A 288,358-nucleotide genomic window follows, 5' to 3' on the forward strand; every position below is an offset into this window, starting at 1 on the left:
GTGCTAATGCCATGTTAATGATAATATCATAAATGCAATGTTTTATATTATGCCATGTGTTTATAGGTATGCATTGTCTTTCTCCATAGCACCTCAAAAAGGGTTGAAAATGGGCTTACCACCCTCTTACAAGTATCCCAGACCGTTACTGTGTTTACACTCCTTGCTACCTGTCGAATTGTTCAGGACTGTGCTAATGCCATGTTAATGATAATATCATAAATGCAATGTTTTATATTATGCCATGTGTTTATAGGTATGCATTCAGTAAAGTGCTGCATGTGTGCTCAGAGGGATTGGTGTTCTATGCATCGATATGTTTTGTGGGAGAAAAGCCCCGGATCTAATACGCTCAGCCAAGGTGCCACTGAGTGATGTCTGTAATGTTGAATACAGAACATAAAGAGGTAACACACTAAGCTGCTATTAGAGTTATTGAGACACCGGGAGTATGGCATTAATATTAACATGTCTGACCACGTTCCTCTGGATAGCCCCGGATCTAATACGCTCAGCCAAGGTGCCACTGAGTGATGTCTGTAATGTTGAATACAGAACATAAAGAGGTAACACACTAAACTGCTATTAGAGATATTGAGACACCGGGAGTATGGCATTAATATTAACATGTCTGACCACGTTCCTCTGGATAGCCCCAGATCTAATACGCTCAGCCAAGGTGCCACTGAGTGATGTCTGTAATGTTGAATACTGAACATAAAGAGGTAACACACTAAGCTGCTATTAGAGATATTGAGACACCGGGAGTATGGCATTAATATTAACATGTCTGACCACGTTCCTCTGGATATTTATATATCTATATTGTCCTGTGTATTTTCACTGAGGCAGTATGAGGTTTGCAGATAAGCTTCAGGCTAAAGTAGTGAAGATATTTGCAAGATCAGTAAATAGCAATTGGAGGCGGTTGACACTTGTCAAATGATGTGCCACCCCAGGAAATAGTGAGTGCCAAAGAGGAGCATGTGAGAAACTCCATCCTGCAGTGCAGTACTTGTCTGCCCAAGGAGGTAGAGATTAATCCTCTTGGATGAGAGAGCAGCTTTTCCAGAGAGAAGACAAGTATGGCCACCAGAGAGGTGAGCATAGAGCATAGATTCCTGTGAGTGTAGAGTGTAACCCTTGACAAGACCATAAGGGAGATCATTAGATACAGCAGGGGAGAGTAAATACGCTTCTTCCTTATTTTTTTTACTTATGTAGCACCATCATATTCCGCAGCGCTCTATAGATATCATTGCTGTCCCCATTGGGGCTCACAATCTAAATTCCCTATCAGTAAGTTTTCAGCAGTGTTAGAGGAAATCGGAGGGAGGAAACCCACACAAACACAGGGAGAACATACAAACTCCTTGCAGATGTTGTCCTTGGTAGGATTTGAACTCAGAACCCCAGCCCTGCCAAGCATCAATGCTAACCACTGAGCCACCATGTACTAACGAAACTAAGAACCTCATGTTCAGTTATATATATTTTTGCCGAGAGGCATTAGATCAAATGTATGATTTTTCGGAGGTGCGGTCCATGCTCCTTTTTTTTTTGCATTGCACACCATGTACTAACCACTGAACCTCCGTGCTGCCCCTGACTATGAGGATTGCCATGCAAGAAGTGTCCAAGGGCTGTGACTTGGGTGTGAAGAGAATCAACATGTCAATGATCGCAAGGTGCTGTCTTTAGTGTGGTAACAGTGGTAACTGTTTTGGTGTGTGAGCAATTTTAATGCGGTAACATGGTGACTAGGCTGCACCAGTGTGCAAGTTGCCACACAGGAGGTATTGCTTGGTGCCGCTGCCAAAAGACCATGAGAATGGGCTGTGACCAGCTCAGTGAATATGTGCTACACCGTACTGTGAGGGAGGCATGGAGTCTGTGTCTATGTGAAGAAAGTGCTGCTGAGGTGTTTGCCAGCAGACCATCACAAGTACAAGCAGGGTGTTGCTAGCACTAGCACATTGCTGTAAACCAACTGTCTACCTGTTCAAGCTGGCTACCTCTTAAAGAGACTGTGCAATCAACAAGCTCATTGCTTTCTAGTTAGTAAAATCCACCTGCTTTATTGCTGGTGTCTGTTTGCCTTGATTTCACCTATATAGGGGAACCCATCTGTCCAACGAGGGCCAGTGTATCTATATTATTAAAAGGGAAACAACACAGTACCAGGAGGCTCAATGTCTCCTTGACAGCAATGTTCCACTGTCTGTAACAAATAATAAATTAGATAGAGACATAAAGAGGTGTTGTATCTTGAGCTACTTAAAGGAATCGGTCCATATTCTTAATAGGGGTCCATGTCGTCTGTAATACTGAAATGAGGTAAGAAATGTGTAAGTGTGTATCCGGAAATGAAGAATTTGCCGATATTACATGCTGCAAGAAATGACATAATGTCTAACGCTGGAGAAAATCAGAGATTGTGACCTGAAAAAGAGGAACAATTAAGTGAGGAAACCGCACTCTACCTGACCCCGACCTGAACCCACTGGATCCCTGAAGCTTCCTTCTCATCCTGCTGAGAAATTGTTCAAGTCTGCTCCCAATTATCACTTGCACCTGTATCCATTTGACTGGATGTATAAAACTTCCAAAAGGAAAGACATGGGCACAAAAGAATTTTGTTCTCTTTTCGAAGAATTTTGCATCAACTTTTTAGACTTCAAGGCAAGAGCGAGTAGAACTATTTTTGAGGTCACTAGTTTGAAGGAAAAACAAAGATCAGGCAAAGATGCCGGCTGGAGCATACGGGTCATGGTAGTCCACGAGCATGGCTTCTAATAGCAAACGGTGGGCATGGGGGAACTTTGGGTTGTGGTGGGTCTATATCGGAAACCCCTCTGAGCAGTTCAGATAAAGACAATAGATACATGTTTTATTGCATTTGCTACATTTTTATTTCACTGAAAAGTTGCAAATTGTGACACACTCCATATTTGCACTATTACATGAGACTTTGATTGACACTTTCGAAAAAAAGGGTTGTGCATAGAAGGAATGTTCACGTCTAATAAGGATCCAATACATTTATCAGTTTTAAGACCAGAAAATTAACAAATTTAATAAGATTTGTGTGTCCATTAGGAGGTGCACACTCGTTGTACGAAACGTTCCATTCGTTGTCTAGGTAGCCAATCCAATGAAGTATTTCAGAGCTCTTATTCTAAGGATCATTAGGCGTCCAAATGGTTGGTCGTCCACCTTCTAAGACGTTACACCTATACTTTGAATAGGTGATAACTTTTATTGTTTGGAGTAACCCTATAACTAAATGGTTGTATAACGGTAAGAAGAGATTTTGGAGCTCTGTATCAAATAAATAGAGCTCCGATCCATATGTAGATTATGAAGCTATGTAGATCGAGGAAAGGCAGAGTTTTTCCCTCACTGTTATGAGAAACACTCATTTTATGTTTCTCCCAAGGGAAATTTTGTGTTCCAACTTTTCTGCAGGGGAAGTCATTGCTTAAGTTCCACCCACGAGGAGCCTAATGAAACTAATAGATGCAATAACTACCCATTGATTTTCATTGACACACTCTGAAAAAAAAAGAACATGATAATCTCTGGCTTCCAATTATAAGACAAAGTAAAGTTTTTGTTGTTTAGCCTGTGAAGGTATCATTTATGGTAGAAAAAACCCATAATGTTCCTATTATACAGGAAGGGGAACACAGCAGTAAAGCGAGCTTTCATGTTGCTACATGCAGCCCATTATTTTCTCTTGCAAGTGCTGAAAACAAGACTTTGATACCTTTCCACATGTCAAAGAAACGGGAAGTGTTTAATGTCCGCAGTTGCTGTTTTGAAGAGCGTCAAGAGAAGTTGGCCGGACTCCTAATCTTGCTGAGCATGAAGCCTCCTTGACACTGCTCTGAGACTCCTGCATCATCTCCTCATCTGGAGAAGGTTCAGCATAGGTCACATTCGCTTTATCCGTGCATCGTTTATTTTAACTTTCACTGAAAAAAAAAGAAAAGACTTTATGGTTACAAAACACACATGTATCCAAGAACAAGACCTGACAATGCTAATCATCTCCCGAAGAATCTAACTTAACAGCAGACGTCCCGGCGGGAGCCAAGTAGAGAAAGTTTCACATCACGCCATTCAGCCTGACTCTCACAAGTCATTCTCCAAATATGAAGGATTATTGATTTTACATTTGTTTGACATTTGTGGTTCTCCGTCCGATCCATGATGTCATTTCCTGTTTGTTTGAGGTCCTGAAGTCGAATCCCTGTGGACCTCGTTGTCCATCGCTGATAGTTATCCCAGGATTGAGTCCAGATCAATATCACTAACAGCTGTTTGATGTATGAGCTACGATATGTCAGAGGAGCTGATTACATTGCAGTTTAACCTTGCGAAAAGACATTTCCAATTTGGATAAAGACTTTTTTTTACAAAAAAAAAACCCCAAAACGTTCCCACTTTTTTGGGTGTGAATGGAGGGTGAAGTAATGTGGTTTGTGAAGAACAGTGATGATTATGGATCTGAAAATGATACATGTATAAAATGATGATGTCATTGCTGTAAAATGTGCCAATAATATATGGAAGGAGGTGTTATCTTGCGTCACATGACTCTTAAAGGGAATGTCCAGTGTACATGGTTTTAATTTAAAGCATACCTGTTGATTTTCAGCGTAAGCAGTCATGTAGGCTAGGGTTAAAATCCTAGCTCTACAGGTTCTGATTAAATCACCTGGCTAGCCCTGTGTATAACCAGGCTAGCTGTTCACCTTTGACAATCAGCTCAGGCAAGCTGACCAGACTGGATGTGTCTTGGATCTGAAGAGAGAAACAGGACAGAATCCCTCTCTGAGAAGAGTCTGCACAGACCATGTGCAGAGAACCGCAAGTATTAGTGGTTGCTGTGGACGATAGCTGTTTTGTTTGACTGTGTGTCACGGGTGTGTCAGGTTTGACAGACAGTTATGCGGGGTCCGACAGTAGAAAATCGCTGCGTTTGGCCTTGCAAACATCTTCCTGATCCTTTCATGATCCCTCTCTCTCTAGGACCTAGTGGTGATCCTCACCTTGCTTGGGGATTATATCTTTAGAACATAGCGGTGATCCTTACCTTCTGCTGCTAATTACCACACCCTTGCTGTATCCTTAAATACACTCAGTTTCTCCAGAGAGTTGCTGGTAATAGAGTTTCCTCTTCTATTCAGGCCTGGAATTCTAGTAGTCGGCTAGAATTTCCTTGGAGTTCCTTTGTGGATCGTCATCGTATTCTCTCTGAGTGTATTCCCTTGTTTGTTTCCCTTGTGTGTACTTTAGTTTTCAGTGGGGCTGACTAGTGCTCACCCCTTCCCCTCCCTACCTAGGGCCTAGCTTTAGGGTCAGCTAGGGCCAGGTTTCCAGCTTGGCGATAGGTGCAGAACATTTATAGGGTCCATAGGGGAGTCAGAGTTTGTTGTTTCAGCTGTTTAGGGGTCTCCGCATCCCCTTTGCCTACTTGTAGGACACTTTTCCCTTTTCCTGTCTTTATACGCTAGGTTCCCCCCATACCCAGCGTGACACTGTGCTGGGGTTTGCTCAGCCATGTATGAACCCCTACACTTGCAATTATATGACTTGTATCTTCCATTTTTCACTAGTTTTCCCCTCTGTAGACTCTATCTCTAATTTTCAGTCATGGACTTAGTGGATGGAAGATAGCTAATATGATGTATGTATCCTATACACTGCACACACAGACACCTAATGTTTGTGAGGGATTCCTGCTCTCCGGTCTCTAGATTCAGGCACACCATTAGCACATGAAGGACATTATATACTAGTCCTGAGCAGTGTAGCTGTAAATCCAGCACTTTGTCTTAAATAAACACTTACTATAAAGCCGCAGCTTGTATGACATTATACTGCAGTACTCAGCAGTGCAGCTATGAATCCAGCTCCAGGGTGAGATACAACATGAACTATAACGCAACAGCAAGATCTATGTGTGTCTATGCTTCTCTTGTTCACTCTACTCATTCCTCAATATGCAGCTGTAATCTGATCCCTCAGTTTGCTGGCAGTCTGTGTTGTTTTGATCAAGACAGATTTAAGCAGTCTTTCAGAGTGAATGATGACTTCAGGAGGTGAGGAATGGGAAGACTTGACTCATAAAATTCCTCATAATGGTTCTTTAATTCACTAGTACTATTGATTTATACAAAGTTTGTTAAATCATTTATTGTTAAGTCTCTAGAAAATAGATAATGTATTTGTTCTCTTTTTCAATCTGGTGGGTATTTTTCTCTTACCTGTAGGTTACTTATAGAAGGCATACACTTGAAGAGGATATGCCACACTGTGAGGTGGACGGATTATCTCGGCAGAGGAGAAGATCTCACTAACACAGATTTAGACAAATTTGTGAATATTCGAGTAAAAAAGGCCTTTTGTGTAATAGAAAAAGTCTCAGATCTTTGCGTTCTGCTCATAAAAAATGGGAGCAAAAACAAAAGAGTTGTGTTTATATTTTTGTTCAGTATAGAGTGGGGAAAATAAGTATTTGATACACTGCTGATTTTGCAAGTTTTCCCACCTACTATTGTCATGATGGAAGACCCAGCCACAACCCATCTTCAATGCTTCTTCTGAGGGAAGGAGGTTGTTGGCCAAAATCTTGAGATACATGGACCCCATCCATCCTCCCTTCAACATGATGCAGTTGTAGCGGTGTCCGAAGAACTCTGCAAGGCAGGATTCAAGTACAGCACAGCAGACGAGGAGGCAGAAATTTATTAAGTAAAAGAGGATATATGCCGGAAGATAGGAATAACAGTTTTTATAACAATGATATTAATAACATGAATATTAGGAGTAATAGTTGAAGTGTGTCAGATAACTATGCTCGAGCTATGGCAATGACAGTTCAATACAAACAGTATAAATCAGGTTTACAAACTACTCTCAGCTAATTCACTATCTGGCTTATCCGCTAATCGGGCCACTCTGCTACTGCGACTTCCCTAAAGAAAACTGAGCTACACCCTCACACAGTACTGTACCAGTGTTTCACTCACAATTGTGCAGTTAAGGAATACATAGACAGCTGCTGTTTGGTTCTGTTGTAGCTGAGCTGGATGAGTTGCGCTTGAGTTCTTTCTCCTGCATAGTTGATCTCTCTTCTCTATTCCAGTCAGGCACACCGTATTCCCCTCCTAAAAATGAGGAATGGCTGACACGCTGTGTTATCTGTTACCTCAGGTTACCAATCTTCAGGGAAGCTGTTCCGGAGGAGCGATTCAGCTCTTTTCTTTTGGACACAGTCCTGACAACCAATCTTGCAATAGTCCAGTGTTTATTTTTTCCCCAGAGAACATTAGGTCCTCTTATTGTCTCTCCTTATCAGGACACAGGCAAATGTCCTGTATGTTACCTCAGACACACATGAGGTCTCTCTTACTTCCTGGTTCTTCTCCCTTCAACAGCACACACCAAAAACAGCAGGGGGGAGGTGACTAGTCCAAGCGGAATAAACAGAGGGGAGCATGGCCTCTTAAAGTCACAGTGTCATTCAATATCCAATAAGGGCTGACCCCCTACACAGTCGTCCTGTCCCCTTTGCAGAAAAGCACACCCAAAGTATGATGTTTCCCCCACCATGCTACATGGTTGGGACGGTGTTCTTGGGGTTGTACTTATCCTTCTTCTTCCTCCAAACACGGCGAGTGGAGTTGATACCATAAAGTTCTATTTTGGTCTCATCGGACCACATGACCTTCTCCCATGCCTCCTCTGGATCATCAACAATGTGATTTTCTGTTTTTTATTTTTAAATTCTGTCTCTCACAGGTGAAGTGACCTACAATAAAAATTACAGACCTCTCCATTCTTTGTAGGTGGTAAAACTTGCAAAATCGGAAGTGTATCAAATACTTATTTTCCCCACTGTATATACTGAGGCTTATATGTGTATATAGTGTGTCAATCCTTCCTTATCAAAGCATTCAGCAGTATAATATTATTATTTATTATTATTTATTTATATAGCGCCATTTATTCCCCGGTGCTGTATATGAGAAGGGGTTACATACCAAATACAGATATCACTTACAGTAAACAAACTAACAATGATAGACTGGTACAGAGGGAGGAGGACCCTGCCCTTGTGGGCTTACATTCTATAGGAACGGGGAAGGAGACAGTAGGTTGGGGCGGTTGCGGTTGCTCCGGTGTTGTTGAGGTGGCAGCAGGCAAGGTCATGGCAGGCTGTAAGCTTTCTTGAAGAGATGGGTTTTCAGGTTCCGCCTGAAGGATCCAAGTGTGGCGGATAATCGGACGTGTTGAGGCACAGAGTTCCAGAGGATGGGGGATATTCGAGAGAAGTCTTGGAGGCGATTGGGCGAGGAACTAATGAGTGTGGAGGAGAGAAGGAGGTCTTGGGAGGACCGGAGATTACGTGAGGGAATATATCGGGAGATTAGTTCAGGGATGTACGGAGGAGAGAGGTTATGGATGGCTTTGTAGGTCAGTGTTAGTAGTTTGAACTGGATACGCTGGGCAATTGGGAGCCAGTGAAGGGATTTGCAAAGTGGGGTAGCAGAGGAGTAACGAGGCGAGAGATGGACCACTCGCGCAGCAGAGTTAAGGATGGACTGGAGGGGTGCGAGAGTGCTAGCAGGTAGGCCACAGAAGAGGATGTTGCAGTAGTCCAGGCGGGAGATGATGAGGGCATGCACAAGCAGTTTAGTAGATTGAGGGTTGAGGAAAGGACGGATTCTGGAAATATTTTTGAGCTGGAGGCGACAGGAGGTGGTGAGAGCTTGGATGTGGGGCATGAAGGACAGGGCAGAGTCAAGGGTTACTCCGAGGTAGCGGATTGTCGGTACAGCGGAAAGAGTGATGTCATTTATTGTTATAGAAAGATCAGGTGGGAAAGATACGGGAGATGGAGGAAAGATGATGAGTTCAATTTTGTCCACATTGTGTTATGATCTGCTACAATCACTAAGGAAAGACAGGAGATCTGTCCCTACAATAGAACTAAACTGGATCCCTACGATGTAACGTGGGACCTGATCCTGCGATCAGACCCGCTAAAGTCCTCGGCTAGTCTGTACGAAGACCTATAGATGTGAGGGAGGGATCCCTACAAGAACTAGGGACTGGGATAAAGTTGGACACCTCCTAGCAGAAATTGTAGCAGTCAAAGACAAACACACAACAAAGAACATAGAGGTCCGAAGACCTAGCAAAACTAACAGAGAACGGCAACAGAGCACCAAGCTAGCTCAAGAGTAGTAAATACAATGAAGTCCAGCAAGGCCAGGAGGGCGGAGCCGGATTAAATAGGCAAAAATGGTCATGTGACCAGCAAACTAAAAAAAGCCTAACAGGAGAGTTCAAACACATTGAGCTTGAGGAAGCGAGAGGAGAAGAAGGAGGATATGGCTGCTAGACATGCTGGCATTCTGGACAGCAGAGAGGTGACGTCTGGGCCAGAGAGGTAGATCTGGGTGTCATCAGCGTACAGATGATACTGGAAGCCATGGGATTTTATGAGCTGTCCCAGGCCAAGGGTATAGATGGAGAAGAGTAGGGGTCCTAGGACAGAGCCTTGAGGGACTCCAATAGAGAGGGGGCGGGGTGAGGAGGTAGTGTGGTATTAGTATTAATAGTATTGTGACTGACCTCTCCCGGATCCAGTGCTGAGTGTTGAATTCCCTTCTTGCTGCTGCCAGGACCCTTTGCTCTTCTACGCATCAGGTTGCAATGGCATCCTGACTAGCTTCTGTGAAGTCACTGCCTTAGGCTATATAGATAGACTGAGGCAGCATATCAAAACCTCAGTTGCTGTCATTTCTGCTACTAAAGACTTATTTACAGCTGTTTCTCGATTTTTTAGCTTTGCTAACGGATTTCATTACAAACCCAGCACCGCTACATCGCTGTGTCAGCTCTGCTTTGAACTTTATTAAAAACTCAGTTGTTACTTTGCAGTACCTGCTCTATTATCACACTTCATTACAAACCCAGCTCTGCTGTATGAATGTGCCATCATTTCAAACCAAGCTCTGCTACATTGCTGTGCCAGCTCTACTATTTGACTTAATTACAAATAATTCAGCTCTGCTACACCTGTTTTTCTTTGCTGGGTTGAATTCTGCTACATCCAGGTGAGACATAACAAGAGTTTTCATTAACCTGCCAACTTTCTTTTACAATGAGATGACTCTGCTTATTCTGTCCTAGTCTGTACAGCAAAGCTGACAAGTGAAATACAGTACACACCAGCCTACTAGTGACCAATGTATATAATATATAATGCAATATTTCAAGTATTATGTTATGTGCATAGTCAGAAGAAATAAAAACACCATTATAATAAATCACGTGATGGTGACACAGGTGAACGGATCAGAGCGGAGTTTTGTAGTGATACATACACTGATCAGTTCAGATTTATATACACTGGAACTAAACAAGAGAGGTTCCTAATCAATGACGACAAGCAGAGAGTTAATGCAAAAAGTATATTGAAAGTTTTTATGCAAGGAATTGGTATATCCCTTTAAGGAAAGAATTGATGAGATAATTGCTTTTTACTGTTACTTTATTTAATGTTTCTTTAAAATGCAAGATAGACAAAGGTTTGAGTGCAGATGGTCACTATGCGAGTGCAGTAATGGATATGGTGCACCAGCGGCACCTGCTCCTGTGCAGTGCTGGGTCTTTGCATTCATTGCAACGCAGAGCGCAGTCTGTCACAGGATCTGATTCATGTTCTTCTGGTTGTCGCAGGGACTAATTATAAAAACATCATGGGGTCGGATTAAGGGGAGATCAGGTAAAGGAGAGAAAACAATCCCTTAAAACATAACCTTTAGGCTGAGTGCACACCATGCGGTTTTAATGTGTTTTTTTCCCGCCGTGGAAACGCATTAAAACCGCTTGGTAATAGGTCTGCCATGTATAGCAATGGTAATCCGCATGTGCTGTGCACATGACGCGGAAATTTCCGGATTATCATTGCGGCAAAAACTGCAGCATAACCAATACAGGCGCGATTCCGCGGAGAATTTGCGTCCATTGACTTGCACTGAACTGCAGCAAACCCGCAGGTAGAATATCTATACATGCGGATTTGCTGCGTTTCAATGAAAATCAATAGGCGCAAAATCGCGCCGGAATTGTGCTGCGGCTGGTACCCAGGTCGGGAGAGGAGTCTGCTACTCCTTTCATCCGACCGCTGCTCTGGCTGATAACAGCGACAGCAGCTTGGATGGGAGGAGCAGCAGTCTGCTCTTCCCAGCCCGCGTGCCTGCAGTAGTAAAAAAAAGAATAAAAAAGTAAAAAGAAAAGAAAAAACCTTTATACTCACCAGTCCGGCGGCCCCCTGGTGTCCTCCTGGTCCCTGGTCCCCGGCGGTGATCCTCTCTTGTCGGCGGCCAGCGGTCCACTGCAGGGCACACAGGTTCGCGCCCCACAGTGTACTACCAGGACCTGCGGTGAAGTCACTGATCACCTGATGGTCACGTGACCATCAGGTGATCAGTGACGTCAGCGGTCAGCTGATGGTCGCGTGACCATCAGCTGATCAGTGACGGCAGCAATCAGCTGATGGTCACGTGACCATCAGCTGATTGCTGACGCCGGTAATCAGCTTTACGGTCTCATGACCGATCAGCTGATGCTCACCGTGGGGACATTCACAAGAATATTCCCACAATCTCTAGCTCACCGGGGCTAGTGTCCTTCTGCAGCATGTATACTGACAGGGGGTGATTTTACACCCCTGTCAGTATATAGTACTGTATTCTACAGCAGTGACATCAGTGATGGCTGATGTCACTGCTGTAGAAGTGACCCGGGTGGGACACTCTTTGGCAGTACGTGGACTGCGTCGTTAACGGCGGACATGTGAGGAATATTGTTGTTTGTTTTTTTACGTTTTTTTCAGGAGATCGAGGGCTTTGCGGAGGAGTGTAATAAAAAACATTGTAGAACCGTGTGTGTTTTATTTAATTAAAATACTTTATTCTGGCCATGTCTTTTATTGAAGAAGCGGCGACCATTTTACCATGTGGTTAGTAATGGGGGCGTCTTATAGACGCCTCCATTACTAACCTAGGCTTCACGTCAGTCGCCAATACAAGGCTGACGTGAACCTCAACCCCATTACCCCACACGCCACCGCTACAGGGCAGTGGGAAGAGTGAGGCTAAGCACCAGATTTGGCGCATCTTATGGATGATAGGGGTGATATTATTAGATGCGGAGGGGGCTAGTATCCATCGCCCCTTCCCTGGCTATTAATATCAGCCCGCAGCTATCTAGTTTAGCCTTTGCTAGTTAGATTTTATAGGGGGACCCCATATAAATTTTTATTCTGGGGTCATCCTGTAATCTAGCCAGTAAAGGCTAAACAAACAGCTGTGGGCTGATATTAATAGACAGGGAACATTGTTGGCTAATGGCCCCTTCCGTGGCTACTAATATCAGCTTCCAGGGGTCTGCTATCCCTCTGCTGGTTATAAAAATGAAGCGGGAGCCCACGCCATTTTTTTTTTATTTTAGGCTCTGTGCCCATAATTCAGACGTAGCAGCGCTGTGGATGTAAATTTTTGCTGTGTCCAAAACGTTGCATTCTATTGAACACAGGTAAATCCACATGTGTTTACTGAACCATGCGTATTTACCGCATTCAATACATTCTAGTGGTCAAATTTCTGTTGCAAAGACTAGCGACTCTGCAAGAGAATTTGATATGCTGCGGTCCTGAAAGACGCGCTACATGTCAGTGTCCACGGGTGATCCGCAGCCTCAGATGCACTCATTGTGGACATGGGATTTCTAGAGATCCCATCCACTATGCTGTAACATCTGGACGCTGCGGGTTTGATGCTGTATAAACATGCAGCGTCAAACCTGCAGCGGCTCCTGACAGTGGCCACGTACCCAAACTCACCCGCAGCATGTCAATTTCTGTAGCAGAGATAGCAGTCTCCGCTGCAGATTTTGACCGATTGAAGTGTCATTATATGCTGTGGCTTCACATGTACCGACAACAAAAGTGCGGCATCAGAACACCGCGTTTTGGACGCAACATAAATACATTGTGTGCTGAGTGCTGATCGGGGGGGATGTAACGGCTTACAAAACAGCTGTGAAATGTTATTTAATGGCCAAGGAAAATGTTTGCTTAATGGCACCTTCCCAAGCTAAAAAAACAGCTCACAGCAGTCGCATAAATTACATCAATAGAAATGCTAATGAGGATTGGATGAATGGGACTAGCTGACACCTAGCTCTTTTGTTTGGTGATGTCAAAGTGTCAACCAGACCTTTTCGTGACCAAACAAAGTAAAGAAACACATGGACACAGAGTAAACACTTTATTTGAAATACATCAGGCCCATTCTTTAATCATTTAAATTAACCAATATACTCACCCCAGTTCTTATAGTATTCCAAGGGCTTAAGCTGTGTCCTACCAAATAACTTTATATAGCTCCAAAAATTATTCCTTGATGCTCAAAAACGCTTCAAAAACCGCTTAAGGCTGCGTGCCCACTATGAGAGTTTTTGCCGCGGAATTTCCGCACACGAAAACGCTTAAAAAATGCTTGGCAATACGTGCCCCATGGTCCCCAATGATAATCCGCACGTGCTGAAATTTCCGCTGCGGATTATCATTGCGGAAAAATACGCAGCATGTCCATTAATTTTGCGGACACGCAGCGTAATTGCCGCGATTGACTTGCATTGAATCGCATAATACCCGCATGACTAGATGTCCACATGCAGATATTAAGCGATTCAATGTGCGGATGGTACCCGGGTCTGGAGAAGAGGAGACTGTCATCCAGACTCGGGTACCATAGAACCTGTTAAAAAAAGAATTAAAAATAAAAACTAAAGAATATACTTACCTTCCGATGGCCCCTGGTGTTTTCTCCGCTGCGTCCGGTCTGTTGTACGGCTCGTGATGGTCTAAAAGAACCTTTCATGACGGTGTTTAGTCATATGATAGGTCACGCGACCGCTGACGTCGGCGGTCGCGTGACCTGTCACATGACTAAATGACGTCATGAAAGGTCCTTTCACACCACCGCGAGCCGCCCAACACACCGGACGCAGCAGAGAAAACACCGGGGGCCATCGGAAGGTAAGTATAATCTTTATTTTTTTACCATTTTTATTCTTTTTTTTAAACTATTACTTGGCCACACTATATAAATCCTTGCCGGTTGCATGGATTTATATAGCGTGACCAAGTTGTCAAGCACTTTCCAAGTGATGCTAAATCGCTTGGAAAAGCGCTTGATAACTCGCATGCAGAAATGCATGCAAAAACACTTGACAAACGAAAAAGGCATGTAAAATCCGCATGTGTTTTTCCTGCCAGGGAGATGCGGAAAAAATCTGCAGCATTTCTGCATCGTGGGCACTTAGCCTAAAAAAACGCACGGAAAAATGCGTAAAAAAACTCATGTAAATCCGCATGCGTTTTTTTTCTGCCAAGGAGAGGCAAAAATGCTCAGGAAATTTCTGCTTCTGAACGTGTGCACATACCCTAAATTATAATGCTAAAATAATCAGTGCAGCTGAACAGTCCCAATGCTATACCATGTAGTCATACGCAAGTGCCAACACTGAAGATGATAAGTCTTAGGCTATGTTCACACATTGCGTTTCTGCTGCTTTTTTATGCAAATTTTAAGCTGCGTTTTACAGTACCATTTCAGAAGTCTCATGCACACACATTGTTTTTTTTCCTGACTGATTTGGAAAACTGCTGCGTTTTTGCAAATTGCAGCACGTCACTTCTTACAGCGTTTTTTCACCCATAGAAAGCAACAAGTAAGTGCAAAAACACAGCAAAAAATGCAGGTAACAGGTTTAGCTGCGGTTTTGCTGCAAAAACCTAAGGAAGTTGCATCGTCTTTTTTGGAGTCACTAAACTTTATCTGCATGCACAAGAGACAATGAAAACGCAGCAAAAAATGAAGCAAAAATGCAGTAAAATCAGCTTTTTTGTAAGCAGCTTCTTTACTGCCAAGAGAGCAGGTTTTTGCTTGCGGAAAAAAATGCAGCAAAAAAACACAATGTGTGAATATAGCCTACGCGGCTTTTACTCCGGCCGATAATCCTTCAGATTCTATCGTTCACAATAATTATGTAATGTGAATGGCTCGATGCTCCTTCGTAAGGTATAAAATCGTTTCTGTGAGCGAATAAATTCTCGTTCCTCTTTTGAAAATCGTGTAATGTAAATGGAGATTGTTCACTCGTCGAAAACATTGGGAGAAGCGGAAATTCAAATCCTACATAGTTTGGCTCTCAGTGATTGGACGATCGGGCTCTGAGGCAATTGTTCAGCGAGTACATATCCGTTGTTACACGGCGAGGTGGATCCTATGCGCCCAAGGTCTGGGTGGGCGCACGCGCGTCGGTGCAGCAGGCAGATGGAGCACGGACACCTGGAATGCAAACTAAAAGTTTAATAAAGTCCTGGAAACCAAAGACAGGTTGTCGGACAGACATGAAGCGTCATGGAGACGCAGACAGGTAGCAGACAAAACTCCAGAGTAACAAAGTCTAATGGAAACCACACACAGCCAGGAAGACATCCTGAAAACCGCAGGCAAGTAGGCAGCGATACTGGAAACCACAGGCTGGTGGGTAACTGGAACGGGAAGCTGTAGACAGCCAGGAAGACGTCCTGGAAACCATAGTCAGGTAAGCAGCGATACTGAAAACAGCAGACAAGTAGGCAGCAATACTAAAAACTGCAGGTAGGTAGCTATACTGGAAACCGCAGGCAGGTAATTAGCTATACTGGAAACAGCAGGCAGGTAGGTAGTTATACTGGAAATCACAGGCAGGTAGGTAGCTATACTGGAAACCGCAGGCGGGTAATTAGCTATACTGGAAACAGCAGGCAGGTAGGTAGCTATACTGGAAACCGCAGCCAGGTAATTAGCTATACTGGAAACAGCAGGCAGGTAGGTAGCTATACTGGAAACCGCAGGCAGGTAGGTTGACATACTGGAAACCGCAGTCAGGTAATTAGCTATACTGGAAACAGCAGGCAGGTAGGTAGCTATACTGGAAACCGCAGGTGGGTAATTAGCTATACTGGAAACAGCAGGCAGGTAGGTAGCTATACTGGAAACCGCAGGCAGGTAGGTTGATATACTGGAAACCGCAGGCAGGTAGGTTGATATACTGGAAACAGCAGGCAGGTAGGTTGATATACTGGAAACAGCAGGCAGGTAGGTAGCTATACTGGAAACAGCAGGCAGGTAGGTTGATGTACTGGAAACCGCTGGCAAGTAGGTTGATATACTGGAAACCGCAGTCAGGTAGGTAGCTATACTGGAAACCGCAGTCAGGTAGGTAGCTATACTGGAAACAGCAGGCAGGTAGGTAGCTATACTGGAAACCGCAGGCAGGTAGGTAGCTATACTGGAAACAGCAGGCAGGTAGGTAGCTATACTGGAAACCGCAGACAAGTAACTCAACAAACTAAGAGAGTAAGGGCTCGTTCCCACTTGGGATGCAGTCGGATGAGTGCAATCTGATTGCATCAAAGAATCGTATCGCACGGACCCATATAAGTCTATAGGTGCATGTGAAATATTGCACTGCACTCGGATATCAGCTGAGTGCAGCACGATTCCCGTGGACACTGGCAATGGAGGAGATGGAGAAATGAATGTGGTTCACACGTCTGATTTTCTAGCTGAAGCCTCGCAGTGAAGAACGCATGTAGAATACAGGAAGGGGTCAGTTGGCAGCAGCACAGGTCGGTACACGGTGTGATGGGATATCATTGGTACATAGATATGTAGATAACTAATGCCCACCCTCCATGATACTATTAGCAGATCAATAGTCTAAAGAGTCAAAATAACAAATGCATTGATACTAAAATACGGACCCCAATCAATTAGAAGAGTAACCGAATCCAGGTCACAAATAATGAAAAACCAATGCCCGTGTAATCACCTTCCCGGGGTCAGAGGGACAAATCATTCTTTGCAGGATGAGTGTGTGCAGGCGGTGCGCTGACGTTCAGACCGTAGTGCTGCAGCCGATCGTAGCGCGCATGTGCACCGCAAATAACACGCATGCGCGCCTCAATGGATGCAAGTAATGCACTGATGCACAAAACCAGGTCCTAAATCCGCTGGCCCCAATCTGCACAGCCCGGAGCATCCTTTAGATGACAGATCTAACCAAACACAACGTAATGGAGAAAATCAAGATGAAGTCAATACAGTGAATAAGAGGGAACCAAAAAAGGTGAGATTCCCACAATGCAGAATTTATAAAAGTACACCCTTGTTACTCGGCTTTTACCTTTCGACCCTTTTTTTTATTCTTATCGTTTTTATTAAATAACTTCTTCCTCTGGATCCTCGGTGGGATTCCTATCAGACGAGGAGAGTTGTGAGATTATTGATGTTCTTGTGGATTACAACTCAAGGATCCTAGAAACCATTATATCCAGCGGAGAGGACGACAGAGATGAATGAACACATCTCAGCCAGACAAGATTAATCCGTCCACAAACATCACACGGAGGAAAGCAGCAAGCTGAGAAAACAAGGAGCTTTACAAGCGATTGTCCTTAACCCCTTCCCAAAATGAGCAAACTATTACATCTCAATAGCAGCCCGCGCCATCAGCATCTGGTGCCCGGTGTAATATACAGCCCGCATCCGGATAACTCTGATCCCGGCAGTGTAATACCTTATATGCTTCGGTCAATAAACGTTGCATCGTCTAGGTGATTAGTCAACGTGATTACAGAAAAATAATTAATTAAATAAGTTCAAACATTTCTATTTCTCAGAAGAATCTTCACAATGTGCATGTCACGCACGCGCGTCGCGCATATGGACCCACTCTGCCACGATCCGGACATACATAGGAGGGGTAAGCGACTACCTTGTCTTCGCTAGAGCTCCTGATGGTCAGGCTTGACTGCAGGTATCTGCCAGGTAGCACTCCTAGGCAGTCCGGGTACTGCAGATGGCGACCCCGTGGGTCAGGATTGCAGACACGGAATCTGAGTCACTGGCGGGACAGGATTCAGACATTGTTCAGACAGAGTGGGTTCTGGTCACCGGGCAGCACGGGACTCAGATACTGGAACAGGCTCTGACGGCATGGATTCTGGAATGTTAAACAGGAAATTCTGGTGCTGGTTCAAGTACCATGAGAATGGTTACAGGTTCGGATGCCGCTGGTGTGGTGTTAGGGATCAGATACCATGCATGCAGCTTCAGGCTCACGTACCGCAGAGAACGTTGTCAGGCTCAGGAACTGCAGAGAATGGTGTCAGGCTCAGGAACCGCAGGGAACAGTGCCAGGCTCAGGAACCGCAGGGAAGAGTGTCAGACTCAAGTACCGAAAAGAACAATGTCAGGCTCAGGAACCGCAGGGAACGGTGTCAGGCTCAGGAACCGCAGGGAACAATGTCAGGCTCGGGTACCGCAGGGAGCGGTGTCAGGCTCAGGTACCGCAGGGAGCGGTGTCAGGCTCAGGAATCGCTGGGAACAGTGTCAGGCTCAGGAACCGCAGGGAATGGTGTCAGGCTCAAGAACTGCAGGGGACGGTGTCAGGCTCCGGAACCGCAGGGAACGGTGTCAGGCTCAGATACCGCAGGGAACGGTGTCAGGCTCAGGAGCCGCAGGGAAGGGTGTCAGGCTCAGGAACCGCAGGAAACAGTGTCAGGCTCAGGTACCGCAGAGAACGGTGTCAGGCTCAGGAACCAAAGGGAATAGTGTCAAGCTCAGGAGCCGCAGGGAACGGTGTCAGGCTCAGGTACCGCAGGGAACAGTGTCAGGCTCAAGTACCGCAGAGAACAGTGTCAAGCTCAGGTACTGCAGAGAATGGTGTCAGGCTCAGGTACTGCAGAGAACGGTGTCAGGCTCAGGAACCGCAGGTAACGGAGTCATGCTCAGGTACTGCAGGGAACGGGGTCAGACTCAGGAACCGCAGGGAACAGTGTCAGGATCAGGAACCGCAGGGAACAGTGTCAGGCTCAGGAACCGCAGGGAACAGTGTCAGGTTCAGGAACTACAGGGAACAGTGTCAGACTCAGGTACCGCAGGGAACAGGGTCAGGCTCAGGAATGGTGTCAAGCTAAGAAACTGCAGGGAATGGTGTCAGGCTCAGGTACTGCAGGTAACGGTGTCAGGTCCAGGTACCGCAGGGAACGGTGTAAGGCTCAGGAACCACAGGAAACAGTGTCAGGTTCAGGAACCGCAGGAAACAGTGTCAGGTTCAGGAACCGCAGGGAGCAGTGTCAGGCTCAGGAACCGCAGGGAACAGTGTCAGGCTCAGGAACCGCAGGGAACAGTGTCAGGATCAGGAACCGCAAGGAACAGTGTCAGGGTCATGAACCGCAGGGAACAGTGTCAGGCTCAGGAACCGCAGGGAACAGTGTCAGGCTCAGGTACTGCAGGGAACAGGGTCAGGCTCAGGAATGGTGTCAAGCTAAGAAACAGCAGGGAATGGTGTCAGGCTCAGGTACTGCAGGTAACTGTGTCAGGCCCAGGTACCGCAGGGAACGGTGTCAGTCTCAGGTACCGCAGGGAACGGTGTCAGGCTCAGGAACCGCAGGGAACAGTGTCAGGCTCAGGAACCGCAGGAAACAGTGTCAGGCTCAGGAACCACAGGGAGCAGTGTCAGACTCAGGAACCACAGGGGACAGTTTCAGGCTCAGGAACGTTGTCAAGCTAAGAAGGTAAGAAACCGCAGGGAACGGTGTCATGCTCAGATACCCCAGGGAACGGTGTCAGGCTCAGGAACCGCAGGGAACGGTGTCAGGCTCAGGAACCACAGGGAACTGTGTCAGGCTCAGGTAACCACAGGGAATGGTGTCAGGCTCAGGGACCGCAGGGAACAGTGTCAGGCTCAGGAACCGCAGGTAACGGAGTCATGCTCAGGTACCGCAGGGAACAGAGTCAGGCTCAGGTACTGCAGAGAACGGTGTCAGGCTCAGGTACTGCAGAGAACGGTGTCAGGCTCAGGAACCGCTGGTAACGGTGTCAGGCTCAGGAACCGCAGGGAACAGTGTCAGGCTCAGGAACCGCAGGGAACAGTGTCAGGCTCAGGAATGGTGTCAAGCTAAGAAACCGCAGGGAATGGTGTCAGGCTCAGGTACTGCAGGTAACCGTGTCAGGCCCAGGTACCGCAGGGAACGGTGTCAGTCTCAGGAACCGCAGGGAACGGTGTCAGGCTGAGGAACCGCAGGGAACAGTGTCAGGCTCAGGAACCGCAGTAAACAGTGTCAGGTTCAGGAACCGCAGGGAGCAGTGTCAGGCTCAGGTACCGCAGGGAACAGTGTCAGGCTCAGGAACTGCAGTAAACAGTGTCAGGTTCAGGAACCGCAGGGAGCAGTTTCAGGCTCAGGAACGTTGTCAAGCTAAGAAGGTAAGAAACCGCAGGGAATGGTGTCAGGCTCAGATACTGCAGGGAACGGTGTCAGGCTCAGGAACCACAGGGAACGGTGTCAGGCTGAGGAACCGCAGGGAACTGTGTCAGGCTCAGGTACCGCAGGGAACAGTGTCAGGCTCAGGGACCGCAGGGAACAGTGTCAGGCTCAGGAACCGCAGGTAACGGAGTCATGCTCAGGTACCGCAGGGAACAGTGTCAGGCTCAGGTACCGCAGAGAACGGTGTCAGGCTCAGGTACTGCAGAGAACGGTGTCAGGCTCAGGAACTGCTGGTAACGGTGTCAGGCTCAGGAACCTCAGGGAACGGTGTCAGGCTCAGGAACCGCAGGGAACAATTTCAGGCTCAAGAACCGTAGGGAACAGTGTCAGGCTCAGGAACCGCCGGGAACGGTGTCAGGCTCAGGTACCACAGGGAACAGGCTCAGGAACGGTGTCAAGCTAAGAAACAACAGGGAATGGTGTCAGGCTCAGGTACCGCAAGGAACGGAGTCAGGCCCAGGTACCGTAGGGAATGGTGTCAGGCTCATGTACTGCAGGGAACGGTGTCAGGCTCATGTACTGCAGGGAACGGTGTCAGGCTCAGGAACTGCAGGGAACAGTGTCAGGCTCAGGAACCGCAGGGAACAGTGTCAGGCTCAGGAACGTTGTCAAGCTAAGAAGCTAAGAAACCGCAGGGAACGGTGTCAGGCTCAAGTACTGCAGGGAACGGTGTCAGGCTCAGGAACCGCATGGAATAGTGTCAGGCTCAGTAACCACAGGAAACAATGTCAGGTTCAGGAACCACAGGGAGCGGTGTCAGGCTCAGGTACCGCACAGAACGGTGTCAGGCTCTGGAACGTTGTCAAGCTAAGAAGCTAAGAAACTGCAGGGAACGGTGTCAGGTTTAGGAACCGCAGGGAACGGTGTCAGGCTCAGGAACCACAGGAAACTGTGTCAGACTCAGGAACAGCGGGGAATGTTGTCTTGCTCAGGTACCGCAGGTAACGTTGTCAGGCTCAGGAACCGCAGGGAATGGTGTCAGGCTCAGGAACCGCAGAGAACGGTGTCAGGCTCAGGTACTGCAGAGAATGGTGTCAGGCTCAGGAACCGCAGGTAACGGAGTCATGCTCAGGTACTGCAGGGAATGCTGTCAGGCTCAGGAATCGCAGGGAACGTTGTCAGGCTCAGGAACCGCAGGGAACAGTGTCAGGCTCAGGTACCGCACAGAACGGTGTCAGGCTCTGGAACGTTGTCAAGCTAAGAAGCTAAGAAACTGCAGGGAACGGTGTCAGGTTTAGGAACCGCAGGGAACGGTGTCAGGCTCAGGAACCACAGGAAACTGTGTCAGACTCAGGAACAGCGGGGAATGTTGTCTTGCTCAGGTACCGCAGGTAACGTTGTCAGGCTCAGGAACCGCAGGGAATGGTGTCAGGCTCAGGAACCGCAGAGAACGGTGTCAGGCTCAGGTACTGCAGAGAATGGTGTCAGGCTCAGGAACCGCAGGTAACGGAGTCATGCTCAGGTACTGCAGGGAATGCTGTCAGGCTCAGGAATCGCAGGGAACGTTGTCAGGCTCAGGAACCGCAGGGAACAGTGTCAGGCTCAGGAATCGCAGGGAACAGTGTCAGGCTCATGAATCGCAGGGAACAGTGTCAGGCTCAGGAACCGCAGGGAACAGTGTCAGGATCAGGAACCGCACGGAACAGTGTCAGGTCAGAAACCGCAGGGAACAGTGTCAGGCTCAGGAACCTCAGGGAACAGTGTCAGGCTCAGGTACCGCAGGGAATAGGATGAGGCTCAGGAACGGTGTTAAGTTAAGCAACAGCAGGGAATGGTGTCAGGCTCAGGTACTGCAGGTAACGGTGTCAGGCTCAGGTACCGCAAGGAATGGTGTCACGCCCAGGTTCCACAGGGAACGGTGTCAGGCTCAGGAACCGCAGGGAATAGTGTCAGGTTCAGTAACCACAGGAAACAATGTCAGGTTCAGGAACCGCAGGGAGCGGTGTCAGGCTCAGGTACCGCACAGAATGGTGTCAGGCTCAGGAACGTTGTCAAGCTAAGAAGCTAAGAAACCGCAGGGAACGGTGTCAGGTTTAGGAACCGCAGGGAATGGTGTCAGGCTCAGGAACCACAGGAAACTGTGTCAGACTAAAGAACAGCGGGGAATGTTGTCTTGCTCAGGTACCGCAGGTAACGTTGTCAGGCTCAGGAACCGCAGGGAATGGTGTCAGGCTCAGGAACCAAAGGGAACTGTTTCAGGCTCAGGAACCGCAGAGAACGGTGTCAGGCTCAAGTACTGCAGAGAATGGTGTCAGGCTCAGAAACCGCAGGTAACGGAGTCATGCTCAGGTACCGCAGGGAACACTGTCAGGCTCAGGAATCGCAGGGAACGTTGTCAGGCTCAGGAACCGCAGGGAACAGTGTCAGTCTCAGGAATCGCAGGGAACAGTGTCAGGCTCAGAAACCGCAGGGAACAGTGTCAGGCTCAGGAAACGCAGGGAACAGTGTCAGACTCAGGAACCGCAGGGAACAGTGTCAGGCTCAAGTACTGCAAGGAACGGTGTCAGGCTCAGGAACCGCAGGGAATGGTGTCAGGCTTAGGAACTACGGGGAACGGTGTCATGCTCAGGTACCGCAGGGAACGGTGTCAGGCTCAGGAACCGCAGGGAACAGTGTCAGGCTTAGGAACTGCAGGGAACGGTGTCAGACTCAGGAACCAGGGGGGACGGTGTCATGCTCTGGTACCGCAGGTAACGGTGTCAAGCTCAGAAACCGCAGGGAATGGTGTCAGGCTCAGGTATCGCAGGGAACGGTGTCAGCCTCAGGAACCACAGGGAATGGTGCCAGGCTCAAGTACCGCAGGGAACGGTGTCAGGCTCAGGTACCGCAGTGAATGGTGTCAGGCACAGGTACCGCAGTGAATGGTGCCAGTCTCAGGTACCGCAGGGAATGGTGCCTGGCTCAGGTACCGCAGTGAATGGTGTCAGGCTCAGGTACCGCAGGGAACGGTGTCAGGCTCAGGTACAGCAGGGAATGGTGTCAGGCTCAGGTACCGCAGTGAATGGTGCCAGGCTCAGGTACCGCAGGGAACGGTGTCAGGCTCAGGTACCGCAGTGAATGGTGCCAGGCTCAGGTACCGCAGGGAATGGTGCCAGGCTCAGGTACCGCAGTGAATGGTGTCAGGCTCAGGTACCGCAGGGAACGGTGTCAGGCTCAGGTACAGCAGGGAATGATGTCAGGCTCAGGTACCGCAGTGAATGGTGCCAGGCTCAGGTACTGCAGGGAACGGTGTCAGGCTCAGGTACCGCAGGGAACGGTGTCAGGCTCAGGTACCGCAGGGAATAGTGTCAGGCTCAGGTACCCGCAGGGAACGGTGTCAGGCTCAGGTACTGCAGGGAACGGTGCAAGGCTCAGGTACCACAAGGAACGGTGCAAGGCTCAGGTACCACAAGGAACGGTGCAAGGCTCAGGTACCACAAGGAACGGTGCAAGGCTCAGGTACCACAAGGAACGGTGCAAGGCTCAGGTACCACAAGGAACAGTGCAAGGCTCAGGTACCGCAGGGAACGGTGCAAGGCTCAGGTACCACAAGGAACGGTGCAAGGCTCAGGTACCACAAGGAACGGTGCAAGGCTCAGGTACCACAAGGAACAGTGCAAGGCTCAGGTACCGCAGGGAACAGTATCAGGCTCAGGTACTGCAAGGAACATTGTCGTGCTCAGGTACCGAAGGGAACGGTGTTGGGCTCAGGTACCACAAGGAACGGTGCAAGGCTCAGGTACCACAAGGAACGGTGCAAGGCTCAGGTACCACAAGGAACGGTGCAAGGCTCAGGTACCACAAGGAACGGTGCAAGGCTCAGGTACCACAAGGAACAGTGCAAGGCTCAGGTACCGCAGGGAACGGTGCAAGGCTCAGGTACCACAAGGAACGGTGCAAGGCTCAGGTACCACAAGGAACGGTGCAAGGCTCAGGTACCACAAGGAACAGTGCAAGGCTCAGGTACCGCAGGGAACAGTATCAGGCTCAGGTACTGCAAGGAACATTGTCGTGCTCAGGTACCGAAGGGAACGGTGTTGGGCTCAGGTACGGCAGTGAATGGTGTCAGGCTCAGGAACCGCAGGGAACTGTGTCAGGCTCAGGTACCAGAGGGAACGGTGTCAGGTTCAGGTACCACAGGGAGCGGTGACAGGATTTAGGTGCCGCGAAGTCGCGTTCAGGGCACGGGTACAGCTGAAGCGGCTTCAGGATTCAGGACTACACAAGACTGGATAAAGTGAAAGGTTCAGACTAACACAGTACTGAAAACATGGACCTGGTAACTCAGAAATCTGTGCTTGTCATCATCCACGGCTTTTCTTTTCATTAGCTGTCACTCCACAATGATGACATCATACCAGACCGGATAATTGTGATGTCACCAGGGGAGAGGAGGCGCTGGACCCGGGGAAGGATAACCACTGCAGTATCTAATTTTACTATTTAAATGCAACCTTCACACCATAGTGACTTGGTGAGTTTTTTATGGCGAATATATAATGCTGCTGAAACTCACCAAAAGTTCATTGTGGGAACGTAGTGCTGGTCAATAAAGGCCAGAAATCTATAAGTGAAAAACCCCTTTAAGAAATAAGTCAACACTGAATTTTCTATTTGAGATAAAAAATAATTTGACATTCCCTTTAAGTAAGCTTAGCAATGAAGGATTGTGTTGACGTCTACGGAATTCAATGTAATGCCTTTAGGGAGATCTAAATATGCAAACAGCCTCTTCAGAGAGGAACAGGACTGAGCTCTAGCGCCACCTATTGGAGGTAGCGATCCTAAAAGTCAATATTGACCTTTTGACGAGCAAGGTTCGTTCGGACAACCACATTGGGACCTTTGTCCTCGACATTTCTCTACAGAAAGAGAATTTATCACAGGGACAGAGGTCGTAAAATCGCTGCCACATGTATAAAAGAATTTCCTCTTCTTCACAATATCTCACTTCCTTATGGCTCCAGCAAAAGTGATCATGTCTGTTGTGTGGACGCAGAGGGCAAATAATTGGTATTTACCAAGAAAGTACCCATGCCAGCGGGTGGAGGGCAGCAGCAAATGGAAGTCAAGGGGGTGCCGAATTGCTTCCAATGCACTGAGCGTTGCTGCAGCATTGCTGACAAGTGGCGCTAGTCCTGGAGTCAGCCGCTGCTTCGCCATCCCATTTGCAGCCATCTATTCCTGTGCATTACGCTTCAGTCAAGAAAAGTTTGCCATCGGCATAAAGAGCGACTGAGATGACAAAGATTTCACTGCTGTTATCCTGATCACAGCCTATGCAGAGCGCAGTAGCCAGTGTCAAACTCTTCTCGACTGCTGCGCTCTGCATGGGCAGCAAAGGAGATCACAGAGCAAATGAATGATGTGCTCCACACTGTGCTCTCGCACAGCTCCTGACTCTTTTCTAATTTTGTGAGAAGAAATAAAGAAACTTGCAAAGAAAACTGTCCCAAATGGAAAAAAGATGTGTCCTGCAAAAAAAAAAAAAAAAAAGTTTTAAAAAGTTTTGTGTTTTTACAAACTTTTCCTAACTCTATTTTTGCAGCGTTTTTTTCAGTGCAGATTTTTCACAAAACTTGAAGGGTTTCCTGATGCCAGCAAAGTGAATGAGAAATCTGAAGTCTCATGCACACGGTGCTTATTTTTGTCATGCTGATTTACATCTGCAGCAAATCAATTCTTTCAGCGTTTTTTACCGCTGATTTCTCCCATATTAATGAGTGGGGAAAAATCTGCACCAAAACAAATAATTGGTCAGGAGTGTGGCAGAGTAATTTCCATGCGGATTATAGAACCTCTGAGATGTGAGACGGTTTGCACATGATCACTTGCTCATGGAAGAATGGGGCTCCCATTTCAAGTTTTACCCTGGGGCTCCATGTCTGCTTGTTGCACCCCTGAGCAAGGCGCCTCTTCTTCATAGCACCACATTATTGGGAAACCAAGTCTTAGAATAGAAATTATTTAATAACCCCCCCCCCCCCTCTATTATGGCATTTCGCTTTGAAGCCCAGTACATAAGGGCCCCTGGGCTTTCACGTTCTTTGGGGCAATTCCTTGCCCTCTTGTTTGCCAATAATCCCATTCCTCTGAGGTCTAAAAGCAAAGGAGGATGGCATCGTGCAGAACTGGTCCCCCGTCTTCAGGAGTTGAGTCCACATTCACTACCTATATGGTGGATATATTCTTGAAGCCAAGGAAGGGCTGGAGGGTTCCTCTGACTTATACAGGTGGGGTTTGCAGGTTGCTCTTGGGTGGTCTATGCTCTGGAGATTATAGGGATAGTACGAGCCCCATTATAACAGTGCACGCCTTATAAACAGCGATCCTGTGTACACCCAGTGCATTTCCTCTTGGCTCGGATGTTCCTGCTCTGTTTTGTATGAGGATCTCAGCTGTAGTTTGTCTATGACGCGGAATGAGGAAGAGACGGCAAAATCACGAGCAAAGGTTACCTGACGCAGGTGAGCCGGGCAGAAAGATCAGGGGCAGAGGAGGAGATGTGCTGACAACGTGAGCGACGTATGACCGAGCTCTGCTGCCGCAGCCACCGCCTGCGTGGACCGGGGCAGAGGACCAGGCATCGGACCGATCCAGGTGAGTGTGGGCCCTTTAAATGTCTTCACTATTTCAGTTTAAAGGGCCATTTATTGCAAAAATAAATTGCTATACGTACAAAGAGCATCAAAGAAATATCAAAAGCCTGCAATTATTTACAGACGGGTTCACAAAGTTTATTTTCTTGCCAAAATGTTTAGGTTTTTCTCCAGGCTGGCAACCTGCAGGTGTGATCTGAGTCTCATGGGACAGGGTCAACTTAAAAGATATTTATATAGGTTCATCACTAATTAGTGTTTAAAGGACCCAAAGAATCTATAGATCTGTTCTTCTGCCTGAGCCCTAATACTTACAGCTGCAACAATTGTATCCAGTCTAGGCAAATGTATGTGAGACCCTGCACTGATACATTGTAACAAACTGCAAAGATGTAATAGGGTAAAAGTGGCCTCTAGTCACCCTCTTGTCACTTAGGCTGTTATTTTTATGTTGGACTTATTGTCCCAATGATTTTGCTATCTTTCTTTGTAGTGTATATAAAAAGTCTACACACCCCTGTTAAAACGACAGGTTTTTGTCATGTAAAAAAAAGCATACGAAGAAGAATCATTTCAGAACTTTTTCCACCTTTAATGTCGCTCATAATCTACTGAAATCCATTGAAAAATAAACTGAAATCTTTTTGGGCGGAAATAGAAAAATAAAGAACTAAAATCTTATGGTTACATAAATCTGCACACCCTTAAACTAATACTTAGGTGAAGTCCCCTTTGAATCTATGACAGAATTGAGTCTTTTTGGGTCGGAATCTTATCAGAATTGACAATATTTGTCCGCTCTTCCTTACAGTAGATCTACTTCTGTCAGATTGCGGGGGCATCTCCTGTGTACAGCGCCCTCTTCAGGTCACTGCAGATCAATTGGATTCAGGTCTGGGTTCGAGCTTGGCCATTCCAAAACTGATCTTCTTCTGGTGAAGCCGTTCTTTTGGTGGTTTAGAGGTCGCTTAGGGTCATTGTCGTGCAGAAAGTTGAAATTCCTCTTCATCTTCAGCTTTTTAGCAGAGGCCTGAAGGTTTTGATGTAAAATTGATCAATATTTAGAACTGTTCATAATCCACTCTACTTTGACTAAAGCTTCAGTTCCAGATGCCAAAAAACAGCCCAAAAGCACCATGCTGCCTCCACCATTCCTCACTGTGGGTATGGTGTTTTTCTGGTGACGCAAAGTGATTGTTTTGCACCTTTTGGAATTATGGCCAAAAAGTTCACCCTCGTCCTCATCAGAACATAACATGTTTCCCCGCATGCTTTTTTCAGACTTGATGTAAGTTTTGACAAACCATAGCTAAGCTTAAATATTTTTCTTGGTAAGAGAGAAAAGGTTTCCATCTTGTCACCCAACTCCACAGGCCTGATGTATAAAGAATACTGGAGATTATTATTACATGCAGGACACAACCAGGACTGGCCATAAATTCCTGCAGCTCCTTTAATGTTGCTCTAGGCCTCTTCTCAGCCTCCCAAACCAATTTTCTTCTTGCCTTTTCATCAATTTTTGAGGGATGTCTGTTGTGCCAAATTTAAGCCCCTTCTTGACGTCTTCACAGTGTCCATGGTAGATCTAATGCCTTGGAAAACATGTTGTACCCTTCTCCTGACTGTTAACTTTCAACAATGAGATCCCTTTGTTGTGTTGTCAGCTGTTTACAGACCACGGCTTTAGCTGTAAAATGCAACTAAGAAAATGTCAGGAAAATCCTCCTAGAACAGCGAAACTTTCTATGGGGTTAATCAGAATCCCTGAGAATGACGGTGGCCGAACGATGACTACTATGTAACATGTAAATGACGGCGGCCGTGCACTGACTACTATGTAACATGTGGGCAAATGTGATTGGGGATGAGGTTGTGTTTAGAATCAGTCAATTATAAGAGGGTGTTCACACTTATGCAACAACATTATTTTAGTTTTGTTTCTTTTATTTTCCTCTTTAAAATGGTTTCAGCTTGTTTCTCAATGGTTTTGTACAGGTTATAGGTGACATTAAAGGTAGAAAAAGTTCTGAAATGATTCCTCTTGGTAAGCTTTTTTTTCTTTTAAATGACAAATACCTTACATTTTAACAGGGGGCGTGGAGACTTTTTTAAATCCATTGTATATGCCATGTATTTAATTGCCAGGTGACAATACTGCCGGGAAAAGAGATTTTTATATATCCTGCTCTGACATGGACTTTTCTTCGGTGCATTTTCTGGGTGTGAATAGTGCTGAGTAATGATAATGCTGCAGCAGCTTCAGAGTTAAAATCTGATGTCCTGGAGGCCTAGAAAGGATGAGCAGACTGTGTGAGTGACAGAGGTTATGTGCAGGAAAAATATCTCTTTGTTAGCAAGAAGATAGAGCAATATTATAATTTGAGAGTCCTCAGTCCTTTTAATGGCTAACTGAAAAGATGGTAACAAATAGCAACGTTTCCACACTACTCAGGTCTCTTCATCAGGAATAGGATCAGGTTATTTAGGGACATGTTTGCATTAGTTCTGTGTCAGTTACAGGGGGCCCCTGTTAGTTGCAGAGGACTTGAGAAATTGCCTTTAAGACCGTCCTGGGCTTGAGAGACTGGTCACCCGTAAAGGAGAGAAGAAAGAGACCGCCCTGATAGAGACTGTCCCCTTGAAAAGAGATAGGAGCTGAAGAATGATGATGACAGGGTTGCCAATTTGACTTTTCAATTTTTTCTGGACATCTTATCAAATATTCATGGACAGGCAATAAAAGTTTAATTGAGTAGATTTAAGAGGGTGATATTAGTCACAGTCCTGTATCTTCTGCATCAAGCCAGAGGTCTGCAGCATGAAGATAAGCAGTGCTGAACTCAAGAGGGAAGCCTGAGAAGTAAGGCCGCGGACCGGTAGGAGATGGTAATAGAGTCCCGGCCGTCCTAAGACTGAATGAAGCGGCAGACACCTGTCGAGGCTACTTTGGAGGAACCAGAAGTGTGGTGGGCCTGTGGGACGAAGAATAACAGTGACAGCTGAAGATACCGTGTGAGAGATTTGGGCCTCATTGAGACCAGTGGGTAGGCTGCAATAAATGGGAGGTTGGCAGGGTGCAGCCAGTGGCACAGGTCCGGGTGTACCGCACTTCTAAGAGTGGAAGAAATTGTGATAGTGTGCAGCAAAGTATATGTGGTGGCTCAACACAGATCATGGAGCAGAAGGAAGTTTAGGCTTTATTCTAATGGTCAATTTCTGAACTATTGCCAAGGACGGCACTGTGAAGGCGAGGGTCTGAAGTGAGGAGTAAGTACTGGAATGAAAGAAACATCGCAGGGGAACCGAGGAAGTGACCTTGAGAATCACAGAGGAGCCAGAAAAATGGCCTCAAAAATCATAGGGGAACCGAAAAAGTGGCCTGAAGAATCAGAGAGGAGCCAGGAAAATGGCCTGGAGATTCATAGAGGAACCCAGGGAGCAGCCTTGAAATTCACAAAAGAACAAGCAAAGTGGCCAAGAAAATCAAAGAGGAGCCAGGAAAGTTGCCTGGAGAATCACAGAGGAACCGAAGAAGTGGCCTGAAGAATCAGAGAGGAGCTGGGAGAAGTGGTTTGGAGAATCACAGGGGAACCAGGGAGGTGGCCTTGAGCATCACAGAGGATCCAAGGAAGAGGCTTGGAGAATCACAAAGGAACCCGGGGAAGTGGTGTGGAGAATCACAAAAGAACCGAGGAAGTAGCCTGAAGAATCAGAGAGGAGCCAGGGAAATGGCCTGGAGAATCATAGAGGAACCCGGGGAGCAGCCTGGAGATTCACAAAAGAACAAGCAAAGTGGCCAGGAAAATCAAAGAGGAGCCGGGAAAGTTGTCTGGAGAATCACAAAGGAACCGAAGAAGTGGCCTGAAGAATCAGAGAGGAGCTGGGAAAGTGGTTTGGAGAATCACAGGGGAACGAGGGAGGTGGCCTTGAGAATCACAGAGGATCCAAGGAAGAGGCTTGGAGAATCACAAAGGAACCCGGGGAAGTGGTCTGGAGAATCACAGAGGAACCAAAGAAGTGGCCTGAAGAATCAGAGAGGAGCTGGGAGAAGTGACTTGGAGAATCACAGGGGAACCAGCAAAGTCACCTGGAGAATCACAGAGGAAACAGCAAAGTGGTCTGGAGAATCACAGAGGAACCCAGAGAAATGGCCTGGAGAATCACAGAGGATCCGAGAACGTGGCTTGGAGAAACATAGAGAAACCCTGGGAAGTGACCTGGAGAATCACAGAGGAACCAGCAAAGTGGCCTGGAGAATCACAGAGGAACCTGGAGAAGTCGCCTGGAGAATCACAGGGGAACCAGAAAAGTGGCCTGGGGAATAACAGATGAACCAGTGAAGTGGCCCGAAGAATCACAGAGGATCCGGGAAAGTGGCTAGGAGAATCATAGAGGAACCTGGGGAAGTGGCCTGGAGAATCACAAAGGAACCAGGGAAGTGGCCTGGAGAATCACAAAGGAATTGGGAGAGTGGCCTACAGAATAACAGAGGAACTGGGAAAGTGGCCTGGAGAATCACAACAGAACTGGGAAAATGGCCTGGAGAATAACAGAGGAGCGGGGAAAGTGCCTGGAGAATCACAGAGAAACCAGGGAAATGGCCTAGAGATACATAGAGGAATCTGGGAAATGGCCTGTAGATTCACAGATGAAACGCGGAAGAGAATCATAGAGGAGCCGGGAATATGGCAAGGAGAATCATAGAGGAGCTGGGAAAGTGTTCTGGAGAATCACAGGGGAACCAGGGAAGTAGTCATGAGAATCATAGAGGAACCCAGGGAAGTGGCCTGGAGAATTGCAGAGGATCTGGGAAAATAGTTTGGAGAATCATTGAAGAGCCTGGGGAAATGACCTGGAAAATCACAAAGGAAGCGAGAGAGTGGCATGGAGAATCAAAGAGGAACCCAGACAAATGGCCTGGAGAATCACAGAAGAACCAGCGAAGTGACCTGGAGAATCACAGAGGAATCCAGGGAAGTGGCATGGAGAATCACAAAGGAACCGGGGAAGTGGCCTGGAGAATCACAATGGAGCGAAGAAAGTTGCTGTGAGTTTGATAGAGGAATCTGGGAAGTGACCTGTAGATTTACAGAGGAACCAGGGAAGTGGCCTGGAGTGTTAACGGCCTAGACATTGAGGCTGCCAGAGTGAATGATTGACAAGTTCAGTGTATGTAACATGGGCCTGAGAAACCGTGCCTGGTGGTCATGCAACCTGGAAGTGGAGAAACCAGAGGCTGTACGTAATTGTGGAAAAGTTCTGATGCTGAGTTGTTCCTATTGTTTGGCTTCTTGTGTGGGAGCCAATTTTTCCTCGGCACACACTACAGGGGTCACGGTGACATTCGGTCCGGCCAGCCTCCCTCTCACAATGATATAAGAGATGTGCTGCAGATGTACTTAGCTCATAGAGGATTCTTTAGACTGGATACAAATATTACTGTATAAACCCTCAGCTATGACTGTTAATGAAGATCTTGCAAAGTTAAAGAATTTAAACACATAGGGGAAAATGTATTGTTGCTGCTATTAGATGATTGTGGGTAATTAAGCTGAGACCCCTACTAATCAACCAAATATGGGACTTGTGACCCCCATTTCAATTGAGCAGTGGTTATGTATGTGTGCTGGTGTTATACTATAGGACCTCTTCTACTGACACAAGCCCTCTGCAACTGACACAAGCCCTCTATAACTGACACAAGCTCTCGGCAACTGACACAAGTTCTCTGTAACTGACACAAGCCCTCTGTAACTGGCACAAACCCCCTGTAACTGACACAAGCCCTCTGTAACTGGCACAGACCTCCTGTAACTGACACAAGCCCTCTGTAACTAGCACAAAACTCCTGTAACTGGCACAAGCCCTATGTAACTGGCACAAACCCCCTGTAACTGGCACAAGCCCTATGTAACGGGCACAAACCCACCACAACTGATATAGACCCTCTGCAACTGACACAAGCCCTCAACAACTGACACGAGCCCTCTGTAACAGGCACAAGCTCTCTGTAACTGGCACAAACCCTCTGCAACTGGCACAAGCCCTATGTAACTGACACAAGCCCTCCACTACTGACACAGACCCTCTGCAACAGACACAGACTCTCTGTAAGGCTAAGTGCACACGATGCATATTTGAAGCGTAAATTTCCGCTTCATTTCCGCATGTCATTTTTCCTGGAAAACGCATGCAGAATTTGGCATGCGTTTTTCGCGCGTAATTCGCGCGTTTTGCACATGCGGAATTGCCTTGCGTTTTCTACTGCATTGTAGATGGCAATTCCGCATGCGTAAACGCACAAAGAATTGACATGCTGCGGAATTTTCCGCACAACAAAACGCTGCGGAAAATTCCGCATCGTAGGCATTACAATTGCGGAATGCCATAGGGGACCATGGCAGAAGGCTAACATGCGTAATTCATGCGTTTACGCTGCGGAATTTTCCGCACAAAATACGCATGAAATACGCATCGTGTGCACATAGCCTTACTGACACAAGCCCTGTGCAACTGACACAAGCCATCTGTAACTGACATAGGCCCTCTGCAACTGGCACGAGCCCTCTGCAACTGGCATGAGCCCTCTGCAACTTAGACAAGCCCTCTGTAACTGACACGAGCTCTCTGCAACTGACACGAGCCCTCTGTAATTGACATGGGCCCTCTGAAACTGATAAAGTCTTTCTACAACTCTGCAAGTGACACATAATCTTAGGGATCTGACGCGCCCCCAAGACAGTGGGGTACTCAGCAGCCGGGCCCCTGGTAGCCGGGGGATATCACGGTGGCTGGCCCGGTCCGTGACCCAGGGCGGTCAGTGAAAAAGAGGGGTATTTTTAGAAAGTTCGTGACGCCACCTGTGGTGCCTGGTGAGGATCACCAGCGCTGCAACAGTCCTCTAAGGCAGATGTTAGGGCAGCTTGTGATTGGACGGCTCCCCACAGGTGAAGCAGGCCTCAGGGCAGTGAAAGATGGAGTGGTGGTTGCGCTGGGCGTTGTAGTGTAGAGAGGGAATGATGGCGCGGACGAAATAACTGGACAGAGGCGGTGCGGTGCAGTCATCCGTGTCTTTACTCACAGTTCTTTAGTTCCACAGGGTGCACTGTCAGATTACAGCCTCCCACGTCGCGCTGCGTTCACCGGGCAGGGGTTCAATTCTTCCTCAGACAGCTTGGGAATACCTGGCAGAACCCCACTTTCTCGTGTTCCTATTTTGACCGACTTCACACTGGTCTTTCTCCCTCCTGCTCTGCGCTGCCCACTCTCAATCCTGTTCGGGTACTCTGAAGTCCCTCCTGTCCGTCGGAGTTACACAGACTTGCTTGACCCTCAAGGGACTAGAATGCGGCCACGATCCCTCTGTCTTCTGGCAGATGCGGGGCGTATGGGTGCCTTCCTGCACTCGCCGTACCCCCTGGGATCCCTTCTCAAAACACAGCCTACTCCCTGCTCCCCTCTGGGGCCTCCAGACTTGGCCCTGTGGAGCAGAGCTCCTACTGAGACTCTGCTCCTGGACTGTTCTTCTGAACTGTCCCGAGCTGTTCTTCTGAACAGCTCCCTCTGACTCAACTCTCTGACTGATCTGCAACCCTAAGATGGCTTCCCTATTTATGCTCCTACCAAAGTGCTCCCTCTAACTACTTCCTCTACCCACACCCACTACTGGTTACCCCTACCTTCGGGTTCCCCCCCCACTCCAGCCAGGGTCAGGGCTCAGCAGCTGCGCTCTGCATCTTGCCCCTCCAGCCAGCCTGGAGCAGTGTAGTGTTGGATGTAGGTGTAGGGGTTCCGGGCAGCACTCCCTCCTTACCTGAGAGAAGAGAGACACCACACCTCTGGGTGAGGTGCAGTACTTCTGTGGCGACTGAACCCTCAGGGGCGCCACATTCCCCCCTGGTAAAACACAGCACGTCCGCAGGCTGGAACAAAGCAAAACAGGGAATTTGACATGCAAAATTTTTAAGAATGCATTCGCATATAAGATTAGGAAACAAAACATTTCTTCCCTTTATGGGAGGCACATTTTCTTTAAACGTTACAGGTTACATTTTTCATAGACATTATAAAACTTTTTAAATAACATTTTCCTTTTTCAATAAGTGCAACAGGTAGCAGCATGAAGGACCCGTCCGCAAACCCTCAACGTATGCCCTGGGCGTGGCTGCAGGGCATAGGTGATCCTGGTGATGGACCACGTCTTCCACCACGCCAAACGGGTTTTTCTTCTGAGGTCATGGTTGTTGATATAAAACCAATAGGGTGCACTTTAAGAAGTGCTGAACTATTTACAACTTTAACGTCCGGCTGTTCACAGTCCCCAGCCTGTATACCCTGACAGGTAACCATGTAAATGCACACTATTTTAGGCAAACATTATTTTCAACTTTCACACTCAAAACCTTATTTTCAACTGTACCCTTACGGGCAACTATATAAGCAATGTTCAGTCCCACTTGCTGGATCAATAGTGGGGACCCCGCCTGGGGTACTCTTCATTTTTCCCTGACCCAGCCGGGTCACGAGGGACTTCCTGCAGAGGTGTGTCCTCGCCGACACGATACACGTGCAGGACGTACCAGCCACGTTCACTATGGTGCCGGGTGAACGTGACACGGTCTCCGGGATACAGGTTCCGGTCGGGATGGCCTTCCTCCCGCTCTGGCTCCACATCCTGCCGGTTTACAAATATGTCCCTTTCGAAGTCGGGACTGCGGATAAAGCCGCACCCAGCCTTCAGGTTGAATTTAACTATGAGGCCTTCCTCGCGGGGGCTGGGGTGGGCTGACTCCGCCTGATGGACTTGCGCCTTGGCGGCCTTGTCTCGGGCCTCCAGGCGCTCACTGCATGCCTGCCGCGCACATCGCTCCTTCTCGAGTTGCCGGAGCTCCCGCCTGCAGAACTCTTGCCTTTGCAGTGCTTCGGCCTGGGTCTCCTGCGGGAACCCCATGAGATCCCCCCCGATTGTCCCAGCAAAACTCCACCCCGCTGGTATAGGCGACCGGGGGCGCTGGTGTCGGGAGTAGCAGGTACGGCTGCTGGTCCTCTATCCGGGCGGACTAGTCGAAGGCCGGCGCGCCACACACCCACACGGGTGCCGGAGGTGGAGGCGCCGGGAGGGCATTGAGTAGCAGGCCCGTGGCTTCAGCGCCCGGGATTGGAGGCTCCGGTAGGGCACTAGATGGGGGATCCTTTGGTTCAGCGCCCGGGGGTGGAGGTTCCGGGCTGCACAGCTGTTCCAGCCAGGGTACGGCAGCATACGGCGAGGGCTGGGGAAAGAGGCCCAGGAGCAGGTCGGCGCTGGCAACGCCCAGGACTGGGGATTCTCTCCTACCTGCTCCTGTGTTGCATGCGGCCTCCTGGTACTCGGCAAGCTCCGCCGGGTCTGGGATGCTGCTGTTGACTTCCAGTGCCGTCTTCCGCCGTGCCGCCAATTTTTCCAGCAGCTCGCTTCTCCACCTTGCGACCGCTGCTTGCTGGGCTCATTCCACCTGTTGGCCCAGCTCGAGGACCTCACTCTGGAGGAACTCCACGTCCTCCGGGGACAATTTCTCCACTTCTCCCTCTATGGTGAGGGGGGTCACTTGACGCTGCGGCAGGCCAGAGGCGGAGGCTGGACTTTTGCTTCCTTCCATTCTGGCTGCCGGTTGCGGTCTGTCTAGACTGGTTAAGACCACACCCTGTCTCCATTCCTTCTCTCCGCCTCCTCTCTTCTTTCGGGGGCGGCCCCATGGCGATCTGCTGTCGGTCACTCCCTGTGACGGCCTCCCTGCCTTAACGGACACATCTATGCAGACAGTCACTGTTGCAAGGGGCAGGGCTGGCTTTTGGCGCCATTCCGGGACCCGGCCCACGATGGGAGGTTCCATACTGTTGTCTTTTAGCACGCACATAATGGCGCCCGTTCTTCTGGGTCGGGCGCCACATTCGGTAACATAACACAGTTCTCTAGGCACACTTAACCCGCCAGTACGGGCTGGTCACGCATCCTCTTCGTGACGCCAGATCTGACGCGCCCCCAGGGCCGTGGGGTGCTCAGCAGCCGGGCCCCTGGTTGCCGGGGGATATCACGGTGGCTGGCCCGGTCCGTGACCCAGGGCGGTCAGTGAAAAAGAAGGGTATTTTTAGAAATACTACTTCCTCCACCCACACCCACTACTGGTTCCCCCTACCTTTGGGTTCCCCCTACTCCAGCCAGGGACAGGGCTCAGCAGCTGCGCACATGCATGTTGCCCCTCCAGCCGGCCTGGAGCAGTGTAGTGTTGGATGCAGGTGTTGGGGTTCTGGGCAGCACTCCCTCCTTACCTGAGAGAAGGAGACACCACACCTCTGGGTGAGATGCAGTACCTCTGTGGCGACTGAACCCTCAGGGGCGCCACAAAACCAATCCCTAACTAACCTCTGCCTGTCACTCACATTCATTGCAACGGTTCTCAGTCTCCTGCGGTAAAGACTTTGGATCCTAAACTTCTTCACAGAACACAGATGCAGCTGAACATAATGGAGGAGCAAGGAGCTGACAGGTCCATGCAGATGATAATGCCAGGTCCTTTGAGTCACTAGATCTTCTCAGGTCACAAAACTAGACAGCAGAGAAGAGCAGGACACAGGCAAGAGGTTAGGTGTGTGTTTTGAGGTAGCAGTGTTGTGTGTGTGTGTGTGTTTGGTGTAGCAGAGTGTGTGTGCGTCTCTTTTTGGTTAGCAGAATTGTTTGACTGTTTATGTAGCAGAGCTGAGGGGGCATCAGACTGAGTGGGCTCTGTGGGTGTGACCTGAGGGATGCACTAGACGGCATGGGGGGCATGTACTGTGGACCTTATACTGAGTGTGACGACATCTTAACGTTTATGGGGGACATTATAATTGTTGTGGTGGGAATGTTCTGTGGCGGCATAATACTATATAGGAGGAACATTTGGGACCATAAAAGGGGTTCAATTATACTATACGAGAACACCAATGGTCTTCAGTAGGAGCATATTTATGTTGGGTGCATATTACAGACTGGTGTAGAGAATAAACTACATTGTGTGTCCCCATTCGAAAAACTGGAGCAAGTTCAGAGAAGAGCTATCAGGATGGTGAGCGGACTGTAAACTATGTCCTACGAGGAACGGTTAAAGGATCTGCGAATGTTTAGCTTGCTAAAAAGAAGACAGAGGGGAGACTTAATAGCTGTCTACAAATATCTAAATATACCAAGCATAGGAAAAAGGAGAGTCAGCTCACCAGTGAAAAAAGTGGTCCTTTGTTGAGAATGATATCGCACAAAGACGCCCTGGTTCAGGTCGGGCAAATGTACAGGGAAAAAGAGAAAATGTCCAGCGATAAAATGAAATAAAAATATCTTCCTTTATTGATACCTTAAGGCTCAGTGCCCACGATGCAGAAATGCTGCAGATTTTTTCCGCATCTCCCTGGCAGGAAAAACGCATGCGGATTTTACATGCATTTTTCCCGCCAGGTAGAAGCGTTTGTCAAGTGTTTTTGCATGCGAGTTATCAAGTGCTTTTCCAAGCGATTTTAGCATCACTTGGAAAGTGCTTGACAACTTGGTCACGCTATATAAATCCATGCAACCGGCAACCGGCATATATAGTGTGACCAAGTAATAGTTAAAAAAAAAGAATAAAAATGGTAAAAAATAAAAAATAAACATTATACTTACCATCCAATGGCCCCCGGTCTCCTTATCGGATGCGTCCGCTCTTCCCAGTGTCTCGCGGTTGTGTAAAAGGACCTGCTGTGACGTCATTTAGTCATGTGACAGGTCACGCAACCGCCGACGTCAGCGGTTGCGTGACCTGTCACATGACTAAATGACGTCACCGCAGGTCCTTTTAGACCATCGCGAGCCGTACAAGAGACCGGACGCAGCAGAGAAAACATCGGGGACCATCGGAAGGTGAGTATAATGTTTATTTTTTATTTTAAATTCTTTTTTTAACAGGTTCTATGGTACCCGAGTCTGGATGAGAGTCTCCTGTTCTCCAGACCCGGGTACCATCCGCACAATGAATCTCTTAATATCCACATGTGCACATGTAGTCATACGGATATTAAGCGTTCAATGCAAGTCAATGGCGGCAATTACGCTGCGTGTCTGCAAAATTAATGGACATGCTGCGTATTTTTCCGCAATGATAATCCGCATTGGAAATTTCCACAGCATGTGCACAACACATGCGGATTATCATTGGGGATCATGGGGCACGGATTACCAAGCGTTTTTACAGCGTTCTCGCTGCGGAAATTCCGCTGCAAAAATGCTTGAAAAACGACTAGTGGGCACGCAGCCTTAAAATAATCCTGATCTGATCATGACTAAAACTTGGTAAAGTTGAAACGCGTAGAGCGAGCTGTAGTGTTTTGGTGTGGTTTGTCTTACTCAGGATTATTTTAAAGGAATCAATAAAAGAAGATATTTTTATTTCATTTTATCGCTGGACATTTTCCCTTTTTCCCTGTCTACAAATATCTGAAGGGCTGTCACATTGTAGAAGGATCATCTTTATTCTCATTTGCACAAGGAAAGACTAGAAGCAATGGGATGAAACTAAATGGGAGGAGACACAGATTAGATATTAGAAAAAACTTTTCGACAGTTAGGGTGATTAATGAGTGGAACAGGCTGCCACGAGAGGTGGTGAGTTCTCCTTCAATGGAAGACTTCAGAGGCTGGACAGACATCTGTCTGAGATGGTTTAGTGAATCCTGCATTGAGCAGGGGGTGGGACACGAGGACCCAGGAGGTCCCCTCCAACTCTACCATTCTAGGATTCTATTATATCATTCACAGTTGGGAGACACCGTGTTAGAGACTCGGCACCACTCTCACAAGCAGAATGCATTCAATGGTTCAATTTAAACATTTCTGTATTTGTAGAAAGTTTTAATAAAAATACAATTAAATAATAAAAAAAAAATATAGACAAGTGACCTGAATGTCAGATGTGAGAGCTGCAAACACACAAATCTCACTGGTCATCATCCTCCTTCCGAAAGAGCAATGCAAAATCATAGGAGCCACATGCCCAGCTGGTAAGAGAGGGGGCAAACAGGAGCGTAACTACAATAAGTGCAGGGGTTGCAATTGCACCAGTGCCTTGGAGCCTAAGGGGGCCCAAAAAGCCCCTTTGGCATATAAGAAAAGACCGATTCTATTAAAGATTTAAAAAATGCAAAAAGTTAGTGGAACATAATTTCTCCCCCCCCCCCCCAATGTGTAATAGAAAGTTTTAGAACTTTTCACTGTAGGGTTATGCATTCTTTACCTGCAGACACCGAAGGAATTGGGGACAGCCCCTCCATAGGAGTAAGTGTGCTGCACGTCCTCCTGCACAGATCAGTCTGTCTCTGACAAGCGGAACCGGACGGACGGCATTACAGAACATTCCGGACATGCTGCTGATTCATCGCACATGGATTTATATATATATGCAATTTAAAAGGAAACTTTCACCAAGTAAAAAGTGTCCAGTTTTTGCTCTTCTTTTATTGCTCCCTTAAGTTTTTTTTTGATCCTCCGGTTCTAGAGATATGGACCTTCAGGGAGGGCTTCATTTTATAGGCGTGGCCTACAGGGTAATTATGCAGAACAGAATAAAGACACACCCCCGAGGAATCTGTGAGCAAAAAAAAAGTTGCACTGAATTGAAAAAATCTCCTATGTGTAGAGCGGTATGGAGGATTTACAAACAGAAGAAGAAGTCAAGGTCAGGGAGGGGCGAGAATAAAAGAAGAGGCAAGCTGGACCCCCTGGATGTAGAGACAGATCCTCCTCAAGATTAATGCTGTAACTCTCTTGTACTAATATGACATTACTGGTATTTTGTGGGTCATTCCAATATCATGATCTTATCTTGCTGTCAGTGAAAGGAACCATTCTCATACTCAATATGTTTGGCTGAAGGTTGAACTTAATTCTATCTTCATCCTTAGAACTATGAAACCATGAAAGATTCTAGAATGTTGTAAAATCCTAAAAAGACAATTAACGTAAAGCAAATACAACATGACAACATACCGGTCCATCGTCGTTCAGAGCATTGTGTGGTGACTACCGGCCCGGTCACATCGCTGACATTCCTTCACCTTCAGCTCCGGGGCGACACTGACTAACCCGAAACTGAGGCCGCGTCTGCCATGTCTGTGCTCCTCATTGTGAGCGAACCTTGTAAAAGAGCAGCACAGACACACTGACACAATGTAACGCAACACTGCGACACAGAATGAAGAACAAGTGCCTGAGGGAGACAAGAGATCTGTGGATGACACGCTGTTATGGGGGATCTGTGGATGATGCACTGTTATGGGGGATCTGTGGATGACGCACTGTTATGGGGGATCTGTGGATGACGCGCTGTTATGGGGGATCTGTGGATGATGCACTGTTATGGGGGATCTGTGGGTGACGCACTGTTATGGGGGATCTGGGAATGACGCGCTGTTATGGGGGATCCGTGGATGACGCACTGTTATGGGGGATCTGTGGATGACGCACTGTTATGGGGGATCTGTGGATGACGCACTGTTATGGGGATTTGTGGATGATGCACTGTTATGGGGGATCTGTGGATGACGCGCTGTTATGGGGGATCTGGGGATGACGCACTGTTATGGGGGATCTGTGGATGATGCACTGTTATGGGGGATCTGTGGATGACGCCCTGTTATGGGGGATCTGTGGATGACGCCCTGTTATGGGGGATCTGTGGATGACACGCTGTTATGGGGGATCTGTGGATGACGCACTGTTATGGGGGATCTGCGGAAGACGCACTGTTATGGGGGATCTGTGGATGACGCGCTGTTATGGGGGATCTGTGGATGATGCACTGTTATGGGGGATCTGTGGATGACGCCCTGTTATGGGGGATCTGTGGATGACGCCCTGTTATGGGGGATCTGTGGATAACGCTCTGTTATGGGGATCTGTGGATGACGCGCTGTTATGGGGATCTGTGGATGACGCTCTGTTATGTGGGATCTGTGGATGATGCACTGTTATGGGGGATCTGTGGATGACACGCTGTTATGGGGGATCTGTGGATGATGCACTGTTATGGGGGATCTGTGGATGACACGCTGTTATGGGGGATCTGTGGATGATGCGCTGTTATGGGGGATCTGTGAATGATGCACTGTTATGGGGGATCTGTGGATGACGCCCTGTTATGGGGGATCTGTGGATGACGCCCTGTTATGGGAGATCTGTGGATGACGCGCTGTTATGGGGGATCTGTGGATGACGCTCTGTTATGTGGGATCTGTGGATGATGCACTGTTATGGGGGATCTGTGGATGACGCGCTGTTATGGGGGATCTGTGGATGATGCGCTGTTATGGGGGATCTGTGGATGACGCTCTGTTATGTGGGATCTGTGGATGATGCACTGTTATGGGGGATCTGTGGATGATGCACTGTTATGGGGGATCTGTGGATGACGCTCTGTTATGTGGGATCTGTGGATGATGCACTGTTATGGGGGATCTGTGGATGACACGCTGTTATGGGGGATCTGTGGATGATGCGCTGTTATGGGGGATCTGTGGATGACACGCTGTTATGTGGGATCTGTGGATGATGCACTGTTATGTGGGATCTGTGGATGATGCACTGTTATGGGGGATCTGTGGATGACACGCTGTTATGGGGGATCTGTGGATGATGCACTGTTATGGGGGATCTGTGGATGACACGCTGTTATGGGGGATCTGTGGATGATGCACTGTTATGGGGGATCTGTGGATGACACGCTGTTATGTGGGATCTGTGGATGATGTACTGTTATGGGGGATCTGTGGATGACACGCTGTTATGGGGGATCTGTGGATGATGCACTGTTATGGGGGATCTGTGGATGACACGCTGTTATGGGGGATCTGTGGATGATGCGCTGTTATGGGGGATCTGTGAATGATGCACTGTTATGAGGGATCTGTGGATGACGCCCTGTTATGGGGGATCTGTGGATGACGCACTGTTATGGGGGATCTGTGGATGACGCACTGTTATGGGGGATCTGTGGATGACGCTCTGTTATGTGGGATCTGTGGATGATGCACTGTTATGGGGGATCTGTGGATGACGCGCTGTTATGGGGGATCTGTGGATGATGCGCTGTTATGGGGGATCTGTGGATGACGCTCTGTTATGTGGGATCTGTGGATGATGCACTGTTATGGGGGATCTGTGGATGACACGCTGTTATGGGGGATCTGTGGATGATGCGCTGTTATGGGGGATCTGTGAATGATGCACTGTTATGGGGGATCTGTGGATGACACGCTGTTATGGGGGATCTGTGGATGATGCGCTGTTATGGGGGATCTGTGAATGATGCACTGTTATGGGGGATCTGTGGATGACGCTGTTATGGGGGATCTGTGGATGATGCACTGTTATGGGGGATCTGTGAATGACGCACTGTTATGGGGGATCTGTGGATGACGCACTGTTATGGGGATCTGTGGATGACGCACTGTTATGGGGGATCTGTGGATGACGCGCTGTTATGGGGGATCTGTGGATGACGCTCTGTTATGGGGATCTGTGGATGACGCGCTGTTATGGGGATCTGTGGATGACGCACTGTTATGGGGGATCTGTGGATGACGCACTGTTATGGGGGATCTGTGGATGACGCTCTGTTATGGGGGATCTGTGGATGACGCGCTGTTATGGGGGATCTGTGGATGACGCTCTGTTATGGGGATCTGTGGATGACGCACTGTTATGGGGGATCTGTGGATGACGCGCTGTTATGGGGATCTGTGGATGACACCCTGTTATGGGGGATCTGTGGATAACGCCCTGTTATGGGGGATCTGTGGATGACGCCCTGTTATGGGGGATCTGTGGATGATGCACTGTTATGGGGGATCTGTGGATGACGCCCTGTTATGGGGGATCTGTGGATGATGCTCTGTTATGGAGGATCTGTGGATGACGCGCTGTTATGGGGGATCTGTGGATGACGCACTGTTATGGGGATCTGTGGATGACGCGCTGTTATGGGGGATCTGTGGATGATGCTCTGTTATGGGGATCTGTGGATGACGCACTGTTATGGGGATCTGTGGATGACGCTCTGTTATGGGGGATCTGTGGCTGACGCTGTTATGGGGGATCTGTGGATGACACTCTGTTATGGGGGAGGATCTGTGGATGACGCACTGTTATGGGAGGATCTGTGGATGACGCACTGTTATGGGGGATCTGCGGATGATGCGCTGTTTTGCGGGATCTGGGGATGATGCTCTGTTATGGGGGATCTGTGGATGACGCGCTGTTATGGGGGATCTGTGGATGACGCTCTGTTATGGGGGATCTGTGGATGACGCGCTGTTATGGGGGATCTGTGGATGACGCACTGTTATGGGGGATCTGTGGATGACGCCCTGTTATGTGGATCTGCGGATGATGCGCTGTTATGGGGGATCTGTGAATGTTGCACTGTTATGGGGGATCTGTGGATGATGCACTGTTATGGGGGATCTGTGGATGATGCTCTGTTATGGGGGATCTGTGGATGACGCACTGTTATGGGGGATCTGTGAATGACGCGCTGCTATGGGGGATCTGTGGATGACGCGCTGTTATGGGGGATCTGTGGATGACGCACTGTTATGAGGGATCTGTGGATGACGCACTGTTATGAGGGATCTGTGGATGACGCACTGTTATGGGGGATCTGTGGATGACGCACTGTTATGGGAGGATCTGTGGATGACGCACTGTTATGAGGGATCTGTGGATGATGCTCTGTTATGGGGGATCTGTGGATGACGCACTGTTATGGGGGATCTGTGGATGATGCACTGTTATGGGGGATCTGTGGATGACGCACTGTTATGAGGGATCTGTGGATGATGCTCTGTTATGGGGGATCTGTGGATGACGCACTGTTATGGGGGATCTGTGGATGACGCACTGTTATGGGGGATCTGCGGATGATGCCCTGTTATGGGGGATCTGTGGATGACGCACTGTTATGGGGGATCTGCGGATGATGCCCTGTTATGGGGGATCTGTGGATGACGCACTGTTATGGGGGATCTATGGATGACGCACTGTTATGGGGGATCTGCGGATGATGCCCTGTTATGGGGGATCTGGGAATGACGCTCTGTTATGGGGGATCTGTGGATGACGCACTGTTATGGGGGATCTGTGGATGATGCTCTGTTATGGGGGATCTGTGGATGATGCACTGTTATGGGGGATCTGTGGATGACGCACTGTTATGGGGAATCTGCGGATGATGCCCTGTTATGGGGGATCTGTGGATGACGCACTGTTATGGGGGATCTGCGGATGATGCGCTGTTATGGGGGATCTGTGGATGTTGCACTGTTATGGGGGATCTGTGGATGATGCCCTGTTATGGATGGATCTGTGGATGACGCACTGTTATGGGAGATCTGTGGATGACGCGCTGTTATGGGGGATCTGTGGATGACACTGTTATGGGGGATCTGTGGATGACGCCCTGTTATGGGGGATCTGTGGATGACACTGTTATGGGGGATCTGTGGATGACGCACTGTTATGGGGGATCTGTGGATGACGCGCTGTTATGGGGTATCTGAGGATGATGCCCTGTTATGGGGGATGTGTGGAGGACGCCCTGTTATGGGGGATCTGTGGATGACGCGCTGTTATGGGGGATCTGTGGATGACGCTCTGTTATGGGGGATCTGTGGATGATGCACTGTTATGGGGGATCTGTGGGTGACGCACTGCTATGGGGGATCTGTAAATTATGCACTGATATGGGGGATCTGTGGATGACGCCCTGTTATGGGGGATCTGTGGATGATGCACTGTTATGGGGGATCTGTGGATGACGCACTGTTATGGGGGATCTGTGGATGACGCGCTGTTATGGGGGATCTGTGGATGACGCGCTGTTATGGGGGATCTGCGGAAGACACACTGTTATGGGGGATCTGTGGATGACGCCCTGTTATGGGGGATCTGTGGATGATGCACTGTTATGGGGGATCTGTGGATGATGCCCTGTTATGGGGGATCTTTGGATGACGCCCTGTTATGGGGGATCTGTGGATGACGCCCTGTTATGAGGGATCTGTGGATGATGCGCTGTTATGGGGGATCTGTGGATGACGCACTGTTATGGGGGATCTGTGGATGACGCCCTGTTATGGGGGATCTGTGGATGATGCGCTGTTACGGGGGATCTGTGGATGACGCACTGTTATGGGGGATCTGTGGATGATGCGCTGTTATGGGGGATCTGTGAATGACGCACTGTTATGGGGGATCTGTGGATGACGCACTGTTATGGGGATCTGTGGATGACGCACTGTTATGGGGCATCTGTGGATGACGCACTGTTATGGGGGATCTGTGGATGACGCTCTGTTATGGGGATCTGTGGATGACACTGTTATGGCGGATCTGTGGATGACGCCCTGTTATGGGGGATCTGTGGATGATGCACTGTTATGGGGGATCTGTGGATGACGCACTGTTATGGGGATCTGTGGATGACGCGCTGTTATGGGAGATCTGTGGATGACGCGCTGTTATGGGGATCTGTGGATGACACTGTTATGGGGGATCTGTGGATGACGCCCTGTTATGGGGGATCTGTGGATGACGCACTGTTATGGGGGATCTGTGGATGACGCGCTGTTATGGGGATCTGTGGATGACACTGTTATGGGGGATCTGTGGATGACGCCCTGTTATGGGGGATCTGTGGATGTTGCACTGTTATGGGGAATCTGTGGATGACGCGCTGTTATGGGGATCTGTGGATGACGCTCTGTTATGGGGATCTGTGGATGACGCGCTGTTATGGGGATCTGTGGATGACGCTCTGTTATGGGGATCTGTGGATGACGTGCTGTTATGGTTATGGGGGATCTGTGGATGACGCTCTGTTATGGGGGATCTGTGGATGACGCACTGTTATGGGGGATCTGTGGATGACGCCCTGTTATGGGGGATCTGTGGATGATGCACTGTTATGGGGGATCTGTGGATGACGCCCTGTTATGGGGGATCTGTGGATAACGCCCTGTTATGGGGGATCTGTGGATGACGCACTGTTATGGAGAATCTGTGGATGACGCGCTGTTATGGGGGATCTGTGGATGACGCGCTGTTATGGGGATCTGTGGATGATGCACTGTTATGGGGGATCTGTGGATGATGCACTGTTATGGAGGATCTGTGGATGACGCGCTGTTATGGGGATCTGTGGATGACGCGCTGTTATGGGGGATCTGTGGATGATGCACTGTTATGGGGGATCTGTGGATGACGCACTGTTATGAGGATCTGTGGATGACGCACTGTTATGGGAGGATCTGTGGATGACGCACTGTTATGGGGATCTGTGGATGACGCACTGTTATGGGGGATCTGTGGATGACGCGCTGTTATGGAGGATCTGTGGATGACGCCCTATTATGGGGGATCTGTGGATGACGCGCTGTTATGGGGGATCTGTGGATGACGCCCTGTTATGGGGGATCTGTGGATGACGCACTGTTATGGGGGATCTGTGGATGATGCCCTGTTATGGGGGATCTGTGGATGATGCACTGTTATGGGGGATCTGTGGATGACGCCCTGTTATGGGGGATCTGTGGATGATGCACTGTTATGGGGGATCTGTGGATGACGCCCTGTTATGGGGGATCTGTGGATAACGCCCTGTTATGGGGGATCTGTGGATGATGCTCTGTTATGGAGAATCTGTGGATGACGCGCTGTTATGGGGGATCTGTGGATGACGCGCTGTTATGGGGATCTGTGGATGATGCACTGTTATGGGGGATCTGTGGATGACGCCCTGTTATGGGGGATCTGTGGATGACACTGTTATGGGGGATCTGTGGATGACGCACTGTTATGGGGGATCTGTGGATGACGCGCTGTTATGGGGTATCTGAGGATGATGCCCTATTATGGGGGATCTGTGGAGGACGCCCTGTTATGGGGGATCTGTGGATGACGCGCTGTTATGGGGGATCTGTGGATGACGCTCTGTTATGGGGGATCTGTGGATGATGCACTGTTATGGGGGATCTGTGGGTGACGCACTGCTATGGGGGATCTGTAAATTATGCACTGATATGGGGGATCTGTGGATGACGCGCTGTTATGGGGGATCTGTGGATGATGCACTGTTATGGGGGATCTGTGGATGACGCACTGTTATGGGGGATCTCTGGATGACGTGCTGTTATGGGGGATCTGTGGATGACGCGCTGTTATGGGGGATCTGTGGACGACGCGCTGTTATGGGGGATCTGCGGAAGACACACTGTTATGGGGGATCTGTGGATGACGCCCTGTTATGGGGGATCTGTGGATGATGCACTGTTATGGGGGATCTGTGGATGATGCCCTGTTATGGGGGATCTTTGGATGACGCCCTGTTATGGGGGATCTGTGGATGACGCCCTGTTATGGGGGATCTGTGGATGATGCGCTGTTATGGGGGATCTGTGGATGACGCACTGTTATGGGGGATCTGTGGATGACGCCCTGTTATGGGGGATCTGTGGATGATGCGCTGTTACGGGGGATCTGTGGATGACGCACTGTTATGGGGGATCTGTGGATGATGCGCTGTTATGGGGGATCTGTGAATGACGCACTGTTATGGGGGATCTGTGGATGACGCACTGTTATGGGGATCTGTGGATGACGCACTGTTATGGGGCATCTGTGGATGACGCTCTGTTATGGGGATCTGTGGATGACACTGTTATGGGGGATCTGTGGATGACGCCCTGTTATGGGGGATCTGTGGATGATGCACTGTTATGGGGGATCTGTGGATGACGCACTGTTATGTGGATCTGTGGATGACGCGCTGTTATGGGAGATCTGTGGATGACGCGCTGTTATGGGGATCTGTGGATGACACTGTTATGGGGGATCTGTGGATGACGCCCTGTTATGGGGGATCTGTGGATGACACACTGTTATGGGGGATCTGTGGATGACGCGCTGTTATGGGGATCTGTGGATGACACTGTTATGGGGGATCTGTGGATGACGCCCTGTTATGGGGGATCTGTGGATGTTGCACTGTTATGGGGAATCTGTGGATGACGCGCTGTTATGGGGATCTGTGGATGACGCTCTGTTATGGGGATCTGTGGATGACGCGCTGTTATGGGGATCTGTGGATGACGCTCTGTTATGGGGATCTGTGGATGACGTGCTGTTATGGTTATGGGGGATTTGTGGATGACGCTCTGTTATGGGGGATCTGTGGATGACGCACTGTTATGGGGGATCTGTGGATGACGCCCGGTTATGGGGGATCTGTGGATGATGCACTGTTATGGGGGATCTGTGGATGACGCCCTGTTATGGGGGATCTGTGGATAACGCCCTGTTATGGGGGATCTGTGGATGATGCTCTGTTATGGAGAATCTGTGGATGACGCGCTGTTATGGGGGATCTGTGGATGACGCGCTGTTATGGGGATCTGTGGATGATGCACTGTTATGGGGGATCTGTGGATGACGCACTGTTATGGAGGATCTGTGGATGACGCGCTGTTATGGGGATCTGTGGATGACGCGCTGTTATGGGGGATCTGTGGATGATGCACTGTTATGGGGGATCTGTGGATGACGCACTGTTATGAGGATCTGTGGATGACGCACTGTTATGGGAGGATCTGTGGATGACGCACTGTTATGGGGATCTGTGGATGACGCACTGTTATGGGGGATCTGTGGATGACGCGCTGTTATGGGGGATCTGTGGATGACGCCCTGTTATGGGGGATCTGTGGATGACGCGCTGTTATGGGGATCTGTGGATGACGCGCTGTTATGGGGATCTGTGGATGACGCACTGTTATGGGGGATCTGGGGATGACGCACTGTTATGGGGATCTGTGGATGACGCACTGTTATGGGGGATCTGTGGATGACGCTCTGTTATGGAGGATCTGGGGATGACGCACTGTTATGGGGATCTGTGGATGACGCACTGTTATGGGGATCTGTGGATGACGCTGTTATGGGGGATCTGTGGATGATGCTCTGTTATGGGGGATCTGTGGATGATGCGCTGTTATGGGGGATCTGTGGATGACGCACTGTTATGGGGGATCTGTGGATGACGCACTGTTATGGGGATCTGTGGATGACGCACTGTTATGGGGGATCTGTGGATGATGCTCTGTTATGGACGATCTGTGGATGACGCGCTGTTATGGGGATCTGTGGATGACGCACTGTTATGGGGATCTGTGGATGACGCACTGTTATGGGGATCTGTGGATGACGCTGTTATGGGGGATCTGTGGATGATGCTCTGTTATGGGGGATCTGTGGATGATGCGCTGTTATGGGGGATCTGTGGATGACGCACTGTTATGGGGGATCTGTGGATGACGCACTGTTATGGGGATCTGTGGATGATGCACTGTTATGGGGGATCTGTGGATGACGCACTGTTATGGGGATCTGTGGATGACGCACTGTTATGGGGGATCTGTGGATGATGCTCTGTTATGGGGATCTGTGGATGATGCACTGTTATGGGGGATCTGTGGATGATGCACTGTTATGGGAGGATCTGTGGATGACGCACTGTTATGGGGGATCTGTGGATGATGCTCTGTTATGGGGGATCTGTGGATGACGCACTGTTATGGGGGATCTGTGGATGATGCTCTGTTATGGGGGATCTGTGGATGATGCACTGTTATGGGGGATCTGTGGATGACGCACTGTTATGGTGGATCTACGGATGATGCCCTGTTATGGGGGATCTGTGGATGACGCACTGTTATCGGGGATCTGCGGATGATGCGCTGTTATGGGGGATCTGTGGATGTTGCACTGTTATGGGGGATCTGTGGATGATGCACTGTTATGGATGGATCTGTGGATGACGCACTGTTATGGGGGATCTGTGGATGACACTGTTATGGGGGATCTGTGGATGACGCCCTGTTATGGGGGATCTGTGGATGACACTGTTATGGGGGATCTGTGTATGACGCGCTGTTATGAGGGGATCTGTGGATGACGCCCTGTTATGGGGGATCTGTGGATGATGCACTGTTATGGGGGATCTGTGGATGACGCCCTGTTATGGGGGATCTGTGGATAACGCCCTGTTATGGGGGATCTGTGGATGACACTCTGTTATGGGGATCTGTGGATGACGCACTGTTATGGGGGATCTGTGGATGACGCGCTGTTATGGGGGATCTGTGGATGACGCACTGTTATGGGGATCTGTGGATGACGCACTGTTATGGGGGATCTGTGGATGACGCGATGTTATGGGGATCTGTGGATGACGCGCTGTTATGGGGGATCTATGGATGATGCACTATTATGGGGGATCTGTGGATGACGCACTGTTATGGGGGATCTGTGGATGATGCACTGTTATGGGGGATCTGTGGATGACGCGCTGTTATGGAGGATCTGTGGATGACGCACTGTTATGGGGGATCTGTGGATGACGCACTGTTATGGGGATCTGTGGATGACGCACTGTTATGTGGGATCTGTGGATGATGCTCTGTTATGGGGGATCTGTGGATGACGCGCTGTTATGGGGGATCTGTGGATGATGCAAAGTTATGGGGGATCTGTGGATGACGCACTGTTATGGGGATCTGTGGATGACGCACTGTTATGGGAGGATCTGTGGATGACGCACTGTTATGGGGGATCTGTGGATGATGCTCTGTTATGGGGGATCTGTGGATGACGCACTGTTATGGGGGATCTGTGGATGACGCGCTGTTATGGAGGATCTGTGGATGACGCACTGTTATGGGGGATCTGTGGATGACGCACTGTTATGGGGATCTGTGGATGACGCACTGTTATGTGGGATCTGTGGATGATGCTCTGTTATGGGGGATCTGTGGATGACGCGCTGTTATGGGGGATCTGTGGATGATGCAAAGTTATGGGGGATCTGTGGATGACGCACTGTTATGGGGATCTGTGGATGACGCACTGTTATGGGAGGATCTGTGGATGACGCACTGTTATGGGGGATCTGTGGATGATGCTCTGTTATGGGGGATCTGTGGATGACGCACTGTTATGGGGGATCTGTGGATGACGCACTGTTATGGGGGATCTGCGGATGATGCCCTGTTATGGGGGATCTGTGGATGACGCACTGTTATGGGGGATCTGCGGATGATGTGCTGTTATGGGGGATCTGTGGATGACGCACTGTTATGGGGGATCTGTGGATGACGCACTGTTATGGGGGATCTGCGGATGATGTGCTGTTATGGGGGATTTTTGAATATGACACTGTTATGGGGGATCTGTGGATGACGCCCTGTTATGGGGGATCTGTGGATGACGCACTGTTATGGGGGATCTGTGGATGACGCACTGTTATGGGGGATCTGTGGATGACACTGTTATGGGGGATCTGTGGATGACGCGCTGTTATGGGGGATCTGTGGATGACACTGTTATGGGGGATCTGTGGATGACGCCCTGTTATGGGGGATCTGTGGATGACGCGCTGTTATGGGGTATCTGAGGATGATGCCCTGTTATGGGGGATCTGTGGATGACGCGCTGTTATGGGGGATCTGTGGATGATGCACTGTTATGGGGGATCTGTGGGTGATGCACTGTTATGGGGGATCTGTAAACTATGCACTGTTATGGGGGATCTGTGGATGACGCCCTGTTATGGGGGATCTGTGGATGATGCACTGTTATGGGAGATCTGTAAATGACGCACTGTTATGGGGGATCTGTGGATGATGCACTGTTATGGGGGATCTGTGGATGACGCGCTGTTATGGGGGATTTGGGGATGATGCACTGTTATGGGGGATCTGTGGATGACGCACTGTTATGGGGGATCTGTGGATGACGCACTGTTATGGGGGATTTGTGGATGACGCACTGTTATGGGGGATCTGTGGATGACGCACTGTTATGGGGGATCTGTGGATGACACACTGTTATGGGGGATCTGTGGATGACACACTGTTAGGGGGATATGGGAATGACGCTCTGTTATGGGAGATCTGTGGATGACGCTGTTATGGGGGATCTGTGGATGACGCTGTTATGGGGGATCTGCGGAAGACCCACTGTTATGGGGGTTCTGTGGATGATGCACTGTTATGGGGGATCTGTGGATGACGCACTGTTATGGGGGATCTGTGGATGACGCACTGTTATGGGGGATCTGTGGATGACGCACTGTTATGGGGGATCTGTGGATGACGCACTGTTATGTGGGATCTGTGGATGATGCACTGTTATGGGGGATCTGTGGATGATGCACTGTTATGGGGGATCTGTGGATGACGCACTGTTATGTGGGATCTGTGGATGACGCACTGTTATGGGGGATCTGTGGATGACGCTCTGTTATGTGGGATCTGTGGATGACGCACTGTTATGGGGGATCTGTGGATGATGCACTGTTATGAGGGATCTGTGGATGACGCACTGTTATGGGGGATCTGTGGATGACGCACTGTTATGGGGGATCTGTGGATGACGCTCTGTTATGTGGGATCTGTGGATGACGCACTGTTATGGGGGATCTGTGGATGATGCCCTGTTATGGGGGATCTGTGGATGATGCCCTGTTATGGGGGATCTGGGAATGACGCCCTGTTATGGGGGATCTGGGGATGATGCACTGTTATGGGGGATGTGTGGATGACGCTGTTATGGGGGATCTGTGGATGATGCACTGTTATGGATGGATCTGTGGATGACGCACTGTTATGGGGGATTTGTGGATGACACTGTTATGGGGGATCTGTGGATGACGCCCTGTTATGGGGGATCTGTGGATGACACTGTTATGGGGGATCTGTGGATGACGCACTGTTATGGGAGATCTATGGATGACGCGCTGTTATGGGGGATCTGAGGATGATGCCCTGTTATGGGGGATCTGTGGAGGACGCCCTGTTATGGGGGATCTGTGGATGACGCTCTGTTATGGGGGATCTGTGGATGATGCACTGTTATGGAGGATCTGTGGGTGATGCACTGTTATGGGGGATCTGTGGATGACGCCCTGTTATGGGGGATCTGTGGATGATGCACTGTTATTGGAGATCTGTGGATGACGCACTGTTATGGGGGATCTGTGGATGATGCACTGTTATGGGGGATCTGTGGATGATGCACTGTTATTGGAGATCTGTGGATGACGCACTGTTATGGGGGATCTGTGGGTGATGCACTGTTATGGGGGATCTGTGGATGACGCCCTGTTATGGGGGATCTGTGGATGATGCACTGTTATTGGAGATCTGTGGATGACGCACTGTTATGGGGGATCTGTGGGTGATGCACTGTTATGGAGGATCTGTGGATGACGCCCTGTTATGGGGGATCTGTGGATGATGCACTGTTATTGGAGATCTGTGGATGACGCACTGTTATGGGAGATCTGTGGATGACGCACTGTTATGTGGGATCTGTGGATGATGCACTGTTATGGGGATCTGTGGATGACGCGCTGTTATGGGGGATTTGTTGATGATGCACTCTTATGTGGGATCTGTGGATGACGCACTGTTATGGGGGATCTGTGGATGACGCACTGTTATGGGGGATTTGTGGATGACGCACTGTTATGGGGGATCTGTGGATGACGCACTGTTATGGGGGATCTGTGGATGACGCACTGTTATGGGGGATCTGTGGATGATGCACTGTTATGGGGGATCTGTGGATGATGCCCTGTTATGGGGGATCTGTGGATGATGCACTGTTATGGGATATCTGTGGATGACGCACTGTTATGGGGGATCTGTGGATGACGCACTGTTATGGGGGATCTGTGGATGATGCGCTGTTATGGGGGATTTGTGGATGATGCACTGTTATGGGGGATCTGTGGATGACGCACTGTTATGGGGGATCTGTGGATGACGCACTGTTATGGGGGATCTGTGGATGACGCACTGTTATGGGGGATCTGTGGATGACGCACTGTTATGGGGGATCTGTGGATGACGCACTGTTATGGGGGATCTGTGGATGACACACTGTTATGGGGGATCTGTGGATGACACACTGTTATGGGGGATCTAGGAATGACTCTCTGTTATGGGGGATCTGTGGATTACGCACTGTTATGGGGGATCTGTGGATGACGCACTGTTATGGGGGATCTGTGGATGACGCACTGTTATGGGGGATCTGTGGATGACACTGTTATGGGGGATCTGTGGATGACGCGCTGTTATGTGGGATCTGTGGATGACACTGTTATGGGGGATCTGTGGATGACGCCCTGTTATGGGGGATGTGTGGATGACGCGCTGTTATGGGGTATCTGAGGATGATGCTCTGTTATGGGGGATCTGTGGAGGACGCCCTGTTATGGGGGATCTGTGGATGACGCGCTGTTATGGGGGATCTGTGGATGATGCACTGTTATGGGGGATCTGTGGGTGATGTACTGTTATGGGGGATCTGTAAATTATGCACTGTTATGGGGGATCTGTAGATGACGCCCTGGTATGGGGGATCTGTGGATGATGCACTGTTATGGGAGATCTGTGGATGACGCACTGTTATGGAGGATCTGTGGATGATGCACTGTTATGGGGGATCTGTGGATGACGCGCTGTTATGGGGGATTTGGGGATGACGCACTGTTATGGGGGATCTGTGGATGACGCACTGTTATGGGGGATCTGTGGATGACGCACTGTTATGGGGGATTTGTGGATGACGCACTGTTATGGGGGATCTGTGGATGACGCACTGTTATGGGGGATCTGTGGATGACACACTGTTATGGGGGATCTGTGGATGACACACTGTTATGGGGGATATGGGAATGACGCTCTGTTATGAGAGATCTGTGGATGACGCTGTTATGGGGGATCTGTGGATGACGCTGTTATGGGGGATCTGCGGAAGACCCACTGTTATGGGGGTTCTGTGGATGATGCACTGTTATGGGGGATCTGTGGATGACGCACTGTTATGGGGGATCTGTGGATGACGCACTGTTATGGGGGTTCTGTGGATGATGCACTGTTATGGGGGATCTGTGGATGACTCACTGTTATGTGGGATCTGTGGATGACGCACTGTTATGGGGGATCTGTGGATGACGCTCTGTTATGTGGGATCTGTGGATGATGCACTGTTATGGGGGATCTGTGGATGATGCACTGTTATGGGGGATCTGTGGATGATGCACTGTTATGAGGGATCTGTGGATGACGCACTGTTATGGGGGATCTGTGGATGACGCACTGTTATGGGGGATCTGTGGATGACGCTCTGTTATGTGGGATCTGTGGATGACGCACTGTTATGGGGGATCTGTGGATGATGCCCTGTTATGGGGGATCTGTGGATGATGCCCTGTTATGGGGGATCTGGGAATGACGCCCTGTTATGGGGGATCTGGGGATGATGCACTGTTATGGGGGATGTGTGGATGACGCTGTTATGGGGGATCTGTGGATGATGCACTGTTATGGATGGATCTGTGGATGACGCACTGTTATGAGGGATTTGTGGATGACACTGTTATGGGGGATCTGTGGATGACGCCCTGTTATGGGGGATCTGTGGATGACACTGTTATTGGGGATCTGTGGATGACGCACTGTTATGGGAGATCTATGGATGACGCGCTGTTATGGGGGATCTGAGGATGATGCCCTGTTATGGGGGATCTGTGGATGACACTGTTATGGGGGATCTGTGGATGACGCACTGTTATGGGAGATCTATGGATGACGCGCTGTTATGGGGGATCTGAGGATGATGCCCTGTTATGGGGGATCTGTGGAGGACGCCCTGTTATGGGGGATCTGTGGATGACGCTCTGTTATGGGGGATCTGTGGATGATGCACTGTTATGGGGGATCTGTGGGTGCTGCACTGTTATGGGGGATCTGTGGATGACGCCCTGTTATGGGGGATCTGTGGATGATGCACTGTTATTGGAGATCTGTGGATGACGCACTGTTATGGGGGATCTGTGGATGATGCACTGTTATGGGAGATCTGTGGATGACGCACTGTTATGGGGATCTGTGGATGACGCGCTGTTATGGGGGATTTGTTGATGATGCACTCTTATGTGGGATCTGTGGATGACGCACTGTTATGGGGGATCTGTGGATGACGCACTATTATGGGGGATTTGTGGATGACGCACTGTTATGGAGGATCTGTGGATGACGCACTGTTATGGGGGATCTGTGGATGACGCACTGTTATGGGGGATCTGTGGATGATGCACTGTTATGGGGGATCTGTGGATGACGCCCTGTTATGGGGGATCTGTGGATGATGCACTGTTATGGGATATCTGTGGATGACGCACTGTTATGGGGGATCTGTGGATGACGCGCTGTTATGGGGGATCTGTGGATGACGCGCTGTTATGGGGGATTTGTGGATGATGCACTGTTATGGGGGATCTGTGGATGACGCACTGTTATGGGGGATCTGTGGATGACGCACTGTTATGGATGGATCTGTGGATGACGCACTGTTATGGGGGATTTGTGGATGACACTGTTATGGGGGATCTGTGGATGACGCCCTGTTATGGGGGATCTGTGGATGACACTGTTATGGGGGATCTGTGGATGACGCACTGTTATGGGAGATCTATGGATGACGCGCTGTTATGGGGGATCTGAGGATGATGCCCTGTTATGGGGGATCTGTGGAGGACGCCCTGTTATGGGGGATCTGTGGATGACGCTCTGTTATGGGGGATCTGTGGATGATGCACTGTTATGGAGGATCTGTGGGTGATGCACTGTTATGGGGGATCTGTGGATGACGCCCTGTTATGGGGGATCTGTGGATGATGCACTGTTATTGGAGATCTGTGGATGACGCACTGTTATGGGGGATCTGTGGATGATGCACTGTTATGGGGGATCTGTGGATGATGCACTGTTATTGGAGATCTGTGGATGACGCACTGTTATGGGGGATCTGTGGGTGATGCACTGTTATGGGGGATCTGTGGATGACGCCCTGTTATGGGGGATCTGTGGATGATGCACTGTTATTGGAGATCTGTGGATGACGCACTGTTATGGGGGAACTGTGGGTGATGCACTGTTATGGGGGATCTGTGGATGACGCCCTGTTATGGGGGATCTGTGGATGATGCACTGTTATTGGAGATCTGTGGATGACGCACTGTTATGGGAGATCTGTGGATGACGCACTGTTATGTGGGATCTGTGGATGATGCACTGTTATGGGGATCTGTGGATGACGCGCTGTTATGGGGGATTTGTTGATGATGCACTCTTATGTGGGATCTGTGGATGACGCACTGTTATGGGGGATCTGTGGATGACGCACTGTTATGGGGGATTTGTGGATGACGCACTGTTATGGGGGATCTGTGGATGACGCACTGTTATGGGGGATCTGTGGATGACGCACTGTTATGGGGGATCTGTGGATGATGCACTGTTATGGGGGATCTGTGGATGATGCCCTGTTATGGGGGATCTGTGGATGATGCACTGTTATGGGATATCTGTGGATGACGCACTGTTATGGGGGATCTGTGGATGACGCACTGTTATGGGGGATCTGTGGATGATGCGCTGTTATGGGGGATTTGTGGATGATGCACTGTTATGGGGGATCTGTGGATGACGCACTGTTATGGGGGATCTGTGGATGACGCACTGTTATGGGGGATCTGTGGATGACGCACTGTTATGGGGGATCTGTGGATGACGCACTGTTATGGGGGATCTGTGGATGACGCACTGTTATGGGGGATCTGTGGATGACACACTGTTATGGGGGATCTGTGGATGACACACTGTTATGGGGGATCTAGGAATGACTCTCTGTTATGGGGGATCTGTGGATTACGCACTGTTATGGGGGATCTGTGGATGACGCACTGTTATGGGGGATCTGTGGATGACGCACTGTTATGGGGGATCTGTGGATGACACTGTTATGGGGGATCTGTGGATGACGCGCTGTTATGTGGGATCTGTGGATGACACTGTTATGGGGGATCTGTGGATGACGCCCTGTTATGGGGGATGTGTGGATGACGCGCTGTTATGGGGTATCTGAGGATGATGCTCTGTTATGGGGGATCTGTGGAGGACGCCCTGTTATGGGGGATCTGTGGATGACGCGCTGTTATGGGGGATCTGTGGATGATGCACTGTTATGGGGGATCTGTGGGTGATGCACTGTTATGGGGGATCTGTAAATTATGCACTGTTATGGGGGATCTGTGGATGACGCCCTGGTATGGGGGATCTGTGGATGATGCACTGTTATGGGAGATCTGTGGATGACGCACTGTTATGGAGGATCTGTGGATGATGCACTGTTATGGGGGATCTGTGGATGACGCGCTGTTATGGGGGATTTGGGGATGACGCACTGTTATGGGGGATCTGTGGATGACGCACTGTTATGGGGGATCTGTGGATGACGCACTGTTATGGGGGATTTGTGGATGACGCACTGTTATGGGGGATCTGTGGATGACGCACTGTTATGGGGGATCTGTGGATGACACACTGTTATGGGGGATCTGTGGATGACACACTGTTATGGGGGATATGGGAATGACGCTCTGTTATGAGAGATCTGTGGATGACGCTGTTATGGGGGATCTGTGGATGACGCTGTTATGGGGGATCTGCGGAAGACCCACTGTTATGGGGGTTCTGTGGATGATGCACTGTTATGGGGGATCTGTGGATGACGCACTGTTATGGGGGATCTGTGGATGACGCACTGTTATGGGGGTTCTGTGGATGATGCACTGTTATGGGGGATCTGTGGATGACTCACTGTTATGTGGGATCTGTGGATGACGCACTGTTATGGGGGATCTGTGGATGACGCTCTGTTATGTGGGATCTGTGGATGATGCACTGTTATGGGGGATCTGTGGATGATGCACTGTTATGGGGGATCTGTGGATGATGCACTGTTATGAGGGATCTGTGGATGACGCACTGTTATGGGGGATCTGTGGATGACGCACTGTTATGGGGGATCTGTGGATGACGCTCTGTTATGTGGGATCTGTGGATGACGCACTGTTATGGGGGATCTGTGGATGATGCCCTGTTATGGGGGATCTGTGGATGATGCCCTGTTATGGGGGATCTGGGAATGACGCCCTGTTATGGGGGATCTGGGGATGATGCACTGTTATGGGGGATGTGTGGATGACGCTGTTATGGGGGATCTGTGGATGATGCACTGTTATGGATGGATCTGTGGATGACGCACTGTTATGAGGGATTTGTGGATGACACTGTTATGGGGGATCTGTGGATGACGCCCTGTTATGGGGGATCTGTGGATGACACTGTTATTGGGGATCTGTGGATGACGCACTGTTATGGGAGATCTATGGATGACGCGCTGTTATGGGGGATCTGAGGATGATGCCCTGTTATGGGGGATCTGTGGATGACACTGTTATGGGGGATCTGTGGATGACGCACTGTTATGGGAGATCTATGGATGACGCGCTGTTATGGGGGATCTGAGGATGATGCCCTGTTATGGGGGATCTGTGGAGGACGCCCTGTTATGGGGGATCTGTGGATGACGCTCTGTTATGGGGGATCTGTGGATGATGCACTGTTATGGGGGATCTGTGGGTGCTGCACTGTTATGGGGGATCTGTGGATGACGCCCTGTTATGGGGGATCTGTGGATGATGCACTGTTATTGGAGATCTGTGGATGACGCACTGTTATGGGGGATCTGTGGATGATGCACTGTTATGGGAGATCTGTGGATGACGCACTGTTATGGGGATCTGTGGATGACGCGCTGTTATGGGGGATTTGTTGATGATGCACTCTTATGTGGGATCTGTGGATGACGCACTGTTATGGGGGATCTGTGGATGACGCACTATTATGGGGGATTTGTGGATGACGCACTGTTATGGAGGATCTGTGGATGACGCACTGTTATGGGGGATCTGTGGATGACGCACTGTTATGGGGGATCTGTGGATGATGCACTGTTATGGGGGATCTGTGGATGACGCCCTGTTATGGGGGATCTGTGGATGATGCACTGTTATGGGATATCTGTGGATGACGCACTGTTATGGGGGATCTGTGGATGACGCGCTGTTATGGGGGATCTGTGGATGACGCGCTGTTATGGGGGATTTGTGGATGATGCACTGTTATGGGGGATCTGTGGATGACGCACTGTTATGGGGGATCTGTGGATGACGCACTGTTATGGGGGATCTGTGGATGACGCACTGTTATGGGGGATCTGTGGATGACGCACTGTTATGGGGGATCTGTGGATGACACACTGTTATGGGGGATCTGTGGATGACACACTGTTATGGGGGATCTGTGGATGACACACTGTTATGGGGGATCTGGGAATGACTCTCTGTTATGGGGGATCTGTGGATTACGCACTGTTATGGGGGATCTGTGGATGACGCACTGTTATGGGGGATCTGTGGATGACGCACTGTTATGGGGGATCTGTGGATGACGCACTGTTATGTGGGATCTGTGGATGATGCTCTGTTATGGGGGATCTGTGGATGACGCGCTGTTATGGGGGATCTGTGGATGATGCAAAGTTATGGGGGATCTGTGGATGACGCACTGTTATGGAGATCTGTGGATGACGCACTGTTATGGGAGGATCTGTGGATGACGCACTGTTATGGGGGATCTGTGGATGATGCTCTGTTATGGGGGATCTGTGGATGACGCACTGTTATGGGGGATCTGTGGATGACGCACTGTTATGGGGGATCTGCGGATGATGCCCTGTTATGGGGGATCTGTGGATGACGCACTGTTATGGGGGATCTGCGGATGATGTGCTGTTATGGGGGATTTTTGAATATGACACTGTTATGGGGGATCTGTGGATGACGCCCTGTTATGGGGGATCTGTGGATGACGCACTGTTATGGGGGATCTGTGGATGACGCACTGTTATGGGCGATCTGTGGATGACACTGTTATGGGGGATCTGTGGATGACGCGCTGTTATGGGGGATCTGTGGATGACACTGTTATGGGGGATCTGTGGATGACGCCCTGTTATGGGGGATCTGTGGATGACGCGCTGTTATGGGGTATCTGAGGATGATGCCCTGTTATGGGGGATCTGTGGAGGACGCCCTGTTATGGGGGATCTGTGGATGACGCGCTGTTATGGGGGATCTGTGGATGATGCACTGTTATGGGGGATCTGTGGGTGATGCACTGTTATGGGGGATCTGTAAATTATGCACTGTTATGGGGGATCTGTGGATGACGCCCTGTTATGGGGGATCTGTGGATGATGCACTGTTATGGGAGATCTGTGGATGACGCACTGTTATGGGGGATCTGTGGATGATGCACTGTTATGGGGGATCTGTGGATGACGCGCTGTTATGGGGGATTTGGGGATGATGCACTGTTATGGGGGATCTGTGGATGACGCACTGTTATGGGGGATCTGTGGATGACGCACTGTTATGGGGGATCTGTGGATGACGCACTGTTATGGGGGATTTGTGGATGACGCACTGTTATGGGGGATCTGTGGATGACGCACTGTTATGGGGGATCTGTGGATGACACACTGTTATGGGGGATCTGTGGATGACGCACTGTTATGGGGGATTTGTGGATGACGCACTGTTATGGGGGATCTGTGGATGACGCTCTGTTATGGGGGATATGGGAATGACGCTCTGTTATGGGAGATCTGTGGATGACGCTGTTATGGGAGATCTGTGGATGACGCTGTTATGGGGGATCTGCGGAAGACCCACTGTTATGGGGGTTCTGTGGATGATGCACTGTTATGGGGGATCTGTGGATGACGCACTGTTATGGGGGATCTGTGGATGACGCACTGTTATGGGGGATCTGTGGATGACGCACTGTTATGGGGGATCTGTGGATGACGCACTGTTATGTGGGATCTGTGGATGATGCACTGTTATGGGGGATCTGTGGATGATGCACTGTTATGGGGGATCTGTGGATGACGCACTGTTATGTGGGATCTGTGGATGACGCACTGTTATGGGGGATCTGTGGATGGCGCTCTGTTATGTGGGATCTGTGGATGACGCACTGTTATGGGGGATCTGTGGATGATGCACTGTTATGGGGGATCTGTGGATGATGCACTGTTATGAGGGATCTGTGGATGACGCACTGTTATGGGGGATCTGTGGATGACGCACTGTTATGGGGGATCTGTGGATGACGCTCTGTTATGTGGGATCTGTGGATGACGCACTGTTATGGGGGATCTGTGGATGATGCCCTGTTATGGGGGATCTGTGGATGATGCCCTGTTATGGGGGATCTGGGAATGACGCCCTGTTATGGGGGATCTGGGGATGATGCACTGTTACGGGGGATGTGTGGATGACGCTGTTATGGGGGATCTGTGGATGATGCACTGTTATGGGGGATTTGTGGATGACACTGTTATGGGGGATCTGTGGATGACGCCCTGTTATGGGGGATCTGTGGATGACACTGTTATGGGAGATCTATGGATGACGCGCTGTTATGGGGGATCTGAGGATGATGCCCTGTTATGGGGGATCTGTGGAGGACGCCCTGTTATGGGGGATCTGTGGGTGACGCTCTGTTATGGGGGATCTGTGGATGATGCACTGTTATGGGGGATCTGTGGGTGATGCACTGTTATGGGGGATCTGTGGATGACGCCCTGTTATGGGGGATCTGTGGATGATGCACTGTTATTGGAGATCTGTGGATGACGCACTGTTATGGGGGATCTGTGGATGATGCACTGTTATGGGAGATCTGTGGATGACGCACTGTTATGGGGATCTGTGGATGACGCGCTGTTATGGGGGATTTGTTGATGATGCACTCTTATGTGGGATCTGTGGATGACGCACTGTTATGGGGGATCTGTGGATGACGCACTGTTATGGGGGATTTGTGGATGACGCACTGTTATGGGGGATCTGTGGATGACGCACTGTTATGGGGGATCTGTGGATGACGCACTGTTATGGGGGATCTGTGGATGATGCACTGTTATGGGGGATCTGTGGATGACGCCCTGTTATGGGGGATCTGTGGATGATGCACTGTTATGGGATATCTGTGGATGACGCACTGTTATGGGGGATCTGTGGATGACGCACTGTTATGGGGGATCTGTGGATGACGCGCTGTTATGGGGGATTTGTGGATGATGCACTGTTATGGGGGATCTGTGGATGACGCACTGTTATGGGGGATCTGTGGATGACGCACTGTTATGGGGAATCTGTGGATGACGCACTGTTATGGGGGATCTGTGGATGACGCACTGTTATGGGGGATCTGTGGATGATACACTGTTATGGGGGATCTGTGGATGACACACTGTTATGGGGGATCTGGGAATGACTCTCTGTTATGGGGGATCTGTGGATGACGCACTGTTATGGGGGATCTGTGGATGACGCACTGTTATGGGGGATCTGCGGAAGACCCACTGTTATGGGGGTTCTGTGGATGATGCACTGTTATGGGGGATCTGTGGATGACGCACTGTTATGGGGGATCTGTGGATGACGCACTGTTATGGGGGATCTGTGGATGACACTGTTATGGGGGATCTGTGGATGACGCACTGTTATGGGGGATCTGTGGATGACGCGCTGTTATGGGGGATCTGTGGATGACGCCCTGTTATGGGGGATCTGTGGATGACGCGCTGTTATGGGGTATCTGAGGATGATGCCCTGTTATGGGGGATCTGTGGAGGACGCCCTGTTATGGGGGATCTGTGGATGACGCGCTGTTATGGGGGATCTGTGGATGATGCACTGTTATGGGGGATCTGTGGGTGATGCACTGTTATGGGGGATCTGTAAATTATGCACTGTTATGGGGGATCTGTGGATGACGCCCTGTTATGGGGGATCTGTGGATGATGCACTGTTATGGGAGATCTGTGGATGACGCACTGTTATGGGGGATCTGTGGATGATGCACTGTTATGGGGGATCTGTGGATGACGCGCTGTTATGGGGGATTTGGGGATGATGCACTGTTATGGGGGATCTGTGGATGACGCACTGTTATGGGGGATCTGTGGATGACGCACTGTTATGGGGGATTTGTGGATGACGCACTGTTATGGGGGATCTGTGGATGATGCACTGTTATGGGGGATCTGTGGATGACACACTGTTATGGGGGATCTGTGGATGACACACTGTTATGGGGGATATGGGAATGACGCTCTGTTATGGGGGATCTGTGGATGATGCACTGTTATGGGGGATCTGTGGATGATGCACTGTTATGGGGGATCTGTGGATGACACACTGTTATGGGGGATCTGTGGATGACACTCTGTTATGTGGGATCTGTGGATGACGCACTGTTATGGGGGATCTGTGGATGATGCACTGTTATGGGGGATCTGTGGATGATGCACTGTTATGAGGGATCTGTGGATGACGCACTGTTATGGGGGATCTGTGGATGACGCACTGTTATGGGGGATCTGTGGATGACGCTCTGTTATGTGGGATCTGTGGATGACGCACTGTTATGGGGGATCTGTGGATGATGCCCTGTTATGTCGGATCTGTGGATGATGCACTGTTATGGGGGATCTGTGGATGATGCCCTGTTATGGGGGATCTGTGGATGATGCCCTGTTATGGGGGATCTGGGAATGACGCCCTGTTATGGGGGATCTGGGGATGATGCACTGTTATGGGGGATGTTTGGATGACGCTGTTATGGGGGATCTGTGGTTGATGCACTGTTATGGATGGATCTGTGGATGACGCACTGTTATGGGGGATTTGTGGATGATACTGTTATGGGGGATCTGTGGATGACGCCCTGTTATGGGGGATCTGTGGATGACACTGTTATGGGGGATCTGTGGATGACGCACTGTTATGGGAGATCTCTGGATGACGCGCTGTTATGGGGGATCTGAGGATGACGCGCTGTTATGGGGGATCTGTGGATGATGCCCTGTTATGGGGGATCTGTGGATGATGCACTGTTATGGGGGATCTGTGGATGATGCCCTGTTATGGGGGATCTGTGGAGGACGCCCTGTTATGGGGGATCTGTGGATGACGCTCTGTTATGGGGGATCTGTGGATGATGCACTGTTATGGGGGATCTGTGGGTGATGCACTGTTATGGGGGATCTGTGGATGATGCCCTGTTATGGGGGATCTGTGGAGGACGCCCTGTTATGGGGGATCTGTGGATGACGCTCTGTTATGGGGGATCTGTGGATGATGCACTGTTATGGGGGATCTGTGGGTGATGCACTGTTATGGGGGATCTGTGGATGACGCCCTGTTATGGGGGATCTGTGGATGATGCACTGTTATTGGAGATCTGTGGATGACGCACTGTTATGGGGGATCTGTGGATGATGCACTGTTATGGGAGATCTGTGGATGACGCACTGTTATGGGGATCTGTGGATGACGCGCTGTTATGGGGGATCTGTGGATGACGCACTGTTATGGGGGATCTGTGGATGACGCACTGTTATGGGGGATCTGTGGATGACGCACTGTTATGGGGGATCTGTGGATGATGCACTGTTATGGGGGATCTGTGGATGACGCCCTGTTATGTGGGATCTGTGGATGACGCACTGTTATGGGGGATCTGTGGATGACGCACTGTTATGGGGGATTTGTGGATGACGCACTGTTATGGGGGATCTGTGGATGACGCACTGTTATGGGGGATCTGTGGATGACGCACTGTTATGGGGGATCTGTGGATGATGCACTGTTATGGGGGATCTGTGGATGACGCCCTGTTATGGGGGATCTGTGGATGATGCACTGTTATGGGATATATGTGGATGACGCACTGTTATGGGGGATCTGTGGATGACGCACTGTTATGGGGGATCTGTGGATGACGCGCTGTTATGGGGGATTTGTGGATGATGCACTGTTATGGGGGATCTGTGGATGACGCACTGTTATGGGGGATCTGTGGATGACGCACTGTTATGGGGATCTGTGGATGACGCACTGTTATGGGGGATCTGTGGATGATGCACTGTTATGGGGGATCTGTGGATGACACACTGTTATGGGGGATCTGTGGATTACGCACTGTTATGGGGGATCTGTGGATGACGCACTGTTATGGGGGATCTGTGGATGACGCACTGTTATGGGGGATCTGTGGATGACGCACTGTTATGGGGGATCTGTGGATGACGCACTGTTATGGGGGATCTGTGGATGACGCACTGTTATGGGGGATCTGTGGATGATGCACTGTTATGGGGGATCTGTGGATGACGCACTGTTATGGGGGATCTGTGGATGACGCACTGTTATGGGGGATCTGTGGATGACGCACTGTTATGGGGGATCTGTGGATGACGCACTGTTATGGGGGATCTGTGGATGACGCACTGTTATGGGGGATCTGTGGATGACGCACTGTTATGGGGGATCTGTGGATGACACACTGTTATGGGGGATCTGGGAATGACGCTCTGTTATGGGGGATCTGTGGATGACGCACTGTTATGGGGAATCTGTGGATGACGCACTGTTATGGGGGATCTGTGGATGACGCACTGTTATGGGGGATCTGTGGATGACGCACTGTTATGGGGGATCTGTGGATGACCCACTGTTATGGGGGATCTGTGGATGATGCACTGTTATGGGGGATCTGTGGATGACGCACTGTTATGGGGGATCTGTGGATGACGCACTGTTATGGGGGATCTGTGGATGACGCACTGTTATGGGGGATCTGTGGATGACGCACTGTTATGGGGGATCTGTGGATGACGCACTGTTATGGGGGATCTGTGGATGACGCACTGTTATGTGCGATCTGTGGATGACGCACTGTTATGGGGGATCTGTGGATGACGCGCTGTTATGGGGGATCTGTGGATGACGCACTGTTATGGGGGATCTGTGGATGACCCACTGTTATGGGGGATCTGTGGATGATGCACTGTTATGGGGGATCTGTGGATGACGCACTGTTATGGGGGATCTGTGCATGACGCACTGTTATGGGGGATCTGTGGATGACCCACTGTTATGGGGGATCTGTGGATGATGCACTGTTATGGGGGATCTGTGGATGACGCACTGTTATGGGGGATCTGTGGATGACGCACTGTTATGGGGGATCTGTGGATGACGCACTGTTATGGGGGATCTGTGGATGACGCACTGTTATGGGGGATCTGTGGATGACGCACTGTTATGGGGGATCTGTGGATGACCCACTGTTATGGGGGATCTGTGGATGATGCACTGTTATGGGGGATCTGTGGATGACGCACTGTTATGGGGGATCTGTGGATGACGCACTGTTATGGGGGATCTGTGGATGACGCACTGTTATGGGGGATCTGTGGATGACGCACTGTTATGTGGGATCTGTGGATGACGCACTGTTATGGGGGATCTGTGGATGATGCACTGTTATGGGGGATCTGTGGATGACGCACTGTTATGGGGGATCTGTGGATGACGCACTGTTATGGGGGATCTGGGAATGACGCTCTGTTATGGGGGATCTGTGGATGACGCACTGTTATGGGGAATCTGTGGATGACGCACTGTTATGGGGGATCTGTGGATGACGCACTGTTATGGGGGATCTGTAAATTATGCACTGTTATGGGGGATCTGTGGATGACGCCCTGTTATGGGGGATCTGTGGATGATGCACTGTTATGGGAGATCTGTGGATGACGCACTGTTATGGGGGATCTGTGGATGATGCACTGTTATGGGGGATCTGTGGATGACGCGCTGTTATGGGGGATTTGGGGATGATGCACTGTTATGGGGGATCTGTGGATGACGCACTGTTATGGGGGATCTGTGGATGACGCACTGTTATGGGGGATTTGTGGATGACGCACTGTTATGGGGGATCTGTGGATGATGCACTGTTATGGGGGATCTGTGGATGACACACTGTTATGGGGGATCTGTGGATGACACACTGTTATGGGGGATATGGGAATGACGCTCTGTTATGGGAGATCTGTGGATGACGCTGTTATGGGGGATCTGTGGATGACGCTGTTATGGGGGATCTGCGGAAGACCCACTGTTATGGGGGTTCTGTGGATGATGCACTGTTATGGGGGATCTGTGGATGACGCACTGTTATGGGGGATCTGTGGATGACGCACTGTTATGGGGGATCTGTGGATGACGCACTGTTATGTGGGATCTGTGGATGATGCACTGTTATGGGGGATCTGTGGATGATGCACTGTTATGGGGGATCTGTGGATGACGCACTGTTATGTGGGATCTGTGGATGACGCACTGTTATGGGGGATCTGTGGATGACACTCTGTTATGTGGGATCTGTGGATGACGCACTGTTATGGGGGATCTGTGGATGATGCACTGTTATGGGGGATCTGTGGATGATGCACTGTTATGAGGGATCTGTGGATGACGCACTGTTATGGGGGATCTGTGGATGACGCACTGTTATGGGGGATCTGTGGATGACGCTCTGTTATGTGGGATCTGTGGATGACGCACTGTTATGGGGGATCTGTGGATGATGCCCTGTTATGTCGGATCTGTGGATGATGCACTGTTATGGGGGATCTGTGGATGATGCCCTGTTATGGGGGATCTGTGGATGATGCCCTGTTATGGGGGATCTGGGAATGACGCCCTGTTATGGGGGATCTGGGGATGATGCACTGTTATGGGGGATGTTTGGATGACGCTGTTATGGGGGATCTGTGGATGATGCACTGTTATGGATGGATCTGTGGATGACGCACTGTTATGGGGGATTTGTGGATGACACTGTTATGGGGGATCTGTGGATGACGCCCTGTTATGGGGGATCTGTGGATGACACTGTTATGGGGGATCTGTGGATGACGCACTGTTATGGGAGATCTATGGATGACGCGCTGTTATGGGGGATCTGAGGATGACGCGCTGTTATGGGGGATCTGTGGATGATGCCCTGTTATGGGGGATCTGTGGATGATGCACTGTTATGGGGGATCTGTGGATGATGCCCTGTTATGGGGGATCTGTGGAGGACGCCCTGTTATGGGGGATCTGTGGATGACGCTCTGTTATGGGGGATCTGTGGATGATGCACTGTTATGGGGGATCTGTGGGTGATGCACTGTTATGGGGGATCTGTGGATGATGCCCTGTTATGGGGGATCTGTGGAGGACGCCCTGTTATGGGGGATCTGTGGATGACGCTCTGTTATGGGGGATCTGTGGATGATGCACTGTTATGGGGGATCTGTGGGTGATGCACTGTTATGGGGGATCTGTGGATGACGCCCTGTTATGGGGGATCTGTGGATGATGCACTGTTATTGGAGATCTGTGGATGACGCACTGTTATGGGGGATCTGTGGATGATGCACTGTTATGGGAGATCTGTGGATGACGCACTGTTGTGGGGATCTGTGGATGACGCGCTGTTATGGGGGATCTGTGGATGACGCACTGTTATGGGGGATCTGTGGATGACGCACTGTTATGGGGGATCTGTGGATGACGCACTGTTATGGGGGATCTGTGGATGATGCACTGTTATGGGGGATCTGTGGATGACGCCCTGTTATGTGGGATCTGTGGATGACGCACTGTTATGGGGGATCTGTGGATGACGCACTGTTATGGGGGATTTGTGGATGACGCACTGTTATGGGGGATCTGTGGATGACGCACTGTTATGGGGGATCTGTGGATGACGCACTGTTATGGGGGATCTGTGGATGATGCACTGTTATGGGGGATCTGTGGATGACGCCCTGTTATGGGGGATCTGTGGATGATGCACTGTTATGGGATATCTGTGGATGACGCACTGTTATGGGGGATCTGTGGATGACGCACTGTTATGGGGGATCTGTGGATGACGCGCTGTTATGGGGGATTTGTGGATGATGCACTGTTATGGGGGATCTGTGGATGACGCACTGTTATGGGGGATCTGTGGATGACGCACTGTTATGGGGATCTGTGGATGACGCACTGTTATGGGGGATCTGTGGATGATGCACTGTTATGGGGGATCTGTGGATGACACACTGTTATGGGGGATCTGTGGATTACGCACTGTTATGGGGGATCTGTGGATGACGCACTGTTATGGGGGATCTGTGGATGACGCACTGTTATGAGGGATCTGTGGATGACGCACTGTTATGGGGGATCTGTGGATGACGCACTGTTATGGGGGATCTGTGGATGACGCACTGTTATGGGGGATCTGTGGATGATGCACTGTTATGGGGGATCTGTGGATGACGCACTGTTATGGGGGATCTGTGGATGACGCACTGTTATGGGGGATCTGTGGATGACGCACTGTTATGGGGGATCTGTGGATGACGCACTGTTATGGGGGATCTGTGGATGACGCACTGTTATGGGGGATCTGTGGATGACGCACTGTTATGGGGGATCTGTGGATGACACACTGTTATGGGGGATCTGGGAATGACGCTCTGTTATGGGGGATCTGTGGATGACGCACTGTTATGGGGAATCTGTGGATGACGCACTGTTATGGGGGATCTGTGGATGACGCACTGTTATGGGGGATCTGTGGATGACGCACTGTTATGGGGGATCTGTGGATGACCCACTGTTATGGGGGATCTGTGGATGATGCACTGTTATGGGGGATCTGTGGATGACGCACTGTTATGGGGGATCTGTGGATGACGCACTGTTATGGGGGATCTGTGGATGACGCACTGTTATGGGGGATCTGTGGATGACGCACTGTTATGGGGGATCTGTGGATGACGCACTGTTATGGGCGATCCGTGGATGACGCACTGTTATGGGGGATCTGTGGATGACGCACTGTTATGGGGGATCTGTGGATGACGCACTGTTATGGGGGATCTGTGAATGATGCTCTGTTATGGGGGATCTGTGGATGACGCACTGTTATGGGGGATCTGTGGATGACGCACTGTTATGGGGGATCTGTGGATGACGCACTGTTATGGGCGATCCGTGGATGACGCACTGTTATGGGGGATCTGTGGATGACGCACTGTTATGGGGGATCTGTGGATGACGCGCTGTTATGGGGGATCTGTGAATGATGCTCTGTTATGGGGGATCTGTGGATGACGCACTGTTATGGGGGATCTGTGGATGACGCACTGTTATGGGGGCTCTGTGGATGACGCGCTGTTATGGGGGATCTGTGGATGACGTGCTGTTATGGGGATCTGTGGATGATGCACTGTTATGGGGGATCTGTGGATCACGCGCTGTTATGGGGGATCTGTGGATGACGCGCTGTTATGGGGGATCTGTGGAGGACGCCCTGTTATGGGGGATCTGTGGATCACGCGCTGTTATGCGGGATCTGTGGATCACGCGCTGTTATGGGGGATCTGTGGATGACACTGTTATGGGGGATCTGTGGATGACGCCCTGTTATGGGGGATCTGTGGATGACGCACTGTTATGGGGGATCTGTGGATGACGCACTGTTATGGGGGATCTGTGGATAACGCACTGGTATGGGGGATCTGTGGATGACGCCCTGTTATGGGGGATTTGTGGATGACGCACTGTTATGGGGGATCTGTGGATGACGCACTGTTATGGGGGATCTGTGGATGACGCTGTTATGGGGATCTGTGGATGATGCACTGTTATGGGGGATCTGTGGATCACGCGCTGTTATGGGGGATCTGTGGATGACGCGCTGTTATGGGGGATCTGTGGAGGACGCCCTGTTATGGGGGATCTGTGGATCACGCGCTGTTATGCGGGATCTGTGGATCACGCGCTGTTATGGGGGATCTGTGGATGACACTGTTATGGGGGATCTGTGGATGACGCCCTGTTATGGGGGATCTGTGGATGACGCACTGTTATGGGGGATCTGTGGATGACGCACTGTTATGGGGGATCTGTGGATAACGCACTGGTATGGGGGATCTGTGGATGACGCCCTGTTATGGGGGATTTGTGGATGACGCACTGTTATGGGGGATCTGTGGATGACGCACTGTTATGGGGGATCTGTGGATGACGCTGTTATGGGGGATCTGTGGATGATGCACTGTTATGGGGGATCTGTGGATGACACGCTGTTATGGGGGATCTGTGGATGACGCACTGTTATGGGGGATCTGTGGATGATGCACTGTTATGGGGGATCTGTGGATGACGCGCTGTTATGGGGGATCTGTGGATGACGCCCTGTTATGGGGGATCTGTGGATGACACTGTTATGGGGGATCTGTATGTGACGCACTGTTATGGGGGTTCTGTGGATGAAGCGCTGTTATGGGGGATCTGTGGATGACATTGTTATGGGGGATCTGTGGATGACGCACTGTTATGGGGGATCTGTGGATGACACTGTTATGGGGGATCTGTGGGTGACACTGTTATGGGGGATCTGTGGGTGACACTGTTATGGGGGATCTGTGGGTGACGCACTGTTATGGGGGATCTGTGGATGACGCACTGTTATGGGGGATCTGTGGATGACACTGTTATGGGGATCTGTGGGTGACACTGTTATGGGGGATCTGTGGGTGACGCTCTGTTTCCGTGGACTCTTGTACAGGGAAATAATTGTTACAGTTTCCCGCATTTTGTTGCAGGTTGTTTTCTTTTTCTCTGATTCCCTCCACATTTCTTACTAAATATAAAGCGTCTGATATCATCTTCAAAAATTCACAGAATGTGTAAAAATCCAGATCTGCTGCAATGATTGGATAAGAAAACAGAGAACTTCAAAGTTTTCCCATCTTGTCTGATAGAAGGAAAAGATTCTTCACCTCGCTGCAGCGGCCGAGTCATCGTGTATTTACAGTCCTGGAGCTGGAGGTCCTCATCAGTGAGGACTCGTTCACACACGGCGTTTTTGACCCTTTTTCATGCGCATTTTTGCAGAGTGAATGATATTTCTGAATTCTTCTGCACTCGCTGCTTATTTTTCCCTTGTAGATTTTAACCTTCAAAGCGCTGAGATCTGCAGCGTCGCTTATTATAAGGTGTGCACATTACCTATGGGGGGAAATCTCCGACCTATTTGAGCAGTAGTTACAGGATATTGTAGGATCATGATTCATGAACGGTGCTGGCAGCGCATGGGCTCAGATACAGAAGGAAAAAGTCACCATCAGCTCAGAAACAAGGAAGACAAACCCATAAATGCCAAGAGGAAACTCACATTATTTTATTCCCTCATTGCTGATAAGAGACAGGAGAAAACTGAGCGAAACACCCTCAAGGTCGGGTGGATGACCTTCACAGGGTCACCACCAAGCTTTCCCCAGACATGATTTCCTTGTGGGGTTGAATACATTCCTTTATCATCTGCCTGTATATTATTCCCCTATATGTCAGTCTACACTGGATTCTGTCATTCTATTCACGCATCGGGGGGGGGGGGGGTTAGAATGAAGGTCGTCTATGGATAGGAAAGTGCTAGATACTCTGCTGAAGAGCGTGGAAAAAAAGAGAGGACAGATAAAGCATGAAAACAATGTAGTGTGAACTACTGCGTACATATAACACTGCTATATAGTGTCAATATATCAGTACCGTATAGTAATATTATATCAGAACCTTATAGTGCACATATACTGGGGTCATATATAGTAAATATATCAGTTCTATATAGCGCCCATTATAGTGACATATAGTGCACAATTATCATAGTCATATCATGTACATCAGTGCTGGGGTCAGAGTTAGGGCATAGTCTGTGCATTCAGAGGGTCTCTGTTTCCTACCATCCGGGGGTTAATCGCAAAGTGCATGTGAACAGGAGAGAGCTTCACACTGCCCAAAGTAGCTGTGACATAGTAAAGTGGGTGATCAAATAGTCAATTCATGTTCTTTCATATTTATGCAGAAATATGGAAAATTTGGAAAGGGTTCACAAACTTTTAAGCACCGCTGTATAATTTGTATAATACAAACCAGGTATCCTCTGTGGCTGTTATCACTGCGAGGGGGTGATGGGAGTCTTTTCTCAATCTGTAGTGGTAGAATAGAAAGATAAACTGGATACATTGTATCATCACAATAATGTAAACAGTGATACAATGTAACTGGAGAATATTGAGGGGAGGTGTCTATTCACACTATCTCCTTCACAACATGGGGTCCACAATGGTTTTCCTTTTGATGGGTCATTAACAAGGGCATAGCTAAAGCCTCATGGGCCCTTGATTTGGTACCACCCCTCTCCCTAACTTAAAGGATTATTCCAGTCTGAAAAATAATCACTTTTCCACGTGACATATGATGTTTATTAGATTAGTATGGGTCTGACCATTGGGGACCCCACTAAATCCCAGAATAGAGGACTTGAGACATCTGATCTCCCCAGAATCTCCTCTGACGGCCAAGAGAAGTTGCATGGAGCGGCCAGTCACAAATGCATTCTCATCACTCTATTCATTGTTGACCATTACTGAAGTATGGTGTACCAATCATGTCATGTCATCTTATTCCATCTTAATTATGCACATGGATACAAACTGTTTTGCAACATTTACTGTAGGCATTGTAACTGGCCCTTTAAGAAACAGGTAAGGAATTCAGTCATGCCAGTAATACAGCCCTTATGGCAAACAGTGTGTAAAAGTTGGCTGCCTATGTAATTGATGCACTTGCTTAACGTGTCTTGTATCTTTAATGTGTTCCTGCGTGTATTGTTGTAGTATGCCTACAAGTTTGCAGCACCTATGTAGCAGTGGGCATGCAGGATGGTTGAGTCCGGGTTCATGTGTCCAGGTTCTGCTCTGATGCATCATCCTCCAAAGTGGGGTAAGGACATAATGAGGAGCTTAGAGCGCAGTGAAATGGCCATATAGTGATACAATGAGCTTGCATATTGTACAGGATGACAGCAGCTATTGCACACCAGTGCTGAGCTATAGCAGTGAGAGGATATGGGGTTCTAGTTGATCTTATTGTTGTTGAGTAGTGACCCTGATATCATGAGGGCTTGTGACAGAACGCAGCCTATGTAGTAGACCTACTGTGCTGTACCCACCATGTTTTTTTTGGCTCAATATTGTATGTAACCACCAAACTAAACGACTCAATACAAGCTATCTTCCCCAGTACTGTGTGTAACCACCAAGCTCTGTGTCTCAGTACTGTGTGTAACCATAACCACCGAGCTCTGTGTCTCAGTACTGTGTGTAACTAAGAAGCTATGTGTCTCAGTACTGTGTGTAACCATCAAGTTCTGTGTCTCACTACTGTGTATAACCACCGAGCTCTGTGTCTCAGTACTGTGTGTAACCAATAAGCTCTGTGTCTCACTACTGTGTATAACCACCGAGCTCTGTGTCTCAGTACTGTGTGTAACCAAGAAGCTCTGTGTCTCAGTACTGTGAGTAACCACCAAGCTCAGTGTCTCAGTACTGTGTGTAACCAAGAAGCTCTGTGTCTCAGTACTGTGAGTAACCAAGAAGCTCTGTGTCTCAGTACTGTGAGTAACCACCAAGCTCAGTGTCTCAGTACTGTGTGTAACCAAGAAGCTCTGTGTCTCAGTACTGTGTGTAACCATCAAGTTCTGTGTCTCACTACTGTGTATAACCACTGAGCTCTGTGTCTCAGTACTGTGTGTAACCAATAAGCTCTGTGTCTCACTACTGTGTATAACCACCGAGCTCTGTGTCTCAGTACTGTGTGTAACCAAGAAGCTCTGTGTCTCAGTACTGTGAGTAACCACCAAGCTCAGTGTCTCAGTACTGTGTGTAACCAAGAAGCTATGTGTCTCAGTATTGTGTGTAACCAAGAAGCTCTGTGTCTCAGTACTGTGTGTAACCAAGAAGCTCTGTGTCTCAGTACTGTGTGTAACCAAGAAGCTCTGTGTCTCAGTACTGTGTGTAACCAAGAAGCTCTGTGTCTCAGTACTGTGTGTAACCATCAAGCTGTGTGTCTCAGTACTGTGTGCAACCAAGAAGCTATGTGTCTCAGTATTGTGTGTAACCAAGAAGCTCTGTGTCTCAGTACTGTGTGTAACCAAGAAGCTCTGTGCCTCAGTATTGTGTGTAACCACTAAGCTCTGTGTCTCACTATTGTGTGTAACTACCAAGCTCTGTGCCTCAGTATTGTGTGTAACCACTATGCTCTGTGCCTCAGTATTGTGTATAACTACAAAGCTCTGTGCCTCATTATTGAGCAAAATTACAAAGCTCTGTGCCTCAGTATTGTGCTTAACTACAAAGCTCTGTGCCTCAGTATTGTACATAACTACAAAGCTCTGTGCCTCAGTATTGTGCATAACTACAAAGCTCTGTGCCTCAGTATTGTGCATAATTACAAAGCTCTGTGCCTCATTATTGTGCATAACTACAAAGCTCTGTACCTCAGTATTGTGCATAACCACTATGCTCTGTGCCTCAGTATTGTGTGTAACCACAAAGCTCTGTGCCTCAGTATTGTGTGTAACCACTAAGCTTTATGCCTCAGTATTGTATGTAACCACTAAGCTTTGTGCCTCAGTATTGTGTGTAACCACTAAGCTTTATGCCTCAGTATTGTATGTAACCAGTAAGCTCTGTGCCTGAGTATTGTGTGTAACCATTATGCTCTGTGCCTCAGTATTGTGTGTAACCACAAAGCTCTGTGCCTCAGTTTTGTGTAACCACTAAGCTCTGTGCCTCAGTAATGTGTGTAACCACTAAACTCTGTGCCTCAGTATTGTGTGTAACCACTAAGCTTTGTGCCTCAGTATTGTATGTAACCACTAAGCTTTATGCCTCAGTACTGTATGTAACCAATAAGTTGTGTGCCTCAGTATTGTGTGTAACCACTAAGCTTTGTGCCTCAGTATTGTGTGTAACCACTAAGCTTTGTGCCTCAGTATTGTGTGTGACCTCTAAGCTTTATGCCTCAGTATTGTATGTAACCACTAAGCTTTGTGCCTCAGTATTGTGTGTAACCACTAAGCTTTATGCCTCACTATTGTATGTAACCAGTAAGCTCTGTGCCTGAGTATTGTGTGTAACCATTATGCTCTGTGCCTCAGTATTGTGTGTAACCACAAAGCTCTGTGCCTCAGTATTGTGTGTAACCACTAAGCTTTGGGCCTCAGGATTGTGTGTAACCACTAACCACTAAGCTCTGTGCCTTAGTATTGCGTGTAACCACTAAGATTTATGCTTCATTATTGCGTGTAACCACTAAGCTTTGCTCCTCAGTATTGTGTGTAACCATTAAGCTCTGTGCCTCAGTATTGTATGTAACCACTAAGCTCTATGCCTCAGTATTGTGCGTAACCACTAAGCTCTGTGCCTCAGTATTGTGTGTAACCACTAAGCTTTGTGCCTCAGTATTGTATGTAACCACTAAGCTTTATGCCTCAGTATTGTATGTAACCACTAAGTTGTGTGCCTCACTATTGTGCACAACCACTAAGCTCCGTGCATCAGCATTGTGTGTAACCACTAAGCTTTATGCCTCAGTATTGTATGTAACCACTAAGCTTTGTGCCTCAGTATTGTGTGTAACCACTAAGCTTTATGCCTCAGTATTGTATGTAACCACTAAGCTCTGTGCCTCAGTATTCTGTGTAACCACTATGCTCTGTGCCTCAGTACTGTGTGTAACCACAAAGCTCTGTGCCTCAGTATTGTGTGTAACCACTAAGCTTTGTGCCTCAGTATTGTGTGTAACCACTAAGCTTTGTGCCTCAGTATTGTGTGTAACCACTAAGCTTTATGCCTCAGTATTGTATGTAACCACTAAGCTTTGTGCCTCAGTATTGTGTGTAACCACTAAGCTTTATGCCTCAGTATTGTATGTAAGCAGTAAGCTCTGTGCCTGAGTATTGTGTGTAACCATTATGCTCTGTGCCTCAGTATTGTGTGTAACCACAAAGCTCTGTGCCTCAGTATTGTGTGTAACCACTAAGCTTTGGGCCTCAGTATTGTGTGTAACCACTAACCACTAAGCTGTGTGCCTCAGTATTGCGTGTAACCACTAAGATTTATGCTTCAGTATTGCGTGTAACCACTAAGCTCTGTGCCTCATTATTGCGTGTAACCACAAAGATTTATGCTTCAGTATTGTGTGTAACCACTAAGCTCTGTGCCTCAGTATTGTGTGTAACCACTAAGCTCTGTGCTTCAGTATTGTGTGTAACCACTAAGTTTTCTGCCTCAGTATTGTGTGTAACCACTAAGCCCTGTGCCTCAGTATTGTGTGTAACCACTAAGCTCTCTGCCTCAGTATTGTGTGTAACCACTAAGCTCTGGGCCTCAGTATTGTGTGTAACCACTAAGCTCTGTGCCTCAGTATTGTGTATAACCACTAAGCTTTGTGCCTCAGTATTGTGTGTAACCACTAAGCTTTGTGCCTCAGTATTGTGTGTAACCACTAAGCTCTGTGCCTCAGTATTGTGTGTAACCACTAAGCTCTGTGCCTCAGTATTGTGTGTAACCACTAAGCTTTATGCCTCAGTATTGTGTGTAACCACTAAGCTCTGAGCCTCAGTATTGTGTGTAACCACTAAGCTCTGTGCCTCAGTATTGTGTGTAACCACTAAGCTTTGTGCCTCAGTATTGTATGTAACCACTAAGCTTTATGCCTCAGTATTGTATGTAACCAATAAGTTGTGAACTTCAGTATTGTGTGTAACTACTAAGCTTTGTGCCTCAGTATTGTGTGTAACCACTAAGATTTGTGCCTCAGTATTGCGTGTAACCACTAAGCTTTATGCTTCAGTATTGCGTGTATCCACTAAGATTTGTGCCTCAGTATTGTGTGTAACCACTAACCTCTGTGCCTCAGTATTGTGTGTAACCACTAAGCTTTGTTCCTCGGTATTGTGTGCAACCACTAAGCTCTGTGCCTCAGTATTGTGTGTAACCACTAAGCTCTATGCCTCAGTATTGTGCGTAACCACTAAGCTCTGTGCCTCAGTATTGTGTGTAACCACTAAGCTTTGTGCCTCAGTATTGTATGTAACCACTAAGCATTAGGCCTCAGTATTGTATGTAACCACTAAGCATTAGGCCTCAGTATTGTATGTAACCACTAAGTTGTGTGCCTCAGTATTGTGCACAACCACTAAGCTCCGTGCATCAGTATTGTGTGTAGCCACTAAGCTTAGTGCCTCAGCATTGTGTGTAACCACTAAGCTTTATGCCTCAGTATTGTATGTAACCACTAAGCTTTGTGCCTCAGTATTATGTGTACCCACTAAGCTTTATGCCTCAGTATTGTATGTAACCACTAAGCTCTTTGCCTCAGTATAGTGTGTAACCACTAAGCTTTGTGCCTCAGTATTGTGTGTAACCACTAAGCTTTATGCCTCAGTATTGTATGTAACCACTAAGCTCTGTGCCTCAGTATTCTGTGTAACCACTATGCTCTGTGCCTCAGTACTGTGTGTAACCACAAAGCTCTGTGCCTCAGTATTGTGTGTAACCACAAAGCTCTGTGCCTCAGTATTGTGTGTAACCACTAAGCTTTGTGCCTCAGTATTGTGTGTAACCACTAAGCTTTGTGCCTCAGTATTGTGTGTAACCACTAAGCTTTATGCCTCAGTATTGTATGTAACCACTAAGCTTTGTGCCTCAGTATTGTGTGTAACCACTAAGCTTTATGCCTCAGTATTGTATGTAAGCAGTAAGCTCTGTGCCTGAGTATTGTGTGTAACCATTATGCTCTGTGCCTCAGTATTGTGTGTAACCACAAAGCTCTGTGCCTCAGTATTGTGTGTAACCACTAAGCTTTGGGCCTCAGTATTGTGTGTAACCACTAACCACTAAGCTGTGTGCCTCAGTATTGCGTGTAACCACTAAGATTTATGCTTCAGTATTGCGTGTAACCACTAAGCTCTGTGCCTCATTATTGCGTGTAACCACAAAGATTTATGCTTCAGTATTGTGTGTAACCACTAAGCTCTGTGCCTCAGTATTGTGTGTAACCACTAAGCTCTGTGCTTCAGTATTGTGTGTAACCACTAAGTTTTCTGCCTCAGTATTGTGTGTAACCACTAAGCTCTGTGCCTCAGTATTGTGTGTAACCACTAAGCTCTCTGCCTCAGTATTGTGTGTAACCACTAAGCTCTGGGCCTCAGTATTGTGTGTAACCACTAAGCTCTGTGCCTCAGTATTGTGTATAACCACTAAGCTTTGTGCCTCAGTATTGTGTGTAACCACTAAGCTTTGTGCCTCAGTATTGTGTGTAACCACTAAGCTCTGTGCCTCAGTATTGTGTGTAACCACTAAGCTTTATGCCTCAGTATTGTGTGTAACCACTAAGCTCTGAGCCTCAGTATTGTGTGTAACCACTAAGCTCTGTGCCTCAGTATTGTGTGTAACCACTAAACTTTGTGCCTCAGTATTGTATGTAACCACTAAGCTTTATGCCTCAGTATTGTATGTAACCAATAAGTTGTGAACTTCAGTATTGTGTGTAACTACTAAGCTTTGTGCCTCAGTATTGTGTGTAACCACTAAGATTTGTGCCTCAGTATTGCGTGTAACCACTAAGCTTTATGCTTCAGTATTGCGTGTATCCACTAAGATTTGTGCCTCAGTATTGTGTGTAACCACTAACCTCTGTGCCTCAGTATTGTGTGTAACCACTAAGCTTTGTTCCTCGGTATTGTGTGCAACCACTAAGCTCTGTGCCTCAGTATTGTGTGTAACCACTAAGCTCTATGCCTCAGTATTGTGCGTAACCACTAAGCTCTGTGCCTCAGTATTGTGTGTAACCACTAAGCTTTGTGCCTCAGTATTGTATGTAACCACTAAGCATTAGGCCTCAGTATTGTATGTAACCACTAAGCATTAGGCCTCAGTATTGTATGTAACCACTAAGTTGTGTGCCTCAGTATTGTGCACAACCACTAAGCTCCGTGCATCAGTATTGTGTGTAGCCACTAAGCTTAGTGCCTCAGCATTGTGTGTAACCACTAAGCTTTATGCCTCAGTATTGTATGTAACCACTAAGCTTTGTGCCTCAGTATTATGTGTACCCACTAAGCTTTATGCCTCAGTATTGTATGTAACCACTAAGCTCTTTGCCTCAGTATAGTGTGTAACCACTAAGCTTTGTGCCTCAGTATTGTGTGTAACCACTAAGCTTTATGCCTCAGTATTGTATGTAACCACTAAGCTCTGTGCCTCAGTATTCTGTGTAACCACTATGCTCTGTGCCTCAGTACTGTGTGTAACCACAAAGCTCTGTGCCTCAGTATTGTGTGTAACCACAAAGCTCTGTGCCTCAGTATTGTGTGTAACCACTAAGCTTTGTGCCTCAGTATTGTGTGTAACCACTAAGCTTTGTGCCTCAGTATTGTGTGTAACCACTAAGCTTTATGCCTCAGTATTGTATGTAACCACTAAGCTTTGTGCCTCAGTATTGTGTGTAACCACTAAGCTTTATGCCTCAGTATTGTATGTAAGCAGTAAGCTCTGTGCCTGAGTATTGTGTGTAACCATTATGCTCTGTGCCTCAGTATTGTGTGTAACCACAAAGCTCTGTGCCTCAGTATTGTGTGTAACCACTAAGCTTTGGGCCTCAGTATTGTGTGTAACCACTAACCACTAAGCTGTGTGCCTCAGTATTGCGTGTAACCACTAAGATTTATCCTTCAGTATTGCGTGTAACCACTAAGCTCTGTGCCTCATTATTGCGTGTAACCACAAAGATTTATGCTTCAGTATTGTGTGTAACCACTAAGCTCTGTGCCTCAGTATTGTGTGTAACCACTAAGCTCTGTGCTTCAGTATTGTGTGTAACCACTAAGTTTTCTGCCTCAGTATTGTGTGTAACCACTAAGCTCTGTGCCTCAGTATTGTGTGTAACCACTAAGCTCTCTGCCTCAGTATTGTGTGTAACCACTAAGCTCTGGGCCTCAGTATTGTGTGTAACCACTAAGCTCTGTGCCTCAGTATTGTGTATAACCACTAAGCTTTGTGCCTCAGTATTGTGTGTAACCACTAAGCTTTGTGCCTCAGTATTGTGTGTAACCACTAAGCTCTGTGCCTCAGTATTGTGTGTAACCACTAAGCTCTGTGCCTCAGTATTGTGTGTAACCACTAAGCTTTATGCCTCAGTATTGTGTGTAACCACTAAGCTCTGAGCCTCAGTATTGTGTGTAACCACTAAGCTCTGTGCCTCAGTATTGTGTGTAACCACTAAGCTTTGTGCCTCAGTATTGTATGTAACCACTAAGCTTTATGCCTCAGTATTGTATGTAACCAATAAGTTGTGAACTTCAGTATTGTGTGTAACTACTAAGCTTTGTGCCTCAGTATTGTGTGTAACCACTAAGCTTTGTTCCTCGGTATTGTGTGCAACCACTAAGCTCTGTGCCTCAGTATTGTGTGTAACCACTAAGCTCTATGCCTCAGTATTGTGCGTAACCACTAAGCTCTGTGCCTCAGTATTGTGTGTAACCACTAAGCTTTGTGCCTCAGTATTGTATGTAACCACTAAGCATTAGGCCTCAGTATTGTATGTAACCACTAAGCATTAGGCCTCAGTATTGTATGTAACCACTAAGTTGTGTGCCTCAGTATTGTGCACAACCACTAAGCTCCGTGCATCAGTATTGTGTGTAACCACTAAGCTTAGTGCCTCAGCATTGTGTGTAACCACTAAGCTTTATGCCTCAGTATTGTATGTAACCACTAAGCTTTGTGCCTCAGTATTATGTGTACCCACTAAGCTTTATGCCTCAGTATTGTATGTAACCACTAAGCTCTTTGCCTCAGTATAGTGTGTAACCACTAAGCTTTGTGCCTCAGTATTGTGTGTAACCACTAAGCTTTATGCCTCAGTATTGTATGTAACCACTAAGCTCTGTGCCTCAGTATTCTGTGTAACCACTATGCTCTGTGCCTCAGTATTGTGCATAACTACAAAGCTCTGTGCCTCATTATTGTGCAAAATTACAAAGCTCTGTGCCTCAGTATTGTGCATAACTACAAAGCTCTGTGCCTCTGTATTGTACATAACTACAAAGCTCTGTGCCTCAGTATTGTGCATAACTACAAAGCTTTGTGCCTCAGTATTGTGCATAATTACTAAGCTCTGTGCCTCATTATTGTGCATAACTACAAAGCTCTGTGCCTCAGTATTGTGCATAAATACACAGCTCTGTGCCTCAGTATTGTGCATAATTACAAAGCTATGTGCCTCCATATTCTACGTAACCACTAAACTCTGTGCCTCAGTATTGTGTAACCACTAAGCTCTGTGCCTCAGTATTGTGTGTAACCACTAAGCTTTGTGCCTCAGTATTGTGTATAACCACTAAGCTTTATGACTCAGTATTGTATGTAACCACTAAGCTCTGTGCCTCAGTATTCTGTGTAACCACTATGCTCTGTGCCTCAGTATTGTGTGTAACCACAAAGCTCTGTGCCTCAGTATTGTGTGTAACCACTAAGCTTTGTGCCTCAGTATTGTGTGTAACCACTAAGCTTTGTGCCTCAGTATTGTGTGTAACCACTAAGCTTTATGCCTCAGTATTGTATGTAACCACTAAGCTTTGTGCCTCAGTATTTTGTGTAACCACTAAGCTTTATGCCTCAGTATTGTATGTAACCAGTAAGCTCTGTGCCTGAGTATTGTGTGTAACCATTATGCTCTGAGCCTCAGTATTGTGTGTAACCACGAAGCTCTGTGCCTCAGTATTGTGTGTAACCACTAAGTTTGTGCCTCAGTATTGTGTGTAACCACTAAGCTTTATGCCTCAGTATTGTATGTAACCACTAAGCTTTGTGCCTCAGTATTTTGTGTAACCACTAAGCTTTATGCCTCAGTATTGTATGTAACCAGTAAGCTCTGTGCCTGAGTATTGTGTGTAACCATTATGCTCTGTGCCTCAGTATTGTGTGTAACCACAAAGCTCTGTGCCTCAGTAATGTGTGTATCCACTAAGCTTTGGGCCTCAGTATTGTGTGTAACCACTAACCACTAAGCTCTGTGCCTCAGCATTGCGTGTAACCACTAAGATTTATGCTTCAGTATTGCGTGTAACCACTAAGCTCTGTGCCTCATTATTGCGTGTAACCACTAAGATTTATGCTTCAGTATTGTGTGTAACCACTAAGCTCTGTGCCTCAGTATTGTGTGTAACCACTAAGCTCTGTGCTTCAGTATTGTGTGTAACCACTAAGTTTTGTGCCTCAGTATTGTGTGTAACCACTAAGCTCTGTGCCTCAGTATTGTGTGTAACCACTAAGCTCTGGGCCTCAGTATTGTGTGTAACCACTTACCTCTGTGCCTCAGTATTGTGTATAACCACTAAGCTTTGTGCCTCAGTATTGTGTGTAACCACTAAGATTTATGCCACAGTATTGTATGTAACCACTAAGCTCTTCGCCTCAGTATAGTGTGTAACCACTAAGCTTTGTGCCTCAGTATTGTGTGTAACCACTAAGCTTTATGCCTCAGTATTGTATGTAACCACTAAGCTCTGTACCTCAGTATTCTGTGTAACCACTATGCTCTGTGCCTCAGTATTGTGCATAACTACAAAGCTCTGTGCCTCATTATTGTGCAAAATTACAAAGGTCTGTGCCTCAGTATTGTGCATAACTTCAAAGCTCTGTGCCTCAGTATTGTACATAACTACAAAGCTCTGTGCCTCAGTATTGTGCATAACTACAAAGCTCTGTGCCTCAGTATTGTGCATAATTACAAAGCTCTGTGCCTCATTATTGTGCATAACTACAAAGCTCTGTGCCTCAGTATTGTGCATAACTACAAAGCTCTGTGCCTCAGTATTGTGCATAATTACAAAGCTCTGTGCCTCAGTATTCTATGTAACCTCTAAACTCTGTGCCTCAGTATTGTGTGTAACCACTAAGCTTTGTGCCTCAGTATTGTGTGCAACCAGTAAGCTCTGTGCCTCAGTATTGTGCATAACCACTAAGCTTTGTGCCTTAGTATTGTGTGTAACCACTAAGCTTTGTGCCTCAGTATTGTGTGTAACCACTAAGCTCTGTGCCTCAGTATTGTGCGTAACCACTAAGCTCTGTGCCTCAGTATTGTGTGTAACCACTAAGCTCTGTGCCTCAGTATTGTGTGTAACCACTAAGCTTTGTGCCTCAGTATTGTATGTAACCACTAAGCTTTATGCCTCAATATTGTATGTAACCAATAAGTTGTGTGCCTCAGTATTGTGTGTAACCACTAAGCTTTATACCTCAGTATTGTATGTAACCACTAAGCTGTGTGCCTCAGTATTGTGTGTAACCACTAAGCTCTGTGCCTCAGTTTTGTGTAACCACTAAGCTCTGTGCCTCAGTATTGTGTGTAACCACTAAACTCTGTGCCTCAGTATTGTGTGTAACCACTAAGCTTTGTGCCTCAGTATTGTATGTAACCACTAAGCTCTGTGCCTCAGTATTGTGTGTAACCACTAAACTCTGTGCCTCAGTATTGTGTGTAACCACTAAGCTTTGTGCCTCAGTATTGTATGTAACCACTAAGCTTTATGCCTCAGTATTGTATGTAACCAATAAGTTGTGTGCCTCAGTATTGTGTGTAACCACTAAGCTTTGTGCCTCATTATTGCGCGTAACCACTAAGATTAATGCTTCAGTATTGTGTGTAACCACTAAGCTCTGTGCCTCAGTGTTGTGTGTAACCACAAAGCTCTGTGCTTCAGTATTGTGTGTAACCACTAAGTTTTGTGCCTCAGTATTGTGTGTAACCACTAAGCTCTGTGCCTCAGTATTGTGTGTAACCACTATGCTCTGTGCCTCAGTATTGTGTGTAACCACTAAGCTCTGAGCCTCAGTATTGTGTGTAACCACTAAGCTCTGTGCCTCAGTATTGTGTATAACCACTAAGCTTTGTGCCTCAGTATTGTGTGTAACCACTAAGCTTTATGCCTCAGTATTGTGTGCAACCAGTAAGCTCTGTGCCTCAGTATTGTGTGTAACCACTAAGCCCTGTGCCTCAGTATTGTGTGTAACCACTAAGCTTTATGCCTCAGTATTGTGTGTAACCACTAAGCTCTGTGCCTCAGGATTGTGTGTAACCACTAAGCTCTGTGCCTCATTATTGCGTGTAACCACTAAGATTTATGCTTCAGTATTGTGTGTAACCACTAAGCTCTGTGCCTCAGTATTGTGTGTAACCACTAAGCTCTGTGCTTCAGTATTGTGTGTAACCACTAGGTTTTGTGCCTCAGTATTGGGTGTAACCACTAAGTTCTGTGACTCAGTATTGTGTGTAACCACTAAGCTCTGTGCCTCAGTATTGTGTAACCACTAAGCTCTGTGCCTCAGTATTGTGTGTAACCACTAAGCTTTGTGCCTCAGTATTGCGTGTAACCACTAAGCTCTATGCCTCAGTATTGTGCGTAACCACTAAGCTCTGTGCCTCAGTATTGTGTGTAACCACTAAGCTTTGTGGCTCAGTATTGTATGTAACCACTAAGCTTTATGCCTCAGTATTGTATGTAACCACTAAGTTGTGTGCCTCAGTATTGTGCACAACCACTAAGCTCTGTGCATCAGTATTGTGTGTAACCACTAAGCTTTGTGCCTCAGTATTGTGTGTAACCACTAAGCTTAGTGCCTCAGCATTGTGTGTAACCACTAAGCTTTATGACTCAGTATTGTATGTAACCACTAAGCTTTGTGCCTCAGTATTGTATGTAACCAATAAGTTGTGTGCCTCAGTATTGTGTGTAACCACTAAGCTTTGTGCCTCATTATTGCGCGTAACCACTAAGATTAATGCTTCAGTATTGTGTGTAACCACTAAGCTCTGTGCCTCAGTGTTGTGTGTAACCACTAAGCTCTGTGCTTCAGTATTGTGTGTAACCACTAAGTTTTGTGCCTCAGTATTGTGTGTAACCACTAAGCTCTGTGCCTCAGTATTGTGTGTAACCACTAAGTTTTGTGCCTCAGTATTGTGTGTAACCACTAAGCTCTGGGCCTCAGTATTGTGTGTAACCACTAAGCTCTGTGCCTCAGTATTGTGTGTAACCACTAAGCTCTGGGCCTCAGTATTGTGTGTAACCACTAAGCTCTGTGCCTCAGTATTGTGTATAACCACTAAGCTTTGTGCCTCAGTATTGTGTGTAACCACTAAGCTTTATGCCTCAGTATTGTGTGTAACCAGTAAGCTCTGTGCCTCAGTATTGTGTGTAACCACTAAGCTCTGTGCCTCAGTATTGTGTGTAACCACTAAGCTTTATGCCTCAGTATTGTGTGTAACCACTAAGCTCTGTGCCTCAGTATTGTGTGTAACCACTAAGCTCTGTGCCTCAATATTGCGTGTAACCACTAAGATTTATGCTTCAGTATTGTGTGTAACCACTAAGCTCTGTGCCTCAGTATTGTGTGTAACCACTAAGCTTTGTGGCTCAGTATTGTATGTAACCACTAAGCTTTGTGCCTCAGTATTGTGTGTAACCACTAAGCTTTATGCCTCAGTATTGTATGTAACCACTAAGCTCTTTGCCTCAGTATTGTGTGTAACCACTAAGCTTTGTGCCTCAGTATTGTGTGTAACCACTAAGCTTTATGCCTCAGTATTGTATGTTACCACTAAGCTCTGTGCCTCAGTATTCTGTGTAACCACTATGCTCTGTGCCTCAGTATTGTGCGTAACCACTAAGCTCTGTGCCTCAGTATTGTGTGTAACCACTAAGCTTTGTGGCTCAGTATTCTATGTAACCACTAAGCTTTATGCCTCAGTATTGTATGTAACCACTAAGTTGTGTGCCTCAGTATTGTGCACAACCACTAAGCTCTGTGCATCAGTATTGTGTGTAACCACTAAGCTTTGTGCCTCAGTATTGTGTGTAACCACTAAGCTTAGTGCCTCAGCATTGTGTGTAACCACTAAGCTTCATGCCTCAGTATTGTATGTAACCACTAAGCTTTGTGCCTCAGTATTGTGTGTAACCACTAAGCTTTATGCCTCAGTATTGTATGTAACCAATAAGGTGTGTGCCTCAGTATTGTGTGTAACCACTAAGCTTTGTGCCTCATTATTGCACGTAACCACTAAGATTAATGCTTCAGTATTGTGTGTAACCACTAAGCTCTGTGCCTCAGTGTTGTGTGTAACCACTAAGCTCTGTGCTTCAGTATTGTGTGTAACCACTAAGTTTTGTGCCTCAGTATTGTGTGTAACCACTAAGCTCTGTGCCTCAGTATTGTGTGTAACCACTAAGCTCTGGGCCTCAGTATTGTGTGTAACCACTAAGCTCTGGGCCTCAGTATTGTGTGTAACCACTAAGCTCTGTGCCTCAGTATTGTGTATAACCACTAAGCTTTGTGCCTCAGTATTGTGTGTAACCACTAAGCTTTATGCCTCAGTATTGTGTGTAACAAGTAAGCTCTGTGCCTCAGTATTGTGTGTAACCACTAAGCTTTGTGCCTCAGTATTGTGTGTAACCACTAAGCTTAGTGCCTCAGCATTGTGTGTAACCACTATGCTTTATGCCTCAGTATTGTATGTAACCACTAAGCTTTGTGCCTCAGTATTGTGTGTAACCACTAAGCTTTATGCCTCAGTATTGTATGTAACCACTAAGCTCTTTGCCTCAGTATAGTGTGTAACCACTAAGCTTTGTGCCTCAGTATAGTGTGTAACCACTAAGCTTTATGCCTCAGTATTGTATGTAACCACTAAGCTCTGTGCCTCAGTATTCTGTGTAACCACTATGCTCTGTGCCTCAGTATTGTGTGTAACCACAAAGATCTGTGCCTCAGTATTGTGTGTAACCACTAAGCTTTGTGCCTCAGTATTGTGTGTAACCACTAAGCTTTGTGCCTCAGTATTGTGTGTAACCACTAAGCTTTATGCCTCAGTATTGTATGTAACCACTAAGCTTTGTGCCTCAGTATTGTGTGTAACCACTAAGCTTTATGCCTCAGTATTGTATGTAACCAGTAAGATCTGTGCCTGAGTATTGTGTGTAACCACTATGCTCTGTGCCTCAGTATTGTGTGTAACCACAAAGCTCTGTGCCTCAGTATTGTGTGTAACCACTAAGCTTTGTGCCTCAGTATTGTGTGTAACCAGTAACCACTAAGCTCTGTGCCTCAGTATTGCGTGTAACCACTAAGATTTATGCTTCAGTATTGTGTGTAACCACTAAGCTCTGTGTCTCAGTATTGTGTATAACCACTAAGCTCTGGGCCCCAGTATTGTGTAACCACTAAGCTCTGGGCCTCAGTATTGTGTGTAACCACTAAGCTCTGTGCCTCAGTTTTGTGTGTAACCACTAAGCTCTGTGCCTCAGTATTGTGTGTAAACACTAAGCTCTGTGTCTCAGTATTGTGTGTAACCACTAAGCTCTGTGCCTCAGTATTGTGTGTAACCACTAAGCTCTGTGCCTCAGTATTGTGTGTAACCACTAAGCTCTGTGCCTCAGTATTGTGTGTAACCACTAAGCTCTGTGCCTCAGTATTGTGTGTAACCACTAAGCTCTGTGCCTCAGTATTGTGTGTAACCACTAAGCTCTGTGTCTGTGCAGAGTAAACATATGTTCTAGTTGAAGTATGCAGAGTCGGTGTCATTCACTGTGCCATGTTCTGATAACGTGTAAAGTGTCATCGGCTTCACACACAGAATTGACCCTCATACACACAGAAGTGGCATAACATCTTCTCTTCTGAGTGTCTTGTCTGTGAGGGCTGAGCTCCTGCTGTGTATTGTTAGGGTATGTGTAACCACTAAGCTCTGGGCCCCAGTATTGTGTAACCACTAAGCTGTGTGCCTCAGTATTGTGTGTAACCACTAAGCTCTGTGCCTCAGTATTGTGTGTAACCACTAAGTTGTGTGTCTCAGTATTGTGTGTAACCACTAAGCTTTATGCCTCAGTATTGTATGTAACCAGTAAGCTCTGTGCCTGAGTATTGTGTGTAACCACTATGCTCTGTGCCTCAGTATTGTGTGTAACCACAAAGCTCTGTGCCTCAGTATTGTGTGTAACCACTAAGCTCTGTGCCTGAGTATTGTGTGTAACCATTATGCTCTGTGCCTCAGTATTGTGTGTAACCACAAAGCTCTGTGCCTCAGTATTGTGTGTAACCACTAAGCTTTGGGCCTCAGTATTGTGTGTAACCACTAACCACTAAGCTCTGTGCCTCAGTATTGCGTGTAACCACTAAGATTTATGCTTCAGTATTGCGTGTAACCACTAAGCTCTGTGCCTCATTATTGCGTGTAACCACTAAGATTTATGCTTCAGCATTGTGTGTAACCACTAAGCTCTGTGCCTCAGTATTGTGTGTAACCAGTAAGCTCTGTGCTTCAGTATTGTGTGTAACCACTAAGCTCTGTGCCTCAGTATTGTGTGTAACCACAAAGCTCTGTGCCTCAGTATTGTGTGTAACCACTAAGCTTTGGGCCTCAGGATTGTGTGTAACCACTAACCACTAAGCTCTGTGCCTCAGTATTGCGTGTAACCACTAAGATTTATGCTTCAGTATTGCGTGTAACCAATAAGCTCTGTGCCTCATTATTGCATGTAACCACTAAGATTTATGCTTCAGTATTGTGTGTAACCACTAAGCTCTGTGCCTCAGTATTGTGTGTAACCACTAAGCTCTGACTTCAGTATTGTGTGTAACCACTAAGCTCTGTGCCTCAGTATTGTGTGTAACCACTAAGCTCTGTGCCTCAGTATTGTGTGTAACCACTAAGCTCTGGGCCTCAGTATTGTGTGTAACCACTAAGCTCTGTGCCTCAGTATTGTGTATAACCACTATGCTTTGTGCCTCAGTATTGTGTGTAATCACTAAGCTTTGTGCCTCAGTATTGTATGTAACCACAAAGCTTTATGCCTCAGTATTGTATGTAACCAATAAGTTGTGTGTCTCAGTATTGTGTGTAACCACTAAGCTTTGTGCCTCATTATTGCTCGTAACCACTAAGTTTATGCTTCAGTATTGTGTGTAACCACTAAGCTCTGTGCCTCAGTGTTGTGTGTAACCACTAAGCTCTGTGCTTCAGTATTGTGTGTAACCACTAAGTTTTGTGCCTCATTATTGTGTGTAACCACTAAGCTCTTTGTCTCAGTATTGTGTGTAACCACTAAGCTCTGTGCCTCAGTATTGTGTGTAACCACTAAGCTCTGTGCCTCAGTATTGTGTATAACCACTAAGCTTTGTGCCTCAGTATTGTGTGTAACCACTAAGCTTTGTGCCTCAGTATTGTGTGTAACCACTAAGCTCTGTGCCTCAGTATTGTGTGTAACCACTAAGCTCTGTGCCTCAGTATTGTGTGTAACCACTAAGCTTTATGCCTCAGTATTGTGTGTAACCACTAAGCTCTGTGCCTCAGTATTGTGTGTAACCACTAAGCTCTGTGCCTCATTATTGCGTGTAACCACTAAGATTTATGCTTCAGTATTGTGTGTAACCACTAAGCTCTGTGCCTCAGTATTTTGTGTAACCACTAAGCTCTGTGCTTCAGTATTGTGTGTAACCACTAAGCTCTGTGCCTCAGTATTGGGTGTAACCACTAAGTTCTGTGCCTCAGTCTTGTGTGTAACCACTAAGCTATGTGCCTCAGTATTGTGTAACCACTAAGCTCTGTGCCTCAATATTGTGTAACCACTAAGCTTTGTGCCTCAGTATTGTGTTTAACCACTAAGCTCTATGCCTCAGTATTGTGCGTAACCACTAAGCTCTGTGCCTCAATATTGTGTGTAACCACTAAGCTTTGTGCCTCAGTATTGTATGTAACCACTAAGCTTTATGCCTCAGTATTGTATGTAACCACTAAGTTGTGTGCCTCAGTATTGTGCACAACCACTAAGCTGTGTGCATCAGTATTGTGTGTAACCACTAAGCTTTGTGCCTCAGTATTGTGTGTAACCACTAAGCTTAGTGCCTCAGCATTGTGTGTAACCACTAAGCTTTATGCCTCAGTATTGTATGTAACCACTAAGCTTTGTGCCTCAGTATTGTGTGTAACCACTAAGCTTTATGCCTCAGTATTGTATGTAACCACTAAGCTCTTTGCCTCAGTATTGTGTGTAACCACTAGGCTTTGTGCCTCAGTATTGTGTGTAACCACTAAGCTTTATGCCTCAGTATTGTATGTTACCACTAAGCTCTGTGCCTCAGTATTCTGTGTAACCACTATGCTCTGTGCCTCAGTATTGTGTGTAACCACAAAGCTCTGTACCTCAGTATTGTGTGTAACCACTAAGCTTTGTGCCTCAGTATTGTGTGTAACCACTATGCTCTGTGCCTCAGTATTGTGTGTAACCACTAAGCTCTGTGCCTCAGTATAGCGTGTAACCACTAAGATTTGTGCTTCAGTATTGCGTGTAACCACTAAGCTCTGTGCCTCATTATTGCGTGTAACCACCAAGATTTATGCTTCAGTATTGTGTGTAACCACTAAGCTCTGTGCCTCAGTATTGTGTGTAACCACTAAGCTCTGTGCTTCAGTATTGTGTGTAACCAGTAAGCTCTGTGCCTCCATATTGTGTGTAACCACTAAGCTCTGGGCCTCAGTATTGTGTGTAACCACTAAGCTCTGTGCCTCAGTATTGTGTATAACCACTAAGCTTTGTGCCTCAGTATTGTGTGTAACCACTAAGCTCTGTGCCTCAGTATTGTGTGTAACCCCTAAGCTCTGTGCCTCAGTATTGTGTGTAAACACTAAGCTTCATGCCTCAGTATTGTGTGTAACCACTAAGCTCTGTGCCTCAGTATTGTCTGTAACCACTAAGCTCTGTGCCTCATTATTGCGTGCAACCACTAAGATTTATGCTTCAGTATTGTGTGTAACCACTAAGCTCTGTGCCTCAGTATTGTGTATAACCACTAAGCTCTGTGCTTCAGTATTGTGTGTAACCACTAAGCTCTGTGCCTCAGTATTGTGTGTAACCACTAAGCTCTGTGCCTCAGTATTGTGTAACCACTAAGCTCTGTGCCTCAGTATTGTGTGTAACCACTAAGCTCTGTGCCTCAGTATTGTGTGTAACCACTAAGCTTTGTGCCTCAGTATTGTATGTAACCACTAAGCTTTATGCCTCAGTATTGTATGTAACCAATAAGTTGTGAACCTCAGTATTGTGTGTAACTACTAAGCTTTGTGCCTCAGTATTGTGTGTAACCACTAAGCTTTGTGCCTCAGTATTGCGTGTAACCACTAAGCTTTATGCTTCAGTATTGCGTGTATCCACTAAGATTTTTGCCTCAGTATTGTGTGTAACCACTAAGCTCTGTGCCTCAGTATTGTGTGTAACCACAAAGCTCTGTGCCTCAGTATTGTGTGTAACCACTAAGCTTTGGGCCTCAGTATTGTGTGTAACCACTAACCACTAAGCTCTGTGCCTCAGTATTGCGTGTAACCACTAAGATTTATGCTTCAGTATTGCGTGTAACCAATAAGCTCTGTGCCTCATTATTGCATGTAACCACTAAGATTTATGCTTCAGTATTGTGTGTAACCACTAAGCTCTGTGCCTCAGTATTGTGTGTAACCAATAAGCTCTGTGCTTCAGTATTGTGTGTAACCACTAAGCTCTGTGTCTCAGTATTGTGTGTAACCACTAAGCTCTGTGCCTCAGTATTGTGTGTAACCACTAAGCTCTGGGCCTCAGTATTGTGTGTAACCACTAAGCTCTGTGCCTCAGTATTGTGTATAACCACTAAGCTTTGTGCCTCAGTATTGTGTGTAATCACTAAGCTTTGTGCCTCAGTATTGTATGTAACCACTAAGCTTTATGCCTCAGTATTGTATGTAACCAATAAGTTGTGTGTCTCAGTATTGTGTGTAACCACTAAGCTTTGTGCCTCATTATTGCTCGTAACCACTAAGATTTATGCTTCAGTATTGTGTGTAACCACTAAGCTCTGTGCCTCAGTGTTGTGTGTAACCACTAAGCTCTGTGCTTCAGTATTGTGTGTAACCACTAAGTTTTGTGCCTCATTATTGTGTGTAACCACTAAGCTCTTTGTCTCAGTATTGTGTGTAACCACTAAGCTCTGGGCCTCAGTATTGTGTGTAACCACTAAGCTCTGTGCCTCAGTATTGTGTATAACCACTAAGCTTTGTGCCTCAGTATTGTGTGTAACCACTAAGCTTTGTGCCTCAGTATTGTGTGTAACCACTAAGCTCTGTGCCTCAGTATTGTGTGTAACCACTAAGCTCTGTGCCTCAGTATTGTGTGTAACCACTAAGCTTTATGCCTCAGTATTGTGTGTAACCATTAAGCTCTGTGCCTCAGTATTGTGTGTAACCACTAAGCTCTGTGCCTCATTATTGCGTGTAACCACTAAGATTTATGCTTCAGTATTGTGTGTAACCACTAAGCTCTGTGCCTCAGTATTTTGTGTAACCACTAAGCTCTGTGCTTCAGTATTGTGTGTAACCACTAAGTTTTGTGCCTCAGTATTGGGTGTAACCACTAAGTTCTGTGCCTCAGTCTTGTGTGTAACCACTAAGCTCTGTGCCTCAGTATTGTGTAACCACTAAGCTCTGTGCCTCAATATTGTGTAACCACTAAGCTTTGTGCCTCAGTATTGTGTTTAACCACTAAGCTCTATGCCTCAGTATTGTGCGTAACCACTAAGCTCTGTGCCTCCGTATTGTGTGTAACCACTAAGCTTTGTGCCTCATTATTGTATGCAACCACTAAGCTTTATGCCTCAGTATTGTAAGTAACCACTAAGTTGTGTGCCTCAGTATTGTGCACAACCACTAAGCTATGTGCATCAGTATTGTGTGTAACCACTAAGCTTTATGCCTCAGTATTGTATGTAACCACTAAGCTCTTTGCCTCAGTATTGTGTGTAACCACTAGGCTTTGTGCCTCAGTATTGTATGTAACCACTAAGCTTTATGCCTCAGTATTGTATGTTACCACTAAGCTCTGTGCCTCAGTATTCTGTGTAACCACTATGCTCTGTGCCTCAGTATTGTGTGTAACCACAAAGCTCTGTGCCTCAGTATTGTGTGTAACCACTAAGCTTTGTGCCTCAGTATTGTGTGTAACCACTAAGCTCTGTGCCTCATTATTGCGTGTAACCACCAAGATTTATGCTTCAGTATTGTGTGTAACCACTAAGCTCTGTGCCTCAGTATTGTGTGTAACCACTAAGCTCTGTGCTTCAGTATTGTGTGTAACCACTAAGTTTTGTGCCTCAGTATTGTGTGTAACCACTAAGCTCTGTGCCTCAGTATTGTGTGTAACCACTAAGCTCTGTGCCTCCGTATTGTGTGTAACCACTAAGCTCTGGGCCTCAGTATTGTGTGTAACCACTAAGCTCTGTGCCTCAGTATTGTGTATAACCACTAAGCTTTGTGCCTCAGTATTGTATGTAACCACTAAGCTCTGTGCCTCAGTATTGTGTGTAACCCCTAAGCTCTGTGCCTCAGTATTGTGTGTAACCACTAAGCTTTATGCCTCAGTATTGTGTGTAACCACTAAGCTCTGTGCCTCAGTATTGTCTGTAACCACTAAGCTCTGTGCCTCATTATTGCGTGCAACCACTAAGATTTATGCTTCAGTATTGTGTGTAACCACTAAGCTCTGTGCCTCAGTATTGTGTATAACCACTAAGCTCTGTGCTTCAGTATTGTGTGTAACCACTAAGCTCTGTGCCTCAGTATTGTGTGTAACCACTAAGCTCTGTGCCTCAGTATTGTGTAACCACTAAGCTCTGTGCCTCAGTATTGTGTGTAACCACTAAGCTCTGTGCCTCAGTATTGTGTGTAACCACTAAGCTTTGTGCCTCAGTATTGTATGTAACCACTAAGCTTTATGCCTCAGTATTGTATGTAACCAATAAGTTGTGAACCTCAGTATTGTGTGTAACTACTAAGGTTTGTGCCTCAGTATTGTGTGTAACCACTAAGCTTTGTGCCTCAGTATTGCGTGTAACCACTAAGCTTTATGCTTCAGTATTGCGTGTATCCACTAAGATTTGTGCCTCAGTATTGTGTGTAACCACTAAGCTCTGTGCCTCAGTATTGTGTGTAACCACTAAGCTTTATGCCTCAGTATTGTGTGTAACCACTAAGCTCTGTGCCTCAGTATTGTGTGTAACCACTAAGCTCTGTGCCTCATTATTGCGTGTAACCACTAAGCTTTATGCTTCAGTATTGCGTGTATCCACTAAGATTTATGCTTCAGTATTGTGTGTAACCACTAAGCTCTGTGCCTCAGTATTTTGTGTAACCACTAAGCTCTGTTCTTCAGTATTGTGTGTAACCACTAAGTTTTGTGCCTCAGTATTGGGTGTAACCACTAAGTTCTGTGCCTCAGTATTGTGTGTAACCACTAAGCTCTGTGCCTCAGTATTGTGTAACCACTAAGCTCTGTGCCTCAGTATTGTGTAACCACTAAGCTTTGTGCCTCAGTATTGCGTTTAACCACTAAGCTCTATGCCTCAGTATTGTGCGTAACCACTAAGCTCTGTGCCTCAGTATTGTGTGTAACCACTAAGCTTTGTGCCTCAGTATTGTATGTAACCACTAAGCTTTATGCCTCAGTATTGTATGTAACCACTAAGTTGTGTGCCTCAGTATTGTGCACAACCACTAAGCTCTGTGCATCAGTATTGTGTGTAACCACTAAGCTTTATGCCTCAGTATTGTGTGTAACCACTAAGCTTAGTGCCTCAGCATTGTGTGTAACCACTAAGCTTTATGCCTCAGTATTGTATGTAACCACTAAGCTTTGTGCCTCAGTATTGTGTGTAACCACTAAGCTTTGTGCCTCAGTATTATATGTTACCACTAAGCTCTGTGCCTCAGTATTGTGTGTAACCACTATGCTCTGTGCCTCAGTATTGTGTGTAACCACAAAGCTCTGTGCCTCAGTATTGTGTGTAACCACTAAGCTTTGTGCCTCAGTATTGTGTGTAACCACTATGCTCTGTGCCTCAGTATTGTGTGTAACCACTAAGCTCTGTGCCTCAGTATCGCGTGTAACCACTAAGATTTGTGCTTCAGTATTGCGTGTAACCACTAAGCTCTGTGCCTCATTATTGCGTGTAACCACCAAGATTTATGCTTCAGTATTGTGTGTAACCACTAAGCTCTGTGCCTCAGTATTGTGTGTAACCACTAAGCTCTGTGCTTCAGTATTGTGTGTAACCACTAAGTTTTGTGCCTCAGTATTGTGTGTAACCACTAAGCTCTGTGCCTCAGTATTGTGTGTAACCACTAAGCTCTGTGCCTCAGTATTGTGTGTAACCACTAAGCTCTGGGCCTCAGTATTGTGTGTAACCACTAAGCTCTGTGCCTCAGTATTGTGTGTAACCACTAAGCTTTGTGCCTCAGTATTGTATGTAACCACTAAGCTTTATGCCTCAGTATTGTATGTAACCAATATGTTGTGAACCTCAGTATTGTGTGTAACTACTAAGCTTTGTGCCTCAGTATTGTGTGTAACCACTAAGCTTTGTGCCTCAGTATTGCATGTAACCACTAAGCTTTATGCTTCAGTATTGCTTGTATCCACTAAGATTTGTGCCTCAGTATTGTGTGTAACCACTAACCTCTGTGCCTCAGTATTGTGTGTAACCACTAACCTCTGTGCCTCAGTATTGTGTGTAACCACTAAGCTCTGTGCCTCAGTATTGTGTGTAACCACTAAGCTCTATGCCTCAGTATTGTGCGTAACCACTAAGCTCTGTGCCTCAATATTGTGGGTAACCACTAAGCTTTGTGCCTCAGTATTGTATGTAACCACTAAGCTTTGTGCCTCAGTATTGTATGTAACCACTAAGTTGTGTGCCTCAGTATTGTGCACAACCACTAAGCTCCATGCATCAGTATTGTGTGTAACCACTAAGCTTTATGCCTCAGTATTGTATGTAACCACTAAGCTTTGTGCCTCAGTATTGTGTGTAACCACTAAGCTCTGTGCCTCAGTATTGTGTGTAACCACTAAGCTCTGTGCCTCCATATTGTGTGTAACCACTAAGCTCTGGGCCTCAGTATTGTGTGTAACCACTAAGCTCTGTGCCTCAGTATTGTGTATAACCACTAAGCTTTGTGCCTCAGTATTGTATGTAACCACTAAGCTCTGTGCCTCAGTATTGTGTGTAACCCCTAAGCTCTGTGCCTCAGTATTGTGTGTAACCACTAAGCTTTATGCCTCAGTATTGTGTGTAACCACTAAGCTCTGTGCCTCAGTATTGTCTGTAACCACTAAGCTCTGTGCCTCATTATTGCGTGCAACCACTAAGATTTATGCTTCAGTATTGTGTGTAACCACTAAGCTCTGTGCCTCAGTATTGTGTATAACCACTAAGCTCTGTGCTTCAGTATTGTGTGTAACCACTAAGCTCTGTGCCTCAGTATTGTGTGTAACCACTAAGCTCTGTGCCTCAGTATTGTGTAACCACTAAGCTCTGTGCCTCAGTATTGTGTGTAACCACTAAGCTCTGTGCCTCAGTATTGTGTGTAACCACTAAGCTTTGTGCCTCAGTATTGTATGTAACCACTAAGCTTTATGCCTCAGTATTGTATGTAACCAATAAGTTGTGAACCTCAGTATTGTGTGTAACTACTAAGGTTTGTGCCTCAGTATTGTGTGTAACCACTAAGCTTTGTGCCTCAGTATTGCGTGTAACCACTAAGCTTTATGCTTCAGTATTGCGTGTATCCACTAAGATTTGTGCCTCAGTATTGTGTGTAACCACTAAGCTCTGTGCCTCAGTATTGTGTGTAACCACTAAGCTCTGTGCCTCATTATTGCGTGTAACCACTAAGATTTATGCTTCAGTATTGTGTGTAACCACTAAGCTCTGTGCCTCAGTATTTTGTGTAACCACTAAGCTCTGTTCTTCAGTATTGTGTGTAACCACTAAGTTTTGTGCCTCAGTATTGGGTGTAACCACTAAGTTCTGTGCCTCAGTATTGTGTGTAACCACTAAGCTCTGTGCCTCAGTATTGTGTAACCACTAAGCTCTGTGCCTCAGTATTGTGTAACCACTAAGCTTTGTGCCTCAGTATTGCGTTTAACCACTAAGCTCTATGCCTCAGTATTGTGCGTAACCACTAAGCTCTGTGCCTCAGTATTGTGTGTAACCACTAAGCTTTGTGCCTCAGTATTGTATGTAACCACTAAGCTTTATGCCTCAGTATTGTATGTAACCACTAAGTTGTGTGCCTCAGTATTGTGCACAACCACTAAGCTCTGTGCATCAGTATTGTGTGTAACCACTAAGCTTTATGCCTCAGTATTGTGTGTAACCACTAAGCTTAGTGCCTCAGCATTGTGTGTAACCACTAAGCTTTATGCCTCAGTATTGTATGTAACCACTAAGCTTTGTGCCTCAGTATTGTGTAACCACTAAGCTTTATGCCTCAGTATTATATGTTACCACTAAGCTCTGTGCCTCAGTATTGTGTGTAACCACTATGCTCTGTGCCTCAGTATTGTGTGTAACCACAAAGCTCTGTGCCTCAGTATTGTGTGTAACCACTAAGCTTTGTGCCTCAGTATTGTGTGTAACCACTATGCTCTGTGCCTCAGTATTGTGTGTAACCACTAAGCTCTATGCCTCAGTATCGCGTGTAACCACTAAGATTTGTGCTTCAGTATTGCGTGTAACCACTAAGCTCTGTGCCTCATTATTGCGTGTAACCAAGATTTATGCTTCAGTATTGTATGTAACCACTAAGCTCTGTGCCTCAGTATTGTGTGTAACCACTAAGCTCTGTGCTTCAGTATTGTGTGTAACCACTAAGTTTTGTGCCTCAGTATTGTGTGTAACCACTAAGCTCTGTGCCTCAGTATTGTGTGTAACCACTAAGCTCTGTGCCTCAGTATTGTGTGTAACCACTAAGCTCTGGGCCTCAGTATTGTGTGTAACCACTAAGCTCTGTGCCTCAGTATTGTGTGTAACCACTAAGCTTTGTGCCTCAGTATTGTATGTAACCACTAAGCTTTATGCCTCAGTATTGTATGTAACCAATATGTTGTGAACCTCAGTATTGTGTGTAACTACTAAGCTTTGTGCCTCAGTATTGTGTGTAACCACTAAGCTTTGTGCCTCAGTATTGCATGTAACCACTAAGCTTTATGCTTCAGTATTGCTTGTATCCACTAAGATTTGTGCCTCAGTATTGTGTGTAACCACTAACCTCTGTGCCTCAGTATTGTGTGTAACCACTAACCTCTGTGCCTCAGTATTGTGTGTAACCACTAAGCTCTGTGCCTCAGTATTGTGTGTAACCACTAAGCTCTATGCCTCAGTATTGTGCGTAACCACTAAGCTCTGTGCCTCAATATTGTGTGTAACCACTAAGCTTTGTGCCTCAGTATTGTATGTAACCACTAAGCTTTGTGCCTCAGTATTGTATGTAACCACTAAGTTGTGTGCCTCAGTATTGTGCACAACCACTAAGCTCCATGCATCAGTATTGTGTGTAACCACTAAGCTTTATGCCTCAGTATTGTATGTAACCACTAAGCTTTGTGCCTCAGTATTGTGTGTAACCACTAAGCTTTATGCCTCAGTATTGTATCTAACCACTAAGCTCTTTGCCTCAGTATAGTGTGTAACCACTAAGCTTTGTGCCTCAGTATAGTGTGTAACCACTAAGCTTTATGCCTCAGTATTGTATGTAACCACTAAGCTCTGTGCCTCAGTATTCTGTGTAACCACTATGCTCTGTGCCTCAGTATTGTGTGTAACCACAAAGCTCTGTGCCTCAGTATTGTGTGTAACCACTAAGCTTTGTGCCTCAGTATTGTGTGTAACCACTAAGCTTTGTGCCTCAGTATTGTGTGTAACCACTAAGCTTTGTGCCTCAGTATTGTGTGTAACCACTAAGCTTTATGCCTCAGTATTGTATGTAACCAGTAAGCTCTGTGCCTGAGTATTGTGTGTAACCACTATGCTCTGTGCCTCAGTATTGTGTTTAACCACAAAGTTCTGTGCCTCAGTATTGTGTGTAACCACTAAGCTTTGTGCCTCAGTATTGTGTGTAACCACTAACCACTAAGCTCTGTGCCTCAGTATTGTGTGTAACCACTATGCTCTGTGCCTCAGTATTGTGTGTAACCACAAAGCTCTGTGCCTCAGTATTGTGTGTAACCACTAACCACTAAGCTCTGTGCCTCAGTATTGTGTGTAACCACTAACCACTAAGCTCTGTGCCTCAGTATTGCGTGTAACCACTAAGATTTATGCTTCAGTATTGTGTGTAACCACTAAGCTCTGTGCCTCAGTATTGCGTGTAACCACTAAGATTTATGCTTCAGTATTGTGTGTAACCACTAAGCTCTGTGCCTCAGTATTGCGTGTAACCACTAAGCTTTATGCCTCAGTATTGTGTGTAACCACTAAGCTCTGTGCCTCAGTATTGTGTGTAACCATTAAGCTCTGTGCCTCAGTATTGTGTGTAACCACTAAGCTCTGTGCCTCAGTATTGTGTGTAACCACTAAGCTCTGTGCCTCAGTATTGTGTGTAACCACTAAGCTCTGTGTCTGTGCAGAGTAAACATATGTTCTAGTTGAAGTCTGCAGAGTCGGTGTCATTCACTGTGCCATGCTCTGATAACGTGTAAAGTGTCATCGGCTTCACACACAGAATTGACCCTCATACACACAGAAGTGGCATAACATCTTCTCTTCTGAGTGTCTTGTCTGTGAGGGCTGAGCTCCTGCTGTGTATTGTTAGGGTATGTGCAGACGGTCAGGAGCCGCTGCGTGTTATTGTAGAAATCCCATGCCCACTATGCTTCTCCGTGCACCTGCGGTTCACCTGCGGACACGGACATGCGGTGCCTCTTTCCAGACCCCAGCATGTCTATGTCTCTAGTGGAGTCGCTAGTCTCCGCAAGAGAAATTAGATCACTACAATGTATTGAATGCAGTGAATCCGCATGGTTCAATGAACACATGCGGATTCACCTGCGTCCAGCGCTTTGGACGCAGCATAAAGTATACTGTGTTCCTAGAGCTGACAGTACGGTTAGTGTGCACATACCCTTAGTATAGGACATGCAGATTATTTTAGATTGCGTTCTGGTCCAGTGCTGTGTACTCTATACCATGCTCTTCTCACAGACATGTCTTCATTTCTCCTGTGCTCACTGTAGTCTGGGTTTATCTCTTGACTCATGCTTCTTCTTGTCTGCAGAAAACCTCTGGATTGTGGTCCCATGGCTCCCTCTACAGACCACTTATTGTATTACATCTATGGACGGGGAAGTGCAGCCTCATCGGTGCTCATCCTGGTGAATGCAGTTCTTGTCTCAGCCATAATGTTACTGGCCTGCTCCTTCTGCAAAAAGTAGGTTACAAATATAAAGATAAATGCAAAGATTATCTATAGATCATTCTATCTTTAAAATCATATTTCAATATCTATGTGTCTATCATGTCATGTCTTTTTATCTATCTGATCTATCTGTCTATCATCTATTTATCTATCTATTATCTATCTATCTATTATCTATCTATTATCTATCTATCATCTATCTATCATCTATCTATTATCTATCTATTATCTATCATCTATCCTCTATCATCTATCTATCCTCTATCATCTATCTATCTATCCATCTGATCTATCTCTCTATCTTGGAGTTGTTGTGCCATCTATGGGCAGTATGTTATGAAGTACTTGGGCACACAACTCCTGTTCATATGTGAAATGTTTTGCCAGGGTTATACTCCCTGTGTTAGGGACACTTTTCTGCACTGCACAATTCTTGGTGACAAAAAACACATTTTTGACTAATTTTTGGCTATGTTATATTAAAAAGTAAACAGTGAGTCACGTGATTCAATTGTAAAACGTTCTGTTTTTCAAGTTTCAAAGTAAAATTCTTTTTATTGATAGGCAATCCTAAAAGGTAATGCTTCGGTTAGATTACAGAAGTTTTCTCAAACATGGCTTTTTAGGTGAAAACGGATGGTAACTGGTGGTAACCAGCAGCCTATATAACCACACATTGCAGTATCAGACTTTGTAGGCTACTTGTATTGTTTAAACAGTCCAAAAATAATGACTTTTTGGAGCTGATTATAAACACCTGCCTTGCTGGAGTTTATACACAAGTAGTATAAACTGAAGATACTGTGGAAGTGTAACATTTTTTACCCGTATGAGGAGTTTCAAGAGCTTTTTTCATTATTAAATGAAAGAAGTTAAAGATTTTTTACAATCTGTCCAAAAATTATCCCTTTATTTAAGGAGCAAAAACAGGAGAGTACAGTAGGTGTCCTGTTTTGTGAAGAAGTAATGGCTTATCAACTAGGAGCGAAAAAAATATCCCTTTTTTTGGTATCCATAGCTGGTTTGTTATTCTCAAAGTAACAATTACAAAGAGGTTTTATCAAGCATTTCAAAAATTATCCCCTTTTTTAGGTATCAAGAACAGGCTAGCTGTTTTCAATGTGAAGAAACAATGGCTTGTTGTCAACACACCTTTAAAAAAATTAGCCCTATTTTATGAGCTAATTGATGTTTGCTTACCCTCAAGAGAATACGTTTCTCATAATAAGTACAGTTTAGCACTATATAACATGGTGGGCAGCCAGAGACACACAGTAGAGATAGGACAGAGCAGACAAGGAGATACCTGGCAGTTTAGGGCCAGCAACATCAGCCCCAGCAGCAGCAATATTACAGTATAGATAGAATGCTGGACAGGGAGTATATTCCTGGTTGAGTGAGGGCCATCGGTACCGCCGACAGCAAAAAGGTGTAGAAGGCAGTCAATGAAAAGGCAGACGGTATGGCCGATTTAATCTTTGTCATCAGCCATAGGTGAATGAAAGTCTGCACTTATCCATGTGTGATTCTTTTCCACATATGTTAGGTTTTCCATGCCTGGACATGACAGTATGCCCATAGTAAACTGGGCCTCTTCTTGCTATTTTTCGTAGTCTTAACTCTGTCATGGGCGGCGCAGTGTCGTCCCTGTGGGAATTGCAAAGGGGTCTGCTAGTCAGTCGTCTCGACGACAGTCGTCTGTTCAAATAAAGCTTTGTTGAGCAGATGACACAGTTTATAGTAATAAGGCAACTTGGACTCCCTTTCAAAAGTCGGGAAAAAATTCCCCCAATTTTCTTTTATAGCGAGGATCTAAAAGTGTGCCTATTCAATAGTCATCTTGTTGCTTGATGGGATGACTACACTCCACCAACATTCTATCATACAGCTTGCCAAGCTGGCTAACACGCACACCCTGTTGGGTCTATTTTTATCACCTTGCTGCAACAGTTGATTGTCAAAGCTAGCATTGTCATCGTCATTTTCACTCTTTCATCCCTGTCCCCTGCCTCCTCCACATAACCTGCTGCTGTGCCTTCTCTCTCTCTCTTCTTCCTTGTTCTGCTCTTTCTCCTTTACTTCCTAATCCTGCAACATGTTACATTGACCTTGATGGTCCCCAACAGACACAGTGTAGCGATGAATATGTGCAATATTGTTCTTACTCCATCGTCCCTTGCATTCTGGTGAGTGTTTTTTCCATGATAAATAGGCAACGTGCACCCCTCATCAATGCCAAAGACAGATCTCAAAGTAACCCACACTCTATGGCTTCTGCATGATGCAGTCCATCACCACTTTACGCTGCTTGTATAGATGCTACAACATAAGCAGTATTGAATTCCAGTGGGTTGCAACGTTGCAAATTAGGTGGCGCTTTGGAAGACCATTCTGTTTTTGCAAAGCCATGAGGGTGTGTTTCCCCACATAAGAACAATTGAAATACGCTGACACTTACTAGTAATGGCCACCACGTTCCTCAAGTGGGCATATTTCTGAAAGAAATACAGTGCAATTAAATTCAGGAGGCGTGCTATGCATGTAGGATGAGTTCTTTTGCCCAACTGTTTGGCAGTCAGAAAGTTCGTGATAATTCCCAGCTGCAAGTGATGAGAAGCCTTCCAGCATGAGATTTGGCGCTTGAAGTACAGCAGCAACTGATCTGCTGTATGTTTTTTTGTCACCCATACTTTTAAACTGTAAAACAACTTGTCAGCACTTTATCTTGAGCCTGTGCTCTGTGGCGGCTTCTCTGAAAGCCAAGCCACAGCAGTTTCTGTTCTCCTTGCTTCAGTCTTTTTTATGGTGTTTTCATTTACTCATTTGTCTGCCCTATCACCTTTCATGTGCGGATTTATATACTTTCCCCCTACTGGTAATTCCTGCTAGTTAAAGTCTATTTGGATGTCCAGCCATACTGCTGTAGTTGAAGCCAGTCAGTGAAAGACCAGCTAGGGTTTATCTTTCTGCTGTTTATGTTCTTTACCCTGCACCTATCTTCGGTTTCTTTTTAGGAAGTAGGCGACATATTCTCTAATATTATGTACTTAATCCTTTATTTTGTACTTCGTGGGTTGTTTTACTCACTCTGGGATCTTTTCTATTTCAGCACACTTTCCCTTCTGTAAGTAATTTTCACCCTGCTCTGCCCTCCGGTTCTTTAAGAGAAACATGAAGCGCTCAATGGCCTTCACTTCTTTATTCAATGAGTGTCAGCACTGCAGTAGTACAGCACAATCTGATTTTGACCTTTTCTATCCCTTTGTGGAAAGAGCAGGGTGCTCTAACATCTTATTCCTACTTTGTACAAGTATAAAATTGCATTACTTGGCTGGCCCACATCTTTTTTTATTGGTTGTGATATCCCCCCTTGTGATATCCCATGTGATGTGATAGCTGCAGTGCATTATGGGGAAGCCCGGCTGACGACACCTGACGTCATTAGCCCCATTTTTCAGCAGCGTGTGAAATGGCGCCATGTGTCATGCGTTGCCCATCACGCGCTGTAATGGCCATGGCTAGTAAGTATATCAGACCTTCTGGACCCTATGAAAGCTGTATGATGACATTTTTCGGAACTGTGTGAGCCGCCATGTTGGATGTCCTTTGGCGCTATGCATGTTCTGATTACTAAACAGTTAAAGTGCAAAACATCCCTTGGAATTTCCAGCGTGCCGGATCTGAATTCTGCGAGTCCAGGCTCCAGGACCAGGAAATTAGATGCATCTGGTGTGTATTAGCGCTGACGATCTGCCAGGCTTCATATATAACTGCATGGGGCTTCCGTGGACAAATGGATGGAAACAAACTGACTTCTCATGTTCATGGCTGTGGGGGATTCAGGAGTCGTATGTGAGGTCCACAAAGGCTTAGTAATATATCTTGCGGAATTAGTACCTTGACTGTTGGAGCCCAGGAAAGACCTCCAGGGTGATGGGGCGCTCCGTTCAGCAGGTCATCGGTGGGACTTGTTTTGAACAAAAAATTTCACTACAGACGTCAAAATAACATTGTATCTGATATATCCACATCATAGTGTCATCAATACTGCATGTATTACACCAGAAAATAACTCTACATTCTACATTCTCCTGGTATATCCTACTAGTCAGGTGTCTGCAAAATGTCACATTTGTGAGTGCAGCTCTGAGGTATAATTCAGGATGTAACTCAGGATCAGTACAGGATCAGTAATGTAATGGATGTAAATAGTGACTCCACCAGCAGAATAGTGAGTGCAGCTCTGGAGTATAATACAGGATGTAACTCAGGATCAGTAATGTAATGTATGTACACAGTGACTCCACCAGCAGAATAGTGAGTGCAGCTCTGGAGTATAATACAGGATGTAACTCAGGATCAGTAATGTAATGTATGTACACAGTGACTGCACCAGCAGAATAGTGAGTGCAGCTCTGGAGTATAATACAGGATGTAACTCAGGATCAGTACAGGATCAGTAATGTAATGGATGTAAATAGTGACTCCACCAGCAGAATAGTGAGTGCAGCTCTGGAGTATAATACAGGAGGTAGCTCAGGATCAGTAATGTAATGTATGTACACAGTGACTGCACCAGCAGAATAGTGAGTGCAGCTCTGGAGTATAATACAGGATGTAACTCAGGATCAGTACAGGATCAGTAATGTAATGTATGTACACAGTGACTGCACCAGCAGAATAGTGAGTGCAGCTCTGGAGTATAATACAGGGGGTAACTCAGGATCAGTACAGGATCAGTAATGTAATGGATGTAAATAGTGACTCCACCAGCAGAATAGTGAGTGCAGCTCTGGAATATAATACCGGATGTAACTCAGGATCAGTACAGGATCAGTAATGTAATGGATGTAAATAGTGACTCCACCAGCAGAATAGTGAGTGCAGCTCTGGAATATAATACAGGATGTAACTCAGGATCAGTAATGTAATGTATGTACACAGTGACTGCACCAGGAGAATAGTGAGTGCAGCTCTGGAGTATAATACAGGATGTAACTCAGGATCAGTACAGGATCAGTAATGTAATGTATGTACACAGTGACTGCACCATCAGAATAGTGAGTGCAGCTCTGGGGTATAATACAGGATGTAACTCAGGATCAGTAATGTAATGTATGTACACAGTGACTGCACCAGCAGAATAGTGAGTGCAGCTCTGGAATATAATACAGGATGTAACTCAGGATCAGTAATGTAATGTATGTACACAGTGACTGCACCAGGAGAATAGTGAGTGCAGCTCTGGAGTATAATACAGTATGTAACTCAGGATCAGTACAGGATCAGTAATGTAATGTATGTACACAGTGACTGCACCAGGAGAATAGTGAGTGCAGCTCTGGGGTATAATACAGGATGTAACTCAGGATCAGTAATGTAATGTATGTACACAGTGACTGCACCAGCAGAATAGTGAGCGCAGCTCTGGAGTATAATACAGGATGTAACTCAGGATCAGTAATGTAATGTATGTACACAGTTACTGCACCAGCAGAATACTGAGTGCAGCTCAGGAGTATAATACAGGATGTAACTCAGGATCAGTACAAGATCAGTAATGTAATGTATGTACACAGTGACTGCACCAGTAGAATAGTGAGTGCAACTCTGGAGTATAATACAGAATGTAACTCAGGATCAGTAATGTAATGTATGTACACAGTGACTGCACCAGCAGAATAGTGAGTGCAGCTCTGGAGTATAATACAGAATGTAACTCAGGATCAGTAATGTAATGTATGTACACAGTGACTGCACCAGCAGAATAGTGAGTGCAGCTCTGGGGTATAATACAGGATGTAACTCAGGATCAGTACAGGATCAGTAATGTAATGTATGTACACAGTGACTGCACCAGCAGAATAGTGAGTGCAGCTCTGGGGTATAATACAGGATGTAACTAATGTATATGCACAGTGACTGAACCAGCAGAATAGTGAGCGCAGCTCTGGAGTATAATACAGGATGTAACTCAGGATCAGTAATGTAATGTATGTACACAGTGACTGCACCAGCAGAATAGTGAGTGCAGCTCTGGAGTATAATACAGGATGTAACTCAGGATCAGTACAGGATCAGTAATGTAATGTATGTACACAGTGACTGCACCAGCAGAATAGTGAGTGCAGCTCTGGAGTATAATACAGAATGTAACTCAGGATCAGTAATGTAATGTATGTACACAGTGACTGCACCAGCAGAATAGTGAGTGCAGCTCTGGGGTATAATACAGGATGTAACTCAGGATCAGTACAGGATCAGTAATGTAATGTATGTACACAGTGACTGCACCAGCAGAATAGTGAGTGCAGCTCTGGGGTATAATACAGGATGTAACTAATGTATATGCACAGTGACTGAACCAGCAGAATAGTGAGCGCCGCTCTGGAGTATAATACAGGATGTAACTCAGGATCAGTAATGTAATGTATGTGCACAGTGACTGCACCAGCAGAATAGTGAGTGCAGCTCTGGGGTATAATACAGGATGTAACTCAGGATCAGTACAAGATCAATAATGTAATGTATGTGCACAGTGACTGCACCAGCAGAATAGTGAGTGCAGCTCTGGAGTATAATACAGGATGTAACTCAGGATCAGTAATGTAATGTATGTACACAGTGACTCCACCAGCAGAATACTGATCGCAGCTCTGGAGCGTAACAGAGCATGCAATATGAGTGCAGCTCTGGAGTACAATATGATTCATCGCAGCCATGTTAGTCTAATCCTAGCTTTCTAAATAGTGTCTGATCATTCCCTTCAGTTCTTAACAGTATCTAATAAGCTTACTCTGGTATTGATTGCAAACAGCATTGCTAAGCTTTAAATATATGTCTGTGCAGGATATTTGGAGCTTTGTACCAACGCAGATGTTTCCACTATGGAGAATTTGTTGTAGTCGACCCTATCTTACTCCTGGGACCATGAACCCTCCTGACTCCTCTCTCACACATGCACAGAAGAGGTCGCTGTCTGTGTGTATTTCTCTCCATTCAGTGCTATAGACTTCCATATAGGCATTTAATTTTAGTAGATAATCTTAGCAACCAAAGCTGCAGTGTAAAGTATGGAAGATGGACAATGCATTGAAGCATGAATTAAATAAAATTATTATGCCTTCATAATGTTTTTTCCCTCGTTTAAGACCCTGGAGACTGAAATGCTTGATTGCAGATCCTAATGTCAGCTTCCATTGTCTTTACCATTGTATTTTATTGCTTCCATGCTTTGAACTGTACCTCAATGTATTCAAAATGCTGGTGTATCTTAAGACATTTGCTTATTCATAGCACCTAATATAAGTGTTTGAAAAGAAGTTGAAAATTTATGATGTAACATTTACAATTTTTTTTATTTCACAGATTTAAGACTAAAGAGGTGAATTTCATCAAGAATCGACAGGAAAGACCGAAATCTGAGCTGAAGAAAGTGGTAAGTCACAAGTGCTGACAAATATCGTCACGGTCATCGTCACTGTCATCTATCCTTAATATCTAGCACTAGGGTAGCATGGACGTGGATGGCAGAGTATCCACCCTGTGAGAAGGAAGGATACAGCTGAGCTGAGGGATAACTTCACACAGCATACAGCTAACTTTTCTAGGTCTGAAGTTGATATTTCTGCTTCTTGTAAGGTAATGATCACGGCCAGGTGAATATAATACAGAGGTCAAACAATTTATGTATCAAGCAGCTTAAAGGGAGCCTGACACCATCAAAATGCCGTCCAGTCTGCAGGCAGCATGTTATAGGGCAGGAGGAGCGGAGTGGATTGATACCAAGGTCTATGAGAAAACAGTCCCCTCATTAGTTGTACAGTCCCCTAAGTAGTTGTACAGTCCCCTCAGTAGTTGTACAGTCCTCTCAGTAGATGTACTTTTCCCTCAGAAGATGTACTTTTCCCTCAGTAGTTGTACAGTCCTCTCAGTAGTTGTACAGTCCTCTCAGTAGATGTACATTTACCTCAGTAGTTGTACAGTCCCCTTAGTAGATGTACATTTACCTCAGTAGTTGTACAGTCCCCTCTGTAGTTGTACAGTCCCCTCTGTAGTTGTACAGTCCCCTCAGTAGTCGTACAGTCCCCTCAGTAGTCGTACAGTCCCCTCAGTAGTCGTACAGTCCCCTCAGTAGTCGTACAGTCCCCTCAGTAGTTGCACAGTCCCCTCAGTAGTTGCACAGTCCCCTCAGTAGTTGCACAGTCTCATCATTAGTTGTTCAGTCCCCTCATTAGTTGTACAGTCCCCTCTCTAGATGTATATTCCCATCAGTAGTTGTACAGTCCCTTCAGTAGTTGTACAGTCCCTTCAGTAGTTGTACAGTCCCTTCAGTAGTTGTACAGTCCCCTCTGTAGTTGTACAGTCCCCTCTGTAGTTGTACAGTCCCCTCTGTAGATGTACTTTCCCATCAGTAGTTGTACAGTCCCCTCAGTAGATGTACTTTCCCATCAGTAGTTGTACAGTCCCCTCTGTAGTTGTACAGTTTCCTCAGAAGTTGTACAGTCTCCTCAGAAGTTGTACAGTCCATTAAGTAGTTTTACTGTCTTCTTCATAGTTGTACAGTCCCCTTCGTAGTTGTACAGTCCCCTCGGTAGTTGTACAGTCCCATCAGTAGTTGTACAGTCCCCTCGGTAGTTGTATAGTCCGCTCAGTAGTTCTTCTGTCCCCTCAGTAGTTCTTCTGTCCCTTCAGTAGTTTCACAGTCCTCTCAGTAGGTGTACAGTTCCCTCAGTACTTGTACAGTCCCCCCTCAGTAGTTGCACAGTCCCCTCAGTAGTTGTTCTGTCTCTCAGTAGTTGCACAACCTCCTCAGTAGCTGTTTAGTCCTCTAAGTAGTTGTATAGTCCCCTTAGTAGTTGTACAGTCCCCTCAGTAGTCGTACAGTGCCCTCAGTAGTTGCACAGTCCCCTCAGTAGTTGTTTTGTTTCTCAGTAGTTGCACAGTCTCATCATTAGTTGTTCAGTCCGCTTAGTATTTGTACAGTCCCCTCTTTAGTTGTATAGCCTCCTCATTAGTTGTACAGTCTCCTCAGTAGATGTACATCAGCATCAGTAGTTGTACAGTCCCCTCAGTAGTTGTACAGTCCCCTCTGTAGTTGTACAGTTCCCTTAGTACTTGTACAGTTCCCCCTCAGTAGTTGCACAGTCCCCTCAGTAGTTGTTCTGTCTCTAAGTAGTTGCACAGTCTCCTCAGTAGTTGTTCAGTCCTCTCAGTAGTTGTATAGTCCCCTTAGTAGTTGTACAGTCCCCTCAGTAGTCGTACAGGTCCCTCAGTAGATGTACATTCCCATCAATAGTTGTACAGTCCCCTCAGTAGTTGTACAGTGCCCTCAGTAGTTGTACAGTGCCCTCAGTAGTTGTACAGTGCCCTCAGTAGTTGTATAGTCTCTGCAGTAGTTGATCATTTTCGTCAGAGTACAATAGTCTCAGTACTTTTTTCAGTCACCTCAATAGTTTTGCAGTCTCTCAGTAGTTGATCAGTCCCCTTAGTAGTTGTTCAGTCCCCTTTGTAGTTGTTCAGTCCCCTCGGTAGTTGTTCAGTCCCCTCGGTAGTTGTTCAGTCCCCTCGGTAGTTGTTCAGTCCCCTCGGTAGTTGTATAGTGACATCAGTAGTTATCCCATCCCCTCAGTAGATGTACAATCCCCTCAGTAGCTGTTCAGTACTGTAAGTAGTTGTTTAGTGTCCTCAGTAGTTGTACAGTCCCCTCAGTAGTTGTACAGTCCCCTCAGTAGTTGTACAGTCCCCTCAGTAGTTGTACAGTCCCCTCAGTAGTTGTACAGTCCCCTCAGTAGTTGCACAGTCTCCTCAGTAGTTGTATAGTCCCCTTAGTAGTTGTACAGTCCCCTCAGTAGTCGTACAGGTGCCTCAGTAGATGTACATTCCCATCAATAGTTGTACAGTCCCCTCAGTAGTTGTACAGTGCCCTCAGTAGTTGTACAGTACCCTCAGTAGTTGTATAGTCTCTGCAGTAGTTGATCATTTTCCTCAGTCAGAGTACAGTAGTCTCAGTACTTTTTTCAGTCACCTCAATAGTTTTGCAGTCTCTCAGTAGTTGATCAATCCCCTTAGTAGTTGTTCAGTCCCCTCGGTAGTTGCGCAGTTCCCTCGGTAGTTGTTTAGTGATATCAGTAGTTATCCCATCCCCTCAGTAGATGTACAATCCCCTCAGTAGTTGTACAGTCCCCTCAATAATTGTACAGTCCCCTCAGTAGTTGAGCAGTCCCCTCAGTAGTTGAGCAGTCCCCTCAGTAGTTGAGCAGTCCCGCCAGTAGTTGAGCAGTCCCGCCAGTAGTTGAGCAGTCCCGCCAGTAGTTGAGCAGTCCCGCCAGTAGTTGAGCAGTCCCGCCAGTAGTTATGCAGGTTTCTAAAGAACTATGGCTGTTGCTTTCTCAAGTGACTCCCCTTAGGGCCTCCAAATACTAGGATGATTCTCCTCAGGCTTTGGTCACTCCCTGCCTCTACCAGCATGTTTCTCGGTGGTACTGCTTAATAATGTTTATCTATATTATTGTGTGGTTCTCCTCCTCTTCCATTTGTATCACATTATCATCCATAACAAGAAAGGCTTATCTTGATTCACTTGTTTGGTTCCCTTGCTACATGTATGTTTTTCCCATCCAAGTCGTTTTCACCAAAATTTAAAGATGTCTATAAACTATGGGGGAAATTTATGAAGGTGCATGCACCACATGTGTGGCAATAAAAATGTTCCATTTTTGTATTTCCCATGTTTGTGCAAAAATGTGCAACTTTCTGCAATTTTTTTGTCATTCAATCGTGGGCCATCAGATTTACTCTAATTTTTGCCAGCAAGCATGAAATAAAATAAATATGAATATTTTGCCACATGTCTGTTCTGCATAAAAATCTGCAACTTTTTAAACATTTTTCAGCAGCTCTCATTGCTTTTTTCCATAGAAGTGGGTGGTCCTAGTGGGCAAAGTTGTAAAAATTAATTATTGTGTCCAGTGGAGATGGAAAGTAATCAATGGCCAGTGGCATAGTGCGTGCACATTTTAAAGGAGCACAAACTTTTATCATACTTTTCCGCCTCCAGTTGGTGTCCGGCACAGTGAATGTGTGGCCAACCAGATGACAAAGCTCTCAGTATAATGGAGTTTTGTCATCTTGATTGCTGCCTATGCAGAGCAACTGGTGAAAAAACTCATCTCATCTGCTGGGCTCTGATCAGGTTCAAATTCCCTCATTTCATCATAGCGTCCCCTACTGCAAAGTTATGGCGTTACCACTACAATGATCCCTGAGATTGCCCTGATCAGACATCTCCAGGCTCCTCGTTTCCACATATAGTTTGGCAGGAAACTTTCTACCTTGGAAATCACAAAACACTGAAAAGTTCCCTGGAATCGACGGGTCTTCAGAAGACGAGAACAAGCTCCTGCGGGATGGGTTTCCCGAAAATCAATTTAAGAACAGCGATTTATCATGTTGGATTTGTATAAGCTAATGCACATGTACCGCGTTAAAACAATGGGAGCCGCGGAGAAGGGATGGACGCATTATGGCCTTTGGCTACTGCACGTTAATCTAATATTGGCTCGTTATGTTCCTTGGGAGGAATTTATGTAGTGGACTGAAATTAACCCTTCCTGCCCTGCACAGCTCCATGCCATGTGTTCTACAATAATGCACACAACTCTGCCCCAAAAACTACCAATTCCAGAAAAAAAGACATATGAGGGTTATCTGTTATAGACAATCCATTGGTATAGGTTTTGGTATGGATATTGGTTGTTTGATGCAAACAAGGAATAGGTATTTTTTTGTACAGAGAGGTACATCATGCTTGGCAGTTACTGGCTTCTTCAGTACCTCCCCTGCTTAATGGTTACACATGGAGTGAAACTTGCCCTTGGCAAAAAGAACAGTTACAGAGTGATTTTCAGTTTCTTCCCAAAGCCCAGAGGACTGTGCCCACCTCCAACTCTTAACGAGGTCCACCAGGACCCAAGATGGCTGGCCGTTCCTCCAGAAAACTACAGTGATGCTATATCTAAAGGAGGCTTCTCCCTTCCACAACATGTTGTAGGTAGCGTCACTATTATATGACAAGGTCCTAGTGCCTATGAGGGTCTTGATAACTGTTAGACCACTACCTTTGCTCTTGACCAGCCATAGCTACGTACGTTCACTTGCATTGACACCAAAGAGTGGTCTTTGACCTGTACATGGTCAACCTATCCAAGTTCAAAGTTCTTAATTAGGATTAGTGCATCTTAAGAATGCCATGTTAACTTCTCGCAATGGTTCACAAATCAACCGGGGGCCAACCGCACCTTAATCACTTACAGAAGAAAGCTGTAGACTTGTCCCAGTTCTCTCCTGGTCTTGCTTTGACCATTGACCAAGTTTTAGACCAACCAGTCCCTAGCACTACCCTGACTACGAAAAGGACTACTATGATGCTTCTATCACAATACTCTGTGACTGGTTCCCTTGGAAAACAGTGTTTCAAGATCTATGGTTGTTTCTTTCTCAAGTGACTCCTCTTGGAGTCTCCAAATCAGATACTGATGATGGAGGCGACGGGCGGTCACCAGATACTGATGATGGAGGTGACGGGCGGTCACCAGATACTGATGATGGAGGTGAAGGGTGGTCACCAGATACCGAGGAGCAGTCACCAGATACTGATGAGATTTACATTTCTCTTTTGTTCATTCGCTGTACATTTTGTTAATTGATACAAATACACTATTAACACTTCTACATTGGAAGCTTCTCACTTTGCAGCATTGTTTCCACACCTGATGTCACGGTGTAGGGGAATACTGGTGAGGAAAAGGCAGATACGGGCTGGGTGAGCAGGGAAAACTAGTCTGTTCCTAGACTGGGAACCCTGAATAGCCCTGACCCCGAAGGTGTCTCTGCTGGTGAGAAGTTTTGGGTCTCCACCCTAAGCCCTAATTCCTCCACAAGCCCTGTGCTAACCCCCCTCACCTCCCTCCACAGAACAAAGGTACCCAACTTCAAAGGAAAGGACTTCAGTGGCACAAACAAACAGGGCTGCACAGCACGGCTTCCACATATAGAGTGAAACTATCAGCTGCACCACCTGGTGGAAGGAGAGGCTACTTAAAGGCTAGGAGGAGGAGACTCACACAGAGACTCATGCAGTACTAGGAGAAATAACACAGTTAAAGTTACAGCAGCATCTAGAATAGACCACAGATACTTAAAGCCAGACAGCACGTGACAGTACCCCCTCTTTTAAGAGAGGTCTCCGGACTCGAAACCGGACACGTCCAGAAAAGGTCCACATTTCCTGAGTGACGAGATATGAAAAATGTTACCGGTTTCCAACACTCGGGGTAGTTCGAGTTGGTATAACACAGGGTTATAAATGGCCGATATCCTAAATGGACCAATAACTCCAGAGCTAGGACCCCCAGCAGCACGCCTCCACTTGACGTGCTTGGACAACACCCACACATACTCATTCACGCTCAGGTCTGGACCTGCATGTTTATTTCCACATCTGCGGTTACAGTCACAGGGCACACACTCAGAACGGCAAACAGCAGCAGTGTCCCCTCGGGGCCCAGTGCTCCCTCCCCTGGAGAGCACAGTAGGAAGCTCCGTCCCTCCCCAGCCCCTCCTCCTGGAACGACGCCTAAACCCACCAGTAATCTGAGGAGCAGTCCGGACTCCACCCCCTTTTCCAGGCTCACTCCCAAACACTTCTGGTAGTGGGGTAGGAGTTGATGCAACCAGTACAGTAGAAATAGTTGTAGCTAGGCAATTACTCACACAGAAAGCCCCCCAACTTACAACTTTTCTGGCCCTCCAGTCAACCACCGGGTTGTGTTTCTTCAGCCAGGGAAGGCCCAATACAATGGGAGTGGGCAGGTTCTCCAAGAGGTGACAGGACAGGAGCTCCTGGTGGAGAGTTCCTATGCTCAGGTTCACATTACGCACCACTTGGGAGAGGACCTTCTGGCTGAGAGGAACTGAGTCGATCGAAGCAATGGGAATGGGTCTCACTAAAGCACTGCTGGCGAGACCATGAACCCGAGCAAAACGAGAATCCATCAAATTGACACCCACTCCGCTATCAACCAGTACAGGTACAGTCTCAGTTTTACCACCCACCACAACCTCGGCAGATAGTGTGACCGGAGACCTAGTGAGGAAGGAAATATAAACCTTTTGGTCTTCTCCTCCCGAACGACCCGAGGTAGGCTGCTTCTGAGATTGCATGGTTGTCTTGGAGCGAAGTGGACAAATCTTAATAAAATGGTCAGATTTTCCACAGAAAAAACAAGCTCCACCCACTTGAGGAACAGTAGCCACAGGAGGTTTAACACGAGAACCTACTACCCCCAACTGCCTGGGTTCATCGGCTATAGTCTCCTCAGCAGGGATAGGAACAGGAGACAAAGTAGGTCTCAGTCTCTCCCTCAGGCGTCTGTCAACCCGTATGGCTAGAGACATCACAGCCTCCAATGACTCATGTGCAGTGTACTGAACCAGAGTGTCTTGCAGTCTAGCTGACAAACCCAAGCTTAACTGACTCTTGAGGGCTGGGTCGTTCCACTGGGTGTCAGTCGCCCATCTCCAAAACTCCGAGCAGTACTCCTCCACTGCCCGTGTTCCCTGTCGTCCATATCCGAAACTCCGATCCACTGTCCGTGTTCCCTGCTTGAGTTTACGGACAATAGACTCGGCAAAGGTCACCCTATCAGGTTCACCATACACCTGAGCCAGGGCAGAAAAAAACCTGTCCACAGACCGCAGAGATGGTGAGTCGCCCGGGAGGGAGAAGGCCCAGGTCTGGGGGTCTCCCTTAAGAAGAGAGACTATAATCCCCACCCGCTGTTCCTCACTTCCAGATGAACGGGGCCGGAGCCTGCAATAAAGCTTACAGGCTTCACGGAAAACAAAAAATGTGTCTTGTCCCCCCCAGAAAACCTACTGTATCTGGAAGAGAGACATGGGGTTCTGGCATGGCCTGAGCATGAGCCGATGCCAGGTAACCAACAACTTGCTGCAGCTGTTGCACTGCCTGAGTTCGCAGACCAGCTACCTCTTCAGAGATGGTCTGAATCAGGCGAGAAAATGCATCAGCTGAGGCAGTCTGAGACATAGTGACTCAAGGAAAATGGTACAGCTGCTGATAATGTAACGGTGTAGTGGGAATGCTGGTGAGGAAAATGCAGATACGGGCAGGGTGAGCAGGGAAAACTAGTCTGTCCCTAGACTGGGAACCCTGAATAGCCCTGACCCCAGGGTATCTCTGATGGTGAGAAGTTTCGGGTCTCCACCCTAAGCCCTAACTCCTCCACAAGCCCTGTGCTAACCCCCCTCACCTTCCTCCACAGAACAAAGGTACCGCAATCTCAAAGGAAAGGACTTCAGTGGCACCAACAAACAGCAGGGCTTCAAGGTATAGAGTGAAACTCTATCAGCAGCACCACCTGGTGGAAGGAGAGGCTACTTAGAGACTAGGGGGAGGAGACTCACACATTAACTCATGCAGTACTAGGGGAAATAACACAGTTAAAGTTACAGCAGCATCTAGAATAGACCACAGATACTTAGCGCCAGACACCTGCCTAAAACTTTTGCATAGTTCTTTTTGTTTTTTACGTTTATGTTGGATTTTAGCAAAAAGCAGAAAAGAATAGAGGGTCTAAGTATAATTACATAAGTATTTGCTTGAGTGAAAAGGAGTTTAACACTGGATCTAAGGAAATGACTCAGAAAAAGCTTCTGCTCCATGGATTAGGGGGTGTAAAATACTTGCCTTGCCCCAGCTGCTAGTAACCTGCGCTTACCCCACTGGGTGTGGCGTCCATGATTGCTGCTGAAATTGGTTCTTTAGATGGTTGGTCTTCTCAAAGAAGAGACCGATGAGCAAATGATATGAGATAAAGCAGGTTACATCCTAGAAAGATGTTCTCTAGATCAGTAAGATCTCAAGGTGACGCTTTATGCAACAATAAGAGAAAATCCTGCTTCCTTCTGTCTGTGATGAGCGGCTCCTGACCGTACGTTTCTTCTTTCCTCCAGATTGTGCACAAGGACACGTGGATACAAGAAACTAATGGGATAAAGAACGGCGTCATCCCTGCAGGTGGGTAAACGTCCCACTAGAGGTCAATCTATATCAATAGTACGGCCTCGACGAGGAGAAGGTGAAACGTCCGGGATCTCAGTGCTGCTCAGCCCAACAGCTAGGGTGGTGAGAGGGCATTCTGAGACCCCCGGGGACATCAAGAGAGCTCGTCCCCCCACTATTGTTACCTAGTACTTGAGATTAATACTGGAATAGTCACTTTCGGTGCAATAAAGGTGCACGATCCATAATAGAGGGTGGGTAGAACACATCGCGGCAGGCAGTACCTTTCCCTGACTGTAGGGGGAGCACTATAATCATGCTAATCACACTATTAAGTGCCTGAAAGACACATTATAATAGTGCTCTCCTGTATTGCAATATCACCAGAACGTCCTTTTTATAAGGAATATTTTGCTTTGGCAATGTACTGCGCTACTGTCCTGGATCATTTATACACTGTAGGAATGTATATTATTGCCTCTATAGAACTGATATAAATATGTATGCCGTGTACGCCCCCTAGTGGATGCTGCAGGTAATAAGATTGTAAGAATTATGCTGCCATTAGTTACAGAGCACTATGCCTGTACTGTCCATGAGGAGGCACTGTTCTTCCACTGTCTATGAGGAGGCACTGTTCTTCCACTGTCTATGAGGAGGCACTGTTCTTGCACTGTCTATGAGGAGATACTGTTCTTCCTATGAGGAGACACTGTTCTTCCACTGTCTATGAGGAGGCACTGTTCTTCCACTGTCTATGAGGAGGCACTGTTCTTCCACTGTCTATGAGGAGACACTGTTCTTCCACTGTCTATGAGGAGACACTGTTCTTCCACTGTCTATGAGGAGACACTGTTCTTCCACTGTCTATGAGGAGACACTGTTCTTCAACTGTCTATGAGGAGACACTGTTCTTCCACTGTCTATGAGGAGACACTGTTCTTCAACTGTCTATGAGGAGACACTGTTCTTCAACTGTCTATGAGGAGACACTGTTCTTCAACTGTCTATGAGGAGACACTGTTCTTCCACTGTCTATGAGGAGACACTGTTCTTCCACTGTCTATGAGGAGACACTGTTCTTCCACTGTCTATGAGGAGACACTGTTCTTCAACTGTCTATGAGGAGACACTGTTCTTCCACTGTCTATGAGGAGGCACTATTCTTCCACTGTTTATGAGGAGGCACTGTTCTTCCACTGTCTATGAGGAGGCACTGTTCTTCCACTGTCTATGAAGAGGCACTGTTCTTTCACTGTCTATGAGAAGGCACTGTTCTTTCACTGTCTATGAGAAGGCACTGTTCTTTCACTGTCTATGAGAAGGCACTGTTCTTCCACTGTCTATGAGGAGGCACTGTTCTTCCACTGTCTATGAGGAGGCACTGTTCTTCCACTGTCTATGAGGAGGCACTGTTCTTCCACTGTCTATGAGGAGACACTGTTCTTCCACTGTCTATGAGGAGGCACTGTTCTTCCACTGTCTATGGGGAGGCACTGTTCTTGCACTATGAGGAGGCAGTGTTCTTCCACTGTCTATGAGGAGGCACTGTTCTTCCACTGTCTATGAGGAGGCACTGTTCTTCCACTGTCTATGGGGAGGCACTGTTCTTGCACTATGAGGAGGCACTGTTCTTCCACTGTCTATGAGGAGGCACTGTTCTTGCACTGTCTGTGAGGAGGCACTGTTCTTCCACTGTCTATGAGGAGGCACTGTTCTTGCACTACCTATGAGGAGGGTCTGTTCTTGCACTATGAGGAGGCACTGTTCTTGCACTACCTATGAGGAGGCACTGTTCTTCCGCTGTCTATGAGGAGACACTGTTCTTCCACTGTCTATGAGGTTTAAGGCGGCGGTGTTCACACCGTGCAGTAACTGAGGCAGTGAGCCAAACAAGTCCAACATAAACAGCTTTAATTCAGCAACTCACGGGTAAACAGAACGTCCTCCGGTTCACAGCCGGGTTAACGCGAGTCCATAAACAACGGTTGCCGGGGGCAACGGCCGCGCCGGGCTGCTCAGAGCCTGACGGGTGCAGAGTCTTCCCAGGCGTGGGTTCAGCCACCCTCAATCCTGCTTTGCTCCTAGCAGGTTCCAACATAGAACAACACTAATCCTTAGTGCAGGGATTTTAAAGGACCTGTGGCAAGAGCCACTGGAAAACCCGGGTTGGAGGGAGGAGGCCGCCCCACTGTCTTCCTGTGACCTCCTCCAAGAAATGAAGGCCCTGCCGGGTTTTACTTAATCTGCCTTAGCCAGGTAGTCTGACCAGGTCATTGCTCACCTTCATTCCTGCATTGCAGCCGCAGCTGTGTCTGTGACTGCAATGCACTCTAATGGTTTTAATAGGTCTCTGTGCACATTCTGGGGGATATATAACGTCCCTCGTATTCGATCCCGGTCACTGCCTCACATATCCCCCCCCTCTGTTCAAACTTGTGGGGTTGAACATTTGCCGCCATACAGGGTGCCCAGGACAGGGCATCCGCGTTTGCTTGCAACTTCCCAGGGCGATGTTCTACAGAGAAACTGAAATTTTGCAGTGACATGAACCACCTGGTGACTCGCGCATTCCTCTCCTTGGCATTTCTCATCCATACCAAGGGTGAGTGGTCCGTCACCAAGCGGAACTGACGCCCGAGTAAATAATAACATAGCGATTCCAAGGCCCACTTAATAGCAAAACACTCCTTCTCTACCACGCTATAGTTTTTCTCTGCCAGGACAAGTTTTCTACTCAAGTAGGTGACCGGGTGCTCTTCACCATTCACTTTTTGTGACAATACCGCCCCTAGGCCTACCTCCAAGGCATCTGTCTGTACAATGAAGGTTTCATTGAAGTTGGGGCTGATGAGGACCGGCTGTCCACACAGGGCCAACTTCATGGACTGAAAAGCTTCTTCTGCCTGAGGGTTCCACCGAACCATTACCGATTTTTTTCCTTTCAAGAGATCGGTCAGGGCTGCCGTTCGCCCAGAAAAATTAGGTATGAACCGGCGGTAATACCCAAGGATGCCAAGGAACGCCCTCACCTGTTTTGTACTTGACGGTTTAGGCCAGTTTTCTATGGCCTCAACTTTATTGATTTGGGGCTTGATAGCTCCTCGGCCTATCACATACCCCAAATATCGGGCTTACTCTAGCCCTATCTCACATTTTTTGGGGTTTGCCGTTAACCCCGCGGCTCTGAGGGAATCCAGCACCGCTTGTACCTTTGATAGGTGCGTATGCCAGTCGGTGCTAAAGATGATAATATCATCTAGATACGCGGACGCGTACTCCTGATGAGGCTTGAGCACTATGTCCATCAACCTCTGGAATGTAGCCGGGGCCCCATGTAACCTGAAATGTAAGACCAGATAGTGGTATAGACCCTCCGGAGTTACGAAGGCGGTCTTTTCCTTCGCCGAATCTGTGAGAGGTACCTGCCAGTAACCCTTGGTGAGATCGAGCGTGGTAAAGTACTGGGCCTGCCCCAGTCTCTCAATCAGCTCGTCCACCCTGGGCATTGGATAAAGGTCAAACTTTGACACTTCATTCAATTTCCGGAAATCGTTACAGATGCGTAACGATCCGTCTGGTTTTGGAATCAGTACGATGGGGCTAGCCCACTCACTTCCTGATTCCTCTATGACGCCTAACTGAAGCATTTGTTTTACCTCAGCCGTGATGGCTTGCCTCCGGGCTTCGGGTACCCGGTACGGTCTTATTCGCACCCTTACCCCAGGTTCGGAGACAATGTCATGTTGGATAACCGTAGTCCTACCCGGTAGCTCTGAGAACACATCGGTATTGTGCTGCACCAGCGAGTGAGCCTCCCGTCGCTGCTGTTTAGTGAGGGCATCACTTATCCTGACCTCCCCCTCGGACGCTTCCCTGGCTGAAGGTAGAGAGCTCTCTGGTGATATGCCAGGGGTGACGTCTGTAACTAAACACTCTCGATCTTTCCAAGGCTTTAGCAGGTTTACATGGTAAAGCTGCTCAGGTTTCCTCCTTCCGGGCTGATACACCCGGTAATTTACCTCTCCCACTTTTTCTCGAATCTCATATGGCCCTTGCCACTTGGCCATGAGCTTACTCTCGGCCGTGGGTACCAGTACTAACACCCGATCGCCCTTGTTAAAAGACCTGACTCTGGCTCTTTTATTATATGTGCGCCTCTGGGCTGCCTGGGCATCTAACAGATGCTCTTTCACGATGGGCATGACCGCCGCGATCCGGTCCTGCATACTAGCCACGTGTTCAATTATACTCCTATGTGGAGTCGGCTCTTGTTCCCATGTCTCTTTGGCTACGTCCAACAGACCCCTAGGATGTCTGCCGTACAATAACTCAAAGGGAGAGAACCCTGTGGAAGCCTGGGGTACCTCACGGACGGTGAACATCAAATAGGGTAGCAAAATGTCCCAATCCCTTCCGTCCTTAGAAACCACCTTTTTTAACATGGACTTGAGGGTTTTATTGAACCGTTCTACTAGCCCGTCGGTTTGAGAGTGGTACACCGAGGTGCGTAATTGTTTAATTTTTAGCAATTTGCACAGTTCCCTTGTCACTTTGGACATAAAAGGGGTCCCCTGATCCGTCAGGATGTCCTTAGGTAGTCCAAGGCGACAGAACATGGCAAACAGCTCCCGTGCAATCAGTTTTGCTGAGGCGTGGCGTAGTGGTATAGCCTCCGGGTACCGGGTGGCATAGTCAACGACCACCAATATATGTTGGTGGCCACGGGCGGATTTTACAATGGGCCCTACCAAATCCATTGCAATCCGTTCAAAAGGTACCTCTATCACTGGCAGGGGTACCAATGGGCTACGGAAACTTGCGGTGGGTGAGGTGAACTGACATTCGGGGCAGGATTCGCAGTACCTTTTGACCTCTGCGTAAACCCCAGGCCAAAAGAACCGCTGCAAGATACGTTCTTGCTTTTTTTTTACCCCTAAGTGTCCACCCAGCAAGTGTGTGTGTGCCAAATCTAGAACCACCCGACGGTACGACTGAGGTACTACCAACAGTTCCACGACCTCGTCCCTGATCTTATCTATCCTATAGAGCAACTCACCGTTGACTACCATGCGTGGAAATACAGTATCTGCATTGGGCTGTTGGGCTACGCCATTTACCTCTACCACCCTTTCCTGCGCCTGAGTCAGGGTGGGATCCTGTAGCTGAGCCGTCCCAAACATGTCCCGGGACACTTCCAGCTCGGGGATCGATGGGGTCTCCTCGACCTCTCCTGCCAGCACCTCTCAGGGAAACCTATCAGGGTCACACTCTGTCCCTAGGTTGGACACCCCTACGGCAGGTTCGTCGGGTACAGCGTCTGTAATACATTTTACCGGGGGAGAGTGGATTTTGTTTTTCCACAGAGTCCAGAACAGGGGCAAGTCTCTTCCCAACACAGTCCCATAGGGTAGAGTTTTTACCACTCCCACCACATGTTTTATGTCTCCACATGGCATGGACAAAACTACCTCCGCAGTTGGGTACTCTCGGAGGTCCCCATGGATACACACAACCCCGACTGGCCGTCCACTGGGGTTGTCTCCTGCCACCAGCGACCCATGTACCAGAGTCACGAGGCTCCCTGAGTCCAGGAGGGCCTCCGTGGGATACCCATTAACCAGTACCTGGCATAGTTGGAGTTCACTGTCCCGGGGGTCGGCGCTCGCTGTGCAGACGGTCTGGGCACACATTGAGACCCGGCGGCTATAACCGCAGTCCATGGGTTCCGTAGTCAGGGGACAATTAGCAACCACATATCCCGGCCCCTGACACCGCCAGCACCTAAGGGTGGAGGTACTGTTAGGTTTTATAACAGTTTGGGAGGGAATCGGTCTCCTGCCACTCTCACTCCGAGGTTCCCCTTCAGCACGGGTACGGTGCAGACTGTCCCCAGCAGAGGGATGCGACCCCTTTCCCGACTCCTGGGTTGGCAGGGATCGGCGTGACAGCCGCGAGGGGGCAGAGTCCCGGATAACGTCCTGAGTGGCCGAGTAAGGCTCGATCAGGCTGACCACCTGTTCAAGTGTGCCGGGGTCCCCTTGCCCCACCCAACGTTGGATAGCGGCTAGCAGAGTCCTCACCAGCCGGTCAACCACCACCCTCTCCACCATCTGGGCTGGAGACAAAGTCTCAGGCTGGAGCCACCTCTTTACCAGCTGTAGGAGGTCATAAGCCTGAGACCGGGCGGGTCGGGTCTCCACATAGGCCCACGAAAACACACGCTGAGCCCTCATGTATGTATTGACCCCCAGCCGGGCAAGGATCTCACCTTTGAGCCTCTGGTAGTCCTGGGCGTCCTCTTGACTTAGGTCGAAGTAGGCCTTTTGGGCATCGCCGACGAGGAACGGAGCCACCACTTCTGCCCACTGTCCGGCTGGTAGGTTTTCCCGCTCTGCTGTGCACTCATAAATGGTCAGGAAGGCTTTCACGTCGTCCTCCGGTTCCATCTTCCTCAACGCTGAGCGAACCTTGTCCCAGGCCTCTCGACGTTCCAGGGCTGGCGCCGTCGGTGTCTCCCGCAGGGCAGCAATCTGTAGCAGCAACAGTTCGTTTGTTTTTTGCTGTCGCTGCATGGCGAGTCCCAGATGCTTTAACAGCTCCTCCATTTTGTCCACGGGGTGGAACTGAAAGGTGGCAGGCCAAATTGTGGTCATGCAGCTGCCGGTGAGGGTATGCCTCAGTCACAATGCCCGCATTCTCCACCAAGCTGTAGGGCGGCGGTGTTCACACCGTGCAGTAACTGAGGCAGTGACCCAAACAAGTCCAACATAAACAGCTTTAATTCAGCAACTCACGGGTAAACAGAAAGTCCTCCAGTTCGCAGCCGGGTTAACGCGAGTCCATAAACAACGGTTGCCAGGTGCAACGGCCGCGCCGGGCTGCTCAGAGCCTGACAGGTGCAGAGTCTTCCCAGGCGTGGGTTCATCCACACTCAATCCTGCTGAGCTTTCCAGGTATCCTCCTAGCAGGTTCCAACATAGAACACCACTAATCCTTAGTGCAGGGATTTTAAAGGACCTGTGGCAAAAGCCACTGGAAAACCCGGGTTGGAGAGAGGAGGCCGCCCCACTGCCTCCTGTGACCTCCTCCAAGAAATGAAGGCCCTGCCGGATTTTACATAATCTGCCTTAGCCAGGTAGTCTGACCAGGTCATTGCTCACCTTCATTCCTGCATTGCAGCCGCAGCTGTGTCTGTGACTGCAATGCACTCCAATGGATTTAATAGGTCTCTGTACACATTCTGGGGGATATATAACGTCCCTCGTATACGATCCCGGTCACTGCCTCACAGAGGAGACACTGTTCTTCCACTGTCTATGAGGAGGCACTGTTCTTCCACTGTCTATGAGGAGGCACTGTTCTTCCACTGTCTATGAGGAGGCACTGTTCTTCCACTGTCTATGAGGAAACACTGTTCTTCCACTGTCTATGAGGAGGCACTGTTCTTCCACTGTCTATGAGGAGACACTGTTCATCCACTGTCTATGAGGAGACACTGTTCTTCCACTGTCTATGAGGAGGCACTGTTCTTCCGCTGTCTATGAGGAGGCACTGTTCTTCCACTGTCTAAGAGGAGACACTGTTCTCCCGCTGTCAATGAGGAGACGCTGTTCTTCCACTGTCTATGAGGAGGCACTGTTCTTGCACTATGAGGAGGCACTGTTCTTCCACTGTCTATGAGGAGGCGCTGTTCTTCCACTGTCTAAGAGGAAGCACTGTTCTTCCACTGTCTAAGAGGAAGCACTGTTCTTCCACTGTCTAAGAGGAAGCACTGTTCTTCCACTGTCTATGAGGAGACACTGTTCTTCCACTGTCTATGAGGAGGCACTGTTCTTGTACTATGAGGAGGCACTGTTCTTACACTGTCTATGAGGAGGCTCTGTTCTTGCATGATGAGGAGGCACTGTTCTTCCACTGTCTATGAGGAGACACTGTTCATCCACTGTCTATGAGGAGACACTGTTCTTCCACTGTCTATGAGGAGGCACTGTTCTTCCGCTGTCTATGAGGAGGCACTGTTCTTCCACTGTCTAAGAGGAGACACTGTTCTTCCGCTGTCTAAGAGGAGACACTGTTCTTCCACTGTCTATGAGGAGGCACTGTTCTTGCACTATGAGGAGGCACTGTTCTTGCACTGACTATGAGGAGACACTGTTCTTCCACTGTCTATGAGGAAGCACTGTTCTTCCACTGTCTATTAGGAGGCGCTGTTCTTCCACTGTCTAAGAGGAAGCACTGTTCTTCCACTGTCTAAGAGGAAGCACTGTTCTTCCACTGTCTATGAGGAGACACTGTTCTTCCACTGTCTATGAGGAGGCACTGTTCTTGTACTATGAGGAGGCACTGTTCTTACACTGTCTATGAGGAGGCTCTGTTCTTGCACGATGAGGAGGCACTGTTCTTCCACTGTCTATGAGGAGGCACTGTTCTTCCACTGTCTATAAGGAGACACTGTTCTTCCACTGTCAATGAGGAGGCACTGTTCTTGTACTATGAGGAGGCACTGTTCTTACACTGTCTATGAGGAGGCACTGTTCTTGCACTAACTATGAGGAGGCACTATTCTTGCACTATGAGGAGGCACTGTTCTACCGCTGTCTATGAGAAGACACTGTTCTTCCACTGTCTATGAGGAAGCACTGTTCTTGCACTGTCTGTGAAGAGGCGCTGTTCTTTCACTGTCTATGAGGAGGCACTGTTCTTACACTGTCTATGAGGAGGCACTGTTCTTCCACTGTCTATGAGGAGATACTGTTCTTCCGCTGTCTATGAGGAGACACTGTTCTTCCACTGTCTATGAGGAGACACTGTTCTTCCACTGTCTATGAGGAGACACTGTTCTTCCACTGTCTATGAGGAGGCACTATTCTTGCACTGTCCATGAGGAGGCACTGTTCTTCCACTGTCTATGAGGAGGCACTGTTCTTCCACTGTCTATGAGGAGACACTGTTCTTCCATTGTCTATGAGGAGGCACTGTTCTTCCACTGTCTATGAGGAGGCACTATTCTTGCACTGTCTATGAGGAGGCACTATTCTTGCACTGTCTATGAGGAGGCACTGTTCTTCCACTGTCTATGAGGAGGCACTGTTCTTCCACTGTCTATGAGGAGGCACTGTTCTTGCACTATGAGGAGACACTGTTCTTCCAATGTCTATGAAGAGGCACTGTTCTTGCACTAACTATGAGGAAGCACTGTTCTTGCACTGTCTGTGAAGAGGCACTGTTCTTCCACTGTCTATGAGGAGGCACTGTTCTTCCACTGTCTATGAGGAGACACTGTTCTTCCATTGTCTATGAGGAGGCACTGTTCCTCCACTGTCTATGAGGAGGCACTATTCTTTCACTGTCTATGAGGAGGCACTGTTCATCCACTGTCTATGAGGAGGCACTGTTCTTGCACTATGAGGAGTCACTGTTCTTCCACTGTCTATGAGGAAGCACTGTTCTTTCACTGTCTATGAGGAGGCACTGTTTTTCCACTGTCTATGAGGAGGCACTGTTCTTCCACTGTCTATGAGGAGGCACTGTTCTTGCACTATGAGGAGGCACTGTTCTTCCAATGTCTATGAAGAGGCACTGTTCTTGCACTAACTATGAGGAAGCACTGTTCTTGCACTGTCTGTGAAGAGGCGCTGTTCTTTCACTGTCTATGAGGAGGCACTGTTCTTCCACTGTCTATGAGGAGACACTGTTCTTCCACTGTCTATGAGGAGACACTGTTCTTCCACTGTCTATGAGGAGACACTGTTCTTCCACTATCTATGAGGAGACACTGTTCTTGCACTAACTATGAGGAGGCACTGTTCTTGCACTCTCTGTGAGGAGGCACTGTTCTGAAACTGTTAGGAGGCACTGTTCTTGCAGTAACGATGAAGCACTGTTCTTGCACTGTCTGTGAAGAGGCGCTGTTCTTTCACTGTCTATGAGGAGGCACTGTTCTTCCACTGTCTATGAGGAGACACTGTTCTTCCACTGTCTATGAGGAGACACTGTTCTTCCACTGTCTATGAGGAGACACTGTTCTTCCACTATCTATGAGGAGACACTGTTCTTGCACTAACTATGAGGAGGCACTGTTCTTGCACTCTCTGTGAGGAGGCACTGTTCTGAAACTGTTAGGAGACACTGTTCTTGCAGTAACGATGAAGCACTGTTCTTGCACTGTCTGTGAAGAGGCGCTGTTCTTTCACTGTCTTTGAGGAGGCACTCTTCTTCCACTGTCTATGAGGGGACACTGTTCTTCCACTGTCTATGAGGAGACACTGTTCTTCCACTGTCTATGAGGAGACACTGTTCTTCCACTGTCTATGAGGAGACACTGTTCTTCCACTATATATGAGGAGACACTGTTCTTGCACTAACTATGAGGAGGCACTGTTCTTGCACTATGAGGAGGCACTGTTCTTGCACTATGAGGAGGCACTGTTCTTGCACTCTCTGTGAGGAGGCACTGTTCTGAAACTGTCTGTTAGGAGGCACTGTTCTTGCAGTAATGATGAGTAGACAATGCTCTTGCACTAACTATGAGGAGACACTGTTCTTGCACTAACTATGAGGAGGCACTGTTCTTGCACTAACTATGAGGAGGCACTGTTCTTGCACTATGAGGAGGCGCTGTTCTTGCACTGTCTATGAAGAGGCACTGTTCTGACACTGTCTGTGAGGAGGCACTGTTCTTGCACTAAGTATGAGGAGACACTGTTCTTGCACTGTCTGTGAGGAGGCACTGTTCTTGCACTGTCTGTGAGGAGGCACTGTTCTTCCACTGTCTATGAGGAGGCACTGTTCTTCCACTGTCTATGAGGAGGCACTGTTCTTCCACTGTCTATGAGGAGCCACTGTTCTTGCACTGTCTATGAGGAGGCACTGTTCTTCCACTGTCTATGAGGAGGCACTGTTCTTCCACTGTCTATGAGGAGGCACTGTTCTTCCACTGTCTATGAGGAGGCACTGTTCTTCCACTGTCTATGAGGAGCCACTGTTCTTGCACTGTCTATGAGGAGGCACTGTTCTTGCACTGTCTGTGTGGAGGCACTGTTCTGGCACTGTCTGTGAGGAGTCACTGTACTCACACTGTCCATGAGAAGGCACTGTTCTTGCACAGTCTATGAGGAGACACTGTTCTTGCACTGACTGTGAGGAGACACTGTTCTTGCACTATGAGGAGACACTGTTCTTGCACTGACTGTGAGGAGGCACTGTACTCACACTGTCCATGAGGAGGCACTGTACTCACACTGTCTATGAGGAGGCATTGTTCTTGCACTGTCTGTGAGGAAGCACTGTACTTACACTGCCTATGAGGAGGTGCTGTTCTTCCACTGTCTATGAGGAGGCTGTGTTCTTGCACTGTCAATGAGAAGGCGCTGTTCTTCCACTATCTATGAGGAGGCACTCTTCTTGCACTGTCTGTGTGAAGGCACTGTTCTGGCACTGACTGTGAGGAGGCACTGTTCTTCCACTGTCTATGAGGAGGCACTCTTCTTGCACTGACTGTGAGGAGGCACTGTTCTTCCGCTGTCTATGAGGAAGCACTCTTCTTGCACTGTCTGTGACTTCAATGCACTCCAATGGATTTAATAGGTCTCTGTACACATTCTGGGGGATATATAACGTCCCTCGTATACGATCCCGGTCACTGCCTCACAGAGGAGACACTGTTCTTCCACTGTCTATGAGGAGGCACTGTTCTTCCACTGTCTATGAGGAAACACTGTTCTTCCACTGTCTATGAGGAGGCACTGTTCTTCCACTGTCTATGAGGAGACACTGTTCTTCCACTGTCTATGAGGAGACGCTGTTCTTCCACTGTCTATGAGGAGGCACTGTTCTTCCGCTGTCTATGAGGAGGCACTGTTCTTCCACTGTCTAAGAGGAGACACTGTTCTTCCGCTGTCTATGAGGAGATACTGTTCTTCCACTGTCTATGAGGAGGCACTGTTCTTGTACTATGAGGAGGCACTGTTCTTGCACTGTCTATGAGGAGACACTGTTCTTCCACTGTCTATGAGGAGGCACTGTTCTTCCACTGTCTATGAGGAAGCGCTGTTCTTCCACTGTCTAAGAGGAAGCACTGTTCTTCCACTGTCTAAGAGGAAGCACTGTTCTTCCGCTGTCTATGAAGAGACACTGTTCTTCCACTGTCTATGAGGAGGCACTGTTCTTGTACTATGAGGAGGCACTGTTCTTACACTGTCTATGAGGAGCCTCTGTTCTTGCACGATGAAGAGGCACTGTTCTTCCACTGTCTATGAGGAGGCACTGTTCTTCCACTGTCTATAAGGAGACACTGTTCTTCCACTGTCTATGAGGAGGCACTGTTCTTCCACTGTCTATGAGGAGGCACTGTTCTTGTACTATGAGGAGGCACTGTTCTTACACTGTCTATGAGGAGGCACTGTTCTTGCACTAACTATGAGGAGGCACTATTCTTGCATTATGAGGAAGCACTGTACTACCGCTGTCTATGAGAAGACACTGTTCTTCCACTGTCTATGAGGAAGCACTGTTCTTGCACTGTCTGTGAAGAGGCGCTGTTTTTTCACTGTCTATGAGGAGGCACTGTTCTTCCACTGTCTATGAGGAGGCACTGTTCTTCCACTGTCTATGAGGAGATACTGTTCTTCCGCTGTCTATGAGGAGACACTGTTCTTCCACTGTCTATGAGGAGACACTGTTCTTCCACTGTCTGTGAGGAGGCACTGTTTTTCCACTGTCTATGAGGAGGCACTATTCTTGCACTGTCTATGAGGAGGCACTGTTCTTCCACTGTCTATGAGGAGGCACTGTTCTTCCACTGTCTATGAGGAGGCACTGTTCTTCCACTATGAGAAGGCACTGTTCTTCCACTGTCTATAAGGAGGCACTGTTCTTCCACTGTCTATGAGGAGACACTGTTCTGTCACTGTCTATGAGGAGGCACTGTTCTTCCACTGTCTATGAGGAGACACTGTTCTTCCACTGTCTATGAGGAGACACTGTTCTTCCATTGTCTATGAGGAGACACTGTTCTTCCACTGTCTATGAGGAGGCACTATTATTGCACTGTCTATGAGGAGGCACTGTTCTTCCACTGTCTATGAGGAGGCACCGTTCTTCCACTGTCTATGAGGACGCACTGTTCTTCCACTGTCTATGAGGAGGCACTGTTCTTGCACTATGAGGAGGCACTGTTCTTCCACTGTCTATGAGGAGGCACTGTTCTTCCACTGTCTATGAGGAGGTACTGTTCTTCCACTGTCTATGAGGAGGCACTGTTCTTGTACTATGAGGAGGCACTATTCTTCCACTGTCTACGAGGAGGCACTGTTCTTGCACTAACTATGAGGAGGCACTGTTCTTACACTATGAGGAGGCACTGTTCTTCCGCTGTCTATGAGGAGAAACTGTTCTTCCACTCTCTATGAGGAGGCACTGTTCTTCCATTGTCTATGTGGAGACACTCTTCTTCCGCTGTCTATGAGGGGACACTGTTCTTCCACTCTCTATGAGGAGACACTGTTCTTCCACTGTCTATGAGGAGGCACTATTCTTGCACTGTCTATGAGGAGGCACTGTTCTTCCACTGTCTATGAGGAGGCACTGTTCTTCCACTGTCTATGAGGAGGCACTGTTCTTCCACTATGAGAAGGCACTGTTCTTCCACTGTCTATGAGGAGGCACTGTTCTTTCACTGTCTATGAGGAGGCACTGTTCTTCCACTGTCTATGAGGAGGCACTGTTCTTCCACTGTCTATGAGGAGGCACTGTTCTTGCACTATGAGGAGGCACTGTTCTTCCACTGTCTATGAGGAGACACTGTTCTTCCACTGTCTATGAGGAGACACTGTTCTTCCATTGTCTATGAGGAGGCACTGTTCTTCCACTGTCTATGAGGAGGCACTATTCTTGCACTGTCTATTAGGAGGCACTGTTCTTCCACAGTCTATGAGGAGGCACTGTTCTTCCACTGTCTATGAGGAGGCACTGTTCTTCCACTGTCTATGAGGAGGCACTGTTCGTGCACTATGAGGAGGCACTGTTCTTCCACTGTCTATGAGGAGGCACTGTTCTTCCACTGTCTATGAGGAGGCACTGTTCTTCCACTGTCTATGAGGAGGCACTGTTCTTGCACCATGAGGAGGCACTATTCTTCCACTGTCTATGAGGAGGCACTGTTCTTGCACTAACTATGAGGAGGCACTGTTCTTGCACTATGAGGAGGCACTGTCCTTCCGCTGTCTATGAGAAGACACTGTTCTTCCACTGTCTATGAGGAAGCACTGTTCTTGCACTGTCTGTGAAGAGGCGCTGTTTTTTCACTGTCTATGAGGAGGTACTGTTCTTCCACTGTCTATGAGGAGGCACTGTTCTTCCACTGTCTATAAGGAGATACTGTTCTTCCGCTGTCTATGAGGAGACACTGTTCTTCCACTGTCTATGAGGAGACACTGTTCTTCCACTGTCTATGAAGAGGCACTGTTCTTCCACTATGAGAAGGCACTGTTCTTCCACTGTCTATGAGGAGGCACTGTTCTTTCACTGTCTATGAGGAGGCACTGTTCTTCCACTGTATATGAGGAGACACTGTTCTTGCACTGTCTATGAGGAGACACTGTTCTTCCATTGTCTATGAGGAGACACTGTTCTTCCACTGTCTATGAGGAGGCACTATTCTTGTACTGTCTATGAGGAGGCACTGTTCTTCCACTGTCTATGAGGAGGCACCGTTCTTCCACTGTCTATGAGGAGGCACCGTTCTTCCACTGTCTATGAGGAGGCACTGTTCTTGCACTATGAGGAGGCACTGTTCTTGCACTGTCTATGAGGAGGCACTGTTCTTGCACTGTCTATGAGGAGGCACTGTTCTTCCACTGTCTATGAGGAGGCACTGTTCTTCCACTGTCTATGAGGAGGCACTGTTCTTCCACTGTCTATGAGGAGGCACTGTTCTTGCACTATGAGGAGGCACTGTTCTTCCACTGTCTATGAGGAGGCACTGTTCTTCCACTGTCTATGAGGAGGCACTGTTCTTGTACTATGAGGAGGCACTATTCTTCCACTGTCTACGAGGAGGCACTGTTCTTGCACTAACTATGAGGAGGCACTGTTCTTACACTATGAGGAGGCACTGTTCTTCCGCTGTCTGTGAGGAGACACTGTTCTTCCACTCTCTATGAGGAGGCACTGTTCTTCCATTGTCTATGTGGAGACACTCTTCTTCCGCTGTCTATGAGGGGACACTGTTCTTCCACTCTCTATGAGGAGACACTGTTCTTCCACTGTCTATGAGGAGGCACTATTCTTGCACTGTCTATGAGGAGGCACTGTTCTTCCACTGTCTATGAGGAGGCACTGTTCTTCCACTGTCTATGAGGAGGCACTGTTCTTCCACTATGAGAAGGCACTGTTCTTCCACTGTCTATGAGGAGGCACTGTTCTTTCACTGTCTATGAGTAGGCACTGTTCTTCCACTGTCTATAAGGAGATACTGTTCTTCCGCTGTCTATGAGGAGACACTGTTCTTCCACTGTCTATGAGGAGACACTGTTCTTCCACTGTCTATGAAGAGGCACTGTTCTTCCACTATGAGAAGGCACTGTTCTTCCACTGTCTATGAGGAGGCACTGTTCTTTCACTGTCTATGAGGAGGCACTGTTCTTCCACTGTATATGAGGAGACACTGTTCTTGCACTGTCTATGAGGAGACACTGTTCTTCCATTGTCTATGAGGAGACACTGTTCTTCCACTGTCTATGAGGAGGCACTATTCTTGTACTGTCTATGAGGAGGCACTGTTCTTCCACTGTCTATGAGGAGGCACCGTTCTTCCACTGTCTATGAGGAGGCACCGTTCTTCCACTGTCTATGAGGAGGCACTGTTCTTGCACTATGAGGAGGCACTGTTCTTGCACTGTCTATGAGGAGGCACTGTTCTTGCACTGTCTATGAGGAGGCACTGTTCTTCCACTGTCTATGAGGAGGCACTGTTCTTCCACTGTCTATGAGGAGGCACTGTTCTTCCACTGTCTATGAGGAGGCACTGTTCTTGCACTATGAGGAGGCACTGTTCTTCCACTGTCTATGAGGAGGCACTGTTCTTCCACTGTCTATGAGGAGGCACTGTTCTTGTACTATGAGGAGGCACTATTCTTCCACTGTCTACGAGGAGGCACTGTTCTTGCACTAACTATGAGGAGGCACTGTTCTTACACTATGAGGAGGCACTGTTCTTCCGCTGTCTGTGAGGAGACACTGTTCTTCCACTCTCTATGAGGAGGCACTGTTCTTCCATTGTCTATGTGGAGACACTCTTCTTCCGCTGTCTATGAGGGGACACTGTTCTTCCACTCTCTATGAGGAGACACTGTTCTTCCACTGTCTATGAGGAGGCACTATTCTTGCACTGTCTATGAGGAGGCACTGTTCTTCCACTGTCTATGAGGAGGCACTGTTCTTCCACTGTCTATGAGGAGGCACTGTTCTTCCACTATGAGAAGGCACTGTTCTTCCACTGTCTATGAGGAGGCACTGTTCTTTCACTGTCTATGAGTAGGCACTGTTCTTCCACTGTCTATGAGGAGGCACTGTTCTTCCACTGTCTATGAGGAGGCACTGTTCTTGCACTATGAGGAGGCACTGTTCTTCCACTGTCTATGAGGAGACACTGTTCTTCCACTGTCTATGAGGAGACACTGTTCTTCCATTGTCTATGAGGAGGCACTGTTCTTCCACTGTCTATGAGGAGGCACTGTTCTTTCACTGTCTATGAGGAGGCACTGTTCTTCCACTGTATATGAGGAGACACTGTTCTTGCACTGTCTATGAGGAGACACTGTTCTTCCATTGTCTATGAGGAGACACTGTTCTTCCACTGTCTATGAGGAGGCACTATTCTTGTACTGTCTATGAGGAGGCACTGTTCTTCCACTGTCTATGAGGAGGCACCGTTCTTCCACTGTCTATGAGGAGGCACTGTTCTTCCACTGTCTATGAGGAGGCACTGTTCTTGCACTATGAGGAGGCACTGTTCTTCCACTGTCTATGAGGAGGCACTGTTCTTCCACTGTCTATGAGGAGGCACTGTTCTTCCACTGTCTATGAGGAGGCACTGTTCTTGCACTATGAGGAGGCACTGTTCTTCCACTGTCTATGAGGAGGCACTATTCTTGCACTGTCTATGAGGAGGCACTGTTCTTCCACTGTCTATGAGGAGGCACTGTTCTTCCACTGTCTATGAGGAGGCACTGTTCTTCCACTATGAGAAGGCACTGTTCTTCCACTGTCTATGAGGAGGCACTGTTCTTTCACTGTCTATGAGGAGGCACTGTTCTTCCACTGTCTATGAGGAGGCACTGTTCTTCCACTGTCTATGAGGAGGCACTGTTCTTGCACTATGAGGAGGCACTGTTCTTCCACTGTCTATGAGGAGACACTGTTCTTCCACTGTCTATGAGGAGACACTGTTCTTCCATTGTCTATGAGGAGGCACTGTTCTTCCACTGTCTATGAGGAGGCACTATTCTTGCACTGTCTATTAGGAGGCACTGTTCTTCCACTGTCTATGAGGAGGCACTGTTCTTCCACTGTCTATGAGGAGGCACTGTTCTTCCACTGTCTATGAGGAGGCACTGTTCGTGCACTATGAGGAGGCACTGTTCTTCCACTGTCTATGAGGAGGCACTGTTCTTCCACTGTCTATGAGGAGGCACTGTTCTTCCACTGTCTATGAGGAGGCACTGTTCTTGCACCATGAGGAGGCACTATTCTTCCACTGTCTATGAGGAGGCACTGTTCTTGCACTAACTATGAGGAGGCACTGTTCTTGCACTATGAGGAGGCACTGTCCTTCCGCTGTCTATGAGAAGACACTGTTCTTCCACTGTCTATGAGGAAGCACTGTTCTTGCACTGTCTGTGAAGAGGCGCTGTTTTTTCACTGTCTATGAGGAGGTACTGTTCTTCCACTGTCTATGAGGAGGCACTGTTCTTCCACTGTCTATAAGGAGATACTGTTCTTCCGCTGTCTATGAGGAGACACTGTTCTTCCACTGTCTATGAGGAGACACGGTTCTTCCACTGTCTATGAAGAGGCACTGTTCTTCCACTATGAGAAGGCACTGTTCTTCCACTGTCTATGAGGAGGCACTGTTCTTTCACTGTCTATGAGGAGGCACTGTTCTTCCACTGTATATGAGGAGACACTGTTCTTGCACTGTCTATGAGGAGACACTGTTCTTCCATTGTCTATGAGGAGACACTGTTCTTCCACTGTCTATGAGGAGGCACTATTCTTGTACTGTCTATGAGGAGGCACTGTTCTTCCACTGTCTATGAGGAGGCACGGTTCTTCCACTGTCTATGAGGAGGCACTGTTCTTCCACTGTCTATGATGAGGCACTGTTCTTCCACTGTCTATGAGGAGGCACTGTTCTTCCACTGTCTATGAGGAGGCACTGTTCTTCCACTGTCTAAGAGGAGACACTGTTCTTCCGCTGTCTATGAGGAGATACTGTTCTTCCACTGTCTATGAGGAGGCACTGTTCTTGCACTATGAGGAGGCACTGTTCTTGCACTGTCTATGAGGAGACACTGTTCTTCCACTGTCTATGAGGAGGCACTGTTCTTCCACTGTCTATGAGGAGGCGCTGTTCTTCCACTGTCTAAGAGGAAGCACTGTTCTTCCACTGTCTAAGAGGAAGCACTGTTCTTCCGCTGTCTATGAAGAGACACTGTTCTTCCACTGTCTATGAGGAGGCACTGTTCTTGTACTATGAGGAGGCACTGTTCTTACACTGTCTATGAGGAGCCTCTGTTCTTGCACGATGAAGAGGCACTGTTCTTCCACTGTCTATGAGGAGGCACTGTTCTTCCACTGTCTATAAGGAGACACTGTTCTTCCACTGTCTATGAGGAGGCACTGTTCTTCCACTGTCTATGAGTAGGCACTGTTCTTGTACTATGAGGAGGCACTGTTCTTACACTGTCTATGAGGAGGCACTGTTCTTGCACTAACTATGAGGAGGCACTATTCTTGCATTATGAGGAAGCACTGTACTACCGCTGTCTATGAGAAGACACTGTTCTTCCACTGTCTATGAGGAAGCACTGTTCTTGCACTGTCTGTGAAGAGGCGCTGTTTTTTCACTGTCTATGAGGAGGCACTGTTCTTCCACTGTCTATGAGGAGGCACTGTTCTTCCACTGTCTATGAGGAGATACTGTTCTTCCGCTGTCTATGAGGAGACACTGTTCTTCCACTGTCTATGAGGAGACACTGTTCTTCCACTGTCTATGAGGAGGCACTATTCTTGCACCGTCTATGAGGAGGCACTGTTCTTCCACTGTCTATGAGGAGGCACTGTTCTTCCACTGTCTATGAGAAGGCACTGTTCTTCCACTGTCTATAAGGAGGCACTGTTCTTCCACTGTCTATGAGGAGACACTGTTCTGTCACTGTCTATGAGGAGGCACTGTTCTTCCACTGTCTATGAGGAGACACTGTTCTTCCACTGTCTATGAGGAGACACTGTTCTTCCACTGTCTATGAGGAGACACTGTTCTTCCACTGTCTATGAGGAGGCACTATTATTGCACTGTCTATGAGGAGGCACTGTTCTTCCACTGTCTATGAGGAGGCACCGTTCTTCCACTGTCTATGAGGAGGCACTGTTCTTCCACTGTCTATGAGGAGGCACTGTTCTTGCACTATGAGGAGGCACTGTTCTTCCACTGTCTATGAGGAGGCACTGTTCTTCCACTGTCTATGAGGAGGTACTGTTCTTCCACTGTCTATGAGGAGGCACTGTTCTTGTACTATGAGGAGGCACTATTCTTCCACTGTCTACGAGGAGGCACTGTTCTTGCACTAACTATGAGGAGGCACTGTTCTTACACTATGAGGAGGCACTGTTCTTCCGCTGTCTATGAGGAGACACTGTTCTTCCACTCTCTATGAGGAGGCACTGTTCTTCCATTGTCTATGTGGAGACACTCTTCTTCCGCTGTCTATGAGGGGACACTGTTCTTCCACTCTCTATGAGGAGACACTGTTCTTCCACTGTCTATGAGGAGGCACTATTCTTGCACTGTCTATGAGGAGGCACTGTTCTTCCACTGTCTATGAGGAGGCACTGTTCTTCCACTGTCTATGAGGAGGCACTGTTCTTCCACTATGAGTAGGCACTGTTCTTCCACTGTCTATGAGGAGGCACTGTTCTTTCACTGTCTATGAGGAGGCACTGTTCTTCCACTGTCTATGAGGAGGCACTGTTCTTCCACTGTCTATGAGGAGGCACTGTTCTTGCACTATGAGGAGGCACTGTTCTTCCACTGTCTATGAGGAGACACTGTTCTTCCACTGTCTATGAGGAGACACTGTTCTTCCATTGTCTATGAGGAGGCACTGTTCTTCCACTGTCTATGAGGAGGCACTATTCTTGCACTGTCTATTAGGAGGCACTGTTCTTCCACTGTCTATGAGGAGGCACTGTTCTTCCACTGTCTATGAGGAGGCACTGTTCTTCCACTGTCTATGAGGAGCCACTGTTCGTGCACTATGAGGAGGCACTGTTCTTCCACTGTCTATGAGGAGGCACTGTTCTTCCACTGTCTATGAGGAGGCACTGTTCTTCCACTGTCTATGAGGAGGCACTGTTCGTGCACCATGAGGAGGCACTATTCTTCCACTGTCTATGAGGAGGCACTGTTCTTGCACTAACTATGAGGAGGCACTGTTCTTGCACTATGAGGAGGCACTGTCCTTCCGCTGTCTATGAGAAGACACTGTTCTTCCACTGTCTATGAGGAAGCACTGTTCTTGCACTGTCTGTGAAGAGGCGCTGTTTTTTCACTGTCTATGAGGAGGTACTGTTCTTCCACTGTCTATGAGGAGGCACTGTTCTTCCACTGTCTATAAGGAGATACTGTTCTTCCGCTGTCTATGAGGAGACACTGTTCTTCCACTGTCTATGAGGAGACACTGTTCTTCCACTGTCTATGAAGAGGCACTGTTCTTCCACTATGAGAAGGCACTGTTCTTCCACTGTCTATGAGGAGGCACTGTTCTTTCACTGTCTATGAGGAGGCACTGTTCTTCCACTGTATATGAGGAGACACTGTTCTTGCACTGTCTATGAGGAGACACTGTTCTTCCATTGTCTATGAGGAGACACTGTTCTTCCACTGTCTATGAGGAGGCACTATTCTTGTACTGTCTATGAGGAGGCACTGTTCTTCCACTGTCTATGAGGAGGCACCGTTCTTCCACTGTCTATGAGGAGGCACTGTTCTTCCACTGTCTATGAGGAGGCACTGTTCTTGCACTATGAGGAGGCACTGTTCTTCCACTGTCTATGAGGAGGCACTGTTCTTCCACTGTCTATGAGGAGGCACTGTTCTTCCACTGTCTATGAGGAGGCACTGTTCTTGCACTATGAGGAGGCACTGTTCTTCCACTGTCTATGAGGAGGCACTGTTCTTCCACTGTCTATGAGGAGGCACTGTTCTTCCACTGTCTATGAGGAGGCACTGTTCTTGTACTATGAGGAGGCACTATTCTTCCACTGTCTACGAGGAGGCACTGTTCTTGCACTAACTATGAGGAGGCACTGTTCTTACACTATGAGGAGGCACTGTTCTTCCGCTGTCTATGAGGAGACACTGTTCTTCCACTCTCTATGAGGAGGCACTGTTCTTCCATTGTCTATGTGGAGACACTCTTCTTCCGCTGTCTATGAGGGGACACTGTTCTTCCACTCTCTATGAGGAGACACTGTTCTTCCACTGTCTATGAGGAGGCACTATTCTTGCACTGTCTATGAGGAGGCACTGTTCTTCCACTGTCTATGAGGAGGCACTGTTCTTCCACTGTCTATGAGGAGGCACTGTTCTTCCACTATGAGAAGGCACTGTTCTTCCACTGTCTATGAGGAGGCACTGTTCTTTCACTGTCTATGAGTAGGCACTGTTCTTCCACTGTCTATGAGGAGGCACTGTTCTTCCACTGTCTATGAGAAGGCACTGTTCTTGCACTATGAGGAGGCACTGTTCTTCCACTGTCTATGAGGAGACACTGTTCTTCCACTGTCTATGAGGAGACACTGTTCTTCCATTGTCTATGAGGAGGCACTGTTCTTCCACTGTCTATGAGGAGGCACTGTTCTTTCACTGTCTATGAGGAGGCACTGTTCTTCCACTGTATATGAGGAGACACTGTTCTTGCACTGTCTATGAGGAGACACTGTTCTTCCATTGTCTATGAGGAGACACTGTTCTTCCACTGTCTATGAGGAGGCACTATTCTTGTACTGTCTATGAGGAGGCACTGTTCTACCACTGTCTATGAAGAGGCACCGTTCTTCCACTGTCTATGAGGAGGCACTGTTCTTCCACTGTCTATGAGGAGGCACTGTTCTTGCACTATGAGGAGGCACTGTTCTTCCACTGTCTATGAGGAGGCACTGTTCTTCCACTGTCTATGAGGAGGCACTGTTCTTCCACTGTCTATGAGGAGGCACTGTTCTTGCACTATGAGGAGGCACTGTTCTTCCACTGTCTATGAGGAGGCACTGTTCTTCCACTGTCTATGAGGAGGCACTATTCTTGCACTGTCTATGAGGAGGCACTGTTCTTCCACTGTCTATGAGGAGGCACTGTTCTTCCACTGTCTATGAGGAGGCACTGTTCTTCCACTATGAGAAGGCACTGTTCTTCCACTGTCTATGAGGAGGCACTGTTCTTTCACTGTCTATGAGGAGGCACGTCTATGAGGAGGCACTGTTCTTCCACTGTCTATGAGGAGGCACTGTTCTTCCACTGTCTATGAGGAGGCAATGTTCTTGCACTATGAGGAGGCACTGTTCTTCCACTGTCTATGAGGAGACACTGTTCTTCCACTGTCTATGAGGAGACACTGTTCTTCCATTGTCTATGAGGAGGCACTGTTCTTCCACTGTCTATGAGGAGGCACTATTCTTGCACTGTGTATTAGGAGGCACTGTTCTTCCACTGTCTATGAGGAGGCACTGTTCTTCCACTGTCTATGAGGAGGCACTGTTCTTCCACTGTCTATGAGGAGGCACTGTTCTTCCACTGTCTATGAGGAGGCACTGTTCTTCCACTGTCTATGAGGAGGCACTGTTCTTCCACTGTCTATGAGGAGGCACTGTTCTTGCACCATGAGGAGGCACTATTCTTCCACTGTCTATGAGGAGGCACTGTTCTTGCACTAACTATGAGGAGGCACTGTTCTTGCACTATGAGGAGGCACTGTCCTTCCGCTGTCTATGAGAAGACACTGTTCTTCCACTGTTTATGAGGAAGCACTGTTCTTGCACTGTCTGTGAAGAGGCGCTGTTTTTTCACTCTCTATGAGGAGGTACTGTTCTTCCACTGTCTATGAGGAGGCACTGTTCTTCCACTGTCTATAAGGAGATACTGTTCTTCCGCTGTCTATGAGGAGACACTGTTCTTCCACTGTCTATGAGGAGACACTGTTCTTCCACTGTCTATGAAGAGGCACTGTTCTTCCACTATGAGAAGGCACTGTTCTTCCACTGTCTATGAGGAGGCACTGTTCTTTCACTGTCTATGAGGAGGCACTGTTCTTCCACTGTATATGAGGAGACACTGTTATTGCACTGTCTATGAGGAGACACTGTTCTTCCATTGTCTATGAGGAGACACTGTTCTTCCACTGTCTATGAGGAGGCACTATTCTTGTACTGTCTATGAGGAGGCACTGTTCTTCCACTGTCTATGAGGAGGCACCGTTCTTCCACTGTCTATGAGGAGGCACTGTTCTTCCACTGTCTATGAGGAGGCACTGTTCTTGCACTATGAGGAGGCACTGTTCTTCCACTGTCTATGAGGAGGCACTGTTCTTCCACTGTCTATGAGGAGGCACTGTTCTTGCACTATGAGGAGGCACTATTCTTCCACTGTTTATGAGGAGGCACTGTTCTTGCACTAACTATGAGGAGGCACTGTTCTTACACTATGAGGAGGCACTGTTCTTTCACTGTCTATGAGGAGACACTGTTCTTCCACTCTCTATCAGGAGGCACTGTACTTCCATTGTCTATGTGGACACACTGTTCTTCCGCTGTCTATGAGGAGACACTGTTCTTCCACTCTCTATGAGGAGACACTGTTCTTCCACTGTCTATGAGGAGGCACTATTCTTGCACAGTCTATGAGGAGGCACTGTTCTTCCACTGTCTATGAGGAGGCACTGTTCTTCCACTGTCTATGAGGAGGCACTGTTCTTCCACTGTCTATGAGGAGGCACTGTTCTTCCACTATGAGAAGGCACTGTTCTCCAACTGTCTATGAGGAGGCACTGTTCTTTCACTGTCTATGAGGAGGCACTGTTCTTCCACTGTCTATGAGGAGGCACTGTTCTTGCACTATGAGGAGGCACTGTTCTTCCACTATGAGGAAACACTGTTCTTCCACTATGAGAAGGCACTGTTCTTCCACTGTCTATGAGGAGGCACTGTTCTTCCACTGTCTATGAGGAGGCACTGTTCTTCCACTATGAGAAGGCACTGTTGTTCCACTGTCTATGAGGAGGCACTGTTCTTCCACTGTCTATGAGGAGGCACTGTTCTTCCACTGTCTATGAGGAGGCACTGTTCGTGCACTATGAGGAGGCACTGTTCTTCCACTGTCTATGAGGAGGCACTGTTCTTCCACTGTCTATGAGGAGGCACTGTTCTTCCACTGTCTGTGAGGAGGCACTGTTCTTGCACCATGAGGAGGCACTATTCTTCCACTGTCTATGAGAAGGCACTGTTCTTGCACTAACTATGAGGAGGCACTCTTCTTGCACTATGAGGAGGCACTGTCCTTCCGCTGTCTATGAGGAGACACTGTTCTTCCACTGTCTATGAGGAGGCACTGTTCTTCCACTGTCTATGAGGAGACACTGTTCTTCCACTGTCTGTGAGGAGGCACTGTTCTTCCACTGTCTATGAGGAGACACTGTTCTTCCGCTGTCTATGAGGAGACACTGTTCTTCCACTGTCTATGAGGAGACACTGTTCTTCCACTGTCTATGAGGAGACACTGTTCTTCCACTATCTATGAGGAGGCACTGTTCTTCCACTGTCTATGAGGAGGCACTATTCTTGCACTGTCTTTGAGGAGGCACTGTTCTTCCACTGTCTATGATGAGGCACTGTTCTTCCACTGTCTATGAGGTGGCACTGTTCTTGCACTATGAGGAGTCACTGTTCTTCCACTGTCTATGAGGAGACACTGTTTTTCCACTGTCTATGAGGAGGCACTATTCTTCCACTGTCTATGAGGAGACACTGTTCTTCCACTGTCTATGAGGAGGCACTGTTCTTCCACTGTCTATGAGGAGGCACTGTTCTTCCACTGTCTATGAGGAGGCACTGTTCTTCCACTGTCTATGAGGAGGCACTATTCTTGCACTGTCTTTGAGGAGGCACTGTTCCTCCACTGTCTATGAGGAGGCACTGTTCTTCCACTGTCTATGATGAGGCACTGTTCTTCCACTGTCTATGAGGAGGCACTGTTCTTGCACTATGAGGAGTCACTGTTCTTCCACTGTCTATGAGGAGGCACTGTTTTTCCACTGTCTATGAGGAGGCACTGTTCTTCCACTGTCTATGAGGAGGCACTGTTCTTGCACTATGAGGAGGCACTGTTCTTCCAATGTCTATGAAGAGGCACTGTTCTTGCACTAACTATGAGGAGGCAATGTTCTTGTACTACGTGGAGGCACCGTTCTAACGCTGTCTATGAGGATGCACTGTTCTTGCACTGTCTCTGAAGAGGCGCTGTTCTTTCACTGTCTATGAGGAGGCACTGTTCTTCCACTGTCTATGAGGAGGCACTGTTCTTCCACTGTCTGTGAGGAGGCACTGTTCTTGCACCATGAGGAGGCACTATTCTTCCACTGTCTATGAGAAGGCACTGTTCTTGCACTAACTATGAGGAGGCACTCTTCTTGCACTATGAGGAGGCACTGTCCTTCCGCTGTCTATGAGGAGACACTGTTCTTCCACTGTCTATGAGGAGGCACTGTTCTTCCACTGTCTATGAGGAGACACTGTTCTTCCACTGTCTGTGAGGAGGCACTGTTCTTCCACTGTCTATGAGGAGACACTGTTCTTCCGCTGTCTATGAGGAGACACTGTTCTTCCACTGTCTATGAGGAGACACTGTTCTTCCACTGTCTATGAGGAGACACTGTTCTTCCACTATCTATGAGGAGGCACTGTTCTTCCACTGTCTATGAGGAGGCACTATTCTTGCACTGTCTTTGAGGAGGCACTGTTCTTCCACTGTCTATGATGAGCCACTGTTCTTCCACTGTCTATGAGGTGGCACTGTTCTTGCACTATGAGGAGTCACTGTTCTTCCACTGTCTATGAGGAGACACTGTTTTTCCACTGTCTATGAGGAGGCACTATTCTTCCACTGTCTATGAGGAGACACTGTTCTTCCACTGTCTATGAGGAGGCACTGTTCTTCCACTGTCTATGAGGAGGCACTGTTCTTCCACTGTCTATGAGGAGGCACTGTTCTTCCACTGTCTATGAGGAGGCACTATTCTTGCACTGTCTTTGAGGAGGCACTGTTCCTCCACTGTCTATGAGGAGGCACTGTTCTTCCACTGTCTATGATGAGGCACTGTTCTTCCACTGTCTATGAGGAGGCACTGTTCTTGCACTATGAGGAGTCACTGTTCTTCCACTGTCTATGAGGAGGCACTGTTTTTCCACTGTCTATGAGGAGGCACTGTTCTTCCACTGTCTATGAGGAGGCACTGTTCTTGCACTATGAGGAGGCACTGTTCTTCCAATGTCTATGAAGAGGCACTGTTCTTGCACTAACTATGAGGAGGCAATGTTCTTGTACTACGTGGAGGCAGCGTTCTAACGCTGTCTATGAGGATGCACTGTTCTTGCACTGTCTCTGAAGAGGCGCTGTTCTTTCACTGTCTATGAGGAGGCACTGTTCTTCCACTGTCTATGAGGAGACACTGTTCTTCCACTGTCTATGAGGAGACACTGTTCTTCCACTGTCTATGAGGAGACACTGTTCTTCCACTATCTATGAGGAGACACTGTTCTTGCACTAACTATGAGGAGGCACTGTTCTTGCACTATGAGGAGGCACTGTTCTTGCACTCTCTGTGAGGAGGCACTGTTCTGAAACTGTCTGTTAGGAGGCACTGTTCTTGCAGTAACGATGAGTAGACACTGCTCTTGCACTAACTATGAGGAGACACTGTTCTTGCACTAACTATGAGGAGGCACTGTTCTTGCACTAACTATGAGGAGGCACTGTTCTTGCACTATGAGGAGGTGCTGTTCTTGCACTGTCTATGAAGAGGCACTGTTCTGACACTGTCTGTGAGGAGGCACTGTTCTTGCACTAACTATGAGGAGACACTGTTCTTGCACTCTTTGTGATGAGGTACTGTTCTTGCACTGTCTGTGAGGAGGAACTGTTCTTCCACTGTCTATGAGGAGCCACTGTTCTTCCACTGTCTATGAGGAGACACTGTTCTTCCACTGTCTATGAGGAGGCACTGTTCTTCCACTGTCTATGAGGAGGCACTGTTCTTGCACTATGAGGAGGCACTCTTCTTGCACTGTCTGTGTGGAGGCACTGTTCTGGCACTGTCTGTGAGGAGGCACTGTACTCACACTGTCCATGAGAAGGCACTGTACTCACACTGTCTACGAGGAGGCACTGTTCTTGCACAGTCTATGAGGAGACACTGTTCTTGCACTGACTGTGAGGAGACACTGTTCTTGCACTATGAGGAGACACTGTTCTTGCACTGACTGTGAGGAGGCACTGTACTCACACTGTCCATGAGGAGGCACTGTACTCACACTGTCTACGAGGAGGCACTGTTCTTGCACAGTCTATGAGGAGACACTGTTCTTGCACTGACTGTGAGGAGACACTGTTCTTGCACTATGAGGAGACACTGTTCTTGCACTGACTGTGAGGAGGCACTGTACTCACACTGTCCATGAGGAGGCACTGTACTCACACTGTCTATGAGGAGGCACTGTTCTTGCACTGTCTGTGAGGAAGCACTGTACTTGCACTGCCTATGAGGAGGTGCTGTTCTTCCACTGTCTATGAGGAGGCACTCTTCTTGCACTGTCTGTGTGAAGGCACTGTTCTGGCACGGACTGTGAGGAGGCACTGTTTTTCCACTGTCTATGAGGAGGCACTCTTCTTGCACTGACTGTGAGGAGGCACTGTTCTTCCCCTGTCTATGAGGAAGCACTCTTCTTGCACTGTCTGTGTGGAGGCGCTGTTCTGGCACTGACTGTGAGGAGGCACTGTTCTTCCACTCTCTATGAGGAGGCACTCTTCTTGCACTGACTGTGAGGAGGCACTGTTCTTCCACTGTCTATGAGGAGACACTCTTCTTGCACTGTCTGCGTGGAGGCACTGTTCTTCCACGGTCTATGAGGAGGCACTCTTCTTGCACTGACTGTGAGGAGACACTGTTCTTCCGCTGTCTATGAGGAGACACTGTTATTCCACTGTCTATGAGGAGGCACTGTTCTTGCACTGTCTGTGAAGAGGCGCTGTTCTTCCACTGTCTATGAGCAAGCACTGTTCTTCCACTGTCTATGAGGAGACACTGTTCTTCCGCTGTCTATGAGGAGACACTGTTCTTGCACTGTCTATTAGGAGACACTGTTCTTCCACTGTCTATGAGGAGACACTGTTCTTCCACTGTTTATGAGGAGATACTGTTCTTCCACTGTCTATGAGGAAGCACTATTCTTGAACTGTCTATGAGGAGGCACTGTTCTTCCACTGTCTATTAGGAGGCACTGTTCTTTCATTGTCTATGAGGAGGCACTGTTCTTCCACTGTCTACGAGGAGGCACTGTTCTTCCACTATCTATGAGGAGACACTGTTCTTCCACTGTCTATGAGGAGGCGCTGTTCTTCCACTGTCTATGAGGAGGCACTGTTCTTGCACTATGAGGAGACACTGTTCTTCCACTGTCTATGAGGAGGCGCTGTTCTTCCACTGTCTATGAGGAGGCACTGTTCTTGCACTATGAAGAGGCACTGTTCTTCCACTGTCTATGAGGAGGCACTTGTCTTGCACTATGAGGAGACACTGTTCTTGCACTGTCTTTGAGGAGGCACTGTTCTCACATTGTCTGTGAGAAGGCACTGTTCTTGCACTAGCTATGAGGAGACTCTGTTCTTGCACTATGACGAGGCACTGTTCTTGCACTGTCTATGAGGAGGCACTGCTCTGACACTGTCTATGAGGAGGCACTGTTCTTGCACTGTCTGTGAGGAGGCGCTGTTCTTGCACTAACTATGAGGAGACACTGTTCTTGCACTATGAGGAGGCACTGTTCTTGCACTGTCTATGAGGAGGCACTGTTGTCACACTGTCTGTGAGAAGGCACTGTTCTTGCACTAGCTATGAGGAGACACTGTTTTTGCACTATGACGAGGCACTGTTCTTGCACTGTCTATGAGGAGGCACTGTTCTGACACTGTCTATGAGGAGGCACTGTTCTTGCACTGTCTGTGAGGAGGCGATGTTTTTGCACTAACTATGAGGAGACACTGTTCTTGCACTATGAGGAGGCACTGTTCTTGCACTGTCTGTGAGGAGGCACTGTTCTTGCACTGTCTGTGAGGAGGAGCTGTTCTTGCACTAACTGTGAGGAGACACTGTTTTTGCACTAACTATGAGGAGACACTGTTCTTGCACTATGAGGAGGCGCTGTTCTTGCACTGTCTGTGAGGAGGCATTGTTCTTGCACTGTCTGTGAGGAGGTACTGTTCTTGCACTATGAGGTGGCACTGTTCTTGCACTGTCTGTGAGGAGGTACTGTTCTTGCACTATGAGGACACACTGTTCTTGCACTAACTATGAGGAGACACTGTTCTTGCACTATGAGGAGACACTGTTCTTACACTAACTATGAGGAGACACTGTTCTTGCACTATGTGGAGGCATTGTTCTTGCACTGTCTGTGAGGAGGCACTGTTCTGACACAGTCTATGAGGAGGCACTGTTCTTGCACTAGCTATGAGGAGGCGCTGTTCTTGCACTATGACGAGACACTGTTCTTGCACTATGAGGAGGCACTGTTCTTGCACTGTCTATGAGGAGGCACTGTTCTTGCACTGTCTGTGAGGAGGCGCTATTCTTGCACTAACTATGAGGAGACACTGTTCTTGCACTATGAGGAGGCACTGTTCTTGCACTGTCTGTGAGGAGGCACTGTTCTTGCACTATGAGGAGGCGCTGTTCTTGCATTGCCTATGAGGAGGCATTTTTCTTGCACTGTCTATGAGGAGGTACTGTTCTTGCACTATGAGGAGGCACTGTTCTTGCACTGTCTGTGAGGAGGTACTGTTCTTGCACTAACTATGAGGAGACACTACTTGCAGTAACTATGAGGAGACACTGTTCTTGCACTATGAGGAGACACTGTTCTTGCACTAACTATGAGGAGACACTGTTCTTGCAATATGTGGAGGCATTGTTCTTGCACTGTCTGTGAGGAGGCACTGTTCTGACACTGTCTGCGAGGAGGCACTGTTCTTGCACTAGCTATGAGGAGGTGCTGTTCTTGCACTTTGAGAAGACACTGTTCTTGCACTATGAGGAAGCACTGTTCTTGCACTGTCTATGAGGAGACACTGTTCTTGCACTGTCTGTGAGGAGGCACTGTTCTTGCACTAACTATGAGGAGACACAGTTCTTGCACTGTCTTGAGGAGGCACTGTTCTTGCACTGTCTGTGAGGAGGCGCTGTTCTTGCACTAACTATGAGGAGGCACTGTTCTTGCTCTATGAGGAGGCACTGTTCTTGCACTGTCTGTGAGGAGGCACTGTTCTTGCACTAACTATGAGGAGACACAGTTCTTGCACTATGAGGAGGCACTGTTCTTGCACTGTCTGTGAGGAGGCACTGTTCTTGCACGGTCTGTGAGGAGGCGCTGTTCTTGCACTAACTATGAGGAGACAGTTCTTGCACTATGAGGAGGCACTGTCCTTGCACTGTCTATGAGGAGGCACTGTTCTTGCACTGTCTGTGAGGAGACGCTGTTCTTGCACTAACTATAAGGAGGCACTGTTCTTGCACTAACTATGAGGAGACACTGTTCTTGCACTATGAGGAGGCACTGTTCTTGCACTAACTATGAAGAGACACTGTTCTTGCACAATGAGGATGCACTGTTCTTGCACTCTCTGTGAGGATGCACTGTTCTGACACTGTCTATGAGGAGTCACTGTTCTGACACTGTCTATGAGGAGGCACTGTTCTTGCACTGTCTGTGAGGAGGCACTGTTCTTGCACTAATTATGAGGAGACACTGTTCTTGCACTATGAGGAGGCACTGTTCTTGCACTAACTATGAGGAGACACTGTTCTTGCACTATGAGGAGGCACTGTTCTTGCACTAAATATGAAGAGACACTGTTCTTGCACAATGAGGATGCACTGTTCTTGCACTCTCTGTGAGGAGGCACTGTTCTGACACTGTCTATGAGGAGGCACTGTTCTGACACTGTCTATGAGGAGGCACTGTTCTGACACTGTCTATGAGGAGACACTGTTCTTGCACTGTCTGTGAGGAGGCACTGTTCTTGCACTAATTATGAGGAGACACTGTTCTTGCACTATGAGGAGGCACTGTTCTTGCACTAACTATGAGGAGACACTGTTCTTGCACTATGAGGAGGCACTGTTCTTGCACTAACTATGAGGAGACACTGCTCTTGCACTAACTATGAGGAGCCACTGCTCTTGCATTAACTATGAGGAGGTACTGTTCTTGCGCTATGAGGAGGCGCTGTTCTTGCATTGTCTGTGAGTAGGCATTTTTCTTGCACTGTCTGTGAGGAGGTACTGTTCTTGCACTATGAGGAGACACTGTTCTTGCACTAAGTAGGAGGAGACACTGTTCTTGCACTATGTGGAGGCATTGTTCTTGCACTGTCTGTGACGAGGCACTGTTCTGACACTGTCTTTGAGGAGTCACTGTTCTTGCACTAACTATGAGAAGACACTGTTCTTGCACTATGAGGAGGCACTGTTCTTGCACTGTCTATGAGGAGGCACTCTTCTTGCACTAACTATGAGGAGGCACTGTTCTTGCACTAACTATGAGGAGGCACTGTTCTTGCACTTTGAGAAGACACTGTTCTTGCACTATAAGGAAGCACTGTTCTTGCACTGTCTATGAGGAGGCACTGTTCTTGCACTGTCTGTGAGGAGGCGCTGTTCTTGCACTAACTATGAGGAGACACTGTTCTTGCACTATGAGGAGGCACTGTTCTTGCACTGTCTATGAGGAGGCACTCTTCTTGCACTAACTATGAGGAGGCACTGTTCTTGCACTAACTATGAGGAGGCACTGTTCTTGCACTTTGAGAAGACACTGTTCTTGCACTATGAGGAAGCACTGTTCTTGCACTGTCTATGAGGAGGCACTGTTCTTGCACTGTCTGTGAGGAGGCGCTGTTCTTGCACTAACTATGAGGAGACACTGTTCTTGCTCTATGAGGAGGCACTGTTCTTGCACTGTCTGTGAGGAGGCACTGTTCTTGCACTAACTATGAGGAGGCACTGTCTTGCACTAACTATGAGGAGACACTGTTCTTGCACTATGAGGAGGCACTGTTCTTGCACTAAATATGAAGAGACACTGTTCTTGCACAATGAGGAAGCACTGTTCTTGCACTCTCTGTGAGGAGGCACTGTTCTGACACTGTCTATGAGGAGGCACTGTTCTGACACTGTCTATGAGGAGGCACTGTTCTTGCACTGTCTGTGATGAGGCACTGTTCTTGCACTAACTATGAGGAGACAATGTTCTTGCACTATGAGGAGGCACTGTTCTTGCACTAACTATGAGGAGACACTGCTCTTGCACTAACTATGAGGAGACACTGCTCTTGCATTAACTATGAGGAGGCACTGTTCTTGCGCTATGAGGAGGCGCTGTTCTTGCATTGTCTGTGAGGAGGCATTTTTCTTGCATTCTCTGTGAGGAGGTACTGTTCTTGCACTATGAGGAGACACTGTTCTTGCACTAACTATGAGGAGACACTACTTGCAGTAACTATGAGACACTGTTTTTGCACTATGAGGAGACACTGTTCTTGCACTAACTATGAGGAGACACTGTTCTTGCACTATGTGGAGGCATTATTCTTGCACTGTCTGTGACAAGGCACTGTTCTGACACTGTCTGTGAGGAGGCACTGTTCTTGCACTAGCTATGAGGAGGCGCTGTTCTTGCAGTTTGAGAAGACACTGTTCTTGCACTATGAGGAGGCACTGTTCTTGCACTGTCTATGAGGAGGCACTGTTCTTGCACTGTCTGTGAGGAGGCGCTGTTATTGCACTAACTATGAGGAAACACTGTACTTGCACTATGAGGAGGCACTGTTATGGACTGTCTGTGAGGAAGCACTGTTCTTGCACTAACTATGAGGAGGCACTGTTCTTGCACTAACTATGAGGAGGCACTGTTCTTGCACTTTGAGAAGACACTGTTCTTGCACTATGAGGAAGCACTGTTCTTACACTGTCTATGAGGAGGCACTGTTCTTGCACTGTCTGTGAGGAGACACTGTTCTTGCACTATGAGGAGGCACTGTTCTTGCACTGTCTGTGAGGAGGCACTGTTCTTGCACTAACTATGAGGAGGCACTGTCTTGCACTAACTATGAGGAGACACTGTTCTTGCACTATGAGGAGGCACTGTTCTTGCACTAAATATGAAGAGACACTGTTCTTGCACAATGAGGAAGCACTGTTCTTGCACTCTCTGTGAGGAGGCACTGTTCTGACACTGTCTATGAGGAGGCACTGTTCTGACACTGTCTATGAGGAGGCACTGTTCTTGCACTGTCTGTGATGAGGCACTGTTCTTGCACTGTCTGTGATGAGGCACTGTTCTTGCACTAACTATGAGGAGACAATGTTCTTGCACTATGAGGAGGCACTGTTCTTGCACTAACTATGAGGAGACACTGCTCTTGCACTAACTATGAGGAGACACTGCTCTTGCATTAACTATGAGGAGGCACTGTTCTTGCGCTATGAGGAGGCGCTGTTCTTGCTTTGTCTGTGAGGAGGCATTTTTCTTGCATTGTCTGTGAGGAGGTACTGTTCTTGCACTATGAGGAGACACTGTTCTTGCACTAACTATGAGGAGACACTACTTGCAGTAACTATGAGACACTGTTCTTGCACTATGAGGAGACACTGTTCTTGCACTAACTATGAGGAGACACTGTTCTTGCACTATGTGGAGGCATTATTCTTGCACTGTCTGTGACAAGGCACTGTTCTGACACTGTCTGTGAGGAGGCACTGTTCTTGCACTAGCTATGAGGAGGCGCTGTTCTTGCAGTTTGAGAAGACACTGTTCTTGCACTATGAGGAGGCACTGTTCTTGCACTGTCTATGAGGAGGCACTGTTCTTGCACTGTCTGTGAGGAGGCGCTGTTATTGCACTAACTATGAGGAAACACTGTACTTGCACTATGAGGAGGCACTGTTATGGACTGTCTGTGAGGAAGCACTGTTCTTGCACTAACTATGAGGAGGCACTGTTCTTGCACTAACTATGAGGAGGCACTGTTCTTGCACTTTGAGAAGACACTGTTCTTGCACTATGAGGAAGCACTGTTCTTACACTGTCTATGAGGAGGCACTGTTCTTGCACTGTCTGTGAGGAGACACTGTTCTTGCACTATGAGGAGGCACTGTTCTTGCACTGTCTGTGAGGAGGCACTGTTCTTGCACTAACTATGAGGAGGCACTGTTCTTGCACTAACTATGAGGAGACACTGTTCTTGCACTGTCTGTGAGGAGGCACTGTTCTTGCACTGTCTATGAGGAGGAACTGTTCTTCCACTGTCTATGAGGAGCCACTGTTCTTCCACTGTCTATGAGGAGACACTGTTCTTCCACTGTCTATGAGGAGGCACTGTTCTTCCACTGTCTATGAGGAGGCACTGTTCTTGCACTATGAGGAGGCACTCTTCTTGCACTGTCTGTGTGGAGGCACTGTTCTGGCACTGTCTGTGAGGAGGCACTGTACTCACACTGTCTACGAGGAGGCACTGTTCTTGCACAGTCTATGAGGAGACACTGTTCTTGCACTGTCTATGAGGAGGCACTGTTCTTGCAATGACTGTGAGGAGACACTGTTCTTGCACTATGAGGAGACACTGTTCTTGCACTGACTGTGAGGAGGCACTGTACTCACACTGTCCATGAGGAGGCACTGTACTCACACTGTCTATGAGGAGGCACTGTTCTTGCACTGTCTGTGAGGAAGCACTGTACTTGCACTGCCTATGAGGAGGTGCTGTTCTTCCACTGTCTATGAGGAGGCACTGTACTCACACTGTCTATGAGGAGGCACTGTACTCACACTGTCTATGAGGAGGCACTCTTCTTGTACTGTCTATGAGGAGGCACTGTTCTTCCACTGTCTATGAGGAGGCACCGTTCTTCCACTGTCTATGAGGAGGCACTATTCTTGTACTGTCTATGAGGAGGCACTGTTCTTCCACTGTCTATGAGGAGGCACCGTTCTTCCACTGTCTATGAGGAGGCACTGTTCTTCCACTGTCTATGAGGAGGCACTGTTCTTGCACTATGAGGAGGCACTGTTCTTGCACTCTCTGTGAGGAGGCACTGTTCTGAAACTGTCTGTTAGGAGGCACTGTTCTTGCAGTAATGATGAGTAGACAATGCTCTTGCACTAACTATGAGGAGACACTGTTCTTGCACTAACTATGAGGAGGCACTGTTCTTGCACTAACTATGAGGAGGCACTGTTCTTGCACTATGAGGAGGCGCTGTTCTTGCACTGTCTATGAAGAGGCACTGTTCTGACACTGTCTGTGAGGAGGCACTGTTCTTGCACTAAGTATGAGGAGACACTGTTCTTGCACTGTCTGTGAGGAGGCACTGTTCTTGCACTGTCTGTGAGGAGGCACTGTTCTTCCACTGTCTATGAGGAGGCACTGTTCTTCCACTGTCTATGAGGAGGCACTGTTCTTCCACTGTCTATGAGGAGCCACTGTTCTTGCACTGTCTATGAGGAGACACTGTTCTTCCACTGTCTATGAGGAGGCACTGTTCTTCCACTGTCTATGAGGAGGCACTGTTCTTGCACTGTCTGTGTGGAGGCACTGTTCTGGCACTGTCTGTGAGGAGTCACTGTACTCACACTGTCCATGAGAAGGCACTGTTCTTGCACAGTCTATGAGGAGACACTGTTCTTGCACTGACTGTGAGGAGACACTGTTCTTGCACTATGAGGAGACACTGTTCTTGCACTGACTGTGAGGAGGCACTGTACTCACACTGTCCATGAGGAGGCACTGTACTCACACTGTCTATGAGGAGGCACTGTTCTTGCACTGTCTGTGAGGAAGTGACGCGCCCCTGGGCCTGTGTCGCGCTGCGTTGCGCACGCGGGAGCTTACCCGGAGCCGGATCTGTTGAGGGTTGTAGTCTCGTGGCGGTGACCCGGTCCGTGCCCAGGGAGTCAGACTAAGTGGCGCTGTATTAGCAGTAGATGTTGGACGACTACGCCACCCGTTGAATGCAGCTATGGAGCTGCCGCTGCAGGGCAGACCGCTGAGGCCGGTGGTACGATTGTGCAGCGTAGATGGTATAACCCCCAACGGGAGGGGTATGGCCTCAGGGCAGCCGACGTGGATGATGGGGGTAGCAGGAACCACTCGGAGACGGTACGGTGTAGTTCAGGGTCTTTACTGGTGACAAAGATAGACCCTCCCGGAGTACTGGCTAGCGATTGGGGCCTGGTCAGTCCTCGAGCAGATGGGATCTCCCCTGGCCAGGCGGAGTTGTAGGCCTCCCAAACTAACGATACTCTTCTGGCTACCTTGCTAGAGGCGGGTATAAGTAGCCCACGTCCCTGAGTGTACCGTGTGGTGCTCACCCGTATGGCCGGTGACTCGGGGCCTTCTAGTAGCTTCCGCTCCACGACGGCGGTGCTGGTCCCACGCGTGTGACCGTGCCTTCGGGTTTCTGGGCCAGAGGGCCTGAAATCCCCTGCCGGTCGGTTTCTGCTGCTGGGTAAGATTAGTCCCCACAGCCTCGGACGCCGGGTCCGGTGATAACTTCTCAGTCAGGGCAAGCTCTGCAGCTGCCAGCCCCTGACTCCTTGTAACACTGCTCCCACAGAGCTCCTGTTGTTCTTTTCCCATAGCTGCTTCTCTTCTCTGTCTCTACTTCTGGCATGGCCCAGGAGCTGGGCCCAGCCGGAGCCACAGCTCCCTGTCAGCCCTCCTGGCTGAACTCTCCCTTTGAACTCTCTAACCCTGCCTCAGCCCCAGGTTTATATAGGGGAAGTCCTTCCCCTCCCAGGACTGGGCAGGAGGTGTGGCATGCATAGGATTCCTGACCAAGAGACCTCCCACCTGCTCTCAGACATAACATTGCATTACTGTGGAAACCAGACCACTGGGGTGCCACAGAAGCACTGTACTTGCACTGCCTATGAGGAGGTGCTGTTCTTCCACTGTCTATGAGGAGGCATTGTACTCACACTGTCCATGAGGAGGCACTGTTCTTGTACTATGAGGAGGCACTGTACTCACACTGTCTATGAGGAGGCACTGTTCTTGCACTGTCTGTGAGGAAGCACTGTACTTGCACTGCCTATGAGGAGGTGCTGTTATTCCACTGTCTATGAGGAGGCATTGTACTCACACTGTCCATGAGGAGGCACTGTTCTTGTACTATGAGGAGGCACTGTACTCACACTGTCTATGAGGAAGCACTGTACTTGCACTGCCTATGAGGAGGTGCTGTTATTCCACTGTCTATGAGGAGGCACTGTTCTTGCACTGTCAATGAGAAGGCGCTGTTCTTCCACTGTCTATGAGGAAGCACTCTTCTTGCACTGTCTGTGTGAAAGCACTGTTCTGGCACTGACTGTGAGGAGGCACTGTTTTTCCACTGTCTATGAGGAGGCACTCTTCTTGCACTGACTGTGAGGAGGCACTGTTCTTCCCCTGTCTATGAGGAAGCACTCTTCTTGCACTGTCTGTGTGGAGGCGCTGTTCTGGCACTGACTGTGAGGAGACACTGTTCTTCCACTCTCTATGAGGAGGCACTCTTCTTACACTGACTGTGAGGAGGCACTGTTCTTCCACTGTCTATGAGGAAGCACTCTTCTTGCACTGTCTGTGAGGAGGCACTGTTCTTGCACTAACTATGAGGAGGCACTGTCTTGCACTAACTATGAGGAGACACTGTTCTTGCACTATGAGGAGGCACTGTTCTTGCACTAACTATGAAGAGACACTGTTCTTGCACAATGAGGAAGCACTGTTCTTGCACTCTCTGTGAGGAGGCACTGTTCTGACACTGTCTATGAGGAGGCACTGTTCTGACACTGTCTATGAGGAGGCACTGTTCTTGCACTGTCTGTGAGGAGGCACTGTTCTTGCACTAACTATGAGGAGACAATGTTCTTGCACTATGAGGAGGCACTGTTCTTGCACTAACTATGAGGAGACACTGCTCTTGCACTAACTATGAGGAGACACTGCTCTTGCACTATGAGGAGGCACTGTTCTTGCACTAACTATGAGGAGACACTGCTCTTGCATTAACTATGAGGAGGCACTGTTCTTGCGCTATGAGGAGGCGCTGTTCTTGCATTGTCTGTGAGGAGGCATTTTTCTTGCATTCTCTGTGAGGAGGTACTGTTCTTGCACTATGAGGAGACACTGTTCTTGCACTAACTATGAGGAGACACTACTTGCAGTAACTATGAGACACTGTTCTTGCACTATGAGGAGACACTGTTCTTGCACTAACTATGAGGAGACACTGTTCTTGCACTATGTGGAGGCATTATTCTTGCACTGTCTGTGACAAGGCACTGTTCTGACACTGTCTGTGAGGAGGCACTGTTCTTGCACTAGCTATGAGGAGGCGCTGTTCTTGCACTTTGAGAAGACACTGTTCTTGCACTATGAGGAGGCACTGTTCTTGCACTGTCTATGAGGAGGCACTGTTCTTGCACTGTCTGTGAGGAGGCGCTGTTATTGCACTAACTATGAGGAAACACTGTTCTTGCACTATGAGGAGGCACTGTTCTTGCACTAACTATGAGGAGGCACTGTTCTTGCACTAACTATGAGGAGGCACTGTTCTTGCACTTTGAGAAGACACTGTTCTTGCACTATGAGGAAGCACTGTTCTTACACTGTCTATGAGGAGGCACTATTCTTGCACTGTCTGTGAGGAGGCGCTGTTCTTGCACTAACTATGAGGAGACACTGTTCTTGCACTATGAGGAGGCACTGTTCTTGCACTGTCTGTGAGGAGGCACTGTTCTTGCACTAACTATGAGGAGGCACTGTTCTTGCACTAACTATGAGGAGACACTGTTCTTGCACTGTCTGTGAGGAGGCACTGTTCTTGCACTGTCTATGAGGAGGAACTGTTCTTCCACTGTCTATGAGGAGCCACTGTTCTTCCACTGTCTATGAGGAGACACTGTTCTTCCACTGTCTATGAGGAGGCACTGTTCTTCCACTGTCTATGAGGAGGCACTGTTCTTGCACTATGAGGAGGCACTCTTCTTGCACTGTCTGTGTGGAGGCACTGTTCTGGCACTGTCTGTGAGGAGGCACTGTACTCACACTGTCCATGAGAAGGCACTGTACTCACACTGTCTACGAGGAGGCACTGTTCTTGCACAGTCTATGAGGAGACACTGTTCTTGCAATGACTGTGAGGAGACACTGTTCTTGCACTATGAGGAGACACTGTTCTTGCACTGACTGTGAGGAGGCACTGTACTCACACTGTCCATGAGGAGGCACTGTACTCACACTGTCTATGAGGAGGCACTGTTCTTGCACTGTCTGTGAGGAAGCACTGTACTTGCACTGCCTATGAGGAGGTGCTGTTCTTCCACTGTCTATGAGGAGGCACTGTACTCACACTGTCTATGAGGAGGCACTGTACTCACACTGTCTATGAGGAGGCACTCTTCTTGTACTGTCTGTGTGAAGGCACTGTTCTGGCACTGACTGTGAGGAGGCACTGTTTTTCCACTGTCTATGAGGAGGCACTCTTCTTGCACTGACTGTGAGGAGGCACTGTTCTTCCCCTGTCTATGAGGAAGCACTCTTCTTGCACTGTCTGTGTGGAGGCGCTGTTCTGGCACTGACTGTGAGGAGGCACTGTTCTTCCACTCTCTATGAGGAGGCACTCTTCTTGCACTGACTGTGAGGAGGCACTGTTCTTCCACTGTCTATGAGGAAGCACTCTTCTTGCACTGTCTGTGTGGAGGCACTGTTCTGGCACTAACTGTGAGGAGACGCTGTTATTCCACTGTCTATGAGGAGGCACTGTTCTTGCACTGTCTGTGAAGAGGCGCTGTTCTTCCACTGTCTATGAGCAAGCACTGTTCTTCCACTGTCTATGAGGAGACACTGTTCTTCCGCTGTCTATGAGGAGACACTGTTCTTGCACTGTCTATGAGGAGACACTGTTCTTCCACTGTCTATGAGGAGACACTGTTCTTCCAATGTCTATGAGGAGATACTGTTCTTCCACTGTCTATGAGGAAGCACTATTCTTGAACTGTCTATGAGGAGGCACTGTTCTTGCACTATGAGGAGACACTGTTCTTCCACTGTCTATTAGGAGGCACTGTTCTTTCATTGTCTATGAGGAGGCACTGTTCTTCCACTGTCTACGAGGAGGCACTGTTCTTCCACTGTCTATGAGGAGACACTGTTCTTCCACTGTCTATGAGGAGGCGCTGTTCTTCCACTGTCTATGAGGAGGCACTGTTCTTGCACTATGAGGAGACACTGTTCTTCCACTGTCTATGAGGAGGTGCTGTTCTTCCACTGTCTATGAGGAGGCACTGTTCTTGCACTATGAAGAGGCACTGTTCTTCCACTGTCTATGAGGAGGCACTTGTCTTGCACTATGAGGAGACACTGTTCTTGCACTGTCTTTGAGGAGGCACTGTTCTCACACTGTCTGTGAGAAGGCACTGTTCTTGCACTAGCTATGAGGAGACACTGTTCTTGCACTATGACGAGGCACTGTTCTTGCACTGTCTATGAGGAGGCACTGTTCTGACACTGTCTATGAGGAGGCACTGTTCTTGCACTGTCTGTGAGGAGGCGCTGTTCTTGCACTAACTATGAGGAGACACTGTTCTTGCACTATGAGGAGGCACTGTTCTTGCACTGTCTATGAGGAGGCACTGTTGTCACACTGTCTGTGAGAAGGCACTGTTCTTGCACTAGCTATGAGGAGACACTGTTCTTGCACTATGACGAGGCACTGTTCTTGCACTGTCTATGAGGAGGCACTGTTCTGACACTGTCTATGAGGAGGCACTGTTCTTGCACTGTCTGTGAGGAGGCGATGTTTTTGCACTAACTATGAGGAGACACTGTTCTTGCACTATGAGGAGGCACTGTTCTTGCACTGTCTTTGAGGAGGCACTGTTCTCACACTGTCTGTGAGAAGGCACTGTTCTTGCACTAGCTATGAGGAGACACTGTTCTTGCACTGTGTGGAGGCACTGTTCTCGCACTGTCTATGAGGCGGCACTGTTCTCACATTGTCTGTGAGAAGGCACTGTTCTTGCACTAGCTATGAGGAGACTCTGCTCTTGCACTATGACGAGGCACTGTTCTTGCACTGTCTATGAGGAGGCACTGCTCTGACACTGTCTATGAGGAGGCACTGTTCTTGCACTGTCTGTGAGGAGGCGCTGTTCTTGCACTAACTATGAGGAGACACTGTTCTTGCAGTATGAGAGGCACTGTTCTTGCACTGTCTATGAGGAGGCACTGTTGTCACACTGTCTGTGAGAAGGCACTGTTCTTGCACTAGCTATGAGGAGACACTGTTCTTGCACTATGACGAGGCACTGTTCTTGCACTGTCTATGAGGAGGCACTGTTCTGACACTGTCTATGAGGAGGCACTGTTCTTGCACTGTCTGTGAGGAGGCGATGTTTTTGCACTAACTATGAGGAGACACTGTTCTTGCACTATGAGGAGGCACTGTTCTTGCACTGTCTGTGAGGAGGCACTGTTCTTGCACTGTCTGTGAGGAGGAGCTGTTCTTGCACTAACTGTGAGGAGACACTGTTTTTGCACTAACTATGAGGAGACACTGTTCTTGCACTATGAGGAGGCGCTGTTCTTGCACTGTCTGTGAGGAGGCATTGTTCTTGCACTGTCTGTGAGGAGGTACTGTTCTTGAACTATGAGGTGGCACTGTTCTTGCACTGTCTGTGAGGAGGTACTGCTCTTGCACTATGAGGAGACACTGTTCTTGCACTAACTATGAGGAGACACTTCTTGCACTAACTGTGAGAAGACACTGTTCTTGCACTATGAGGAGACACTGTTCTTGCACTAACTATGAGGAGACACTGTTCTTGCACTAACTATGAGGGACACTACTTGCAGTAACTATGAGGAGACACTGTTCTTGCACTATGAGGAGACACTGTTCTTGCACTAACTATGAGGAGACACTGTTCTTGCACTATGTGGAGGCATTGTTGTTTCACTGTCTGTGAGGAGGCACTGTTCTGACACTGTCTGTAAGGAGGCGCTGTTCTTGCACTGTCTGTGAGGAGGCATTGTTCTTGCACTGTCTGTGAGGAGGTACTGTTCTTGCACTATGAGGAGGTACTGTTCTTGCACTGTCTGTGAGGAGGTACTGTTCTTGCACTATGAGGAGACACTGTTCTTGCACTAACTATGAGGAGACACTTCTTGCACTAACTGTGAGGAGACACTGTTCTTGCACTATGAGGAGACACTGTTCTTGCACTAACTATGAGGAGACACTGTTCTTGCACTGTCTGTGAGGAGGCGCTGTTCTTGCACTAACTATGAGGAGACACTGTTCTTGCACTATGTGGAGGCATTGTTCTTGCACTGTCTGTGAGGAGGCACTGTTCTGACACTGTCTATGAGGAGGCACTGTTCTTGCACTGTCTGTGAGGAGGCGCTGTTCTTGCACTAGCTATGAGGATGCGCTGTTCTTGCACTATGACGAGACACTGTTCTTGCACTATGAGGAGGCACTGTTCTTGCACTGTCTATGAGGAGGCACTGTTCTTGCACTGTCTGTGAGGAGGCGCTGTTCTTGCACTAACTATGAGGAGACACTGTTCTTGCACTATGAGGAGGCACTGTTCTTGCACTGTCTGTGAGGAGGCACTGTTCTTGCACTAACTATGAGGAGGCACTGTTCTTGCACTATGAGGAGGCGCTGTTCTTGCATTGTCTATGAGGAGGCATTTTTCTTGCACTGTCTGTGAGGAGGTACTGTTCTTGCACTATGAGGAGGCACTGTTCTTGCACTGTCTGTGAGGAGGTACTGTTCTTGCACTATGAGGAGACACTGTTCTTGCACTAACTATGAGGAGACACTACTTGCAGTAACTATGAGGAGACGCTGTTCTTGCACTATGAGGAGACACTGTTCTTGCACTAACTATGAGGAGACACTGTTCTTGCACTATGTGGAGGCATTGTTCTTCCACTGTCTATGAGGAGACACTGTTCTTCCACTGTCTATGAGGAGACACTGTTCTTCCATTGTCTATGAGGAGGCACTGTTCTTCCACTGTCTATGAGGAGGCACTATTCTTGCACTGTCTATTAGGAGGCACTGTTCTTCCACTGTCTATGAGGAGGCACTGTTCTTCCACTGTCTATGAGGAGGCACTGTTCTTCCACTGTCTATGAGGAGGCACTGTTCGTGCACTATGAGGAGGCACTGTTCTTCCACTGTCTATGAGGAGGCACTGTTCTTCCACTGTCTATGAGGAGGCACTGTTCTTCCACTGTCTATGAGGAGGCACTGTTCTTGCACCATGAGGAGGCACTATTCCACTGTCTATGAGGAGGCACTGTTCTTGCACTAACTATGAGGAGGCACTGTTCTTGCACTATGAGGAGGCACTGTCTTCCGCTGTCTATGAGAAGACACTGTTCTTCCACTGTCTATGAGGAAGCACTGTTCTTGCACTGTCTGTGAAGAGGCGCTGTTTTTTCACTGTCTATGAGGAGGTACTGTTCTTCCACTGTCTATGAGGAGGCACTGTTCTTCCACTGTCTATAAGGAGATACTGTTCTTCCGCTGTCTATGAGGAGACACTGTTCTTCCACTGTCTATGAGGAGACACTGTTCTTCCACTGTCTATGAAGAGGCACTGTTCTTCCACTATGAGAAGGCACTGTTCTTCCACTGTCTATGAGGAGGCACTGTTCTTTCACTGTCTATGAGGAGGCACTGTTCTTCCACTGTATATGAGGAGACACTGTTCTTGCACTGTCTATGAGGAGACACTGTTCTTCCATTGTCTATGAGGAGACACTGTTCTTCCACTGTCTATGAGGAGGCACTATTCTTGTACTGTCTATGAGGAGGCACTGTTCTTCCACTGTCTATGAGGAGGCACCGTTCTTCCACTGTCTATGATGAGGCACTGTTCTTCCACTGTCTATGAGGTGGCACTGTTCTTGCACTATGAGGAGTCACTGTTCTTCCACTGTCTATGAGGAGACACTGTTTTTCCACTGTCTATGAGGAGGCACTATTCTTCCACTGTCTATGAGGAGACACTGTTCTTCCACTGTCTATGAGGAGGCACTGTTCTTCCACTGTCTATGAGGAGGCACTGTTCTTCCACTGTCTATGAGGAGGCACTGTTCTTCCACTGTCTATGAGGAGGCACTATTCTTGCACTGTCTTTGAGGAGGCACTGTTCCTCCACTGTCTATGAGGAGGCACTGTTCTTCCACTGTCTATGATGAGGCACTGTTCTTCCACTGTCTATGAGGAGGCACTGTTCTTGCACTATGAGGAGTCACTGTTCTTCCACTGTCTATGAGGAGGCACTGTTTTTCCACTGTCTATGAGGAGGCACTGTTCTTCCACTGTCTATGAGGAGGCACTGTTCTTGCACTATGAGGAGGCACTGTTCTTCCAATGTCTATGAAGAGGCACTGTTCTTGCACTAACTATGAGGAGGCAATGTTCTTGCACTACGTGGAGGCACCGTTCTAACGCTGTCTATGAGGATGCACTGTTCTTGCACTGTCTCTGAAGAGGCGCTGTTCTTTCACTGTCTATGAGGAGGCACTGTTCTTCCACTGTCTATGAGGAGACACTGTTCTTCCACTGTCTATGAGGAGACACTGTTCTTCCACTGTCTATGAGGAGACACTGTTCTTCCACTATCTATGAGGAGACACTGTTCTTGCACTAACTATGAGGAGGCACTGTTCTTGCACTATGAGGAGGCACTGTTCTTGCACTCTCTGTGAGGAGGCACTGTTCTGAAACTGTCTGTTAGGAGGCACTGTTCTTGCAGTAACGATGAGTAGACACTGCTCTTGCACTAACTATGAGGAGACACTGTTCTTGCACTAACTATGAGGAGGCACTGTTCTTGCACTAACTATGAGGAGGCACTGTTCTTGCACTATGAGGAGGTGCTGTTCTTGCACTGTCTATGAAGAGGCACTGTTCTGACACTGTCTGTGAGGAGGCACTGTTCTTGCACTAACTATAAGGAGACACTGTTCTTGCACTGTTTGTGATGAGGTACTGTTCTTGCACTGTCTGTGAGGAGGAACTGTTCTTCCACTGTCTATGAGGAGCCACTGTTCTTCCACTGTCTATGAGGAGACACTGTTCTTCCACTGTCTATGAGGAGGCACTGTTCTTGCACTATGAGGAGGCACTCTTCTTGCACTGTCTGTGTGGAGGCACTGTTCTGGCACTGTCTGTGAGGAGGCACTGTACTCACACTGTCCATGAGAAGGCACTGTACTCACACTGTCTACGAGGAGGCACTGTTCTTGCACAGTCTATGAGGAGACACTGTTCTTGCACTGACTGTGAGGAGACACTGTTCTTGCACTATGAGGAGACACTGTTCTTGCACTGACTGTGAGGAGGCACTGTACTCACACTGTCCATGAGGAGGCACTGTACTCACACTGTCTATGAGGAGGCACTGTTCTTGCACTGTCTGTGAGGAAGCACTGTACTTGCACTGCCTATGAGGAGGTGCTGTTCTTCCACTGTCTATGAGGAGGCACTCTTCTTGCACTGTCTGTGTGAAGGCACTGTTCTGGCACTGACTGTGAGGAGGCACTGTTTTTCCACTGTCTATGAGGAGGCACTCTTCTTGCACTGACTGTGAGGAGGCACTGTTCTTCCCCTGTCTATGAGGAAGCACTCTTCTTGCACTGTCTGTGTGGAGGCGCTGTTCTGGCACTGACTGTGAGGAGGCACTGTTCTTCCACTCTCTATGAGGAGGCACTCTTCTTGCACTGACTGTGAGGAGGCACTGTTCTTCCACTGTCTATGAGGAGACACTCTTCTTGCACTGTCTGCGTGGAGGCACTGTTCTTCCACGGTCTATGAGGAGGCACTCTTCTTGCACTGACTGTGAGGAGACACTGTTCTTCCGCTGTCTATGAGGAGACACTGTTATTCCACTGTCTATGAGGAGGCACTGTTCTTGCACTGTCTGTGAAGAGGCGCTGTTCTTCCACTGTCTATGAGCAAGCACTGTTCTTCCACTGTCTATGAGGAGACACTGTTCTTCCGCTGTCTATGAGGAGACACTGTTCTTGCACTGTCTATTAGGAGACACTGTTCTTCCACTGTCTATGAGGAGACACTGTTCTTCCACTGTTTATGAGGAGATACTGTTCTTCCACTGTCTATGAGGAAGCACTATTCTTGAACTGTCTATGAGGAGACACTGTTCTTCCACTGTCTATTAGGAGGCACTGTTCTTTCATTGTCTATGAGGAGGCACTGTTCTTCCACTGTCTACGAGGAGGCACTGTTCTTCCACTATCTATGAGGAGACACTGTTCTTCCACTGTCTATGAGGAGGCGCTGTTCTTCCACTGTCTATGAGGAGGCTCTGTTCTTGCACTATGAGGAGACACTGTTCTTCCACTGTCTATGAGGAGGTGCTGTTCTTCCACTGTCTATGAGGAGGCACTGTTCTTGCACTATGAAGAGGCACTGTTCTTCCACTGTCTATGAGGAGGCACTTGTCTTGCACTATGAGGAGACACTGTTCTTGCACTGTCTTTGAGGAGGCACTGTTCTCACATTGTCTGTGAGAAGGCACTGTTCTTGCACTAGCTATGAGGAGACTCTGTTCTTGCACTATGACGAGGCACTGTTCTTGCACTGTCTATGAGGAGGCACTGCTCTGACACTGTCTATGAGGAGGCACTGTTCTTGCACTGTCTGTGAGGAGGCGCTGTTCTTGCACTAACTATGAGGAGACACTGTTCTTGCACTATGAGGAGGCACTGTTCTTGCACTGTCTATGAGGAGGCACTGTTGTCACACTGTCTGTGAGAAGGCACTGTTCTTGCACTAGCTATGAGGAGACACTGTTTTTGCACTATGACGAGGCACTGTTCTTGCACTGTCTATGAGGAGGCACTGTTCTGACACTGTCTATGAGGAGGCACTGTTCTTGCACTGTCTGTGAGGAGGCGATGTTTTTGCACTAACTATGAGGAGACACTGTTCTTGCACTATGAGGAGGCACTGTTCTTGCACTGTCTGTGAGGAGGCACTGTTCTTGCACTGTCTGTGAGGAGGAGCTGTTCTTGCACTAACTGTGAGGAGACACTGTTTTTGCACTAACTATGAGGAGACACTGTTCTTGCACTATGAGGAGGCGCTGTTCTTGCACTGTCTGTGAGGAGGCATTGTTCTTGCACTGTCTGTGAGGAGGTACTGTTCTTGCACTATGAGGTGGCACTGTTCTTGCACTGTCTGTGAGGAGGTACTGTTCTTGCACTATGAGGACACACTGTTCTTGCACTAACTATGAGGGACACTACTTGCAGTAACTATGAGGAGACACTGTTCTTGCACTATGAGGAGACACTGTTCTTGCACTAACTATGAGGAGACACTGTTCTTGCACTATGTGGAGGCATTGTTCTTGCACTGTCTGTGACGAGGCACTGTTCTGACACTGTCTGTGAGGAGGCGCTGTTCTTGCACTGTCTGTGAGAAGGCATTGTTCTTGCACTGTCTGTGAGGAGGTACTGTTCTTGCACTATGAGGAGGTACTGTTCTTGCACTGTCTGTGAGGAGGTACTGTTCTTGCACTATGAGGAGACACTGTTCTTGCACTAACTATGAGGAGACACTTCTTGCACTAACTGTGAGGAGACACTGTTCTTGCACTATGAGGAGACACTGTTCTTACACTAACTATGAGGAGACACTGTTCTTGCACTATGTGGAGGCATTGTTCTTGCACTGTCTGTGAGGAGGCACTGTTCTGACACAGTCTATGAGGAGGCACTGTTCTTGCACTAGCTATGAGGAGGCGCTGTTCTTGCACTATGACGAGACACTGTTCTTGCACTATGAGGAGGCACTGTTCTTGCACTGTCTATGAGGAGGCACTGTTCTTGCACTGTCTGTGAGGAGGCGCTGTTCTTGCACTAACTATGAGGAGACACTGTTCTTGCACTATGAGGAGGCACTGTTCTTGCACTGTCTGTGAGGAGGCACTGTTCTTGCACTATGAGGAGGCGCTGTTCTTGCATTGTCTATGAGGAGGCATTTTTCTTGCACTGTCTATGAGGAGGTACTGTTCTTGCACTATGAGGAGGCACTGTTTTTGCACTGTCTGTGAGGAGGTACTGTTCTTGCACTAACTATGAGGAGACACTACTTGCAGTAACTATGAGGAGACACTGTTCTTGCACTATGAGGAGACACTGTTCTTGCACTAACTATGAGGAGACACTGTTCTTGCAATATGTGGAGGCATTGTTCTTGCACTGTCTGTGAGGAGGCACTGTTCTGACACTGTCTGCGAGGAGGCACTGTTCTTGCACTAGCTATGAGGAGGCGCTGTTCTTGCACTTTGAGAAGACACTGTTCTTGCAATATGAGGAGGCACTGTTCTTGCACTGTCTATGAGGAGGCACTGTTCTTGCACTGTCTGTGAGGAGGCACTGTTCTTGCACTAACTATGAGGAGACACTGTTCTTGCACTATGAGGAGGCACTGTTCTTGCACTGTCTGTGAGGAGGCACTGTTCTTGCACTAACTATGAGGAGGCACTGTTCTTGCACTTTGAGAAGACACTGTTCTTGCACTATGAGGAAGCACTGTTCTTGCACTGTCTATGAGGAGACACTGTTCTTGCACTGTCTGTGAGGAGGCACTGTTCTTGCACTAACTATGAGGAGACACAGTTCTTGCACTGTCTTGAGGAGGCACTGTTCTTGCACTGTCTGTGAGGAGGCGCTGTTCTTGCACTAACTATGAGGAGACACTGTTCTTGCTCTATGAGGAGGCACTGTTCTTGCACTGTCTGTGAGGAGGCACTGTTCTTGCACTAACTATGAGGAGACACAGTTCTTGCACTATGAGGAGGCACTGTTCTTGCACTGTCTGTGAGGAGGCACTGTTCTTGCACGGTCTGTGAGAAGGCGCTGTTCTTGCACTAACTATGAGGAGACAGTTCTTGCACTATGAGGAGGCACTGTCCTTGCACTGTCTATGAGGAGGCACTGTTCTTGCACTGTCTGTGAGGAGGCGCTGTTCTTGCACTAACTATAAGGAGGCACTGTTCTTGCACTAACTATGAGGAGACACTGTTCTTGCACTATGAGGAGGCACTGTTCTTGCACTAACTATGAAGAGACACTGTTCTTGCACAATGAGGATGCACTGTTCTTGCACTCTCTGTGAGGATGCACTGTTCTGACACTGTCTATGAGGAGTCACTGTTCTGACACTGTCTATGAGGAGGCACTGTTCTTGCACTGTCTGTGAGGAGGCACTGTTCTTGCACTAATTATGAGGAGACACTGTTCTTGCACTATGAGGAGGCACTGTTCTTGCACTAACTATGAGGAGACACTGTTCTTGCACTATGAGGAGGCACTGTTCTTGCACTAAATATGAAGAGACACTGTTCTTGCACAATGAGGATGCACTGTTCTTGCACTCTCTGTGAGGAGGCACTGTTCTGACACTGTCTATGAGGAGGCACTGTTCTGACACTGTCTATGAGGAGGCACTGTTCTGACACTGTCTATGAGGAGACACTGTTCTTGCACTGTCTGTGAGGAGGCACTGTTCTTGCACAAATTATGAGGAGACACTGTTCTTGCACTATGAGGAGGCACTGTTCTTGCACTAACTATGAGGAGACACTGTTCTTGCACTATGAGGAGGCACTGTTCTTGCACTAACTATGAGGAGACACTGCTCTTGCACTAACTATGAGGAGCCACTGCTCTTGCATTAACTATGAGGAGGTACTGTTCTTGCGCTATGAGGAGGCGCTGTTCTTGCATTGTCTGTGAGTAGGCATTTTTCTTGCACTGTCTGTGAGGAGGTACTGTTCTTGCACTATGAGGAGACACTGTTCTTGCACTAAGTAGGAGGAGACACTGTTCTTGCACTATGTGGAGGCATTGTTCTTGCACTGTCTATGAGGAGGCACTGTTCTTGCACTATGAGGAGACACTGTTCTTGCACTAACTATGAGAAGACACTGTTCTTGCACTATGAGGAGGCACTGTTCTTGCACTGTCTATGAGGAGGCACTCTTCTTGCACTAACTATGAGGAGGCACTGTTCTTGCACTAACTATGAGGAGGCACTGTTCTTGCACTTTGAGAAGACACTGTTCTTGCACTATAAGGAAGCACTGTTCTTGCACTGTCTATGAGGAGGCACTGTTCTTGCACTGTCTGTGAGGAGGCGCTGTTCTTGCACTAACTATGAGGAGACACTGTTCTTGCACTATGAGGAGGCACTGTTCTTGCACTGTCTATGAGGAGGCACTCTTCTTGCACTAACTATGAGGAGGCACTGTTCTTGCACTAACTATGAGGAGGCACTGTTCTTGCACTTTGAGAAGACACTGTTCTTGCACTATGAGGAAGCACTGTTCTTGCACTGTCTATGAGGAGGCACTGTTCTTGCACTGTCTGTGAGGAGGCGCTGTTCTTGCACTAACTATGAGGAGACACTGTTCTTGCTCTATGAGGAGGCACTGTTCTTGCACTGTCTGTGAGGAGGCACTGTTCTTGCACTAACTATGAGGAGGCACTGTCTTGCACTAACTATGAGGAGACACTGTTCTTGCACTATGAGGAGGCACTGTTCTTGCACTAAATATGAAGAGACACTGTTCTTGCACAATGAGGAAGCACTGTTCTTGCACTCTCTGTGAGGAGGCACTGTTCTGACACTGTCTATGAGGAGGCACTGTTCTGACACTGTCTATGAGGAGGCACTGTTCTTGCACTGTCTGTGATGAGGCACTGTTCTTGCACTATGAGGAGACAATGTTCTTGCACTATGAGGAGGCACTGTTCTTGCACTAACTATGAGGAGACACTGCTCTTGCACTAACTATGAGGAGACACTGCTCTTGCATTAACTATGAGGAGGCACTGTTCTTGCGCTATGAGGAGGCGCTGTTCTTGCATTGTTTGTGAGGAGGCATTTTTCTTGCATTGTCTGTGAGGAGGTACTGTTCTTGCACTATGAGGAGACACTGTTCTTGCACTAACTATGAGGAGACACTACTTGCAGTAACTATGAGACACTGTTCTTGCACTATGAGGAGACACTGTTCTTGCACTAACTATGAGGAGACACTGTTCTTGCACTATGTGGAGGCATTATTCTTGCACTGTCTGTGACAAGGCACTGTTCTGACACTGTCTGTGAGGAGGCACTGTTCTTGCACTAGCTATGAGGAGGCGCTGTTCTTGCAGTTTGAGAAGACACTGTTCTTGCACTATGAGGAGGCACTGTTCTTGCACTGTCTATGAGGAGGCACTGTTCTTGCACTGTCTGTGAGGAGGCGCTGTTATTGCACTAACTATGAGGAAACACTGTACTTGCACTATGAGGAGGCACTGTTATGGACTGTCTGTGAGGAAGCACTGTTCTTGCACTAACTATGAGGAGGCACTGTTCTTGCACTAACTATGAGGAGGCACTGTTCTTGCACTTTGAGAAGACACTGTTCTTGCACTATGAGGAAGCACTGTTCTTACACTGTCTATGAGGAGGCACTGTTCTTGCACTGTCTGTGAGGAGACACTGTTCTTGCACTATGAGGAGGCACTGTTCTTGCACTGTCTGTGAGGAGGCACTGTTCTTGCACTAACTATGAGGAGGCACTGTCTTGCACTAACTATGAGGAGACACTGTTCTTGCACTATGAGGAGGCACTGTTCTTGCACTAAATATGAAGAGACACTGTTCTTGCACAATGAGGAAGCACTGTTCTTGCACTCTCTGTGAGGAGGCACTGTTCTGACACTGTCTATGAGGAGGCACTGTTCTGACACTGTCTATGAGGAGGCACTGTTCTTGCACTGTCTGTGATGAGGCACTGTTCTTGCACTAACTATGAGGAGACAATGTTCTTGCACTATGAGGAGGCACTGTTCTTGCACTAACTATGAGGAGACACTGCTCTTGCACTAACTATGAGGAGACACTGCTCTTGCATTAACTATGAGGAGGCACTGTTCTTGCGCTATGAGGAGGCACTGTTCTTGCACTTTGAGAAGACACTGTTCTTGCACTATGAGGAAGCACTGTTCTTACACTGTCTATGAGGAGGCACTGTTCTTGCACTGTCTGTGAGGAGACACTGTTCTTGCACTATGAGGAGGCACTGTTCTTGCACTGTCTGTGAGGAGGCACTGTTCTTGCACTAACTATGAGGAGGCACTGTTCTTGCACTAACTATGAGGAGACACTGTTCTTGCACTGTCTGTGAGGAGGCACTGTTCTTGCACTGTCTATGAGGAGGAACTGTTCTTCCACTGTCTATGAGGAGCCACTGTTCTTCCACTGTCTATGAGGAGACACTGTTCTTCCACTGTCTATGAGGAGGCACTGTTGTTCCACTGTCTATGAGGAGGCACTGTTCTTGCACTATGAGGAGGCACTCTTCTTGCACTGTCTGTGTGGAGGCACTGTTCTGGCACTGTCTGTGAGGAGGCACTGTACTCACACTGTCCATGAGAAGGCACTGTACTCACACTGTCTACGAGGAGGCACTGTTCTTGCACAGTCTATGAGGAGACACTGTTCTTGCAATGACTGTGAGGAGACACTGTTCTTGCACTATGAGGAGACACTGTTCTTGCACTGACTGTGAGGAGGCACTGTACTCACACTGTCCATGAGGAGGCACTGTACTCACACTGTCTATGAGGAGGCACTGTTCTTGCACTGTCTGTGAGGAAGTGACGCGCCCCTGGGCCTGTGTCGCGCTGCGTTGCGCACGCGGGAGCTTACCCGGAGCCGGATCTGTTGAGGGTTGTAGTCTCGTGGCGGTGACCCGGTCCGTGCCCAGGGAGTCAGACTAAGTGGCGCTGTATTAGCAGTAGATGTTGGACGACTACGCCACCCGTTGAATGCAGCTATGGAGCTGCCGCTGCAGGGCAGACCGCTGAGGCCGGTGGTACGATTGTGCAGCGTAGATGGTATAACCCCCAACGGGAGGGGTATGGCCTCAGGGCAGCCGACGTGGATGATGGGGGTAGCAGGAACCACTCGGAGACGGTACGGTGTAGTTCAGGGTCTTTACTGGTGACAAAGATAGACCCTCCCGGAGTACTGGCTAGCGATTGGGGCCTGGTCAGTCCTCGAGCAGATGGGATCTCCCCTGGCCAGGCGGAGTTGTAGGCCTCCCAAACTAACGATACTCTTCTGGCTACCTTGCTAGAGGCGGGTATAAGTAGCCCACGTCCCTGAGTGTACCGTGTGGTGCTCACCCGTATGGCCGGTGACTCGGGGCCTTCTAGTAGCTTCCGCTCCACGACGGCGGTGCTGGTCCCACGCGTGTGACCGTGCCTTTGGGTTTCTGGGCCAGAGGACCTGAAATCCCCTGCCGGTCGGTTTCTGCTGCTGGGTAAGATTAGTCCCCACAGCCTCGGACGCCGGGTCCGGTGATAACTTCTCAGTCAGGGCGAGCTCTGCAGCTGCCAGCCCCTGACTCCTTGTAACACTGCTCCCACAGAGCTCCTGTTGTTCTTTTCCCATAGCTGCTTCTCTTCTCTGTCTCTACTTCTGGCATGGCCCAGGAGCTGGGCCCAGCCGGAGCCACAGCTCCCTGTCAGCCCTCCTGGCTGAACTCTCCCTTTGAGCTCTCTAACCCTGCCTCAGCCCCAGGTTTATATAGGGGAAGTCCTTCCCCTCCCAGGACTGGGCAGGAGGTGTGGCATGCATAGGATTCCTGACCAAGAGACCTCCCACCTGCTCTCAGACATAACATTGCATTACTGTGGAAACCAGACCCCTGGGGTGCCACATTCCCCCCTAGTGAAATTTAGTACTACGGGACTAAACATATTTTTTTTAGAAAGACATAACAGGGTATAACAATAATAATACAATAAGAAAAACACATAAAGGTGGTCACGGCATGTCCGCAACCGGGTGCAGTCTTTGAAGGAAACAAAGGTGTCCATTTCACCAAAACAGGGAGACGTAACCAGGTAGGGGTCTGTCCTGCCCCGAGTCCTTAACAGTCTTTTAGTCCATCCTGGGTTACGCTCCACTAACTGTACAAAGGATTCCCGGTAAATCCACCAAGGACTCCTATAAATTACTAGAAACACATAATTATTTACAGGATATGGCCGCTCTCAGTCCTCGGCCAGTGGGGATAAGGATTGGCTGCTCACAGTCCTCAGCCTGGTAAGGGATAGGGGATGGCTGCTCACAGTCCTCAGCCTGGTAAGGGATAGGGACACACGGGGAACAATTCACTAATCCCAACGGGGACCATATTTTAATTAGCAGCAGTCCTTGTACCCTAACGGGTAACTATGTACAGCTCTTTATTCACGCTACTTCCCTTCAGTAGCTATGTCCTCTTTGTGCTCTCTCCTGAGGGTAGTCCTCAGACCCGTCCGGGTCCTCTTGGCTTTCCTCGTATTGGTAGTACTGCAGCTCCTCCTCGGTTAGCTGGGTTAGTATCTCTGCGACAGTCCTCCTCCCAGGTGGCCAGGACTTTACCTCCCTTTGGGCTGCCCCGGTTAATTGGGCCACCAGGATGCTCACTTTTTGCTCTTCTGTGAGGGGGTACACCTGGAAGAGGCTATCCAGCTTTTCTCTAAAGTCATGCAGGGTATGTGACTCCCCTGAGTACTGGGGTAGCCAGGCCGCTCCCGGGATATAGGGCATGGTGAAAGGCATGACTGCAGCAGCGGTGGCGCTGGCGGGGGTTGAGGCAGTGAAGCTCTCCTCCGTATCCGACATCTTCCTCCCCCCTAGTGGACCGTGGCCTACCTTGCGATGATCCTCTTCCGTAGGCCGCGGCTCCGCAGTGGATCGTCAGGGTTGAGGACCTTCCGTCGCGCTCCTGTGACGTTGGCGTCTGCTGGACTCCTTCCAGGACCTTACGCAACGTCCGGACGTGAGGCGGGGCTTCAGTTCTCGCGCGCTTTCGGAGTCCACGCCCCTCTTCTTCCCGCGCGGCGTCTTCAAGATGGCGTCCAACGGCGGGAAAACTCCACGGATGGCGGGAAGAAGGCAGAAGATGGCGCCGGATGGCGGGAAAACTTCGCGGATGGCGGGAAGAAGGTAGAAGATGGCGCCGGATGGCGGGAAACCTCCACGGATGGCGGGAATCTTCACCACTGGTAAGTATGAACAGTCTTTTTCAGGTACGCAGTACCCGGTGGTTGCGGGCACGTGATCCTGCCGACTACGCCAAAAGTTGACGCGCCCCTGGGCCTGTGTCGCGCTGCGTTGCGCACGCGGGAGCTTACCCGGAGCCGGATCTGTTGAGGGTTGTAGTCTCGTGGCGGTGACCCGGTCCGTGCCCAGGGAGTCAGACTAAGTGGCGCTGTATTAGCAGTAGATGTTGGACGACTACGCCACCCGTTGAATGCAGCTATGGAGCTGCCGCTGCAGGGCAGACCGCTGAGGCCGGTGGTACGATTGTGCAGCGTAGATGGTATAACCCCCAACGGGAGGGGTATGGCCTCAGGGCAGCCGACGTGGATGATGGGGGTAGCAGGAACCACTCGGAGACGGTACGGTGTAGTTCAGGGTCTTTACTGGTGACAAAGATAGACCCTCCCGGAGTACTGGCTAGCGATTGGGGCCTGGTCAGTCCTCGAGCAGATGGGATCTCCCCTGGCCAGGCGGAGTTGTAGGCCTCCCAAACTAACGATACTCTTCTGGCTACCTTGCTAGAGGCGGGTATAAGTAGCCCACGTCCCTGAGTGTACCGTGTGGTGCTCACCCGTATGGCCGGTGACTCGGGGCCTTCTAGTAGCTTCCGCTCCACGACGGCGGTGCTGGTCCCACGCGTGTGACCGTGCCTTCGGGTTTCTGGGCCAGAGGACCTGAAATCCCCTGCCGGTCGGTTTCTGCTGCTGGGTAAGATTAGTCCCCACAGCCTCGGACGCCGGGTCCGGTGATAACTTCTCAGTCAGGGCGAGCTCTGCAGCTGCCAGCCCCTGACTCCTTGTAACACTGCTCCCACAGAGCTCCTGTTGTTCTTTTCCCATAGCTGCTTCTCTTCTCTGTCTCTACTTCTGGCATGGCCCAGGAGCTGGGCCCAGCCGGAGCCACAGCTCCCTGTCAGCCCTCCTGGCTGAACTCTCCCTTTGAACTCTCTAACCCTGCCTCAGCCCCAGGTTTATATAGGGGAAGTCCTTCCCCTCCCAGGACTGGGCAGGAGGTGTGGCATGCATAGGATTCCTGACCAAGAGACCTCCCACCTGCTCTCAGACATAACATTGCATTACTGTGGAAACCAGACCACTGGGGTGCCACAGAAGCACTGTACTTGCACTGCCTATGAGGAGGTGCTGTTCTTCCACTGTCTATGAGGAGGCACTGTACTCACACTGTCCATGAGGAGGCACTGTTCTTGTACTATGAGGAGGCACTGTACTCACACTGTCTATGAGGAGGCACTGTTCTTGCACTGTCTGTGAGGAAGCACTGTACTTGCACTGCCTATGAGGAGGTGCTGTTATTCCACTGTCTATGAGGAGGCTGTGTTCTTGCACTGTCAATGAGAAGGCGCTGTTCTTCCACTGTCTATGAGGAAGCACTCTTCTTGCACTGTCTGTGTGAAAGCACTGTTCTGGCACTGACTGTGAGGAGGCACTGTTTTTCCACTGTCTATGAGGAGGCACTCTTCTTGCACTGACTGTGAGGAGGCACTGTTCTTCCCCTGTCTATGAGGAAGCACTCTTCTTGCACTGTCTGTGTGGAGGCGCTGTTCTGGCACTGACTGTGAGGAGACACTGTTCTTCCACTCTCTATGAGGAGGCACTCTTCTTACACTGACTGTGAGGAGGCACTGTTCTTCCACTGTCTATGAGGAAGCACTCTTCTTGCACTGTCTGTGAGGAGGCACTGTTCTTGTGTAGCACCCTGAGGATTCGGCTGCTACAGGGGTATTGCACCTCAACCCAGAGGTGTGATATTCCACTCCCGGGTAAGGATGGAGTGTGGACCTGAGCTCGGTAGGCTGCATGCACTACACACATCCCATTTCCGAGGAGCAGACCGACGGTACTCCCACTTAGAAATGTGCAGGTACGACCGAGTCTGTTCCTGGCTGGAGTGGGAGGGGGGTGGAACATCCCAAGTAGTGTAGGGGCAGATAGGGGGAGCAGCCTGGGTAAAGATAGGAGCTCATTGGGTGCTGGTCGCCTGAGCTCACACATAGAGGGTGTATATAAGGTGGGCACCATCAAAGAACAGGGTCAGACAGTCAGTCTTTGCAGAGGAGTCAGTCTGTGAGAAGCAGTGGAGGAGAGAGAGAGAGCAGAGAAGCCCCAGAGAGAGTGAGAGTGGAGCAAGAAAGACCCAGAGGGGGAAACAGAAAAGGAACTCTGAGAACCCAAAGTCCATCAGCGGGTGAAGAGTTGGCATTAGGGTACCGGATCCCAAGCTGGTGGGGGCAAAAGCACACCCTAGCCAGAGACCGGAGGCCGTGGGCAGCGTCTGCCACGGCCACCCACCACATCCACCCCGAAGGCATACCACGTGGAGGGTCAGGGAACCCAAGGCCAAGGGTCTCCCAACAGAAGGCCCGAGGGAGCTGGACCTAGGTGGATCACTAGTGGGGATGGCCAGAGGAAAGGACAGAAGGAGAGCTCAGGGTCACGCTCCGGACTTGCTTGGGGGTTGGCTGAATCCAGGACCTGGTGGACGCAGCACGGCTCGGGTGGTCACTTGAAGCTGGAGTGACCGGAACATCAGCAGTGAGTAAATACCCTAAACTGCACAACCCGACTCTGTCTTCCTTTAACATCTATGCTGCACCACCACAACCCCCATCCTCTGCACCTGACCCCCTGAGGCTATACCCCACCCGTTGGGGGTTATACCACCAAAAGCTGCACCAACACCATCAGCCTCAGCGGACCCTGCTGCAGCGGCGGCCATAGTGACCGCAATACAACGGGTGGCGTAGTCGACAATAAAGAACTTAATAACATCTGTAGGACTGCCACATACAACTGAGTTTGACACCCTGGGCACGGACCGGGTCACAGCCACTCGGAAGACTACAACTCCCATCTGATCCGGCTCCGGAGATTCCCCCTAAAGAATATGGCCCAGGGGGCGCGTCACTTGCACTAACTATGAGGAGGCACTGTCTTGCACTAACTATGAGGAGACACTGTTCTTGCACTATGAGGAGGCACTGTTCTTGCACTAACTATGAAGAGACACTGTTCTTGCACAATGAGGAAGCACTGTTCTTGCACTCTCTGTGAGGAGGCACTGTTCTGACACTGTCTATGAGGAGGCACTGTTCTGACACTGTCTATGAGGAGGCACTGTTCTTGCACTGTCTGTGAGGAGGCACTGTTCTTGCACTAACTATGAGGAGACAATGTTCTTGCACTATGAGGAGGCACTGTTCTTGCACTAACTGAGGAGACACTGCTCTTGCACTAACTATGAGGAGACACTGCTCTTGCACTATGAGGAGGCACTGTTCTTGCACTAACTATGAGGAGACACTGCTCTTGCATTAACTATGAGGAGGCACTGTTCTTGCGCTATGAGGAGGCGCTGTTCTTGCATTGTCTGTGAGGAGGCATTTTTCTTGCATTGTCTGTGAGGAGGTACTGTTCTTGCACTATGAGGAGACACTGTTCTTGCAGTAACTATGAGGAGACACTACTTGCAGTAACTATGAGACACTGTTCTTGCACTATGAGGAGACACTGTTCTTGCACTAACTATGAGGAGACACTGTTCTTGCACTATGTGGAGGCATTATTCTTGCACTGTCTGTGACAAGGCACTGTTCTGACACTGTCTGTGAGGAGGCACTGTTCTTGCACTAGCTATGAGGAGGCGCTGTTCTTGCACTTTGAGAAGACACTGTTCTTGCACTATGAGGAGGCACTGTTCTTGCACTGTCTATGAGGAGGCACTGTTCTTGCACTGTCTGTGAGGAGGCGCTGTTATTGCACTAACTATGAGGAAACACTGTTCTTGCACTATGAGGAGGCACTGTTCTTGCACTAACTATGAGGAGGCACTGTTCTTGCACTAACTATGAGGAGGCACTGTTCTTGCACTTTGAGAAGACACTGTTCTTGCACTATGAGGAAGCACTGTTCTTACACTGTCTATGAGGAGGCACTATTCTTGCACTGTCTGTGAGGAGGCGCTGTTCTTGCACTAACTATGAGGAGACACTGTTCTTGCACTATGAGGAGGCACTGTTCTTGCACTGTCTGTGAGGAGGCACTGTTCTTGCACTAACTATGAGGAGGCACTGTTCTTGCACTAACTATGAGGAGACACTGTTCTTGCACTGTCTGTGAGGAGGCACTGTTCTTGCACTGTCTATGAGGAGGCACTGTTCTTGCACTGTCTATGAGGAGGAACTGTTCTTCCACTGTCTATGAGGAGCCACTGTTCTTCCACTGTCTATGAGGAGACACTGTTCTTCCACTGTCTATGAGGAGGCACTGTTCTTCCACTGTCTATGAGGAGGCACTGTTCTTGCACTATGAGGAGGCACTCTTCTTGCACTGTCTGTGTGGAGGCACTGTTCTGGCACTGTCTGTGAGGAGGCACTGTACTCACACTGTCCATGAGAAGGCACTGTACTCACACTGTCTACGAGGAGGCACTGTTCTTGCACAGTCTATGAGGAGACACTGTTCTTGCAATGACTGTGAGGAGACACTGTTCTTGCACTATGAGGAGACACTGTTCTTGCACTGACTGTGAGGAGGCACTGTACTCACACTGTCCATGAGGAGGCACTGTACTCACACTGTCTATGAGGAGGCACTGTTCTTGCACTGTCTGTGAGGAAGCACTGTACTTGCACTGCCTATGAGGAGGTGCTGTTCTTCCACTGTCTATGAGGAGGCACTGTACTCACACTGTCTATGAGGAGGCACTGTACTCACACTGTCTATGAGGAGGCACTCTTCTTGTACTGTCTGTGTGAAGGCACTGTTCTGGCACTGACTGTGAGGAGGCACTGTTTTTCCACTGTCTATGAGGAGGCACTCTTCTTGCACTGACTGTGAGGAGGCACTGTTCTTCCCCTGTCTATGAGGAAGCACTCTTCTTGCACTGTCTGTGTGGAGGCGCTGTTCTGGCACTGACTGTGAGGAGGCACTGTTCTTCCACTCTCTATGAGGAGGCACTCTTCTTGCACTGACTGTGAGGAGGCACTGTTCTTCCACTGTCTATGAGGAAGCACTCTTCTTGCACTGTCTGTGTGGAGGCACTGTACTGGCACTAACTGTGAGGAGACGCTGTTATTCCACTGTCTATGAGGAGGCACTGTTCTGGCACTAACTGTGAGGAGACGCTGTTATTCCACTGTCTATGAGGAGGCACTGTTCTTGCACTGTCTGTGAAGAGGCGCTGTTCTTCCACTGTCTATGAGCAAGCACTGTTCTTCCACTGTCTATGAGGAGACACTGTTCTTCCGCTGTCTATGAGGAGACACTGTTCTTGCACTGTCTATGAGGAGACACTGTTCTTCCACTGTCTATGAGGAGACACTGTTCTTCCAATGTCTATGAGGAGATACTGTTCTTCCACTGTCTATGAGGAAGCACTATTCTTGAACTGTCTATGAGGAGGCACTGTTCTTGCACTATGAGGAGACACTGTTCTTCCACTGTCTATTAGGAGGCACTGTTCTTTCATTGTCTATGAGGAGGCACTGTTCTTCCACTGTCTACGAGGAGGCACTGTTCTTCCACTGTCTATGAGGAGACACTGTTCTTCCACTGTCTATGAGGAGGCGCTGTTCTTCCACTGTCTATGAGGAGGCACTGTTCTTGCACTATGAGGAGACACTGTTCTTCCACTGTCTATGAGGAGGTGCTGTTCTTCCACTGTCTATGAGGAGGCACTGTTCTTGCACTATGAAGAGGCACTGTTCTTCCACTGTCTATGAGGAGGCACTTGTCTTGCACTATGAGGAGACACTGTTCTTGTACTGTCTTTGAGGAGGCACTGTTCTCACACTGTCTGTGAGAAGGCACTGTTCTTGCACTAGCTATGAGGAGACACTGTTCTTGCACTGTGTGGAGGCACTGTTCTCGCACTGTCTATGAGGCGGCACTGTTCTCACATTGTCTGTGAGAAGGCACTGTTCTTGCACTAGCTATGAGGAGACTCTGCTCTTGCACTATGACGAGGCACTGTTCTTGCACTGTCTATGAGGAGGCACTGCTCTGACACTGTCTATGAGGAGGCACTGTTCTTGCACTGTCTGTGAGGAGGCGCTGTTCTTGCACTAACTATGAGGAGACACTGTTCTTGCACTATGAGGAGGCACTGTTCTTGCACTGTCTATGAGGAGGCATTGTTGTCACACTGTCTGTGAGAAGGCACTGTTCTTGCACTAGCTATGAGGAGACACTGTTCTTGCACTATGACGAGGCACTGTTCTTGCACTGTCTATGAGGAGGCACTGTTCTGACACTGTCTATGAGGAGGCACTGTTCTTGCACTGTCTGTGAGGAGGCGATGTTTTTGCACTAACTATGAGGAGACACTGTTCTTGCACTATGAGGAGGCACTGTTCTTGCACTGTCTTTGAGGAGGCACTGTTCTCACACTGTCTGTGAGAAGGCACTGTTCTTGCACTAGCTATGAGGAGACACTGTTCTTGCACTGTGTGGAGGCACTGTTCTCGCACTGTCTATGAGGCGGCACTGTTCTCACATTGTCTGTGAGAAGGCACTGTTCTTGCACTAGCTATGAGGAGACTCTGCTCTTGCACTATGACGAGGCACTGTTCTTGCACTGTCTATGATGAGGCACTGCTCTGACACTGTCTATGAGGAGGCACTGTTCTTGCACTGTCTGTGAGGAGGCGCTGTTCTTGCACTAACTATGAGGAGACACTGTTCTTGCACTATGAGGAGGCACTGTTCTTGCACTGTCTATGAGGAGGCACTGTTGTCACACTGTCTGTGAGAAGGCACTGTTCTTGCACTAGCTATGAGGAGACACTGTTCTTGCACTATGACGAGGCACTGTTCTTGCACTGTCTATGAGGAGGCACTGTTCTGACACTGTCTATGAGGAGGCACTGTTCTTGCACTGTCTGTGAGGAGGCGATGTTTTTGCACTAACTATGAGGAGACACTGTTCTTGCACTATGAGGAGGCACTGTTCTTGCACTGTCTGTGAGGAGGCACTGTTCTTGCACTGTCTGTGAGGAGGAGCTGTTCTTGCACTAACTGTGAGGAGACACTGTTTTTGCACTAACTATGAGGAGACACTGTTCTTGCACTATGAGGAGGCGCTGTTCTTGCACTGTCTGTGAGGAGGCATTGTTCTTGCACTGTCTGTGAGGAGGTACTGTTCTTGCACTATGAGGTGGCACTGTTCTTGCACTGTCTGTGAGGAGGTACTGCTCTTGCACTATGAGGAGACACTGTTCTTGCACTAACTATGAGGAGACACTTCTTGCACTAACTGTGAGAAGACACTGTTCTTGCACTATGAGGAGACACTGTTCTTGCACTAACTATGAGGAGACACTGTTCTTGCACTAACTATGAGGGACACTACTTGCAGTAACTATGAGGAGACACTGTTCTTGCACTATGAGGAGACACTGTTCTTGCACTAACTATGAGGAGACACTGTTCTTGCACTATGTGGAGGCATTGTTGTTTCACTGTCTGTGACGAGGCACTGTTCTGACACTGTCTGTGAGGAGGCGCTGTTCTTGCACTGTCTGTGAGGAGGCATTGTTCTTGCACTGTCTGTGAGGAGGTACTGTTCTTGCACTATGAGGAGGTACTGTTCTTGCACTGTCTGTGAGGAGGTACTGTTCTTGCACTATGAGGAGACACTGTTCTTGCACTAACTATGAGGAGACACTTCTTGCACTAACTGTGAGGAGACACTGTTCTTGCACTATGAGGAGACACTGTTCTTGCACTAACTATGAGGAGACACTGTTCTTGCACTGTCTGTGAGGAGGCGCTGTTCTTGCACTAACTATGAGGAGACACTGTTCTTGCACTATGTGGAGGCATTGTTCTTGCACTGTCTGTGAGGAGGCACTGTTCTGACACTGTCTATGAGGAGGCGCTGTTCTTGCACTGTCTGTGAGGAGGCATTGTTCTTGCACTGTCTGTGAGGAGGTACTGTTCTTGCACTATGAGGAGGTACTGTTCTTGCACTGTCTGTGAGGAGGTACTGTTCTTGCACTATGAGGAGACACTGTTCTTGCACTAACTATGAGGAGACACTTCTTGCACTAACTGTGAGGAGACACTGTTCTTGCACTATGAGGAGGCACTGTTCTTGCACTGTCTATGAGGAGGCACTGTTCTTGCACTGTCTGTGAGGAGGCGCTGTTCTTGCACTAACTATGAGGAGACACTGTTCTTGCACTATGAGGAGGCACTGTTCTTGCACTGTCTGTGAGGAGGCACTGTTCTTGCACTAACTATGAGGAGGCACTGTTCTTGCACTATGAGGAGGCGCTGTTCTTACATTGTCTATGAGGAGGCATTTTTCTTGCACTGTCTGTGAGGAGGTACTGTTCTTGCACTATGAGGAGGCACTGTTCTTGCACTGTCTGTGAGGAGGTACTGTTCTTGCACTATGAGGAGACACTGTTCTTGCACTAACTATGAGGAGACACTACTTGCAGTAACTATGAGGAGACGCTGTTCTTGCACTATGAGGAGACACTGTTCTTGCACTAACTATGAGGAGACACTGTTCTTGCACTATGTGGAGGCATTGTTCTTGCACTGTCTGTGAGGAGGCACTGTTCTGACACTGTCTGTGAGGAGGCACTGTTCTTGCACTAGCTATGAGGAGGCGCTGTTCTTGCACTTTGAGAAGACACTGTTCTTGCACTATGAGGAGGCACTGTTCTTGCACTGTCTATGAGGAGGCACTGTTCTTGCACTGTCTGTGAGGAGGCGCTGTTCTTGCACTAACTATGAGGAGACACTGTTCTTGCACTATGAGGAGGCACTGTTCTTGCACTGTCTGTGAGGAGGCACTGTTTTTGCACTAACTATGAGGAGGCACTGTTCTTGCACTTTGAGAAGACACTGTTCTTGCACTGTCTATGAGGAGGCACTGTTCTTGCACTGTCTGTGAGGAGGCGCTGTTCTTGCACTAACTATGAGGAGACACTGTTCTTGCTCTATGAGGAGGCACTGTTCTTGCACTGTCTGTGAGGAGGCACTGTTCTTGCACTAACTATGAGGAGACACAGTTCTTGCACTGTCTATGAGGAGACACTGTTCTTGCACTATGAGGAGGCACTGTTCTTGCGCTAACTATGAAGAGACACTGTTCTAGCACAATGAGGATGCACTGTTCTTGCACTCTCTGTGAGGAGGCACTGTTCTGACACTGTCTATGAGGAGGCACTGTTCTGACACTGTCTATGAGGAGGCACTGTTCTTGCACTGTCTGTGAGGAGGCACTGTTCTTGCACTAATTATGAGGAGACACTGTTCTAGCACAATGAGGATGCACTGTTCTTGCACTCTCTGTGAGGAGGCACTGTTCTGACACTGTCTATGAGGAGGCACTGTTCTGACACTGTCTATGAGGAGGCACTGTTCTTCCACTGTCTATGAGGAGGCACTGTTCTTGCACTATGAGGAGGCACTGTTCTTGCACTAACTATGAGGAGACACTGTTCTTGCACTATGAGGAGGCACTGTTCTTGCACTAACTATGAAGAGACACTGTTCTTGCACAATGAGGATGCACTGTTCTTTCACTCTCTGTGAGGAGGCACTGTTCTGACACTGTCTATGAGGAGGCACTGTTCTTGCACTATGAGGAGGCACTGTTCTTGCACTAACTATGAGGAGACACTGCTCTTGCACTAACTATGAGGAGACACTGCTCTTGCATTAACTATGAGGAGGCACTGTTCTTGCGCTATGAGGAGGCGCTGTTCTTGCATTGTCTGTGAGTAGGCATTTTTCTTGCACTGTCTGTGAGGAGGTACTGTTCTTGCACTATGAGGAGACACTGTTCTTGCACTAAGTATGAGGAGACACTGTTCTTGCACTATGTGGAGGCATTGTTCTTGCACTGTCTGTGACGACGCACTGTTCTGACACTGTCTGTGAGGAGGCACTGTTCTTGCACTAGCTATGAGGAGGCGCTGTTCTTGCACTTTGAGAAGACACTGTTCTTGCACTATCTATGAGGAGGCACTGTTCTTGCACTGTCTGTGAGGAGGCGCTGTTCTTGCACTAACTATGAGGAGACACTGTTCTTGCACTATGAGGAGGCACTGTTCTTGCACTGTCTATGAGGAGGCACTCTTCTTGCACTAACTATGAGGAGGCACTGTTCTTGCACTAACTATGAGGAGGCACTGTTCTTGCACTTTGAGAAGACACTGTTCTTGCACTATGAGGAAGCACTGTTCTTGCACTGTCTATGAGGAGGCACTGTTCTTGCACTGTCTGTGAGGAGGCGCTGTTCTTGCACTAACTATGAGGAGACACTGTTCTTGCACTATGAGGAGGCACTGTTCTTGCACTGTCTATGAGGAGGCTCTCTTCTTGCACTAACTATGAGGAGGCACTGTTCTTGCACTAACTATGAGGAGGCACTATTCTTGCACTAACTATGAGGAGGCACTGTTCTTGCACTTTGAGAAGACACTGTTCTTGCACTATGAGGAAGCACTGTTCTTGCACTGTCTATGAGGAGGCACTGTTCTTGCACTGTCTGTGAGGAGGCGCTGTTCTTGCACTAACTATGAGGAGACACTGTTCTTGCTCTATGAGGAGGCACTGTTCTTGCACTGTCTGTGAGGAGGCACTGTTCTTGCACTAACTATGAGGAGGCACTGTTCTTGCACTAACTATGAGGAGACACTGTTCTTGCACTACGAGGAGGCACTGTTCTTGCACTAACTATGAAGAGACACTGTTCTTGGACAATGAGGAAGCACTGTTCTTGCACTCTCTGTGAGGAGGCACTGTTCTGACACTGTCTATGAGGAGGCACTGTTCTGACACTGTCTATGAGGAGGCACTGTTCTTGCACTGTCTGTGAGGAGGCACTGTTCTTGCACTAACTATGAGGAGACACTGTTCTTGCACTATGAGGAGGCACTGTTCTTGCACTAACTATGAGGAGACACTGCTCTTGCACTAACTATGAGGAGACACTGCTCTTGCATTAACTATGAGGAGGCACTGTTCTTGCGCTATGAGGAGGCGCTGTTCTTGCATTGTCTGTGAGTAGGCATTTTTCTTGCACCGTCTGTGAGGAGGTACTGTTCTTGCACTATGAGGAGACACTGTTCTTGCACTAAGTATGAGGAGACACTGTTCTTGCACTATGTGGAGGCATTGTTCTTGCACTGTCTGTGACGAGGCACTGTTCTGACACTGTCTGTGAGGAGGCACTGTTCTTGCACTAGCTATGAGGAGGCGCTGTTCTTGCACTTTGAGAAGACACTGTTCTTGCACTATCTATGAGGAGGCACTGTTCTTGCATTGTCTGTGAGGAGGCGCTGTTCTTGCACTAACTATGAGGAGACACTGTTCTTGCACTATGAGGAGGCACTGTTCTTGCACTGTCTATGAGGAGGCACTCTTCTTGCACTAACTATGAGGAGGCACTCTTCTTGCACTAACTATGAGGAGGCACTGTTCTTGCACTAACTATGAGGAGGCACTGTTCTTGCACTTTGAGAAAACACTGTTCTTGCACTATGAGGAGGCACTGTTCTTGCGCTATGAGGAGGCGCTGTTCTTGCATTGTCTGTGAGGAGGCATTTTTCTTGCACTGTCTATGAGGAGGCACTGTTCTTGCACTGTCTGTGAGGAGGCGCTGTTCTTGCACTAACTATGAGGAGACACTGTTCTTGCTCTATGAGGAGGCACTGTTCTTGCACTGTCTGTGAGGAGGCACTGTTCTTGCACTAACTATGAGGAGGCACTGTTCTTGCACTATGAGGAGACACTGTTCTTGCACTATGAGGAGGCACTGTTCTTGCACTAACTATGAAGAGACACTGTTCTTGCACAATGAGGAAGCACTGTTCTTGCACTCTCTGTGAGGAGGCACTGTTCTGACACTGTCTATGAGGAGGCACTGTTCTGACACTGTCTATGAGGAGGCACTGTTCTTGCACTGTCTGTGAGGAGGCACTGTTCTTGCACTAACTATGAGGAGACACTGTTCTTGCACTATGAGGAGGCACTGTTCTTGCACTAACTATGAGGAGACACTGCTCTTGCACTAACTATGAGGAGACACTGCTCTTGCATTAACTATGAGGAGGCACTGTTCTTGCGCTATGAGGAGGCGCTGTTCTTGCATTGTCTGTGAGGAGGCATTTTTCTTGCACTGTCTGTGAGGAGGTACTGTTCTTGCACTATGAGGAGACACTGTTCTTGCACTAACTATGAGGAGACACTACTTGCAGTAACTATGAGACACTGTTCTTGCACTATGAGGAGACACTGTTCTTGCACTGACTATGGGGAGACACTGTTCTTGCACAATGTGGAGGAATTGTTCTTGCACTATCTGTGACAAGGCAATGTTCTGACACTGTCTGTGAGGAGGCACTGTTCTTGCACTAGCTATGAGGAGGCGCTTTACTTGCACTTTGATAAGAAACTCTTCTTGCAGTATGAGGAGGCACTGTTCTAGCACTGTCAGTGAGGAGGCACTGTTCTTGCAGTAAGTATGAAGAGACACTGTTCTTGCACTCTCTGTGAGGAGGCACTGTTCTTGCACTGTCTATGAGGAGGCACTGTTCTGACACTGTCTATGAGGAGGCACTGTTCTTGCACTGTCTATGAGGAGACACTGTTCTTGCACTGTCTGTGAGGAGACACTGTTCTTGCACTAATTATGAGGAGACACTGTTCTTGCACTATGAGGAGGTGCTGTTCTTGCGCTGTCTGTGAGGAGGCACTGTTCTTGCACTAATTATGAGGAGACACTGTTCTTGCACTATGAGGAGGCGCTGTTCTTGCACTAACTATGAGGAGACACTGTTCTTGCACTATGAGGAGACACTGCTCTTGCATTAACTATGAGGAGGCACTGTTCTTGCACTAATTATGAGGAGACACTGTTCTTGCACTATGAGGAGGCACTGTTCTTGCACTATGAGGAGGCACTGTTCTTGCACTATGAGGAGGCACTGTTCTTGCACTGTATGTGAGGAGACATTGTGCTGAGTAATGTGCTGTATTATCATAGAGGAGTGATGTGCTGTACTATTATAGAGGAGTGATGTGCTGCACTATTATAGAGGAGTGATGTGCTGCACTATTATAGAGGAGTGATGTGCTGCACTATTATAGAGGAGTGATGTGCTGCACTGTTATAGAGGAGTGATGTGCTGCACTATTATAGAGGAGTGATGTGCTGCACTATTATAGAGGAGTGATGTGCTGCACTATTATAGAGGAGTGATGTGCTGCACTATTATAGAGGAGTGATGTGCTGCACTATTATAGAGGAGTGATGTGCTGCACTATTATAGAGGAGTGATGTGCTGCACTATTATAGAGGAGTGATGTGCTGCACTATTATAGAAGAGTGATGTGGTGCATTATTAAAGAAGAGTGATGTGCTGCACTATTATAGAGGAGTGATGTGCTGCACTATTATAGAGGAGTGATGTGCTGCACTATTATAGAGGAGTGATGTGCTGCACTATTATAGAGGAGTGATGTTCTGCACTATTATAGCGGAGTGATGTGCTGCACTATTATAGAAGAGTGATGTGCTGCATTATTAAAGAGGAGTGATGTGCTGCACTATTATAGAGGAGTGATGTGCTGCACTATTATAGAGGAGTGATGTGCTGCACTATTATAGAGGAGTGATGTGCTGCACTATTATAGAGGAGTGATGTGCTGCACTATTATAGAGGAGTGATGTGCTGCACTATTATAGAGGAGTGATGTGCTGCACTATTATAGAGGAGTGATGTGCTGCACTATTATAGCGGAGTGATGTGCTGCACTATTATAGAAGAGTGATGTGCTGCATTATTAAAGAGGAGTGATGTGCTGCACTATTATAGAGGAGTGATGTGCTGCACTATTATAGAGGAGTGATGTGCTGCACTATTATAGAGGAGTGATGTGCTGCACTATTATAGAGGAGTGATGTGCTGCACTATTATAGAGGAGTGATGTGCTGCACTATTATAGAGGAGTGATGTGCTGCACTATTATAGAGGAGTGATGTGCTGCACTATTATAGAGGAGTGATGTGCTGCACTATTATAGAGGAGTGATGTGCTGCACTATTATAGAAGAGTGATGTGGTGCATTATTAAAGAGGAGTGATGTGCTGCACTATTATAGAGGAGTGATGTGCTGCACTATTATAGAGGAGTGATGTGCTGCACTATTATAGAGGAGTGATGTGCTGCACTATTATAGAGGAGTGATGTGCTGCACTATTATAGAGGAGTGATGTGCTGCACTATTATAGAGGAGTGATGTGCTGCACTATTATAGAGGAGTGATGTGCTGCACTATTATAGAGGAGTGATGTGCTGCACTATTATAGAGGAGTGATGTGCTGCACTATTATAGAGGAGTGATGTGCTGCACTATTATAGCGGAGTGATGTGCTGCACTATTATAGAAGAGTGATGTGCTGCATTATTAAAGAGGAGTGATGTGCTGCACTATTATAGAGGAGTGATGTGCTGCACTATTATAGAGGAGTGATGTGCTGCACTATTATAGAGGAGTGATGTGCTGCACTATTATAGAGGAGTGATGTGCTGCACTATTATAGAGGAGTGATGTGCTGCACTATTATAGAGGAGTGATGTGCTGCACTATTATAGAGGAGTGATGTGCTGCACTATTATAGAGGAGTGATGTGCTGCACTATTATAGCGGAGTGATGTGCTGCACTATTATAGCGGAGTGATGTGCTGCACTATTATAGAAGAGTGATGTGCTGCACTATTATAGCGGAGTGATGTGCTGCACTATTATAGCGGAGTGATGTGCTGCACTATTATAGCGGAGTGATGTGCTGCACTATTATAGAAGAGTGATGTGCTGCATTATTAAAGAGGAGTGATGTGCTGCACTATTATAGAGGAGTGATGTGCTGCACTATTATAGAGGAGTGATGTGCTGCACTATTATAGAGGAGTGATGTGCTGCACTATTATAGAGGAGTGATGTGCTGCACTATTATAGAGGAGTGATGTGCTGCACTATTATAGAGGAGTGATGTGCTGCACTATTATAGAGGAGTGATGTGCTGCACTATTATAGAGGAGTGATGTGCTGCACTATTATAGAGGAGTGATGTGCTGCACTATTATAGAAGAGTGATGTGCTGCACTATTATAGAGGAGTGATGTGCTGCACTATTATAGAGGAGTGATGTGCTGCACTATTATAGAGGAGTGATGTGCTGCATTATTAAAGAGGAGTGATGTGCTGCACTATTATAGAGGAGTGATGTGCTGCACTATTATAGAGGAGTGATGTGCTGCACTATTATAGAGGAGTGATGTGCTGCACTATTATAGAGGAGTGATGTGCTGCACTATTATAGAGGAGTGATGTGCTGCACTATTATAGAGGAGTGATGTGCTGCACTATTATAGAGGAGTGATGTGCTGCACTATTATAGAGGAGTGATGTGCTGCACTATTATAGAGGAGTGATGTGCTGCACTATTATAGAGGAGTGATGTGCTGCACTATTATAGAAGAGTGATGTGCTGCACTATTATAGAGGAGTGATGTGCTGCACTATTATAGAGGAGTGATGTGCTGCACTATTATAGAGGAGTGATGTGCTGCACTATTATAGAGGAGTGATGTGCTGCATTATTAAAGAGGAGTGATGTGCTGCACTATTATAGAGGAGTGATGTGCTGCACTATTATAGAGGAGTGATGTGCTGCACTATTATAGAGGAGTGATGTGCTGCACTATTATAGAGGAGTGATGTGCTGCACTATTATAGAGGAGTGATGTGCTGCACTATTATAGAGGAGTGATGTGCTGCACTATTATAGAGGAGTGATGTGCTGCACTATTATAGAGGAGTGATGTGCTGCACTATTATAGCGGAGTGATGTGCTGCACTATTATAGCGGAGTGATGTGCTGCACTATTATAGAAGAGTGATGTGCTGCACTATTATAGCGGAGTGATGTGCTGCACTATTATAGAGGAGTGATGTGCTGCACTATTATAGCGGAGTGATGTGCTGCACTATTATAGAAGAGTGATGTGCTGCATTATTAAAGAGGAGTGATGTGCTGCACTATTATAGAGGAGTGATGTGCTGCACTATTATAGAGGAGTGATGTGCTGCACTATTATAGAGGAGTGATGTGCTGCACTATTATAGAGGAGTGATGTGCTGCACTATTATAGAGGAGTGATGTGCTGCACTATTATAGAGGAGTGATGTGCTGCACTATTATAGAGGAGTGATGTGCTGCACTATTATAGAGGAGTGATGTGCTGCACTATTATAGAGGAGTGATGTGCTGCACTATTATAGAAGAGTGATGTGGTGCATTATTAAAGAGGAGTGATGTGCTGCACTATTATAGAGGAGTGATGTGCTGCACTATTATAGAGGAGTGATGTGCTGCACTATTATAGAGGAGTGATGTGCTGCACTATTATAGCGGAGTGATGTGCTGCACTATTATAGAAGAGTGATGTGCTGCATTATTAAAGAGGAGTGATGTGCTGCATACCTATAAAGGAGTGATGAGCTGCATATCTATAATTAAGTGATAGTAAAGTAACTAAGAGCCGATAGTTACTCCTGTTTTTGTGCATTGTTCATTGCTGCTCCCCCTAGTGGCAGGTATACTTCAGTACAGGCCATTTACTTTTACACAGTGATTGTCTAGATTTCTTGCCTTCATTCCTTTATCTGGAGACATTCTTCTTCGTCTTCTTCTTCTTCCTTTTCTTCTTCTTCGTCTTCTTCTTCGTCTTCTTCTTCGCTGTGGGTGTGATGAGAACCTGGAAAGCTTCAGGAAGACAAAAGGTTTGTTTCTGGCTTCTTGCTGAGCAAGCAGAGACTGGAAGAGCCGCAGGCAGCGGGGCCTGTGCTTACTGGTAGCGAGGCCTCCTGATAAGCGTTTATACAGCGGCTGATGGCTGCAATTAATAACTGAGAAAGTTCTAACATGCAGATGAGGACTGCAGCCAAAAGCACAGAAGCAGCTATTACAGGGCTGGTCAATAGGTGCCAGACTGTCAGATATTCTGGATTATTGGATGGTCAGAGAAAGACTTTGTAACCGAATAAAAGCAGAATCCGTTTAACAAAAAAATTCTCAGCATGCATCATCAGGTGCCGACATCTGCTTATAAACTGCCCAAAGAAGTCAATGGAGAGATAAAAACTGCATTACTCATGCGGAATAAAAAAACCTGTTCTAATAGGAACAGACGGACATACAATGTCCTCACATACTGGGGAAAAACACGGACAACACAGGCTAAGTGCACCATGTGTTTAGGATGAAAATTGTACAACTTTTAAAACATCCATGTGAATAAGACCTTAGGCTTCTCTTAATCTTTTTTTTCTATGCAGCACTTCTGTGGTGCCTTTTCTCTGTGCAGCACTACTTCTAGAGCTTTTTTTCTATGCAGCACTTCCTCAGGAGTTTTTTCTCTATGCAGCGCTTTCTCAGGAGCTTTTTCTCTGTGCAGCACTTTCTCAGGAGCTTTTTCTCTATGCAGCGCTTTCTCAGGAGCTTTTTCTCTGTGCAGCACTTTCTCAGGAGCTTTTTCTCTATGCAGCGCTTCCTCAGGAGCCTTTTCTCTATGCAGCACTTTCTCAGGAACTTTTTCTTTGTGCAGCACTTTCTAAGGAGCTTTTTCTCTATGCAGCGTATTCTCAGGAGCTTTTTCTCTGTGCAGCACTTCCTCAGGAGCTTTTTCTCTATGAAGCACTTTATCAGGAGCTTTTTCTCTATGTAGCACTTTCTCTATGAAACTTTTTCTCCGTGCACCAGTTTCTCAGGAGCTTTTTCTCTATACAGCACTTTTTCAGGAACTTTTTCTCTATGAAGAAATTTCACAGGAGCTTTTTCTCTATGTAGCACTTTCTTTATGAAACTTTTTCTCTATACAGCACTTTTTCAGGAGATTTTTCTGTATGAAGCAGTTTCTCAGGAGCTTTTTCTCTATTAAACTTTTTCTCTATGCACCACTTTCTTAGGAGCTTTTTTTCTATGCAGCACTTTCTCTATGAAACTATTTCTCTTTGCACCACTTTCTTAAGAGCTTTTTCTCTATGCAGCAGTTTCTCAGGAGCTTTTATTCTATGCAGAACTTTTTATTTGGAGCTTTTTCTTTACAGAACACTCTCTAAGGAGCGCATTCCCTATGATGTCCTTTTTTTAAAGAGCACTTGCCCTGTAGAGCACTTTACCTATGGTGTATTTTATTTATGGTGCACTTTTCCTACGGAGTAGTTTCTATGACAAAAGACTGAAAAATCGTTAGTTTCTTGTGTAGGATTAAATGGATGATTTTTCATTCTTGTAGTGTTCTGTAGCTACATTTTTTTTTAGCTGTAATGACATCAATTTTTTACATCTTTGTTTACAATAAATTATAAAAAGCTCCATTTAACTACCCATGTAATTTTTGCAATGGACCTATTAAAAATACCACACAGATGGGGTCAGTATGGCATGCTTTTTTTACTATTAAGTTTGATGGGGAGGTCTCTGAGGTTAGTGCATGATACATTTTTTTAAGACAATGTTTTTTCAAAAATGCTCATCTGAACGTGTCCATTCAGTTACATTGATCCTTGTGCTATCCATTTTTCACACTGTCCAAAAATATTCTTGTCTGAACTCAGCCAGCATTTTCCCAATAGAGTTACTTTGTTGAACCTTCTCTCTTACTCTTCTCTATGGATCACTCTAATATGGATCTTGTCACACTCTGGAGCACTATCTCTACAGGGCTTTTTTTCTATGGAGCACCTCTCTCCATGTGGAAGAGATACTTTCACTATGTAGCACTTAATCTCGGATGCAATTTTTCAACAATTCACTTTCTCTAAGTAACTTCCCTATGGTGCACTTTCTCAGCGAAGTACTTGAGCACCTTGTGGAACACTTTCTCTATGTTGCACTTTCTTTATGGAGCATTTTCACGTGTTGCACTTTTTTTTGTGGAGGACTATTATGAAGAGCTTCCACTTTGTTGCACTTTCTCTATGGAGCAATTCCTTCCTGTGTGCTGCTCTATAGAGCATTTTCATGTGTTGTACTTTGTGGAGCAGTTTCTGTGTTTTGCACTTTTCTGTGTTGCATTTTCTCTTTTGAGCAGTTTCTGTGTGTTGCACTTTCCCTTTGTTGCACATTCTCCCGCTTCACTTCTTTTATGGAGTGCTTTCTCTTTGTTGCACTTTATGGAGTGATTCCTCTTTGTTGCACTTTCTATGTGCTGCACTTTCCCTTTGTTGCTCATTCTTTGTGTTGCACTGTCTCGATGGAGCACTTTGCATATGTTGCACGTTCTCTGAGTTTCTGGGTGTTTCCCATTCTCCATGTTGCACTTTCTCTATGGAGTTCTTTGCATATGTTGCACTTTGTGGAACTGTTTCTATGTTTTGTACTTTCATGTGTTGCATTTTCTCCACAGGGCGCTTTTATGATTTCTGTGTGGAGCAGTTTCTGTGTTGCATATTCTTTATGGAGCACTTTCCCTTTGTTGCACATTCTCCCTGTTGCTCTTTCTCTATGGAGCGATTCCTGTGTTGCACTTTCTCTATGTAGCACTTAGTGTGATTTGCTTTATCTCGGTGCTGCACTTTCTCTGGGTTCCACTTTCTCCATGGAGTGAATTCTCTGTGGAGCAGTTTCATGTGTTGCACTTTCCCTTTGTTGCACATTCCTTCTGCATTTTATGGAACACTTTCACGTGTTGCACTTTATACAGCAGTTTCTGTGTGTTCCACTTTGCATATACTTCACTTCTTCTGTATTTTGCCTTTTTTTCTCCATAGAACCCTTTCCCTGTGTTGCACTTCATGGAGCAGTTTCTCTTTATAGCACTTTCCCTTTGTTGCACTTTCTCCCTGTTGCACTCTCTCTATGGAGCAATTTCATATGTTGTACCTATCCTGTATAGGTGAAGGTATCTGCATATAGTGGATGTGTGATAACAGGAGGACAGCGCGGCGTGTCTCAGCACATCAGGGGAGGATACTTTTACTTTTTGCAGTCTGGTTTTGGCACTGGAGCTCTCACCTTTGATAATCTCAGGAGCCGAAGCCAAGAATGTGTCGAGGCCTCGGATTTTTCTCAGATACTGAGACACAAGATATGATGATAAATTAGCGGATGCAGGAATTATCCATCATCCCGGCGGCCTGACTACTACATCTACCCAATATAATATATTGACAGTCATGGCCGAAAGTGTTGGCACCCTTGAAATTGTTCCAGAAAATTAAGTATTTCTCTCTGAAAGTTTTTGCACTTACACATATTTTGTTATACTCATGTTTATTTCCTTTGTGTGTATTGGAACAACACAAAAAAACAAAGAGAAAAGGGCAAATTGGACATAATTTCACACAAAATCTCAAAAATAGGCCGGACAGAATTGTTGCCACCCTCAACTTAATATTTGGTTGCACCCTATGGAATAAATATCTGCAATCAATCGCTTCCTATAACCATCATTAAGCTTCTTACACCCCACTAGAATTTCTTAGGAAGCTAGCAGTTCATCGAGGTGCAAGACCAGGAGACCTGAGAGTCCCAATCTGGCTTCTCCGAATGTCTCCGTGGGTTGCAGGCAACCGGTGGGTCCCTCCTGACAACCCCAAACATATCCATGGTCTCTCTGATGGTCAAATGGAGCAAATCCGTATCTTTCCAGTCAGGGTCGATACCCTTAGACTAGAATCATGTAGAATACAAATCTGTGTCTCTTTGGGTAATGCCATGCAATCCATCTGCTGTCCTGAAGGATGCCTCATCCTTGTAAAGTCTTTCTCTAATCTCTGTTTCAAGTCTGACTGCTACAGAAGCACATGTCCTTTTTAAATACACATCCACAGGTCAAAGGTCATTAGTCACATGTCAGAGGTAAAGGTACAGAGCTCAGTTATCATTGTTTGAGCTAATCTATTTACATAGTTGGTATCACAGGGGCTGTTGTAATAAACATCTAGCTAGCTTTTAGTACAATTTGTCATTAGCATAGTAAACATGATTGTTTCCAAAGGAATAGAATTCAACATTCAGGGTTATGCAAATACTGGTCTGTTATTATTGACCAGACACAAATACACCAAGATAATAGGGTATTTCTCTTGGATTAACAAATCTAATCGTCTGGCTTATTAAATTTTTAAGCTGTATCGTCTAGAAAAAACAGCAAAAAAGGGCAGCAATGTTTACCTGCCCAGATCTTCAAAGCCAAATGCACTACCAGGATGCAGCAGACCCACATAAAGATGTCGGCTACACAGGTGCAAAATACTGGGTTGGTATTGGGTTGGGTTGGTATTGTGATCTCTCTACTGCAGGGAGATTCTCAGTCGTGGGCTTTTTCTTTATTGCAGGACTCGTTTTGTCTCCAGTCTGTGGAGAGGTTTTCATCTATGATGACCCTGACCGAGTCGCCTTGGCTGAGTCTAGGCTACGTCGCCTTCAGAAGGGGAATCGGTCAGTGGAGACTTACAGTTCGGAATTCCGTAGATGGGCAACGGATTTCAAATGGAATGACTCAGCCCTTAGAAATCAATTTTGTGAGGGGCTTATTGAAAGGTTGAAAGATGCCTTGGCTGTATATGAAACCCCTCAGTCCTTGAAGGCTGCCATGTCGTTGGCCATACGTCTTGATAGACGCCTTCGGGATAGACGGGTGAGACCACCTTCTCCGGGGCCTTCTTGTCGGGGTTGTGTACCTCTGCCGGGGGAGCGGTCTGGGGTTGAGCTAGTACTGGGGGAGGTGGAGGAACCCATGCAGTTAGGGGGTGTCTACATCATACATCTTCCCGGAGATTCGCCGGAAAAAAATGTTTTTTTTTGTAGAAAAGGGGACATTTTGTTGGCACCTGTCCTGCAATTCCTAAACAAAAGGAATCTCGATTAACCCTTGGTAGTCTGTAGTTGGATAAACAAGGGGTGCATTTGTTACCAACCTGCAGTTTCCGCTTTGTCCTGTCAGCAGAGGTGGTGCTAGAGAGCAAAACCAAGAAAATTTCTGTGTTTGTTGACAGTGGAGCCAGAGTCAGCATGGTTGATGCTGAGTTTATGAAAACTCATGGTCTTGCTTGCTGTGCTTTAGTTGAACCAATTTCCATCTTTGCCATTGACTTGGCACCACTTGCACAGAAAGCATTTACTCGGATTGTACATAATGTAAAACTGAGGGTGGGGTCAGTTCATTGTGAAATAATCCCTTGCTATGTCCTGGACAATCTTCCCACACCTATTGTTTTGGGTATTCCTTGGATTGTTAAACATAATCCGTTGGTGGATTGGCAAACCGGGAGATTATTGAATGGGGAGATTACTGCGATGAGAACTGTTTAGATATTTCCCTTGCTACTGTCTCTACAGAAATATTACCTGCTTTTCTGTCTGGTTTTCAGGACGTTTTTTCTGAGAGGGGGTGTCAGAATTTGCTTCCTCATCGTGCTTATGACTGTCCTATTAACCTGACCCCCGGAGCTAAACTACCAAAATCCAGACTGTATAATCTTTCTGGCCCTGAGAGACAAGCCATGAAGGATTTCATTGCGGAAAGTCTGGAGAAGGGACATATCAGACCCTCATCTTCGCCCGTGGCAGCAGGGTTCTTCTTTGTGAAGAAAAAAGATGGCGGCCTACATCCCTGTTTAGATTTCTGAGAATTAAATCAAATTACCATCTGTGATCCATACCCTCTTCCTCTGATTCCTGGTATTTTAAGCCAGGTTGTAGGAGCTAAGGTATTCTCCAAGTTGGATTTAAGGGGAGCCTACAACCCCGGAAGGACATTTTAAGAGTCTGGTTATACCTTTCGGTTTGACCAATGCACCTGCGGTATTCCAGCATTTCATAAATGATATTTTCCATCATTTGGTGGGGAGGTTTGTGGTGGTCTATCTGGATGATACTTTGGTTTACTCACCTGATTTTGAGACTCATCGGGGCATGTTAAACAGGTGCTCCAGATATTAAGGGATAACAAACTTTATGCTAAAGTGGAAAAATGTGTTTTTGCTGTTCAGGAGTTGCAGTTTTTGGGGTACTTGTTGTCATCTTCGGGTTTTCGGATGGATTCGGAGAAGATCCGTGCAGTCCTTAATTGAGACCGTCCTGAGAACCTGAAGGCTCTACAACGTTTTCTGGGCTTTACTAATTTTTACTGGAAATTCATCCAAAATTACTCTGTTATTGTGAAACCCCTTACTGACATGACTAAGAAGGGGTCTGATTATTCCAAATGGTCGGATGCTTCCCTCCAGGCTTTTTCTTCCTTAAAGAATCATTTTGCCACTGCACCTATACTCAGTCAACCCGATGTTTCCCAACCCTTTATTGTGGAGGTTGATACATCGGATGTCAGGGTTGGGGCTGTGTTGTCTCAGGGTTCGTCCCCTGGTAAATGACGTCCATGCGCCTTTTTTTCTAAAAAATTGTCTTTGGCTGAGAGAAATTATGATGTGGGTAATAGGGAACTTTTGGCGATCAAATTGTCATTCGAGGAATGGCGACATTGGTTGGAGGGGGCTGTTCACCCTATTACTGTTATTACTGACCATAAGAACCTCTTATATCTCGAGTCCGCTAAACGCCTCAACCCTAGGCAAGCCAGATGTTGTCACTTTTCGTCCAGGGTTCAAAAATGTCAAGGCTGATGCTTTGTCCCGGAGCTTCCCTGGTGGTGGTTACCATGAGAACCCTGCCCCGATATTACAGAAAGGGGTAGTCATTTTTGCACTGTATCCTGAACTGGAGGGTGAGGTGTTGGAGGCTCAGGGGGACGCCCCTGCCTCCTGCCCTTCAAGAAGGTTATTTGTACCATCTAATCTGCACCGCAAAGTAATCAAGGAACATCATAACTCTGTGCTTGCTGGGCATCCAGGTGGTAAGGCAACCGCAGACCTCCTTTCTCGTTGTTTTTGGTGGCCGGGGTTGCATCGGGATGTGATTGAACACGTAGCTGGTTGTAGTATTTGTGCGCGTTCTAAGGTTTCGCATACCCGTCCTTCTGGTCCTCTTCTTCTGCTACCTATCCCTAGTAGGCCATGGACACACTTGTCCATGGGTTTTATTACTGACCTACCCCTTTCTGCAGGCAAAACGGTGGTTTTGGTGGTAGTAGATAAGTTCAGTAAAATGGTTAATGTGACCCTCTCAGCCCTGCCCTGGGAAAAGATGGTAGGGGTACTCTGAACCGGGTCAGATGTTAGGGGGGGATGCAGTCGTGGACCAGACCCGTCCCGTGCCCAGGGCCGTCACATTAAAAATGATGTTAGGGCATTCAGGCTTGAGTGGTATTATCGACTACGCCACCTGTGGTGTCTGGTGATGTGCCACCAGTGCTGCTAGTAGTCCTCTGAGGCTGGATGTGTTGTGGCAGCTTGCGATGGTATAACTCCCCACAGGCGGAGCTGTGCCTCAGGGCAGATGGGACAGGAGGATGGGGAGAGTAGTCCTGGGTCACTCAGGTGCAGTGTGGTACAGTGTGTAATAAAGAGTCCGGAGGCCATAGGGATAGTCTTCCAGGGTTTTTACTCATAGTTCTTTTAGCTCAGCCGCAAGGCTTCTCCCTGCTCCTCACGGATCACTGCGGCCACCAGGGATGAGGGCTCGGTGCACCCAGGTGCTTCAGGTACCTGGATCAGGACCCTTAGAGTGTTCCTAACAGTCCCCTTTGAACCTCTCCTGTCCGTGTGCGTGTAAAGGCTGGGTCTCCCTCTGGACTATGCACAGATATAGGGTAAGGCGGCAATTCCGTTCCGCCCGTCACCCGACGGGATCCACTGTAGTCTACCGGGCTTCTCTGACAGAGACGTGAAGTGGCAAAGTCAGATGTCGGGGGCCGGTACCCCTCTTGCAGCAGGAGTCCCTCTGGCAGGGCCAGAATGGAGAGTACAGGTGGCGTACTCCGTCCGTGCTCCCTGGAATCCTTTTGCTTGTGGAGCTGTCACTATAGCACCCGACCTTCTTAAGCAAGGGAACTTGACCGGGGTAGAGACACTGTTAACTCATACCCGCTCCTCGTGTCAAGGTCAGAGCACGAGGACCGTGCATCTTCAACACACTGCAGGCTCTTACACAAGGCCGCTGCCAGCTGTGAAGACCACAACCAAAGCACGGAGCTAAGAACTAGGAATCAAGACCTTAGTGCTTAAGATGGCTGGCTATTATATACTAAATTATGTGTGTAAACTAAAAGTGTGTTCTACCCTTCACCCACTACATGGTTCCCCTAACTTTTGGTTCCTCCCACTCGTGATCCTGCTGAGGCAGCACTATGGTGCATACTTGCCTCCCATAGGTCAGGAGTGTGTAGTGTTGGATGTAGATTCAGGGTCCTGACCAGTGCACCTTCCTTACCTGGGTGAGGAGACACTACACCTGCTGACAGGCTGCAGTATCCCCCCTTGTGGCGACCGAACCCTCAGGGGCGCCACATTAATTTCGTCGCATTACCTGCACTTCCAAATGCCAAGACACTTGCTCAGGTGTTCATAAATCAGATTGTGAAGCTTCACAGGGTTCCCTCCGATGTGGTGTCAGATCGGCGGACCCAGTTTTTTTCCAAGTTCTGGAAGGCATTCTGTTCTTGACTGCGGGTGCAGCTATCCTTTTCCTCTGCCTTCCACCCTCAGTTGAATGGACAGACCGAGCGTGTCAATCAGAATTTGGAGACCTACCTCAGGTGTTTCGTCTCCAAAAATCAGGAGGATTGGGCATCCTACTTACCACTGACAGAATTTGCCATTAATAATCATCGTCAAGAATCCACTGGCAGGTCACCGGTCTTCATACAGTTATACTTATCACCCACAGTTTGGTATCTTTAGTGGGGGAGGAGCTTCAGGAGTTCCTGAGGAGGAACAGTTTGCTTTGTCACTCTCCTTGGTATGGGATTGTGTTCTGAGTAATTTAAAGATTATGGGAGACAGGTATAAACTTATGGTGGACAAAAAACGCTTGCCAGGTCCAGATCTGAATGTGAATGGCTTTGTGTGGTTGTCTACAAGGAATATAAGATTGAAAGTTCCTTCTTGGAAGCTGGGACCTAGGTTTATCGGTCCCTATAAAATAACCGCCGTCATTAACCCAGCAGCGTTTAGTCTTGAACTTCCTCAGGCCCTTAAGGTTCACAGCGTGTTCCACAGGTTCTTACTCAAAAAGTATGTGGATCTCTTGAGCCCTCGCCTCTACCACCGCCCCCAGTAATGGTTGATGGTAATCTGGAGTTCCAGATTTTGAGGATTGTAGATTCTCGTCTCCAACGTTGTTCTCTATAATACTTGGAGCACTGGAAGGGTTATGGTCCAGAGGAGAGGATGTGGGTATCAGCATCAGAGGTGAACGCTCCCAGGTTGGTTCGCTCATTCCACACTTCTTATCCTGAGAAACCCGGTCCTGAGTGTCCGGGGGCCACTCGTAGAGGAGAGGGTACTGTCACGGGTGTGTCAGAGGTGACAGTCGCCCTGCAGTTGGTTGCAATAGATCTCTACGTTTGGCATTACAGACATCTTCTTAGAGGCTGTCTCTAGGATCAAGTGGCTACCTCCCTCTGGCTAATTAACACCCTGCCTGGGTGTATAAATACCTGCTGTGTTTCAGAGGGAGGTGCCGGCGATATTCATTACTACCTGTGAAAGCTTTAGCAAGAACAGTACTTCGTCCTCTCTGGAGCTTGAGGCCGTGTGCGCATTTATCTAGAGTTCATCTAAAGCGAAGCAATTTCCCCCTGTTTATCCACCCCTGTTGTCTGTAGTGTTTAGTGGAGATCAACTAGTTCTCATCTCCTCCCTTCCCTAGGCTTAGTCATATGCCATGGAAAGACAGGGCGAGGCGCGTGTGCGATGATTGGTGAAGAGCCAATACAGGGACATTAGAGGAGACAGGGTGACGCTAGATCAACCTAGGAGGTCTCCCCTTCCTCCCTTTCCCTAGAGTCTGGGCTCCCTTTCCCTCTTCCATTTGTGTTGCAATAAGTCTTTCCCACACCTTGCGTGACACATGGGTTGTAAACTTCTTGATTACGTTGCGCACCATAGACAAAGAAACATCAAGATCTCTGGAGATGGACTTGTAACCTTGGCATTGTTGATATTGTTCAACAATTTTTGGTTCTCAAGTCCTCAGACAGTTCTCTTCTCCTCTTTCTGTTCTCCATGCTTAGTGTGGCACACATAGACACACAATGCAAAGATTGAGTCAACTTTTCCCCTGTTTATCTGGTTTCAGGTGTGATTTTCATATTGCCCACCCCTGTTACTTGCCACAGGTGAGTGTAAACGAGCATCACATGCTTGAAACAAAGTTGTTTATCAACAATTTTGGAAAGGTGCCAACAATTTTTTCCAGACCATTTTTGGGGTTGTGTGTGAAATTATGTCCAATTTATTTATTATTTTTTTTGACATGTGTAATTGCAATAATTTTCTGGGAGAAATACTTCACTTTCTGGAACAATTTCAATGGTTCCAACACTTTCAGGCATGACTGTATATTATATAATCATTTGTATAATTTTTTAATATACTGTGTATTCATTTTTCACTGTTTTCAAGATCTATGCTTGATGTCAATTATTGCAAACTTTCATTATTCAGTCCTAGGGGATGGAAATGAGTCCTGGTCAGGCGATGCACAGCTGGTTACATGACATGGCTCTGATATATGTCTGTATCTATAATGAGCCCTGCACTCTTGTGTCCGTCACGCAACCAAAGCTTTCTAAAATTTTTGGTCACTTTGCCTCCTACCGAAAAAAAATAGAATAAAAAGAGATTAGAGAGTCTTATGATCCCCAAAATGTTACCAAAAAATACTGCAGCTCGCACCGCAAAAAAAAAAAAGAGTTAGAATGTGGCAACCAAAACTAATTTTTATTTTTCAAGTTTTTTTTTTCCTTTTATTGGTTAAACATATAAATTTGGTTTCCCCAGAACGGAATTGTTTTTTTTGTTTTTTTCTCCTAATTCCACCCCATTTGGAATTTCTGATACATTGTAGCACATAGTGCGAGCTGGACTTTATCATGGTTTTCATCTTCTTGATGTAAAATATAAGGTCAGATTCTTATGGTTGTCACTTTCTCCTTCCTGTAGACACTGAATTAATTTCAGAAGAGAAGGAGAAGAACATATCATCCAGGCTGAAAAATGGAGCAGACCACGGCTCGGAGAAGAGCGATTCTGATAAGACATTACACGATCTAATGAACAGAGTCCTTCCGCCACCACCAGAGGCCATACAGGCCGCTCCACCTGCACCGCAGCAGGCGTGTGATCCGCTGTACGACAGCGTGAGAGATATGCAGGAACGACTGAACAGTGCACCGAGCAGTAAGTACTATCGACGATTCATCCAGTCTTTATAGTCTTTGGCTCCAAGTCAGCATTTCTGATTTCTTTTAACTCATTCTCTCTTTTTCTTATTTTCTTCTCGTATTTTGCTGATTTTATTTTTTTCTCACCAAATTCATCAAAATTGCGCACACAGTTCCTGAATTTTGTACAAAATTTAAAAAAAAAGTTCTTTATTTCTGTCCTAAACCTGGTTTGTGAGTTTTTAGCATAAAAAAAATAGAATTTTCAGGTGAAATGTTGCAAAATTTGTTGCAAAGTTTCCAGTGTGGACAAAGTCAATCCAGGATTTTGAAACTTTTTCGAAAATCACAACCCACCCAATGACAACTAAAAAACATAGATGAACGCAGAGAAAAGTGACTATAAAAAAAATAAAAATAATAAACACTAAGGAGGGCTGCATAATAATAGTAATAATAATAATAATAATAATAGTAATCACTAAGGAGGTTAATAATAATAATAATTATAATAATAATAGTAATAATAATAATAATATAATGATAATAATATACAACACTGAGGAGGTCTGTACAATAATAATACAAAATAATACAACTAATAATAATAAACACTAAGGAGGCCTGCATAAAATAATAATAATAATAATAACATAATGATATTAATAAACACTAAGGAGGTCTCAATAATAGTAATAATAATAATAATAATAATAATAATAATCATCACTAAGGAGGTCTCCATAATAATAATAATAAACACTAAGGATGCCTGCAAAATAATAATAATAAAAAAAAATAATAATAATAATAATAATGACACTAAGGAGGTCTGCACAGTAATAATAATAATAATAATAATAATAGTAATAAATATGGAGGTCTGCATAATAATAATAATAAAAATAATAATAATAAAATAAACACTAAGGATATCTGCATAATAATAATAGTAGTAATAATAATTAAAATGGAGGTCTGCACAATAATAATAATAATAAAATAATAGAAAATATAATAATAAATATAATAATATACACTAAGTATATCTGCATAATAATAATAATTCATAATGATAAACAATTTGGAAGTCTGGATAATAATAATAAACAATAAGGATATCTGCACAATAATAATAATCACTAAGGAGGTCTGCATAATAATAATAATAATAAACACTAAGGAGGTCTGCACATTAATAATAATACTAATTATAATAATAATAAAAATAATAAAATAGTAAAACTAAGGAGGTCTGCACAATAATAAAATAAAAAAATCTAATAATAATAATAATAATAAACAATATGGAGGTCTGCATAATAATAATAATACAAATAATAAACAGTAAGGATATCTGAACAATAATAATAATACATTAAGGAGGTCCACAAAATAATAATAATTGTAATAATAAACATTTTAAAAAATAAAAGGCACAAATGCAATACTGAGGAGGCTAAACATACAGGCTCCGATTCTTCATCTCCATTTTTTTTTTCACTTTCTTTTTTTTCTTATCTTTTGGTGTTGATTCTCACTTTTTGCACACGTTTCTTTAAAGTGGCGCACGTGGTTCATGAATTTAGCGCAAAGTCAAAATGATCTTTTTTATTGTCTTTTTTCCTTTTTAAACTACTTTTTAGCTCAAAAAGTTACACTTTTTGCAAAATGTTGCAAAAATTGTGCAAGAAAAATTCTGCCAGGCGAGGATCAAGGTACATTTTGCAGAAATTTTCCAACTTTTCAAAAAGTTGCAAATAATGAATGAGGAGAGACATTCAAAATGGCGATTACATAAATAGGTGCACACGTAAAGAATAGATTATAAAAAAAGGAGAAGAAGGATATGTATATGAATATGGAGCTGGGGACACCGGAAGTAGGACGCGGTTCTCAGGGCTCCTGTCCAGCGGCCAATGGACCAGATCCTGCACATCAATTTGCACAAGCTCTGCTGCCTACTGATGTGTCTCTACTAGTCAAGGTGCAAGGTGCTTTTATGGGCATTGATTTACAAGGTAGATGGGACTAGACATCTTTCTTCCTACTGGAGGAGAGCTAATTTGCATGTCTTTCAACTCATGAGGCATTGCCCATAAGATAACCTTCCCCAGCAGGGTCTCCGAGATGAGACTCAGAATCTCCTCAACCCAGATCTACTTTGAGTCAAAATTTTAGTTTTCATAGGTCCCGGCTTGTATCCTCGCGGTTAGGAGACTGCACTGCTGGTTGTATTCATCCATTGGTAGGAAGCGTAGGAAGAAATGCTGAAGCCAATCCCCTTCATTGAGACAATTGGCAATCATTCGGTGGGCTGTGATTTGCTAAAACTGACCACTGTGCTCTTGCACATTACCCATATTTTCCAAAATTCTGCCAAAATTTTATGTGGAACGTTTGGCTCTTCTAATCATCATGGGCATTTGTTACGTTTTCCCACCATGGCCAAGTTCTTGGGATGAAGCCAAAAAGTTAAGTCCGTTATGGATGGGTTTGAAAATCCAAAAGTTCTAAATATTTCTCAGATATATGGAGATCCTACAGAAAGGACATACAGTATCTGATGTCCAAGGGCTGCAGATAAAGCCCTGTGGTCTGAGGGAGCCCGGTAGCTTCACCTCTGCTGACATCTATTCTGTCTTTCCAAACACAGATAAAGACGAGATGACCATCTCCAAGTCCAATAATATAACTGCTCCAGAAAACCAAGAACCACAGAAACTGGACCGGATAAACCCATTATATGAATCAGCAGATAAAGTGAAAGAATCTCCATCAGTCTCGGAGACTACTCCGAAACTTCCCAGTCATGAAGCCACGAAGGATGAAGATCGTAAAGTAGCTACTGAACCTTTATATGCTGTAATCCGTAAGGATCCATCATTGAAGAGGCCACCACCCCGAGATCCAGGAGGAGATCAAATTTCGGCTGTTCCAACAGTTGTTTTGCAGGAAAAACTCAACAGTGATGAGCAAAGAGTTGACTTTATTCAATCCAAGGAGCAAAAATCACCAAATTCCCAGAGTCCTGGTGATAAAGTAGACTCAATGTTACATAGTTGGAAGAAGAGGAGTATAAAGTCTGCAAAGCCACCCGAAGAAGCCATGACTGTAAATGTTACCCAAGAGGCCCCACCACTGGTCCCAGTCAAGCGATTCGACATAGAAAGTGAAATCGAAGAATATATAATTGAGGTAAGATGGTGAAATGAGAACTGTACGACGCACCAACAGATGGCTCCTTCTTTAGTTTTCTTCTTGGCTCGAGACATCCTGAGTTGAGAGGGCAAAATGACCAGTTCTGATAAAAGACTGCTTTATAAAACCTTGACTTTTTTTTTTTAAACATTTAGAATGCTCTATAATACCAAAAATAATTAATATTCACCTTACTAACTCACCATCACTCTAACCGGGACAGGATATACAAAGCAAGTCTGGCCCGACAGACATGTGACCGCTGCAGGTAATCACTGGCCATAGTTTTGATGTATTGGTCACCGCTACTGCCAATGATTGACCGTTGCGGTTATATGCCAGTCCAACTTGAGGAGGAAACGGGGAAAATGAAGCAAAATTGGCAGAGACACCTGGAAATTATTGGCATAGGAGGAGAGCTAATAGAAATATGTTTGTTTTTTCCTTATATTATTCTACATGATTTTTATTTTTAAATTTACAGCGCTGGAAAAATGTTTTACCCACTAATGAAAAAAATGCTGGAAAGTAAGGAGCTTTCAAAAATTGAAGTGTTAATAGTTTTTATTCATTTTTTTATTTTTATCAATTAACAAAATGCAAAGTGAATGATTAAAACAGAAATCTACATTCCATCAGTATCTGGTGACCGCCCGTCACCTCCATCATCAGTATCTGGTGACCGCCCGTCACCTCCATCATCAGTATCTGGTGACCGCCCGTCACCTCCATCATCAGTATCTGGTGACCGCCCGTCACCTCCATCATCAGTATCTGGTGACCGCCCGTCACCTCCATCATCAGTATCTGGTGACCGCCCGTCACCTCCATCATCAGTATCTGGTGACCGCCCATCACCTCCATCATCAGTATTTGGTGACCGCCCATCGCCTCCATCATCAGTATCTGGTGAGCGCCCGTCACCTCCATCATCAGTATCTGGTGACCGCCCGTCGTCTCCATCATCAGTATCTGGTGACCGCCCATGTTCTCCATCATCAGAATCTGGTGACCTCCAATCACCTCCATCATTAATATCTGGTGACCACCCGTCAGCTTGCCGTACTCTTTGGCATACTGTGGGTCAAGGTCATAGAACGGTTTCAACGGTTCCTTAGTAAGGTGGAAACTAGGACCTCTGCCACCCTCTCAAAGACAGTCAACTAAACAAAGTAGAACCTGGCTACCCATACATGGCTGAGCTAATCCCAATTCGGTCAAACAAAATGGCTATTGTCCATAGCAACCACTAATACTTGCATTGTGATGCACACGGTCCTTTGCAGACTCCTTTCAGACAGACTCTGGTTTATCTCTCCCCAGCTCCAACTCAACCCACTGTGCTTATCTTCCCCCAGTTGACTGAGAGAAAGATGAACACATGTCCTGGTCTTTAGTCAAAGCTAGCCAGGTGCATCTAATCATAACCTGACGTGCTAGGATTTAACCCAGTCCTACCTGGCTTTCCTACCATATACAAAAAAAAATATAACTATAAAAAGTTATGAGAAAAATGGTCCTAGATAATGGCACAACAATTACTTTAATTGCTCCAAATTAGGACCATAGTAAACCATATGAAGTGCTTACGGTCAACTTGACCGTGATCTGAGGTCAGGTACAATTGTCTTGTGATTACTCATGGGACTACATAGGGTATTTACATGGAATTTTTGGTGGAGTCCCATGTAATGTCCCCATTGACCTGCATTAGTCAGTACTGAATCATGGCTTAATGTTTTTTGATAGAGCGTTGTCACCGCCCAATACATGACATCAGAGCAGTGGGATATTGCAAGCAGTTTATGAAGAATTGCAACAGGCCACGCGACACTCGTGTTTGATAACATCAGCCTTCCGACAAGTAACTCTGCATCACATGTAGAAATCTCTATATGTGGTTCACATGGGTCTGAATCATTTCCTTTTTAGACATTTTGAGCTGCTAGACCGTATTACTACACATCCGCTGTGTGAAAATCACCCATAATGGCAGAAGATCAACTGGAGAAAATGGCATAAGAAGATCACAAAGATCATCTCTGTTTATGAATGAGGGATCTTCCCCATGTAACCTCTTGGAACTATGAACATAAAGGCACAAAGGTGGCCAATGTTTTTGGGCAATCAATCAAGACCTTAGATAAACTCTGAGTCTCTGACATATTCACTTATACTGAAGCTAGGGATCCAAAATAAGTTCTCATAAGTTAGGAGGAACCGCACAATCAAGGAAACCACTTCGACCTGGTCAGATTCTAACCCATGGCCCCTGTGCCAAAAGGAAGTGGTTGGAGTTGGCCAGTCGTTACAAGTTCAGAAAACTATAAGAAGAAAGCTCCAGCCCAACATGTCTGTCGGTCTGGAGCTTTCTTCTTGTATTTGTCTTTGTGCTGTGGCAGAGCCGATCTCCCTCCTCCAGAGTCAATAGGAACTTTTCACGGTGAAAATCTTTGCCTCCCTATTCAGAAAACTATACCTGGTCAGCTGTAGACTTCCCTTGCTGCAGATATCTGGGTTGGATAATATCCTGTAAGGCCCTCAACCTCCAAAATCTTGCCCCTTGCTAAATTGCTCATACCTCGAGGCATGTCCACATTTTGCCTTTTCTTGGTTTACGTACTCTAATTTCTAACTAATAAAATGAAATTCAGCATAGCCACATTCTATCCAAACCTTCAACAGGCTGCTATTCACATCACAGCCACTGGGTGGCCTCACAGACACCTAAAGCTGAAACGGCTCCCGACAGAGTATCATGAAATCCTGTTTGCTTTTTTAAAGCTAGTTATCTAGCACCACTTTTCTTAGGATATATAAAACCTAGGGGTTAAGATAAGGAAGTACACATCTGTATATACTTACATATACATTTTTTTCTTGCAGGAGGATACAGACTGAACTTATATTTTCTATATATCCTATATGGACTACTTTCATGGTGCAGACGTGGACCAGAGTCATGGACACCTCTCATAAAGTCTTCAAAGGGACATTCAGTTGCTCTTATGTGGTGATAAGCAGATGTCTGTGGCGCAGCTTGAGGAGACTTGAAGCTAGAAAGATGTAAATACATAATAAAACATACGAACTTAAGAGTCTTGAAAGCTCATGTATCAGCCGTGATAAAAAATGTTATTTGACATTTTGCTATTGCTAGAATTCAGTTTTATTTGCTTCTATGAATTAAAGGTTTAAAGAAATACGTCATGCAAGATTGATACATTGTATTAAGTTTAGCATAAGGTCAAAGAGGTGGAGCATAGCACCGGGATCCTCTGTACGGTTTTATATTAATCCATAAGTCCCGCTTCAGACCCTCAATTGCAGGGGTCTCAAACTCGGCTGGGTATATGGGCCGCACATGGAAAAAATTTGAATTTGGGGGGCCGCATTCTTTGTTCAATGTGACATTTTTAGTGATACCATTTTTTTTGTATACACCTTTTGAACATTTTTGCCGTGTTTATTTTTTTATGGCTTGGGTCGTTATGGATGTGGCGATAATAAACGTGCACTTTTTTGTGTTTACTTTAGTTTACATATAAAACAGCATTTTTAGTGCCCAATATTTTTTCATGCTTTATTTTATTTTTTATTTTTTTTACAATTTTATTTCCCCCAATTGGCCACATACAGTAATATTGTCTTACAATTAGCATCATATAGTAATAATGGAAAACATCTTGTAGTAATGTTCCCCATCCAAGTCCCCATCTTGTACTAATGTGCCCCATCCAGGTCCCCATCCTGTGGCTATGTGCCCCATCCAGGTCCCCATCCTGTGGCAACGTTCCCCATCCTGGCGCCCATCTTGTACTAATGTGCCTCATCCAGGTCCCCATCTTGGGGCTATGTGCCCCATCCAGGTCCCCATCCTGTGGCTCTGTGCCCCATCCAGGTCCCCATCTTGTGGCTCTGTGCCCCATCCAGGTCCCCATCCTGTGGCTATGTGCCCCATCCAGGTCCCCATCCTGTGGCAACGTTCCCCATCCTGGCGCCCATCTTGTACTAATGTGCCTCATCCAGGTCCCCATCTTGTGGCTATGTGCCCCATCCAGGTCCCCATCTTGTGGCTATGTGCCCCATCCAGGTCCCCATCTTGTGGCTATGTGCCCCATCTTGTGGCTCTGTGCCCCATCCAGGTCCACATCTTGAGGCTATGTGCCCCATCCAGGTCCCCATCTTGTGGCTATGTGCCCCATCTTGTGGCTCTGTGCCCTATCCAGGTCCACATCTTGTGGCTATGTGCCCCATCCAGGTCCCCTCTTGTGGCTATGTGCCCCATCCAGGTCCCCATCCTGTGGCTATGTGCCCCATCCAGGTCCCCATCCTGTGGCTATGTGCCCCATCCAGGTCCCCTCTTGTGGCTCTGTGCACCATCCCGGTCCCCATGTTGTGGCTCTGTGCCCCATCCAGGTCCACATCTTGTGGCTATGTGCCCCATCCAGGTCCCCATCCTGTGGCTATGTGCCCCATCCAGGTCCCCTCTTGTGGCTATGTGCCCCATCCAGGTCCCCTCTTGTGGCTATGTGCCCCATCTTGTGGCTCTGTACCCCATCCAGGTCCACATCTTGAGGCTATGTGCCCCATCCAGGTCCCCATCTTGTGGCTATGTGCCCCATCTTGTGGCTCTGTGCCCCATCCAGGTCCACATCTTGTGGCTATGTGCCCCATCCAGGTCCCCTCTTGTGGCTATGTGCCCCATCCAGGTCCCCATCCTGTGGCTATGTGCCCCATCCAGGTCCCCATCCTGTGGCTATGTGCCCCATCCAGGTCCCCTCTTGTGGCTCTGTGCACCATCCCGGTCCCCATGTTGTGGCTCTGTGCCCCATCCAGGTCCACATCTTGTGGCTATGTGCCCCATCCAGGTCCCCATCCTGTGGCTATGTGCCCCATCCAGGTCCCCTCTTGTGGCTATGTGCCCCATCCAGGTCCCCTCTTGTGGCTATGTGCCCCATCCTGTGGCTATGTGCCCCATCCAGGTCCCCATCCTGTGGCTATGTGCCCCATCCAGGTCCCCTCTTGTGGCTCTGTGCACCATCCCGGTCCCCATGTTGTGGCTCTGTGCCCCATCCAGGTCCACATCTTGTGGCTATGTGCCCCATCCAGGTCCCCATCCTGTGGCTATGTGCCCCATCCAGGTCCCCTCTTGTGGCTATGTGCCCCATCCAGGTCCCCTCTTGTGGCTATGTGCCCCATCCAGGTCCCCTCTTGTGGCTATGTGCCCCATCCAGGTCCCCTCTTGTGGCTCTGTGCCCCATCCAGGTCCCCATCTTGTGGCTATGTGCCCCATCCAGGTCCCCTCTTGTGGCTCTGTGCCCCATCCAGGTCCCCTCTTGTGGCTATGTGCCCCATCCAGGTCCCCATCTTGTGGCTATGTGCCCCATCCAGGTCCCCTCTTGTGGCTCTGTGCCCCATCCAGGTCCCCATCTTGTGGCTATGTGCCCCATCCAGGTCCCCTCTTGTGGCTCTGTGCCCCATCCAGGTCCCCATCTTGTGGCTCTGTGCCCCATCCAGGTCCCCTCTTGTGGCTCTGTGCACCATCCCGGTCCCCATGTTGTGGCTCTGTGCCCCATCCAGGTCCACATCTTGTGGCTATGTGCCCCATCCAGGTCCCCATCCTGTGGCTATGTGCCCCATCCAGGTCCCCTCTTGTGGCTATGTGCCCCATCCAGGTCCCCTCTTGTGGCTATGTGCCCCATCCAGGTCCCCTCTTGTGGCTATGTGCCCCATCCAGGTCCCCTCTTGTGGCTCTGTGCCCCATCCAGGTCCCCATCTTGTGGCTATGTGCCCCATCCAGGTCCCCTCTTGTGGCTCTGTGCCCCATCCAGGTCCCCATCTTGTGGCTCTGTGCCCCATCCAGGTCCCCTCTTGTGGCTATGTGCCCCCTGTGCTGTTCTTCACACACATAAAATAGAAAAAAAAAAAGATGATTCTCACCTGTCCTCCGTTCCCTCGGCGGCCTTCCTGCAGATGTGGCCCGCAGGCACCACAGAGTCCGACCCCTTGACGATCCCGACCTGGTCCAGGAGGAGCCGCCGACAGCAGCGCTGCATTGCCGCACAGAGACTGTCTCCCAGCACAGTATTTTCAATGTCAGCCGCCGGCCAATCAGAGGCCAGCAGCTGACATCTGCATATGGCAATGACGTCATACTCGCTGCGCCGACACGCAGATATCAGCTGCTGGCCTCTGATTGGCCAGCGGCTGGCATTGGAAATGCAGTGCTGGGAAACAGTCTCTGTGCGGCAATTCAGCGCTGCTGTCAGCGGCTCCTCCTGGACCAGGTCGGGATCGTCAAGGGGTCTGTGCCTGCGGGCCACATAAAGCAGCCTCAGGGGCCGCATGCGGCCCGCGGGCCGCGTGTTTGAGACCCCTGCTCAATTGCATATCAATCTTGTAGTTTCACTTCTTACTTTTTAACTCATTTGAACAAATATCCTTCTTGCTCAAATCACTAGAAAGTGATAACTAAAAAGAAACTTCAGTATAAAAATCTGTCAATTTTATCTATATTCTGTATTTTTTTTATTGTTTCATAATGTTCCTATCCACATAATGATTGTGTATTAGTAACAGGACATGCTCATGCTGACAGAATAACTAGACGCTCAGAATCTATCCAAAGAGTTGTTTCTTTTATTAGAATTGGTACATGAGATTGTGAAATAAAACAAGAATAAGAAATTACCTAAAACATCAACTGTATGTTTTTGGAGTGAAGTGTACCAGAAAAACTCTCTGCAGAAACAGCAAAAAAATGTTATACTCATTGATTTTGAACCCCAAAATCATAGTGGCTGTATCACAGCATTGAACCTTGTTGATGTTACAAAATCCTATTAACCAAATTCTAATTTGAGGGAACAGCCTATATGTTGTACCCATGGCGGTCCCCATTTATGTTACAATCTCTATATCCCCAGTATTAGAAAGTCACAATGGTTAGCAAAAACAAGTTACTTAACTGAGATGAAATTATTACTGGATTCAAAGTTTTGTATTTGATATACTGTACCTACTTCAATATGATAAATATATTACTGGTTTGTATTTTAGTCATACTATTAAGAACCCAGGAATAAAGACAGCAGATGTAATCATGTGACCATGCTTTTGAAGTCCTAGTGCTACCCATTTATGTCACAGAATCCTTTGAAACTGGTTATATTAATGTTGGAAATTACAAGCTGTATACACAGCAGAACCGATAGCGGTTCCCTCTATATTACTATATCCATATTGTTATGTTCTGCTACCAAAGCTAAGGAAAGAGAGGAGATCTGTCCCTACTATAAGACTCAGCTGAATCCCTACGATGTAACAGGGAACCTGATCCTGCGATCAGACCTGCTAAAGTCCTAATCTAGTCTGTACGAAGACCTATAGATGTGGGGAGGGAATCCCTACAAGTACTAAGGACTGGGAGGAATATGGGACACCTCCTAACAGAAATAGTAGCAGACAGACGAACAAACAAAATAGATAGAACATAGAGGTCCGTAGACCAAGCAAACTAACAGAGTTAGATACAGAGCACAGGCTAGCTAGAAAGTAGTTATACAATGAAGTCCAGCAAAGCCAGAAGGGCGGAGCAGGATTAAATAGGCCAACAAGGTCATGTGACCAGCAAAGGAAAAAAAACCTAACAGCAAGGTTCTAACACATATCTTCTGTATTGGCGTGACACAGTGGTTAGCAGTTATGAATATATTCAACTTCTTAATATTAATATTTTTCTATGTATTTATTGTTACATTCAATCTAGTAATTAATTTTAATCATATCATTGTCACCAATTAATAAACTTAGAAACGAAACATCAGAAGTCATCATTATACCATAATTCCTGTGCTACTATGCTAATTTTTCATGCATGTTACAGAATCCAAATAAACTCAACTCTAATTATGGTGAAAATTTTAACCTATAAATGGTACCCATAGCACTCACCCCCTGTATTATAATACACATATACTCTGAATTAGAATGGAATAATGATTAGCACTGAGGAGTTATTATTGGGGAAAAAAATTATCAATGAATTTAAAATATAGTTATGTCATATTCGGTCTGATTTGTATATTGCTACATTTGCTTCTGTACTTATGTTTCCATTTTAGTCATAGCCTTGTCAATTCCTAACCCAGGAACCAAGACATTAGAAGCAATCATGAGGTTGTGCTTTCTGGACCTCAATGGCAGCCATGAATTAATGTTAAAGAATCTTATTTAACAAGCTGCATTCATAGTAGCATCTTACTTTAAATATGGTTTCCATAGCAGTCACCTCTATATTGCAATATTCACACCCTCTATATCAAAGTACAACAATGGTTAGCAATATGGAGTTACCTAGAGTAAAAAAAAATCATCCACCGATATATCTTAATAGCTGTTCTTTATATTTGATTTGCATGCTGTATATGCCTATATATCTGCTACAGCATATGTTAATGCATTATTGTTGATTCAAACCCTTTGTAATTTCCAATGCAGAAGCATGCACACAAATATGAGACCATGGTTCCCATGCAGAAATGCTTAAAATTCTATTAAAATGACTACATATACTGTATAGCCTATACAAGGTACCCATGGCGGTTCCCTTTGTACTGCATTTGTCAAAAGCTTCTGTATTAGAATGGCACAGCAGCAAGTGTTAAGCAGTTATTAAATTTATGTTTCACATTTAACACATAGAATATTTCAACATCTTGATAAACAGCTAATTGTACAATATTTGGCTACATTATGTAGCATCGGCGTCTCTGCCTCCTGCTAGGCCGAGACGCCATCCCTCTCACCTTCCTGTTCAGCGTGCGGCGTCCTCCTGCGCTCTTTCCCTCGCTGCTGCCGGCGCGCGCTCCTTCCCGGGCACTGTGCTTAGGGCGAGCGCGCGCTCCCCCTCTCTTAAAGGGGCCGCGCGCGTCGTCCTAAGGGGTCCCCGGCCAATTGCCGGAAGACTTCCCATATATAAGGCAGCTCCTCCAAAATGGAGGTGCCCGAGCAAAGTTGTTTGCACTGTGTCTCACCTGTGCTTCAGTCCTCAGGTTCCGCTGCTAGCCTGACTCCTCGTCCTGCCTGCCAGCCTGTTACTTGCCTTGTCTGTTTGACCGCTCACCTGGGAGCGTCCACCAGTTACCTGCCTGTTACCTGCCGCGTCTGTCTGACCGCTCACCTGGGAGCGTCCACCAGTTACCTGACTGTTACCTGCCTCGTCTGTCAGACCGCTCACCTGGGAGCGTCCACCAGTTACCTGCCAGTTACCCGCCTCATCTGTCTGCCCGCTCACCTGGGAGCACCTGCCTGTTTCCTGCCGGCCTGCCTGGAGACCCTGCCGTCACTTGTTGTGACCATCTTCCTGGTAAAACCTATAGACTGCCTCCTGCCCTGCTTTCTCGAACTGTGTCCACCTGCCAGCTACCAGAGACTTCCGCCTGCTTGCCGTGTCCATCCGCCATACCGGTCAGTCCCAGCCATCTGACCCGTGGGAGCCACCTGCTCTCTTACAAGGTCGTCCCCAGAGTAGCACCTGGTCCCTCAGCCCGGATCCTCCCTGGTCACGGTGTCGTTAGCTGCCGTACGACCAGGGTCGGTTCGGGTGGATACTTAGTCACGCCCCTCTGGGTCCCTCCTTGCACCTCGGCACAGAGGTTCCACCACCCGGTCCTGTAACAGTTTGCTTGGGCCATGGAACCCGGTGGCACCCAAGCTCGCTCGCTCTCTGACCTATACCAGGAAGTCTCCCGTCAGAGATCCCAGCAGGAGTCCATCCTGAACCACCTGCGGAATGTCCACTCCCGCCTGGACACACTGACTGCTCCACCAGCAACCACCGCTAGTTGCACGACTCGCACCCCGGCAGCGCCGCTGCCCATCAATACCATGGCATCCTGCTCCGGACCCCGGCTTTCTGCACCTCCTCGTTTCGGAGGCGCCCCGCTCAAGCTCGGGGCTTCATAAACCAGTGCACCCTGCACTTTGAACTCTTGGCACATCACTTTACCACCGACCGGGCCAAAGTGGCTTTCATCATGTCCCATCTCACTGGAGAGGCACTGGCTTGGCTAAATCCCCTGTGGGAGAGAGGGGATCCCCTAGTATCCAACTTGTCAGCTTTCCTCACTGCTTTCCGGAAAGTCTTTGATGAACCGGGACGAAAGACTTCGTCAGCCTCCTCTCTGCTACGTTTCCGCCAAGGGAGTCTCACCGTAGGCCAATATGCCATACGGTTCCGTACCCTCACTTCTGAACTTGCCTGGGATAACGAGGCCCTGCTGTCCGTCTTCTGGGAGGGCCTTTCCGGTCGGATTAAAGATGAACTTGCCGGTCGGGACATCCCTACCACCCTGGATGACCTAGTGTCACTTGCTACCCGGATTGACATCCGGTTCCAGGAACGTACCAAGGAAACCACCCGCGAGAGAAAGTTTCCCCGCCTTGCTCCTAACTTCCAGAGACCTGTCTCTTCTTCAGTCACTCCCCGGGCGCACTCATCCGAGCCCATGCAGGTCGACCAGACCAAGTTGGTCAAATCCCGCCAGGAGTCACGCCGGGCCGAGGGGAGCTGTTTCTATTGTGGCAGCAAGGAGCACCTGATCCGCTCCTGCCCGGAGAGGCCGGGAAACGCCAGTGTCTAGGATCGCTAGGAGAGGTCGTCCTAGACAAAAGTAAGTCCTCTCCCTCCCTGACTTCGTCTGTCTCTCTCTCCTGGGGAGAGGATCGGCACTTTGAAAATGCTCACCTGGACTCTGGAGCGGCTGGGAACCTCCTCTCCCAGTCCTTAGTAGAGAGGTACCGTATTCCCACCAAGCCTCTCCCTGAACCTTTGTCAGTTGCCTCCGTGGATGGTAAACTCCTTCCAGTACCCATCCTGCTCGTCACTGAACCCTTAACTCTGCAGGTGGGAATGCTGCACTCTGAGAAGATCTCCTTCCATGTGCTATCCGGACTCTCTCACTCCCTGTTGCTAGGTCTACCTTGGCTCCAGACATATGAACCCGTATTGAACTGGCGATCCGGCGAAGTACTCCGGTGGGGTCCAGACTGCCATAGGACCTGCCTGGTTCCGGTCCGCCAGCTCGCCCTCCGCCTACTCCAGCTAATCTTCCCGGTCTCCCGGCTCCATACTGGCCCTATGCGGACGTCTTCGGTAAAAAGGAAGCAGAGACGTTGCCACCCCATAGGCCATATGACTGCCCGATCGACCTGGTACCTGGCGCCACTCCTCCCCGTGGGCGTATCTACCCGTTGTCTGCGGCCGAAACCCGGGCCATGTCTGAATACTTTGAGGAGAATCTGGCTAGGGGATTCATCCGGAAGTCTACCTCCCCGGCTGAAGCCGGATTCTTCTTTGTCAAAAAGAAAGACGGCTCGCTACGTCCCTGTATAGACTACAGAGGACTCAATCTAATCACTATAAAAAACAAATACCCCCTGCCGCTCATCTCCGAATTGTTTGACCGTCTCAAGGGCGCCAGGATCTTCTCCAAGCTGGATCTACGAGGGGCATATAACTTGGTCCGTATCCGTCAAGGAGACGAGTGGATGACAGCATTCAATACCCGGGACGGTCACTATGAGTACCTTGTCATGCCCTTTGGTCTCTGTAACGCCCCCGCTGTCTTTCAAGAGCTGGTCAACGACATCTTCCGTGACCTCCTGTACTCCTGCGTAGTGGTTTACCTGGACGATATCTTGGTCTTCTCTCCGGATCTCCCCACACACCGGAGGGATGTTCGTCAGGTCCTGCTTAGGCTCCGGCAGAACCACCTCTATGCCAAATACGAGAAGTGCCTCTTCGACCAGACCTCCCTTCCATTCTTGGGATATGTTATCTCCCAGACAGGTCTACAAATGGATCCGGAGAAGCTCTCTTCTGTTCTAAAATGGCCCGGTCCAGAGGGTTTGAAGGCGATACAGCGATTCCTGGGCTTCGCTAATTACTATCGTCTTTTCATCCCACACTTCTCGTCCCGGACTGCTCCCATATCTGCGCTTACCCATAAGGGGGCAAATCCCAAGGTATGGTCGCCTGAAGCCGAGGAGGCCTTCCTTTCCTTAAAGAGAGCCTTCGCCTCTGCCCCCGTCCTGCATCGTCCGGACTATAATAAACAATTCTACCTGGAGGTTGATGCCTCCTCCTCCGGAGCCGGAGCGGTACTCACCCAAAAATCTTCTACCGGGAGAATGGTAACCTGCGGCTTCTTCTCCAAAATCTTCTCCTCGTCTGAGCGCAACTACTCCATAGGAGACCGTGAATTGCTAGCTGTCAAATTGGCACTGGAGGAGTGGCGCTATCTGCTAGAAGGGGCTCTCTACCCAGTAATCATCTACACGGATCACAAAAACCTGGCATATCTCCAAAATGCCCAGAGACTCAATCCTCGCCAGGCTCGGTGGTCGTTGTTTTTTGCCCTCTTCGACTTCATTCTTCATTTCCGCCCGGAGGACAAGAACGTCAAAGTTGATGCCTTGTCCCAGTCCTTCCTGTCCTCCGATCAAGAGGAGGAGCCTACGCACATCATTGACTCCTCCAAGGTGATGAATGTGGCCCCCTTGGATCTGACTCGTCTTCCACCCGGTAAGATGTTTGTAGCAGTATCAGATCGGGAGAGGGTTCTTCGCTGGGGACATTCTCCTAAACTAGCTGGCCATGCTGGCCAAAAGAAGACCTTCCAGCTCATTTCCCGGCATTACTGGTGGCCTACTCTGCGATAGGGACGTTGTAGACTTCGTCGCGGCCTGTTCATCCTGTGCCCGTAACAAAGTCACCAAACATCTACCAGCTGGCCATCTCTTGCCCCTGCCCGTACCTGCTGCTCCATGGCAGCACATTGCTATGGACTTTATCACCGATCTTCCTGTTTCTGCCGGTTGTACAGTCATTTGGGTGGTCGTTGACCGCTTTTCTAAAATGGCCCACTTCATTCCCCTGCCTGGTCTCCCATCTGCACCCAAGCTGGCTAAAGACTTTATCCGCCATATCTTCCGTCTCCATGGCCTACCCCTCCACATCGTGTCGGATCGTGGGGTTCACGCTTCTGGAGAGCCACATGTAAGTTGCTAGACGTTACCCTGGATTTCTCCTCCGCTTACCACCCACAGTCCAATGGTCAAGTGGAGCGAATCAATCAGATCCTGACCAGCTACCTCCGGCACTTCGTTAATGCCCACCATTCGGATTGGGTGGATCTCCTACCATGGGTCGAGTTCTCTTAACCATGAGAGCGAATCCTCTTCCCAATCTCCGTTCTTTATTGTCTATGGCCAGTACCCCCGGATTCCAGTTCCTGTCTCCGCTTCTGTGGACAACCCTGCCACAGAGTCTCTTGTCAGGGAGTTTTCTACTATTTGGGAGAGTACCAGGTCCGCTCTTCTTCTGTCCTCCGAGCGGATGAAGAGATATGCTGATAAGAGACGTCTGGATCCACCTCAATTCCGTCCAGGGGACAAGGTTTGGCTCTCTTCCAAATATGTGCGGCTCAAAGTACCCTCCTACAAGTTGGGCCCTCGGTTCATCGGACCCTTCGAAGTCCTCAGGCAAATTAACCCAGTGGCCTACAAATTAAAACTCCCGGCCACCCTACGCATTCCCAACTCCTTCCACGTATCCCTCCTCAAACCCGTTGTCCTTAACACTTTTTCCGACAATCCAGGTACTCCTCCTACTCCGGTTTCTGCTGAGGACGTCTTTGAAGTGGAGAGTATTCTGGCCACCAAGAGGGTAAGAGGGAGAACCTTTTTTCTGGTGGATTGGAAGGGGTTTGGTCCTGAGGAAAGAACTTGGGAACCCAGGGAGAACATCAACGCTCCGCTTCTCCTTGAGAAATTTCTCTCTGGCCTAAAAAGGGGGGGCCTAAAGGGGGGGGTACTGTAGCATCGGCGTCTCTGCCTCCTGCTAGGCAGAGACGCCGTCCCACTCACCTTCCTGTTCAGCGCGCGGCGTCCTCCTGCGCTCCTTCCCTCGCTTGTGCCGGCGCGCGCTCCTTCCCGGGCACTGTGCTTAGGGCGCGTGCGCTCCCCCTCTCTTAAAGGGGCTGCGCGCGTCGTCCTAAGGGGTCCCTGGCCAATTGCAGGAGGACTTCCCATATATAAGGCACCTCCTCCAAAATGGAGGTGCCCGAGCAAAGTTGTTTGCACTGTGTCTCACCTGTGCTTCAGCCCTCAGGTTCCGCTGCTAGCCTGACTTCTCGTCCTGCCTACCAGCCTGTTACTTGCCTCGTCTGTCTGACCGCTCACCTGGGAGCATCCACCAGTTACCTGCCTGTTACCTGCCGCGTCTGTCTGACTGCTCACCTGGGAGCGTCCACCGGTTACCTGCCAGTTACCCGCCTCGTCTGTCTGCCCGCTCACCTGGGAACACCTCCCTGTTTCCTGCCGGCCTGCCTGGAGACCCTGCCGTCACTTGTTGTGACCATCTTCCTGGTAAAACCTATAGACTGCTACCTGCCCTGCTTTCTCGAACTGTGTCCACCTGTCAGCTACCAGAGACTTCCGCCTGCTTGCCGTGTCCATCCGCCATACCGGTCAGTCCCAGCCATCTGACCCGTGGGAGCCACCTGCTCTCTTACAGGGTCGTCCCCAGAGTAGCACCTGGTCCCTCAGCCCGGATCCTCCCTGGTCACGGTGTCGTTACGACCAGGGTCCCTCTGGGTCCCTCCTTGCACCTCGGCACAGAGGTTCCACCACCTGGCCCCGTAACACATTACTGATAAAGAAACATGGATTATACTTTGGCGGCAATTCAAGAAAACAGGAATCTTTTTTTTTTCTTGTCTACAATGGAGGGAGCTATCACAGCATAGTTCATAGCCCGATGATGCTGTAAGATTGTTATTCCAGCTTGTGTTTACACGGGTGGTGGTGGTGGTGTGACTGCTGAAGCTGATCAAAGATCAAACAATCGCTATTCTTTCCTTGGCTCTCAGTTGCTCTTATATGGAGCTTTGCCAAAAGTGTAGTAAATGAATATATTGCTGCAAAGGTCATTAAAGAGAGACTAATACAAAGTGGTAATTTACCTAACATTGCAATACTGTCTACATTCCTAAACTGCCATCTGTGCTTTATGAAGGCTGTAAATGTTTGATCTGCCATTTACAAAATTTGCTAGTTATTCAAATTAAACACTAGAGAGACCAGAATGGAAAACCATAGATGAAACACAGAGCGGAGTTTATCATAAGGCGAATTAGGACTATGTCATTTATAACAACTATTCCCAGCATGCTCTAATAATTACTAATATAATAAAAAATCACTTTCAGCAGCTTTTAAAAATGTCTTTGTAAAGTTTTGCTGCTGACTGGTTGTATCTTGACGATGGCCCATTACTCACTTGTTGATACCTTACAACCGAGAGACTCCTGGAATAGGCAAGCCATGAATTTGTCCATCCAGATGTAATCAGAAATAGTTCATTTCTGCTCTGTGGATATTGAACTTCTGTATGGAAATAGAAAGTTGCATTTGAACAGTCGTTAACCATTGAAGTGAATTTTGGTGGTCTGAAGACCACATGGTCTGATTGTACCACTGCCAATGGTCACAATAAAACCTAAAGAAGTATTCCCCTTCAAGACATATAGAACATACCCCATAACTATATGACAAGCGGGGGTTCCATTTTTCACTTCCACTTTTCTCATTTTGGTAGTGACTGTGCCTGGTTATGCAGTCCAGTCCTTTTTGGTAATGACTGTGCCTGGTACTGCAGTTCAGTTTGTTTTGGTAGTGATTATCCCAGGTACTGCAGTTCAGTTCTTTTTGGTAGTGACTGGGCTTGGTACTGCAGTTCAGTTCTTTTTGGTAGTAATTATGCCTGGTACAGTAGTTCAGTTATTTTTGGTAGTGACTGTGCCTGGTACTGCAGTTCGGTTCTTTTTGGCAGCGACTGTACCTGGTACTGCAGGTTGGTTCTTTTGGTAGTGTTTATGCCTGGAACTGCAGTTCAGTTCTTTTTGGTAGTGACTGGGCTTGGTACTGCAGTTCAGTTCTTTTGGTAGTGACTGGGATTGGTACTGCAGTTCAGTTCTTTTGGTAGTGATTGTGCCTGGTACTGCAGTTCAGTTCTTTTTTGGCAGTGACTATGCCTGGTTCTGCAGTTCAGTTCTTTTTGGTAGTGACTGTGCCTGGTACTGCAGTTCAGTTATTTTGGTAGTGATTATGCCTGGTACTGCAGTTCAGTTGTTTTTGGTAGTGACTGGGCTTGATACTGCAGTTCAGTTCTTTTTGGTAGTGACTGTGCTTGATACTGCAGTTCAGTTCTTTTGGTAGTGATTATGCCTGGTACTGCAGTTCAGTTCTTTTTGGTAGTGACTGTGCCTGGTACTGCAGTTCAGTTCTTTTTGGCAGTGATTGTGCCTGGTACTGTAGTTCAGTTATTTTTGGCAGTGACTGTGCCTGGCACTGCAGTTCAGTTCTTTTGGTAGTGATTATGCCTTGCACTGCAGTTCAGTCCTTTTTGGTAGTGACTGGGCTTGGTACTGCAGTTCAGTTCTTTTGGTAGTGATTATGCCTGGTACTGCAGTTCAGTTCTTTTTGGTAGTGACTGGGCTTGATACTGCAGTTCAGTTCTTTTGGTAGTGATTATGCCTGGTACTGCAGTTCAGTTCTTTTTGGCAGTGACTGTGCCTGATGCTGCAGTCCAGTACTTTTTGGTAGTAGCTGTGCCTGGTGCTGCAGTACAGTTATTTTTGGTAGTAGCTTTGCCTGGTGTGGCAGTCCAGTCCTTTTTGGTAATAACTTTACCTGATTCTGCAATCAAGTTCTCTTTGGTATTGGCTTTTGCTAGTGCTGCGTCTAATCAATTTTGATAGTACCTGTGCCTGGTGCTGCAGTTCATTCCCATTCACAATGTGGTAGTGAATTGCAGTACCAGATGCAACAAATATTAAAAGTAGCTGTGCCAGGTAAAAAAAATTAAAGAATACGCAATGCTTCGTATATCACCATTGTCCCTTCAGTCAGCTAATGAATTGGCGTGTCGGGACTGGCCCCCCACTCATCTGATTTGATAGTCCTTCTCAAAGACATGCCATCTATATGGATGAATCCTTTAATTTTGCATTTGAAGCAACAACAGTAGATGTGAGCAGATAAGACAGCAGAGGATCTAGATGCATGGCGAATGTTATTGCAATAGATCTTTTAGGGGTCTGACGCCATAACATCCCTCATCATTGGTAGTCATCAGGATTCATCTACTTCTGATTTCTGTCCCGATAATGAAGAACTGCATGGGCTCTGTAAAATCACCACGCCCCCGAGGAGCTGCTAATCATAGGGGAGTGATACCAGAGGTAGGAGGGTCCGTATTGATTTCTCTTAACAATTCCTGGCCCCAGCGTCTGGTCCAACTTTTAAAAAATGGCTGTAGTCACTTGTGATATCATCTATGTATCCGCCCCCTGATTCCATGGGTTTGTGCCAATATACATTACATTGACGGCTACTAGTAAAAACTTGTTGTTGAGCCTCCGAAGTGCAGAATGTTGAGCTGAACTTCATAAAAGTTAAACATTGCTCGCACTGCAAGCAGCGGCAGCGAGCTGTCCTATGGGCTTAGTAAACCTGACAAGTTTGTGCTGACTTGCATAACTGTTGTTTTCTCACTGGAGTTACAGCCAGCCGGCGATTACAACATTTCACTAATCTAATCAGAGTAAACGTTTTATAGATGAGGGAAGGAAAACAGACTGCAAACAATAATGTGCAAACATGAAAGCTCCCTGAAAGGAAGGGGTTCAGGTGCTGGATTCAGACTGAGCAGCTCTAGAATTACAGGGTGCGGCCATTCATGCCTCTGTAGCAGATCAAAGTTGAATTAGAGGGCATTATTGAGGTCCATGATAGATCACAATAGATTATGAGTTTTATATGAAGGGCCGCTGATTGGCCAAGCACAGGAAGCTACATATAAGTGGCCAATCAGGGATCGCTAACAGGTAACATCCTCTTCCTGCGTCCACGGCCAATTGGCAAATCTATCCAGCAAAGAAAAGTTTCCATAACTTCCATAGACTTCAGTAGGGAGGGCAGCCACACCTCCCCTACATATGGTTGCTATTGTCATCCAGTTGGTTGTTTCCACGTTCCTGGAGATTACGGAAAAATGGGGATCCTGGCCGAGTATGTGTGCTCTTACCTTAGCGACACACCAATGCAGACCGAACGCTGCCGATTGACATGGCCAGGACCCGACAAAGTAAAGAGTTCAAAAATAAACTTTTCTTTACTGAATGAACTGGTGAAAAGTATGTACATCAGGTAGCTGGCATGACCATCTTCTGCACAATCCAGAGGCAGGAACCTCACAGTTACATGTGGCCGTACCATTCTTCTGTTACATGTTACACTAACCAGATCACAATGGGAGCCTCCATCTTCCGTTGAGTAGGTTGTATGCCCCAACGTGGGTTTCTACGACCCCTCACAACTATTCTCAACTTCGAATTGATGTGGGCCACACGCCCCTTCTCGTGCCACTGCATCTTAATGTGGCACCCTGCTACCACAGGTACCACAGGACCCAAAAGGGTGCATGGACGGACTTCTCCACAAGAGGCCCTCATTACATAACAGACACCTCCACCCTTCCACCTCATACCACCAGAGGGAGCCCTGTTAGGGATATATATACTGGAGGGTGGAGTTAGGTAGGCAGAATGTGCTGGCATGAGAGATCAGTGAAGAAGCATCATGTGAGCTGCTGTGCTGAGGGCCAGCCAGGGCCTAAAGCACGTGCTAAAGCCTCAGGGCCTAGAGCGTGGCCGGAGGCAAGGAGAAGAGTGAGAGGAGTTATGGGGGCAGAGGAGCATCTTAGGCTCACCCCAGACCACAAGTCAGACATCGGGTCCGCGCCTACAGGGTCCTCTATGCCCAGTAGGAATAACCGGTATTCCAGGAGGATTCTAAACCCCTGGTCAACCTGAAGCTACAATCATCTAAAGAACTAGGAACCACGAAGGCCCCAGCGTCCAGGGATAGTGGTATCCATAGGAAAGTTCTTACCACCAAGCATACAGGTAAGGAGAGTGAAAGAGTACAGAAGCTAGGCCTAGTTCCAGGCTGGCCAGAAGCTTCAGAGTGAGAGGAAGAAACGGATTAGGAGGCCTTACACCCGCTCACTGGGGAGAGTCCAGAAGTGCACCCTTCCTATCAAGTACCCTGGACCATACCTGCCGTCTACACCAGTAAAGGTACTGAAGCGAATCCCCTGTGTGCGTGTCTGTTATTCTCCCCTGGCCCAGCTGGGCCACCTCTCACCTGCATTCCTTCCATCAACCCTGCCCCGGGGCCCGCTCCGCCTGTGGGGAGCCGAAGCATCCCAGCTGCCATCTCATCACCCCCGGAGGTTTGCAGCAGCGCTGGTACCCATTACCAGAAACCACAGGTGGCGTCACGAGACAAAACTGTTATTCGTCCCTTCAAGTAACAAAACCACTTTTAAAGAGTGACCCCAGGGTACGGGCCCAGGAGCCGACCGCCGTGACATCCCAAGAAGATAAAAGCCCGGTTACCGAGTTTCCCCCGTATCCCTCTGGGCGAGTCATCTCGTCTCCAGTGTAGATGAACACATGTCCCAGCCTGGCCATCTTCTTCTCTATGACCCTCAGGTCTGGCTACACTTACACTTCTTATCTAGTATACATAACACTTGCTGTAGACCCCCAGTTGCATGAAATAAAGGATCCTTCTGCCACTTGATACTTGTTCACCCTAGAACTTTCTATCCAAGTATGGTCTCCTCTCTCGTCTTCACACACAACACCCTTTCGATGCAGATCTGCTGGACCATAGATCCTTCCTTTTTCAATGCTTTCCCCTATCTGACTCACTAACAGGAAACTGGATTTCCTATGCCCACTGAACTCCTCCCTTCATGGGCTGGCCCCAATTGTTAACCCTGTCCTCTGGTTAGCTAAGTGTTGCAGGCCACAAAATAGATAAAACAACATTCAAAACATGGCAATGTATCATATCACTACAAGATCTTCAGGAGGGAAGTCGACAGCTTCTCCACTCCTTTACACTCCCCCCTTCTTTAATGATGGCCGTCCTCAGCCATCCAGGACCTGCAGGACAATAAAGGCAGCCACATAATATAATGCATTCTTGAACTTGAGAGTATCTGGAACATTTTCTTCTTTAAAAGGTGCAACAGTCCTTAGAGCTGATCCGGTCCTTCTTGGTAAGGACGCCCGGAACATGAGCACAGTCCCTAAATTTGATAACAATCCACAAAGTGCAAGGATTGCCCTGAATGTGGCTCAGTCCTTAGCTGAGGGTGTAGGACCCTTCAGCTGCCTAAGCACCCTTAATCCAGCAGAAAGAGGTGCTACAGGTATAACAAAAATAAAACCAGAGCAAAGTCCTGCCATCCAGCTATCAGTGGGTAAGGCCAATCCTTGGCCTATGTGGGGGTATAAACTGAACAGTCCCTCCAAGGGCAAAAGGCTCACCTAGCCATAAGCCATAAAATCTTCTCTCTTCATGAACCCAGAAGCTTGGATCCGACTGGTCCACTGGCATCAGCTACCTTAGGAGTTTGAATTTCTCCATCACAACTGGGGTGCAACAAGCGAAACTGTGTACCTTTTGCATTTCTGGCTCACTGAGGTTCTTCGGGCATCCTGTGGAATTCCTCCTTCTTCTTTAGCTGGACCTCCCTCTTCTTCCCCTTCCTGTATTTCTTATCATATATAGGATCCTGTTGCCAAGGCAAGACATATAATATAGGCTACCGGGCTATTTCTACATCTGCTCCACAAAAGACCAATATGGCTGTATTAAATTATCCCCCAAAGTTCTGTTGCATTGGTACTTTTGTACAAGGACAGAATTCTGTACTGGAAAAATGGGCCCAAAAGCAGGAAAAACAGCACCTCACAATTCACTTCTTACACCATATTTTACAGTAGGGTCTATGTATCCCATTAGGGCAGATAACATTCTCTGGGCATTCGTCAAACCCAACTTTGTCCATGAGACGGCATCAGCAAGATGTGATTCATCACCCTGAAGGAGCAGGCTTCCTCTACCACACTGTTACCTGCTTTATATTACTCCAGCAGACACCTGGCATTGAGTGTGCTGATCCTAGTTTTCTGTGCAGCTGCTCCACCATGGAGACTCATTTCATAAAACTGCCGGCTATTGAACGGAGGTCACTTTGTGTATAGCACTTGGATGTCATCTGCATGTAGTCTCCTTGTTTTTTGCATATTCATCTAGGTTTTCTGGTTTACTTACAAACAACAAAAACATAAAGATTGGTTAATCAGCTTACTATGAAATTGGCCCTACTTTGTGTTTCACGAGTCCCATTTGGGGCATCTTCATCTAGGGTTGTCCTCTCCTGGACCTCATGTTGTGGCAGGAATCCAAAAGATTATAGTCCAAAAGATACAGATGAATGAGGAATCTAAAATAAGAAGCTATTGAGCAGAAAGTATGTGAACAATGCTCCGGGCGAATTATGCCTCCTGCCCTGCGGCTACACAGCAATATTTACCCTCCAAACACCAATGCGCTGCCTTTCCCGGGAACAGGTCTGTCTTGTTTGCCCCATCTTGGTGTCCACACCTATCTGGAGGAATGAATGGTCACGTCCCAGTACAATACAGTTATGTGGAAAAGTAAGTAAAGTTTTTTTTATTTTTTATCTTCTGTGGATCTATCAATATTTCATGTTGAGATAAAACTGAGCAAAAGACAGCAAATTTGCTTTGCAATAATTTAGTAAAAAGAAAACCTCAACTCTGTTACAACTAGCTATTTAACCTTTTCTACGCCCGGGTGGTGAGCATTTTTATTGGTATATGGTCCCTTATCCCGTTATATACTCCCCCATCCTGGTCCTCCATCCTGGTATATGCCCCCCCATCCAGGTATATGCCCCCCACCCTGGTCCTCCATCCTGGTATATGCTCCTTCATCCTGGTCTTCCATCCTGGTATATGCCCCCCATCCTGGTATATGCCCCCCACCCTGGTCCTCCATCCTGGTATATGCCCCCCATCCTGGTCTATGCCCCCAACACTAGTCCTCCCTCCTGGTATATGCCCCCCCACCCTGGTCCTCCATCCTGGTATATGCTCTCCCATCCTGGTATATGCTTCCTCCCATCCTGGTATATGTTCCCCAATCCTGGTCCCTATCCTGGTATATGCTCCCCCCATCCTGGTCCCCCATCCTGGTCTACGTGCCCTCATCCAGGTCTCCCATCCTTGTATATGTTCCCCCATCCTGGTATATGCTCCCCCCATCCTGGCATATGTCCCCCACCCTGGTCTTCCATCCTGGTATATGCTCCCTCATCCTGGTCTTCCATCCTGGTATAAGCCCCCCATCCTGGTATATGACCCCCCACCCTGGTCCTCCATCCTGGTATATGCCCCCCCATCCTGGTATATGCCCCCCACCCTGGTCCTCCCTCCTGGTATATGCCCCCCACCCTGGTCCTCCATCTTGGTATATGCGCTCCCATCCTGGTATATGCTTCCCCTCATCCTGGTAGATGTTCCCCAATCCTGGTCCCTATCCTGGTCTATGTGCCCTCATCCTGGTCTCCCATCCTGGTATATGCTCCTTCATCATAATATATGCTCCCCCATCCTGTTTCCCCAACCTGGTATATGCTCCCCAATCCTGGTCCTCCATCCTGGTAAATGCTCCCTCATCCTGGTATATGCTCCCTCATCCTGGTCTCCCATCCTTGTATATGTTCCCCCATCCTGGTATATGCTCCCCCCATCCTGGTCCCCCATCCTGGTCTATGCCCCCCATCCTGGTCTCCCATCCTGGTATATACTCCCCCATCCTGGTCCTCCATCCTGGTATATGCACCCTCATCCTGGGCTTCCATCCTTGTATATGTTCCTCCATCCTGGTATATGCTCCCCCCATCCTGGTCTATGCGCCCTCATCCTGGTCTCCCATCCTGGTATATGCTCCCTCATCCTGGTCTTCCATCCTGGTATATGACCCCCATCCTGGTATATGACCCCCCACCCTGGTCCTCCATCCTGGTATATGCCCCCCCATCCTGGTATATGCCCCCACCCTGGTCCTCCCTCCTGGTATATGCCCCCCACCCTGGTCCTCCATCTTGGTATATGCTCTCCCATCCTGGTATATGCTTCCCCTCATCCTGGTAGATGTTCCCCAATCCTGGTCCCCCATCCTGTTATATGCTCCCCCCATCCTGGTCTATGTGCCCTCATCCTGGTCTCCCATCCTGGTATATGCTCCTTCATCATAATATATGCTCCCCCATCCTGTTTCCCCAACCTGGTATATGCTCCCCAATCCTGGTCCTCCATCCTGGTATATGCTCCCCCATCCTGGTGTATGCTCCCTCATCCTGGTCTCCCATCCTTGTATATGTTCCCCCATCCTGGTATATGCCCCCCACCCTGGTCCTCCCTCCTGGTATATGCCCTCCCATCCTGGTATATGCTTCCTCCCATCCTGGTATATGTTCCCCAATCCTGGTCCCTATCCTGGTATATGCTCCCCCCATCCTGGTCCCCCATCCTGGTCTATGCGCCCTCATCCCGGTCTCCCATCCTTGTATATGTTCCCCCATCCTGGTATATGCTCCCCCATCCTGGTATATGTCCCCCACCCTGGTCCTCCATCCTGGTATATGCTCCCTCATCCTGGTCTTCGATCCTGGTATATGCCCCCATCCTGGTATATGACCCCCCACCCTGGTCCTCCTTCCTGGTATATATCCCCCCATCCTGGTATATGCCCCCCACCCTGGTCCTCCCTCCTGGTATATGCCCCCCACCCTGGTCCTCCATCTTGGTATATGCTCTCCCATCCTGGTATATGCTTCCCCTCATCCTGGTAGATGTTCCCCAATCCTGGTCCCCCATACTGGTATATGCTCCCCCCATCCTGGTCTATGTGCCCTCATCCTGGTCTCCCATCCTGGTATATGCTCCTTCATCATAATATATGCTCCCCCATCCTGTTTCCCCAACCTGGTATATGCTCCCCAATCCTGGTCCTCCATCCTGGTATATGCTCCCCCATCCTGGTGTATGCTCCCTCATCCTGGTCTCCCATCCTTGTATATGTTCCCCCATCCTGGTATATGCCCCCCACCCTGGTCCTCCCTCCTGGTATATGCCCTCCCATCCTGGTATATGCTTCCTCCCATCCTGGTATATGTTCCCCAATCCTGGTATATGCTCCCCCCATCCTGGTCTATGCGCCCTCATCCCGGTCTCCCATCCTTGTATATGTTCCCCCATCCTGGTATATGCTCCCCCATCCTGGTATATGTCCCCCACCCTGGTCCTCCATCCTGGTATATGCTCCCTCATCCTGGTCTTCGATCCTGGTATATGCCCCCATCCTGGTATATGACCCCCCACCCTGGTCCTCCTTCCTGGTATATGCCCCCCCATCATGGTATATGCCCCCCACCCTGGTCCTCCCTCCTGGTTTATGCCCCCCACCCTGGTCCTCCATCTTGGTATATGCTCTCCCATCCTGGTATATGCTTCCCCTCATCCTGGTAGATGTTCCCCAATCCTGGTCCCCCATACTGGTATATGCTCCCCCCATCCTGGTCTATGTGCCCTCATCCTGGTCTCCCATCCTGGTATATGTATTCATCATAATATATGCTCCCCCATCCTGTTTCCCCAACCTGGTATATGCTCCCCAATCCTGGTCCTCCATCCTGGTATATGCTCCCTCATCCTGGTATATGCTCCCTCATCCTGGTCTCCTATCCTTGTATATGTTCCCCCATCCTGGTATATGCCCCCCACCCTGGTCCTCCCTCCTGGTATATGCCCTCCCATCCTGGTATATGCTTCCTCCCATCCTGGTATATGTTCCCCAATCCTGGTCCTTATCCTGGTATATGCTCCCCCCATCCTGGTCCCCCATCCTGCTCTATGCGCCCTCATCCAGGTCTCCCATCCTTGTATATGTTCCCCCATCCTGGTATATGCTCCCCCCATCCTGGTATATGTCCCCCACCCTGGTCCTCCATCCTGGTATATGCTCCCTCATCCTGGTCTTCGATCCTGGTATATGCCCCCCATCCTGGTATATGACCCCCCACCCTGGTCCTCCATCCTGGTATATGCCCCCCATTCTGGTATATGCCCCCCACCCTGGTCCTCCCTCCTGGTATATGCCCCCCACCCTGGTCCTCCATCTTGGTATATGCTCTCCCATCCTGGTATATGCTTCCCCTCATCCTGGTAGATGTTCCCCAATCCTGGTCCCCCATACTGGTATATGCTCCCCCCATCCTGGTCCCCCATCCTGGTCTATGTGCCCTCATCCTGGTCTCCCATCCTGGTATATGCTCCTTCATCATAATATATGCTCCCCCATCCTGTTTCCCCAACCTGGCATATGCTCCCCAATCCTGGTCCTCCATCCTGGTATATGCTCCCTCATCCTGGTATATGCTCCCTCATCCTGGTCTCCCATCCTTGTATATGTTCCCCCATCCTGGTATATGCTCCCCCCATCCTGGTCCCCCAGCCTGGTCTATGCCCCCCATACTGGTCTCCCATCCTGGTATATACTCCCCCATCCTGGTCCTCCATCCTGGTATATGCTCCCTCATCCTGGGCTCCCATCCTTGTATATGTTCCTCCATCCTGGCATATGCTCCCCCCATCCTGGTCCCCCATCCTGGTCTATGCACCCTCATCCTGGTCTCCCATCCTGGTATATGCTCCCTCATCATAATATATGCTCCCCCATTCTCCTCCCCCATCCTGGTATATACTCCCCCATCCTGGTCCCCCATCCTGGTCTATGCACCCTCATCTTGGTATATGCTCCCTCATCATAATATATGCTCCCCCATCCTGCTCCCCCATCCTGGTATATACTCCCCCATCCTGGTATATGCTCCCTCATCCTCGTCTCCCATCCTTGTATATGTTCCCCCATCCTGGTATATGCTCCCCCCATCCTGGTATATGTCCCCCACCCTGGTCCTCCATCCTAGTATATGCTCCCTCATCCTGGTCTTCCATCCTGGTATATGCCCCCCATCCTGGTATATCACCCCCCACCCTGGTCCTCCATCCTGGTATATGCCCCCCCATACTGGTATATGCCCCCCACTCTGGTCCTCCCTCCTGGTATATGCCCCCCACCCTGGTCCTCCATCTTGGTATATGCTCTCCCATCCTGGTATATGCTTCCCCTCATCCTGGTCCCCCATCCTGGTATATGCTCCCCCCCATCCTGGTCCCCCATCCTGGTCTTTGTGCCCTCATCCTGGTCTCCCATCCTGGTATATGCTCCTTCATCATAATATATGCTCCCCCATCTTGTTTTCCCAACCTGGTATATGCTCCCCAATCCTGGTCCTCCATCCTGGTATATGCTCCCCCATCCTGGTATACGCTCCCCCATCCTGGTATATGCTCCCTCATCCTGGTCTCCCATCCTTGTATATGTTCCCCCATCCTGGTATATGCTCCCCCCATCCTGGTCCCCCATCCTGGTCTATGCCCCCCATCCTGGTCACCCATCCTGGTATATACTCCCCCATCCTGGTCCTCCATCCTGGTATATGCTCTCTCATCCTGGGCTCCCATCCTTGTATATGTTCCCCATCCTAGTATATGCTCCCTCCATCCTGGTCCCCCATCCTGGTCTATGCGCCCTCATCCTGGTCTCCCATCCTGGTATATGCTCCCTCATCATAATATATGCTCCCCCATCCTGGTATATACACCCCCATCCTGGTCTATACGCCCTCATCCTGGTCTCCCATCCTGGTATATGCTCCCTCATCATAATATATGCTCCCCCATCCTGGTATATACTCCCCCATCCTGGTATATGCTCCCTCATCCTCGTCTCCCATCCTTGTATATGTTACCCCATCCCGGTATATGCTCCCCCCCATCCTGGTTCCCCATCCTGGTCTATGCGCCCTCATCCTGGTCTCCCATCCTGGTATATGCTCCCTTATCATAATATATGCTCCCCCATCCTGCTCCCCCAACCTGGTATAAGCTCCCCAATCCTGGTCCTCCATCCTGGTATATGCTCCCCCATCCTGGCATATGCTCCCCCCATCCTGGTCTCCCATCCTTGTATATGTTCCCCCATCCTGGCATATGCTCCCCCCATCCTGGTCTATGCGCCCCCATCCTGGTCTCCCATCCTGGTATATACTCCCCCCTCCTGGTCCTCCATCCTGGTATATGTTCCCCCATCCTGGTCCCCCATCCATCCATCAATTAATAAAAAACAACACTCCTACTCACCTTTCCACAGCTCCCCTGCAGCGCTTCGAATGCGTTACTTTACTGAAATGGCGCCGGAATCAGTGCCTGCGCATAGCGTGATATCCAGTACCATTTTATTGAAGATAAATGTGAAGGGTGTCTTCAACAAAATGGAGCTGGAGTACGCTCATGTGCATACCGTTCAGTCCGGTGGCATTTTGTTGAAGACACTGTGCAAATTTGTCTTCACTAAAATGGCCGGATATTGCGCTATGCGCAGGCACTGATTCCATAACCACACTCCTCCCCCGGCCTCCGGCCAGAACAGGTATGTGTTTATGGCGCAGGACATCACTGTATACATTCAGCGCCTACGCACACCGCAATCTCCGACGCCACACTCCTGGGATGTGGATGTGTCGTCTGCGACCGACTGCTCAGGCGCATTGCGCGGTCTATCGAGGCTTCGGACAGACGGACACATCCCTGATTATATTATAGGTATTTCCTTCCATGGAAATATATCCCCATTGTAAGCCTTCTTTAATGCACGCTCTTGTTCTCTTTTTTTTTTTTTTCATGTGTTTTTTTTGGCAAAATAAGTGCAATTCCACAATTGTTTTTTTATTTTTTTTATTTATCATGTTCACTCTATGATAAAACTGATCTGGCGATATGATTCTCTAGGTCAGTACGAGTACACAGATACCAAACATGTATATATATATTTTTTTTATTTAAGTGGTGAAAAAAATGTGGAAATTTATATGAAATTTTTTTTTGCCTTTGTTGCCATTTTCTGAGACCCATAGCATCTCTATTTTTCGGGATCTGGGGTCGAGTGAGGGCTTATTTTTTGCGCGCCGAGCTGTCGTTTTTATTGATACCATTTTGTGGTAGATACGATGCTTTTATCACCCGTTATTATATTTTATTACAATGTTGCAGTGGCTCAAAACCTGTAAATTCTGGAGTTTCTACTTTTATGCTCATTACGCCATTTACCGATCAGGTTAATTTATTTTATATTTTGATAGATCTGACTTTTACGAATGCAGCGATACCAGATATGTTTATTTTATATTTGTAACTGTTTTATTTTCAATGGGGCAAAAAGGGGGGTTGATTTGAACCTTTGTGGCGTTTTTTTATTTCAATATTTAAAAACTTTTTTAAAACTTTTTTTTACTGTATTTAATAGTCCCCTTAGGGGACTTGGCGCTGTGATCATCTGATCGCTTGTGTTATACATAGCAGGTCTTTAGCATTGCTGTCTATACAGAAAATCATGATCTACTATGAACACCAGGCACGGGGGTCATCAGCAGACCCCTGGCTGTCATTACAGCCCATAGGCGCCCTGCGGTCATGTCACGGGTGCGCCAATGGGAGCATGGAATGACGCACTCCCTGCCGGCATGTGTTAAATCTCGCTGTCAGAGGAGAACAGCCGAGGGCGGAGTACTGCTCCACCACAGGCTGTTAATGGAACATGATGGCTGAATAGATCAGCCATCATGTGCGGGGAAAGATGCAGTCTCGGTGCATGAGCCCGCATCAAAGGCAGGGACACAACATATGACATAAAGATATGTCATATGTCGTGTAAGGATTAAAAAAAACGAATGGCACGAAAACACGGCCAAAGAAAATACATGCGGAAAACTTGACAGAGAAACCTCCCATCCCATTTACTAATCTACTTGTCGCCTCTGAATCCTCTACATTCCATTCTAAATTCCGAAACGTTTCCATCTCCGAGATTCTCTCTACGGGTTTTATCGTTTTGTTACTTCTTGCCGTCCTGTAAGTAATTTGAAATTATATTTTTTAATTGTATTTATTCTTTTTAATGTTGATTTTCCATCCAAGAATATTTCTGTAACTAATCCCTAATATGAAACTCAGTGGAAGAGTTCACACGGGATCTCGTTACAATATCAGACTCCTTAGTAGACGCTCGTCATTGCAGAACGACAGGAGATACCGGTGCAACAAGTGAATTAGCGGGAGCCTTCAGTGTTTCCAAAATAAACATCATCCTCTTATGAGACATAAATGCCCAGAAATGGAATGACAATGAAGAAGAAAAACGCAGCCTCTGAGCGTCACCATATCTATCCCGTAAGTCTAACTGCGAAGAAAAGCCAAAACTTTCTACTCCTTCCTTATGAGATCAATTTTAAGTGGATGAGTATCTTCCGATTTTATTGTGAGTCTGCGGTATTCGGACTGCACTCGGATCGCGTCCGAGTGCAGTCTGATGTTTCACCTGCACTCATAGACTTGTATAGGTGCTCATGGTCCGATCATTGGATGCTCCCGCAGCATGCTGAATCGGCATGAGGAAGTAATCGCAGATCTGCTCTGCTCCACAGAATAACACAGGAACAAGTGCAATCCGATAAAACATCACATAGCGCTCGTCTGAGTTATACGGCAGTGTGAGCGAGCCCTTACAGTGAAGATAATCGAGCGAGTGCATCCGTATACTCAGGACTGCCGTTGGTTCTGCTGATTTTTTGGCCATTTTTTGGAATTGGGTTTTGGGGAGCACCCAATGGGGGTGATTTATTAAGAATGGCAGTCTGTAGTGCACTGACCTGATCCATTGTCGCTGCTTAATGAATCAGGCACGTCTAGTACCCAGCGTACACCACTGTGCCAAAAGATTGCGACTTATACACCCCAGATTTCTGGCACAGGCACCTTATTGCTCCTCCTAGTTTCTCCCCTCTTGCCCAACAATAAATCCTCGCTATCGGTTTTCCCACCTATTGAGTGAAGAGAAGCAGATTTCCTGAAATTCTATTTAGATTTGATTCTAAATTGCTCCAAAATCTCCAATTATCCTGAAAACACACATGTAACACTCTGAGGTCTCCAAGGACTGTATCCAACTCTTTCCAAGCTCTTAGTGACCCCAACATAAATGGCCATGGGTAAATGGATGGTATAACATTGCTGCACGGCCTGAATTTTTATACTTTTTAAAATTAAAAATTATTACATTTTTATTAAAAAAGGGCACCGGCCAGAGGGGAAGGGGGAAAAGGACGACTGTGGTGTGTGAGTGACTCCTATATCTCTCTATCAATTTCTAGTAATAAAATCTATCTTTTCTAATTTCCTCACATATCTGCAGTCTCTCTACTATGTCTCTGTGTTTGAGCTCTGAGGTCCCCATTCCCTAGTAAACGGCAGCTGCTTCTCCTGCTTGTGGTTTTATAGTGGCTACAAGCCTAAAATCCCTCATGATTGGCTGTTGGTTAACTGCAAGGCCTTATGTCTGCACCCGTGGTCATGTGATCCTTCTTTCTTGTCCACTTTAGCTGAATCAAGTTATTCGAGTTTTGCAAACTTTGATGAATTTCAAAACTTTTGTTCCGAAATCGACTTGCGCAGAATCGATTTACCGGTCAAAAATGACAGGTTATTTCATTGCTGTGGGAGAATCTGACTGCAAGTTTTCAAGTTTCCCTGCGGTGCCTCCACTGGACAAATTAAGTATTGCACAGTTGATATTGAGATCAATGTAATGGACACGTTGGGTCCCTCCGGAGCGAGAGATACTTTTGTAGCAGTTTTCTGGTCTGAAAACTATAGCAAAGTCCAACAGTCGTCACTTTCCCGTTCGCCGTCTCTGTAGTCACGTGACCTCTTAAAGAAAAGGAACATCTGCTCTCCCAGAAAAACACCCCCAGCTGCTGTTCCGTCCCTCGGAGAGGTCACAGTCCTTTTGGCGTTACCATCTGGACCCCAGATCTCTTCACTATGTGACAATGTGACATCAGCTGCCATGCGGGTTATTATTACCTACTCTTGGCCTATTAGGTGAAGCAGCGACGGGATTAAAGGGACGGGAACGTCTTACGTGAAGAGATCGCAATTATTGCAAAAGTGAAATCTTTTTCTAAAGCTGAAAGATAAGGAGAAAATGAGACGACGTTTCACTCTGCGACGCAGATCTCGGGACGGATCATCCTCATAACGGAGGCACTAATGACCCGTCTGGAGGGACACACAGGGCGCGGGTTACTCTACAATACCACAACATGCGGCAAACCTGCCACTTTTCTGCTGTAGAAAGTTTGGATTCCTCTAGTCACAACCAGAGCTGCATTCAAAATTCTACTGGGTTACTATTACCAAGACACATGACTGCAGGCTGCAAACATATTCCAGCAGCTTGGAAAGGAACTGGAGAAGAGATGAGAAGACTCGAAATACAAAACTACATTATCTAAAGTATAGAAGCATAGGATCACATGATAAATAGATAAAAATGGATTAAAATTCTACCATAAATTAGCTCCCTGTTTTCTGTCAGTGCATAGAAATATTCATCTGACCTAGTACATGAAGGTTTGTTACAATTGTATCAATCCTCTGCAGGTTCTACAGTCCCGACTTCAGATCGATACATTGTATCAGTGCATGTGAAATGTAACAATCTATTAGGAAATCTAAGGGGAAAAGTTTCTCCTTGTGTGTAAGGAGACTTATAGGCCATGCAATGCCCCCTGGGAAAATATATATTCAAATATCTTCTCCAGAAAGAAAGAGGCCGGGAACTATAGTGCCACCTATAGAGGGTAGCAATCTTAAAACAGGGCTTCCAATAGGCGGCGCTAGAGTTCCTGTACTCTACTTATAAATCTATAGGACAGAAGTCCCACTTATAATACTAAGTAATGTCGTAACTTTACCTGCAGTCCCATGTAACACCACAGATAGCACAGTGATAACTCTCTGAGTACAGATAATGTAGTAGATGTCACCTGCAGTCCTATGTAACACCACAGATAACACAGTGATATCTCTCTGAGTACAGATAATGTAGTAGATGTCACCTGCAGTCCTATGTAACACCACAGATAACACAGTGATAACTCTCTGAGTACAGATAATGTAGTAGATGTCACCTGCAGTCCTATGTAACACCACATATAACACAGTGATAACTCTCTGAGTACAGATAATGTAGTAGATGTCACCTGCAGTCCTATGTAACACCACAGATAACACATTGATAACTCTCTGAGTACAGATAATGTAGTAGATGTCACCTGCAGTCCTATGTAACACCACAGATAACACAGTGATAACTCTCTGAGTACAGATAATGTAGTAGATGTCACCTGCAGTCCTATGTAACACCACAGATAGCACAGTGATAACTCTCTGAGTACAGATAATGTAGTAGATGTCACATGCAGTCCTATGTAACACCACAGATAACACAGTGATAACTCTCTGAGTACAGATAATGTAGTAGATGTCACCTGCAGTCCTATGTAACACCACAGATAACACAGTGATAACTCTGAGTACAGATAATGTAGTAGATGTCACCTGCAGTCCCATGTAACACCACAGATAGCACAGTGATAACTCTCTGAGTACAGATAATGTAGTAGATGTCACCTGCAGCCCTATGTAACACCACAGATAACACAGTGATAACTCTCTGAGTACAGATAATGTAGTAGATGTCACCTGCAGTCCTATGTAACACCACAGATAACACAGTGATAACTCTCTGAGTACAGATAATGTAGTAGATGTCACCTGCAGTCCTATGTAACACTACAGATAATGCAGTAGATGTCACCTGCAGTCCTATGTAACACTGCAGATAATGCAGTAGATGTCACCTGCAGTCCTATGTAACACTACAGATAATGCAGTAGATGTCACCTGCAGTCCTATGTAACACCACAGATAATGCAGTAGATGTCACCTGCAGTCCTATGTAACACCACAGATAACACAGTGATAACTCTCTGAGTACAGATAATGTAGTAGATGTCACCTGCAGTCCTATGTAACACTACAGATAATGCAGTAGATGTCACCTGCAGTCCTATGTAACACCGCAGATAATGCAGTATATGTCACCTGCAGTCCTATGTAACACTACAGATAATGCAGTAGATGTCACCTGCAGTCCTATGTAACACCACAGATAATGCAGTAGATGTCACCTGCAGTCCTATGTAACACCACAGATAATGCAGTAGATGTCACCTGCAGTCCTATGTATAGTTTATGAAAAATCCATGTCGAAAATCTGCTCCTAAAAGACAAGTGGATTTTGTTGCAGTTTTGATGGAGTTTTTTTTCCGCTCTGGTCTCTGATGTGTTTGTAGTTTAGATTTTGTGTAATTTTTTGGTTGATTTCGACTAAAAATACCCAGAAATATTGAGATGACGTCTTTCTAACATACATTAAACACACCGTGTATAGTTTCACTTTTTGTATTGAAGAACTGAAATAAATAAACTTTTTAATGATATTCTAATGTAGTGAGAAGCACCTGTACGTGGGAAAATAAAATCACCTAGTTTGATTAGATTTCATAGTGCTGCTAATTCTTAATATGCAGCATTATTTTTATGTACAGTATAGCAGCATGATTTAATAGTATATTCTCGCATACTTTTTATGTATAGTACGATAGCATTATTTATTTGTACTAAATATTGCCATTATTCATATGTACAGTATAGCATTATTTATGTGTACTATATTGTGCCATTAATTATATATAATATAATATATATTAATTATGGTAGCATTATTTATGTGTGGCATATTGGGGCACTATTATTATTATTATTCATTATTATAGCACCATTAATTCCATGGCGCTTTACATGTGAATAAAGGGGTATACATAGCAAACAAGTATAATAGTTTGAACAAAAACAAGTCAGCGACTGGTACAGGAGGAGCGAGGACCCGGCCCGCGAGGGCTCACAGTCTACAAACTATTTGTACAGTATGGAAGCATTATATATTTGTACTGTATTTTGTCAATATTTATATCTACAGTCTGGCAGCATTATTTATGTGTGATGTATTGTGGCATTGATTACATGTACAGTATGGCAGAACGATTAATGTCTTAAATTGTTGCATTATTTTTTATATATTATATAGCAGCATTATTTATATGTACAGTATTGCAATGTTATTTATTTGTACTGTATTTTGGCACTGTTTGTATGTACAGTATGGTAGGATTACTTATGTGTGATATACTGTGGCATTAATTATATGTATAGTATGGCAGAGTTATTTATGTCTTATATTGTGGCACTATTTGTATGTGGTATATTGTGAACTTATATGTACAGTATGACAGTATTATTTATGTGTACTGTATTGTTGCATTATTTATAAGTACAGTATTGAAGCATTATTTATGTGCACGGTATTGTTGCATTATTTATAAGTACAATATTGAAGCATTAATTATGTGCACTATATTGTTGCATTATTTACAAGTACAATATTGTAGTATTATTTACGTGCACTGTATTATTGCATTATTTATAAGTACAGTATTGCAGCATTATTAATGTGCACTGTATTGTTGCATTATTTATAAGTACAGTATTGCAGCATTATTAATGTGCACTGTATTGTTGCATTATTTATAAGTACAGTATTGCAGCATTATTAATGTGCATTGTATTGTGGCATTCTTTATATGTAGAATATTTAAGAACATAAGTAGTCCTAACATTCAGTATACATTACTCTGTACAGTACTCAACTAACACCTTATTAAAAGTGTCCCCAAGAATAATATAATCATTGTGCATTAGTAGTGGCATCTAAGCAGTGGTATCAATAGAGGATAGTGATCTTATTATTTACGGGGGTCTAGGGCGGTAAAACTATTAAAGGGTCACCGTACATCGGCACAAAAACGAATGAGACATTCCTGTATTAACTGTTGGTCAGTGACAATGCTGAGGGGGTAAATACTTTTCATTGGTCGCCATATAATTCTAGAGTTGTCCCATATCAGTATAATATGAGTATGATTTGTTCTGCTCCTTTACACGACCACGTGACGGAGCTGAACTCTGCATGAACTTGAAAGCGCATGAAATATCAAGCGGCATCCGACGTCCGCTCCTCTCGTAATGAGGATAAAATATACATAAATGTGTCATAAATAAGAGATGGCGCTGTTCAAAAACTCACCGGGACTTCAGAAGCCATTCATCAGATCACTTAGAGTCAGTGTGGTGCCTTGTATGTGTTAGAGATACCCGGGGGGCGCGTGTGAAGAACCACCACCATGTCTCCTCCTAGAGAGGAGGCCCAGAACTCCACGTTTCATTATTGATGAGTTCTGCCAGTGGCATATCCCAGGTAGCCATCACTCACATCAACTCATAGTATGAGGACAAAAAGTTTCACTAATTCATAAGGTCCCTGTGGCCATGAATATAAATCCATCAGTATAGCAGGTGTATCTCAGCTTGTCCGACAGAGCAACTCTTATAGGGGGTAGCTGGTACCCAAAAACTTGGTTCCTTCCTGCAGACCGTAGACTTAAATTGTACAATAGTTTCTTTCTGCTGTCACCACTAGGGGGAGCCGCTGACACACAGTTTTATACAACCAGTATTGAGATAAATGGGAATCATAAAAATCTGTATGTAGTGAGCTTCCCCTAGTGGTGGATGTATAAATCTGTATGTAGTGAGCTCCCCCTAGTGGTGGCTGTATAAATCTGTATGTCGTGAGCTCCCCCTAGTGATGACTGCATAAATCTGTATGTAGTGAGCTCCCTCTAGTGGTGGTTGTATATATTGGCTTGTAATGAGCTCCCTCTAGTGGTGGCTGTATAAATCTGTATGTAGTGACACCCCCCTAGTGGTGGCTGTATAAATCTGTATGTAGTGAGCGCCCCCTAGTGGTGGCTGTATAAATCTGTATGTAGTGAGCTCCCCCTAGTGGTGGCTGTATAAATCTGTATGTAGTGAGCTCCCTCTAGTGGTGGCTGTATAAATCTGTATTTAGTGAGCTCCCTCTAGTGGTGGCTGTATAAATCTATATGTAGTGAGCTCCCCCTAGTGGTGGCTGTATAAATCTATATGTAGTGAGCTCCCCCTAGTGGTGGCTGTATACATCTATATGTAGTGAGCTCCCTCTAGTGGTGGTTGTATAAATCTATATGTAGTGAGCTCCCTCTAGTGGTGGCTGTATAAATCTGTATTTAGTGAGCTCCCCCTAGTGGTGGCTGTATAAATCTATATGTAGTGAGCTCCCCCTAGTGGTGGCTGTATAAATCTATATGTAGTGAGCTCCCCCTAGTGGTGGCTGTATACATCTATATGTAGTGAGCTCCCTCTAGTGGTGGTTGTATAAATCTATATGTAGTGAGCTCCCCTAGTGGTGGCTGTATAAATCTATATGTAGTGAGCTCCCCTAGTGGTGGCTGTATAAATATGTATGTAGTGAGCTCCCCCTAGTGATGGCTGTATAAATCTGTATGTAGTGAGCTCCCCCTAGTGGTGGCTGTATAAATCTGTATGTAGTGAGCTCCCTCTAGTGGTGGCTGTATAAATCTGTATTTAGTGAGCTCCCCCTAGTGGTCGCTGTATAAATCTGTATGTAATGAGCTCCCTCTAGTGGTGGCTGTATAAATCTCTATTTAGTGAGCTCCCCCTAGTGGTCGCTGTATAAATCTATATGTAGTGAGCTCCCCCTAGTGATGGCTGTATACATCTATATGTAGTGAGCAGTCAGAAAATCTGTGTCTGAAATATAAATCCTCATCTTCTATAAAAATGTAATGTCTCATTTTTTGAGATAGATGTCACAAATTGTACAAATACCCCTTAAAACAATTCTATATTTTACACCCCATCAGGGGAAACTGTCTGTAGACCTGGTGTATCTAATCCTATCATGTGTGATACTGTCAGCTGAGGCCATGTATTACACACCTGTTTCGGATCTGCGCTTTGCTTCCCTCACTGCTGTCTGTTAAACTTTCTTGTGCTTCACGTCAGGCTTTGCAAGTGTTCCCTGTGTCTTGGTATTAAGACTTTCTAGTAAGACTTTTAGTTTGTCGGTACACAGTTCCTGTCCACAATCTCCAGGACGTTTCCTATCTGCCTGCGGCTTCCATGGTATTCAGACATTATAGTTACTCTGGAGTTCTGTCTGCTACCTGTTCTAGGAACTCTGCTGCGTGTCCGGCAGTTTCCAGAACATCTACTAACCTCCAGCGGCTTCTAGGGTATTTGGATTTTCTTGTTACCCTGGAGTTTTGTCTGCTACCTGTCTGCTGTTTCCATGATGCCTTCAGTCTGCCTGAAGCTTCCAGTCCTTCAGTCTCCAGTCTCTATGATGCCTCCTGTCTGCCTGCGTTCTTCAGTAACTCTGCAATCTGCCCGAGGTCTTCAGTAACTCTGCAATCTGCCTGCGGTCTTCAGTAACTCTGCAATCTGCCTGCGGTCTTCAGTAACTCTGCAATCTGCCCGAGGTCTTCAGTAACTCTGCAATCTGCCTGCGGTCTTCAGTAACTCTGCAATCTGCCTGGGGTCTTCAGTAACTCTGCAATCTGCCTGAGGTCTTCAGTAACTCTGCAATCTGCCTGCAGTCTTCAGTAACTCTGCAATCTGCCTGAGGTCTTCAGTAACTCTGCAATCTGCCCGAGGTCTTCAGTAACTCTGCAATCTGCCTGGGGTCTTCAGTAACTCTGCAATCTGCCCGAGGTCTTCAGTAACTCTGCTATCTGCCTGAGGTCTTCAGTTACTCTGCAATCTGCCTGAGGTCTTCAGTAACTCTGCAATCTGCCTTAAGTCTTCAGTAACTCTGCAGTCTGCCCGAGGTCTTCAGTAACTCTGCAATCTGCCTGAGGTCTTCAGTAACTCTGCAATCTGCCCGAGGTCTTCAGTAACTCTGCAATCTGCCCGAGGTCTTCAGTAACTCTGCAATCTGCCTGAGGTCTTCAGGAACTGTGCAATCTGTCCAAGGTCTTCAGTAACTCTGCAATCTGCCTGAGGTCTTCAGTAACTGTGCAATCTGTCCGAGGTCTTCAGTAACTCTGCAGTCTGCCCGAGGTCTTCAGTAACTGTGCAATCTGTCCGAGGTCTTCAGTAACTCTGCAATCTGCCTGCGGTCTTCAGTAACTCTGCAATCTGCCCGAGGTCTTCAGTAACTCTGCAATCTGCCTGAGGTCTTCAGCAACTCTGCAGTCTGCCCGAGCTCTTCAGTAACTCTGCAATCTGCCCGAGGTCTTCAGTAACTCTGCAATCTGCCTGAGGTCTTCAGTAACTTTGCAATCTGTCCGAGGTCTTCAGTAACTGTTCAATCTGTCCGAGGTCTTCAGTAACTCTGCAATCTGCCCGAGGTCTTCAGTAACTCTACAACCTGCCCGAGGTCTTCAGTAACTCTGCAATCTGCCTGAGGTCTTCAGTAACTCTGCAATCTGCCTGCGGTCTTCAGTAACTCTGCAATCTGCACGAGGACTTCAGTAACTCTGCAATCTGCCTGCGGTCTTCAGTAACTCTGCAATCTGCCCGAAGTCTTCAGTAACTCTGCAATCTGCCTTAAGTCTTCAGTAACTCTGCAGTCTGCCCGAGGTCTTCAGTAACTCTGCTATCTGCCTGAGGTCTTCAGTAACTCTGCTATCTGCCTGAGGTCTTCAGTAACTCTGCAATCTGCCTGAGGTCTTCAGTAACTCTACAATCTGCCTGAGGTCTTCAGTAACTCTGCTATCTGCCTGAGGTCTTCAGTTACTCTGCAATCTGCCTGAGGTCTTCAGTAACTCTGCAATCTGCCTTAAGTCTTCAGTAACTCTGCAGTCTGCCCGAGGTCTTCAGTAACTCTGCAATCTGCCTGAGGTCTTCAGTAACTCTGCAATCTGCCCGAGGTCTTCAGTAACTCTGCAATCTGCCCGAGGTCTTCAGTAACTCTGCAATCTGCCTGAGGTCTTCAGTAACTGTGCAATCTGTCCGAGGTCTTCAGTAACTCTGCAGTCTGCCCGAGGTCTTCAGTAACTCTGCAATCTGCCTGCAGTCTTCAGTAACTCTGCAATCTGCCCGAGGTCTTCAGTAACTCTGCAATCTGCCTGAGGTCTTCAGTAACTCTACAATCTGCCCGAGGTCTTCAGTAACTCTGCAATCTGCCCGAGGTCTTCAGTAACTCTGCAATCTGCCTGCGGTCTTCAGTAACTCTGCAATCTGCACGAGGACTTCAGTAACTCTGCAATCTGCCTGAGGTCTTCAGTAACTCTGCAATCTGCCCGAAGTCTTCAGTAACTCTGCAATCTGCCTTAGGTCTTCAGTAACTCTGCAATCTGCCTGAGGTCTTCAGTAACTCTGCAGTCTGCCCGAGGTCTTCAGTAACTCTGCAATCTGCCTGAGGTCTTCAGTAACTTTGCAATCTGCCAGCGGTCTTCAGTAACTCTGCAATCTGCCTGCGGTCTTCAGTAACTCTGCAATCTGCCTAAGGTCTTCAGTAACTTTGCAATCTGCCAGCGGTCTTCAGTAACTCTGCAGTCTGCCTGCGGTCTTCAGTAACTCTGCAATCTGCCCGAAGTCTTCAGTAACTCTGCAATCTACCTTAGGTCTTCAGTAACTCTGCAATCTGTCTGAGATCGTCAGTAACTCTGCAATCTGCCTGCGGTCTTCAGTAACTCTGCAATCTGCCTGAGGTCTTCAGTAACTCTGCAATCTGCCTTAAGTCTTCAGTAACTCTGCAGTCTGCCCGAGGTCTTCAGTAACTCTGCTATCTGCCTGAGGTCTTCAGTAACTCTGCAATCTGCCTGAGGTCTTCAGTAACTCTACAATCTGCCTGAGGTCTTCAGTAACTCTGCTATCTGCCTGAGGTCTTCAGTAACTCTACAATCTGCCTGAGGTCTTCAGTAACTCTGCTATCTGCCTGAGGTCTTCAGTTACTCTGCAATCTGCCTGAGGTCTTCAGTAACTCTGCAATCTGCCTGAGGTCTTCAGTAACTCTGCAAACTGCCTGAGGTCTTCAGTAACTTTGCAATCTGCCTGCGGTCTTCAGTAACTCGGCAATCTGCCCGAGGTCTTCAGTAACTCTGCTATCTGCCTGAGGTCTTCAGTAACTCTGTAATCTGCCTGCGGTCTTCAGTAACTCTGCAATCTGCCCGAGGTCTTCAGTAACTCTGCAATCTGTCCGAGGTCTTCAGTAACTCTGCAATCTGCCTGCGGTCTTCAGTAACTCTGCAATCTGCACGAGGACTTCAGTAACTCTGCAATCTGCCTGAGGTCTTCAGTAACTCTGCAATCTGCCCGAAGTCTTCAGTAACTCTGCAATCTGCCTTAGGTCTTCAGTAACTCTGCAATCTGCCTGAGGTCTTCAGTAACTCTGCAGTCTGCCCGAGGTCTTCAGTAACTCTGCAATCTGCCTGAGGTCTTCAGTAACTTTGCAATCTGCCAGCGGTCTTCAGTAACTCTGCAATCTGCCTGCGGTCTTCAGTAACTCTGCAATCTGCCTGAGGTCTTCAGTAACTTTGCAATCTGCCAGCGGTCTTCAGTAACTCTGCAGTCTGCCTGCGGTCTTCAGTAACTCTGCAATCTGCCCGAAGTCTTCAGTAACTCTGCAATCTACCTTAGGTCTTCAGTAACTCTGCAATCTGTCTGAGATCGTCAGTAACTCTGCAATCTGCCTGCGGTCTTCAGTAACTCTGCAATCTGCCTGAGGTCTTCAGTAACTCTGCAATCTGCCTTAAGTCTTCAGTAACTCTGCAGTCTGCCCGAGGTCTTCAGTAACTCTGCTATCTGCCTGAGGTCTTCAGTAACTCTGCTATCTGCCTGAGGTCTTCAGTAACTCTGCAATCTGCCTGAGGTCTTCAGTAACTCTACAATCTGCCTGAGGTCTTCAGTAACTCTGCTATCTGCCTGAGGTCTTCAGTAACTCTACAATCTGCCTGAGGTCTTCAGTAACTCTGCAATCTGCCCGAGGTCTTCAGTTACTCTGCAATCTGCCTGAGGTCTTCAGTAACTCTGCAATCTGCCTGAGGTCTTCACTAACTCTGCAATCTGCCTGAGGTCTTCACTAACTCTGCAATCTGCCCGAGGTCTTCAGTAACTCTGCAATCTGCCTGAGGTCTTCAGTTACTCTGCAATCTGCCTGAGGTCTTCAGTAACTCTGCAATCTGCCTGAGGTCTTCAATAACTCTGCAATCTGCCTGCGGTCTTCAGTAACTCGGCAATCTGCCCGAGGTCTTCAGTAACTCTGCTATCTGCCTGAGGTCTTCAGTAACTCTGTAATCTGCCTGCGGTCTTCAGTAACTCTGCAATCTGCCCGAGGTCTTCAGTAACTCTGCAATCTGTCCGAGGTCTTCAGTAACTCTGCAATCTGCCTGAGGTCTTCAGTAACTCTGCAAACTGCCTGAGGTCTTCAGTAACTCTGCAAACTGCCTGCGGTCTTCAGTAACTCGGCAATCTGCCCGAGGTCTTCAGTAACTCTGCAATCTGCCCGAGGTCTTCAGTAACTCTGGAATCTGCCCGAGGTCTTCAGTAACTCTGCTATCTGCCCGAGGTCTTCAGCTTTGTGGCCCGTGCATCCACCCTTGGGCTAAGAGGATCCACCTCACCTAGTGAGCCCCCTTTCCTTGACATGACATTTCTAATCATATCATGATACTTTATGCTGAGCCGTGTATCTAATCCTCTCCTGTGTGATACTGTCTGAGCCGTGTATCTAATCCTCTCTTGTGTGATACTGTCTGCTGAGCTGTGTATCTAATCCTCTCCTGTGTGATACTGACTGCTGAGCCATGTATCTAATCCTATCCTGTGTGATACTGTCCGCTGAGCCATGTATCTAATCCCATCCTGTGTGATACTGTCTGCTGAGCTGTGTATCTAATCCTACCCTGTGTAATACTGTCTGCTGAGCCATGTATCTAATCCTATCCTGTGTGTTACTGTCTGCTGAGCCATGTATCTAATCCTATCCTGTGTGATACTGTCTGCTGAGCCATGTATCTAATCCTATCCTGTGTGATACTGTCTGCTGAGCTGTGTATCTAATCCTATCCTGTGTGATACTGTCTGCTGAGCCATGTATCTAATCCTATCCTGTGTGATACTGTCTGCTAAGCCGTGTATCTAATCCTATACTGTGTGATACTGTCTGCTGAGCCGTGTATCTAATCCTATCCTGTGTGATACTGCCTGCTGAGCCATGTATCTAATCCTATCCTGTGTGATACTGTCTGCTGAGCAGTGTATCTAATTCTATCCTGTGTGATACTGTCTGCTGAGCCGTGTATCTAATCCTATCCTGTGTGATACTGCCTGCTGAGCCATGTATCTAATCCTATCCTGTGTGATACTGTCTGCTGAGCCGTGTATCTAATCCTATCCTGTGTGATACAGTCTGCTGAGCAGTGTATCTAATCCTATCCTGTGTGATACTGTCTGCTGAGCCATGTATCTAATCCTCTCCTGTGTGATACTGTCTACTGAGCAGTGTATCTAATCCTATCCTGTGTGATACGCTCTGCTGAGCCATGTATCTAATCCTCTCCTGTGTGATACTGTCTGCTGAGCCGTGTATCTAATCCTATCCTGTGCGATACTGTCTGCTGAGCCGTGTATCTAATACTATCCTGTGTGATACTGTCTGCTGAGCTGTGTATCTAATCCTCTCCTGTGTGATACTGTCTGCTGAGCCATGTATCTAATCCTATCCTGTGTGATACTGTCCGCTGAGCCATGTATCTAATCCTCTCCTGTGTGATACTGTCTGCTGAGCCGTGTATCTAATCCTATTCTGTGTGATACTGTCTGCTGAGCTGTGTATCTAATCCTCTCCTGTGTGATACTGTCTGCTGAGCCGTGTATCTAATCCTATCCTGTGTGATACTGTCTGCTGAGCTGTGTATCTAATCCTCTCCTGTGTGATACTGTCTGCTGAGTCATGTATCTAATCCTATCCTGTGTGATACTGTCTGCTGAGCTGTGTATCTAATCCTATACTGTGTGATACTGTCCGCTGAGCCATGTATGTAATCCTATGCAGTGTGATACTGTCTGCTGAGCCGTGTATCTAATCCTATCCTGTGTGATACTGTCTGCTGAGCTGTGTATCTAATCATATCCTGTGTGATACTGTCTGCTGAGCTGTGTATCTAATTCTATCCTGTGTGATACTGTCTGCTGAGCAGTGTATCTAATCCTATACTGTGTGACACTGTCTGCTGAGCCGTGTATCTAATCCTATCCTGTGTGATACTGTCTGCTGAGCCGTGTATCTAATCCTATCCTGTGTGATACTGTCTGCTGAGCTGTGTATCTAATCCTATCCTGTGTGATACTGTCTGCTGAGCCGTGTATCTAATTCTATCCTGTGTGATACTGTCTGCTGAGCAGTGTATCTAATCCTATACTGTGTGACACTGTCTGCTGAGCCGTGTATCTAATCCTATCCTGTGTGATACTGTCTGCTGAGCCGTGTATATAATCCTATCCTGTGTGATACTGTCTGCTGAGCCGTGTATATAATCCTATCCTGTGTGATACTGTCTGCTGAGCCGTGTATCTAATCCTCTCCTGTGTGACACTGTCTGCTGAGCTGTGTATCTAATCCTATCCTGTGTGATACTGTCTGCTGAGCCGTGTATCTAATCCTCTCCTGTGTGATACTGTCTGCTGAGCCGTGTATCTATCCTGTGTGATACTGTCTGCTGAGCCGTGTATCTAATCCTATCCTGTGTGATACTGTCTGCTGAGCCGTGTATCTAATCCTCTCCTGTGTGATACTGTCTGCTGAGCCGTGTATCTATCCTGTGTGATACTGTCGGCTGAGCCGTGTATCTAATCCTATCCTGTGTGATACTGTCTGCTGAGCCGTGTATCTATCCTGTGTGATACTGTCTGCTGAGCCATGTATCTAATCCTCTCCTGTGTGATACTGTCTGCTGAGCCGTGTATCTAATCCTATCCTATGTGATACTGTCTGCTGAGCCGTGTATCTAATCCTATCCTGTGTGATACTGTCTGCTGAGCCGTGTATCTAATCCTCTCCTGTGTGATACTGTCTGCTGAGCCGTGTATCTAATCCTATCCTGTGTGATACTGTCTGCTGAGCCGTGTATCTAATCCTATCCTGTGTGATACTGTCTGCTGAGCCGTGTATCTAATCCTCTCCTGTGTGATACTGTCGGCTGAGCCGTGTATCTAATCCTATCCTATGTGATACTGTCTGCTGAGCCGTGTATCTATCCTGTGTGATACTGTCTGCTGAGCCGTGTATCTAATCCTCTCCTGTGTGATACGCTCTGCTGAGCGTGTATCTAATCCTATCCTGTGTGATACTGTCTGCTGAGCCGTGTATCTAATCCTCTCCTGTGTGATACTGTCTGCTGAGCGTGTATCTAATCCTATCCTGTGATACTGTCTGCTGAGCCGTGTATCTAATCCTCTCCTGTGTGATACTGTCTGCTGAGCCGTGTATCTAATCCTATCCTGTGTGATACTGTCTGCTGAGCCGTGTATCTAATCCTATCCTGTGTGATACTGTTTGCTGAGCAGTGTATCTAATCCTATCCTGTTTGATACTGTCTGCTTAGCTGTGTATCTAATCCTCTCCTGTGTGATACCATCTGCTGAGCCGTGTATCTAATCCTCTCCTGTGTGATACTGTCTGCTGAGCCGTGTATCTAATCCTATCCTGTGTGATACTGTCTGCTGAGCCGTGTATCTAATCCTATCCTGTGTGATACTGTCTGCTGAGCCATGTATCTAATCCTATCCTGTGTGATACTGTCTGCTGAGCCGTGTATCTAATCCTATCCTGTGTGATACTGTTTGCTGAGCAGTGTATCTAATCCTATCCTGTTTGATACTGTCTGCTTAGCTGTGTATCTAATCCTCTCCTGTGTGATACCATCTGCTGAGCCGTGTATCTAATCCTATCCTGTGTGATACTGACTCCGTCCAGGCTCCACCCCAGCTCCGCCTCCACCCTTTGAACCTTCCTTAGTCCCACCACCCACTCTTGGAAAAACTCCACTTCTGCACCGTCCTCGCATATTAACAGTTCCCATCAATCACCATATCACATACATAGCCATAAGAATTTGTTTTGGCCAAAAGATTTTTTAAGCCGCCACCATGACAAGGAGACTCTTTTGGCCGGTCCATACTCTATTCTAACCTATTAAACATTTCTTTATCTTTTTTTTGGTATATTTTTATTTTTTTAAGGGAATGTGTCACATACATTTTTTAAAATGACCATTAATACTACATACAAAGGACACATACTGTCACACCATGACCTGACCACATATTACCACCACATAGTGACCGAATAATACCATATACAAGGGACAAATATCACCATGCACTGGCCCCCTCTCCTTCTCACTTCATCATGCGCAGGCCCCCTCCCCTTCTCACTTCATCATGCGCAGACCCCCTGCCCTTCTCACTTCATCATGTGCAGGCCCCTCCCCTTCTCACTTCATCATGCGCAGACCCCCTGCCCTTCTCACTTCATCATGCGCACGCCCCCTCCCCCTCTCACTTCATCATGTGCAGGCCCCTCCCCTTCTCACTTCATCATGCGCAGACCCCCTGCCCTTCTCACTCCATCATGCGCACGCCCCCTGCCCTTCTCATTTCATCATGTGTAGGCCCCCTCCCCCTCTCACTTCATCATGTGCAGTCCCCTCCTCTTCTCACTTCATCATGCGCAGACCCCCTCCCCTTCTCACTTCATCATGCGCAGACCCCCTCCCCTTCTCACTTCATCATGTGCAGGCCCCTCCCCTTCTCACTTCACCATGCGCAGGCCCCCTCCTCTTCTCACTTCATCATGTGCGGACCCCCTCCCCTTCTCACTTCATCATGTGCAGGCCCCCTCCCCTTCTCACTTCATCATGCGCAGACCCCCTCCCCTTCTCACTTCACCATGCGCAGGCCCCCTCCTCTTCTCATTTCATCATGTGCAGACCCCCTCCCCCTCTCACTTCATCATGTGCAGGCCCCTCCCCTTCTCACTTCATCATGCGCAGACCCCCTCCCCTTCTCACTTCACCATGCGCAGGCCCCCTCCCCTTCTCACTTCATCATGTGCAGGCCCCCTCCCCTTCTCACTTCACCATGCGCAGACCCCTCCCCCTCTCACTTCACCATGCGCAGGCCCCCTCCCCTTCTCACTTCATCATGTGCAGGCCCCCTCCCCTTCTCACTTCATCATGCGCAGGCCCCCTCCCCTTCTCACTTCATCATGCGCAGACCCCTCCCCTTCTCACTTCATCATGTGCAGGCCCCTCCCCTTCTCACTTCATCATGCGCAGGCCCCTCCTCTTCTCACTTCATCATGTGCAGACCCCTCCCCTTCTCACTTCATCATGTGCAGGCCCCCTCCCCTTCTCACTTCATCATGTGCAGGCCCCCTCCCCTTCTCACTTCATCATGTGCAGGCCCCTCCCCTTCTCACTTCATCATGTGCAGGCCCCCTCCCCTTCTCACTTCATCATGTGCAGGCCCCTCCTCTTCTCACTTCATCATGTGCAGGCCCCTCCTCTTCTCACTTCATCATGTGCAGGCCCCCTCCCCTTCTCACTTCATCATGCGCAGGCCCCCTCCCCTTCTCACTTCATCATGCGCAGACCCCTCCCCTTCTCACTTCATCATGTGCAGGCCCCTCCCCTTCTCACTTCACCATGCGCAGGCCCCCTCCTCTTCTCACTTCATCATGTGCAGACCCCCTCCCCTTCTCACTTCATCATGCGCAGACCCCCTCCCCTTCTCACTTCACCATGCGCAGGCCCCCTCCTCTTCTCACTTCATCATGCGCAGACCCCTCCCCTTCTCACTTCATCATGTGCAGGCCCCCTCCCCCTCTCACTTCACCATGCGCAGGCCCCCTCCCCTTCTCACTTCATCATGTGCAGACCCCCTCCCCTTCTCACTTCATCATGCGCAGACCCCTCCCCTTCTCACTTCATCATGTGCAGGCCCCCTCCCCCTCTCACTTCATCATGTGCAGGCCCCTCCCCTTCTCACTTCATCATGTGCAGACCCCCTCCCCTTCTCACTTCACCATGCGCAGGCCCCCTCCCCCTCTCACTTCATCATGTGCAGACCCCCTCCCCTTCTCACTTCATCATGTGCAGGCCCCTCCCCTTCTCACTTCATCATGTGCAGACCCCCTCCCCTTCTCACTTCATCATGTGCAGACCCCCTCCCCTTCTCACTTCATCATGTGCAGGCCCGTCCCCTTCTCACTTCATCATGTGCAGACCCCCTCCCCTTCTCACTTCATCATGCGCAGACCCCCTCCCCTTCTCACTTCATCATGTGCAGACCCCCTCCCCTTCTCACTTTATCATGCGCAGGCCCCTCCCCTTCTCACTTCATCATGTGCAGACCCGCTCCCCTTCTCACTTCATCATGTGCAGGCCCCCTCCCCTTCTCACTTTATCATGCGCAGGCCCCTCCCCTTCTCACTTCACCATGCGCAGACCCCCTCCCCTTCTCACTTCATCATGCGCAGACCCCCTCCCCTTCTCACTTCATCATGTGCAGACCCCCTCCCCTTCTCACTTCATCATGTGCAGACCCCCTCCCCTTCTCACTTCATCATGTGCAGGCCCCCACCCCTTCTCACTTTATCATGCGCAGGCCCCTCCCCTTCTCACTTCACCATGCGCAGACCCCCTCCCCTTCTCACTTCATCATGCGCAGACCCCCTCCCCTTCTCACTTCATCATGCGCAGACCCCCTCCCCTTCTCACTTCATCATGCGCAGACCCCCTCCCCCTCTCACTTCATCATGCGCAGACCCCCTCCCCCTCTCACTTCATCATGCGCAGACCCCCTCCCCCTCTCACTTCATCATGCGCAGACCCCCTCCCCTTCTCACTTCATCATGCGCAGACCCCCTCCCCCTCTCACTTCATCATGTGCACGCCCCCTCCCCCTCTCACTTCATCATGTGCAGACCCCCTCCCCTTCTCACTTCATGATGCGCACGCCCCCTCCCCCTCTCACTTCACCATGCGCAGACCCCTCCCCTTCTCACTTCATCATGCGCAGGCCACCGCCCTTCTCACTTCATCATGCGCAGGCCCCCTGCCCTTCTCACTTCATCATGCGCAGGCCCCTCCGCCTCTCACTTCTTCATGCGCAGGCCCCTCCCCTTCTCACTTCACCCTGCGCAGACCCCCTCCCCTTCTCACTTCATCATGCGCAGACCCCCTGCCCTTCTCACTTCATCATGCGCAGGCCCCTCCGCCTCTCACTTCATCATGCGCAGGCCCCTCCCCTTCTCACTTCACCATGCGCAGACCCCCTCCCCTTCTCACTTCATCATGCGCAGACCCCCTCCCCTTCTCACTTCATCATGCGCAGACCCCCTGCCCTTCTCACTTCATCATGTGCAGGCCCCCTCCCCCTCTCACTTCATCATGTGCAGGCCCCTCCCCTTCTCACTTCACCATGTGCAGACCCCCTCCCCTTCTCACTTCATCATGCGCAGACCCCCTCCCCTTCTCACTTCACCATGCGCAGACCCCCTCCCCTTCTCACTTCATCATGCGCAGGCCCCCTGCCCTTCTCACTTCATCATGCGCGGGCCCCTCCACCTCTCACTTCATCATGCGCAGGCCCCTCCCCTTCTCACTTAACCATGCGCAGACCCCCTTCCCTTCTCACTTCATCATGCGCAGACCCCCTCCCCTTCTCACTTCATCATGCGCAGACCCCCTGCCCTTCTCACTTCATCATGTTCAGGCCCCCTCCCCCTCTCACTTCATCATGTGCAGGCCCCTCCCCTTCTCACTTCACCATGCGCAGACCCCCTCCCCTTCTCACTTCATCATGCGCAGACCCCCTCCCCTTCTCACTTCATCATGCGCAGACCTCCTCCCCTTCTCACTTCACCATGCGCAGACCCCCTCCCCTTCTCACTTCATCATGTGCAGGCCCCTCCCCCTCTCACTTCATCATGCGCAGACCTCCTCCCCTTCTCACTTCATCATGTGCAGACCCCCTTCCCTTCTCACTTCATCATGTGCAGGCCCCTCCCCTTCTCACTTCATCATGCGCAGACCCCCTCCCCTTCTCACTTCATCATGTGCAGACCCCCTCCCCTTCTCACTTCATCATGTGCAGGCCCCTCCCCTTCTCACTTCACCATGCGCAGACCCCCTCCCCTTCTCACTTCATCATGCGCAGACCCCCTCCCCTTCTCACTTCATCATGCGCATGCCCCCTTCCCCTCTCACTTCATCATGCGCAGACCTCCTCCCCTTCTCACTTCATCATGCGCAGACCTCCTCCCCTTCTCACTTCATCATGCGCACGCCCCCTCCCCCTCTCACTTCATCATGCGCAGGCCCCTCCCCTTCTCACTTCATCATGTGCAGGCCCCTCCCCTTCTCACTTCATCATGCGCAGACCCCTCCCCTTCTCACTTCATCATGTGCAGGCCCCTCCTCTTCTCACTTCATCATGCGCAGGCCCCTCCCCTTCTCACTTCATCATGTGCAGGCCCCCTCCCCTTCTCACTTCATCATGCGCAGACCTCCTCCCCTTCTCACTTCACCATGCGCAGGCCCCTCCCCTTCTCACTTCACCATGCGCAGGCCCCCTCCCCTTCTCACTTCATCATGCGCAGACCCCTCCTCTTCTCACTTCACCATGCGCAGGCCCCCTCCCCCTCTCACTTCATCATGCGCAGACCCCCTCCCCTTCTCACTTCATCATGCGCAGAACCCCTGCCCTTCTCACTTCACCATGCGCAGGCCCCCTCCCCTTCTCACTTCATCATGTGCAGGCCCCCTCCCCCTCTCACTTCACCATGCGCAGGCCCCCTCCCCTTCTCACTTCATCATGCGCAGACCCTCCCCTTCTCACTTCATCATGTGCAGGCCCCCTCCCCCTCTCACTTCACTTCATCATGCGCAGACCCTCCCCTTCTCACTTCATCATGTGCAGGCCCCCTCCCCCTCTCACTTCATCATGTGCAGGCCCCTCCCCTTCTCACTTCATCATGCGCAGACCCTCCCCTTCTCACTTCATCATGTGCAGGCCCCCTCCCCCTCTCACTTCATCATGCGCAGACCCTCCCCTTCTCACTTCATCATGTGCAGGCCCCCTCCCCCTCTCACTTCATCATGTGCAGGCCCCTCCCCTTCTCACTTCATCATGCGCAGACCCTCCCCTTCTCACTTCATCATGTGCAGGCCCCCTCCCCCTCTCACTTCATCATGCGCAGGCCCCCTCCCCTTCTCACTTCATCATGCGCAGACCCTCCCCTTCTCACTTCATCATGTGCAGGCCCCCTCCCCCTCTCACTTCATCATGTGCAGACCCCCTCCCCTTCTCACTTTATCATGTGCAGACCCCCTCCCCTTCTCACTTCACCATGCGCAGACCCCCTCCCCTTCTCACTTCATCATGCGCAGACCCCCTCCCCTTCTCACTTCATCATGCGTAGACCTCCTCCCCTTCTCACTTCACCATGCGCAGACCCCCTCCCCTTCTCACTTCACCATGCGCAGACCCCCTCCCCTTCTCACTTCACCATGCGCAGACCCCCTCCCCTTCTCACTTCATCATGCGCAGGCCCCTCCCCTTCTCACTTCACCATGCGCAGACCCCCTCCCCTTCTCACTTCATCATGTGCAGGCCCCCTCCCCTTCTCACTTCATCATGTGCAGGCCCCCTCCCCTTCTCACTTCATCATGTGCAGGCCCCCTGCCCTTCTCACTTCATCATGCGCAGGCCCCCTCCCCCTCTCACTTCATCATGTGCAGGCCCCTCCCCTTCTCACTTCATCATGCGCAGACCTCCTCCCCTTCTCACTTCATCATGCGCAGACCCCCTGCCCTATTCACTTCATCATGTGCAGACCCCCTCCCCTTCTCACTTCACCATGCGCAGACCCCCTCCCCTTCTCACTTCATCATGTGCAGACCCGCTCCCCTTCTCACTTCACCATGCGCAGACCCCCTCCCCTTCTCACTTCATCATGCGCAGACCTCCTCCCCTTCTCACTTCACCATGCGCAGACCCCCTCCCCTTCTCACTTCATCATGCGCAGACCCCCTCCCCTTCTCACTTCATCATGCGCAGACCTCCTCCCCTTCTCACTTCACCATGCGCAGACCCCCTCTCCTTCTCACTTCACCATGCGAAGACCCCCTCCCCTTCTCACTTCATCATGTGCAGACCCCCTCCCCTTCTCACTTCACCATGCGCAGACCCCCTCCCCTTCTCACTTCATCATGCGCAGACCCCCTCCCCTTCTCACTTCATCATGCGCAGACCTCCTCCCCTTCTCACTTCACCATGCGCAGACCCCCTCCCCTTCTCACTTCATCATGCGCAGACCCCCTCCCCTTCTCACTTCATCATGTGCAGACCCCCTCCCCTTCTCACTTTATCATGCGCAGGCCCCTCCCCTTCTCACTTCATCATGTGCAGACCCGCTCCCCTTCTCACTTCATCATGTGCAGGCCCCCTCCCCTTCTCACTTTATCATGCGCAGGCCCCTCCCCTTCTCACTTCACCATGCGCAGACCCCCTCCCCTTCTCACTTCATCATGCGCAGACCCCCTCCCCTTCTCACTTCATCATGTGCAGACCCCCTCCCCTTCTCACTTCATCATGTGCAGACCCCCTCCCCTTCTCACTTCATCATGTGCAGGCCCCCACCCCTTCTCACTTTATCATGCGCAGGCCCCTCCCCTTCTCACTTCACCATGCGCAGACCCCCTCCCCTTCTCACTTCATCATGCGCAGACCCCCTCCCCTTCTCACTTCATCATGCGCAGACCCCCTCCCCTTCTCACTTCATCATGCGCAGACCCCCTCCCCCTCTCACTTCATCATGCGCAGACCCCCTCCCCCTCTCACTTCATCATGCGCAGACCCCCTCCCCTTCTCACTTCATCATGCGCAGACCCCCTCCCCCTCTCACTTCATCATGTGCACGCCCCCTCCCCCTCTCACTTCATCATGTGCAGACCCCCTCCCCTTCTCACTTCATGATGCGCAGACCCCCTCCCCCTCTCACTTCATCATGTGCACGCCCCCTCCCCCTCTCACTTCATCATGTGCAGACCCCCTCCCCTTCTCACTTCATGATGCGCACGCCCCCTCCCCCTCTCACTTCACCATGCGCAGACCCCTCCCCTTCTCACTTCATCATGCGCAGGCCCCCCGCCCTTCTCACTTCATCATGCGCAGGCCCCCTGCCCTTCTCACTTCATCATGCGCAGGCCCCTCCGCCTCTCACTTCTTCATGCGCAGGCCCCTCCCCTTCTCACTTCACCCTGCGCAGACCCCCTCCCCTTCTCACTTCATCATGCGCAGACCCCCTGCCCTTCTCACTTCATCATGCGCAGGCCCCTCCGCCTCTCACTTCATCATGCGCAGGCCCCTCCCCTTCTCACTTCACCATGCGCAGACCCCCTCCCCTTCTCACTTCATCATGCGCAGACCCCCTCCCCTTCTCACTTCATCATGCGCAGACCCCCTGCCCTTCTCACTTCATCATGTGCAGGCCCCCTCCCCCTCTCACTTCATCATGTGCAGGCCCCTCCCCTTCTCACTTCACCATGTGCAGACCCCCTCCCCTTCTCACTTCATCATGCGCAGACCCCCTCCCCTTCTCACTTCACCATGCGCAGACCCCCTCCCCTTCTCACTTCATCATGCGCAGGCCCCCTGCCCTTCTCACTTCATCATGCGCGGGCCCCTCCACCTCTCACTTCATCATGCGCAGGCCCCTCCCCTTCTCACTTAACCATGCGCAGACCCCCTTCCCTTCTCACTTCATCATGCGCAGACCCCCTCCCCTTCTCACTTCATCATGCGCAGACCCCCTGCCCTTCTCACTTCATCATGTTCAGGCCCCCTCCCCCTCTCACTTCATCATGTGCAGGCCCCTCCCCTTCTCACTTCACCATGCGCAGACCCCCTCCCCTTCTCACTTCATCATGCGCAGACCCCCTCCCCTTCTCACTTCATCATGCGCAGACCTCCTCCCCTTCTCACTTCACCATGCGCAGACCCCCTCCCCTTCTCACTTCATCATGTGCAGGCCCCTCCCCCTCTCACTTCATCATGCGCAGACCTCCTCCCCTTCTCACTTCATCATGTGCAGACCCCCTTCCCTTCTCACTTCATCATGTGCAGGCCCCTCCCCTTCTCACTTCATCATGCGCAGACCCCCTCCCCTTCTCACTTCATCATGTGCAGACCCCCTCCCCTTCTCACTTCATCATGTGCAGGCCCCTCCCCTTCTCACTTCACCATGCGCAGACCCCCTCCCCTTCTCACTTCATCATGCGCAGACCCCCTCCCCTTCTCACTTCATCATGCGCATGCCCCCTTCCCCTCTCACTTCATCATGCGCAGACCTCCTCCCCTTCTCACTTCATCATGCGCAGACCTCCTCCCCTTCTCACTTCATCATGCGCACGCCCCCTCCCCCTCTCACTTCATCATGCGCAGGCCCCTCCCCTTCTCACTTCATCATGTGCAGGCCCCTCCCCTTCTCACTTCATCATGCGCAGACCCCTCCCCTTCTCACTTCATCATGTGCAGGCCCCTCCTCTTCTCACTTCATCATGCGCAGGCCCCTCCCCTTCTCACTTCATCATGTGCAGGCCCCCTCCCCTTCTCACTTCATCATGCGCAGACCTCCTCCCCTTCTCACTTCACCATGCGCAGGCCCCTCCCCTTCTCACTTCACCATGCGCAGGCCCCCTCCCCTTCTCACTTCATCATGCGCAGACCCCTCCTCTTCTCACTTCACCATGCGCAGGCCCCCTCCCCCTCTCACTTCATCATGCGCAGACCCCCTCCCCTTCTCACTTCATCATGCGCAGAACCCCTGCCCTTCTCACTTCACCATGCGCAGGCCCCCTCCCCTTCTCACTTCATCATGTGCAGGCCCCCTCCCCCTCTCACTTCACCATGCGCAGGCCCCCTCCCCTTCTCACTTCATCATGCGCAGACCCTCCCCTTCTCACTTCATCATGTGCAGGCCCCCTCCCCCTCTCACTTCACTTCATCATGCGCAGACCCTCCCCTTCTCACTTCATCATGTGCAGGCCCCCTCCCCCTCTCACTTCATCATGTGCAGGCCCCTCCCCTTCTCACTTCATCATGCGCAGACCCTCCCCTTCTCACTTCATCATGTGCAGGCCCCCTCCCCCTCTCACTTCATCATGCGCAGACCCTCCCCTTCTCACTTCATCATGTGCAGGCCCCCTCCCCCTCTCACTTCATCATGTGCAGGCCCCTCCCCTTCTCACTTCATCATGCGCAGACCCTCCCCTTCTCACTTCATCATGTGCAGGCCCCCTCCCCCTCTCACTTCATCATGCGCAGGCCCCCTCCCCTTCTCACTTCATCATGCGCAGACCCTCCCCTTCTCACTTCATCATGTGCAGGCCCCCTCCCCCTCTCACTTCATCATGTGCAGACCCCCTCCCCTTCTCACTTTATCATGTGCAGACCCCCTCCCCTTCTCACTTCACCATGCGCAGACCCCCTCCCCTTCTCACTTCATCATGCGCAGACCCCCTCCCCTTCTCACTTCATCATGCGTAGACCTCCTCCCCTTCTCACTTCACCATGCGCAGACCCCCTCCCCTTCTCACTTCACCATGCGCAGACCCCCTCCCCTTCTCACTTCACCATGCGCAGACCCCCTCCCCTTCTCACTTCATCATGCGCAGGCCCCTCCCCTTCTCACTTCACCATGCGCAGACCCCCTCCCCTTCTCACTTCATCATGTGCAGGCCCCCTCCCCTTCTCACTTCATCATGTGCAGGCCCCCTCCCCTTCTCACTTCATCATGTGCAGGCCCCCTGCCCTTCTCACTTCATCATGCGCAGGCCCCCTCCCCCTCTCACTTCATCATGTGCAGGCCCCTCCCCTTCTCACTTCATCATGCGCAGACCTCCTCCCCTTCTCACTTCATCATGCGCAGACCCCCTGCCCTATTCACTTCATCATGTGCAGACCCCCTCCCCTTCTCACTTCACCATGCGCAGACCCCCTCCCCTTCTCACTTCATCATGTGCAGACCCGCTCCCCTTCTCACTTCACCATGCGCTGACCCCCTCCCCTTCTCACTTCATCATGCGCAGACCTCCTCCCCTTCTCACTTCACCATGCGCAGACCCCCTCCCCTTCTCACTTCATCATGCGCAGACCCCCTCCCCTTCTCACTTCATCATGCGCAGACCTCCTCCCCTTCTCACTTCACCATGCGCAGACCCCCTCTCCTTCTCACTTCACCATGCGAAGACCCCCTCCCCTTCTCACTTCATCATGTGCAGACCCCCTCCCCTTCTCACTTCACCATGCGCAGACCCCCTCCCCTTCTCACTTCATCATGCGCAGACCCCCTCCCCTTCTCACTTCATCATGCGCAGACCTCCTCCCCTTCTCACTTCACCATGCGCAGACCCCCTCCCCTTCTCACTTCATCATGCGCAGACCCCCTCCCCTTCTCACTTCATCATGCGCAGACCTCCTCCCCTTCTCACTTCATCATGCGCAGACCCCCTCCTCTTCTCATTTCATCATGCGCATGCCCCCTGCCCTTCTCACTTCATCATGCGCAGACCCCTCCTCTTCTCACTTCACCATGCGCATACCCCCTCCCCTTCTCACTTCATCATGCGCAGACCCCCTCCCCTTCTCACTTCACCATGCGCAGACCTCCTCCCCTCACTTCACCAGGCGCAGACCCCCTCCCCTTCTCACTTCACCATGCGCAGACCCCCTCCCCTTCTGACTTCATCATGCGCAGGCCCCCTCCTCTTCTCATTTCATCATGCGCAGACCCCCTCCCCTTCTGACTTCATCATGCGCAGGCCCCCTCCTCTTCTCATTTCATCATGTGCAGGCCCCCTGCCCTTCTCACTTCATCATGCGCAGACCCCCTCCCCTTCTCACTTCACCATGCGCAGACCCCCTCCCCTTCTGACTTTATCATGCGCAGGCCCCCTCCTCTTCTCATTTCATCATGCGCATGCCCCCTGCCCTTCTCACTTCATCATGCGCAGACCCCCTGCCCTTCTCACTTCATCATGCGCAGACCCCCTCCCTTTCTCACTTCACCATGCGCAGGCCCCCCCCTTCTCACTTCATCATGCGCACGCCCCCTCCCCCTCTCACTTCATCATGCGCAGGGCCCTCCCCTTCTCACTTCATCATGTGCAGACCCCCTCCCCCTCTCACTTCATCATATGCAGACCCCCTGCCCTTCTCACTTCACCATGCGCAGACCCCCTCCCCTTCTCACTTCATCATGCGCAGACCCCCTCCCCTTCTCACTTCATCATGCGCACGCCCCCTCCCCTTCTCACTTCATCATGTGCAGGCCCCTCCTCTTCTCACTTCATCATGCGCAGACCCCCTCCCCTTCTCACTTCATCATGTGCAGGCCCCTCCCCTTCTCACTTCACCATGCGCAGACCCCCTCCCCTTCTCACTTCATCATGTGCAGACCCCCTGCCCTTCTCACTTCATCATGCGCAGGCCCCTCCCCTTCTCACTTCATCATGTGCAGACCCCCTCCCCTTCTCACTTCATCATGTGCAGGCCCCTCCCCTTCTCACTTCACCATGCGCAGACCCCCTCCCCTTCTCACTTCATCATGTGCAGACCCCCTGCCCTTCTCACTTCACCATGCGCAGACCCCCTCCCCCTCTCACTTCATCATGTGCAGACCCCCTCCCCTTCTCACTTCATCATGTGCAGACCTCCTTCCCTTCTCACTTCATCATGTGCAGACCCCCTCCCCTTCTCACTTCATCATGTGCAGACCCCCTGCCCTTCTCACTTCATCATGCGCAGGCCCCCTGCCCTTCTCACTTCACCATGCGCAGACCCCCTCCCCTTCTCACTTCGTCATGTGCAGACCCCCTCCCCTTCTCACTTCATCATGTGCAGACCCCCTCCCCTTCTCACTTCATCATGTGCAGACCTCCTCCCCTTCTCACTTCATCATGTGCAGACCCCCTCCCCTTCTCACTTCATCATGTGCAGACCCCCTGCCCTTCTCACTTCATCATGCGCAGGCCCCCTGCCCTTCTCACTTCACCATGCGCAGACCCCCTCCCCTTCTCACTTCATCATGTGCAGACCCCCTCCCCTTCTCACTTCATCATGTGCAGGCCCCCTCCCCCTCTCACTTCATCATGTGCAGACCCCCTCCCCTTCTCACTTCATCATGTGCAGACCCCCTGCCCTTCTCACTTCATCATGCGCAGACCCCCTCCCCCTCTCACTTCACCATGCGCAGACCCCCTCCCCTTCTCACTTCATCATGTGCAGACCCCTCCCCTTCTCACTTCATCATGTGCAGACCCCCTCCCCTTCTCACTTCATCATGCGCAGGCCCCTCCCCTTCTCACTTCATCATGTGCAGACCCCCTCCCCTTCTCACTTCATCATGCGCAGACCCCCTCCCCCTCTCACTTCACCATGCGCAGACCCCCTCCCCTTCTCACTTCATCATGTGCAGACCCCTCCCCTTCTCACTTCATCATGTGCAGACCCCCTCCCCTTCTCACTTCATCATGCGCAGGCCCCTCCCCTTCTCACTTCATCATGTGCAGACCCCCTCCCCTTCTCACTTCATCATGTGCAGACCCCCTCCCCTTCTCACTTCATCATGTGCAGACCCCCTGCCCTTCTCACTTCATCATGCGCAGACCCCCTCCCCCTCTCACTTCACCATGCGCAGACCCCCTCCCCTTCTCACTTCATCATGTGCAGGCCCCTCCCCTTCTCACTTCATCATGTGCAGACCCCCTCCCCTTCTCACTTCATCATGTGCAGACCCCCTCCCCTTCTCACTTCATCATGTGCAGACCCCCTCCCCTTCTCACTTCATCATGTGCAGACCCCCTCCCCTTCTCACTTCATCATGTGCAGACCCCCTCCCCTTCTCACTTCACCATGCGCAGACCCGCTCCCCTTCTCACTTCACCATGCGCAGACCCCCTCCCCTTCTCACTTCATCATGTGCAGACCCCCTCCCCTTCTCACTTCATCATGCGCAGACCCCCTCCCCTTCTCACTTCATCATGTGCAGACCCCCTCCCCTTCTCACTTCATCATGTGCAGACCCGCTCCCCTTCTCACTTCATCATGTGCAGGCCCCCTCCCCTTCTCACTTTATCATGCGCAGGCCCCTCCCCTTCTCACTTCACTATGCGCAGACCCCCTCCCCTTCTCACTTCATCATGCGCAGACCCCCTCCCCTTCTCACTTCATCATGTGCAGACCCCCTCCCCTTCTCACTTCATCATGTGCAGGCCCCCACCCCTTCTCACTTTATCATGCGCAGGCCCCTCCCCTTCTCACTTCACCATGAGCAGACCCCCTCCCCTTCTCACTTCATCATGCGCAGACCCCCTCCCCTTCTCACTTCATCATGCGCAGACCCCCTCCCCTTCTCACTTCATCATGCGCAGACCCCCTCCCCCTCTCAATTCATCATGCGCAGACCCCCTCCCCCTCTCACTTCATCATGCGCAGACCCCCTCCCCTTCTCACTTCATGATGCGCAGACCCCCTCCCCCTCTCACTTCATCATGTGCACGCCCCCTCCCCCTCTCACTTCATCATGTGCAGACCCCCTCCCCTTCTCACTTCATGATGCGCACGCCCCCTCCCCCTCTCACTTCACCATGCGCAGACCCCTCCCCTTCTCACTTCATCATGCGCAGACCCCTCCCCTTCTCACTTCATCATGCGCAGGCCCCTCCCCTTCTCACTTCACCATGCGCAGACCCCCTCCCCTTCTCACTTCATCATGCGCAGACCCCCTGCCCTTCTCACTTCATCATGTGCAGGCCCCCTCCCCCTCTCACTTCACCATGCGCAGACCCCCTCCCCTTCTCACTTCATCATGCGCAGACCCCCTCCCCTTCTCACTTCATCATGCGCAGACCTCCTCCAATTCTCACTTCACCATGCGCAGACCCCCTCCCCTTCTCACTTCATCATGTGCAGGCCCCTCCCCTTCTCACTTCATCATGTGCAGACCCCCTCCCCCTCTCACTTCATCATGCGCAGACCTCCTCCCCTCGTCACTTCATCATGTGCAGACCCCCTTCCCTTCTCACTTCATCATGTGCAGGCCCCTCCCCTTCTCACTTCATCATGCGCAGACCCCCTCCCCTTCTCACTTCATCATGTGCAGACCCCCTCCCCTTCTCACTTCATCATGTGCAGGCCCCTCCCCTTCTCACTTCATCATGTGCAGACCCCCTCCCCTTCTCACTTCATCATGCGCAGACCCCCTCCCCTTCTCACTTCATCATGCGCAGACCCCCTTCCCCTCTCACTTCATCATGCGCAGACCTCCTCCCCTTCTCACTTCATCATGCGCAGACCTCCTCCCCTTCTCACTTCATCATGCGCACGCCCCCTCCCCCTCTCACTTCATCATGCGCAGGCCCCTCCCCTTTCCACTTCATCATGTGCAGGCCCCTCCCCTTCTCACTTCATCATGTGCAGTCCCCTCCCCTTCTCACTTCACCATGCGCAGACCCCCTCCCCTTCTCACTTCATCATGCGCAGACCCCCTCCCTTTCTCACTTCACCATGCGCAGGCCCCCCCCTTCTCACTTCATCATGCGCAGACCCCCTCCCCTTCTCACTTCATCATGCGCAGACCCCCTCCCCTTCTCACTTCATCATGTGCAGACCCCCTCCCCTTCTCACTTCATCATGCGCAGACCTCCTCCCCTTCTCACTTCATCATGCGCAGACCTCCTCCCCTTCTCACTTCACCATGCGCAGACCCCCTCCCCTTCTCACTTCATCATGCGCAGACCCCCTCCCCTTCTCACTTCATCATGCGCAGACCTCCTCCCCTTCTCACTTCATCATGCGCAGACCCCCTCCTCTTCTCATTTCATCATGCGCATGCCCCCTGCCCTTCTCATTTCATCATGCGCAGACCCCCTCCCCCTCTCACTTCATCATGTGCAGACCCCCTGCCCTTCTCACTTCACCATGCGCAGACCCCCTCCCCTTCTCACTTCATCATGCGCAGACCCCCTCCCCTTCTCACTTCATCATGCGCACGCCGTCTCCCCCTCTCACTTCATCATGTGCAGGCCCCTCCTCTTCTCACTTCATCATGCGCAGACCCCCTCCCCTTCTCACTTCATCATGTGCAGGCCCCTCCCCTTCTCACTTCACCATGCGCAGACCCCCTCCCCTTCTCACTTCATCATGTGCAGACCCCCTGCCCATCTCACTTCATCATGCGCAGGCCCCTCCCCTTCTCACTTCATCATGTGCAGACCCCCTCCCCTTCTCACTTCATCATGTGCAGACCCCCTCCCCTTCTCACTTCACCATGCGCAGACCCCCTCCCCCTCTCACTTCATCATGTGCAGAACCCCTCCCCTTCTCACTTCATCATGTGCAGAACCCCTCCCCTTCTCACTTCATCATGTGCAGACCCCCTCCCCTTCTCACTTCATCATGTGCAGGCCCCTCCCCTTCTCACTTCACCATGCGCAGACCCCTCCCCTTCTCACTTCATCATGTGCAGACCCCCTCCCCTTCTCACTTCACCATGCGCAGACCCCCTCCCCCTCTCACTTCATCATGTGCAGAACCCCTCCCCTTCTCACTTCATCATGTGCAGAACCCCTCCCCTTCTCACTTCATCATGTGCAGACCCCCTCCCCTTCTCACTTCATCATGTGCAGACCCCCTCCCCTTCTCACTTCATCATGTGCAGACCCCCTTCCCTTCTCACTTCATCATGTGCAGACCCCCTGCCCTTCTCACTTCATCATGCGCAGGCCCCCTGCCCTTCTCACTTCACCATGCGCAGACCCCCTCCCCTTCTCACTTCATCATGTGCAGACCCCCTCCCCTTCTCACTTCATCATGTGCAGGCCCCCTCCCCCTCTCACTTCATCATGTGCAGGCCCCCTCCCCTTCTCACTTCATCATGTGCAGACCCCCTCCCCTTCTCACTTCATCATGTGCAGACCCCCTCCCCTTCTCACTTCATCATGTGCAGACCCCCTGCCCTTCTCACTTCATCATGCGCAGGCCCCCTGCCCTTCTCACTTCACCATGCGCAGACCCCCTCCCCTTCTCACTTCATCATGTGCAGACCCCCTCCCCTTCTCACTTCATCATGTGCAGACCCCCTCCCCTTCTCACTTCATCATGTGCAGACCCCCTCCCCTTCTCACTTCATCATGTGCAGACCCCCTCCCCTTCTCACTTCATCATGTGCAGACCCCCTCCCCTTCTCACTTCATGATGTGCAGACCCCCTCCCCTTCTCACTTCATCATGTGCAGGCCCCTCCCCTTCTCACTTCATCATGTGCAGACCACCTCCCCTTCTCACTTCATCATGCGCAGACCCCCTCCCCTTCTCACTTCATCATGTGCAGGCCCCCTCCCCTTCTCACTTTATCATGCGCAGGCCCCTCCCCTTCTCACTTCACCATGCGCAGACCCCCTCCCCTTCTCACTTCATCATGCGCAGACCCCCTCCCCTTCTCACTTCATCATGTGCAGACCCCCTCCCCTTCTCACTTCATCATGTGCAGACCCCCTCCCCTTCTCACTTCATCATGCGCAGGCCCCTCCCCTTCTCACTTCACCATGCGCAGACCCCCTCCCCTTCTCACTTCATCATGCGCAGACCCCCTCCCCTTCTCACTTCATCATGCGCAGACCCCCTCCCCTTCTCACTTCATCATGCGCAGACCCCCTCCCCCTCTCACTTCATCATGCGCAGACCCCCTCCCCCTCTCACTTCATCATGCGCAGACCCCCTCTCCTTCTCACTTCATCATGCGCAGACCCCCTCCCCCTCTCACTTCATCATGTGCACGCCCCCTCCCCCTCTCACTTCATCATGTGCAGACCCCCTCCCCTTCTCACTTCATGATGCGCAGACCCCCTCCCCCTCTCACTTCATCATGTGCACGCCCCCTCCCCCTCTCACTTCATCATGTGCAGACCCCCTCCCCTTCTCACTTCATGATGCGCACGCCCCCTCTCACTTCACCATGCGCAGACCCCTCCCCTTCTCACTTCATCATGCGCAGGCCCCCTGCCCTTCTCACTTCATCATGCGCAGGCCCCTCCCCCTCTCACTTCATCATGCGCAGGCCCCTCCCCTTCTCACTTCATCATGTGCAGGCCCCTCCCCTTCTCACTTCATCATGCGCAGACCTCCTCCCCTTCTCACTTCACCATGCGCAGGCCCCCCACTTCTCACTTCATCATGCGCACGCCCCCTCCCCCTCTCACTTCATCATGCGCAGACCTCCTCCCCTTCTCACTTCATCATGTGCAGACCCCCTTCCCTTCTCACTTCATCATGTGCAGGCCCCTCCCCTTCTCACTTTATCATGCGCAGACCCCCTCCCCTTCTCACTTCATCATCTGCAGACCCCCTCCCCTTCTCACTTCATCATGTGCAGGCCCCTCCCCTTCTCACTTCACCATGCGCAGACCCCCTCCCCTTCTCACTTCATCATGCGCAGACGCCCTCCCCTTCTCACTTCATCATGCGCATGCCCCCTTCCCCTCTCACTTCATCATGTGCAGTCCCCTCCCCTTCTCACTTCATCATGTGCAGACCCCCTCCCCTTCTCACTTCATCATGCGCACGCCCCCTCCCCCTCTCACTTCATCATGCGCAGGCCCCTCCCCTTCTCACTTCATCATGTGCAGGCCCCTCCCCTTCTCACTTCATCATGTGCAGGCCCCTCCCCTTCTCACTTCACCATGCGCAGACCCCCTCCCCTTCTCACTTCATCATGCGCAGACCCCCTCCCCTTCTCACTTCATCATGCGCAGACCCCCTCCTCTTCTCACTTCATCATGTGCAGGCCCCTCCCCTTCTCACTTCACCATGCGCAGACCCCCTCCCCTTCTCACTTCATCATGCGCAGACCCCCTGCCCTTCTCACTTCATCATGCGCAGACCCCCTCCCCTTCTCACTTCATCATGTGCAGGCCCCTCCCCTTCTCACTTCACCATGCGCAGACCCCCTCCCCTTCTCACTTCACCATGCGCAGACCCCCTCCCCCTCTCACTTCATCATGTGCAGACCTCCTCCCCTTCTCACTTCATCATGTGCAGACCCCCTGCCCTTCTCACTTCATCATGCGCAGACCCCCTCCCCTTCTCACTTCATCATGTGCAGGCCCCTCCCCTTCTCACTTCACCATGCGCAGACCCCCTCCCCTTCTCACTTCATCATGTGCAGACCCCCTCCCCTTCTCACTTCATCATGCGCACGCCCCCTCCCCCTCTCACTTCATCATGCGCAGGCCCCTCCCCTTCTCACTTCATCATGTGCAGGCCCCTCCCCTTCTCACTTCATCATGTGCAGGCCCCTCCCCTTCTCACTTCACCATGCGCAGACCCCCTCCCCTTCTCATTTCATCATGCGCAGACCCCCTCCCCTTCTCACTTCATCATGCGCAGACCTCCTCCCCTTCTCACTTCATCATTTGCAGACCCCCTGCCCTTCTCACTTCATCATGCGCAGGCCCCCTGCCCTTCTCACTTCACCATGCGCAGACCCCCTCCCCTTCTCACTTCATCATGTGCAGACCCCCTCCTCTTCTCATTTCATCATGTGCAGACCCCCTCCCCTTCTCACTTCATCATGTGCAGGCCCCCTCCCCCTCTCACTTCATCATGTGCAGACCCCCTCCCCTTCTCACTTCATCATGTGCAGGCCCCCTCCCCCTCTCACTTCATCATGTGCAGACCCCCTCCCCTTCTCACTTCACCATGCGCAGACCCCCTCCCCTTCTCACTTCATCATGCGCAGACCCCCTCCCCTTCTCACTTCATCATGCGCAGACCCCCTCCCCTTCTCACTTCATCATGCGCAGACCCCCTCCCCCTCTCACTTCATCATGTGCAGGCCCCCTCCCCCTCTCACTTCATCATGTGCAGACCCCCTCCCCTTCTCACTTCACCATGCGCAGACCCCCTCCCCTTCTCACTTCATCATGCGCAGACCCCCTCCCCTTCTCACTTCATCATGCGCAGACCCCCTCCCTTTCTCACTTCATCATGCGCAGACCCCCTCCCCCTCTCACTTCATCATGTGCAGGCCCCTCCCCTTCTCACTTCATCATGCGCACGCCCCCTCCCCCTCTCACTTCATCATGTGCAGACCCCCTCCCCTTCTCACTTCATGATGCGCAGACCCCCTCCCCCTCTCACTTCATGATGCGCACGCCCCCTCCCCCTCTCACTTCACCATGCGCAGGCCCCTCCCCTTCTCACTTCATCATGCGCAGGCCCCCTCCCCTTCTCACTTCACCATGCGCAGGCCCCTCCCCTTCTCACTTCATTATGCGCAGGCCCCCTGCCCTTCTCACTTCATCATGCGCAGACCCCCTGCCCTTCTCACTTCATCATGCGCAGGCCCCTCCCCCTCTCACTTCATCATGCGCAGGCCCCTCCCCTTCTCACTTCACCATGCGCAGACCCCCTCCCCTTCTCACTTCATCATGCGCAGACCCCCTGCCCTTCTCACTTCATCATGTGCAGGCCCCCTCCCCCTCTCACTTCATCATGCGCAGGCCCCTCCCCTTCTCACTTCACCATGCGCAGACCCCCTCCCCTTCTCACTTCACCATGCGCAGACCCCCTCCCCTTCTCACTTCATCATGTGCAGACCCCCTCCCCTTCTCACTTCATCATGTGCAGACCCCCTCCCCCTCTCACTTCATCATGTGCAGGCCCCTCCTCTTCTCCTCTTCTCGCTTCATCATGCGCAGGCCCCCTGCCCTTCTCACTTCATCATGCGCAGACCCCCTCCCCCTCTCACTTCATCATGTGCAGGCCCCTCCTCTTCTCACTTCATCATGCGCAGGCCCCCTGCCCTTCTCACTTTATCATGCGCAGACCCCCTGCCCTTCTCACTTCACCATGCGCAGGCCCCCTCCTCTTCTCACTTCATCATGTGCAGACCCCCTCCCCTTCTCACTTCATCATGCGCAGACCTCCTGCCCCTCTCACTTCATCATGTGCAGACCCCCTCCCCTTCTCACTTTATCATGTGCAGACCCCCTCCCCTTCTCACTTCATCATGCGTAGGCCCCCTCCTCTTTTCACTTCATCATGCGCACGCCCCCTCCCCCTCTCACTTCACCATGTGCAGGCCCCCTCCCCTTCTCACTTCATCATGCGCAGACCCCCTGCCCTTCTCACTTCGTCATGTGCAGACCCCCTCCCCTTCTCACTTTATCATTTGCAGACCCCCTCCCCTTCTCACTTCACCATGCGCAGACCCCCTCCCCTTCTCACTTCATAATGCGCAGACCCCCTCCCCTTCTCACTTCACCATGCGCAGACCCCCTCCCCTTCTCACTTCATCATGTGCAGACCCCCTCCCCTTCTCACTTCACCATGCGCACACCCCCTCCCCTTCTCACTTCATCATGCGCAGACCTCCTCCCCTTCTCACTTCACCATGCGCAGACCCCATCCCCTTCTCACTTCATCATGCGCAGACCCCCTCCCCTTCTCACTTCATCATGCGCAGACCTCCTCCCCTTCTCACTTCATCATGCGCAGACCCCCTCCCCTTCTCACTTCATCATGCGCAGACCCCCTCCCCTTCTCACTTCACCATGCGCAGACCCCCTCCCCTTCTCACTTCATCATGCGCAGGCCCCCTCCTCTTCTCATTTCATCATGCGCAGACCCCCTCCCCTTCTCACTTCATCATGCGCAGACCTCCTCCCCTTCTCACTTCATCATGTGCAGACCTCCTCCCCTTCTCACTTCACCATGCGCAGACCCCCTCCCCTTCTCACTTCACCATGCGCAGACCCCCTCCCCTTCTCACTTCATCATGTGCAGACCCCCTGCCCATCTCACTTCATCATGCGCAGGCCCCTCCCCTTCTCACTTCATCATGTGCAGACCCCCTCCCCTTCTCACTTCATCATGTGCAGACCCCCTCCCCTTCTCACTTCACCATGCGCAGACCCCTCCCCTTCTCACTTCATCATGTGCAGACCCCCTGCCCTTCTCACTTCATCATGTGCAGACCCCCTCCCCTTCTCACTTCATCATGTGTAGGCCCCTCCCCTTCTCACTTCACCATGCGCAGACCCCTCCCCTTCTCACTTCATCATGTGCAGACCCCCTCCCCTTCTCACTTCACCATGCGCAGACCCCCTCCCCCTCTCACTTCATCATGTGCAGAACCCCTCCCCTTCTCACTTCATCATGTGCAGAACCCCTCCCCTTCTCACTTCATCATGTGCAGACCCCCTCCCCTTCTCACTTCATCATGTGCAGGCCCCTCCCCTTCTCACTTCACCATGCGCAGACCCCTCCCCTTCTCACTTCATCATGTGCAGACCCCCTCCCCTTCTCACTTCACCATGCGCAGACCCCCTCCCCCTCTCACTTCATCATGTGCAGAACCCCTCCCCTTCTCACTTCATCATGTGCAGAACCCCTCCCCTTCTCACTTCATCATGTGCAGACCCCCTCCCCTTCTCACTTCATCATGTGCAGACCCCCTCCCCTTCTCACTTCATCATGTGCAGACCCCCTCCCCTTCTCACTTCATCATGTGCAGACCCCCTCCCCTTCTCACTTCATCATGTGCAGACCCCCTCCCCTTCTCACTTCATGATGTGCAGACCCCCTCCCCTTCTCACTTCATCATGTGCAGGCCCCTCCCCTTCTCACTTCATCATGTGCAGACCACCTCCCCTTCTCACTTCATCATGCGCAGACCCCCTCCCCTTCTCACTTCATCATGTGCAGGCCCCCTCCCCTTCTCACTTTATCATGCGCAGGCCCCTCCCCTTCTCACTTCACCATGCGCAGACCCCCTCCCCTTCTCACTTCATCATGCGCAGACCCCCTCCCCTTCTCACTTCATCATGTGCAGACCCCCTCCCCTTCTCACTTCATCATGTGCAGACCCCCTCCCCTTCTCACTTCATCATGCGCAGGCCCCTCCCCTTCTCACTTCACCATGCGCAGACCCCCTCCCCTTCTCACTTCATCATGCGCAGACCCCCTCCCCTTCTCACTTCATCATGCGCAGACCCCCTCCCCTTCTCACTTCATCATGCGCAGACCCCCTCCCCCTCTCACTTCATCATGCGCAGACCCCCTCCCCCTCTCACTTCATCATGCGCAGACCCCCTCCCCTTCTCACTTCATCATGCGCAGACCCCCTCCCCCTCTCACTTCATCATGTGCACGCCCCCTCCCCCTCTCACTTCATCATGTGCAGACCCCCTCCCCTTCTCACTTCATGATGCGCAGACCCCCTCCCCCTCTCACTTCATCATGTGCACGCCCCCTCCCCCTCTCACTTCATCATGTGCAGACCCCCTCCCCTTCTCACTTCATGATGCGCACGCCCCCTCTCACTTCACCATGCGCAGACCCCTCCCCTTCTCACTTCATCATGCGCAGGCCCCCTGACCTTCTCACTTCATCATGCGCAGGCCCCTCCCCCTCTCACTTCATCATGCGCAGGCCCCTCCCCTTCTCACTTCATCATGTGCAGGCCCCTCCCCTTCTCACTTCATCATGCGCAGACCTCCTCCCCTTCTCACTTCACCATGCGCAGGCCCCCCACTTCTCACTTCATCATGCGCACGCCCCCTCCCCCTCTCACTTCATCATGCGCAGACCTCCTCCCCTTCTCACTTCATCATGTGCAGACCCCCTTCCCTTCTCACTTCATCATGTGCAGGCCCCTCCCCTTCTCACTTTATCATGCGCAGACCCCCTCCCCTTCTCACTTCATCATGTGCAGACCCCCTCCCCTTCTCACTTCATCATGTGCAGGCCCCTCCCCTTCTCACTTCACCATGCGCAGACCCCCTCCCCTTCTCACTTCATCATGCGCAGACGCCCTCCCCTTCTCACTTCATCATGCGCATGCCCCCTTCCCCTCTCACTTCATCATGTGCAGTCCCCTCCCCTTCTCACTTCATCATGTGCAGACCCCTCCCCTTCTCACTTCATCATGCGCACGCCCCCTCCCCCTCTCACTTCATCATGCGCAGGCCCCTCCCCTTCTCACTTCATCATGTGCAGGCCCCTCCCCTTCTCACTTCATCATGTGCAGACCCCCTCCCCTTCTCACTTCATCATGCGCACGCCCCCTCCCCCTCTCACTTCATCATGCGCAGGCCCCTCCCCTTCTCACTTCATCATGTGCAGGCCCCTCCCCTTCTCACTTCATCATGTGCAGGCCCCTCCCCTTCTCACTTCACCATGCGCAGACCCCCTCCCCTTCTCACTTCATCATGCGCAGACCCCCTCCCCTTCTCACTTCATCATGCGCAGACCCCCTCCCCTTCTCACTTCATCATGCGCAGACCCCCTCCCCCTCTCACTTCATCATGTGCAGGCCCCCTCCCCCTCTCACTTCATCATGTGCTGACCCCCTCCCCTTCTCACTTCATCATGCGCAGACCCCCTCCCCTTCTCACTTCATCAAGCGCAGACCCCCTCCCTTTCTCACTTCATCATGCGCAGACCCCCTCCCCCTCTCACTTCATCATGTGCAGGCCCCTCCCCTTCTCACTTCATCATGCGCACGCCCCCTCCCCCTCTCACTTCATCATGTGCAGACCCCCTCCCCTTCTCACTTCATGATGCGCAGACCCCCTCCCCCTCTCACTTCATCATGCGCACGCCCCCTCCCCCTCTCACTTCACCATGCGCAGGCCCCTCCCCTTCTCACTTCATCATGCGCAGGCCCCCTCCCCTTCTCACTTCACCATGCGCAGGCCCCTCCCCTTCTCACTTCATTATGCGCAGGCCCCCTGCCCTTCTCACTTCATCATGCGCAGACCCCCTGCCCTTCTCACTTCATCATGCGCAGGCCCCTCCCCCTCTCACTTCATCATGCGCAGGCCCCTCCCCTTCTCACTTCACCATGCGCAGACCCCCTCCCCTTCTCACTTCATCATGCGCAGACCCCCTGCCCTTCTCTCTTCATCATGTGCAGGCCCCCTCCCCCTCTCACTTCATCATGCGCAGGCCCCTCCCCTTCTCACTTCACCATGCGCAGACCCCCTCCCCTTCTCACTTCACCATGCGCAGACCCCCTCCCCTTCTCACTTCATCATGTGCAGACCCCCTCCCCTTCTCACTTCATCATGTGCAGACCCCCTCCCCCTCTCACTTCATCATGTGCAGGCCCCTCCTCTTCTCCTCTTCTCGCTTCATCATGCGCAGGCCCCCTGCCCTTCTCACTTCATCATGCGCAGACTCCCTCCCCCTCTCACTTCATCATGTGCAGGCCCCTCCTCTTCTCACTTCATCATGCGCAGGCCCCCTGCCCTTCTCACTTTATCATGCGCAGACCCCCTGCCCTTCTCACTTCACCATGCGCAGGCCCCCTCCTCTTCTCACTTCATCATGTGCAGACCCCCTCCCCTTCTCACTTCATCATGCGCAGACCTCCTGCCCCTCTCACTTCATCATGTGCAGACCCCCTCCCCTTCTCACTTTATCATGTGCAGACCCCCTCTCCTTCTCACTTCATCAGGCGTAGGCCCCCTCCTCTTTTCACTTCATCATGCGCACGCCCCCTCCCCCTCTCACTTCACCATGTGCAGGCCCCCTCCCCTTCTCACTTCATCATGCGCAGACCCCCTGCCCTTCTCACTTCGTCATGTGCAGACCCCCTCCCCTTCTCACTTTATCATTTGCAGACCCCCTCCCCTTCTCACTTCACCATGCGCAGACCCCCTCCCCTTCTCACTTCATAATGCGCAGACCCCCTCCCCTTCTCACTTCACCATGCGCAGACCCCCTCCCCTTCTCACTTCATCATGTGCAGACCCCCTCCCCTTCTCACTTCACCATGCGCACACCCCCTCCCCTTCTCACTTCATCATGCGCAGACCTCCTCCCCTTCTCACTTCACCATGCGCAGACCCCATCCCCTTCTCACTTCATCATGCGCAGACCCCCTCCCCTTCTCACTTCATCATGCGCAGACCTCCTCCCCTTCTCACTTCATCATGCGCAGACCCCCTCCCCTTCTCACTTCATCATGCGCAGACCCCCTCCCCTTCTCACTTCACCATGCGCAGACCCCCTCCCCTTCTCACTTCATCATGCGCAGGCCCCCTCCTCTTCTCATTTCATCATGCGCAGACCCCCTCCCCTTCTCACTTCATCATGCGCAGACCTCCTCCCCTTCTCACTTCATCATGTGCAGACCTCCTCCCCTTCTCACTTCACCATGCGCAGACCCCCTCCCCTTCTCACTTCATCATGTGCAGGCCCCTCCCCTTCTCACTTCACCATGCGCAGACCCCCTCCCCTTCTCACTTCACCATGCGCAGGCCCCTCCCCTTCTCAATTCATCATGTGCAGACCCCCTCCCCTTCTCACTTCATCATGTGCAGACCCCCTCCCCTTCTCACTTCATCATGTGCAGGCCCCCTCCTCTTCTCATTTCATCATGCGCATGCCCCCTGCCCTTCTCACTTCATCATGCGCAGACCTCCTCCCCTTCTCACTTCACCATGCGCAGACCCCCTCCTCTTCTCACTTCATCATGTGCAGGCCCCCTCCCCTTCTCACTTCACCATGCGCAGACCCCCTGCCCTTCTCACTTCATCATGCGCAGAACTCCTCACCTTCTCACTTCACCATGCGCTGACCCCCTCCCCTTCTCACTTCATCATGCGCAGGCCCCCTCCTCTTCTCATTTCATCATGCGCAGACCCCCTCCCCTTCTCACTTCATCATGTGCAGACCTACTCCCCTTCTCACTTCACCATGCGCAGACCCCCTCCCCTTCTCACTTCATCATGCGCAGACCTCCTCCCCTTCTCACTTCATCATGTGCAGACCTCCTCCCCTTCTCACTTCACCATGCGCAGACCCCCTCCCCTTCTCACTTCATCATGCGCAGACCCCCTCCCCTTCTCACTTCATCATGCGCAGACCCCCTCCCCTTCCACTTCATCATGTGCTGGCCCCTCCCCTTCTCACTTCACCATGCGCAGACCCCCTCCCCTTCTCACTTCACCATGCGCAGGCCCCTCCCCTTCTCAATTCATCATGTGCAGACCCCCTCCCCTTCTCACTTCATCATGTGCAGACCCCCTCCCCTTCTCACTTCATCATGTGCAGGCCCCCTCCTCTTCTCATTTCATCATGCGCATGCCCCCTGCCCTTCTCACTTCATCATGCGCAGACCTCCTCCCCTTCTCACTTCACCATGCGCAGACCCCCTCCTCTTCTCACTTCATCATGTGCAGGCCCCCTCCCCTTCTCACTTCATCATGCGCAGGCCCCTCCCCATCTCACTTCACCATGCGCAGACCTCCTCCCCTTCTCACTTCATCATGTGCAGGCCCCTCCCCTTCTCACTTCACCATGCGCAGGCCCCTCCCCTTCTCACTTCATCATGCGCAGGCCCCTCCCCTTCTCACTTCACCATGCGCAGACCCCCTCCCCTTCTCACTTCATCATGCGCAGACCCCCTCCCCTTCTCACTTCATCATGTGCAGGCCCCTCCCCTTCTCACTTCACCATGCGCAGACCCCCTCCCCTTCTCACTTCATCATGCGCAAACCTCCTCCCCTTCTCACTTCACCATGCGCAGGCCCCCCACTTCTCACTTCACCATGCGCAGACCCCATCCCCTTCTCACTTCATCATGCGCAGACCCCCTCCCCCTCTCACTTCATCATGCGCAAACCTCCTCCCCTTCTCACTTCATCATGCGCAGGCCCCTCCCCTTCTCACTTCATCATGTGCAGGCCCCTCCCCTTCTCACTTCATCATGTGCAGACCCCCTCCCCCTCTCACTTCATCATGCGCAGACCTCCTCCCCTTCTCACTTCATCATGCGCAGACCTCCTCCCCTTCTCACTTCATCATGCGCAGGCCCCTCCCCTTCTCACTTCATCATGTGCAGGCCCCTCCCCTTCTCACTTCATCATGTGCAGACCCCCTCCCCCTCTCACTTCATCATGCGCAGACCCCCTCCCCCTCTCACTTCATCATGCGCAGACCCCCTCCCCCTCTCACTTCATCATGCGCAGACCTCCTCCCCTTCTCACTTCATCATGCGCAGGCCCCTCCCCTTCTCACTTCATCATGTGCAGGCCCCTCCCCTTCTCACTTCTCCATGCGCAGACCCCCTCCCCTTCTCACTTCATCATGCGCAGACCCCCTCCCCTTCTCACTTCATCATGCGCATGCCCCCTTCCCCTCTCACTTCATCATGCGCAGACCCCCTCCCCTTCTCACTTCATCATGTGCAGGCCCCTCCCCTTCTCACTTCATCATGCGCAGACCTCCTCCCCTTCTCACTTCATCATGTGCAGACCCCCTCCCCTTCTCACTTCATCATGCGCACGCCCCCTCCCCCTCTCACTTCATCATGTGCAGGCCCCTCCCCTTCTCACTTCATCATGTGCAGGCCCCTCCCCTTCTCACTTCACCATGCGCAGACCCCCTCCCCTTCTCACTTCATCATGCGCAGACCCCCTCCCCTTCTCACTTCATCATGCGCAGACCTCCTCCCCTTCTCACTTCATCATGCGCAGACCCCCTTCCCTTCTCACTTCATCATGCGCAGACCTCCTCCCCTTCTCACTTCATCATGTGCAGACCCCCTGCCCTTCTCACTTCATCATGCGCAGACCCCCTCCCCCTCTCACTTCATCATGTGCAGACCCCCTCCCCTTCTCACTTCATCATGTGCAGAACCCCTCCCCTTCTCACTTCATCATGTGCAGACCCCTCCCCTTCTCACTTCACCATGCGCAGACCCCCTCCCCTTCTCACTTCATCATGCGCAGACCCCCTCCCCTTCTCACTTCATCATGCGCAGACCCCCTCCCCTTCTCACTTCATCATGCGCAGACCCCCTCCCCTTCTCACTTCATCATGCGCAGACCCCCTCCCCTTCTCACTTCATCATGCGCAGACCCCCTCCCCCTCTCACTTCATCATGTGCAGGCCCCTCCCCTTCTCACTTCACCATGCGCAGACCCCCTCCCCTTCTCACTTCATCATGCGCAGACCCCCTCCCCTTATCACTTCATCATGCGCAGACCCCCTCCACTTCTCACTTCATCATGCGCAGACCCCCTCCCCTTCTCACTTCATCATGCGCAGACCCCCTCCCCTTCTCACTTCATCATGCGCAGACCCCCTCCCCCTCTCACTTCATCATGTGCAGACCCCTCCCCTTCTAACTTCACCATGCGCAGACCCCCTCCCCTTCTCACTTCATCATGCGCAGACCCCCTCCCCTTCTCACTTCATCATGCGCAGACCCCCTCCCCTTCTCACTTCATCATGCGAAGACCCCCTCCCCCTCTCACTTCATCATGTGCAGGCCCCTCCCCTTCTCACTTCATCATGCGCACGCCCCCTCCCCCTCTCACTTCATCATGTGCAGACCCCCTCCCCTTCTCACTTCATGATGCGCAGACCCCCTCCCCCTCTCACTTCATCATGCGCACGCCCCCTCCCCCTCTCACTTCACCATGCGCACGCCCCCTCCCCCTCTCACTTCACCATGCGCAGGCCCCTCCCCTTCTCACTTCATCATGCGCAGGCCCCCTGCCCTTCTCACTCCACCATGCGCAGGCCCCTCCCCTTCTCACTTCATCATGCGCAGACCCCCTGCCCTTCTCACTTCATCATGTGCAGACCCCCTGCCCTTCTCACTTCATCATGTGCAGACCCCTCCCCTTCTCACTTCATCATGTGCAGACCCCCTCCCCTTCTCACTTCATCATGTGCAGACCCCCTGCCCTTCTCACTTCATCATGCGCAGGCCCCCTGCCCTTCTCACTTCATCATGCGCAGACCCCCTCCCCCTCTCACTTCATCATGCGCAGGCCCCCTGCCCTTCTCACTTCATCATGTGCAGACCCCCTGCCCTTCTCACTTCATCATGCGCAAGCCCCTCCCCCTCTCACTTCATCATGCGCAGGCCCCTCCCCTTCTCACTTCACCATGCGCAGACCCCCTCCCCTTCTCACTTCATCATGCGCAGACCCCCTGCCCTTCTCACTTCATCATGTGCAGGCCCCCTCCCCCTCTCACTTCATCATGCGCAGGCCCCTCCCCTTCTCACTTCACCATGCGCAGACCCCCTCCCCTTCTCACTTCATCATGCGCAGACCCCCTCCCCTTCTCACTTTACCATGCGCAGACCCCCTCCCCTTCTCACTTCATCATGTGCAGACCCCCTCCCCTTCTCACTTCATCATGTGCAGGCCCATCCTCTTCTCACTTCATCATGCACAGACCCCCTCCCCCTCTCACTTCATCATGTGCAGGCCCCTCCTCTTCTCACTTCATCATGCGCAGGCCCCCTGCCCTTCTCACTTCATCATGCGCAGACCCCCTGCCCTTCTCACTTCACCATGCGCAGGCCCCCTCCTCTTCTCACTTCATCATGTGCAGATGACGCGCCCCTGGGCCTGCTGTGTCGCGCAGCATCTCGCGCACTGGGCTTACCCGGAACCGGATCAGATGAGGGTTGTAGTCTCCGAGTGGCGGGGACCCGGTCCGTGCCCAGGGAGTCAAACTCAGTGTGTGGCAGTCTTGATAGATGTTATTTGAGTGTCGACTACGCCACCCGTTGATTTGCAGCTATGGAGCTGCCGCTGCAGGGCAGACCGCTGAGGCCGGTGTAGAATTGTGCAGCGTGATAGTATAACCCCCAACGGGAGGGGTATGGCCTCAGGGCAGCCGACGTGGAAGATGGGGGTAGCAGGAACCACTCAGAGACGGTGCGGTGTAATTCAGGGTCTTTACTGGTAACAACGATAGACCCTCCCGGAGTACTTGCTAGCGAACGGGGCCTGGTCAGTCCTTGAGCAGATGGGATCTCCCCTGGCCAGGCGGAGTTGTAGGCCTCCCAAACTGACTGTACTCTTCTGGCTACCTTGCTAGAAGCGGATATAAGTAGCCCACGTCCCTGAGTGTACCGTGTGGTGCTCACCCGTATGGCCAGTGACTCGGGGCCTTCTAATGGCTTCCGCTCCACGATGGCGGTGCTGGTCCCACGCGTGTGACCGTGCCTTCGGGTTTCTGGGCCTGAGGACCTGAAATCCCCTGCCGGTCGGCTTCTGCTGCTGGGTAAGGGTTAGTCCCCACAGCCTCGGACGCCGGGTCCGGTAAGAAAGCTTCTCAGTCAGGGCGAGCTCTGCAGCTGCCAGCCCCTGACTCGTAGTAGTATTGCTCCCACTGAGCTTCTGCTGTTTCTTCCTATGACTGTTTCTTGTCTCTACTCTCCTTGACTGACTAACCCTGCTTCAGCCCCGGGACATATAGGGGAAGTTCTTCCCCTCCCAAGACTGGGCAGGAGGTGTGGCATGCACAGGATCCCTGACCAAAGGACCTCCCACCTGCTCTCAGACATAACATTACATTACTGTGGAAACCAGACCCCTGGGGTGCCACATTCCCCCCTAGTAAAATTTAGTACTCCGGGACTAAACACATTTTTGTAAACATAACAGAGTACAACCAAAACATTATAATAAAGAGACACATAACAATGGTCACGGCGTGTCCGCAACCGGGTGCAGTCTTTGAGGGAAAGCAAGGTGTCCATTTCACCAAACCAGGGAGATGTAACCAGGTAGGGGTCTGTCCTACCCCGAGTCCTTAACAGTCTCTAGTCCATCCTGGGTTACGCTCCAACTATGTACAAGGGATTCCCGGTAAATCCACCAAGGACTCCAACAAATAACTAGAAACACAAAATTATACACAAGCAACAATACACAGGTAAACATAAATAAAACAATTTATACACTTCAAATCCTCCAACGTGCGGGTAACTGGCCTCTAGTGGCCCTAGTGGACCTACGGAGCTGACTGTCTAGCCCTGAACTACAGGGTGTAGGAGCTGTCAAGGGTAAACTGGGCAGCTGTCTACCGGCTCTTTGGCTCACTAGGGATATGGCAGGCTCACTGCAAGCAGAGGGTTGATCCTCCTGGTCTGCTGGTGTGGGGTCTTCTGCCTCCTGGACCGGCTGTTCTTCCAGCTCTACCTGTTGCTCCGTAGGTGCTTGGGATGCTGGTTGGAGGAAGGTGAGTACGGGTACCACAACTGCACCATTGACTTGAGTCCAAGACCGAGGGAAGTCCCCGAGCACAGTACTAACCATATCTTCCCTTTCCTCTACGGGTCGATGGTCTTCTTGTTCCTCTTCAGGGTTCCTCAGTTGTTCGGGACACTTTTTCAGGTGGTCCCGGGATACAATGGCTGTGGTTTCCCCTCCGTCTTTACTGATGGTACAAACCTTCAGGTTCTCGTGGCTTGAGGGCAGTACGGTGTACGGGTCCTTCTCCCACTGGTCGTCCAACTTGTGGAGCCGTCTCTTCCTCTTCAAGACCTGCTCTCCGGGTACCAGGGGAACAGCGGAACATACTGGTTGTAAGTTTTCTCTTGTCTTTCCCTAGCCTGACAGAGACTTCGCTCCACGCTCTCCTGTACTCTCCGGTACTGCTGCTGCCTCTCTGTGTCCCAGTCTGCTTCTGGTGAAGTGTCCTCGGGTGTCAGGACTCCCATTTCCAGGTCAACAGGTAACTTACCAGGTCTTGCCCTCATTAGGTAAGCCGGGGTACAGTTGGTGGAACCTACCGGGATGTGGTTGTATAGGTCCACCAGATCGGGCAGCTTCTCAGGCCACAGACTGCGTTCTTCCAGGGGCAACGTTTTCAGAAGATCCATTACCACCTGGTTCATTTTCTCACAAAGTCCATTAGTTTGCGGATGATAGGGTGTCGTCCTTATCTTCCGGCAGCCATACAGAGTGCAGAATTCTTGGAAGACCTCCGCTTCAAAGGCAGGTCCCTGGTCTGTCAACACTTGGTCCGGGTACCCGTGTGGACGGCAGAAATGCTGCTGGAAGGCTCTCGCTGCTGTTCGAGCTGTTAAGTCCTTGACGGGGACGACAACCAAGAACCGGGAGTAGTGATCCACGATGGTTAGTGCGTAGACGTAGCCACTTCTGCTTGGGGTCAGTTTTACATGATCCAAGGCTACCAGTTCCAACGGCTGCCGGGTGATGATGGACTGCAGGGGAGTCTTCTGGCTGGCACGGTCCTTCCATCTTAGGTTGCACGGGCCACAGTCTCTGCACCACTTCTCAATGGTTCCCCTCATGCCTACCCAGTGGAATCGCTCGCGCAGCAGGAACTCCAGCTTCTTCCACCCGAAGTGTCCAGCTCCGTCGTGGTATGCCTCCATCACCATGGCTGCGTCTCTTCGTGGCACCACTACTTGCCAGAGTAGTTCATGCGTCCGGGAGTTAACCATTCTGCGGCACAACTTCCCCTTGTAAAGGAACAGTCGACTCTTCTCTGCCCATAGTTGTTTGGCTTCCTCCGGAGCGTCTGGTTCAAGGCAAGCCTCCGGGCGAGTCAGCATCTCCTTCACCAGTCGGACGGCAGGGTCGCTGTCTTGCGTTTCCGCCCAGTTGTAGTGAGGTAAGGGGTTCAACGTAGCAGCCTGCTTACTCCTTACCCGGTGGGAATACTGGATAGTCCCATGACGGTGGAACGCAGGGAGTTCAACTTCTTCCAGTCCCTCCGGATCTTCTCCTTCGTCCGGCAGGTTGGGCATCCTGGACAGGGCGTCCGCGTTGGTATTGGAGCGTCCGGCCCGGTATTTGATTGTGAACTCGTAGTTGGACAGACGGGCCATCCACCTCTGCTCCAGGGCACCGAGTCTTGCCGTGTCCAGGTGTGTCAACGGGTTGTTATCCGTGTACACGGTGAACCGGGAAGAAGCGAGGTAATGCTTAAAGCGCTCGGTGACTGCCCATACTACGGCCAGGAACTCTAGCTTAAATGAGCTGTAATTCTTGGGGTTCCTTTCGGTGGGTCGCAGCTTTCGGCTGGCGTAGGCGATTACTCGTTCCTTCCCCTGCTGGATCTGGGACAGTACGGCTCCTAGCCCGATGTTACTGGCGTCGGTGTAGAGGATAAAGGGCTGGCTATAATCCGGGTACGCCAGGATTTCGTCCCCCGTGAGGGCCATCTTCAGCTGGCGGAAGGACTCTTCTTCCAGCTCCTCCCATTTGAAGGGCGGCTTCTGGTTCTTGGCCTTCCGGGACTGGCCTATCAGGAGGTCCTGCATAGGTGCTGCCTTTTTGGTGAAACCGGGAATAAACCTTCGGTAGTAGCCTACCAACCCGAGGAACTGCCGCACTTCTTTTACGCTGGAGGGGCTTGGCCATTCCTTAATTGCGGTGATCTTATCAGGGTCGGGAGCCACTCCGTCAGCGCTCACCACGTGTCCCAGGTACTGCACCTTTGGTTTCAGGAGGTGACACTTGGAGGGTTTCACCTTTAGGCCGTAACTCGCCAGAGCTTCGAACACTTCCGCCAGGTGTTTCAGGTGGTCCTCATACGTCTTGGAATATACGATGACATCGTCCAGGTACAACAAGACCGTCTCGAAGTTTCTGTGGCCCAGACAACACTCCATTAGTCGTTGGAAGGTTCCTGGTGCGTTGCAGAGTCCGAACGGCATGCAGGTGAACTCGCTAAGTCCCATCGGGGTGGTGAATGCGGTCTTCTCCCGGTCCGCCTCTGCTACAGGAACCTGCCAGTACCCGCTAGTGAGATCCAAGGTAGAGAAGAAGTTAGCAGATCTTAAAGCAGCCAATGACTCCTCTATCCTTGGTAAGGGGTACGCATCCTTGTGTGTGATACGGTTGATTTTCCGGTAATCTACACACATCCTCATGGTGTTGTCTTTTTTTCTGACTAAGACTAGTGGAGCTGCCCAGGGGCTACAGCTATCCCTGATCACCCCAGCCTCCTTCATGTCTCTAAGCATCCCCTTGGCGTGTTGGTAGTGTGCAGGGGGTACGGGTCGATACCTCTCTTTTATGGGAGGATGGTCTCCCGTGGGGATGTGGTGTTCTACCCCCTTGACTCGCCCGAAGTCTAACGGGTGTTTACTAAACACTCTCTCGTACTCTTGAACCACCCGATAGACTCCCTGTTTCTGATGTGAGGGAGTGGAGTCAGTACCCAAATGTAGTTGCTGACACCAGTCCTCCATTGTTTTCTTAGAGCCGTTACCTTCCTCCGGGTGAGATGGAGGCAAGGGTTCCACAGATTGTATAGCATTTTGGTTAATGGTATATAATTTGGCTAGCGTGGCATACCGGGGCAGGTACACTTCCCTCTTCCCGATATTGATTATGCGAACGGGCACCCTCCCATGGCGTACATTAACCACCCCCCGTGCTGTCAAGATGGTGGGCCTACTGTCTGAGTAAACTGGTTCTACCATTGCCTGGTAATCTCTACCTCTCAGACCAATAGCTGCCCGGCACCAAATCATCATTTCACTTTTTGGGGGCATGGCAATAGGAAAAGGGTCACACATTCTTACGCTACCAATCTCACCGCCGGAGAGTTCCACCTGTTGCCGTCGCATCAGTGCCCGGATCTCTTTCTGGAGCACCCGCTGCTCGCCGGAGCTGGTGTTCTTGGCAACCTGCTGTAAAAGGAAAATCACCTCTGCAAGACAATTTTCAATTACATTAGTTCCTAGCGTTATCTTTGGGTGACTCTCGTGTTTGTCAATGTCTACAATAATCAGTCCCTGTGCTGCTAGTTCGACTCTACCAATTTTAATGGTCGCCTCTTTAAATCCGATCTGTGGCACGGGCTGACCATTGCTGGCGATGATACTCAAGTCGTCGTCAGGGCAGCGGGTTATATCCGAGTCATTCCAGTACTGCTTGAAGAGCACGTACCGGATGGTGGTGACCTGTGACCCGGTGTCCAGTAGGGCACTCATAGGGATGCCATCCAGTACCACAGGCAAGACTGGACGTCCTCCGACATATTTGTCGCGCCAGTTCGATGGGCCTGGTGATCTTTTTCCTGGGGGTTGGCCCTCTACCCCCAGGTTGTGCCAGTTTAAAGGACAGTACCTTGCCATATGTCCGGGTTGATTACAGCGGCGGCAGATGGGTCGTCCGTCCTCGTTGTACCGGTCACTGGGTCTTCCTCTGGCCGGTGGGGTCCTCCTTGGTCGACGCCACGGGATGTTCTCCGGTCCGGATGCCAGCTGGATCTTCCCTGGAGTGGAAGCCTGTAAAGACTGCACAGTTCGGGTTAACGCAGCAACGCTTTTAGCTAGCTCTTGGACCTGATGGTGCAGGTCTGGAGCCGGGTCATTGTTCAAAGCCTGCGCATCAGCCCCTACAGGCCTTGCCGACAAGGGCGCCGCCTCCTGGTGGTAAGTGATAGCTGGGCGCCTGTGGGTCACAACGCCATCCGGTGCCGGTTCTCGGAGCACCCGGATGGCTCTGTCCTTGAACTGTGCAAATCCCAGATGAGGGTCCTGTAGGGCCATTGCCCGCAACTGGGTTCGGTGGGCATTGCAATATAAACCCTCTATAAATTGTTCAGTCAACAGCCTGTCCTCGTCTCCCACGCCGTCAGGGTCGGTCTGCTTAACGGCTCTCAGGGCCTCTTGTAGGTTCAGGGCATAGTCCCTTATACTCTCATGGGCCCGCTGTTTGCACCCGTAGAATCTAAGCTTGATCTCGGCTGAGGTGCGGGTATCAAAGGTGTCCCTCAGCCGGGTTAGTATCCCTGCGACAGTCCTCCCCCCAGGTGGCCAGGACTTTACCTCCCTTCGGGCTGCTCCGGTTAATTGGGCCACCAGGATGCTCACTTTTTGCTCCTCTGTGAGGGGGTACACCTGGAAGAGGCTATCCAGCCTTTCTCTAAAGTCCTGCAGGGTATGTGACTCCCCTGAGTACTGGGGTAGCCAGGCTGCCCCCGGGATATAGGGCATGGTGAAAGGCATGACCGCGACAGCGGTGGCGCTGGCGGGGGTTGAAGCGGTGAAGCTCTCCTCCGTATCCAACATCCTTCTCCCCCCTAGTGGACCGTGGCCTACCTTGCGATGATCCTCTTCCGTAGGCCGCGGCTCCGCAGTGGATCGTCAGGGTTGAGGACCTTCCGTTGCGCTCCGGTGACGTCGGCGTCTGCTGGGCTCCTTCCAGGACCTTACGCAACGTCCGGACGTGAGGCGGGGCTTCAGTTCTCGCGGGCTTTTCGGAGTCCACGCCCCTCTTCTTCCCGCGCGGCGTCCTCAATATGGCGTCCAACGGCGGGAAAACTCCACGGATGGCGGGAAGAAGGCTGAAGATGGCGCCGGATGGCGGGAATCTTCACAGATGGCGGGAAGAAGGCTGAAAATGGCGCCGGATGGGGGAATCTTCACCGATGGCGGGAAAACTTCACGGATGGTAAGTTTTAAAAGTCTCTTTTTCAGGCACGCAGTACCCGGTGGTTGCGGGCACGAAATCCTGCCAACTACGCCAAAGTTGACGCGCCCCTGGGCCTGCTGTGTCGCGCAGCGTCTCGCGCACGGGGCTTACCCGGAACCGGATCAGATGAGGGTTGTAGTCTCCGAGTGGCGGGGACCCGGTCCGTGCCCAGGGAGTCAAACTCAGTGTGTGGCAGTCTTGATAGATGTTATTTGAGTGTCGACTACGCCACCCGTTGATTTGCAGCTATGGAGCTGCCGCTGCAGGGCAGACCGCTGAGGCCGGTGTAGAATTGTGCAGCGTGATAGTATAACCCCCAACGGGAGGG

The 288,358-nt window shown here is 48.8% G+C and overlaps 1 protein-coding gene across 1 annotated transcript; it reads left to right on the forward strand.

The window, feature by feature from the left end:
- Positions 1–26,829: 26,829 nt before the first annotated feature.
- On the forward strand, positions 26,830–210,423 carry LOC141258764 (uncharacterized). The gene is made up of 7 exons (XM_073673869.1): positions 26,830–27,052; positions 103,131–103,283; positions 110,640–110,709; positions 119,307–119,370; positions 203,261–203,497; positions 206,138–206,679; positions 209,569–210,423. The coding sequence occupies exons 2-7, from the start codon at positions 103,153–103,155 to the stop codon at positions 209,581–209,583; spliced, it is 1,059 nt and encodes a 352-aa protein (XP_073529970.1). The 5' UTR covers positions 26,830–27,052; positions 103,131–103,152; the 3' UTR covers positions 209,584–210,423.
- Positions 210,424–288,358: the final 77,935 nt, after the last annotated feature.

This window comes from Phyllobates terribilis, unplaced genomic scaffold, assembly GCF_046119375.1.
Source record: "Phyllobates terribilis strain yellow unplaced genomic scaffold, ASM4611937v1 Scaffold_3__8_contigs__length_932513732, whole genome shotgun sequence".
Taxonomy (NCBI): domain Eukaryota; kingdom Metazoa; phylum Chordata; class Amphibia; order Anura; family Dendrobatidae; genus Phyllobates; species Phyllobates terribilis.

Bases quoted from the DNA above. Each gene is read 5' to 3' on its own strand.
- LOC141258764 (XM_073673869.1), top strand. From the start codon at position 103,153: ATGGCTCCCTCTACAGACCACTTATTGTATTACATCTATGGACGGGGA. The intron at 103,284-110,639 runs GTAGGTTACAAA...TTTATTTCACAG, and splicing joins GCCTGCTCCTTCTGCAAAAA to ATTTAAGACTAAAGAGGTGA. The intron at 203,498-206,137 runs GTAAGTACTATC...TTCCAAACACAG, and splicing joins ACTGAACAGTGCACCGAGCA to ATAAAGACGAGATGACCATC.